This window comes from Sorex fumeus, unplaced genomic scaffold (genome assembly GCF_029834395.1).
Source record: "Sorex fumeus unplaced genomic scaffold, SorFum_2.1 ptg000035l, whole genome shotgun sequence".
In the NCBI taxonomy this organism is placed as follows: Eukaryota; Metazoa; Chordata; class Mammalia; order Eulipotyphla; family Soricidae; genus Sorex; species Sorex fumeus.
This window is the reverse complement of record NW_026606092.1, coordinates 16,018,503-16,285,688: the sequence shown is the minus strand read 5'-3', so window position 1 is coordinate 16,285,688 and position 267,186 is coordinate 16,018,503. Positions and strand designations below refer to the sequence as shown.

The 267,186-nt window shown below is 46.4% G+C and overlaps 1 protein-coding gene across 1 annotated transcript; it reads left to right on the top strand.

The window, feature by feature from the left end:
• Window positions 1-66,482: 66,482 nt before the first annotated feature.
• On the top strand, window positions 66,483-266,795 carry KIF5C (kinesin family member 5C). The gene is made up of 26 exons (XM_056117490.1): window positions 66,483-67,009; window positions 135,156-135,246; window positions 148,965-149,038; window positions 158,128-158,232; window positions 164,716-164,764; window positions 165,027-165,082; window positions 166,215-166,302; window positions 174,515-174,639; window positions 177,721-177,825; window positions 178,186-178,334; window positions 193,114-193,262; window positions 208,169-208,344; window positions 214,038-214,106; window positions 216,212-216,418; window positions 218,924-219,070; window positions 226,426-226,614; window positions 230,387-230,504; window positions 233,720-233,796; window positions 235,025-235,134; window positions 236,814-236,915; window positions 237,247-237,307; window positions 243,732-243,803; window positions 247,186-247,290; window positions 249,631-249,847; window positions 251,946-252,050; window positions 266,563-266,795. Exons 1-25 carry the CDS (start codon window positions 66,884-66,886, stop codon window positions 252,041-252,043), a joined length of 2,865 nt encoding a protein of 954 aa, XP_055973465.1. The 5' UTR covers window positions 66,483-66,883; the 3' UTR covers window positions 252,044-252,050; window positions 266,563-266,795.
• Window positions 266,796-267,186: the final 391 nt, after the last annotated feature.

Below are 267,186 nucleotides of genomic sequence, written 5' to 3'. Positions count from 1 at the left end.
TTTGGGAGGTGTATTTGGTAAGAGAAATCAGGTTTCAACACAGTGAAATGTAGTGAATTAATTAAAGCTTTTCCCTTAGCTGTTTTGAAAGATGGTGCTCACTCACACCAAATCTACATCAGATGTTTGCCAAAAAAATGCGACTGACATCTGTGCCAGCTGTTGATGTTTGATACAGTTCTTTTACAGATGTGCCTTGGCTTGAGGTTAATTTTTCATCTGTAAATCATTCTGTTCTGGCTTTAGAAAGTGTTTTCCCCAAACTCCCAGACTGGAGGTGAGATGTGTTTTAGTGTTAATAAACAAAGAGCAACCCCCTCTTCAAAAATATTTTTACCTTTTCTATTCTATTTTATTTTATGTATTTGTTTATTTAGTTAAGTTTTGGGGACATACCTGGCAGTGCTCAGCACTTACTCCTGGTAGTGCTCAAAGGACCATATGTCATGCCTGGCTGCATGCAAGGCAAGTACCTTACCCCCATACTGTCACTTCAGCCTACTGCTTATGATTTTGATGTACATGGTTGTAAAATTACACAGACTTTCAAAAACTTACAAGCCAACTTTTCAGAAATTTTCTATACATTCACAAATTCGGCCTGATTTCATTGGAGTAAAGACAAATATTTGCACTGCTTAAATATATCAGTTTCCATATTTGTTGAAAGTTCATGTCAAGCCTATAAGCTTTTTTTTAATTTTATTTATTTATTTTATTTATTTATTTTGCTTTTGAGGTCACACCCAGCAATGCACAGAGATTACTCCTGGCTCTGCACTTAGGAATTACTCCTGGCGATGCTCAGGGGACCATATGGGATGCTGGGAATAGAACCCAGGTCAGCCTCATGCAAAGCAAACGCCCTACCCGCTGTGCTATTGCTCCAGCCCCAGGCCTATAAGCTTTAATGACAAACTTCCATTAGTGTCTACTTTTGCTAATGAAAAGAAATCCGGGGGCCAAAGAGACCGTACAGCAGGTAAGGTACGTACTCAAAACCAAAAAAGGGAGAAAGGAAAGGCCCTTCCTAGGCGCTGCTTTATAAAGATTGTGTATGTGTTGTTAGTGTTATTTTAGAACTTAATGTGGGACTTGGTTTGGTTTTGTTTCTCTTTTCTGTTTGTTTGGTTTGGTTTGAGAGCCATACTTAGTGGTGCTCCGGGTTTATTCCTGGTTCTGTGCTCAGGGATTACTCCAGATAGGATTCAGGGGATCATATGTGGTGCTGAAGACGAATCCAGGTTAGCCATGTATAAGGCAAGCACCATGCCCACTGCACTATTGCTCTGGCCCCTGAAGCTTTATTTCTTTTTGTTTTGTCTTCTGAGGCACACTTGGTTGTGCCTCAGGGGTTACTCCAGGTAGGGCTCAGAGAACCGTCTTCAGTGCCAGGAGTCAAACTGGATCAGCTACATGCGAGACAAGTGCTTTACCTGCTGCACTCTCTCTCTGACCCTGGATATGGCTTCTTTTGTTTTTGATTGGCGGTGCTGGGATTAGACTCAGGGCCTCATTCGTGCAGGACTTGCCTTCTACTCCTGAGCCACACCCACAGGCTCATTATCTGATATGATATGGTAGGTTTATTGAGAGTCTGGGAGAATTTCAAAAATATTTCTATATAAGTTAGCAGCAATTTCATCTTCATTCTGCCATTTTAGCTTACAAAATATTTCATAGGAACACTCTACTTTTGGAGCATGGCTGTGGCTGGATTTCAGAGGTCTGCCAGGGCTCTGAAATCCAGTCACAGCCATGCTTAGGACCACTCTCCACAAGCTCGGATGAGCCTCACGCATCAAGGAACCGGCAGAGAAACCCAGGTGTGTGGGATCCAGGGCTGAGAGCTCCAAGCCTGCTCAGATCAACTGGGATTGGGCCTCCTCCACCCAGATTCCCCATCTTCCAGTAGCTAGGCATTACACCCACCAACTGCCTCTGGCCCATGTAATCCTATCAATGGCCAAGACCCAGCGACTATAAAACCAAGCTTTCGGAAGTGCATGGCCGCAAATTTGTGATCTCTTATTGTCTAGTTCTTGCTCTCGGAGAACTCGGCAGGCTACCAAGAGTACCCTGCCCACACAGCAGAGTCTGGCAAGCTCCCTTTGGCGTATTCAATATGCCAAAACCCAGTAACAATGATGGGTCTCATTCCCCTGACCCTGAAAGAGCACTTGCTAAAATCTCAGGGCTAGGATGAATGGAGATGTTACTGGTGCCTGCTCGAGGAAATCGATGAACAATGGGATGATAGTGATACAGTGATGCTCTACTTTCAGATATCGGAGGAAATCGGTATCTTTCAAACTAGCATTTTCGCTAGCAAATAGTAAATGACTGGGCCCTGAGCAACAACTAATGACAGAAACCTATAGAAATCAATGGCTGGAGCTCCATGTGCTGGAGGCCCGGGTTCCATCCCTGGCACCACATGGTCCCCTGAGACCAATCTGAGTGTGGCTGGCCTAGCAGTTTTTTTAAATAAAGGAAGGAAAGAGGATGAAGGAAAAAAGGAATTAAAGAAAGAGAGAAAAGGGAAAAGAAAGAGAAAAAAAGTTGTATGGAAATCTGGAAAGATGCCTTTAATTTTTTTTTATTTTTCGTTTGCTAACACTTCAGAATTTTTAAATGTGTTCATTGTTTTGTTCAGCAAACTGTTAAGCATGCCCTCTATTAAACTATTAAAACACTCTGGGGAACTGATGAACATATAAAATGTTAAGGGTTTTGGCACTCTGGGAGAGAAAGGCCTAGACTTGTGCACCAATGGGGAGTGGGGAGGGGGGGGGCGGGGGTTGGCAACAGACACCGCAGACTGTGTATCTTCATTCTAACTCCTGCTTTTATCAGATGGGGCATTTAAATCTCTCTAACCTGGTCTCCAAATTGCAGGACCTCATGGAATTCCTAAAATAAAGTTATAACTCCACACCGGAGCTGACGCAGCCCAGGTGCACATGCGTCTGTCCCCAGTGACCTCTGCTGTGATCTACCCATGGCCAACAAGCCTATTCTAAGGAGCCTTTGCATCTCTCTGCTCTGGAATCCTCCTCTCAACCCTTCAAAGGTAGTCACCCGATCAGAGAATTCTTTTCTGACTTTTGCAACTAAACTATTCTTTCCCTCTGTTTCTCTGGACTGTCCATCTCGCTAGAATAGAATCTGTGTCCTTTTTTATTTTATTTTATTTTATTTTATTTTTGTTTTTTGGGTAACACTGATGATGCACAGGGGTTACTTCTGGCTCTGCACTCAGGAATTACTCTTGGCGGTGCTCGGGGGACCATATGGGAAGCTGGGAATTAAACCCTGGTCTGCCGTGTGCTAGACAAACGCCCTACCTGCTGTGCTATCACTCCAGCCCCGGATCTGTAGTATTCTTGGCTCTCTTCTCATTCCCCCCGCCCCCCCCCCCCCCCCACCACAGCTGGAATGTTAGTAAATAGTTCCTAAATAAACAAATAAATGAATGGTGCAACTGGGCATTCCCCCGGGAAGCTTAAAACACACAAACAAGCAAACAAAAAACACCTTCCTTCAGCTGTAACTCCCTCCAGAGAGTCTGATCTATTCTACACTAAATCCTAAGAATCTGGCTTTAATCCTCTGCCCTCCTGCCACCAAAATTTGCATGTATACATGGCTGGAGCTGGAGTGATAGCACAGCGGTAGGGCGTTCGCCTTACAAGCGGCCAACATGGCCGACCCGATTTCGATTCCTCCGCCCCTCTCGGAGAGCCCGGCAAGCTGCCGAGAGTATTCGATATGCCAGACACAGTAACAACAAAGTCTCCAATGGAGACGTTACTGGGCCCGCTCGAGTAAATCGACGATCAACGGGAGGGCCTTTACCTTTTTACCTTTACATGGGTTTAGAGTCCAAGTATTAACATCAAATGAACCCTTGGGAATTTCCACCTCCCAGTGCAATTTATTCTCACCTTGACTGCACTTACAAACACCTTCCTGCTATGAAGTTTGTATTTTCATCTCTCCCATTGGCCCAAGCTCTACTCCTTCCATTTATTCATTCATTCATTCAATAAGTACTGACTGAAGACCTACTATATACCTATCAATATTGTTTAGATACAGAGATTCAGGAACGAAACATTGCACTGAGAAGTCTTATCCTGGAGCTGGACAAATAATACAGACAGGAGAGCACCTGCCTTGCCTGTAGCCAACAAGGGTTCAGTTCTTGGCACCACATAAGTTTTCCGGAGTGTAACCAGGAATCATCCTTGAGCACAGAGCCAGGAGTAAGCCCTGAGTGCTGCAAGGTATGGCCGCCAAATCAAAAATACTACACACTCATGCTCTTAGTTCTGTACTTTCTTATGCGAAGTGTGACAAACTATAAACATGCTTTTACTCTTTTTTTCCCCCCATTATATCTAGTAATCATTAGTGCAATGAGCATTTCTTCCAATAAAAAATAAGTGTTTAAAATTCCATTGTAAAAATATACATGTCATAAGATTTTTCCAAACTCTTGCTCCTCTGAAGAGTGATAGCTAACATTTATGTAAAAGGCCAGAAAGGAAACATTTTAGGCTTTCTGAACTAAGTAAAGTAAAAAGTAAAGGCCCTCCCGTTGATCGTCGATTTGCTCGAGCGGGCCCAGTAACGTCTCCATTGGAGACTTTGTTGTTACTGTGTCTGGCATATCGAATACTCTCGGTAGCTTGCCGGGCTCTCCGAGAGGGGCGGAGGAATCGAACTCGGGTCGGCCATGTTGGCTGCGTGCAAGGCGAACGCCCTACCCGCTGTGCTATCGCTCCTAACAAGGGAGAAATTAAGGATGTATTCACTGTATCACACTGTCGTCCTGTTTTTCATCGATTTCCTCGAGCAGGGGCCAGTAACGTCTTCTTCATCCTACCCCTGAGATTTTAGAAAGTGCCACATTCGAGGCTCTTTCAGGGTCAGGGGAATGAGACCCATCATTGTTACTGGGTTTTGGCATATTGAATATGCCACGGGGAGTTTGCCAGACTCTGCCATGCGGGCAGGATACTCTTGGTAGCCTATCGGGTTCTCCAAGAGTAAGAACTAGATAATAAGATCTTGTGCAGCCGCATTTGCAACCACGCACTTCCGGGAGCTGGGTTTTATAGTCTCTGGGTCTTGGCTGTTGATGGAATAACATGGCGCCGGGGGCAGTTGGTGGGCGTATTAATGCTAGTATTTACATCATGCAAGAGAATATTAATTCTCATAATTTTGTATGTGTGTTTCCAGGAATCAAACGAGGGGAGTCCCACCTGTGGATAGAACCTTTGCCACTGAGCTACATCCATGGCTCTTCAACAATTTTTTTTCCTTGAGGACATTGAAAACCATACAGATACAGAAATTTGCATCTTATCTAATTTGCATATGTCATAACATTTAGAGTTTTTTCAGCTACTTAAAACAGCAACAGAGGGTCAGATTTTCAGCAAGCCTTGTTTATCTGTACCAGCTTAGTGAACACATTTTTCTGTCTGTGCAGGTGTATCCATGACATAGATTTCCAAGATGGCACTAATAGTTGAGAGGATAAATGCATTTGCTATTTTAGTATGTCTCTAAAATTTTGTTCTCTGCAGGATGTTGTACTCTCTCCAGTCAAATGTAAGTGTTCTTTCCCTCTCAGCCACACCAATAATGCATTTGTAAACTTGAGGAATTTTATTACTCTGAGAGGTGAAAAATGATATCTCAGTTTTCTTAGACTTAAGGAGACCGAGTACTGTTAGTATATTTAAAGCCTTCACAATTTTTCTCTTGGATTAATGGTTCTTTTCTTCTCAGCTATGAGGAACACCATACAAAAGAGAAAACTTAGCACTTTATGATAGGAATTACAAATATATGTCATCTAATTTTGCCTATTGTGCTTTTTATCATGCAGATTTTGTTGTTTAGTTTATGTAGCCAAATATATCCATTCTAATCCCTCTGCCTATTGATTTATGGTTAGAAAGGCTTTCCCACTCAAGCTACTTGCAAAAATATCATTCCATTTTTTATGTCTAAATATTGATCCATTTGCAGCTTAGGCTGGCAACTGATATAACTACATAATCAAGGTTCTCTTTATCCAAAACTACATCGAATGTTTGTCAATAAATCTTTCCTTCACTAATGAGAGCATGCCGCTGTCATTTTCTAAATTCTCATATAGCTTTCAGCCTATTTCAGTTTTTTTCCCTGTTCTATTGGTGTTATCTATTCATGTGCTCATATTCCTTTGTTTTATAATTTAGGTTTTATAATAGAATAAATAACTGGTAGTCTTCATCATTGCTCCATTTTTCTGCATTTTTTCCTATTTTATTTCCAATATTAACTTTAAGTCTTCTTAATTAGAGAGAACTCTTCTTTGTCATGTTGAATGTTTTTGTTTTAAAGTTTACTGGGCTGGATTTAAGAAAGGGACCTCTTTATGTTCACATTTTTCAGATACTTTTTTAAAATGACATTTACATAATATCAGTGTATCTATTTTCAACTGAACATTTCAGTGGTATTTAGTACAACATTGCAAGCTTGTGAAAACACCACTTTAATTTAGCTCCAGAAATTCCATTACCCCAGAATGAAACCCCACAACCCTTAAGCCGATACTCACTATTCTCTTCTTCCAGCCCCTGGGCAATCACCAATCTGTTGTCTTGTACTGAGGGTTTACCTACTCCAGAGAAAGTTACATAAATAGGATTGTATGTCCCATTGTGTCTGGCTTCTTTTTCTTAGTAGCATGAATTAACATTTATCTACTTGTACATCTCAATACTCTCTCAGAGAGCCCGGCCTGCTACCGAGAGTATCCCGTCCGCACATCAAAGCCTAGCAAGCTACCCGTGATGTATTCGATATGCCAAAAACAGTAACAAGTCTCACAATAGAGACATTACTAGTGCCCACTCGAGCAAATCAGTGAACAACGGGAGGACTGTGCTACATCTCAGTACATTCCTTTCTTTGCTTTTTTGTTTGGTTGTTGGCTTGGGTCACACTGATAGTGCTCCTGGCTTCCAACTCAGTGTTCACTCCTGGCAGGCTCTGAGGACCCAAAAGGGTACCAGGAATGAAACCCAGGTCAGGTATATGTAAGGCAAGCACCTTACCTACTGTTTCAGTACATTCACTTTTATAGGATCATAATATAGATTTTTATAGATTCATAATATTGTATATATATCACAATTGATTTATTCATCTTTTTGCTAGCGTTTGAGATATTCTGACTTTAAGTTACCATAATTAATCTTATCATGAGTATGTGTATACATGTGTATACATTTTGCCTCCCTACCTAATTTCATTGCCTTTGGGTTGAATTTCAATAGCCAGGAATGATATTGCTTGGTGATATGGAAATTCTATATTTAACTTTCTGAGAAGTATCACAGTTCTTTTAGTTTTCCACAGTTTTTAGTGATGCTTTCAAGTGCTTACTAGTTTTCAAAATGCTCAATGATCTAGTTTTTGTTGTGATTGTGTTTTCTGTGTCATGACTAAGAATACATCACCAAACCCAAAGCCCTGAAGACTTACTCCTGTGTTTTTTGATAATATTTTTATGGTTCTTCTATCCCATATATCAATCTTGATTCATTTGGAGTTAATTTTTATAAAAGGTCAGAATCACTTGATCACTTGACTTCCCGTTAATCGTCGATTTGCTTTAGCGGGCGCCAGTAACGTCTCCATTTGTCCCTGTTGCATGCTAGTGTAGCCCAGTGGCGTCTGTTTGTTCTAGGAACATGAAGAGCCTCAAACCGATCGTTCAGGATCTTGATGAAGAAGTCTGACCATCTGGTAGGTGGGCGGCTACGTGGTCTTTTGACATCCCATATAATCCAGTCGGTAATGCCTCTAGTCCAGCGGTCATCCCTAAATCTCATTACGTGTCCAGCCCATCTGATTTTTGATGCCTTGGCAAACGAGACAGTGTCCCTGATTCTTGATCGTCGATGGAGATTGGAACTCCGGATTATTTCACTCATTTGAGTGAAACGTGATACGCCAAGCATAGCTCTTTCAATTCCTCTTTGGGAGACCCAAATAGCGTTCTCATCCTGTTTGTGTAGGGCCCAGGTCTCTGAGGTGTATGTTAATGCAGGAAGAACAGTGGAATCAAAGAGATGTGCCTGGAGCCGGAGGTTCTTCATCCTCTTAGCTATTTCTCTGACGCTCTTGAAGGCGTTCCAAGCCGCTCTCTTCCTCCTGCACAGCTCAGATGCCAGGTCATTCATCATGTTGACTTCTCGACCTAGGTACACATAACTTTTGCATTCAGAGATGGTTGTTCTTTTGAAAGCGAATGGGGCATCAGAAACGAAACTGTTTCTTATAAACATTGTCTTTGTAAGATTCAGCTGTAGTCCGACCTTTTCACACTCATGGTCAAAGTCGGCCAGCATTTGTGCCGCTTGGCTAATGTTTGGTGTTATTAGAATAATGTCATCAGCAAAGTGGAGGTGGTGTAGTTGCCGACCATCTATCTTCACTCCCATTCCTTCCCATTCCAGTCATCGCATGATGTTCTCGAGGGTGGCACTGAAGAGTTTTGGTGAAATGGTATCACCCTGCCGAACCCCTCTCTTGACATCAATGATTACTTCTTTGTAGAATGGTGAGATCCTGGTAGTGAATCCGTAATACAGCTCACAGAGGATCCTGATGTATTGAGTTTGAATGCCCTGATTGGCTAGGGCTTCAATGACCACTTCTGTCTTAACAGAATCAAAAGCCTTCTTTAAATCAGTGAACGTTAGACAGAGCGGCATCTTGAACTCCCGAGAAACCTCAATGAGCTTGGTTATCGTGTGGATTTGTTTGATGGTGCTGAATCCTTTGCAGAACCCGGCTTGCTCGCATGGTTGTCCTTCATCTAATGTTCTGCCAATCCTATTCAGGATGACTCGAGTGAACAGCTTGTAGATGACAGACAATAGGCAGATTGGGCTATAGTTGCCAATGTCGTGGATGTCTCCCTTCTTGTACAGTAGTACTGTCCTGCTGGTTTTCCATTGGGACGGAACCTTGCATTCAGACAGGTAGCGTGTGAAGAGCCAAGTCAGTGTATTGATGAGTACTGACGGCAGGTTCTTCTGGTGTTCAAGTCTGACCTTGTCTGGGCCGGGTGCTCTTCGTTTCTTTACCAACGAAATGGTGTGTGGTATTTCGGAAGGGAGAACATTGGGAACGACATATCCATCCTGTGGAATTTGGTATGTGGGCAGGTGGACATGGCTATCGAAGAGATCTGAGTAGAAGTCATGGATAATCTTCTCCATTGCCCTTCTGGAAGATGTGATAGATCCATCAGGATGTCAGAGGGCAGTCTTCTTGGTCTAGTAGTTGGTGAAGGACAGGCGGGCATTACGAATGCTTTTCCCAGCTTCTGCCGCATCTACCAGCACTTCTGCTCTTCTCTCTTCAAGGTCTTCCTTGATTGCATCTCTGCACTGCTTTGCAGACTTGGACGTTTGCTTGCGGTTGCCTGAGGCATGTGACAAACCACGTTGGCAAATAAGCTCAAGAGTTTTCAAAGACAGGCTTTTGTGTGTGTGTGTGTGTGTGTGTGTGTGTGGCTATCTCTCTCTTGGCATTCCTTGCACAATCATGGAGGTGCTGAACCAGTTGATCGTATTCCTCGTCAGTGAAAGAACCAACTTTATTCTTTGGCTTCTGATTTCCCCGTTGTTTATCCACATTTGCTTGGAGACTTTTCTTTCTTTGAACGGCTTTAGCATTCTTGGAGAAAGAAAATTGGTAATAGGTACTTGAATTTTACTCTCAATTTGAGTCCTGTCATCTTCGTCTTTTGGGGGATTCATATCTAGAAATGCTCAGAAGCAGTTCCTGACTTTGTGCTGTGGGATTGTTCCCAGCAGTGCTTGGGAGACCATGTGATGCCAAAAACAGAACCAGGATTGGCCCCATGCAAGGCACACTAATTCCTGTTCTCTTTCTCTATCCCCAATTCCTATTTTCTTTAAACAGTTAATACACCATCCTTGATAAACAATGCTTTACGGTAAATTTTAAAAATCAAAAACTATGAGTTCTCTGATTTTGTCTTTGTCAAGATTTCATATATAAAGCCTTAGAATGATTCATTGTCAAGTTCATGATCATATGCACTTAGGGGAGGACTTTTCCAAAACCTGCAGAAAGGCTGATGAATACTTTTTGCTGTTAGTTGAGCTGCACTTGACATTGGCTGCCTTTGTGTGTATGGCTTTATAGCATAAACTTCCTCGCTTCTTTCTTTAAACAACACCCATTGATTCTCTCCAGTGAGTAACCATTTAATTAGCATTTTCCTTGCCTCACTGCCCCTCTCTTCTCCATTGCCTAATTTTTGTCAATAACACCTTTCTGTTTTTTCATGCTGAAGTTACTTTAGTTTATGGTTCTATAAAAGATGTTTTTTATTTCTATCTATTGCAGGGGGCTGAAGCGATAGTACAGTGGGTAGGGCGTTTGCCTTGCACATGGCCAACATGGGGTCGATTCCCCCATCCTTCTCAGAGAGCCCGGCAAGCTACTGAGAGTATCCTGCCCGCATGGCAGAGCCTGGAAAGCTCCCTGTGGTGTATTCGATATGCCAGAAACAGTAACAAGTCTCACAATGGAGATGTTGCCCGCTCAAGCAAATTGATGAACAACAGGAGGACAGTGACAGTGACAGAATTAAGATGTTAATTGAGGTGTTGAGAGAGAGAAAGAGAGAGAGAGAGAGGCAGTGAGTGGGAGTGCAGAGAGATGAGCAAAAGAGACAGGAGGAGACTGGGATGAGGGGCTTAGTGAGATTGGAAAACACGTGTGGGGAGAATGGAATAAACGGCAACTGATCACAGCCATCCTGGACCTTGTTTCCTCTTTCATCCGCCCATGGCATCAGCTGTCTTGGGTGGGAAAGTGGCCCGAGACCACCAAACACAGGCAGTGAGAGAGAGAGAGAGAGAGCTGCGGGATTTCCCTAGTCGCACAGTGAATGCATATCCCACCTTTCTAATTTTGCTAGCTTTGTTATATCAACACTGAACATATAGCATGAACATTTTGCTCCAACCTTTCTTTTACTTATTATGGTTTTAAAAACTCTTAGTAGTCTAGCAAATATTTTTAAGGAAACTTAGTTTAAAAAAAAAATGGAGACATTACTGGGCCCACTCGAGCAAATCGATGAACAACGAGAGGACAGTGTTTGTTTGTTTGTTTAGTTATTTTTGCATCTTTTCTTTTCAGATCTCTTTTCACTTCTCTTGAAGTACCACCAGTTAATAATACTAAGCTCATTGTTTTACAGTTGCAGAGTACTACATCAGTCCCTTAGCTAGTGTCCCCACATCCCCACAGCCCCTCTGCTCCCAGTTCTGTTGATGACGTCTCAAGATTTGCTTCCACTTCAGGTTGTCTAACTGCTTTATAAAAGATGAATTTGACAATCAATTTTTTAGGTACTAAGGAAAAAAACTTCTTTGTGGAGCTAGGGAGCACTCTCAAAGGACTGGAGTGAATATTTCCATGAAGGAACCCAAGATTCCATCTCTAGTACCACATAGAGTTCCCTGGAAACTTCCAGTAGTGACCCCTGAGAATGAGCTGGGAGTAGCCTCTTAGCACCACTGAGTATTGCCCCAAAACAAAAACAAAAACGTCCTAAAGAAAGCTGTTTCTTTTTGGCTTAGAATTGTATGAAATCTTGAATAAAATAGATGAAACTCATCCTTAAATAATTTTGTGTGTTTTTTTGTTAGCCTTACTGCTTGACATGGCAGTTTCTCTTGTCAACTATTTGGACAACATTGTATTCATTCATTGATTGTGCCTTTTTCCACTGTAGCGGTGCATGCCCTGACCCTCCTCTTCCCTCTTTGCTCCTCTCTGCATTTCCTCCAACTGCTCAGCTACCCCTGTCTGGCTCACCTCAGCATTACTCATGAATGCAAGTGCATTTCCCATCTCCTCAACCCTCCATCCTCCTGGTCAGGGACCACATCACCCCACCTGCCATCAGGACCAAGTTTACACTTTCCAGTCTTTTCTGATCCAGTGTTTAACAAGTGCTACTGTTTTTTTTTTCAATTTTATTTTACTTTAGGGGGTCCATATCCAGTGGTGCTCATGACCCCCTTTTGTTAGTGCTCAGAAGACGATACATAGTTTGGAGGGATAAAACCAGAATTGGTCATATGCAAGGCAAGTGCCTTAATGCCTGCGCTATTCTTCCGGCCCCAGCATCACTGTTTTAAATAGGGAGGTTGTGATGTAGTCTAAGGCACATAATCATGAGAACGGAGAGAGGCCCCAGACATGAGGAATCTGGGCCAGAACTTCCTGTTCACATGGAGAAAGATGAGACTGACAGAGAGGCCTGAGGCTCTTGCTCCTCCTTAGTGCCCTCACCGCTCTGTGTCAAGGATCTTTTGCTCTTCACACAATGTTCTGCATGGCGGCGAGCCACAATCTCCCAAGGCAACCCCGTCTCCCTCAATGCTGTGGCCTTCCCACAGCCGTTTCTTCTCTGCCGAGTCTGTATCTGCAGTCCTGACTTCTCAGAGTGCCCTAGCCATCCCTGGCCGGCTCACAATGAGTCTGTGAGCCCAAAACCCCACCCATGCCTCTGAGCACTGTGTGAATATGGGAAGGAGACTTCACATCTATGCTATTATGTCTGTGACTGCGGGGAGGGGGGCAGGTCAGTGTGACATACTCACACCCCAAACTTATCTGATACCTGAGTCAGGAATACCCCCACCCTGGAGAGTCGGGTGCACTGAATCCACAGTGAGGCAGACCCTCTCTTGCTTGCAGGAGTTTGCTTTGTGTCGACTTGGCTGTGCTCTGCCCACTCAATGCTTTGCGATCTCCCTCCAGTGTTCAGGGAACTTATGCATGGTTGGGACTATCTTTCTGGGCCCCCTGTAGTCTTTTGTGTAGCAAATCCCTCAGCGGGATACTCCAAGCTCTGCTTTTAACTCCCTCCTGGGTTCTAAGATTGATACTCCCCTCCCAGGAGGTTTCCAGTGACCTTTGCCTGAGGCTGCCTTCTCTTTTCTTCCCTTCCACAAAAGTTACACTTGCATTCATCCCACATCTGCCTCTAAACTACCCGAGGACGTAGAGAAAGGTTGGCATTTAGAAGGCACGACTCCTTGTTCCTATTCACTTGTTTCTGCCAGTGGGAAAGAACAAGGTGCTCTGCTTTTAAAGACAGTCCCTGTTCTGAACTCTGCAGAAAGTTCTCTTTCCCATCTGGAGTGTCCTGTTCTGGGCCAGAGACATGGCACAGGAGGTTAAGCAGGTAACCCTAGTTCCAAGTTTCCAGTGTCTGATACCACATGTAGCGCCCGGTGCACTGCCAAGGGTCATTTCTGAGCACAGAGCCAGGAGTAGTCCCTGAGCACCGTTGAGTGTAACACAAAACACTCACACACACACACACACACACACACACACACACACACTCACACACCCCTCTCTAAGCAGACCCATCTCCCAGTTCACAGAGGCTACAACCCTGGCTTGCAACATACCTTTGCTCTCACCTTGATGCAGTGTGCACAGAAAGATGACAGTCAACTGGAGGACCTCCAAGTCTCTTTCCATACGAGTCCCCCCACGTCTGCCCAGACAATTAGGGTTCCCATCAGAGAGCACCCCCCCTTCCCCTACACCCCACTCTCTGTTAACTGACACAGGGCCGGGCTCCAGGATCCCATGCCAAGAAGCCTCTTGTACTCATTTATCACTACAAGATCCCAATTCTGCAACCCTGGGGCTGACTGTGAGTCAACACTCAGTTCTTGGTGCTGGCGGGTATGCGAACCCCAGGGAAAAGGCAGCTCAGGGACAGGCCATCCTAACAGAGGCTAGGTGCCACTTGTGTTTGCTTGTAGGTGGGTGGGCACAGGCTGATCCTGCATGGGCCCCTTGTCGCTGTTGCTTGCCTCTTCCATCCCCAGTACCCAGAGAGCCTGGTGGTGGGCAGCAAACATGAGTGGGGGTGCCGCAGACCTTGGCAGTCCTCAGGGCCTGTGGCAGCTGAGAACCCGCAGCTCTGGCCAGGCCTCTCAGCTGATGCTCAGCTGCAGGAACCTGGGTAATTTCTCCTCAAGAAATTGCTGAGCCTGGATTGTTCAGCCTGCCCACCCCCTTCACTTTCTCCTAGATCGTGCCCGGAACCTACAAGGCATGTCCTGACCCCCCACAAAAAAGTGGGGTTCTCTAACAGAGAGCAGGTACCCCTTGTGTTTGCTTGGTTAGACCTGCAACTCAGGGGAGCCTCTCTGGCCCCCTTCAGTGTTCTGCAGTCACTGCGATGTGGGGAGTGCAATCAAGATAGAATACAGGGCCCAGAGGGCTCTGAGGGAGAAACACTGATCTTGCCCACATGAGACCGTTAGTCAGATCCCTGGTGCTGCCCACATGTGCTGAGTGCAGTCCTGGGAGCTCCCTGAGATGACCTGAACCACCCCAGAGGGTGTCATCCACTGAACACCTAGCCAGGCTCTGTAAGCACCACAGTGACAATGTGCTTGCACCGTCACTGGGGTGTGACCTCTGGGAAACACATATATGGGCACCACTAAAGAGTGTCAACCTGGGGCCCAGAGACACTAGACAATGGGTAGGAGGAGGGTGAGTTGCCTTGCAGGAGGCTGGCCCACATTGATACTTCGTACCCTGTAGGGTCCCCCAAGCCCTGTCAGGAGTGGGGCTCTAAGCACAGAGCCAGGATGAGCACTGCTGGGTGTGGCCCCAAAACAAAACAAGCAACAATTGTGTCACCCCTAGCACCACAGCCACATGTGAAAGCCCCAGGTGGTCCCACAGCAAGGTGTGTGTATATCAGTCAGACAACAGTAATAATACAAAGGGAAGGAAAGAGGGAAACACAAACACACACACACACACACTATATAAATATATATATATATATACACACACACACATACATAATGCAAGTCATGACTGTCATTTTAAATTTCTTAATAAGCTCTTGGAGCGCTCGGCAAGCTACCAAGAGTATCTCACCCGCACGGCAAAGCCTGGCGAGCTACCCATGACATATTTGATATGCCAAACACAGTAACAAGAAGTCTCACAATGGAGATGTTACTGGTGCCCGCTTGAGCAAATTGATGAACAACAGGAGAATAGTGCTATAGTGCTACAGTGCTAATAAGCACATTAAAATTTAAAATAGTTTCTAAAATATTAAAATGTAGAATTAGTTTGGATAGTACCATACTGTTAAAAATATAATCTATAAAGAAATATAATCTCAACAGGTAATCAATATAAAAGTAATGGAGTATTCTGTACTCTGAGTCTGTTGAATAAAAGACTGGTTTATAGCGAGTGTGTTTGGGTTGGGAGCCACACCTGGCGGTGCTCAGGTGTTATCCCCAGCTTGGTGCTGGGGGGCCGCGTCTCCTAGCAGAGCTGAGGGCATGTGTGGGCAATGGAACCCGGTGTGCCAGCATGAACTCCGGCCCTTTGAACCATCTTTCTGGCTGCTTTTCCTCCCATTTAAAAATATTTATATGCCTTGGAACTACAGAGAAACGTCATGTGTGTTTTTTATGGTTGGGAGCGTGGTGCTGGCTTCGAGTGTGGACAGAGGGTTGAAGCAGGGTGGGGTGGAGGCTGGCTGACCACTGGCCCTCCTGAGCCACCCACGAGCCCTGTGCTCTGAGGCTTTGACCCCAGGGGACTCGTCCTCCCAATAGAACAGAGCCACGAGCTAACTCCCACAAGCATGTCCCGGGTCCTTCCGCACTGCGTGGTCCCGCCCCAGCGCCCTCATCACCCATCACCAGAGCCTCAGCCCCTCTCTCCAGCAATTCTCCCCACAGGGTCCTGGTGCCCAGAGCAGTCTAGGGAATTCTGACCCCATCCACCCCTGTCATGCCTCCTGCAACTGTGTATCTCACAAACCTGATTATAAGGGTCAGGATCCTGACTCCATTCCGGGCCTCCTCTTTCCTCTGTTCGCCTCCTCCCACTCCACTTCCCTGACTGGAAGCTTCTCTTTGGCTCAGTGCCTGATTCCTGGGCAGTGCTCACCCCGCCAGGTACAGTTGTTCAGCTTGGACACAACCATCATCCAAGGCTTTATCTGCTGACTGAGCCCTTTTCCTTTTCCTTTTTTGGCCCCTTTCCCTTTCTTTTGCTACTGTTGATAGCATCAGGACAGATACTCGCCTCTCTTGACTGTGGAGGTCTCGGGGCAACACTCCTGACTTTCCTGAGCTCCCCGCTATGGATGCATGTGCCACAGTTGTGTGCTCCCACACAGTCTCGTGGTGGTGCTCAGGGGGGTCGCTGTGACTCAGTGCTCCCCAGGGGTCGCACTCATGACTGAATGTGTGTGTGTGTGTGTGTGTGTGTGTGTGTCTTTATTTTGCGATTTTGCACTTGGGGCAGAGGATGGGAAACCACACCTCAGGGACTGTATGAGCTCTATGATCAGGGAGCGAGTATGGTGCCAGGAATCAGACTGCAGTAGACCACATTCGAGGCAAATGTTTTAGCCCCTGCAGGAGATCCGGCCCAGTGCTCGGACACCTTCTGTGGTGTGGTGGTGTTTGCAAACACCTGCTGTTTTTCTCTGTGCACTGAGGCTCCCAGACAGCGGAGCTGCCAAGATTGTGCTCTGTTCAGTAGAAACGACATCTGCACCTGTACGTTCATTGCAGCACTGTTCACAATAGCCAGAATCTGGAAACAACCCCAGTGCCCAAGAACAGATGACTGGTTAAAGAAACTTTGGTACCTCTACACAATGGAATACTATGCAGTTGTTAGGAAAGATGAAGTCATGAAATTTGCTTAGAAATGGATGGCCATGGAAAGTATCATGCTAAGTGAAATGAGTCAGAAAGAGAGGGACAGACATAGAATGACTGCTCTCATTTGTGGAATATAAAATAACATCATATGAGACTGACACCCAAAGACAGTAGAGACAAGGACCAGGAATATTGCTCCACAGTTGAAAGCCTGACTCATGAGCTGGGGGAGAAGGCAGCTGGGATAGAGAAGGGATCACTAAGTCAATGATGGTTGGAGGAACAGCTCGGGATGGGAGATGTGTGCTGAAAGTAGATCAAGAACCAAACATGATGGCCTCTCAGTATCTCTATTGCAAACCATAATGCCCCAAAGTAGGGATAGAGTATGAGGAAAACTGTCTGCCATAGAGGGAGAGGGTTTGGAAGAGGAGGGTCCTGGGGACATTGAAGATGGAAAATGTGCACTGGTGGAGGGATGGGGGTTGATAATTGTATGACTGAAACTCAAACATGAAAACTTTGTAACTGTATCTCACAGTGATTCAATAAAGAAGAAGAAGAAGGAGGAGAAGGAGGAGAAGGAGGAGGAGGAGAAGGAGGAGGAGGAGGAGGAGGAGAAGGAGGAGGAGGAGGAGGAGGAGGAGGAGGAGGAGGAGGGGAAGGGGAAGGAGAAGGAGAAGAAGGAGAAGGAGAAGGAGAAGAAGGAGAAGGAGAAGAAGGAGGAGAAGAAGATTGTGCTCCGTGGATGTGGTTGCCACCAGGAATTGAACTCTATGGCCTGCCGTTTGCAAAGCCGGCACTTTTATGCCGGATCATCCAGGAACCCCTGAGAAGGCCCTTTGCCCTAGGGATGGATTGAGACTGTTGCTGAGAGCCCTTCCCCACGGGTCCACCTCCCTGACTCCAACTCCTCACACAGTCTGTCTAGATACGTGTGGCCGATTTTGTGCCCCTGACATAGAGGCAGGATGCTGGCGGCTTTGTGCATGCTCCACCCACAGGAAGAATCTATGGGAAGGTGACCCGAGCTGCCCAGAGCCACAGGGAAGATGCCTCTTTGCCTCTGTGGTTGCTTCTGCATTGGCTCCTGGGTGTAGTTTTCAACCTCACGTGTTTCCCTTGTCAGTCATTTCTACCTGGGAACAACGGGGACCTTACAAAGGTGCTACTTGTAATTTACCAGTACTCGTGGTTTCTGAGAATGATCCTTTCTCCTTCCCTTCCCTCCCCTTCTTTCCTCTCTTATCTCCTCCCCTCTTCTTCACTTCTCTCTCTTCCACTTTCCTTCACTCCTGGCTCTCTGATCAGGGATAATTCTTAGAGAAATTCAAGCAGCCACATACACTGCTAGGGATTGAACCCTGGTTGGTCATATGCAAGGCAAATGCCGTACCCACTGTGGTATCTTCCATCCCTAAAGAATGATTCTTGAGAGTCTAGTTAGTTCAGAGGCTCTCAAACCTTAAGGTGCTTCAGAATCACCAGAGGTCTTATTAAAACACAAATCACTAAACCCAACTCCCAGAATCTCTGGCTCAGTAGGGACCAATGAAAGTGTTTATTTTACCACATCCCAGATGACACCAATATTATTAGCCCTGGAGTCATATTTTGAAAACTACTTCTCTAGACCAGTAATCATAAACCACCAGCACATGAACCCGCGCTGGGCCACAGGTGCAGAAAGGCTGGAAACACTACTTTACTGCCTTTGTTGTAGATGCAGAAGGGTTGAAGAAGGCTATTCTAGAATCTTGTATCTGAACCACCTTCTGAGGTACCTTCCATCTTAGTCTCTATGCATACAGATACCCTATGGTCCCCCAAACTGCCAAGAGTGACCCCCGAGTGCAGAGCCAGTGCATGGTTATAGATCATTCTGTCTCCCCTCAGAAAGTCTGCTATATTTTGTCTTTGAAACCTTCCTGGCTGGGAACAATCTTCCAGCATTGTTTTGCCTGCTGTGTGCATTTTTTGCTTGTTTGAAGGCTATATTCTGCAATATTCTGGGGCTCCCCCCCACTCATATACCCACTTTATTTTATTTAAACACCACGGTTTGCAAAGTTATTCATGATGATTTGTTACAGCATTTAACATTCCAAAACCAGTCCCACCACCATCATCTTCCCTCCACCATTTTCTCCATTTTCCAAACCACCCCTCAACCCTGCCCTCCACTTGTGTTGACATCCAAGGGATGATGGTAAATATGCAAAACTCCACAGCAGCCATGTGTGACATCCCTCCTCTTCCTTCCACTCAGAGGACTGATTCCACAAGGTTCTGACTCCACAACAAACAAGGATTTTCTCGTCTCTTTGCTATGAGCTGTAAATATCGCAGGGAGGAAAATCAAAAGGGTTTTTTTTTTTTTATGAAACTCATCTTTCTCTGGCTCTCTCTCTCTCTCTCTCTCTCTCTCTCTCTCTCTCTCTCTCTCTCTCTCTCTCTCTCTCCTTTCCCATCTGATAGAAATGGTGCATTTTCAGGAACCCAGGGCTGCATCAGAAAGCAAAAGAGATGTGAGAGGCACACTAGAAAGAGGAACAGGCTCCTTCCCCTCAGAGCAGCTCTCATTAAATGCCAGCAAGAGAGGCCATCACAGGCGCCATAGAAACCCCTCCACAGTCATCAATTCTGAGTTCTTCTCTGCAAGGACAGCTTGGAAGTGCCACTGATTGCTGCCACCTCCTTGACATGACCTGGTTCTGTGTGACATCTGGCTGTGCTTCTCCCTGTGAGGAGACAAGGTGGGGAGCTGAAGATCTGAAAGCGCTCCATAGCATTTCCTTTCCACTTGATCATCCAGTCGGCACAGCACCAACTGTCATCACCCAGACGTGCTTTCTCAGAGAGAGCACCGCCCACAGGGGACATGGGAAGATGAGCTCCAGAGTGACCTGTCACTTAACTCTGCACTGATGGGCAGGACAGCCTTCAGAATCAAACTGAGCCATGCCACAGGAATGTAGAGTTTTTTCAACTCAAGTGTCAGAATCACTTGGAGAAGTTCTCTTTTTCTTTACCCTTTTTTGTTTGTTTGCTTGGGGCTAGAGAATCTAGAGATTTCCAGGGTTTCCTCCTGTCTCTGCACTCAGGAATTACTCCTGGCAGTGCTTGAGGAATCATATGGGGTACTTGGATCTTACTCATGCAAGACAAATGCCCTACCCTTGTACTCCAGTCCCAAGTGGGTGTTTTTTTTTCTTAAAAAATAAACAAAACGAGAGGCTGGAGTGATAGTACAGCGGGTAGGGTGTTTGCCTTGCATGTGGCCGACCCGGGTTCAATTCCCAGCATCCCATATGGTCCCCTGAGCACCACCAGGAGTAATTCCTGAGTGCATGAACCAGGAGTAACCCCTGTGCATCGCCAGGAGTGACCCAAAAAGCAATAAATAAATAAAGAAAGAAAGAAAGAAAGAAAATAAAGAAAACAAGTTCCCAAACTCTCCTCCTCCACCAATTAAATTAGAATCCCTGAGATGAGTCCTGAGTGTCAGTTCTTCTTATCTACCTCCACCTAGGTCACTCAAATGGACAACCAGCGTTGAACATCATTGCTTTTATTTATCTATTTTTGTGTTTAATTTTTATTTTCAATTTTTTATTGATTGAGATTCTATGGTTAACAAGATGATTAATAATGGTTTCTCCTGTACATTGTTTCAACACCCCACCCAACACCAGTTGAAACTCCATTGCTTTACCTTTTTTTCTTTGCTTTTTGGGTCACACCCAGCGATGTACAGGGGTCACTCCTGGCTCTGCACTCAGGAATTACCCCTGGCGGTGCTCCAGGAACCATATAGGATGCTGGGAATCGAACCTGGGTCGGCCACGTGCAAGGCAAACACCCTACCCGCCGTGCTATTGCTCCAGTCCCAAAACACCATTGCTTTAAACCTGCTCACAGATTACTGGCTGGGTGATACAACTTCTAACTTAATTGGTCAGGGGGGAGGAGTTTTAGGCACTTGTATTTCTTAAAAAACTCCCCCCATGGGGTTGGAATACAGGTATGGGGGCATTTGCCTTGCATGAGTTAGATCCAGGCATCCCATATGGTACCCTCAACATCCATGCAAGCATCACTGTGATGCATAGATGTTGCTTTTCTCCCAGAATTGTAGTGAGTGTTAGTGTTGGTCAATAAGTATAGAGAACTCAGCTCAGTAGAGTTATAGGTATGTATATAAGTATGTATGACTGTAATAAGTATGTATTAATAACAAGACATCCTATTGTGGGTTTTGATTAGCAATTGAGGGAAGACTGTAAAAATGAAGTGAGATATAAAACTAATCACTTAATCACTTAACTTCCCGTTAGTCGTCGATTTGCTCGAGCGGGCGCCAGTAACGTCTCCATTTGTCCCTGTCGCGTGCTAGTGTAGCCCAATGGCATCTTTTCGCTCCGGGAACATGGAGGGCCTCAAACCGATCGTTCATGACCTTGACAAAGAAGTCTGACCATCTGGTAGGTGGGCGGCCACGCGGTCTCTTGACATCCCGTGGAATCCAATCAGTAACAGCTCTAGTCCAACGGTCGTCTTTAAATCTCATTACGTGACCAGCCCATCTGATTTTAGACACCTTGGCAAATGAGACAGCGTCCCTGATCCTTGATCGTCGACGGATGTCAGAACTCCGGATTCGTTCTCTCATTTGAGTGAAACGTGATATTCCAAGCATAGCTCTTTCTATTCTTCTTTGGGAGACCTGAATGGCGTTCTCATCTTGTTTGCGTAGGGCCCAGGTCTCTGAGGCATATGTTAATGCAGGAAGAACAGTGGAATCAAAGAGATGTGCCCGGAGCCGGAGGTTCTTCGTCCTCTTAGCTATTTCTTCGACGTTCTTGAAGGCGTTCCAAGCCGCTCTCTTCCTCCTGCGCAGCTCGGGTGCCAGGTCATTTGTCATGTTGACCTCTCGACCTAGGTACACATAGCTGTTGCATTCGGAGATGGTCGTTCCATTGAGAGCGAATGGGGCGTCAGGAACAAGGCTGTTTCTCATAAACATTGTCTTCGTAAGATTCAGCTGTAGTCCTACCTTTCCACACTCACGGTCAAAGTCGGCCAGCATTTGTGCCGCTTGGCTGATGTTTGGTGTTATTAAAACAATGTCATCAGCAAAGCGGAGGTGGTGTAGTTGCCGACCATCTATCTTCACTCCCATTCCTTCCCATTCCAGTCGTCGCATGATGTTCTCCAGGGTGGCACTGAAGAGTTTTGGTGAAATGGTATCACCCTGCCGCACCCCTCTCTTGACATCAACGATCACTTCTTTGTAGAATGGTGAGATCCTGGTAGTGAATCCGCAATACAGCTCACGGAGGATCCTGATGTATTGGGCTTGAATGCCCTGATTGGCTAGGGCTTCAATGACCGCTTCCGTCTCAACAGAATCAAAGGCCTTCTTTAAATCAATGAACGTTAAGCAGAGCGGCATCTTGAACTCCCGAGAAACCTCAATGAGTTTGGTTATCGTGTGGATATGGTCGATGGTGCTGAATCCTTTGCGGAACCCTGCTTGCTCACATGGTTGTCCTTCATCTAGTGTTCTGCCAATCCTATTCAGGATGACTCGAGTGAACAACTTGTAGATGACAGACAATAGGCAGATCGGGCGATAGTTGCCAATGTCATGGATGTCTCCCTTCTTGAACAGTAGTACGGTCCTGCTGGTTTTCCATTGAGATGGAACCTTGCATTCAGACAGGTAGCGAGTGAAGAGCCGAGCCAGTGTATTGATGAGTACTGACGGCAGGTTCTTCAGGTGTTCAGGTCTGACCTTGTCTGGGCCGGGTGCTGTTTGCTTCTTTACTGACGAAATGGCGTGTCGGATTTCGGAAGGGAGAACGTTGGGAACGACATACCCATCCTGTGGAATTTGGTATGTCAGCAAGTGGACATGGCTATCGAAGAGATTTGAGTAGAAGTCATGGATAATCTTCTCCATTGCCGTTCTGGAGGATGTGATGGATCCATCAGGACGTCGGAGGGCATTCGCTGTGTATTCGATATGCCAAAACCAGTAACTACAACTGGTCTCATTCACCTGACCCTGAAGGCTTCACCGACATGGCAGCACTGAGAAGGATGAGAAAGGAGAGGCCGACAAAATCTCAAGGCCGACCTAGGCTGCCACAACGAAGGAAGACAAAAATGATCGTCTGTACTTTCAATGCACGTACGCTAGCATCAGATGCATCCATCGAGGACCTGATGGTACAAGCGCGAATGATCAAGTACGACATCATTGGTCTGACCGAGACAAGAAGACACGAATCTCACCATGCCGTTTTCGACACTGGAGAAGAATTGTTCCTCGGAACATGCGATAAAAGAGGTGTTGGAGGCGTCGGTGTCCTTGTCAACACAAACTTGGCCAAGAGCATTGATTCATTCGAATGCCTAACAACCCGAATCGGACGTTTACATTTGAATAGATGTGGCTCACTGCCTGCAGTTTCTATCTTCGTTGTCTACGCACCAACATCTCATTATGATGAAAGAGAAATCGAGAAGTTCTACATGGAGCTAGAGAAGTTCTATAAAGAAGACCACACCTTCTACAAGATCATTGTGGGTGATTTTAATGCCAAGATAGGACCGAGAAGATCAGCTGAAGAACTTCACATCGGAACCCATGGCCTAGAATGGAACGAACAGGGTGAGAGACTGTCTGAGTTCATCATGTCGACCAAGACCATTCATGGTAACTCACAGTTCCAGAAGGCAGAATCTAAACGATGGACATGGGAGTCTCCCGGTGGACGATTCCACAACGAAATAGACCACATCATATTCAATCGACGGTTTTGCCTGACTGATGTCGCTGTTGTCCCAAAATTTCGAACGGGATCGGACCACCGTCTCCTTCGTGCAAAATTCTACTTCACAGAGCGGGGAGAAAGGGCTGCAAAGTTCAAAAGGAGAACTCCCAGAACGACCACCAACTGGGAACTCTTTGGTACTATTGCGGCAACATGGGAAGATGCCATTGTTGACAACATTGACGAGGAATACGATCGACTGGTTCAGCACCTCCATGAATGTGCGAGGAACGCCAAGAGAGAGATAGCCACCAAAAGTCGCCTATCTTCGAAAACTCTTGAGCTAATTCGCCAGCGTGGTTTGGCGCATGCCTCAGGCAACCGCAAGCTAACGTCCGAGCTTGCAAAGCAGTGCAGAGATGCGATCAAGGAAGACCTCAAAGAGAGAAGAGCAGAAGTACTGGTAGATGCGGCAGAAGCCAGGAAAAGTATTCGTAACGCCCGCCTGTCCTTCGCCAACTATAAGACCAAGATATAAAACTAAACACAAAATTAAAGAAAACAAAATGACAAGCTCTGAATTAGGAGAAAGCATTCAGAATACATATATCAGATTAAAGATCTGAAACCACAGTATAGAAAGAAGCAGACAATACAGGAAGCAGACAATACAAAGATCTAGTACAAGGGAAATGTGCTTACCTAGAATGCAAATGATCTTGGTTTGATCCCTGGCACTGTATAATTCCCTAAGTCCTGCCAAGAGTGATTCATGACGACAAAATCAGAACTAAACCCTGCGCACAGTCAGGTATAGCCAACATACCTCCACCTCATGAAAGAATTCCTAAAAACCAGTAATTTGCAATAAAAGCCCAATAATAAAGGGTCGAAAGTTAGTGACAAAAGATACAAGATAAAACAATCAGAGCATGAAAATATGCTCAACGTCATTTAGAAATGAAGGAAATGCAGATTGAAATCACAATGTGTGATTACTTCACTCCCATTACAACAGCTGAGATTATTAAGATGAATAATATCACAGGTGAGTGAAGTTCTGGAGTCAAAGAAAGGTTCAGATGTTGGAGTAGGAGTATAATCATTTTGCATCTGTTTCTCATAAAGTTAAGCATAAACTTATAATACCATTCAAATTTCAGCCCTAGAGAAGTGAAAACATGTCTATGAAAACTCTTACACAGGAACGTTTGATGTTGCTTCATTCATAGGTAAGTATTGAAAACAACTTAAATTGTTGTTTCATCAGTCAGTGAAAGGATTAAGAAAAGTCAGTGCTACTCAGCATTAACGATGAATGAACTGCTGCTACAATTAAATAAATAGAAAAGCATTATGTTATGAGAAAAGCTAGAAACTGAAAAGGTTTCCTTCATGATTATATTCATGTGAAGTTCCAAATGAAGAAATCTAATCTGAGAAAGAGAGATAGTGCAGTGGGTAGAATGCTTGCCTTGCACATGGCAGACCTGGATTTAATCCTCAACACCACACATGATTTGGAGCCCCCCACAAGTGATACCCAAGCTCTGCCAGAAGTAGCCACCCCCCCCCCCAAACAAAACAAACAGCCACAAAACATCTACTCTGTGGTGGTAGAAAACACATCAGCAGTTATATCTGAATGAAGTAGGAGCAAGTTTTACTAGAAAAAGGCAGGAGAAACTTTCCTGAGGATGGGAATGTTGTTCTATTTCTTCATGGGGACTATGGGGACATTAGATGTGCATTTATCAAAATCCATAAACTTGTACAAGAGAACTGAGTACTTCATTTGTGTAAATAACATTCCCAATTCTAAAAAAATAGTATAGGAAAAATACATTGAATACACCACAGGGACCTTGCCAGGCTCTGCCGTGCGGGCGGTATATTCTTTGTAGCTTGCCAGGCTCTCGGAGAGGGGCGGAGGAATCGAACCTAGGTCAGGCGTGTGCGAGTCAAAAGCCCTACCCGCTGTGCTATCGCACCAAATCTCAGAGAATGAAAACCTTCTCAGCCTGGCAAAAGGACCACTGACTGGAGAACAGATCACTGATGTTATGGGGCACACATCCTGGATTAATGTTACGCATAAATGTGCTTTACTCCTTAGAGGCCAGAATTGTCTGATCCACGGTGGTAGAGATCTTGGAAGCCATCACTGACCCTACACCCACCATCCACTTCGAGTGTCTAGTTTAATGTGGGATTTTGATTTTATTTTTCCTTGATCACTTCATCACTTGACATCTCGTTACTCATCGATTTGCTCAAGTGGGCGCCAGTAACATCTTCATTTGTCCCTGTCGCGTGCTAATGTAGCCCAATGGCATCTTCTCGCTCCAGGAACACAAAGAGCCTCAAAACGATCGTTCAGGGTCTTGACGGAGAAGTCTGACCATCTCAGAGGTGGGCGGCCAGGCTATCTTTTGACGTCCCATGAAATCCAGTCAGTAATGGCTCTAGTCCAGCGGTCGTCTCCAAATCGCATTCCGTGTCCAGCCCATCTGATTTTCGATGCCTTGGCAAACGAGACAGTGACCCTGATCCTTGATCATCAATGGAGGTCAGAACTCCGGATTCCTTCTCTCACTTGAGTGAAGTGTGATACTCCAAGCATAGCTCTTTTGATTCCTCTTTGGAAGACCTGAGTAGCATTCTCATCCTGTTTCCATAGGGCCCAGGTCTGTGAGGCATATGTTGATGCAGGAAGAACAGTGGAATCAAAGATGTGCCAGGAGTTGGAGGTTCTTCATCATCTTAGCTATTTCTTCAACGCTCTTGAAGGCGTTCCAAGCCACTCTCTTTCTCCTGCACAGCTCAGGTACCAGGTCATTCATCATGTTGACTTCTCAACCTAGGTACACATAACTGTTGCATTCGGAGATGGTTGTTCTGTTGAGAGCGAATGGAGCGCCAGGAACGAAACTGTTTCTCATAAACATTGTCTTTGTAAGATTCAGCTGTAGTCTGACCTTTCCACACTCATGGTCAAAGTCAGCCAGCATTTGTGCTGCTTGGCTAATGCTTGGTGCTATTAGAACGATGTCATTAGCGAAGTGAAGGTGGTGTAGTTTCCGGTCATCTATCTTCACTCCCATTCCTTCCCATTCTAGTTTCACATAATGTTCTCGAGGGTGGCACTGAAAAGTTTTGGTGAAATGGTATCACCCTGTCAAACCCCTCTTTTGACATTGATGATCATTTCCTTGTAGAATGGTGAGATCTTGGTAGTGAATCTGCAATACATCTCACAAAGGATCCTGATGTATTGAGTTTGAAAGCCCTGTTTGGCTAGGGCTTCGATGACTGTTTCAGTCTCAACAGAATCAAAGGCCTTCTTTAAATTAATGAATGTCAGACAGAGCGGCATCTTGAACTCTTGAGAAAGCTCAGTGAGCTTGGTTACCATGTGGATATGGTCGATCATGCTGAATCCTTTTTGGAACCCAGCTTGCTCTCATGGTTGTCTTTCATCTAGTGTTCTGCCAATCTTACTCAGGATGACTCAAGTGAACAGCTTGTAGACAACAGACAACAGGCAGATCGGGCAATAGTTACCAATGTTGTGGATGTCTCCCTTCTTGTATAGTAGAACAGTCCTGCTGCTTTTCCAGAGATCCTCTGCCTGCTCCCACCAATCTCCAGCGACCCAGGGATCACACCCAGAAGCCCAACCCTGCCGGTACCAGATAAATACCTCATCAGTTGACCTCCACTACCTCCACTAGCTCCACTACGCAGCCACCACCACGCTCCAGGCCACTTTCCGGACCACGCAAAGTGGCTGCGAGACACATCATAAGACACTTAATATCCATCTTCCAAGATTACCACACCATATTTGATGGGGTTCAAATATGGTTTGAACTATGGGAACACCTAAAGGGTGATTAGAGGCCACCCTAAAAGCCTCTATCCCTCTTGGAGAGCCCAGCAAGCTACCAAGAGTATCCCGCCCACAAGACAGAGCCTGGCAAACTATCCATGGCAAAGTATTTGATATGCCAAAAAACGGTAAATACAATGGGTCTCATTCCACTGACCCTGAAAGAGTTGTACAAGGTAAAACAATTATGGACAAGTAGCAGTTGCTTTTATAGAAGTTGTTCAACAATAAATGAAGAGAGAATAGTGGATTTTGAATATTATCATTCTGAATTGAGGAACATTTTTACGTATTGACATCATACACAAACACAAACACATAGACACATACACAAAAAACAGACATTATGTACTTCCTGAGGTCAGCACAAACTAATATGTTTAGCAAGTTGCCAAGAATACCTACCTTGAATCTGATCAAGCCTACAGATCTCACTGCCAACATAGTGAACTTATTTTGTTTGGTTTTTGGGTCACACCCGACTATGCTCAGGACTTATACTGCCTCTGCACTCAGTGGTCACTCCTGGTGGCTTGGGTGGACCATATGGGGTGCAAGAGATTAAACCCAGGTTGGTCACATGCAAGGCAAGAGTCCTACCTTCTGTATTATCATTCTGGCTCGTGAATGAGAAACTTGTTAAACCACACCTCTGGGGTTCAGTCAGCAAAGTCCAGATTTGGGAAATAATAGGACAGATAATCTGTACCTCTCAATAAATATGTTCAAAAGGAAAAAATTATGGAAGGGAAATCTATAGATAAGATATATAAGCACAAAAATCGATTGCCATGTGTGAACTTTAGATTCCAGTTCAAACAAGCTGTTTGAAATGGACAATGACATGCAGAGACAATTGGAACTCCGGATATTTTAGTGTTTGACAGATTTTTTTATTTATTCCCCTTTCCATCTCTGTGCCATTGTGTTGTGATAACCGGAGGTCACATATGGGTTTTCAGTGCTCTCACGCAGGTTAGTGGTCATTGCACATGAGCTTGCCTACAGGGGTCATTGCATGCAGTTCAGCTACAGTGGCTGGTGGGTGTTGCACATGGGTTGCAGTGCTTGTGCACTGCCTCCCAGGGCTCACACACACTAGTTGCAAGGCTTGCACACCTTTGGTGTAGTGTGTGGGAGATGGCACACTTGGTTGTGCTATCAAGGATTCTGGAGAGCAGAGCTGCTAGGATGACACTTAGGCATGTGTGGTCGTGCTGGGGATCAAATTCACTGCCTCATGGGTCTCACGCTAGCAAGGTAGCTGCTTATTCCTACTCAGATTTTTAAATTGATTTTTAAAATTTTCTTTTTGTTTATTTAGGCCACGCTTGGAACTACTCTTGGCTCTGTGCTCAGGGAACTGCACAGTGCTGGGAATCAAAGTTGGTTTCCCGTGCACAAATTATGCATGTGAGTCCACTGAGCTATTTCTCTGGCCGTTTTGATTCGTCAGTGTGATAGTAAGAGTGCAGTTATGAGTAAAAAGGAAGTCCTGACATCTCTTTGAGATATTAAAAAACTTACTGATGACAACTTCAAAACTACATGAGGGGAGCAAGTGGGTAGGGATATAGAGAAAGCCAGACTGGCTGTGAGTTGGCCTATTCCACTGGTTTGTTTTTAATTTTACTTTTATGTTTTTGTGGTCTCAGAACTTGAATCCAGGATCTCACACACAGAAGCCAAAGTCTCTGCTGCTGAGCTGTACCCCAGCCTCATGTTTAAATCGAGCAGGCATGCTGGAGAATTCATTGCACTCTTTCTTTGCTCTACTTTTGCCTATATTTTAAATCCTCTGTTAGTAAATGTTTTGTTAGCTGTTTGGACCACTCTGTATGCTCGGGGGTTATTCCCAGAAGCTATACCCAGTCGAGTTGGTTGCCCATTGCTCAAAGATGAAGAGACAGAGCCTATGGGCAGGGAGGGTCTGGAAACCTGAGGGCAGGGTCAGGAGAACCACCCTCCTTTGTGCGCCAGAAACTTTGGACTCAGTCAGAGGCTGATCAGGGTGTTACAATGCAGCTGGTGATTTCCTGCATCCTGTCCTGAGTCACCAACCCCTGATTCTCAGGGACACAAAGACTCAGTCTTCTGATTCTGGAACAGTCTTCCAATAATTGAATTTATTATTTGTTAAGACCATAAGTCGGGGCTGGAGCGATAGCACAGCGGGTAGGGCATTTGCCTTGCACGCAGCCAACCTGAATTCGATTCCTAGCTTCCCATATGGTCCCTCAAGCACCACCAGGAGTAATTCTTGAGTGCAGAGCATCCCTGTGCATCTCCGGTGTGACCCAAAAAGAAAAAAAAGGTCTTTTTTTAACCTATCATTTAGAGTTTGTGGCTCATATGCCTGGTAACGATTAGTTTTGTTTTGTTTTCTTTTCTTCACAACTTTTTTAGTACAAGGATCAAACTCGGGATCTCACACATGCAAAGCAAGAACTCTTCTGTTGGGTCATATCCTTGATCCCACAAACTTTTCTTGATGCATATTTCTGAGACACTGTTTTTTTAAAAAAATTTTAGTATTCAGAGTGCATAAGTAATTGCACTGGAGCCTTCCTATATTTATTTGTGTTGGCATTCAAAAACAAGCTGAACTGGACTGGAGATATGGCCCAGAGGTAGAACTCAGTCTTGCCTGGGATCCTTCAGGTTCAATCCCCAGCACTGAAGAAAAAAAAAAACTTACACTGGACTAATTTTATTTTTAGCTTAACTGAAATGTTAATAGGCAAACAATACACTGAATATGTTTAAGGAGCAGAATTTGCTACATTTTGACATGTGTGTGCAACAGTGAAGTCATTACCATGAGTAGGTTGATTTATTTAAAAAGCAAAACGTAGTAATTGCTCTTTAAAGGCACAGAATCAATCTCTCCCTCACACATAATGCACTCACACATCTCTGTGTGAAGAAGAGAGAACTGGGGCAGAATTCACCTTTGGAAACCTAGGACTGTGCTGGGGTGGGGGGCACTACTTTGTTTCATGATAAGTAGCCTTAAATATTACAATAGTTCTAGACTTACAGAAAAGATGTTATTGGTTACATTGCTGCGGTATGCTTATCATGGTTTTGATACATCAATATTAAGCGAAGTCCTGCCTTTCTTCGGATTTCCTTTAGTGTGTACCTAAAGTCCTTTATCTGTTTTGAGATTCCACCCAGGAGACTGCATGACATGTGGTACTTACGCCTCTTTAGGGACCTCTTGGTGATGACAGTTTCTCAGACTTTTCTTGTTCCTGCTGACCTTGGCAGTGCTTTGGCGGCCACATCCCACGTGCTCAGGGGTTGCTCGAGGTGGGATGGGGCCAGGGAGAGGGGGAGTGTTGGAGGGCCCATAGTACTGTCAATGGAATTCAGGGCTCTGATATGCGAAGCAAGCACTTCGATCCTTTGAGCCTTCTCCCTACCCCAACCCCAGGCAGTTTTGAAGAGTTAATCGAACCTTTCATCCTTCAATTTGGATTTGCCAGTAGCTTGTTTCATGGGTTGGCCTGGGATTAGGGGTATTTGAGAAACAGAGCAGAGCGGTGAAGTGCCACTTTGTTAGGGGAGTGGGAAGGAGCCATGCTCAGAGGTTCCTGACAGTACTCGGGGGACCATCAGGGGAGCTTCAGAAGAGCCTGTGATAACTGGGACAACTGGGAGGCCTCAATGAACTTCATATCTGATGTCAGAGGGGCTTGGGCAGGGGGGCGGGGGGTTGCTATTTTCTTTCTCAGTCACAAGTGTTTTATTTCCCTTCCGAGAATTGGCATTACAGATTGCTGACAAGGAAGGTAATAGGTCATTTTGTTTTGTTTCATCTTTTGTTTCGGGTGATGCTCAGAGGTTACTCCTGGCTCAGTACTCAGGAATTACTCCTGGCAGTGCTCGGGATAACATATGGGAATCCAGGGATCAAACCCGGGTCGGCCACATGTAAGGCTAGTGCCTAAACCACTGTACTATCGGACCATTTGGGAATCCATGGATCAAGCCCAGGTGGGCCACATGCAAGGCTAGTACCCAACCCACTGGCTCTGGAAGATAACAGATCTTAGTTTGGGCTCTTCGGCGTGTGGAGACTGAGACAAGGGTGTGGCTGATCCATTGCTCATTCATGGAGCAGAGATCTAGGAAAGGAGAATGGGAGGCAGGAGTGGAGGAGGCACAAACAGAAAGCTCCTGCGCCCCCAGATCTTCCGTCCCCAGATGCAGAAATTAATTATGGCTGAGGGGTGTTGTTGGGGCGCTGAGTTGTATGAACTTTCATAGTGGAGGTCCTGCTGCTTTTGAGATGACCTCGACGCTCAGAGACTGAGGGCTGTGAAATATGTAGCATCTGGCCTGGTCAGCAGGAACATGACCTCCCAAGAACCTGCCATGCCAGCTTTGCATTGCTGACCATGGCAGGCGCCGGCCACAGATTCAGTGTCATCCCTAAGTGCCAATGAGAGAATGAGGCATACAAAGGTGAATTAATTTGGTCAAGGTCATGTGTCTAGCTGGTTACACAGACAAGATTTCTCCATGGATTGGGGCTGAAGCAATAGCACAGCAGGTAGGGCATTTTCCTTGCACTCGGCCCACCCAGATTTGATTCCCAATATCCCATATGGTGCCCTGAGCACCGCCAGGAGTGATTCCTGAGTGCAAAGCCAGGAGTAACCCTGTGCATCGCCGGGTGTGACCCAAAAAGAAAAAAAAAATTTCTCCATGGATTGAGTGTTGTTTTTAATTTGAGGGATATTGTTTTGTTTAGGGGCTAAGCCTGATTGGGCTCAGGGCTCATTTTTAGCTCTGTGTTCAGGTGTCACTTTGGGCAGCTTTTAAGGGACCATACACGCTGCCAGGGATTGAAATCAGTAACTGTGTGCAACACAAGCTTCTTACCTGCTATGTTATCTCCCTAGCCAAAGAACTGAGTCTTTAGACACATTGACACTGTAATTTGTATTAATTAAAGCACATTCAAGTATGAGCAACCAGGGATATGATCAGGGGTTCACATCCAGCCTTATACTTCCCCGCTCGCTGTTTCAGCTGTACTTAGAGCAGAGCTATGTCTTGCCTATGCCTCTTGGATTCCATTCAGCACCATCATCTGATGCATCTTCTTCTGACCCTGAGCCCCAAGTCTACCTTTCTGACCACCTAAACCTCCCTGCCAGATAATGGGTCTCTCTTGCTGCTTCTCTCCAACCTATTCCCATCCCTGCCCTCACAGCATCTGCCAGTTCTGTCTTGGATCAAGAGAACAGCTGGGACCCCCCCACCCCACACCCGCCATGCTGTGAAGTGGTTTGCCTGTGACAGGGAAGTGTCTGGGACTCTCTCTGCTCCATTCAAGGCAGGTAGCAGAGGAACTGGACTGGCCTCAGGGGTGCAAACTGGACACTGATCACTCTGTCCCCAGACACATCTGCTGATCCATTCATGGTGTCAACCCACACTGGCCACTTGGCCAGAGTTTCTGGTTTGTTTCCAGCCTTCAGCTCATCTTTACATTTTAGGTTCCAAACTCTTAGAGGTCATGGACATCTCTACACCGGGGACACGAGTCAGCAGCCTCTGCAGCTGAGACAAGAGGGGGTGAGTCAGAACTGAGTGGGCCAAGGTGCAGCCCAGGACGCTTGTCTGCACACAGAGCTGTGCTCAACCTGTTTCATCAGCTGATTCTGGTGAGTGAGTTCATGTTTGCTTTTTCCTTTCTGTCCCCCTGAGCATGACTGGGAGTGGGACGTGGTACAGATGGGTGGTATCCAGGAGCCCGTTGCAACATAGCCCATGGCCAACTGCTGGCACAGGACTGGGTCATGCCACCCACTGGCTATGGACTTGGGAGTTAGTTGCTAAGGGGACAAATGATAAGCAATGAGGGGTGGCTGCAGACAAGCACTGATGCTCATGATGTAGACTTCTGAGATCAATGTGTTGAGTCCGGAATCTTAGATCAGGAAAGAGGCAACAGAAAAAATACCAAGAAAGGAGGCTGGCAAGGTAATACAGCTGGTAAGCTACATGACTTGCACACAGCCAACCTGGGTTCAATCTCTGGCACACTAATTATCTCCGCATCACTGCCAAGATTGACCCCTGAGCACAAAGCCAGGAGTAAAGTTCTGAGCACTAACGGGTATCCCTCCCACCCACCCCAAAAGCAAAAGATACCAAAGGTTTCCAGGCAGCCACTAGATTCAGAATCTAGTTCCCTGGAGCGGCCGTGAGAGCAGCATGCAGGAATAGGGTTGGGAGCGTAGGCCTGGGAAGGCCTCCCCCTGCTCCTCCTGTAGGATGGACTGACAGATGGTCCTGCAAGCCAGAGGTGGAGGTGGGGGGAACTGGCCTCAGTGATCTGCAGGCCTTCAGGTCTTCTCGGCTCCCTCATTGTTCCTATCACCTTAGTTTGGCTCTTGCTTCTCAGAGACTCCTCCAGGTTCCACTTCCCGCCGGCCCTCAGGGAGGCTGTTTGTCTGGAACAGTTTCCCAGGAGCCAGGGGTAGGCTCGGGCAGCAGAGGACCCGGGCATCAGGGCCCAGAGCTGTGGCAAGGCTGTGGCCAACTGCGTTCCAGGAAGATTGTGCTGATGCTGTGAGGCTCAGCTGCCCAGTGTCCATTAGGGCCCTGAGCCAATGCCCCTTGGCAGGATCCAGCGTCATAATGGAATTGAAGAGGAAAGGGAGTCAAGGCAAGTCAGGAAAGTGCTGGCGCACAGCCTGGCCCTCCTGGGAAAGTTGGAAAAGCCAGATTTGCTCAAGCAGTTCAATACTTCGCCACACATATGAAAGGAGAGTGAGTTGGGGGAAGGGTGCAGAGGAGAGTGGCCACCTCATGAATGCTTGAATGTGCAGGTTTCCTCTTCCAGTGGAGCCTCATTCCTTGTGCAAATCCCTCCCCCCTGGCACACCTGGACATGGGCCTGTCAGCCAGGAGGGCGCTGAGGCCCAGGGATGGGGAGATCAGCTCACAATTGGCAAGGGGAAGCATCGGGTAATCTTTCCAATGGTGAGAGAGATTGGCATACTGCCGCTGTCCTTGGTCCCCCTGTTGGGACAGTGTCACCATGTGTCCATGTGTCAGCAGCACCGGAGATCTGACCAAGGGAAGACTCCGCCTGTGCATGCTACACAGAGTCACATCCAGCCCCTCACGGTCATCCTTGCTTGACAGTTACCATCCTTGGCAGCAGGCTGGCTGGGGTCCTCAGGATGGTCCTGAGTAGGGGGAAACCATCCAGTCAGGAATGCCTAGTGACTTTCAGTCAGTTTCCTCAGCTGTAAGTGGCTGTTGGATCTTTGCCGGGGACCCTACCCAAGTTCTCTCCAGGCTGTGCCTGAAGTGCCTCTCCTGCTCTGACCTCACTGTGGGCCTCGGGGACTCAGGGTCTACACCACTCAGACCAGGTGGGATCCGAGAGTCTGAGCAGACTCAGAGGGCACCGTGATGCTGGCTATGCTAGGCCGTGGACTGCACACTGAGCAGCAAGAAAGATCTAGTACAGGGAGCTCCAAGTCGTTAGTCCTGGCTTTGAAGACCAGAGTTGTGCAGTCTGAGATAGGTGCTGGTGGACCCCAGACACACACTTATCACTGTCACTATCACCACAGACACACTCCCCAACACTGTCACTGCCATCACACACATCCCTACACTGTCACCAATACACAAACTTCTACATGGTCACTACTCCCACACATTCCACTGCCACTTCCATCTCACACCCCTAAACTGTCCTGCCACTCATAACCACCTCTACAACGTCACTATCAATACATACACCTCTCTACACTGTCACCATCACCCCCCACACTGTCACCACCCCTCACACACCTCTACACTGTCACCATCATCTCTCTCACACACACCCTACACTGTCACTACCACTGCATATACCCCTACACTGTCACTACCACCACACACACACCTCTACACTGTCACTACCACCACACACATCTCTACACTGTCACCACTGCATATACTGCTACATTGCCATTACCACTACATACACACCTCTACACTGTCACTATCATCTCTCTCACACACACCTACACTGTCACTACCACCGCATACACCCCTACACTGTCACTACTACCACACACACCTCTACAGTGTCACCATCATCTCTCTCACACACACCTCTACACTGTCACCACCGCATATACCACTACACTGCCATTACCACTACACACACACCCCTACACTGTCACTACCACCACACACACCTCTACACTGTTACTACCATCTGTCTCTCTCTCTCTCTCTCTCTCTCTCTCTCTCTCTCTCACACACACACACACACACACACACATGCCAATTTCTCAGAGGAAATCACTCCATCTGGAGCAGGGGTACTGACTGTGCCCCACTGGGGCTGTTGCAGAGAAGCAGGATCAGCCTTTGAATTAAACATCCAATGGTGCTCAGGGCTGCCTTTTCCTGGGTATATGTGTGCACTGCCCACCCCGACTCTCACCTTCTGTCACCACTGCCCCTCTGGAGGCTTCGCTCACCCCTCACCCTCTCACTAACTGTTTCCCAGAGTAACTCCTGTGAGCCCTTCCAACTGGTAGGCTGCCTAATTAACAGATGGGTCGATTCACTTTAACTGTGTCCCAACACAGCCAATTTCCTAATGTAACCTCACGGAAACAGGCAAGGCATTTGTGAGCCCGCCTGTTTACTCTGGGCCTGTCCCCCAGGCTCCAGAACCATCAAGAGAGTGCACTGATTGATCTCTTGCCTCCGAGCCCCACAGTTTAAGACTTCTTATTGGTCTCTGAGTTCTTGACAAAGCATTCAAGGGTGTTCCTGGTCAGCTAATTCCTGTTCTGCCCCCAAGGGGCCAGAGAAGTAACCCCATAGTAGCTCACTTGCCTTCCACATGTGAGGTGCAACTTCCACCCCCAGCACTCTGACAACTTCACATCTGCCCTCAAGACACTAGGCATCAGCAAATCCCCATTATCTCCACTTTCAAAATAACAACAGGAACCAGACTCTGTCTCGAGGGACCACTTGTGGTGCCAGGGATGTGCACAAGGTTCTGCTGTCTTACCACTGTACTTTCTCCCCAACCCCCCAGCTCATATTCTGTTTTTAGAATCATCTAACATATGCTTATTTTGCTTCTGTCTTTGATAACGCTCATCAGAGCATGCCATTTCCATATTGGACACCTTCTTGTGGTTTCCCGAGACACTAAAAATGAACTTAAATAAATACAGCTGAATCCAACCCTAAAGGGTCTCTAGCCCCCACTGACCTTGTCTCCATTGCTGCGTCCTTCTGCTCTGCCCACCCAAACCCACCTTGCTGTTCTTCAGAGTGTTGAGTTCTCTTGGGGGTCTGTGGCCCCTTCGTACCCGATGCTCTCCCTGCCCAGTCACCACAGACTCACACCTTTGCATCCTTCATGCTCCTCAAGCATCCCTCCTCAGGGCTGTGAATTTCCTTCCTAGATTCTGTGGAGCTCATTCAAAAGAAATAGGTGCTTTCAACAACCGGGTTCACTGTGAAACAAAAGAGCAAAGGACAGGGCAGTGACTGTGTTCATGGTGAGAATGACACACACACTTTCCTCACTCGAGACTAACCCCCTTCTGCAGCCCCTCACAAGGACCACCTTCTTGGTCTCACAGAGGGCAGTGGGGACGGGGGGAACTGGGAAACTCAACACTTGTTCAGGAGCCTCTGTGATTGGTGGGTTTTAAAAATTTATGTATTTATTTATTTATTTATTTATTACAAAGCCATTCATGATTGGATTTCAGTCATACAGTATTCCAAAACCCATCTCTCCACCAATATACATTTCCCAGCACCACTGTCCCCAGGTTCCCTCCTATCATCCCCAATCCCCTCCGCCTGCTTGCCTCTATGGCAGGTACTTTTCTTCTCTCTCTCTCTCTCTCTCTCTCTCTCTCTCTCTCTCTCTCTCTCTCTCTCTCTCCTTCTGGGCACTGTGCTTTGCAATATTGATACTGGAGGTATACAGAATATCCCTTACCTACTTTTAACCCTCAGCTCTTGTTCAGCGTGTGGATTGTGGATTTGTGCCTGTTTGGGTTCTCTCTCTCTCTCTCTCTCTCTCTCTCTCTCTCTCTCTCTCTCTCTCTCTCTCTCTTCTCTCCCAGCCTCATTTAAATAGAGTTCTAGAGCTGCAGAGAAGGTACCACCTTCCCGTGCAAGGCTGCACCCACGGGTTAGACTCTGGCAGATGCTCACCTGATATTTGATATTTGGAGATTGCATTCCTGAATCTTGTGCCTAGGGAACTTTTCTATTTTCTTCACCTGGTCTGTATTTCCCTTGTCTTCTTAATGTATTTCTTCTCCCTTGCTCTTTCCTGAGTTGCCATCAGCCAAGAAGTGAGTTATTTCAGATGCATTGTTTTCCTTTTGTGGATTTTGGACACTCATTTTCCTTGTCCTTGCAATAAGACTTTTTCTCTTTTAAAATAGTCTCCAGGGTGTGGAGTAATAGTTCAGTGGGTAGGGTGTTTGCCTTGCACATGGTCAACTCAGGTTCAATCCCCAGCACCCCACATGATCCCTCAAGCTTGCCAGGAGTGATCTCTAAGCACAAAGCTTGGATTAAGCACTGAGCACCACTAGGTATGATCTCCAAACCAAACCAAACCAAAACAACAACAAAAATTCTCCAAACTTCTTATGATTTATTGACCTTTCAAATTCTGCCAGATTTGGTTGGATTTTGCATTCTGTGGTCACTTTGTTTAGTGACTGGCTCCTTTTAGTCAACATAAAGTATTCAAGTTTTACTCATGTTGTGGTAATTTTTATCATTCTATTTATTTATATTGTTGAAAAGTATTCTACTCCACAAATCTAAAAGAATTTCTTATTGGATTAGCGTAGGTGTTTATGCTATTAAGAGAATTTGTCCACTTTGGTCTAAGTTATCTGCTTCATCTATATGCAGTTGTCACACACTGTCTCATTCATTTGTGGGACAGGGGTATTGGGTCACACCCAGCGGTACTCAAGGCTTACTCCTGGATCTGTGTTCAGGGATAGTTCCTGATAGAGTTCAGGGTTCTATTTGAAGTCCTGGGGATTGAATGTGGGTCGACTACCTGCAGGGCAAATGCCCTACCCACTGTACTATTAATCCAGCCCTCTCTTTTATTTTTTTTTAACTTTTATAAACATGAGACTAAAGGTCCCTCTTTCCATTCTGATTTTAGAAGCCAAAAATTTAAGATTTGTTTTTCTTGGCCAGTTCAACCAGAGGTTTTTCCATTTTGTTGGTACCCGCTACCCCCCGCCCCCTTTTTTTAAGAACCAATGTTTGGTTTCATCAACTCTGTTTTTCTATTTTCTTTCTTTATTTTTTAATCTCTGTTCTAATCTTATCAGTTCTTCTTTCTGCTAACTTTGACTAACTCTTTCTTTCTCCAGTATCTTAGGTGGAAGGTTAGATGACTTTGATGGAAGGTTAGGTTATTATTCTTTTTTGCTCAAGGGTTCCTTGGGGACCATATGGTGCTGGGGTTCGAACTTGAGTGGGCTGCATGCAAAGCAAGTGCCTTAACCCCTCTCCTATCTCTCCAGTCCCAGATGAATTTCAGTAACGTGCTGAAACTCTGCTCCTAGTGTCAGAGATCTAGTACAGTGAAGAAGGAGCTTTCCTTGAATGTAGTCAAACTGGGTTCAATCCCTGACACCAAATATGGTCCCTTGAGCTCCACCAGGAGTAAGTTGCTAATGGAAGTGTTGCCTGCATCTGGTGGAAAGTTGCTTCGAGAGAGCTGTTCAGTTAGGATTGGACTCTTACCTCTCGCATCTCCTGGAACACAGTGTGGATAGCTGGCGTGCTAGCACTCATCTGGGACTTGAGCTAATTTTGAAGGTGAAATTCAGACAGTGAGGATGGTAAAATAGAAACAGAAAAACACCAGCTTTACTTACTGCTTCCTTTATCATTTCTTTGGAGCTGCCATATCATTCCTGGAATGCCCTCTTGTAAAGAGTATGACTCTCTGTGTAGTTTAACTACTTTTTTTTCCTCTCGTGTCCCTTCCACTGTGACTTTGACTGACTCCATGGCAGCTAGAAAGTATTTCTATTTCCTTTGCATTCTCCGTCCCGTCCCTGTCTATCTGGTACATGAAATGCCTTTCCCTCTTGCATGGATGTTATTTGGTTTTAAGCTGATGGGTAGCCTAATAAGATCTAGCCCAGATTCTCCATGGCTGGCTACCAGGGAGAGATCACCCTGAGAGGACTGTTGACTAGACCTCAAAGCCAATTGGTATTCTAAGATACACTTGTCTCCTGGGGCTCACTCACTAATTGTTCCTACCATCAATAGACTGACCTTACTGACCTCTGCTTTACTTTTGAGGATGCAGCCCAAGTATGAGGGCCTTAATGATATTCAGCAGAGTCAAGAGCAGGCTAGAAGAATTCTCAATGGTTGTTGAAAGCTCAGGGTAACAAAGGGGAAATAAACCCAGCCAGTCAATAACAATAGGGTTTCTATTTGACTCCCCTTTACTCAAATCCCTGCTGCATGCTTTGTCAGTGGCAGATATCTTCAGTGCAGTCCCCTTTAGATTCCAGTGGCAAAACTCTTCAAATACAGCCATTGCACTTATTTTTTAAAAATTTATAAAAACACCTTGGAGAGGCAGACGCAATAGTACAACAGGTAGAATGCCTGTTTTGCATGCGGTTGACCCAGGTTCAATCCCTGGCATCCCATATGGTCCCCCAAGCATCTCAGGAGTAATTCCTGAATGCAGAGCCAGAAGTAACCCCTAAACATCACCAGGTATACCCCACCCCATACTGGCCAAAAAAACCAAACAGACCAAAAATGCTTGAAATATGTAGATAGACAAAAGCTGTTACCCAGTTCTTTGACAGCGACCAACCCCAGGTAAATGGATCTGAAACAAGGGCTTAGAGAAGCTTACAAAAACAGGGCAGAAAGAAGAAAGACATGCGTGGAGTTGAGGGATTAAACAGCCTTGTGGACCGGGAGGCCCATTCTCCATCACATTCCATATTTATGCTCTTAGACTAACAATAATAGGAAGAGGATCTGCCCATATTTACAGACATTTGCGTATCTGTGCTAATTGAACCAGGTTAAGCTTTTAAATATCAAAGGGGACTAGTGGCTCTTGGTGCAGAAATCTCTAACGTGGATTTTTTTTTAAAGGACTCTTCACTGGGAGAGGGAGCAGAGATAAGAGTGCTTACAGACCCCCAGCAAAGGAGCTTTGCTCGTGATGCTGGCTTTCCAGGAGATAAAGGTCCCATAAACTATTAATCCAACCTCTCTCCTAGCTAATCTGTTAAACTCAGCTTACATATTTCCATAGTGTATGCATATCTGAAAGTTCCTAATATTTTTTAAGCCTCAATAATAAAGAGAATAAAAAAACAGCTCCTGTCATTTAAAAACTGCCTTAGAGAGCTCATTCTTCGAGTTTGAGAAAGAGAAAATCTTAATGATGCAACAATCCTTTCCTAAATAAAGGTGTTTGAGATTGGTTTCAAGGAGCTAAACTTGCTTTAGATTCACAGATAGTAAAATATTGTCTATGCTTTGAAGCTGAGTGGTCTCTTTGCAGGTTTTGCTAATTTTGGGATTTAAAAAATGCCCATAATTAAGGAGAGGGTAATAATGATGGAAAAGCTAGCATGGTCTTAGGCCTTAGACTTCGGCTGACCTCAGAGTTAAGGAATAATGAAATTGTTTTTGTGGAAGAATTTAAGACTCAGGGTTAAGACAACTGGATGAGGGTATATGGTCAAATGAGGCTGTGGCAACCATGACACCCAAAAGGAGAGAGAAAACACAAGGCATTGCCCTGACAGAGGCAGGGTGGGATGGGAGGGATGGGGGTGGGAGGGATATTATCCATGGTGGTGGAAAATGGGCACTGGTGGAGGGATGGGTATTTGATCATTATATAATCGAAACCCAAGCACAAAAAAATTGTAAATCTACAACTGTACCTCATGGTGTTTCACTAATAATAATAAAAAAAATGAGGCTGAGGGTTAAGAATAAAAAATGGGGGGGGGGGACTAAAGTGATAGCACAGCGGGTAGGGCATTTGCCTTGCACGCGGCCAACCTGGGTTTGATTCCCAACATCCCATAGGGTCCCCAAAGCACCGCCAGGAGTAATTCCTGAGTGCAATGCCAGGAGTAACCCCTGTGCATAGCCGGGTGGGACCCCAAAAGCAAAAAAAAAATTAAATAAATAAATATATGATAGCCAATGCTTTCTCTAGTGAGTATCCTATGCTAGGAACTACTTCTCTCTGTCTGTCAGACACTTATATATATTATTAATCCTCACGGTAACCATTGAGGTTGGATTGTTATCACCCCCATTTTACAAATGAGGAAACTGAGGCACTGAGCGGTAGGCTAGCTTACCCAAAGTCACCTTGCCATGAGGAGGGGGGTTTTGACATTGAAACCCATGATCCCAGCCCCAGAACCTTAGTCTTGCACTGTCCACAGATGAAGTGTGTCCTTGCCTCTCCTTCCCTGAACTCTTGTCATGACATTTTGTTTCCTGAAGGAAGCTAAATATTCTTGATTCAACATAAAAAATTGTGATTTCATTGGTTTATCTTTTTAACCTCATCACTTTATTGAACTCATATATTGACTATCTTAATTTTTCAGCTGAGACTTATGAGTTCAGGGGGTGGCAATCATCATGTCTGCAATTATTATAACTTTGCTTCACTTTTTCCTTTGCCCTTCTATTTCTATGCCACTTTGGTTGCAGTTTATGGAAGAATAGAAATGGATTAAATTTTAGCCTGGTATTGGAAGGACTAATATGAGATCCGAAGAATATCGAGGCACACTTACCAAGTTTCTGTTTTAATTAGGTGTGGTGTCACAATGGCTTAGTCTAGGAATATTGTTAGGAACAGAAAAGGAAGGGACAGATGGGAAAGATATTTTATATACTTATGGACTTAGTGATGTGTTGGGCAATGAAATCATGTACCTTACTTGAAACCAATCCAGTGAGTGAATTCTTAATCAATGTTACAAAACCATTTGTCTGGTCACCTGAAAGAAAGTAGGAGGAAGGAAAGAATCACAAGCCTCAGAATTAGAGCAACATCAGCAGATACACAGAAATGAAATATCTATCTCTTACTCCATCTATTAATCTATTGGTCTATCTAATTTGAATAAAATTTGTTCTCTATTTTTGTTGATGTAATGTATTGTACTTGTAAACTCGGTTGTGGTGCTCGTGGCACATTTTACCTGTGGTGTTGGCCCACATTTGGTCACAGCGTCCTGGAGATTGTGTATTTTATTGTGGAGTCAGGAATCTCAAATCACTGTGCCACTGGGATAGTATTCAAAGCATGGGAGGCAGTACCAGGGGCCAAAATAGTGTCCTAGCACCTGGAGGCAGGTGATGTTTTGATTCTAAATTACCCCTGGGACTCCCAATCTAATTTTTGAAAATCATGTGTCCATGGTTGGGTTTTAGAGCCTTGAGCTATCTAGCCCCTGACTGTCTGACTGCTTTGCCTTTCCCCACCTCAAATCTACCAATATCCTCCATTGTGCATTCGATTTCCTCACCTTCCTCCTCTCTTAGTTTAAAAGGCACATACTCAAGGGCCAGAGTGGAGTATAGTGGGTAAGGTACTTGCCTTTCAGGCAACCAACCTGGTTTCAATCTTGGAATCCCATGTGGTTCCTTGAGCCTGTTTCAGAAATGGCTCCTGAGCACAGAGCCAGGAGTTGCCCCTGAGCATCACCAGGTGTGGCCCAAAACCAGAAGGAAAAAGACAAAAGGCACATGCTCAGTCAGCTCTTCCCAATAATCTAGTCCTCTAATCTCTACTACCACACACTTCTCACTTTCCTTTCAAAGTATGTACCAGAGTTGCCATTATGGAGTTGCTTGCGTGATTACGATGCTTATTTCCCTTCTGTACCCTAGTCCCCACGGGGTACAAACCAAGCCTGTCCCTATCCTTGTTGCATTGTCCCACATGTAGTAGACGATCTGGAAATATTGTTTCTATATGTGTATATCTTTGGTCCTCCCTTTTCTTTTTCTGTTTACACCCAAGTGTTGAGGATCAAACCCAGGGCCTCACACATCGAAGATAAGTGCTCTACCACTGAGTTAAATCCTTGGCCCATGGACTTTTCCATTGACATGGTGATAGTTCTTCGGAGAGTCCCTTGAGGCATAATGGTATTTAGATATATTTATGATTGCAAAAAACTTATGTTAGCTCCATGCCCACCCTCTGCCCTCTCTGCAGGCCCACAGCTACACCCTAACTACATCCCAGCTACAGCCCAGACCTCTGTTTCCATGTTCATTATCCAGGTATAATGACCTTCTGGCTGAAACTCCGGGGCCTTTTTAGAGCCAGACTTGGATTCCTGTATCTTCAACTTGGGTCCTAGCAGCCTCCACTGCAGACCCACAACTACACCCTGTGCTCACAACTCTGTTTATATACTAACTGCTTTGCTCATATTTCACACTGCACACACACACACACACCTCCTGCAGTGAGCCACAAACTCAGGGACCACTCTGGTTGTCCCCAAGGGACATCATGCTGTTAATGCCTTATTCCTAGTTTTGCCCACTTATCCCACAGAAAAGCCCTTAGGAGACAGTGGTAGTAGTAAGAAATCACAGAGCCTTAAATCACAGCCAGAAGAAAGGCAGAGCCAAGATGGCAGTGAAAGTCGTCCCATAATCCACATGGAACCTCAACATCACTTGATCACTTGATCACTTGATTTCCCATTAATCGTCGATTTGCTCGAGCAGGCGCCAGTAACGTCTCCATTTGTCCCTGTCACGTGCTAGTGTAGCCCAATGGCGTCTGTTCATTCTAGGAACATGAAGAGCCTCAAACCGATCGTTCATGATCTTGATGAAGAAGTCTGACCATCTGGTAAGTGGGCATCCACGTGGTCTTTTGACGTCCCATGAAATCCAGTCGGTAACAGCTCTAGTCCAGCAGTCATCTCCAAATCTCATACGTGTCCAGCCCATCTGATTTTTGACTACTTGTCAAACGAGACATTGTCCCTGATTCTTGATTGTCCACGGAGGTCGAAACTCCGGATCCTGTCTCTCATTTGAGTGAAGTATGATATTCCAAGCATAGCTCTTTCAATTCCTCTTCCGGAGACCCGAATAGCATTCTCATCCTGTTTGCGTAGGGCCCAGGTCTCTGAGGCGTATGTTAATGCAGGAAAGAACAGTGGAATCAAAGAGATGTGCCCGGAGCCGGAGGTTCTTCGTCCTCTTAGGTATTTCTTCGATGCTCTTGAAGGCGTTCCAAGACGCTCTCTTCCTCCTGCGCAGCTCGGGTGCCAGGTCATTTTTCATGTTGACTTCTCGACCTAGGTACACATAACTGTTGCATTCGGAGATGGTCGTTTCGTTGAGAGCGAATGGAGCGTCAGGAATGAGGCTGTTTCTCATAAACACTGTCTTCATAAGATTCAGCTGTAGTTTGACCTTTCCACACTCACGGTCAAAGTCGGCCAGCATTTGTGCCGCTTGGCTAATGTTTAGTGTTATTAGCAAAGCGGAGATGGTATAGTTGCCGACCATCTATCTTCACTCCCATTCCTTCCCATTCCAGTTGTCGCATGATATTCTCGAGGGTAGCACTGAAGAGTTTCGGTGCAATGGTATCACCCTGTTGAACCGCTCTCTTGACATCATTCATTACTTCTTTGTAGAATGGTGAGATCCTGGTAGTGAATCCGTAATACAGCTCACGGAGGATCCTGATTGTATTGAGTTTGAATGCCCTGATTGGCTAGGGCTTCAATGACCGCTTCCATCTCAACAGAATCAAAGGTCTTTAAATCAATGAACGTTAGACAGAGCGGCATCTTGAACTCCTGAGAAACCTCAATGAGCTTGGTTATGTTGGAACCTCAACATCACTAAACATAAATGGCAGAAAGTTACTAGGAGAGGATCAGAAGGGAAGAAAAGGAGATACACTCAGCTGACTCTCTGAGAGCTCCCACAGAGGTAGCTCCAGAACCTCTCTGATAGAGGCTTTAAAGACAGCATGTTGAAGATGTTTAATAACTTCAAAGAAATGCTGGTACAGGTAGTCAATAATGCACAAGAAGTGAGAGTGGAGATAAGAAAACTACAGTCACAAGTGAAAGAACTGAAGTGTGTAGTAAGTGAAATTAGCACTGTAGCACTGTCCTCCTGTTGTTCATCGATTTCTCTAGCGGGCCCAGTAATGTCTCCATTGTGAGACTTGTTGTTACTGTGTTTGGCATATCAAATACATCACGGGGAGCTTGCCAGGCTTTGCCGTGCAGGCAAAATACTCTCGGCTTTGCCGGCTCTCCTAGAGGGGCGGAGGAATTGAACTCGGGTTGGCCGGGCCAGCTGTGTGCAAGGCAAATGCCCTACCACTGTGACAATGTAAAATGTCAGTGCCTGAGTAACAGAACCTGAGGGGAAAATGGTGAGTTGCAAAATGACATGTATGATTCTCCTCTAGAAAACAATAGAAGATGGGGAAATGTCTGAAAAGAAATGGACAGCACACTAGAGAACTATGGGTGAAGTTCAAGAGAAATAATGTAAGAATATTGAAGACTGGGCTGGAGTAGGTAGGGCATTTTCCTTGCATGTGGCTGACCTGGGTTCGATTTCCAGCACCCTATATGGTCCTCCGAGCACCACCAGGAGTAATTCCTGAGTGCAGGAGCCAGGAGTAACCCCTATGCGTTGCTGGGTGTGATTCCCCCAAAATACAAAGAATATTGGAAACCTCGAGGAACAGAAAAATGTATTCAGCTAAGAACCACTATTCAAAGAAATCATAGACAAGCATTTCCCAGAGCTGAGGAGTACAGGCATCTAGGTCCAAAGGGTCCCAGTGAAAATAGAATCAAATAGAAAAAAGCTCCCAGACACATTGTAATCAGAATGACAGAAGCTAAAGACAGAGACCAAACACTGAAAGCAGGAAAACCATGAATGCTCTATCCAGCTGTTGTATCGATTTGAAGGAACAATGCAAAGCTTCATGGACAAACATAGAAACTTCATAGCTTTGAAACCAGTTTTGCATGAAGTACTAATGGAGCTTTAAAACTTTACAAATATACCTAATGCTAAAAAATGTTGGGAATAAGTTTCTTTTCCTCAATAATCTCACTCAGTGTCAATGGCTTGTACTCTTAACAATCAAAAGACACAGAGTGGCAGGATGAATCAGAAAGCTGAACCCAACTTTCTACTGCTTATAAAAGACAAATTTGAGCAGGCAGTGTTAACACAGGCCCAAAGTCAAAGGCTGAAAAAATATTTTACAAGGAAGCAATTCCCTTAAAGGAAAATAACTCCTCCCTCTTCCCCCCAAAATTTGGATGGGGGATATTTAACACACAATATTTAACACACAACCTAGATCTTAAATTAAAAAGTGTATAAGACCCAGGGAGGGACTTTTTTTTAATGTTCAAGAGCTCTGTACATCAAGAAGAACTCACACTTCTAAACATGTATGCACCTAATGGTGGACCTTCAAACTATTTAAAACAACTGATAATAGATATGAAGGAAGATATTGACAGCAACATAATAAGAGTAGGATATTTTGCTACTCCTCTTTCATGGATGACAAGATCAATTAGGCAAAAACTCAATAAGGAAACATTAGTCTTGAGGAGAAAATGGAAGAATGGACTTAGCAGGGCCCCCCCATACTCCCAAAGTTGAGGGAGTAGAGTGCACAGTCTTCTCCAGTGTACATAGGACTATTCTTCAAGATAGACCACATGCAGGATTACAAAACAGATCTCTATAACATCAAGAAGATAGAAATTGTATCAACTTTCTTCTCAGTCCACGATATTATGCATATGGAAATAGATCTCAAATAGGAATAGGGAAGAATCCAAACACTTGGAAAAAATGGAGCTGGAGTGATAGTATAGCAGGTAGGTTGTTTGCCTTGCATGCAGCCAACCCAGGTTCAATCTCCAGCATCCCATATGGTCCCCTGAGCACCACCAGGAGTAATTCCTGAGTGCAGAACCAGAAGTAACCTCTGAGCATCACCACGTATGACCCCAAAAAATAAAAACAAAAACAAAATACTCTGAAATTAAACAAAAAATGAAGCAAATTTTAGAAAGGATTTTTCTGAGTAAGAATTATAAATTGTTGGAGTACAAGGAGCTTAGATTTATCTGGTTACACCCATCAATCTGGTTACACCCATCACAGTGCTCCTGAAGCACTTCCACTTGCATTGTGTTTATCTGTAAGCAGTCTTCCCTATGCTCTCCTTCCCACCCAGTTAATCAGCTTTCCCCTTAATCAGACTGTTAATTTGTAAGATCAGTTTCCCAGAAAACTATGATTTTATATGTATGAGTGAAATATTGCCTTTCTCCTCTCCTTATGCCTTATGAATAGTTTACCTTAAAGTAATATCCTTTTTGTATAGATACAGGAAGACATTATGCTTTGTAACTTAGGATTTGATTGGCCTTGAATATTATTCATTCCCAGGAACCTGCTTTCTCGACTTAAGCCTCTGTTGCTCTTAGTTCCTAACACCCCAAAAGCAGGGTCCCGACGAGGGACTGAATGGACCCAGGGCAAGTGGTGAGCTACCCTGGCAGCGAAATGGGCCAGGCCAAAGTGCCACGATTCTTAACTATAAGTTAAGAGTTTGATTATAGACAAATGCTGTCATGATCCAAAGGTAACAACAAGACTAGGATCCTGCTAGGGGTGGGAAAGACTATCTGGCCTGAGCACTGTAGTCTAAGATCGGGATGGCCCTAGGAGAGCAATTCTATAAGTTCAAGATTCATTCATTCATTCATCATCCTGTTAATCGTCGATTGCCTCGAGCAGGCCCCAGTAACGTCTCTTTCATCCTAGCCCTGAGATTATATTCAAGGCTCTTTAGGAGAATGAGACCCATCATTGTTACTGGTATTTGGCATATTTGGTGCGCCACGGGGAGTTTGCCAGACTCTGCCCTGTGGGCAGGCTATATTCGAAGTTCAAGATATTTGGTTTATATTATATATTCTTATATGCTTGTGACAAGGAGAGGAGAGACACATCCTTGGGATTCCGCTCTAGGGTGGGTCCTCCTGCTGAGGAAGGATCTGTCCTAAGAGCGGTCTTCCCTGAGGCTAAGATTTCTACCCCTATTGATTTCTACCCCTATTGATTGTGACCGCACCTATGTGTAATTGTTCCCCCAATTCCTCATGGAGAGAGGATTTAACTGTACTGTAGGAGTGGGCTAGGGGCAGAAGGAAGTAGCAGAGGTCAGAGAGAGGATGAGAAGGAACAGAAGGAGGATGAAGGGGAATGGAGAAGGAGAATGAAGTAGCATGGGGGAGGAAGAAGTAGGGAGCAGAGACGGAGAGAGACAAGAGCAGAGACAGAAGCAGAGACAGACAAGAGAGACTGGTGTAGATGGAGAGAGGAATGAAATAAACTGCTACTAATACCAACCAGCCTGGCCCTCGTTTCCTTCCTCCGCCTGACCATCGCCATCGACCTCCCCGGGTGGGAGAAGGGTGAGACTACCGAACGCAGGTGGCGGGAGAGATAGAGCCACCGCCGCTGTGGGTGCCGCGTGCCCCTTTTGTGTGAGTTTACTCAATAAATAAATAAGCAACTCCCAACCAAGACTAACAGTAGAAATGATTCTATGCTTTGAAAAAAATGAAAGAGTTCATGGTTACTCTAGTGTGTCAGTAAGAATCTGGAATCCCAACAAACTTGTTGACATTATTCCAGAGTCTTACTAATAATAGTAGATGCTTAATAAATACTTTTGGAAGACTGCAAGATAAACTCTGCTTTTTCTGGATGAAGGAAAAACCAGACTCGAAGCAAGAAAGAACTTGGTGGTATCCGTGGTGAAGGTCCATGGGCACATTGGTGGTGGTGATGAGGTGCCAGAATTTCATCCATTGATGCCCAAAGCATTAACAGTTATAATTTCCAAAAATATAACCAATTTTTAGAAAATGCCTTAAACATTGAGCAATGGTATGGAGATTTTTTTTCAGTTTACACAGTCACACTTTGTTGTGCTGTAACACAATGGGGAGCACAAACTGGAGTATTTTGCTTGGTATCTCATAGCTGTGCTCCCTTTTCACTAGCATCAACTCCCCTGGACACTCTTCCCGCATTCCCATCATTCCTACTCTGGCACCGCTTCTTCTTTTTTTTTATTTAACTTTTATTTTATTTTATTTTTTAATTTTTATTAGTGAAACACCATGAGGTACAGTTGTAGACTTACAAATTTTCGTGCTTGGGTTTCAGTTATACAATGATCGAGTGCCCATCCCCCCACCAGTGCCCATTCTCCACTACCACTGATCCCAGTATCCCTCCCACCCCCCCCCCCCACTTCCCCATCCCACCCTGCCTCTGTGGCAGGGCATTCCCTTTTGTTCTCTCTCTCCTTTTGGGTGCTGTGGTTTGCAGAAGAGACACTGAGTGGCAATCATGTTCAGTCTATAGTCTACTTTCAGCATGCTTCTCCCATCCTGGGAGGATCATCCCAACACCCTTTATTTGTGGCACCACTTCTTTATACCTGTGAGGCCTTCTCTCCACTGAGTGTGCACCCTTCTGTGGATACTATCATTCCTCCCAAGTCTCTTTGAGCAGCCAGTTACTGACTCAGGGGTACATAAGGGTACCCTTCCTCAAAGCTGTGATGTCAACATCTACAGGAGCACATTTCCTCCTGGCAAGATCTGAAGCCCATCTCCTGCCTCACTCCCTGCTTCCCACTTCCTCAGTCCCATCTCAGGCTCTGCTCTGCATAGACATGACTTATCCATCCATCACACACCTTTCCACAGAGCTTTTCCCCCAGAGAAAAGCCTGCCATGGTCTGGAGTTGGCAAGACTGAAGGAGGGTTAGGGGATTGGTCCATACAGAGGAGGCACCTGGGACCCAGATGGTCCTGATTAGTTGGTAGGGTTGAGTGACCCATAAATATTGGTAGTTATGGAAAGTAATCTACCAGTGCCAGGGATGAAAAACCAGGAAAGGACCTAACTCGAGTTACTGAGACACTAGCCTTCAATTCTTAGTAGGCTGGCAGTCCTGGTGGAGAGAAACCATCATCTTCCAATAAGCCATCCAAATGATCAACATAGAGGGAAAGTGGATAGGCTTCAATGTGTATTCTCTAGTCTAGACCAGCATTTTTCAAACTTTTTACACTTACATCTCAGCACGTGCCTGAACTCTGATCCATAGACCAGCAGTTATAACCAAGGCAGAAGACCAGTAGTGTTCATCCTTTCTACACCTGTGGACTAGCACCAGTCCATGGACTGGTAGTTGAAGACTACTGGTCTAGACCTTTTAGAAAACACGAATTTATTACTTTGACCACATACATGTGAGTCTAAAAGAAAGTCATACTGTAGACATAAAGGGAATGGACACTGAACAGAAAGGAAGGCCCCACAAGTGTGACCATGTTAAGCTTGCAAGAATCTACAATGTTAACCAGCATGCTGTTGGTATTGCCATAAACATACAAATTAAGGGAAAAATTCTGGCCAAGAGAATGTAAGTTCATATTAAGCATATCAAGCACCTTGTGAGCTGAGCTTAAGTCCTGAACCGTGTGAAGATGATACCAAAAATAATACCAAAAATTGATACCAAAAATGTTTTTAAACCAGAAGCCAAAAGTAGAGGGACTCAGGTTTAGCTGAAGTGCTAGCTTGCTCCTCCCAGAGATGCACACTGGTGAGATCCAGTGGAGAGAGACCAATGGAAAGGAGCTGTGACCCATTCCTAGGTACTCCTAGCATGAGAGGCGTTTGAAAAATAAAAGTCCAGAGAGAGGAGGAGGAGGAGGAGGAGGAGGAGGAGGAGGAGGAGGAGGAGAAGTAGAAGGAGAAGGAGAAGGAGAACAAGAAGGAGAAGGAGAACAAGAAGGAGAACGAGAAGGAAGAGAAGGAGAAAGAAAAGAAGAGGAAGGAGAAAAAGGAGAAAGAAAAGAAGGAGAAGAAGGAGAAAGAAAAGAAGGAGAAGAAGGAGAAGGAGGAGGAGGAGAAGGAGGAGGAGGAAGAAGAGGAGGAGGAGGAGGAGAAGGAGGAGGAGGAGGCGGCGGCAATAGCAGCCCTCCTTACCTCATCTTCTCTATTCTAACGCCTGAAATAGGGGGAGGGGAGTCTGGGTTATATACCCAGGAGGTTGCAACCATGAGTACCCACTTCTTCACTCCACTTCTGCTGAACCTTAATATGCAGATTTCCAGAAAAGTCCAGCAAGAACTTGGAAGCTTCCTCATCTTTGCGAGGACTGAATTCCTCTTCACTGTCCTAAGAGGGCACATGTTACCCAGGGGAGAATCTTCTCAAGGATATGGCTCTACCTGTGATGGCACAGCTGGTTTTTAAGTGACCTAAGTGTGTTATTTACCACATACTTGCTCCACCTCTAGGTATGTCTTACTAGCACTTGTGATAGCAAAAATATGCATATACTATTTATGAGTTGAAAGAGTCCTTGCAGCCCTGTAGGTACAGTTTCCTCTCACAGAGTCTTGTGATCAATGTCATTTGTATGAGTTAATAAATATTTTCTTTTGCATAGGATCTTCCAATAACTCAACCCAAAGTGTACTCAGGTGGTTTTGTTCATTAGTAACAATTGTATATTTTAGGGCAGATGGCCTTCGGGTGTCCTCTAATTTGATCCAAAGGGAGACATCTTGGCTAGAGAGATAGTGCAGGTGTTAAAGTGCTTGCCTTGCTTGCTTGCAGCTGACCAGTGTCTAGTCCATGACACCACATTGTCCCTTGAATGCAGCTGTGAGTATCCCTGAGCATAAAGCTTGGTGGTAGCTGTTGGGCACACCTGGGGATGACCCAACCTTCTCCCCACTGCACTTACTCAATAAAAAGAGGAAGATATGTTCTGTATTAAAAATTAATTCTTAAGGCTTACTTGACATTTTGAAGATAGGAAGAGAGTTGGCCATGAGAGGAATTCTGCAGGTACCAGGACCTTTTACACTGTAGTTTGTTTATCCCACTTGTGGGAATCCCCAAGCCCTTCCACTTGCTTTTGGGATGCTTAAAGCAACCCACTTGGTCTCCCCCTGGACCCTGAGCTTTGCCTCTCTGGCTGCCTTCTGTTCACAGATAAAAACTGTAGAAGTCCCAGTGCAGGGGGTTAAAAATTACTCATTTTCTGCTCTTTATGTTTATTTTATAGCAATTAGAATTTCTCTTGTAGGGGGCCCTACTAAGCACAACTTGGGAACACCTACCCCATCACCTCCAACTCAAAGAAACTCTTCAAGTCCTTAGGCAAACCTGAAAATCACAGTACATACTATTTAACATGAACAAAATATGGCACCGGAGGACAAGAATGCAAGATACTGAAACATAAGAAAATAAGGTTGGGAAAGGGAGACTAAGCCAGGAGGAAAGTGTTTAACCGTGTGGATGGATCCCTTTGACTGTGACCTCCTTCAAAATACTAATAGAGCTGGAACAGATACAGTCTGGGGAGGTGTCAGCTCTCCCTGAAGAGAAGGCGTTTTCTCCTTCAGACTCACTAAAACTTTATTAAAGGAAGTGATGTCTTTGCTGCTTCCCGCTGAGCTGGCTTAACTGATTTATCTGGCCATCCCAAATTCAGGAAGTTTGTTTTATTTATTTAATTTTATTTGTTTCTTCATTTTTTAAAATTTATTTATTTATTTTTTGTTTTTGTTTCTTCATTTTTGAAGCACCATACCTACTGATACTCAGGACTTACTCCTGACTGTGCTCAGGGTTCACTCCTGGTAATGCTTGGGGGACCAAATGTGGTACATGAGATTAGAACTAGGTAAAAAGGTAAAGGTAAAGGCCCTCCCATTGATCGTCGATTTGCTCGAGCGGGCCCAGTAACGTCTCCATTGGAGACTTTGTTGTTACTGTGTCTGGCATATCGAATACTCTCGGTAGCTTGCTGGGCTCTCCGAGAGGGGCGGAGGAATCGAACTCGGGTTGGCCATGTTGGCCGCTTGTAAGGCGAACGCCCTACCCTAGAACTAGGGCTGTAAAACTAGTTTCTTAATCCCTGTGCTACTATACTACATCTCCTGCCCAGAAAGTAGATTTTATTTTACTTTTGTGGTTTTTTTTTTTTTTTTTGGCTTTGTGCTTCACATTTGGCAGTGCTCAGGGGTTACTTCTGGCTCTGCACTCAGGAATTACTCATGGCAGTGCTTGGAAGAACATATGGAATGCTGGGGATCGAACCTGGGTCGGACCCATGCAAGGAAAATGTACCTGTTGTACTGTCAGTTTGGCCTCAGGATGTATATTTTAAAAGGCAACCAGATTTTCTGTTCCTTGACAATAAAATGTGTATGTGTGTGTGCATGCGTGAGTGTGTGCCCGTGACTCTGTGTGTGTGTGTGTGTGTGTGTGTGTGTGTGTGTGTGTGTGTGTTTTAAAGGGATTCTTTCAAAAAAAAAAAAGGGCTTCTTTCACATCTTTAAGAACATTTTCAGCTGTTTATTTGGATTTTAATCTTTATGGACAGATTTTTGTTGTTCTTCTTGTAGGCATGGAGCTGGACCTGGGCCATCAGGATTAATGATTAAACCCACACACCAACCAGGGGACCCCGGGTCCGAGTTCAATGGTAAAAGCCTTGTGGCACTGAAGTCAAGGCAGCTGATGTGAAAATTGAAGCAATTACCTAGATCACTCAGGCAGAAGGATTTCTGAGGCTCTTTTTCCTTGAACAATCCAGATAATTGCTTCATTTTACACTTCTCAGTGGCAGCAGAAACCGCTGGGACAGAAACCACTCTTGAGGAGGGAACTCAAAAGAGAGAAGCAGAGTTCTCAGGAAACAATCCTGATGGCACAGGAGAGGAGAGGGGGCTGGCACCGAACTCACAGGCCTTGTGATTTCTTCCAGATGCAGGCATGTGAAAGTGAGCCTGGCTCTGACTGCTTGGCCGATGGATCCAGACATGACTACTTTCACTCTTTCATCCACATACTGGTGCCTTGGAACCTCACCAGTGTTATCACAGCAAGAGGCAGGAGAGATGCTGGTGGAGAATTCAGAGGCAAGAGCCCCGTGAAAGCTGGTGAGTTCTTCATTCATCAGTGCCCTGGAGGTCAGGACACAGTTGAGGGAGAGGAGATGCTGTCCCACACCTGTCAGCAAAGCGCAGGACCTGATCATTCCCTGAAGCAAAGGATTCACTAAATTAGAACTCTTGGAGAATCATTTCTGCAACTGAAAATCTATATACATTTTTTTTTCTGTTTGGGTCACACCCGGCAATGCACAGGGGTTACTCCTGGCTCTGCACTCAGGAATTATTCTTGGTGGTGCTTAGGGGACCATATGGAATGCTGGGAACTGAACCTGGGTGGGCCACGTGCAAAGCAAACGCCCTACCTGCTGTGTTATCGCTCCAGCCCCACAATTTCTATTTATTTATTGGGGGTGGGGGGCTAATGAGGGGAGTGCATATGGGCTGGTGATCATGGCTTACCTCCTGCTCTATGCTCAGGGATCACTCCTGGCAGTGCTAGGGAATATGAAGTCCTGGGGATCAGTCACATGCGAGGCAAGCAACTGAACTGTCTCTCTGGTCCTCCAAATCTACATTCTTTGAATGAATGAAAGACATTTAATGAATTTCCACCTTGTACTTGACATTATGGTAGGTCTTATAATATTTCACTTTGTAATTAGAAAAGACTATTTTTCTTTCTTTGTTTTTCATATTTTCATCTATTTATAACCTCTCCCACATTTTATTTCCAAAGCACTTCCTCACATATTTCCTTTTAATTTCTCACTTACCCCAAATAGGCCATATCTTTGCACCAATTTCAGCTGGGGATGGAAAAGTAATTTAGAGAAGTGGGATTCATTTTCCAAAGTCACAGGACTTGCTTAGTGGCAGAACTAGAATGAAAAGTGTCAGATTCCAAACCCAAGACAGAGTAGTGCCATCTCTTTGAAGTTCAGGTTTATTCATTTGCCACTATCCTAGTCATGATGGCCATGTGTGGATCATTTGGAAAATAGTTATCGAGCATAAAAAATAACACAGATAAAGGAGCAAGACTACAAGACACATAACACAAAGAAATACTGTGACATAGAAAGAGCTGAGAACAGCACAAGACAAAATCAGGAACTTTATTGCAAGACAGCAAGTGTTCAGGGATCAAATCAGAGAAGGCAGAAGACTGTGGGCTAGAGCTGTGTGAAAAGGTTTTTTCCCCTTTAAAAAAATTGTGAATAAAAAAAAATTGTGATCAGACTCACAAGACATTAATGATGCTTTTTTAACTATCCTAAGTTAGAGGTGCAACTATCATCACTTCTAACTTCCAGAAACTTTCCATCACCCCAGATAGAAACCTATAAACCTAAACCCAAAGGTATAGGATGTCATACAGACTCTAGGATGGAAGAGATATTACAGGGGCTAAGGCACTGGCCTTGCTTTACACCAAGCTGGCTTTGAATTTCTAGTACCACCAGGGTTTACTCCTGACCAGAGTCTGAGATATCATCTGAGCACCATGGGATGCAACCCAAATCTTCTCAACTTCTGCAAAAAAGATGGGGGCAGAGATAGGACAGCTGGCAGGGCACTTTCCTTACATGCAGCAGACCCAATTCTACACCAGAATCCTACGTGTCCCACCAAGCACTGCCAGGAGTGATCCCTGAGCTCAAAGCCAGGACTAGACCTGAGCACTGTAGGGTGTGTTCCAAAACCAAAACCAACAAAAAAGAGAAAGGCTTTCACACTCTTGAGGAATAGCTCAGATTAGAGAGGCAGAGGCATGCCAGAGCATGTGTAAAGAGTCTGTTCTGGCTGCATGGGATCAGAGAATAGTGAGAAGACTGAGTTAGACTTCAGGAGCTGGTGAGATTGCTCAGTGGTAGGGGCACACTTGGCCTGTGCAGGGCCCTGAACCACAGGGCAGGGCTGTTGCTTTCACATCGGGAAGATTGTCTTCCCTCTGTGGGTGCATGCTACACCCCTCAGCAATGCCATGAGTCTCTATCCTGATCTGGCCACCACTGCATCACTGATCTCCCTGAAAGAGTTTCTACTACTGCTCCCAGCATAAGGGCTTCAGCAGAACTAGTGGGTCAGGCAAAACCCCAGGTAGGTTGTGATTCTTCCAAGATCTGCAAATGTATGACTGCAGGAATGTCATCAGTGGAAATTACTGGAGGATGTTTCAACAGTAGAATCCCTAAAAAACTAGATTTAAAATTGGACTTTTCATACATGAGTAGGAGACCAGGACTATCCAGAGAACACAATAATTATCATTACCAGCACACTTAATCTCATACATAAAATGTTGGACTAGCAATACCAATTAGGCTGTTAGTACTCAATAAAAATATAATGTAAGCCTTATATGTTATTGCATATATTTTTACAATTAAAGTTTTTTTTTGTTTTTTTGGGGGGTCATGCCCTGCAATGTTCAGGGGTTACTCCTGGCTATGCCTTCATGAATAATGTGGGCCTCATAGTGGATGCTGGGGATTAAACCCAGGTTGGATTTGTGCAGGACAAATACCCTTCCCACTGTGCTATCTTTCTAGTCCCAATATTACATATTTAAAAACCAATTTTCTGAAAAGATATATGAGGGAGAAACAAATAAAATTTGTTAAAATTATCAACTATACACGCATATATATTATATGCCTCTATCTATATCGATATAAGTATAGCTTTGTATCTATCTATATACATAGTTTCTGTTTTTGAGACATAACTGGCTGTGCTCAGGGTGTAACCATCCAGTACTGAGGATTGATCCCAGGGCTCCAGCGTGCAAAGCATGTGCTCAGTCTGTTGAGCTATCTCCTCAGGCCTTCGTTATATTTTAGGTAAAGGTAAAGGTAAAGGCCCTCCCGTTGATCGTCGATTTGCTCGAGCAGGCCCAGTAACGTCTCCATTGGAGACTTTGTTGTTACTGTGTCTGGCATATCGAATACTCTCGGTAGCTTGCTGGGCTCTCCGAGAGGGGCGGAGGAATCGAACTCGGGTCGGCCATGTTGGCCGCTTGTAAGGCAAACGCCCTACCCGCTGTGCTATAGGGCTGGAGCCCTATATATTTTATTTAACCTAAAATGTTTTGAGTATCTTCATTCCAACATGTAACCAATAAAGAAGGAATTATGAATGAAGCATGTTACATTCTTTTTCATACTAAGACTTCAAAAATAGATTTGTACTCTAAGGTTTGGGACATTAAAGTTTCATCTAAAATATTTGAGCTCTATTTAGATTTCATGAAGCTTGTGGTTGAGAAATGGCTTCACTGACTACTTGTTCTAAACAGATGAAAAAGTTCTTGCAAACTGGAGCGTGCATCAGTTTCTAAAGTTAATAAATCAACATTAAGTAACATTCAGATTTAGGTTCTCAACCACATGACACATTTCAGCTACTCAGTGGTGACCTGTGGCTTGTAGCTGCTGTACTGGCCAACAGATAAGGAGGCTTGGAGGCCAGCAGATCCACAGGCAGGTTTTGCCACAATGAGCTGATTTGCTTTGCGTCCAGTTATAAAATCCTTAGCTTGACTACTACCCATTCGCCCCCCCCCCCCCCATGATTGGATCACAAGTTGCTTTCTGATACAATCTTTGTTTTTTGTTTTGTTTTGTTTTCTTTTCTTTTTGGGTCACACCTGGAGATACACAGGGAGTTACTCCTGGCTTTGCACTCAGAAATTACTTCCGGCGGTGCTCTGGGGGTGGTGGGGAGGTGGGGGGATCATATGGGATGCTGGGAATCAAACCCAGGTTGGCCTCGTGCAAGGCAAACGCCTTACCTGCTGGACTATCACTCCAGCCCCAATACAATCTTTGTTAATCCCACTCTGGTCATGCAAGTCTCCTCACTGGCTCTGGGCATGGAAGTGTAATCAGACTTGTGACATCCGCTGTCCTGCTCCTTAGATCTTAGATCTCCTCAGGTCAGTTACAGGCCTTGTGAGACACATATCACAGGAAGTTGACTTGAATAGGTGCATTTCCTGCCTCCAGCACAAGACATCATGTGAGCTGGGCTGAGTAGGTGGCACATGCAATCAAAGACCCAGTATTGGGTCTTTTTAAATTTTTTTTAATTTTTAAAATTTTATTAAAAAATTTGTTATTAAGGCACTGTGATTTACAAAACTGTTAATAATAGTTTCAGGCATACAATGTTTCAATTTCACACCCACCACCAGTGTCAGCGTCATTCCACCAATGTCCCAGGGTTCCCTCCTACCCCACCTGCCTCCTTAGCCATGTCATTTTTTTTTTTGTTAAAGAATCAATTTGCAATTTATTATTCCTGGATAATATGCTTCCAGATTATTCCTTGACATGTCAAATTATTGCCAAAAATCTTTATTTTTGTCATTCTTTTCTTTTTTTTATTTAATCATTTTTTTTATTAGTGAAACACCATGAGGTACATTTATAGACTTATAAATTTTTGTGCTTGGGTTTCAGTTATACAATGATCAAGTACCCATCCCTCCCCCAGTGCCCATCCTCCCCCACCACGGGTCCTAGCATCCCTCCCCCCCCAACACCCCCCCCCCCCCCGTCCCACCCTGCCGCTGTGGCAGGGCATTCCCCCTTGTTCTCTCTCTCTTCTTTTGGGTACTGTGTTTTGCCAGAGAGGCATTGAGTTAGTCATGTCATTTTTAAAGACTTAATTATTATAGTTTGGATCACATACTTATAATAGTCTTGACTTATGGGTTTGATGTACACAGTTATCTATTGCTTACCACAAAAGTGTTCACCAAGACCCTTGACAGTGTCCTGATGTTACCTCCAGCCATCCTCCTCATTCGCTATCTCTCAATGCCTCTGTTACTTGGCCCTCTTATTTCTGTGATCCAGGGCCAAGGGTTTTCACCCTGTGATAACTTCCATTCCCTTGTCTTCATACTCATTATACCACAGATATTTGAGAATATCTGGTATTTGTTCTCCCTCTGACTTACTTTGCTTAATCTGATGCTCTCTAGTTCCATTTAAGCTACAGGAAACTGCATGATTTTATCTTTTCAAAATTTTGAATAGTATCCCATTGAGTATATACCACAAATTCTTTATCTGTTCATCTGTCATCGGACATTTGGGTTGTTTCCATATCCTGATTATAGTACTAAGTGCTACGAAGAACAGATGAGCGTGTTTCTTCTTGAACTAATGTTTTTGTATTTGTAAGGGCAGATGTCAAGAACTAGAATCACTGCAACCACTGGGTCATGCGGGAACACTTTTTATTTTACTTTTTAAAGCAATTTCCACACTATTTTCCAAAGGATCTGAATCAGGCAACATTCTCCCAAGCAGTGGATGAGAATGGTTTTTGTTTTTCTTTGCTTTTGTCTTTCTTTCTTTCTTTCTTTTTTTTTTTTTTATAAATCACATCCTGCTACCACTGCATTTTTTGGTGTTTAGCTATATGCCAGTTTCACTGGTGTCATTTAAATTTTTATTTTCCTGATAATAAGTGACAAACATTTCCATATACTTACTGACCACCCAAATGCCTTCTTTGTAGAAGTGTGTATTCATCTACTCTCCCCGTTTTCTTTTTAGCATTTCAGTATTGCATATATCAAATTGTATGATAGTTATCCTATTAGTAACAGTATTGCAAACCATGGTACCTAAAAGGAAAAAAGAGGCTGCCACAGAGGCAGACTTGGGGTCAGAGAGAAACTGGGTATGTTGGTGGAGGGAAGTAGGCAATGATGAAGGGATTGGCTTTGAAACATTGTATGCCTGAAACTCAGTCATAAATAATTTTGTAGTTTCATAATTCATTGTGATTAAATGGGGGGAAAAAGATGACAGGGAGCCCCTCTGTGTTCATGGCCTGAACACTGAATTATAGTAAACCAAGTTTATGTTCCATCGTCAAGTGTGGTTCTGTCATTAGTTCACTTTGTGATGGGTCATTGAGAGTATCTTCAAACCCAATAGTCTCATCACTACTCTCTCAATCTAAGAATAGGTTTGAACTTGAAGGATGCTGAAAACCTGCATCACTGCCTGGAATTCCACTTGTAATTTTAGTAGAGCAAATAGACCCTGAACGTTTCACACAGTGTAGAGAAATCCATTTTATCTTGGTCAAACTGAAACTTTTTCCCTGATAATTTAATTGTAGAGAATGATGGGGCAAAAGTTTCATTTCATTTTCACACGAGAAAAACTATTTCGAGGGAGAGCATGATTTCTAAAAGGTCCACTTGCTGAAAAGTCCAGTAATTGGAATACTGTACTTTAACTGGGATCCAAGTCTTCAGCATTTATCTTCAAAATGCCCCTTCAAAATGCCCTTCTCATAACCCTCTCAGCCCGGTTAATATCAGTCAGTCTTACCACTCACTTCCATTTCCTTCTCCCCATTTTTTGATGGTGTTATTGTATTTTTTTTGTTGTTGTTGCTAGAGCTTTGTGAGGGCTATATCATCAAGATTCATTCTTGTTGTAGCATGTATCATGCCCTTCCCTTTCATGCTAAAATATGTTCTGTTGTATTTATTTACCGTATTGTTTATCCAGTCATCATAAAAGGATACTTGCATTGCTTTTGTATTTTTGCTACTGAGAATAAGGCTAATGTGGCTAACATATATCTGTCTGCACCCTTGATTTCCATTCTTTGCAGTATATATCCAGAAACAGAATTGCTAGATCATATGGTGATTTCTTTTCTTTTTTTTCTTTTTATTTATTTATTTTTTGGTAATTTATTTTCAAATGTTCAGGAGCTGCTATACTGTTTTCTGCTGCAATGGCACCATTTTTCATTCCCACCAAGAATTTCTTTTTCTCTCATGGCCTCAACAGTTTTCTAAAAAGTAATAGCCATTTTGATGGATGTGAAGTGATACTGAATTGTGACTTTGATTTGCATTTCCCTAGTGATCAAGGATACCGAGCTTCATTTTATATAATTATTTGCTACTTGTATATCTTCTTTTTTCCTTCCCTTTTTTTTTTAATTTTTTGGGTCACACCTGGCAATCCACAGAAGTTACTCCTGGCTCTGTACTTAGGAATTACTCCTGGCAGTGCTCAGGGGACCATTTGGGATGCTGGGAATCAAACTTGGGTTGGCTTCTTGCAAAGCAAAAGCTCTACCTGCTGTGCACTGTCCTCCTGTTGTTCACCGATTTGCTCGAAAGGGCACCAGTAATGTCTCACAACAAATTGTGAGACTTGTTACTGGTTTTGGCATACCAAATACATCACAGGTAGCTTGCCAGGCTTTGCCGTGTGGGCGAGATACTCTTGGTATCTTGCCCGGTTCTTCGAGAGGGGCGGAGGAATCGAACCTGGGTTGGCTGCGTGCAAGGCAAACGCCCTACCCGCTGTGCTAGCACTCCAGCCCAGGGGACATGTATGTCCCTAAATTTAATTCATACATTATTCAAATTTAATTTTTTTCGTTGTTTTATCATTGACCTACAATATTATGGGCTTTCAGGGTCTTGTTTGATACCTCTGGATGTGTGTAATTGTCACCACCCCCATTGCTGGGAGGTCCCAGTGCCCACCTTCCACCAAAAAGAGTTTAGTGAGCCTATCTCGTCAGCAAGAGTTTGTATTCATCATCTAGAACTTGTTCGGTGCTTATAACCCTTCCCTACTTCATGAGTCGACTCAGGTTTTTAAGATGTGCTGCCTGCTGGTCAAACTTATCAGCTTAGGCCACAGTTTATGCTGAGGCAAAATGTTGCCCTAATTGATAACACTGAAAACGAAGAGATGAACTCAGATGGTATCTGTGTTCTGTTCTGTGCTCCAGAGTGTGAAGGTTTTACTTGAATTTTTGTTTCAATTTTGGAATGAACTTAATCATAGAATTTCAGAAAAAAAATTATTACTTTGTAAAATTCCCTCAGAAACTGTTTATGGTAATTTTTTTTATCATTCCAGTGATAAGATGAAGAAACTGAGTCTTTCTTTTTAAATTGAGATCATAGGGGCCGGAGCGATAACACAGCGGGTAGAGCTTGCACGCGGCCGACCTGGGTTTGATCCCTGGCATCCCATATGGTCCCCCGAGCACCACCAGGAGTAATTCCTGAGCACAGAGCCAGGAGTAACCCCTGAGTATTGCTGGGTGTGACCCAAAAAGCAATAAATAAATAAATAAATAAATTGAGATCATATTAGCTACATGACTGTATATGACTCAAGGGTATAATTTCATGTTCTTCCAATTATTTTGCCACATCACAGCCAGCACCAAATCATTTTCCCCCCACATTTCATTGAACCCCTCCTTACTTCAACCCTCCTCCTCACCTTTCTCTCAGATAACTACATATCTGAGTTATCAATCTATAGGTTTTTTGGGGGGAGCAGAGGGTGCCCCCCCAATGGTGCTCAAGAGGCATATGGGTCCTTCCCAGTGCTTTTGGCCAACTGATTAGTGTCAGCAGTAAAATGCAAGGGTGTGAGGATATGATGCTGCCAAAGTTTACCCATGCTGGGGACCTCCAGGGCTGCATGTGGGGGGTCGTAATGGGATGCCAGGAATTGAACACAGGTCTGTTATGTGCAAGGCATGTACTATCTCTTGAGCTATCTGTACTATCTCTGTGGCCCCAAGATCATCCAGTAACTGTCTTTTATCTTCAGGCTTATTTCATTTAGCATGGCCTCTTCCAGTTCTATTCATGCTGTTGGAAAAGGAAAGATTTCTAATTTTTCTTATGTATAACTAGCACTCAATTATTATACATACCACCTCTTCTTTATGCATTCATCTGTCATTGGACATTTGGTTGCTTCCATATCTTGGCTGTTGTAAATAAAGCTGCAATGCACATAAGTGTGCTTATCTTTTTGGAGCTGTGTTTTTATGTTCTTTGGATAACTAACAGTGAAATTTCTGGATCATATGATGGAACTATTTTTAATATTTTGAGGAATCTCTACACTATTTTCCATAGGAACTGGACCAATTTGCATTTCCGCTGACACTGTATGAAGGCTCTTATTTCTCCTCTCCCCTCCCACCAGTATTGACTGTTTCTGGCCTTTTGGAGAGAGGACATTATCACTGTGTAAGGTGATATTTCATTGTCATTATGATTTTTTATTTTTCTGATAATCAGAGATAATGCACATGTTTTCACGTGCCTATTAACTTTCCATCTGTCTTTGTAAATTGTCTATTCAGCTCTTCTCCCCATTTGGGGGTGTTTGTTTTTATTTGGGGGACCATACTCAGAAGTGTTCAGGGTTTACACCTGACTCAGGGTTTATTTACTCAGGAATCACTCCTAGTGGGGCTCATGGGATCATACGGGGTAAACTGGGGATTGAACTGGGATCAGCTCCTGTCCTTTTTATTCCCATTTCTTGATGAGTTATTTGTTTTCTTGTTGTTGTATATGTGACCTCTTAACTAGGTTTGGATATTAATTTTTGTCAGATATATCTCATACGAGAATTTTCTTCTGCTCAGTAGGATATCTTTTTGTTTTAGTGACAGTTTCTTGGGCTATGCAGAAGCTTTTGGTTTGATGTGCTCTCATTTGTTAATTTGTGGTTTTGTTTTCCTTACTATTAGAGTCAAGTTGCTAAATATAGCACAGAAACCAATACTCAGAAATTTTTTGCCTTGTTCTCGTCAATGTATTTTATGATTTCCCTACATGAAAAACTTAAAAAAAATTTTGTTTTTAATTTTTTACAAGTTTACATTTAGGCAGACTGACAGCATTGTTAATAATAAGGTTTATAGAGATGTTTCAGGCAACAATGTTACTACCACAACCACCACCAGCCACCCTGATGCAGTGTCTTTTTTTTTTTTTTTTTTGTTATCCCCTTTATTTTATTTTATTTTTTTTAAAGTTGTAGATTTACAATTTTTTGTGCTTTGGTTTCAATTATACAATGATCAGATACCCATCCCTCCACCAGTGCCCATTTTCCACCACCATGGATAATATCCCTCCCACCCCCATCCCACCATCCCCCCGTCTCTGTGGCAGGGCAATCCCCTGTGTTCTCTCTCTCCTTTTGGGTGTTGTGGTCAATGCAGTGTCTTTATGGTCCCTCTCACTCCCCCTACCACTTAGCAAGCTCAGCTCTACAGGCTGACTTTGTCTTTTATCACTGTCACTGTCATTGTCCTCCCGTTGTTCATCAATTTGCTCGAGCGGGCCCAGTAACATTGTGAGACTTGTACTGTGTTTGGCATATTGGATATGCCAAGGGTAGCTTGCCAGGCTTTGCCGTGGGGGCGAGATACTCTTGGTAGCTTGCCGGGCTTCCCGAGAGGGGCAGAGGAATTGAACTCGGCTCTGCCATGTTGGCTGCGTGCAAGGCAAACACTCTACCCGCTGTGCTATCGCTCTAGCCCAATCTTTTAACAAAGAACATTTTTCAGTCTCTTACTATGCTTCTTGATATTCCACGTATGATAGAGATCATTCTGTATTTGGGGTGGGCTGGCCCACAACCTGTGGTGCTCAGAGGTTATTTCTGGTAGAACTCAGGGGATCATATGCAGTGGGGTGTGGGATGGAACCTGGGTTGGCCACATGCAAGATAAGTGCCTTAACCCCTGAACTATTTCTCCAGCTCGCACTTTCCGTTTTTTTTTATTGTGGTGTGTATGTGTGTGTGTGTGTGTGTGTGTGTGTGAGTGTGAGTGTGCTCTTGCACAGTGGCTGTAGTTGAATTCAGGACCTCACATATGCAGGCAAGCTAAATTCGTGGGTTCCGTTTACTCTACTTTTATAGCATCTGCCCCTCACTTTCCATTTTAAAAGCCCAAAATAATACATTCATTTAGTAATGGACAAGAATGAGAAAATTTAGGAGAGCAAAAGTACAGAATCAACAGCAAGCAGAACAGGAGGTGAAGGAATGCAAGAACCATGGTGGATTGTTATATGTTGGAGTGTGTTATTTGTTGCAAGAGATGAAGCCAGTAAGTCAGCAGGAATGGGATCACTGTTGTATTCTGCTCATATTACACGATTTTGTGTGTGTGTGTGGGGGGGGGGAGTTACACCGAGATGCTCAGGGGTTACTCCTGGCTCTGCACTCAGAAATCACTCCTGGAGGTATTGGATGGGGGGACATGTGCCAGATTGAACCCAGGGTTGGCAGGATGCAAGGCAATGCCCTATATATAGTACTATTGCTCCGGACCATCATATTACAAGATTCTAAGTAGGTATTGGGTGAAGATTCTGTTAGCAGTATTGTAATTTGTAGAAATCAAGTGCTACTTGACCTGGGCAGTCAGGGACTTCAGATACTCCCAGACTCTAAAATAGTATGCAAAGATTTGTGGTGAGTCAGGGCTTATGTGTGTTGTCTCACAATCCCATCCCCAAAGTTCTCAACTTTTATCCAATACAAAAGAAATCACCCCAATTATGTTATGAACCACTATGTGCGGGCCATTTTGAATAGAATTTGCTTAGAATATTCCCGCAGGTTTAACCCCCCACCTTCTTCCCAATATTCTTTCGCAAGCATTAAAAAATCTTGTCAGCTCGGGGAAAATGCTCCGTAGCTGCTTGGTTGGCCCCTGTTTTCAGCGTCTTTTTCTTTTTTTTCTTTTGTTTTCCCTTTGGGAGCATAAAGGGATGAGAGTTAGACCTGGTCGTGATGGAGATTTCAACCAGGAACTACAGGGTGTGACCTCCACCCAGTTGGTGGAGAGCCACACCAGGCTCTCAGAATTTCGCGGTTCGCACCCTTAGTTGGGTCTCGGCCAGCGAGTCCCGAGCATCCCCGTCCTGATACCCGCAGGTGGATGACTACATGTCCCGGGGTGCGCCGCGCCCGGAGCCGGCGATGCCGGGGCGGGGCTCCGCGGTGACGTCCCCGTCCAGGCGGGCCAGGGCGGGCGCGGCGGAGGGGCGGGCCCGGGAGGTGGCGGGGCGCGCTGGTGCTGATGCAGGATGGCTGAGCGCGCAGGAGCCCGGGAGGTCTGAGCCGGGCGAGGCTCGCTCCCCGCGCATCGTCTGCAGCGCCCGCCGCGTGGTCGCGGGCAGGTGGGCCCCAGGAGCCGCGCGTTGGGTCAGGGTCTGCAGCTGAGGTGGGGAGGGGGTGGGGAGAGGCCCGCACCCGAGGGGCTGCCCACCTCGCCGGGGTCCGAGCGGCCGAGTTTGCCATGAGCTGCTGAGAGGCGTCGTGGGAGGCTGCGGGAGGCGGCTTCGCTGCGGGCGGTGCGGTGCGCGGCCTCCTGCCCGGTGCTGCGGAGCGCGGGCCCCCCACCCTTCCCCGCGCCCCCACCCTGCCGCGGGCGGAGATGGCGGACCCAGCCGAATGCAGCATCAAAGTGATGTGCCGGTTCCGGCCCCTCAACGAGGCGGAGATCCTCCGCGGGGACAAATTCATCCCCAAATTCAAAGGCGACGAGACCGTGGTCATCGGGGTAAGTGGCCTGGCCTCCCGGCACCCCGAAACTCCACATCGGTCATCTGGGCCCGGCCGCCCCCTCGGACATCCGCGCTGGGCGGCCCCCTCGGGGAGGGGATGGGGATGGGGGGGCTGCCCTGAGGATCCCCACGTCCCCACCGCCGGGCGCCACGCACTTCCTCGCAGGCGGGCAGAGGGGAGTCTGGGGGCGGCCGGGAGGGCCCCAGGTGGCGAGGGTGGGGGTGGGGGGCGAGGAAGGGATTGGCGCCGCCATTGTTCGAGGGGTGCGGGTCCGAGTGGGCCTATTGTTCCCGGCCCCGGCCACGCCGCGTGGGGCGTGCATTCCGCTTGTCCCCAAGCCGGGGTGCCCCCTTCCTCCCCATCACGTCTGAGGTCTGTGACCCACCAATGCTTTCCAGGCGTCCCTTCGATTTTTGCAACACTTTGCCACTTGTCCCGATTCTTAGCCGAAGAAGGAGTCGGGAGAGGGGGGAAAGAGGCTAGGGAAAAACCCCAGCCCGGGCTCCGAGCTCCCGTGGCGGCGTAGACGCGGCCCCCCGCCGTGTTCACCTTGCCCAGAGCGTGGTAGGCTGGGCGTGGGGGTGGGGAGGACTCCAGTGGCCTTGGTGTTCCGTGGGGACTCTGGTGCGTCTCTTGCTTCCTCTCCACCTAGGCTGGACAGAGTGCCCTGCCCTGTGCCAACCCCCACTCCCAGCCTCCACTCCCCGCGCTCGGCTCTGGAACCCTGGAGCCCGCAGACCCTCGGGTGTGCAGCGGGGAGGCCATGCGCCCCTGTCCGTGCGGCTGCAGGCTTCAGCGAGCCGTGGCCAGCTCTCTCTGCCAAGAGCAGAAGTTACTTTGTACATCTAGGGTCCGCGGTCCTGGTGACCTCCCTCCCCATCTTCCTCCACCTTTTCTGCAGCCTGGGCCGCTGCTGGGGGTGGGGTGGTAGTGGCGGTGGGGGAGGGAAGGCCACTGCATGGCAGTTCTTAAGGGAGCACGGCCAATGAAAAGGCCAGCCAGCCGTACCCACGGCCCTTCCCCCTCCGCCGGCCCCAGCGAGTGTGGCCGACGGTGCCCTCCTTTGTATGCGAGTCGCGTGGGGAGGGACCAAGTTAATGGGAGCCTCCCGGTCCCGGGTGACACGTTCCTGGCAGCCGGCTTGAGGCTGCTGATGCAGCCTTCTAGTCCCCAGCATTGATTAAGTGATGTCATCCCCATCTCTGAGCATGCTCCGACCAACCCCCTCCCTCCCATTCCCCCGGTGGCTGGTGGATGTAGGTCAGGTGATTGACAGGTGACAGTTGCTCCAGGGTCTGCGGGAGTCCTCCGGGTTCTTTCTCCAGCAGCCCCCGGTCCACGGTGCTTCCCAGCGGTTCCGCCAGGATTGTGCCGCAGTTCGTGCACCAGCCCCGGGAGTGGCAGGCTCTGGTCACCGTGGCAGGCGGGTGCCACCTGCTCAAGTCTCTGTCCCTAGGACACCGTCTGTGCCTCCTCCAGGAGAAGCGTTTCCTTTTAGTGACCCTGGTCCCCGGGACACGTTTCCGGGAACTTCAACCGCTCTGGGGGTGGGTGTTCTTTCTGATCTGGGTTTTCTCTCTTTTTCGTGTTAACTTGAAGCAGAGATGCACACTTCCGTGACTGATGAGAAGGGACATTATTTAGTGCCTAGAGGTGGTCCGTGGGGACGGGAGTGGCTTGTTTGGGTCACATCTCTCAGCGTCCACCAGCTTAGACTCTGAATTACTCTCTCCTGAACCAGGCCTGGGACAGAGTGGGAGTCACAGGGACCCTGCTCCTTGTCTTGTAACATTTTTTTTAAAACAAATAGTTGTGTAGCACAAGAACGTGTTTGGATGACCTTATTTTAAAGAAAAGTTTGAAGAATTTTCTTTTTCTTTTTTTGCTACCCTCTCTTCTTTCCTTCCTTTATCTTTCTTCTCCTCCTCCTCCCCTTTCCTTTGTCTTCTAAGAGTGACAGACCAGAACTGAGGGCTCAAGGTAACATCCTCTTTGATCTGTGTGCAAGGAAGATCTGCTCCAGGGAAATTCTTGAATATTATGACATTGCCTGTATGTATTTAATATGAATATGTATTTGGATCTCATCCAAATATACATGTGATTGGATAAATTAAAACAAGAATCACCATATGTAATAAATGAACAAAAACTGGTGGATAAGAATGTGCATGTAGCTCTTCAACTGTAAAGTAAAATTTTTGTTCCACTTGTCATAATCCTTTGGTAAACAGTTTTCAGTTTATTTACATGTAAAAGCATGCATGTCTTATCAGGAAATACCTTTAAGGAACATCGGTCTTGCATGTGGTGACCCCAGTACCCAATAATTCCCTGAGTGCTCCTGGATGGGCCTGGTGGACCCGAAATCTTTGGGACTGGAACCTTCAGGCTTGTACAACCAGACAAGCATCATCCTTAGGAGTGGCCCCAAGTTCCCCTGGGTACTGCTTGGGAGGACTAAAGAAAAGAAAAAGTAGGAAGGAAGGATGGAAGGAGTTATTATAAGCATGCAATTTTTAATGACTTTTTGTGTGTGTGTGGGAGGGGGACAGGTCCAGTAGTTTTCATGGGCTACTCCCAACTCTTTGTGCCTGGGGATGCTCAAGGATGCTGTGATGTTGGCGATCTAAGGCAGAGTCTGTACTCATGCCCTTTGACCCATCTCTGCAGACTTTGATGAGTTTCTGTCAGAATTCTCTTTTTCTTTTCTTTCTTTTTTTTGGGGGGCATACCTTGCAGTGTTCAGGGTTTAGGAATCATGTGGTGTTGGGAATAACATTCGAGAAACATGCATTCCAGCTCATGAATTATCTCTCTGCACATTTTCCAGTACCTGTGCCTCTGGGGTAGCACCAGATGCTGAAGGGTACAGGGATTTGGGTGCTGGGTTTCTCCCCATTTCTCATTAATAATGTGAAACTCACAGAAACGAGAGTTCTGCCTGCTCCCCTCCCCCAAATATGTTTGCCGAGTAAACAAACACTCCCTCTGGCCACTGCTCAAACTTAAGAGACTCAGGACAGTTCTCACAACCTCTAGCATCCCTTCAGGTGGTTAACCACCCATTTTGCCTCAGTTTAACCACTGTTCTGTAGTACTTGGCCTAGGTTAGTTTTGTTTAAAAACCAAACTTTAAATCCACAAAACCATAGAGTATGTGTGTGGCTTCTTAACCTTCAGTATTCTGCCTGACAAAGCACTTTGTTCATCCTCTTTGTTCTGTAGTTTCCATTATCTGACTATGCCATGCTTGATGTTGCCATTAACTGTTGAGAGGGATTTGGATAGTTTTCACTTTTGGTCTTACTGGGACAGTGCAGCTAGGAACATTTTTTCACACATTTTCCGGCGCCTGTGCCTCTGGGGGATGCTGAAGGGTACAGGGATGTAGGTGCTGGGTTCCTCCCCATTTCCCATTAATAATGTGAAAGTCACAGAAACAACGGTTCTGGCAGTCTGTAGCATGCTTTAATATACTGGCTAGGATGGCTCCAGAGTCAATTCAGTTGGAAGCAGTCTACCTAGCTCAGTTGCAGGTAGAGATTCTGCCTTAGATGGGCACACTTTCTTTGCTTTGGGGGCGCAGGTTATAGGGATGATCCAGGAAGCCCAGAACCATTCTGAAATGTCAATCTCCTTTCATTTCCCAAAGAGTCAAGTGACCCAAGAGATAGCACAGTGGGCATGACAGACCACATTTGGTCCCAGAGACCCACCAGGAGTGATAACTGAGTGCAGAGCCAAGTGTAAGCCCTGTTCACAGCTAGGTGTGGCCTCCAAATTGAACAAAGCAAATTGATGGAATTAATGGATTATTGGCCTAAATAATCTCCCAAATCCTTTGTTTGTTTGTTTACTTTTGGACCATACATGGTGGTACTAGGGAGCTACTCCCAGCTCAGGGGACTTTGGGGGATCACTCCTAGAGGTACTTGGGGACCAAGTGGTAAGTGGGATTGAACCCAGGTTTACTGCATGTAAAACATGTCTCCCAGTCTGAGGAGCTGTCTTTCTGGTCCCCACAAATTCTTGGTGATTTTGAAACTGGGAAAATTTTCTTAAAGCCCTAGAGATTGTGCTAAGAGAGAGTTTTTCAGGGGCAGTTGTTAGATGTCTTTTTAAAAACAAATGTCCTAGATTGGAGAATCCACCCCCACCCTGCCTCATTCTTGCCCTTTTCCACAGCTCTGTGCAAAGATCCTCTCCCGGCCCATAGTCCCCACAAAACAGCCATAGTATCTCCCCATTTTGAACTCTTAGAGCTTTCATTTTGCACATGGTCATTCCTCCCCCCCCCCGCCCACCTTACACTATAGCTTTGATCACAAGCCTGTGACATGGTGAGGCATGCATGGAGTCAAGGATCACCCACCTTTTCCCTCTCTGTGCTTTCTAGTGCCTTCACCATAAAAGGCTCTTAACAAATATATATTGATTTCTATTGAGTCTAGAGATTTTTCCTTTGGCATATTTAACTTACTTTATGAACTTTTAAGTAGCTATAGAGTTCTAACTATTACTAATAATCTATTAACATTTATCATAAATAATATTTATTATGATTTATTAATATCAATAATTATTAATATGAAATTATTAATAATGACTATTATTACTAATAGTTTTAACTGTTAAGGCAGTTTAAAAAAGCTGTGTGTTTGATCAGGACTGGTAAGATATAGTCTGTTTAAATACCATAAGACAACTGGAAAAGAATAGCATTCCTCTTGGCTAAACACTCAGAACCAGTGATGCTGATGATGAAGGCCAGTAGAAACTCTCTCTCTCTCTCTCTCTCTCTCTCTGTATGCGTGTGTGTGTGTGTGTGTGTGTGTGTGTGTGTGTGTGTGTAGTATTAGGAAGGAATCCAACACTAAATCTTCAAAGAAAAAGAGTGGATTTATAGCTTTTCTTGTATTACTCCAATGAGCTTCCCAAACCTTGGTGAGTCATCCGTTGCTTTGGGCTCTGCCAGTTGGTTTTGATGCATTTGGTATTGATGGACTCTCAGTCTGGAAGAGTTCCCAGTTCAGTTCTTTGAAATGGACTTTCACACTTTAACATTCATATTTAGGCGTTTTCCTCTTGGCTGTTCCCCGGGGAAAACTGCCTCCTGAGGTAATGTAAGTTCTGACCTGTTTGAGAAGCAAAGCAGAGAGTCGGTCTCTACACATGAGCAGAGTCGGCATGTGCAATGGGGCCTCAGCCCTCAGGAGCTGAGAAGAGTTATGGGCAGGGCAGGAGGGGACCTGAACATGGGGCACTTTGGGTTTTGTTGTAGATATTTGGGCCTTCTTAAGGACAGAAAAATGAAAGGTATAAGGTTAAACATTTTTGGGGTAGATGGTAACTATAGCACAGTGGTAGGGCATTTGCCTTGCCTGCAGCCGACCCGACCCACCCAGGTTCAATTCCTCCGCCCCTCTCAGAGAGCCTGGCAAGCTACGAGAGTATCTCGCCCGCAGGACAAAGCCTGGCAAGCTCATTGTGGCATATTCGATATGCCAAAAACAGTAACAACAAGTCTCACAATGGAGACGTTACTGGTGCCCACTTGAGTAAAACTGATGAACAACGGGAGGATCGTGCTACAGTGCAGTGCTACAGTGCTCTTTTAACTTCTTAATTGAGGTACCAGGATCTATTGTTAATTGTATGTTTCATGCAGCCAATGTTCCAACACTCCCATCTTGCTTCCACCCGGGTAGAAGCTTCTACTCAGGCTTTTTCCAAGGTCTCCTTCCACCCTCCCCCTTGTAAGCTCAGCTCTATAAATAAAATCTGCAGTTCCAACGGACAGTAGCATATTTAACAGCAAGAACATTTAGGACTTCTTTTTTTTTTTTTGGATCATACCCGGTGATGCTCAGGGGTTACTCCTGGCTTTGCACCCAGGAATTACTCCTGGTGGTGCTCAGGGGACCATATGGGATGCTGGGAATCGAACCTGGGTCGGCTGCGTGCAAGGCAAACACCCTACCCGCTGTGCTATTGCTCCAGCCACATTTACTACTTTAAAAAAATTATATTTAATAACATTTCCTGCCTACCAGCTGCCCTCCCTCCCTTCTACCCTCCCTCCCTCTCTCCCTCCTTCCTTTCCTCATGCTATCAGCGGGTCCTCCTGACAAACACATACTTACGAAAATAGGCTGGAGTAACTTTCCTTTTTCTCTGCCTTCCCTACCCCCCACTCTTTCCCACCTTCCCTCCTTTCATACTCGGAGGACCATCTGGTGCCATGGATTGAACCTGGTCTCCTGAAATACCCTGCATGTGTTCCAGTCTGATGAGCTAATTCCCCAGCCCCTGAGGTAGTTTTCTATTGCTGCTATAGCAAATGATCATACACTTAGAGGTTTAAACAATACAAACTCATTATTGCACAGTATTTTATTGATCTTAAGTCTTTCAGTTTGTCTGGTTTTTCTCTTTGGGGACTTAAAAGATCAAAATGAAGGTGTTAGCAGGGCTGTGTTCTTTTCTGGAAGTTCCAGGGGTGAATTCATAGCTTGAACATTCAGGTTGGTGGCAGAACTTGGTTCCTTGTAAGGCCGCAGGCCCTGATTTCTTATTGGCTGTCGGCTGAGGTCCTCAACTTGTAGTGGCCACTCTCGGTCTTAGCCACAAGACCCCCTTTCTTTATGTTCCCACACAGAAGTCAGTTGAGTTTCCTGGCTTCAGTCTCTCCTTCTTCTTGTTGCACGGATGCTTTTGTCACTGACTGTTATGCTGTTTTCTTCAACTTGGTTTTGTTGTTATTACTGTGGTGCTGGGGGGACAGTAGAGCCCCCAACTACACTCCGTCTTCTGCTATCTCTTCCCCTTTTAAGAGCCCATATGATTATAGCGGCCCACCTCATGATTCAAAACAATATTCCCGGTCAACTGATTACCAATCATAATTGCAGCTACAAAACCTCATTTCTTCTGTAATGTTACAGTGATTAGAGTCCAGTCATCATTTGTGGTCAGTTATTCTGATTTTCACTCTAATACCACTCTAATCAAAACAGTTTTATTGCCCCCCCCCCAAAAACCCAAAAACCTCAAACACCTGAACACACAAAAGCAAAGACCCCCTCATGTAACCTCTCTATAATCAAGCTTATTTTCCTCTCTCAATTCCTGGCAATCACTGATCTAGTCTTCTCACAGCCACATTTCTAGATTTCATGGAGAAAGGAAGGCATATAAGAAGGATCTTTTTGAGTTTAGGCTCTATTACTTAATAACTCTGAAACTTATGATGCTCTATGAATCAGCAGTTCATTGCTTTTATAGCTCAATGCTTTTCCATGATAAGGACATACCACAGTTTTTTTATCCATCCACCAGTTGAAGAACATTTGGGTTGATTCCAGTTTGGGCTGATTTTGAATAAGCTGATACAAATTTTAGCATATAGGTCTTTGTACAGTTGTAAGTTTTTATTTTTCTTGAGTAACAAGGCATTTGCTATGTCATATCTTAAACTATGTTTAGTTCCAAGAAGCTGTCTGTTTCTAGAGTGGTTGTGTTATTTTGCATTCCCTCCTAAAAGCAGTAACATTTTAAGCCAGGATTTGGTCATTTTGTCTAAGGGGGTCCTAATATTTGCATTGAGAGACATCAGCCTTTATGCCTTTGTGCCCTGAATTCAGTGATTTTCCTGTCACCTGCGGGTAGTTACCCTCTGGAACCTCAGAATGAGGGAACACAAGAAAGTACCCCTCATTAGGTGCCAGTCCGACATCTCTGGACACAAATATGTGACTGGTACTACAGAAATGAAAGGGGGGTACAGAGTCAGACAGTACACTAGCTACTGAGGGGACTTTTTTCTTGTTGCTTTTTTCTGGGCCTCAGTTGGCCAATGTTCAAAGGGGAGGTGATCATTTCACCAAGCTCTGAAAAATAAAATGAAGTGATGGTCTCAGGGAAATAGGCTCTGGTACAGGGAAAATACTCAATAACTGAGACTCATCTCCCATGCTTCCTAGTCTCCTTGCAATTCGTCTCTTCCTAAGAATTTACCTTTGCTCACTCAAACTGACCTTATGGTGACCATTTCCTGAATATTCTTCCTGGTATCTGCCTTTCTCAGGCTGCCCCTTCACCCTATTCTCCGGCTTGAAATGACCACCCCTTTACATCGGGGTTATGGGATTCCTAACCATTTGTGAAGACAGAGCTCACAGTCCGTTTACTTACAGATTTTCAATGGCTCCTTATATTGTTCACGATTGTCCAGGACTGAGTGAGTTTGTGTGTGTGTGTGTGTGTGTGTGTGTGTGTGTGTGTGTGTGTGTCCCTCCTCCACATGCAGGTGACACACTGCTCAGGGGCAGAAGCTGAGTTCTCAGTGTTTCACTTATTTTTATTTTAGTTTTGGGGCCATGCCTGGTGATGCTCAGGGTTTATTCCTGACTCTGTTCAGGATCACTCAGGGCAGTGCTTGGGGGAGTGCGTGTGGTGCCAGGGATGGAAACCGGGTCAGCTGCTTGCACTGCAAGCAACTTACCTGCATTATCCCTCTGGCCCTTTTGTGACTTGTATTTTTGTTTTGTTTTGTTTTGTTTTGGGCCCTGCTGAGGGCTTGCGTCTGGCTTTGCACTCAGGAATGACTCTTGGTGGTGCTCAGGGGACCATATAGGGTGCCCAGGTTCAAACCCGGGTTAGCTGCGTGCAAGGCAAGTGCCCTGTACGACTATACTATGGCTCGACTCTGCCCTTTGTTACTTTAATATGTCGTCTTTGTCTCTTCTACTGTATCTTGATTGCAAGTTCCCTGCCCTTCCCCTTCTGCTCCCACTCCCCGTTTGGGAATCAAGTCTCCACAATGGCAGCTTCTGTGTTTCCGTAAATAACTTGGATGTCACTGGGGATTTCCCTCTGCCTCCACCTGTGTCTGGCCCAACTCCCCTATTTAATGACAGTATTTTCCATTCTCTGCTCTTCTCCATTCAACCATTCAATGGACTCCTCCTCTGGCTGCTCCCCCCACCCCCACCCAACCCCTCGTTGTCTTTGCTTCCTGCCTTCTCACCTGTGTCTGCTTGTTAACCAAGCAAAAGCAAAACTGCCTATTCCCTAATGGCTTGTGATAATGAAAAAGTAGTCCCTCGGCAGATCCAATTTCACCTTGTTTCGTTCAAGTTTAGTGTTTGTTTGAATTGGGGTCACACATTGGTGGTACTGGGAGCCTCCCCTCCAAGTTCTGGGCATGAGGGTTGCACCCAGGGTCTCTAGCTCCCTGATTCCTCATCCCAGGTTTCTCATAGTTTTTATTTTTTCTTTCTTGACTGAGAACTCATTTGCTGCACATCAACCAAGTTCCTTTTGGTAGGAAGAATGTTGCTCAGAGTGTGGTTGTTTGTAATATTGCAGAGAGCTTGGTTTAAAAAAAAAAGTTGGAGTTTGGGCTGGAGCGATAGCACAGTGGGTAGGGCATTTGCCTTGCATGCGGGTGACCTGGGTTCTATTCCTAGCATCCCATGTGGTCCCCTGAGCACCACCAGGAGTAATTCTTGAGTACATGAGCCAGGAGTAACCCCTGAGCATCGCCTGGTGTGACCCAAAAGCAAAAAAATTTGGAGTTTCTTTAATTATTTCATTTTTGCCACATCTCATGGTGCTCAGGGCTTACTTCCGGCTCTGCGTCTTAATTTCTTCTTAGATTCATTACAGGTGTGTCAGACAGCCCTGATTGAGCTCCCAGCTCTGGACAAGTTGCTGACCATGCTGAACGTCAGTTTCCGAGCCTGTATGATAATCATTACTAACCCTGCCCCCCAATCCCTGCCCCACCCATTGGCGTTTCTGGAAGTGAATTCATATGGGCAGAGTGTTGAGCACCATGCTTGGCATACAGCTGGCATGGAAAAGGGTATTGGCTCCTAGAAGAAAAACATTGTGATTATTTCTCTGCACTCTTGGTGAATAGACTGATGGTGACAAAGCCTGAATGCTTGCCCAGTGTCCTCAGGTATGTTAAGTCAAAGGGAAAAAAAAGATTCCGATACTTGTAAAGCAGCGAGTCAGTCAGCTGCGTTAGGTGTTAGCACTATTCCAGAAGGGGAGAGAATGCCGGGCTTCGACTCCCTCCACATAGGGGTACAAGAATGTGTTAGGGGAGAGAAAATGGATGGCAACGGGGTGGCAGCTCAATTCTCACTCAGCTGCCTTCCCAGGATTTTTGTTAGAACTGGACTCTGAAGGGCATCACAGGGCCGAGAGTGATAGCACAGCGGGGAGGGCATTTGCCTTGCATGTGGCCGACCCAGGTTCAATCCACGGCATCCCATATGGTCTCCTGAGCACCGCCAGGATTAATTCCTGAATAAAAAGCCAAGAGTAACCCCTGAGCATTGCTGGGTATGACCCCCCAAACCAAAAAAAATATAAAGAAAAAAGTAAAAAAAAAGCAGTTACAGAAGCCTGAAGTTGAGGCCCAGTTGAGAGGAAATCTTGTGGGAGCCCATGAAAAGTTTGGTCAACGAAAGAGTCTTTGGGGCCAAGGAGAGAGATGGTACACTGGGTAGGGTACTTGCCTTGCACACAGCAGAACCAGTTTAATCCCTGGCATCCCAATATGGTCCTCCAGGCCCTGCCAGGAATGATCCCTGAGCACAGAGCCAGGAGTAAGTACTGAGTACTGACAGGTGCGGTCCCAAAACAAAACAAAGAGTCTCTGTCAGTTGTCCCCGAATGCTTCAGCAGGAGCCCTGTCCTGTGGGCCTGGCTGTCTTCCTAACCTCTTTCCTCATTCATTATTCCATCTGAGGGCTGGAGCGGTAGCACAGCGGTAGGGCATTTGTGTTGCACGTGGCCAACCTGGGTTCTATTCCCAGCATCCCATATGGTCTCCGAGCACCGCCAGAAGTAATTCCTGAGTGCAGGAATTTGGGTCACCCCTGTGCATCGCCAGGTGTGACCCAAAAATCAAAAAAAAAAAACAATTCCATCTGAGCTTCTGCACCGTGTCTGCCCACTCACTGCCCACCAACCTCATCCTCCCAGGCCACTCTGCTCACCTGGGCTAGATTACATTCTTCTTCATGTTCCTGCCACCCCCTCCACCCCCCACCTCCCCTTGAGGTAGATGCCTCCTAGCTGACTTCCGGAGTCTGCGTTTGTTTATTGGGAACATATGTGCCCTTCCACCCACAGAGACTCAGCCTTGTGAGGGTAGCCAGTGCATGCCAGTCCCTCCCACCCAGCAGGGAGATAAGCTCATTGCTCCATCTCAGATGTTTCCTGAGAGAAATGGCCAGATACTAAGCCTGAGGGGTGTGCTGGGGGGGGGGGGGGTCCTTCCCTTGACTGTTGTCGAGCACTGGTGACTTGTTTTTCTTCCGGTGTGTGTGTGTGTGTGTGTGTGTGTGTGTGTGTGTGTGTGTTTGGGCCACACCCAGCAGTGCTCAGGGCTTACCCTGCGCTCAGGGATCACTCCTGGTGGGAACTGGGGGCACCATAGAGGGTGGGTGGAGACTGGAACCCAGGTCAGCAGCATGCAAGGCGAGCGCCCTATCACTCTTTGTCTTTCATTCCTACTTGGATAGCCTTGTGGTTTTGTTCTTATCAGCTTAGAAGACATAGAGGACCTTTTTTTCAGAGGTCCTTAAAGAGTCAAGGTTAACTCCAAACAACAAAAACCTCTCAGACCAAGGAGGGAAAGATCACTTTCAAATTTTTTGAAGCAGAAACCATTGCTGTTAACCTTTTATGGTATATTCTAGCTCTTTCCCATTCTATTCAACATTTGTATGTCAAACAAGGGTTTGATACAATCTGTCGAAACTCTAATTTTCATTGAATTAGTATACCTCAGGGTTGGAGCAATAGCACAGTGGGTAGGGTGTTTGCCTTGAACCGACCCGCCCGACCCAAGTTCAACTCTTCCACCTTCGATTCTTCCGCCCCTCTCGGAGAGCCTGGCAAGCTACCTGTGACATTTGATATGCCAAACACAGTAACAACAAGTTTCACAATGTTACTGGGCCCGCTCAGCAATGGGAGGACAGTGACAGTTACAGGGACAGCATACCTCAAGGATTAGCACTATCCCAGTGGAGACCCAGGGTAACTGACATTTGGGAACTCAGGCCTGGTGCTGGGGTGTTGGGGGCTCCCCGGGACCACATGGAGCAGTGTTGGGGGTACCTGCAGTGTTGGGGATCCAATTCTGGGCCTTGTGCTTGTTAGGCGTGTGCCCTGCCTCCTGAGAGCCCCTCAGACAGCGTTTTTTTTTTTTATTATACTTAAAAAAAACATTTATATTGATTCACTGTGAGATAGATCCTTACTCAGACAGCATTTTTTTTTCTTTTTGGGTCACATCCGGTGATGCACAGGGGCTACCCCTGGCTTTGCACTCAGGAATTACTCCTGTAGGTGCTCAGGGGACCATATGGGATGCTGGGAATTGAACCCAGGTCGGCTGCATGCGAGGCAAATGCCCTACCCGCTGTGCTATCACTCCAGCCCCCAGACAGCATTTTTCTTTATGTTTTTAGGCAGCATTTTTAAAGGTTAAGTAAAATTCCATTTTACTGCATTAATTCTACTTTTTTCATTTCCGCTGTATTTAATAACCATTTCTTACTGATAAACATTGGCTTTTTTGTTTTGTTTTGTTTTACTTTTGGTTAGAAACAAATGTGTGATAAATATCAGTGTATGTCTCTGTGTATTTGATTATTTTGATACAGTATATATATATACATATATATTTATATATTTTTTTCTTTTTGGGTCACACCCAGCGATGCACAGGGGTTACTTCTGACTTTGCACTCAGGAATTACTCCTGGCGGTACTGGGGGACCATATGGGATGCTGGGAATTGAACCTGGGTCAGCCGTGTGCAAGGCAAATGCCCTACCTGTTGTACTATTGCTCCAGCCCCCTGATACAGTATATTCTTAGAAATGGGATTACTAGGTAAAACGATCTAGGCATCCACAGTTTCAAGAGAGAAATACGTAGGGATAGTGATTCTCAGTTCTCTGCCCACCCCATGGAATCATTTTGCGAGCTTACAAGCTTGTATACCTGGGCCAAATTTAATCATTACCAAGAGTGTGTGCTCGTCATGCACTGTTAACCCAGAGAGCCAGAACATGGCAAGTCTTCAGACTTGTAATGTAAACCATGGGATTTTTTAGGCTGTCTCCTGTCAGTTTTAATCTCCTTAACAACGTGTTTCTTGGAAGTGATCAAAAGCTAAGTCTCTTTCTTGAGGCCGAGGAGGCAGATAAAGCAAGAAAGTGGGGTAGGGTTAAAAGGGAGAGTGAGAGAAAGTGTGTGAGAGAGGGAAGGGAGGAAGGAAGAGAAAAAGGGTGAGGAGGAGGGATAGAGAAAAAAGGAGGGAGAAAAGAAGCTAATATTGGACTCTTAAGGACAGTAAGAGCGACGGGCCCTTTATGGTGTTGATTAAGAATATTATTTAGACATTGATTCATCTTGTTGTTCACTTTGGGTTCTCAGGTGTACGATGCTCATCTCCAGGCCCAGCACCCCGTGTTCCCATCTCCCCACTGTTTACCCCAGATTTCCTCCCGCCCTGGCTGCTTGACAGATACATTTTAAAATCTAGTTGTAATTTGGGCCTCATGCTTATGGCAATATTGGATCTAGTGGTTTAGGTATCTGGTATGATCTTTTCATTTTTTTTTTTGCTTATTGGGTCATATCTGGCACACCTGGCGATGCTCAGGGGTTACTCCTGGCTCTGCACTCAGAAATTACTTCTGGCATTGCTCAGGAGACTATCTGGGATGTCGGAGATTGAACCTGGGTCTGCCGCCTTCCAGGCAAACACCTACCTGCTGTACTCTCGCTCTGTCCCCATCTGGTCTGATCTTGAATGACCTGTGATATTTTCTGTGCAGTGGGAGCCTGAGAAGGGATAAAATAGTCCTCTGGAAAAACCTTCGGAGCCAGATTGCAGGCTTGGCATGTGGGAACTCTGTGTTCGATCCCTTGTTCCCCATGTCTTGTCTTTCCACCTCCCTCCAGCACCACTGGAAGCAATGCCTGAGCACTGAACCAGAAACTCCTGGGACCACACCCCTGGATGTGGTCCATAAAGCAAAAGGCAAAAACCATAAAGCAAAAAGGAAAAAAAATCAACGGGAAAAATCCTGAGATTCTGGTGACAAAATTGAGGCTCTATCAAAGGGAGGGGATCATTGAGTAATAAAGGGAAGGGTGTTACGGACATTAGTGGAACAATAGTGACACTTGGGTGCCCGTGACATTGGTGTGGTGTGGTGTGGTGACATTGTACCTCTAAAATATAAACATTTGTAGAATTGTAAGCAGTAATACTGCCATAAAAAGTAAAGAAACCAGGTAAGTCCTTGACAGAGCTCTTGTCCCCCTTCTCTTCTTGCTTGCCAGGTATCACTTAATCACTTAATCACTTAATCCCCGTTATTCATCGATTTATTCGAGCGGGTGCCAGTAACGTCTCCATTCATCCCGGTTGCGTGCTAGCGTAGCCCAATGGTATCTGTTCGTTTTAGGAACATGTAGAGCCTCAAACCGATCATTTAGGGTCTTGACGAAGAAGTCTGACCATCTTATAGGTGGGCGTCCACGTGATCTTTTGATGTCTCGTGGAATCCAATCAGTAATGGCTCTAGTCCAGCGGTTGTCTGTAAACCTCATTACGTGTCCAGCCCATCTGATTTTTGATGTCTTGGCAAATGAGACAGCGTCCCTGATTCTTGAGCGTTGACGAAGATCAGAACTCCGGATTCTATCTCTCATTTGAGTGAATCGTGATATTCCAAGCATAGTTCTTTCGATTCCTCTTTGAGAGACCCGAATAGCGTTCTCATCCCGTTTTCGTAGGGTCCAGGTCTCTGAGGCATATGTTAATGCAGGAAGAATAGTGGAATCAAAGAGATGTGCTCGTAGCTGGAGGTTCTTTGTCCTTTTAGTTATTTCTTCAATGCTCTTGAAGGCATTCCAAGCCGCTCTCTTCCTCCTGCACAACTCAGGTGCCAGGTCATTCATCATGTTAATTTCTCGACCTAGGTATATATAACTGTTGCATTCGGAGATGGTGGTTCCGTTGAGAGCGAATGGAGCGTCAGGAACAAGGCTGTTTCTCATAAACATTGTCTTCGTAAGATTCAGCTGTAGTCCGACCTTTTCACATTCACGGTCAAAGTCGTTCAGCATTTGTGCCGCTTGGTTGATGTTTGGTGTTATTAGAACGATGTCATCAGCAAAGTGAAGGTGGTGTAGTTGCCGACCATCTATCTTCACTCCCATGTTTTCCCATTCCAGTCGTCGCATGATGTTCTCGAGGGTGGCACTGAAGAGTTTTGGTGAAATGGTATCACCCTGCCGAACCCCTCTCTTGATATGGATGATTACTTCTTTGTAGAATGGTGAGATCTTGGTAGTGAATCCGCAATAGAGCTCACGAAGGATCCTGATGTATTGAGTTTGTACGCCCTGATTGGCTAGGGCTTCCATGACCGCTTCCGTCTCAACAGAATCAAAGGCCTTGCTTGTCAGTGTGGTGCCCGAGTCCCGCCCTGCCTGGGAGTTGCGCTTGTCAGGTATGCTTTTGAAAAATTAATAAAATGTTGAGCCAGAGAGTTAAGGCACGTGCCATGGATGTGGCCAAACCTGTTTCTATTCCAGCATCACATGGTCCCCAAGCACTGCTGGGAAGGACCCTGGAAAGCCTGAGTACCCCTGATGGGACCCAGGTAAGCCTCAGCACCACTGGGCCTGAGCCCACCACTGCTGGACTGAGGATGCCTTCTCCCCCAAACCCAAACCAGACAAACAGAACAAACATATGCAAGGGCCAGGAAGAGAGCTCCACTGGGCCCTGAGCTTTCTGTGTGCAGAGCCTGAGTTGGTGGCTGGCAGCAAATACCTACTGTCACCTCCAGGACTGCAGCCCATGTGACCCTGACACCCCTGGACACCGCCTGTCCCAGCAGTGCCTTATCACCAGGGAGGAACATTGAACCGTCCAGTCAGATTGTCTGAGTGCACTGCAAGTGACCCTCCCGGGACCCCTGATTACTGCTTGGAACACCCTTTCCCCCCGCAAATGCAAATGTATAAAAATCTCTATACACAGGGAAGTAGAAAGATCAGCAGATCATATTCCCATAGACATAATGGTCAGTTTTTTTTTCTGGACCACACCCGGCGATGCACAGGGGTTACTCCTGGCTTATGTGCTCAGGAATAATTCTGGCGGTGCTTGGGGGATGCTGGGAATCGAATGCTGGGAATCGAACCTGGGTCAGCTGCGTGCAAGGCAAATGCCTACTCACTGTGCTATCGCTCCAGGCCCTAATGACTAGTCTTAACCATCAGCAACAAATGAACAGGAATGAACTTTTTGCCACCCACATCATTCAGTTCTTGTACATTGAAATATCTCACATATCTCATATTCCTTTCTCCTGAAACTTCAGTATGTCCCTCTGGAAGATCAGACCCCTGAAAACCACCGTGGAAATACGAGCAGTTTCTGTGTCCACGATGCCGGCAGATGTCCCGTCCTTGCTTTGCAGATTTACTCTATTTTGAAGTGAGCAAACTGGGAGCAAGTCATAGCCCTGGGAGGCGGGGGGAGGTGCTGAGGTTGAGTCACATGTGATCTGTTTGGAGACATAGTGCAGGGAGTGTTAGGGGCTCGTCCAGACTCCCAGCACCTCGCCCTTCACAGTACTTTGGGCACAGTTATCCTTATTGATATTGGACCACGCCGCCATGCTCAGTCAGGGCTTACTCCTGACTCTAAGCTCACTGATCATCCTGGTAGGGCTCAGGGAACATATGCCGTGCTGGCAATCAAACTGGGCACTGCCCCACTCGAGGTAAGCACTCTACTGGCTGTCCTATCTCTCTGACCCTAGATCCCCTTTTCAGTAAGCAGGTGCCGGCACTTCTGTGCTACCCAGAAAGGCCATTTAAAGAGCTTCATGCATCATAGCTTCTCCTCTGCTATTTCTTCCCCTGCTGTAGCTGACTTGCATAAATGTCAGGCAAGAAGGCAGATGCCACATCATTTGTCTTCCAAGCTCAGTACCTGCCTTTATGAGATTAGCATCAACTGCATTTATAGTAATTCTTTCAGGTGTGTCTGGGTGTATTAGTATTTATTATCCTTCTGATCAATGAATGTCTATCCTTGATGGGTGTCGCCCAAAACCCAAACCAATAAATACTGGAAATAAAAACCCATAGAGCTGAAGGGAACAAAAATAGCTGAGAATCGATTTCAGAAATGTACAATACTTTAAGGAAAAACATCTATAGTTCTCCATTTTCTTTCGAAAAGAGGGGGCTTAACCAATGGTGCTCAGGGGCCCCGGGGTTCTGGGGATAGAATTCAGGTCCTTGGGGAGATAGTACAAGGGCAGGTGCATGCCAGGCATGTAGCCAACCCGTTTTTTTCCTCCCCATCATTGTATATGATCCCTGAGCACTGCCAGGAGTAAACCCTGTGCACAGAAATAGAGATAGCCCTGAGTACTGCTTGTTGTGACCCAAACCTCCCCAAAGAACTCAGGGCCTTGGAGATTTAAGGTGTTTAAAGTGCTTGCCTTGCATGCAGCTGACCCTGTTTTAGTCTTCAGTACTGCTTAATGGACCCTAAGCACTGCCAGGGGTCACTTCAGAGCACAGAGCAGGAAAAATTCTGGCCACCTCTAGCTGTGGTCCCAATTTTCATCTCCCTACCTGCCAAAATAATAATCAAGTAGCTGAAGCCTTGTATATTGTGGGCAGATGTACTGCTACTTGAGCCATTTCCCCAGCCCTGATGATCCCAGTGGATATTTCTTATTAACAAACCTTTGAAGGGAAATGTGATTGAGGACAAAGTACAAGGGAAAAACATATCAGGGGTCCAGGAGAATAGTGGAGAGGGCTAGGGCCCAGATCTGCTGGGCTTGGAGCTGCATGTCCATCCCATCCCCAAATCCCAGCACTGCTGGGTATGATCACTGCTAGCCATGCCTGCTTACCTCGGAGCACTGTCCTGGCATGGCTCTGGTGAACCAAAGGCACTGCTCTGCTGGGGGCACATACCACAGCGAGTGGCCCATGGGTTCCTAAACACTGTTGGGGCAGGCGGATGCCTCCCCTTAAGCCCCACCCTCAAAGACACAGATCCTGGAGATTCATTATTCGGTCTTGTTTTGGTTTGGGTTTTGCGCCACACCTGGTGATGCTTAGGGGTTAATGCACTCAGGAACTATTCCTGGCAGTGCTCGGAGGACCATATGGAATGCCAGGGATTGAACCCAGACGGTCATATGCAAGGCAAGTGCCTTACTCTCTCTCCACTCTCTAACAATATATGCCTCAATTTCCTATACTGCTGAGTAGGGTCTGTTGACCAAATGCTACTTTGGAATCATTTATGTCAGGATCTTGCCTGCACAGTTCTGGATTGGTCGTCTCCGGACTCCTGCCCCGGGCTCCAGCATCCCTTCGTCTCAGGAGGCAGTGAGAGTTGTCTGCTTTAGTCCTCCCAGGAGATTATGTCATAGTATTTTTTTTTCTGAACTGTCTGGCACCTCATTCTCCAGAGATTACCGATTCTCCTTGGGGAACCTGGGTAAACAAGTCCATCTTCATCAGAAACTTTGTATGCTTTCAGGAAGGGACTACTTTTCTTTTTTTTTTTAATTTTTAAATTTTTTTGATGATTCACCATGAGCTACAGTTACAGACTTACAGACTTTTGTGCTTACATTTCAGTAATACAATGTACAAGTACCCATCTCTCCACCAGTGCCCATTCTCCACCACCGATGATCCTAATATTCCTCCCATCACTGCCACCCTGCCTCTGTGGCTGGGCATTTCCTTTTGCTTTATCTCTCTCCTTTTGGGTGTTGTGGTTAGCAATATAGGTATTGAATAGCCATCATTTGGTCTGTAGTCTATTTTCAGCATGCACCTTCCATCCTGAGTGGGCCCTCCAAGTACCCCATACTTGTTGGTCCCTTCTCTATCTGAGCTGCCTTTTCCCCCAGCATGTGAGATTGGCTTCCAAGCTGTGGAGCAATCCTCCTGGTACTCATTTGTACTATTCTTGGGTGTAAGTCTCCCATTCTGTTACTTTATATTCCACAAATGAGTGCAATCTTTCTACGTCTGTCCCTCTCTTTCTGACTCACTTCACTTAACATGATACTCTCCATGTTGATCCACTTATATACAAATTTCGTGACTTCATCTTTTCTAACAGCTGCATAGTATTCCATTGAGTAGATGTACCAAAGTTTCTTTAGCCAGTCATCTGTTCTCGGGTCCTAGGGTTTTTTCCAGATTCTGACTATTCAGTGCTGCAGTGAACATACAAGTGCAGATGTCATTTCTACTATACTTTTTTGCATCTGCAGGATACATTCCTAGAAGTGGTATTGCTGGGTCAAATGGGAGCTCAATTTTTTTTTTTTTTGAGAAGCGCCCATACTGTTTTCCAAAAGGGTTGAATCAGTCAGCAGGAAGGGACTTTTCTGCTCCTCTTTCATAGCTGCCCCGTGCTGGGAAACAAATGATGCTTCATGGGGCTGTGTTCAAGCCCAGGTGGGTCCTCAAGACTGGCCGTCAGTGCTTGCCTGTGCCTGTCCCTGGTGAACTGACCTTAGCAGGCGAGTGTTTGGGAAACTTTTCCTTGTCTTCTCTCCTGCTGCTGAGCATTTAGTACATCTGGATCCTGACACTTCGATTCATGTGGGCTGGACTCAAACTTTAGAACAGTGGTGCTATGGGATGGTGTGATGGGGAGGCAAGGAAAGTCTGGGGACCACATAAGTCTCCTTGCCTGAGATTTGGCCATCCACAGCATGGGGATGATGGATGCTGGGACCCTGACCAGGTGGTATATTTTTCCTGGAGGTGGGTGAAGGTGTGGCCATACCTGGCAGTACAGTGCCGCGGCTGGAATCCGGCTTGACTGAATGCAATGCACCGGCTAGAACCCGGGTTGACTGAGTGCAGTGCAGGTTCCTTCACTCCAGCTGAGTATTCTTGCTGCAGTATTCCGGTTGCTCCGAGAGCACCCTCACCCAGGGCAGGGGGGAGGGCTTGCTGGCAGGCTTCTGGCATCCGGAGGCCCCTATATTAATGTCTTTTGATGCCATCAAACCTCCTGGTATCTGTTTACATAATATTTGTGGAAAGTAGACTTTAGAAGGGATGTGTTTGACTCCTTGGTAGTAATTACTAAACAACATAACCTACTAATTATCTGCTCAGACAAGAGGGAGATACCGCCCCAACTACTACACTCTCCAGGGACACTGGCTCATGCATTTCTTAAGTTGTTCCAAAATGCAGCTCTTGGAAAAGATGGATGTAAGGATCTATTTTAAATATTATTTTTCTAATCTGGAATTTTAGCCAAACATGTTTGTAAAGGAGAAAGTGTACACTAACTGACTATTTCTTTAGTTCTCATTCACACAAATCTAGGAGCTCGGGAGGTAGTTCAGGGATCAGGGGACACACAAGGACCTGAGTTTGGTACCACATGCCTGCCCCCCCACCTTTACTCCAAGGAATGCAAGTATAGTCCTGGGGGGTGCCCAGCGCCTCTGGAATGTTGAAATATCGAACCTTTTAGTCGAGTATCATCAAGAATGGCCCAGAGTCTCCTGAACACTTCCTTGAGACTCTTTCTTGCCCCTAATACCCCCCAACAAAACCAAATTTAAAAGATGAACTATGGGGGTTGGAGTGATCGTATAGTGGGCAGAGCACTTGCCTTGCAAGCAGCCAACCTGAGCTTGGTCCCTCACACCTCCTATGCTTCCCTGAGTCCCACTGGGAGTGATCTCTGAGTGAGGGTCAGTGATCCTAAGTAAGACCTGAGCAACTGGATGTGGCCACCAAATCCGAACCAAACAAAACAAGATAAAACACAGATTCGTGTACATCTTAACATCAGAGGAGTTCTCTGTTATTGATAAAATTGTTTATGGGGCCGTGACTTTGTGTGCTATGGAATGTGGAGCCTCACAGTGGCACAGTATATCCATAGGGAGTCGTGGCCTCTTGAATGCTGGGCACGTGCAGTGTGGACAGACCAAGGTGGGAGATGTCCGGGTCGAGAAGGAGGACAGTGGGCAGGGTACTCACTTTGCATGTGGCCCACCTGGCTTCTGTCCTCAGCACTGTTAATGGTCTTCTGAGCACCACCAGGGGTGATCCTTGAACACAGAACTAGGAGTCAGCACCTTTCAGAGGTGATGCTCTTCAAAATCAAAAGAGAAGCAAAACTCAAAATGGGAGTCCCAGTTGACATTCAATGTAAAATGTGCACTGACTATAAAGCTTGTAACAGAAAATGGACTGCAAAAAAAAAATTCACCTTTTTTTCCATAGTGAAATTAGGGATATATGGATTATATAAAATATTGACAAAATAAATTTCTTTTTGGCTTTAAAAAATGTGTCTTCGGGGCTGGAGTGATAGCACAGCGGGTAGGGCATTTGCCTTGCACGCAGCGGACCCGGGTTCGATTCCCAGCATCCCATATGGTCCCCCAGGCACTGCCAGGGGTAATTCCTGAGTGCATGAGCCAGGAGTAACCCCTGTGCATTGCCGGGTGTGACCCAAAAAGCAAAAAACAAAAGTGTCTTCTAGAAGATTTTATGCTACATAGGTGGTTCATATTTTGGGATTTTGATTTTTGTGGAGTGGGAATAACTCCTGCAGGCTCGGGGGACCATGTGTGGGGTGCTGGGGACTGAACCCAGGTCAGCTGCATGCAAGGCAAGTGCCCTACCTGCTGTATTATCTCTCTGGCTCTGTGGTTAGCATTTTTTAGTTGGCACTATGTATCCCTCAGATATTTAATTTAGCTCTAGCATTTAAATGCTGACACTCGGATTGCTTTCACGTTTCTTAATTCCAGTTCCATATCAGTCTCTCGAGGACCTCCTGTTGTGTGCTAAGCTCAGTGCTAAGCAATATGGATTTACTATGTGAAGACAAACTCCCTGCCATCAATAACCATATAGTCCGGTGGAAGAAAGCTAGTAAAAGAGAAAAGAAAATTGGCATGTGTGAGTGTGTGATGAGAACGGAAATCAGGCCTTGCAGGAGCTTACATGCAGATGCCTGCCCTACAATTTCTGTTTCTCACCATCTGGTGGGCTTCATTAAATAAATCCTGCTTTCTTTCAATGAGTTATCTTTTGAAAATTTATCAAGAAATAAATTAATTTTCAACTTTTTTTCTTTTCTTTTTGGGTTATACCTGGCGATGCTCAGGGGTTACTCCTGGCTCATGCACTCAGGAAGTACTCCTGGCAGTGCTTGGGGATTCTGGAAATCGAACCTGGGTTGGCCGTGTGCAAGACAAACATGCTACCCATTGTACTATTGTTCTAGCCCCCTAATTATCATCTTTATGGTTGATTTTTTTTCCCATTTACCAAATCAGTCGAACAAACTCTTGTATGTATTTGGTGGTACAGTCTGTCCAGTGGGGCATCAGAGTGGGGGTCACCAGAGCCCCGTGCTGGCTTCACCTTTGAGAGAGAGCATATCTTGTTTCCCCCTCAGGGAAACCTTGTGGAAACCCTCAGGTCCAGGGGAATTTGGTTCTTATCTTGAAGGAGGGGTGGAATCTGTTTTGAAAATGTAAAGTCTGCTTCTTCATCTTCAGTTACGTTGCATTTGACCTTGTACCTGTGCAGAATTCGTTTTGAATATTATTGAGAACCTGTTTGAGATGAGGTGCCTTGTTCTAGTTCTCTCTTCACTTGAACTCTGCCGACCCACGAATACTGTGATGTCACACTGAGGATTGGTACTGGAGCTCCCCGGAGCAGTGGTCCCCCCTCTTGGCTTATTTTTTAAGCACTAGTGTTTGTGGCAGGGCCAGGGATGTAGCTCTGTGATGGGGTACTTGCCTTGTATGTGTTAGGCCCTATATTTGATCTCTGGAATCAGAGAGGAGAGAGGAGAGAGACGGAGACAGAGATGGGCTGATCCAAGCCACTCGGTCGGCATCCCCTGCCAGCAATTTTTCATTTTCAGACCAGGAGCACCTCAGTGGTTCCGCCCCTTTCATCTCCATTCTTTTTTCCCCTTTTTTTTGAGTCACACCCAGCAATGCTCAGGGGTTACTCCTGGTTCTTGCACTCAGGAATTACTCCTGGCGGTGCTCGGGGGACCATATGGGATGCTGTGAATCGAACCAGGGTCAGATGAATGCAAGGCAAACGCCCTACCTTCAGCCCCTCCATCTCCATTCTTGCTCTGTGCTGGGAAGGATGAAACCGACCTCTGGGGTTGGGAATTCCAGAGCCTGCTAAGGACTTCCTTCTCTTCTCCTCAGGGATCAAAGGCCCCCATTGACAGGATCGAGGTGGTAGGAGGGAGAGGGAGCCGGCCTTGGGAAACCAAGGAGGGGCAGCTGTTGTGGCTCCTGGGTGTGCCTGCATTGTCCCAGCAGATGCTGAGACAGGGGGAGAGACAGCCTTGCAGGTGAAGGCCACAGAGCTCTCTGGAGAAGGAATTGATTTTATGCTGGCATAGCTCTCCTTCCCTTCCCCCACCCAGGCCCTTGGTCCTCTGAGTTGGCCAGAATCAATTTTCCTTTGTCAAATGGCAAAACCCCACTGTGATGGTGACAGAACAGGAGGGCCTCAGCCGTATCAGCTGTTCTCAGCCTGCATCAGCCATTAAAGAGTTTATGTCCTTTTCCCTTTCTTGGCTGTTTTTAATATTACAAAAATATGTTTTCTAACTCATAGATACTTCATTCTGCCCTGCCCTTTCCCCTTTGACCTATGCTTGCTCTATATGTAGTTTTCTATTATGTTTTAGACATTTGGGGTAGAGGGGTGAGCAGCTTCTCCTTTGATTTTTATTTATTTATTTGGTTTTTGCATCCCACCCACTGATGCTCAGGAGTTACTCCTGGCTCTGCACTCAGGAATTACTCCTGATGGTGCTCAGGGGACTGCATAGGAATCAAACCTGCATGCAAGGCAAATGCCCTAGGCATTATACTGTGGCCTGATTTTCCTTTTAATGAGATACTGTAGGGCGAGGAACACCCCAGTCACAGTAGGAGCCACACAGGGGGCCTCCAGGGCTACACCCAGTGATGCTCTGGGGACTTAGTACCAGGAATCGACCCCGGCATGTGCTCTAACTGTGGTACTCTCTCCCGGCCTCTGTTCTATATTTCAGGGATGGTTTTGTGTCCACTGGACTGATAGTTCCTACATTCCTTCCCCACCTCTCTGTTGTTGGTCATTCAGATCTATTTCTCTATACTCTGCGTCACTGTTAGAGACCATCTGGTTATGCTGTTTTTTTTTTTCTTGAGTTATTTCGAGAAGATACATGGTCCAGAAATGGATTTGCTGGACTCAATGCTGTGAACATTTTAATTGACTATTTAACTGATCCTCTTAAACATTCCTGGTGCTTTTTAAAGGGCTTTGCCAAATCCTGCAGTCCCTTGGGAGACACAGGGGCAGCTCATTCATCGGAGCTTTCATTTTGAAAGCGAAGAAGAAATCTTGTAGGAGGGGATTTGTTATCTGGGAAGCCATGGTTTGGGAACCTTGTTTCTAGGATTTTGATCCTAGCATTTACTCTAATTTATATGAATTCTAAACTGATAGCAAAATAATTTAGAGATCTCTTATAATGGGTATATTGTTACAAATATAATAAGATGCCTTCAGACTTCCATGAGAACACAGAGAAATACAATTTGCCAGATGACTGGGGTGTCGGTAGGAATCCACCCATCTGGCGGCAAAGGCTTTGATGACTGTCTCGGCTCCAGAGACAGCATCAATTCTGACATATCCACTAAGCGTGCATCTCACCCTGGTCATCACTGGCAAAATCAGGGCTGGCCAGAAGAACAGCCTGAGGAAACAACAACACAAAGGGCACAATGAGGAGGAAATCTGGGTCCAGCAGAGAGAGCGCAGGGCTGTGGCCTTGGCCTGCTGTCTCTGTTCTGTTCTCATTTTAGAGAAGACATGACACATTTCCTCTTTAAAATTTACTCTGTATGCAGAGTGCCACCTGCTGTCACATAGGTCTAATCACTTTTTTTGGGGGTGGGTGGGTGGGACGGGAGGTGCTTACATTATCTTTGGAGTACCTTTTTTTTTTTAAGAAACTAATTGATTTGTAGAAGATCTTCCTTTAGTTCTGATGAAATCATGAGCTTTAAATTGTGGTAAATGATGACAAGGTTTAAGGTATAGAACTAAAAGAACATGGAAGCAGACAAAGACACAAGCTAGGATGGGTAAGAATTTTCCATGTGACAAAGACTATTCAGAGTGATGCAGTATGTGTGTGTGTGTATGTGTTTGTATGTGTGATGTGTGTGTCTGTGTGTGTGTGTCTGTGTCTATGTGTGTTTGTGTGTAAGGAAGGGAGCCACGCCCAAAAGGTCTCTGTGGGCAGTATGGTGGCAGAGTAGAATAGAAAGGAAGGAGTTAGCCTGGAGGGTACAGAGGGTACAAGGCCCAGAATATTCCCCACCCACCAGTCTGACTCAAGAAGTGCCCACCAATAACAATATACCCATTATAAGAGATCTCTAAATTACTTTGCTATAATTATTTTGCTATAATTGCTATAATGTGGGCTAGAGGAACTGAAATTGGACTTGGCTGTCCAGTTACTCTCTTCAGGTTTGTAGCTGGTTCAACGTTTCTCCTATGAGGCTTTTCTAAGAACATTTCTTGGCCCAAGAAATAGAACTAGGATTAAGGCACTTGCCTCGTGCAGATGACTCCAGTTCAATTCCTGGCACTGCCTCTGTTCTCTGGGTACAGACAAGAATGATCCCAGGCACAGAGCCAGGAGTAAGCCCTGAGCACAAATGTCTTACTCCCAACATGCCCGTTCCCCTAAATAGAGGAGATTTATTTCTCGGTCCCAAGCATCATTTTATCAGGTTCCCACGAAGGCATCTACTGTTGAAATTTGCTATCAAACTTCTTTACCAGGTAGTACAATGTACAATATTTATCAGTCTCAAATAAGTTCGTTTGTTCATTTATTCATTCATTTTAGGGTTATACCCAGTGGTGCTCAGGGATCACTCCTGGGTCTGTGCCCTGGGGTCACTCCTGATGGGGCTTGGGGGACCACATGGGATACCAGGGATTGAACCTGGATTGGGCTCAAGGCAAGTGTCCTGCTGCTGTACTGTCTCTCTGGCCCCAGTCCTAAACTAGCTCAAACTGTTTGGATCCTAGACTTATATGCATAATGATTAACATATCTTATTTAAACCCAGTGGTTTCTGGGGGTTTCTTATTGCTACTGGTTATTATATACAGTGTTCCAAATTTCAGGGAATTGATGCAGAGTAAAGCATAGATAACTTAAGCCACATTTAACATAAAACTTTTCTAATATTATAGATTTACCCTAAAAGAATTTTGTCTGGTAGGTAAGAACTGTTTAATTTGGATTATTATGAATATTAGAGGCTCTCAGATGCCCATGGAGTTTCTTCTTATCTTTTGGTCTTATTTAAGGGAAGAGATGATTGAAAGCAATTCTTTATAGCTGAGGGGAGGGGGTTGGGTCATTGTCATCGCTTTGTTTTTTTTTGTTATTGTTGTTTATGTTTTGTTTTTGTATCATTCTTAGCAGTGCTCAGTGGCTACTCCTAGCTCAGTGCTCTGGAATCACTCCTAGTGGGGTTCAGGGGACCATATGGTACCAGAGTTCAATCTAGGGCCTCTTATATGGAAGGCAAATGCTTTACCACTAAGCCACACCTCCAGCCACTTTGTTTGGCAAAGGATAGAATTGGACTTTTACTAGTGAACTTAATGCTGTATATATAGTCATACAGATCGACTTATAATGATGTATATCACAATTTTGTTTCTCACAGTGTTATGCCTGGTAGTACATTGTTCTGTAAGTTATAAAACTGTGAAAAGCAAAATTTGTTTTACAATTATGCACATCTGCAATTATATGATGCTACAATTCAATTTTATAGCTTTTTAAAAAAAAAGGAAAGGAGGGCCTGGAGTTAGCTAGTTACCTCACAGAATTAGCGTGTGTGCTTTGTATGTAGAGGCCTGAATTTGGACCCTGGCTCTTTGTGGGGACAACTTTACCAAGCACTGAGTTGGGAGTAGTTAAATACCCCTTAGTGTGGCCCCAAACGGGAAACCAAACAAGTAGAGCATTAGATATGCAGAAAAAAAAAGAAAGAAAAGAACAAGGTAAAATGAAAAGGACCCATTAGCCCAGAATTAACCGTGTCCTAATTCTGATAGGATTTCCTTAGCTCTAAATTTCCTTCTAGAAGATGTGACTTATTCAGAAAAGTGGGTCTGGGAAATTGGAGAGAAGGATGCCTTTCACTTGGCATGTTTAGAAGGATTACATCTAAAGAAAATTCCTTAAACTTCTTTTAGTTTACTTCCTTTTTGGTTGTACCTGGTGCTACTCAGGGAGCACTTGTGGCCCAGTGTTATGGGGGATCACTCCTGTGGTACTCAGTGGACTATATGGTGTCAGGAATAGAACCCAGATCTGCTGCATGAAAAATTCGTTAAAACTTCCCTCCAGTCCCCTCATAAACTTCTTAAAGTTAAGGATAGCATCTTTAAAACAATTTTCTATTTACTCCACCCTAATCTATACATAATTTATCAGTATATTCAGTATAAATGTCAGTTTATACTGAATAGAGCACCTTGAATAACAGAACTACATACAGTGTATCTTACTATACTTTTCGAGACCTTTATGGATCTATTCAATAAAGAGAAGTTTTCTTTTCAGACCAGTGAAGTCATATTTTCCCTGCTTAACTTGCAAAATATTCTAGTAACAAATTCTACTTGACCTAGCATCTCTCTGTAGTTTACATATATTCATTCATTCATTTTCACAAAACCTCAGTACAACCTGATGAGGTAAATGCTGTTGTCCTACCCCTTCTCTCCATGCCAAAGATTAGGAATCTGGGGTTTGGAGAGATTAAGTAATTTTTTCAAGGTCACACAAATTAAGGATGTAAAATTCAAAAGCAGACAGTATTGCCCAGGGTCCTTGCTTGTAACTGATGGTTATATTCCATTTACATAATGGTTCATACCAGGATTTGAGAATGTTCAGTTATCCAACATTCTTTCAATTAGATTTTTTTTCTGGGATGCTTGTTCTTTGAGATAATGGTAAGAGGTTTGGTGTCATTTATTTTATTATTTTTTTAATGAAAAAAAGTTTGCTTGCATTGTCTACTTCGTGGAAACTTTCCCCCAAACCTCCCCTTTCTTTTTTCTCTTTTTTGCTTTTTTTTGGGTCACACCCAGCAGTGCCCAGGGCATTACTCCTGGTCCTACACTAAGAAATTAATCCTGGTGGTGTTTGAGGACCATATGGGATGCCGGGGATTGAACCCTGGTCAGCCACGTGCAAGGCAAATGCCCAACTCGCTGTACTATCATTCTGGCCCCAAATTTAGTAGTCTGTAGTAAAAAGGGATTCTTAGCTTTGTTTACATTGGTGTTTTCTATCAGCAACCCATTGTGCTGATATATAAGTTTGTGAGCTGATGTAGGAGTAGGTAGCTGTAAAGTGCGGTTATACCTGTTTGCTATCTTGCTTGCCCTTGTATTATGATCAAAATTATCTTTTTCATATTGTACCATCTTTTATCTGGACATTAAGACATTCTAGAGATTACAGTGTTAGTCTTCTCAGGGTTTGGTGAATTTGCTAGGCAACTTCTAGGCTGAATTTTAATCTCCAAAACTCTACCCACCAAAAATAAAAGATTATAATGCTTTTCCTTTAAAAACGTGTGACTTTTCTGTGTCTTACAGTAAAGAGATTTGTGTTTGATTCTTGGATTTCTAAGTTCACCTGTACATTATTTGTATTTCTAATTGTCTTTGAAAGTGTGAAGTGTCTTTTCTTCTTTCCAAAATAGATTCCTCCCTGCCTTCTGTGGACGACTCCAGTGGTACTCAGGACTTAATCCCTTTTCACCCTCCGGGATCACTCTCGGTGGTGCTTGGGGTACTATTTTTGGTGCTGGGGATTGAACCTGGGTTGATTTCATGCAAAATACCCATTGTACCATCTCTCCAACACTGTTTCTTTTTCTTTTCTTATTTCATTGGCCAGGAACTCCAAGATATTTTAAAATAAAAACAATGTAAGAATTCTTGACCTTAAAGTAATATTTGACATGGGCTTTTAGTAGATATTTGTTATCAAGGTGATAATTATAATTCTATTCCTAGTTTGTTTTTCGGAGAGCCCGGCAAGCTACCGAGAGTATCTCGCCTGCGCGGCAGAGCCTGGCGAGCTCCCTATGCCAGACACAGTAACAACAAAGTCTCCAATGGAGATGTTACTGGACCCGCTCGAGCAAATCGATGACCAACGGGAGGGCCTTTACTTACTTTACTTAGTTTGTTTTATTTTCGATCTTAAATAGGTCTTGAAAACCTTAGCCTTTTTGTTTTTTGCTTAGATTGTAATGGGTCTGGAAAACTTACTTTTTTGCTTACTCTCTACTTTCTCTTGAACACTAGTTAAAATCTTTTTTCTGAAGTACCATTCACAATATGTCAATTCCCTGCTCAAAAACATTTAAATAACTTTTTTTGGTACTGAAATAAATTAAAATTCCTCTCATCTTTTTGCTTGTGATTCAGCAAAACCCTTCATGGTATTTTCCATGGAGCCTTTGGTTCTGATCTTGTGACTTCATCTTGGGTTTCTGCCTTTCTCAAACCACACCCTGTCCTGGGCCAAGACTGTACTTTCACTCTTTCAGGACTTTGAGATGATATTCTCTTCTTTTGGTATGTCATTCCTATCTATCTTTCTTTCGGAAATCTTTTCTCACTCTAGAAACTTATCAGAAGGTAGTTTTCTTTTGTTTTCATTTTTTTGTCCTTCTAATCTTGCAGTTGGAGCTTATACCTGGTGAAGGTTTGATTAACTGTCCTTCCTTCCTCCATTTCTTCCCTCCTTTTACTGACGTAAGTATTGTCATTGTTTAATATACATCGCTTTATTTTAATATCCTCCACATAAAGTCAATGTAAAATGGATACACAATACAGGGCGGAATGAATGACTAACAAAGAACATCTCTTTGTGATACTTATTATCTCATATTTATGATGATTTTCAGTTTCACTGCCTCTCGTCCTTCCTCCACCTGCCCACTGCTTTCTTTCCCTCTGAAATTCACCATAATTGGACCAAATTGCTTTTAGCATTCCTTAGAGAGCAGAATACATTTCTCTTCGCCTCAACCAGTTCACCGTCTAGTAACACACACACACACACACACACACACACACACACACACGTGGTGACAATACAATTGGCAAGTGATTGAATAATACTTAAGCTGAGTGCATTGAGCATTGCGTCTTCAAGGTTGGAGCAAATTTTGCAAAGTGGTTCCATTTTTAAAGAATAAAAATGGTTTTGTATTGAGTATCGAACTCCATTATATTTTCCCCAACCTATTCAGCTATTCAGTATGGCAGAGCCCAAAAGGGAAAGAAATTAGAGATTCATTAAGTATAGAAAATGATTGCTTTCAAATGGTTTCTTCTTCTACTAAAATGTAGAAGCACACACAAAACATTCTTGATTTGAAGCTTACTGGTCTTATAAAATTATTTTAATTTGAATTGAAAATTGCCATCATAAAGAAAGAGGGTCCAATAAATTCTAAATTGAAGACATTAATATAAATGAACTATACTGAAAATTCTACAGATATTCTTCAGTTCTGAAAGGGAAATGTCTGTAATTTATCTAAATTGCCCTGAAAAAAAAAAAAAAGAAAGAAGAAACTTCCTGGGGTGTGTATTTCCTGGCATTTTCCTAATAACAGGTATAGAATGATTGAATTATTCTTATACTCCCTATACCTATTATTTTTCTTTCAAAAGAGTATGGGTTAATTCCAGCTGAAACTTGCATTTTAAGTCAGTTTTTGTGTAATATATATGATAAACCAACACTGTGATAATATAGAATCTGACGTCAGAGTTATTGTAGACCAACCAATTCCTTTTTCTAAAAAATGGTTAATTGCACATCCAATTTATTACTCAGGAAAATGGAAAAGGGTGAAGAGTGGAATCAATGAAAGTAATAATTGTTCCATAGATTTTTATTTTACTGCCTTTCATTTTCTTGATTTTTTTTCTTCTCCGTGTAGCGCCTATCTGGTTGTGCTTATGACATGCTTTTGGCTCTGTGCTCAGGGATCACTCCTAGTGGGGCTTTGGGAACTTGATGCAGTGCAGGAAATTGGACCAGGGTCAGCACAAGGATGGTAAGAGCATTACCTGCTGTGCTATCTCTCCTTCCCACTTTTTTTAAAAATTTTTTTCTCCCCAATTTCACATAAAGTTTGTCTTTGAAGAGAAAGATTAAGATTCAGAAAGTAGAGATGACCTATATTCCCTCTTCCTAGAGTAAGGACCGCTCATCTCTGTGTGATATTGTTCCAACACAGTGTTTAAAGCATATGACACATTACATGCACACACACACACACACAGTGAAGTCAGGAGACATTTGAAGTCCAACGTGTTACCATCCACTTAACAGCCCTCTGTCTGATGCGGCTCTCCCTTGGTCTATGCTGTTAACTCTTATCCCTGGGAGGGACTTGAATCTGCTTTTATATCCCCATGCTATTCCTCATGGCTTTAGCACCAGTGAGATTTTTAGCCCACCGCAATAGAATGCTTAATTTTGCTTGATTTTGAATGATAACATGCTTATAAACAATTTTCTGTAGTGTGCTCTTTTTACATTTATGGTACTGAAGTAGCTACTCAAAGTTGCTGTGAAAGCTGATGGTAGAAAGGCAGAGAGTGTTCAAATCCAACTGAAGGAGGTGGTATTTGGTCTGCGCAGGCTGCCTTACCAAAACTTAGCAGAAATTCAGGGAGGTTGCGAAGTTTAAGAGTGAGTCGTTCCCAACATTGGTATCTGATGGCTCCTCTTTCTGGCTTGTCAACGACCCTTTCTCATTGTGTCTCATCTGGCCCCACTGCTCATTCACGGACAGAGATTTCTGGAATCTCCCCTATTCATAGAAAGAACCCACACATCTTGGAACAGGGTCTCTCCCTTGTGACTTCATATTCGGTTCCCTGCAAGTCCCATTCAGAATATGATCACATTGGAATTTAAGCCTTCGGTATGTGCCTGTTGTAGGGTCCCGTTGCATGTCTTTCTCCTGATGACAGAGCTAAGGTCCTCCAAAGGAGCACTCTCAGGGAGTCCTCCCAGAGAGTCACTGTGAGAGTGTGAAGACCATGCTGAGCCTCTGAACAGGGCAATGGAGGGGCCGAGTAGGAGGCATGCCAGCTTTCCCCAGTGGGGACAAGCCTTTTCCCTCTGCTCATGGGGCAGGCTTTCTCTTTATGGTCCCTGGTGGCACTTGGGGTCTGCTCCCCACTTGCTCTGTGCACAGGGGTTGCTCCAGTAGTACCCTGGGACCATGCCCTGCCAGGGTTTGAACTCGAGCCTTCCACATGCTACTCACGCACTCTAGTCCATTGAGTCATCTCTCCATTATTATTATTGCTGATACTATTTTTCTGCATCATTCATTATTTTCTCTCTCCAGAACTGTCTGATACTGCAGTGATTGATTGCTGGTGCCAGCAGGTACCGACAACAGGAACGTAGGAAGCTAAACCTTGTCAGCTGCTTTGGGGCTAAGCTATTACTGATTATCTTATAACAGTTCAACCTCGAGTAGAACTGTGGTGAGAACTTCTTTTAAAAAAGAACTAAACAATTGTTTTCAAAGTTTTACAGAAAAGACAACCATATTTGCCAGAAATGAGAACAACAGCTATGTTTGAAGAGCCCATTTTCAGTAACAAGAAGTACCCAATATTCAGAAGGAAATTTTATGTAAAATTGAGACCCTCTGTTTTTCAGTCATTGATTCTAAAATAATTGTGTTGGGTGATGGCTATATATAGAAAATTAAATAAACTTTAGAATTCAGAATTATTTTGGTACATGCCTGCTTTGGCAGACCAGACATTTTAGACATCTTTAAAAAAGATCCAGTGACAAAGTGTCTGTGGCTATGTCATACTGTTTCCTTTTATTTATGTTTTAAGACAAGGTGCCACTTTGATTTAAAGAAAACTCTCAGCAATTTCAGATTTTGGATAATCAACTTTTTAAAAAGCTGTGGAAATAAAGAGAATTAAAGGGATTTATTTTATTCTTTTAGATAACAACATCCTAGACATGCTTGTGTTTTGCATAATAAACATTGGATGATGAGGACTCATTTAACCAAGAGGCTTTTTAAAAATTGGTTCAGCGCGGGGGATGTGGCTCAGTGGTAAAGTGCATGCCTTGCATACAGGAAGCCTTGGGTCAATACCCAGCACTACTAAAAACCAACCACAACTGAACAACAAAAGTCAAGCCAGATTGTCTTGGGGCTGGGTGTGTAGCTCAGCTGAGTGTTTTGCCTTGCATGTGCAAGGGCCTATGTCCCAGTCCCGTCTCTGGTCCCTAGCACCACCACAAAACAAAAACAAACTAACAAGCAACGGATTCCTCAGATTTTCCTCTAATAAGAAGTTTTAGCTAAGTAATGAGAATTTCTTCCACCAGAATGTTGTGAGATTGTGTCTCCCTCTTTCTGTACCCTCTTACACAGCTCCTTGCTTTCGTGACTAAATGCTGAATAGTTCTGAGGCATGGAGACCCCAGGGTGATTTCAGATCCCGGTGAAAATAAAGTGGGGACCCTGCTTTTTCTTGCCTCTCCCCAAGCGTGCCTCAGACCAATCTAGTAAGGGTGGCTGGGGAAGGCGTGGTGGTGTAAGAGTCTGCACTACACTTCAATGCTTCTCTACATAGTCAAGTAAAATCCCCGTGGCTCTGCTGTTTAACGTCCTCTACCTTCCTTCCCTAACCAAGTATAAGATCCCCACTGATTGTCACGACTAGAGTGTTCAAAGTACTGCAACCAAGACAGGAGGGGAGCGACACATTTGAAACAAATGATTAAGCTTGGTAGTTGCCTCAGAAGCCGGCTACTCAGTCAGAATTATCGAACCATTTTTCCTACTCCTCAGGCACCTTGTTTGATTATTCCTTGGAAAGCTATTCTGCTGCTTATGTGATTTCCCCTCCCACTTGTCTTCCCTGCAGCTCCCTTTTCAGTATTCCCCAAAGATAGCTCAATTTTGCCAATACCTTCTACTTCTGAGCCCCAAAAGCAGCTGGTTTCCTTGTCTTCCCTCTCCTTTCTTAAACCCACGGCGGATACTCTCTGACACATAACCCTCCTCGTCTTTTCCTGTTCCACACTCTTGTGATCTAGTTGCAGAAAAGATGCTTTCTGGGACTGCCCTCTGGTTGCTTTTCGAAACCTCTGACTCAGCTCTTCAAGTGTCCTACATTCTTTCCTTTACCAGCGGTTGCAGCACAGGCTGGCTGTCCCCAGAAAGACAACTGGGCTGTCTCCAGAATCCAGTGTGTGACTCTTTCCCATGGTGGGCTGACCCACCTTTACTCCTTTCAAGCTTCCTGCCTCCAGCTTACAGTTACTGTGATTGTGAAACTGTGCTTACATTTACTTGCTTTGTGGCAACTTGGCACAGGAATTCCCACTTCTACTTTCTAATCACCATTTTTTCTTGGTGAAAGGGTTACTTTTCCAATAGAGGCTGGAGATGCATTGGAAACAGAGAATGGAACTTGGGTTTGCAGAACAGAGGAAGAACGGAGATCATTCTGAGGGTGTCATGGTGCAGGGTCCCTGGACAGGAGTGTTCCCAAAGGGGGACACTTGGCTAGAAGAGGGCAGGTGTGTGGGCAAGAAACTGTGTTGGAGGAGCTTCACAGAAGGGTGACATGGCTCCTGAAATTCATTCCTGATTCTAACAGGCTTTGTATCTTGCATACATGTGCAGATAAGCGTGCATCATGGGAACAGGAATCAAAGTGTCAGCCATTGCGAGGCAGGAACAGACTCGAGGCGAGTGGTACCCAAGGAATGCATAAGTATCAGCATCCACCAATGGAAGACTTGAGATCTATGCATGTGTTACAGGTGAACTAAAAACAAGCATTGTTGTGCAGAAACCCTCCACGTAGAGATATATGGAATGAGCTTTAGATACATAAGGTAAGAAGGAAGGTAGAGACAATATCTGTCACAGGTAACCTTCTATGGCACAAATAAGGACAACTAAGAATCCCTGTGTCTCTGCTCCTTTTGTGCACAGAATCCTGGAAGCCTTAGGTGAGGGAACTTCAGGCAGACAGGGGGAGGGGATACGGGCATGGGTGGGGGAGAGAGTGGGGGTGGGGAAGGATGATGGAGATTTCTCAGATGTATCCCTTTGTACTTTTGGCATTTAACCATGAAAATGTGTTTCTTACTCAAAACATTAAAAAGTAAACAGCTGTAAGAAAGTTTTAAAATGAGATTATTTGCTCTTCTTAGAGGAGGCTATTTTATTTTACTTATTTATTTATTTAATTTTTTAATTTAATTTTTATTAGTGAAACACCATGAGGTACAGTTGTAGACTTACAAATTTTTGTGCTTGGGTTTCAGTTATACAATGGCCAAGTACCCATCCCTCCACCAGTGCCCATTTTCCACCACCACAGGTGAGGCTATTTATTTTAGCGGTTATTTATTTACCAGTTAAATGGTTTTAAGCAACTTGCTGTCGGCCGAACTGTGGCAGCTCACCACGCACATGCCACCCCCATGGCAGTTTCCCATCAGCCCCATGACGTTGCCCCTGAACCTTTGAAGGAACTACTGTGCTCCTGGGAGCTCCCTCTATCCATCTCGATGGCACTGCAGAGGAAACCAGTTACCGTCCCCGAATTAATAGCCACAGATAAAGTGTGTCTTAAAGACCGGTTGTCCTTTTCAGACTCCAGCACACAGGGAACAAAAGTCAGCAAGGTTTATCTTCCAGTGAAATGCTTGACCTCATGGAGAGTATCTTGCTATGTGGAATGAGTCAGAAAGAGAGGGACAGATATAGAAGGACTGCACGCATTTGTGGAGTATAAAATAACATAACATGAGACCAACACCCAAGGACAGTGGATATAAGGGTCAGGAAGATTGCTCCATAGTTGGAAGCCGGCCTCATGAGCGGGGGAGGAGAGGACAGCTGGAATAGAGAAGGTATCACTAAGAAAATGATGGTTGGAGGAATCGGTTGGGATGGAAGATGTGTGCTGAAAGTAGATAGAGGACCTTTCAGTGTCTGCATTGCAAACCATAATATCCAAAAGTAGGGAGAGAGAGTTTGGGGGAGTATTGCCTGCCATGGAGGCAGTGGGAGGGTGGGAAAGGTGGGGTACACTGGGGATATTGGTGGTGGAGAATGTGCGCTGTTGGAAGGGTGGAAGAATGGGTGTTTGATCATTGTGTGATTGTAATTCAAACATGTTAGCTTGTAACTATATATCACTGTGAATCAATAAAATTTAAAAAAAAATAAAGGAAATGTCTGACCTGAATTACAGAGGGTTGGTTACTTCTTGCCTTTCCCATTGGTGGTTGCCCGGAGGATGGCTTTTCACTTAGCTGCTGGGCTATTTGTGGTAGTCAGGCTTGGGCCCCCTATCCCATTTCTCTGTTCCTTTTATACACAGCCTGAGAAGACATGTTGTGGGAGTCTTGGTGCCTCTCACAGCTTTGGGTCTGGCCTCTGGTTTCATTTCATCGAGACCTCCATGTATCCTGCAGCACATATGCCAGGGGTTTTCAGGATGAGTCTTGCCTCTGTTCCTTCACATTTCTTACAATTTCTCTTTCCTCTACTTCCTTTTCAGATGAAGATGCCGCCAGATTATATTTTTCTCTGGGAGTTTGGAAAGAATTAGGCCTTGGGAGTACTTGCGCATTCTGGCCAAGAGCCTTTGAAAAAGAGCAGCTCATGTTGCTTAGGTGGCTTATTGTTCAGGTGCTTCAAAACTTTTTTCCCTGCAGCACATGCTGTGTGTGATTTGCTTTGTGCGATGTTCTCTGCTGTTTCCAACACACGCAACCTTTCCTTGTTATTGCAGTTGTGGTTGGGGAGGGCTGGCACCACACCCGCATGCACCTTAACCAGATGTTAATGTTCTTTCCTTGGCCCTGTTTGTGGTGCTGGAGGGCAGAGTCAGAAACTCACATGTTGCGAATGCGATTTTTATTCACAGGGCTTGAGTAAAATTAATTCTTAGCCTCTGCTGAGATTTAGCCCTAGACCTCTTTCTTGGATCGCTGGCTCATATTTTCTTCTAAATCTCAGCACATATGGGCTGGCAAGAGTTTCCTTGGGGCACTGGGTTGAGAAGAATTGTCAAGGTATATTTGAGCCTTACTTGTGTTCTGTGGGCATGTGTGCCATGGGGTTGGAGAAAGAAATGGGTGCGCTTCTAGGTGTTAGGCAAGCCTGCTTAGATAACCCTAACCTGAGGTTTTTGGGGAGGCCACACTTGGAGGTGCTCAGGGCTTACTCCTGGTTCTGTGCTCTGCGATCACTCCTGTTTGGGATGGGGGGGACCGTATGGAATTCCAAGGATCAAACCCGGGTTGGCTGTGTGCAAGGCAAGTGCCCCACCTGCTGTATTCTCTCTCGCGTGCCATGTAATTTCTTTTTATATCACACTGGAGTGAGGACTTTCCCTCTAGGGCATATGTTCAACAGCTGTTTTCTCTTACTCCTTGTTTGTTTGCTCTTCTGGAGAGAAGATTGTCGGAATAAAAGCCTACCTGTGGAAGTGTGGCTGCTGATGCTGAAACCCACTTCGGCAGCATGGAAGTACAGCACCTGAGTTAAACACAAGATCCTGTGGTCTGATTCCCATGCCCCACCTAAATGAACCCTGGCTAAGTTTCTTTGCTTCATCACTGGAGGTGTGTAGAGTGAATATTAGACATCTCCTTTCACGGCTCTCAGCAGATAACAGTCCATATTTTCCCACTGTTCTTAACAGCTGTAGTGAGAAACTTGAGGTACAATTAAGGCCCATCATTTATTCATAGCTTATGCTTTAAAGTAATGATTTAAAAAAATTAATTTTATTTTCATAAAGTTTTTCACAGTAATTGATTACATTCTATATTTCAACACCAATTCCACCACCATTACACCTTCCCACCACCATTATTTTGAATTTTCCCACCACCATTCAAGCCTGTCCCACAGGCAGATGCTAGATATATTTTGTATTGATTGTTAGGAATAATGCGAGATGTCCATAAGAGTCTATCTTACAGTGACTCAATAAAAAAAGTAAAAAAAAAAATAGTATGAGATGTCATGCTCCTGGAATTCTAAAAATTTAAATAATTGGGATCTGAAGACATCTCTGCAGCAAGCTGCTCTGTTCTGAGATTCATTTGTTAGTCTCTCGATCATGGTTATTAATGTACTTAAATGGCAGTTTGTGGATATGACAGCCAGGACCCTGGAAGGGTGAGGAGATGGGGTGGGGTGGCCCATTCCCAGCTCCTTGGGACTTGAAGTTTTCAGTTACTCATTCCGCATACCTGGGTTTTTCAGCAGATTTATTCTCTGGTGTGGGGGGCCCAGGACGAGCTTGTGATTGGCTGTGAGGGTGGCAGTGATTGGGCTCTGGAGGTTTGCATCCGCTGGGGTTCATTTGGAACAGGTGGAGGGGTGATGTCTGCTCCTGTCTGAGGCGTCAGGGTGGAATCAGGCTGGTGCAAGGTCCAGAGACACTGCTGCAGCTGGCTGCTCTGTTCCAAGAGTCATTTGTGAGTCCTAAAGTAATGATATTAATAATATTAATATTAATAAATGTATCATTCATAGGTCCTGTGCTCTGCTGGTGCAGTGTTTACTGTATTAGTTCATTTCAGCCTCACAACACCCCTTAGAAACAGTTTCCTTTATTTTCTTTCCTGCTTGAGCTCAGAGAATTTAAGTCATTCACCCAAGGTCACACAACTGAGTTGTGTAGCCAGGTTTTCAGTGTGGGGCATTGTGACAATAATATGGCTAATCCGAGGTGCCCTGAGTCCTGGAGTAGGTAGTAAAGACCCGACTGTTCTTGGGAACTCACCTCTCTGGATCCTAATCTCTCCCATGTTTAAAATGCAGGCTAGGGTAGATGGCAAAGATCCCTCTCATCCTCTTTGATTTTGTATTATATAATAAACAGATCTCAGAGCTACCTTTGGTGCTAAGTGAAATTTGACCAAAAATCCATGCATGTAGTGGAGATATATACAGATTGAAACCAAGACTTGAGCATTCAGCACACACCAGAATTATAGCTTGTCAAGCGAGAGAAACTTATGTTCCTAAACAATTAGAGGACACTAGTAATTATGTGTAATTACATGTTGAATAGTTTTCCTGTTGTGTCAACCCATTGTCTTAATTGTGCTTCAGACTGCAGGCTATTATTTTGAGGTTTGTGAGGTTTAAAATTTCTTTGTGTCTCAATGCCTGGGGAGCAGAAGAGTTAAGAGTGCAGGGTCTGGAGTGAGGTAAACTTGGGGCAAATCTGGAATATGTCACTGCAAACCTTGGGTAAGTTTCGGAACTACCCCAAACATTGGAATCTTTACTCTGGGAATAATCGTGGCTTTATCCTCATGAGGGTATTGGGAAGATTGAAGAACAGATGTGTGAGGCAGCTTTTGGCACAGAAATCTTTTGGATGTTGGCTATTGTATTGTTTATTACTGATTGATTAAATGATGACCATGGCCAACCTCTGGACATGTTCCAGGTTTTAGCCTTGATGGATCGCCTCATCTAGGGTAGATCTGGGGTCTAACCTGGATGAATTGCTGCTGTTTTGTGCTCAGGTTGACATTTCAGGCGTTTGTTGTCTGTCTTTTTTCAGATGTCCATAATTCTTTGATGTCCATAATCTCATTTTCTAAGCCACGTAGAATGGAGCTAGAAATATGGCAGCCATTGAAGAAATCACAATTATAATCCCCAGTGGAGAACAGGAGGGGAGTAAGAGCTATTCCTAATACTTAGTAGAAAAATCTGGTACACAGACGTGGTCATGGGTGATACTGAATCATGTCATGAAAACTTTGGATTCTTTTATTCCACTCCAGATTCAGCCAAAGACAAAGCCTCGGTTTGGTGCTAACCTTTAATCTCTAGCATTTTGGAATTTCCCTTGTAATGAAGGGAATAATTAGGCCATAGATTTGGAGCCTTTGGCGAGCAAAGGTGCCTGGCAAGTGGGTTTGCTGAGGGGACCACAGTGGTGCCTACACTGGCTAGAGTCCATGTGTGCTTTCGCGGTATTTGCTTTTATTGCCTTCTCCATATAGTATATTTCTGTTTTCTTTCCGTATAGTAGTATTATGTGTTTCACGGAAAGTATTCTAGGGAAATGAATTGGCCTATAGATGCTGAATTTAAAGCAAGTGAATGATAGGTCACTAAGGTACAAGCTGCGAGGATCTGCTCCAACTCTCTTCGTGGGAAACGATGATGTTGAGAGGACAGTGAGATAATAACATCTGTGCATAGGGAAGGCCACTGCAGCGGTGCCTGTACTGATGCTCGTTTAGCCAGAATATGGCACAGCTGGTGGAGTGAGGAAGCGAAAGGAAGCAGAATTAAAGAGCAAGGCCTCTCATGGGCCCACAAGGGAGAGGGGGACATTGATTCTACTACTAACAAATTCTGCAAGTGAATTTTAGCCAGTTCTAGATGTTTGAATAATTTAGCAGAAGAGGAGGGAGGAAGGGAGGAGAGTGAAGCTGAATGCTTTGAAGGATGCAAGTGGCTGTGGAAATGGAGCCCCAGGGTATCCAGGCAAATACTGACTCACTGATTCTTGGGAAGGCCCATGGGAGAGAGGTGCTTGATGGAGGAAGAACCCTTAGCCTCGGGTGCCATATTGTTAGACAACCCGTAGGCCAATGAGCAATGGCTGGTCTTCCGACTCATCAGGGTGGGGTTTGTTTATTGTCATCCCTTTGGGGACCACTTGGGCTGTGAAACTTCTTTAATTCTGAAAACAAGACAGAAAAGAGCTGCTGGTTCCCTGTCGGGGGAGGTTTGGTTCTCAACTTCCTTCATCATGGAGCCTGCCTTTAAGCTGTCCACAGGGAGGACAGCCGGCAATGGAAGTAGAAAAGACCTGGACAGTGGGTTAGATAGGGATTGGGGGTCTCAGCTGACTCTATTAAGATAAAAGTGGTTTCCTGACCTTTGGTTCAACTGGAGATGCAGATGCAGCTCATGGCCTCCAGGCCACAGTCCTTCATGATGCAAGAGTCTTGCTTCCTGGCATCACAGTCCTTCTCCATCCCCCCCCCCCCCCCACACACACACACACCTTTCTAACAGATTCAAAGGCAATTGTCAATTGTCACCTTTTCCATCAAATGGCTGGCTGGCCGGGCCTGGCTTTTCTTTGATTTCAGCATTACCTAAAATCTTAGCTATGGAATTGATCTGGAAAAGGCCTCCTGTTGATCAGAAACCACCCCTTTCTTCCTCCGTGCCTTCCTCTCTTCCTGTTTTCTCCGGCATCTGCACTCAGAGGTCACTCCTACTGGTGCTGGGGGACCATATGCAGTGTCAGGGATCAAACCCGAGTTGACTGCATGCAAAGCAAGCGTCTTGCTGGCTCTTCAGCTAGAAAAGAGACCTTTCTTGGAGGCTCTGGTGGTCAGGTTCAGAAAGCCTATCTGAATGTATTTTCCAGAGGAATGCATCAAAAGTGACTGGGGAAGTCCGGGCTCTTTTCCTTCAGGGTACCACAGGAGAGGACATGTAACTGCAAACAGAACATAACTAGAAAAACAAAACGAAATAAAACAAGTTCTGTAAGATGAATCTTGGAATGTTCCTTTCAGGGAGGGGACTTAGGGGCCAGAGAGATAATCCAAGCAATAAGGCACTTGCCTTGCATGTGACTTACCCTGGCTTGAACCACCAAGAGAGACCCCAGAGCAGAACTGAAAGTAGTCCTGGAATGCCACTACTAACACCTGCCTAAAGACTGAAGTTAAGAAAAGACAAGCGATTATAGGGGACACAGATGTCCTAGAGGCCACCAAGACCCCCTGATCTGGGTAATCCTTATCTCATTCTCGTGCTTCATCTTCCAGACTGACAGTCTTTTCGCCTGCCTTTGGGAGAAGAAGAACAGATGTTGCTGTTTATTTTTCAAAGATCGTGATTATGTTTTAATTAATCACTCTCTAAGATTCCTTACCTCCAAACAAAATAAATCTGAGCCCGTCCATCAAGTTTCTTTTTTTTGGTGGTGGTGATGGTGGGGCAGTTGCCATACCCGGTGCTTCTCAGGACTTTGCTCTGAGGAATCACTCCTGGCGGTGCTCCGGGGACTGTATGGGATTCGGAAATCAAACCAGCCTTGGCTGTGTGCAAGGCAAACACCCTCTCTGCTGTACTACTGTGCCGACCCCTCATCAAGTTTCTTTTTGTTGGTCCTTTATTCATCTTGAGGGTCCTCAAGATGATTCTTGATGATTCATCTTGAGCGTCCTCAAGATGATTCAGATTATTCATCTGGCCTCAGCAGAGCAGAAACGGGGATCTTCCCACGTTCCTCAGTGGGTCACCTTGCACAGACGTTTAACAGATTCTTAGCCTCAGTGTCTCCAAATGCAAATCAGGCCCCAAGACCTGAGGGCTCTCTGGGAGCATCAGAGAATTTCCAGTTTCCTCAGCACTCTCTCCAGCATGGATGGCCCGGTAGTAGCTTGTGCCTTGGTACCATCCGTCCCCTCACCACCCTGCAGATGGCTCCTAACTGTCTAGTGAGGTGCCAACTAGCGAGGCTTGCTTAAAATAGAAAATAATTACTTTGTCTGTCTGAGACTTTGCATTTTTTAAGCTGACATTCGTCCGCGCGCGCGTGTGTGTGTGTGTGTGTGTGTGTGTGTGTTTGGTTCACACCCAATAGTGCTCAGCTCATTCTTGGCTCTGTGCTCAGGGATCATTCCTGGCAGGGCTGGGGCAATCATATGTGATGCCAGGGATCGAAACAGGGTTGGCTGGCTGTATGCAGGGTAAGTGCCTTACCTACTTTACTGTCTGTCCAGTGTCGTCCTTAATCCAGTTGCTGTGTCTTTTTTAAATGACTTCCAGAGTGGTCCATTGTTGGCTTTGCTTCATATTCCCTTCCCAAACACCTGAGTTCCAGGGAGCAAAGAAAATTTTATATATTTTTGATTTGGAGGCCATACCTAGCCATGCTCAGGACTTAATCCTTATTCTGTGCTCAAGGGTCAATCCTAACAAAATTGAGGGGACCATATGCAGTGCTGGGGATTGGAGCCAGTTTGACTGTGGGCAAGGCAAGCGCCTTACCCTCTGTACTACTTCTCTAGCCCTGGGAATGATTATTTTTGTTTTGTTTTGTTTTTTTTGTGGACCTCACCTGGCAATGCTCAGGGATCACTCTTGGTGGGGCTTGCAGGACCATTTGGGATGCCAGGGATTGAACCTGGGTTGGTTACATGCAAGGCAAACATCTTACCTGCTGTTTTATTGCTCTGGCCTCTGAGAATGATATTTTAAAACCACAAGTCAGAGCATGGGAGGTAGTTCAAAGAAGCTCATGCCCACTGTGTGGAGAGCCCACATTCCATCCCTACCGCTGCCACACCTGACCTTCTGGCCTGCACAACTGGCCTAAACATCTCCGAGAATGACCTCTGAGTTCTCTTAACCCTGCTTGGGAAGTGTTCCCACAAACTCCAATGTGTTAAAAAAATCTAAGAACCATTCCCCCACTTGCATCATATGTTTTTGCTGAGGAATCATCTGAGGTGACTTGCCCAAGGGTGGGGCGTGGTCACTGATCCACCATCACAGATCCGCTATCCACAGAAGCCTGGAGAGCTCTGGCCAGGGGACTAGCGAGAAGCACTTCGTGGGTGGCACAGAGGGCTGAAGTGCGTGGAGAGAGCAGGAAGCTGATGGGATAGTAGGAGGGAAAAGCCAGAGGCCCATGCGCAGAGCCACCTTCTCTCCGCCTCTTGCTTTCCCTGAGTATCTTTATCGTACATAATCTTTTTGGTGGCTTGAATATTGGCTGCCTGTTCATTCCAGTTCTTTAGAATGAAAGTCCCATAAAAGAGAGACCTGTGTCTCATCCCTGTCGTGGTCCTGGTGACTAGAACAGTGCTGCCTGACACACGGGAGAGCCCATCAATGTCCCTGGAATAAATCACTGAGGAGAAGGGCCAAGTCTGTAAGAAGATAGGAGATATGTTTAGCTACGGACAGGCAAATGCTGACTATGCTAGCTTGGATGTCATAATTCTGAGTGAGTCTGAGAGAGAGAGAGAGAGAGAGAGAGAGAGAGTGTGTGTGTGTGTGTGTGTGTGTGTGTGTGTGTGTGTGTTGGATATCGATCTCAGGGCCTCATACATGAAAGGCAAGCTTTCCCACTGAGCCCCAAGAGAGATTTTTGAGTGCTCATGAGTAGAATGAATAAAAAGCGTTTGTACTCCCAAAGGACTCCTAAGGAGCTTTCTCTGGTCCGGATAGTGCTGCTGGGTCGACATGGCATTAATATGGATGGGCCGTTGTGGCTTGGTGTCTAAGAGTGGAAAAAAATTGTGAGCTTTGTTACTGGACCTCCTGCCTCTTCCATTACTCCCTGAACTTGTATTTGAGCTGAAATGTCCGCCTGTGAAGGGGGGGGGGAGGGCAGTAACACCAGCCTTGAAGCTTTGCGTGGAGATTAGTGAGTCTGTGTCTGGAACACACTGGCTCAATGGCAGCTTTTATTTTGGATGTATGTTTCTTTTTTCTTAATTTTTTAAAAATTGAATAATCATGAGATATATAATCACAAAGTTCATGATTGGGTTTCAGTCATACAATGTCCCAACAACATCCCTTCACCAATGCACATGTCCTGCCACCAATGTCCCCAGTTTTCCTCCCTCCCTTTCGCCCTGCAGCCTGTAGACACTTTTCTTATCTTTTTTCTCCTCTCCCCTCTGCTTCCCTCTCTCTCTCTTTTTTCTTTCTTTTTGGGTCACACCCAGCGATACACAGGGGTTACTCCTGGCTCATTCACTCAGGGATTACTCCCAGCAATGCTCGGGGGACCATATGGGATGCTGGGAATCAAACCGGGTCGGCCGTGTACAAGGCAAATGCCCTACCCGCTGTTCTATCGCTCCAGCCCCAACTCCCCTCTCTTTTATTTCCCTTTTAGGCACTGTGGTTTCCAATACTATTACTGAAAGGATATGATGCATATTCCTTTACCTATTTTCAGCACTCAGTTCTTGTCCAGGGTGGTCATTCCCTATTATCATTGCCATAGTGAACCCTTCTCTGTCCTAATTGCATTCCTTCCCTTCGTTGGTGGCAAGCTTCCTACCATGGACCAGTCTTCGTCTTTGGTTATTATTCACATACTCTTTTATTTTGTTTATTTGTGTCCCGCAAATGGTTGCAATTAGTCTGTCCTTCTTCCTCTGACTCATTTCACTCAGCATGATACTCTCCATGTCCACCCATGTATAAGCAAATTTCCTGACTTAATGTTTCTTAACCGCTTCATAATGTTCCATTGTGTAGAGGAACCACAGTTTCTTTATACACTCCTGTGCTCTTGGGCACTTGGATTCTTACCAGATTCTGGCTATTCTGACTTTTGCTGCAGTGAACATGGGAGTGCAGGTGGCTTTTCTGCATTGTAGATACACATCTCTTTACAGGTGCCAATCCTAGTTGAGCTTGGCCTGCCTGTATTCTGCCTACAGTATGGGTATAGCTGGAGGTGCTGGCAGTCACACTTGGATACCCCCAGCAGATTTTGGGTGCCATTAGGTCAACACCTGCCAGAGTTTGGTGTCTTTGTGGTCCTGGGAATATGTGCTCAACCACTTAAGCTATCTCTCCACTCCCTTGGATGAAACTCCTATTCATCCAAGACATGGCATCAGAAACCCAATTTAACCTGACTATTATTTACCCTGGAGCAATAGCACAGCGGTAGGGCATTTGCCTTGCTCGCAGCCAACATGGCCGACCCGAGTTCGATTCCTCCGCCCCTCTCGGAGAGCCCAGCAAGCTACCGAGAGTATCTCGCCCACAAGGCAGAGCCTGGCAAGCCACCCGTGAAGTATTCGATATGCCAAACACAGTAACAAGAAATCTCCAGTGGAGACGTTACTGGGCCCACTTGAGCAAATCGATGAACAACGGGAAGACAGTGACAGTGACAGTGAGATGACAAGTTGAAAGTAAATCTACATATTAATCCAGTGCAAGAAACTGATCAAATATTTACCCTGGGGCTGGAGCGATAGCAAAGCGGTTGGGCGTTTGCCTTGAGCGCAGCCAACCTGGCCAAGCCGGGTTCTAATTCCTCCGCCCCTCTCAGGAGATTCCGGCAAGCTACCGAGAGTATCTCTCCCGCACAGCAAAGCCTGGCAAGTTACTCGTGATGTATGCAATATGCCAAACACAGTAACAACAAGTCTCAAAATGGAGACGTTACTGGGCCCGCTCGAGCAAATCTCTGAACAATGGGAGGACAGTGCAGTGCATTGCTATTATTTATCCACTTTGGCACTTTCTTGTCAAGGCTGTAGGGAATCCAAAGATGAGTAAAAGAGAAAACATGTCTTTAAATAACTAAGATACTATAAAACACTAGGATAATGTATAAGGCTAAGGAGAAGTATGTGTACAATTTGTAAATTTATTTTTGTGTAGCTCTTACTTTACTAAGTTTTTGAGGAACTCCTCCCGCCCCTTTGGCAGTGCTTAGGCCTGGCAGTGCTTGGGACTGCATTCAGCAGTGCTGAGAGGTGCCAGGGACTGAATTCAGTACTTTGTACCTGCAAAACTTGTATTCTTGGGGCTGGAGCGATAGCACAGCGGTAGGGCATTTATCTTGCACACAGTTGACCCGGGTTTGATTCCCAGCACCCCATATGGTCCCCCGAGCACTGCCAGGAATAATTCCTGAGTGCAGAGTCAGGAGTAACACCCCCCCCACCCCCGCCCCATCCATTGCCGGGTGTGACCCAAAAAGCTAAAAAAAAAAAAAAAAGACTTGTGCTCTGGCCTTTGAGCCCCAGTCCCTGTGCATCTTTTTTTTTTTTTTTTGCTTTTTGGGTCACACCCAGCGATGCACAGGGGTTACTCCTGGCTGTGCACTCAGGAATTATCCCTGGCAGTGCTCAGGGGACCAAATGGGATGCTGGGAATCGAACCTGGGTCGGCCGTGTGCAAGGCAAATGCCCTACCCACTGTGCTATTGCTCCAGCCCATTTTTTTTTAAAACTTAGTTTTCACCCCCTATCATGTAAAGCCAGTCTGATGCAGACTCTGCTAGCCTAGCCTGTGTAGGTCAGGGAACCCTCTGAATCTTGCCTGTCCATTTGAAAGGTGCAGAGTGGTGACTGCCCTGGGGGTGAGTTGTGAGGATCCGTGTGGTGATGAAGGCACTGCGGGGTCCACCGTCAGGTCTGGTTAGCAGAGTCACTTCAGATCCTGTTTTCTTTCCAGGTCCTAGTGCTTCCAGATGACTTAGTGGGAAGTGGTTTGTGGTTGGTTGTTTCTGGAAAGAGAAGGAAGGGTGTTGGGAGAGAGAGCACGCACATCTGTTGCACAAGCACAAGCTAAGGTTTGCACTGGGAAGAGACAGTGTGTTTGGTGGGAGTCTTAAAGAACAGAAAGTGCTTTGACAGATGACCAGTAACGGTGTCCATCTGGCATGCAGGTTAAAGGGACTAGTTAGAGCAGTGAGGAAAAATCACTGTAGCACACTGGGAGAAGGATCCACCGGGGCAGTCCTCGAGCTTCCGTGTTGCGGAGATGCTTTGAACTAGGAGCTTGGGTTCAGCACAACTTCCTGTGAGTGGCTCCATCTTTGGGAGCCGAACCAAAGGCAGATGGATTAGGCAAGTGATACCAAATGCACTGGCAGAAGGAGAGACACATGGAGCACCTAGAAGGCTTTTGTACAAATCAAGGGAAAAGCAATAAGAATACTTGAGATGCAAAACAAGAGCTAGACCTAAGAACTGAGCCTGCTCGCTGTGGCAGTGATGAGGGAGAGCTTGGGACAAGGGGTCTCAGAACCACACAGCGAGATCCTTGCCGCCTCCTCCTCCTCCTCCTCCTCTTCTTCCTCTTGTTCCTTCTGCTCCTCCTCTTATCTCAACTTCTTCCTCTTCCTTTCCCCCTCCTTCCTCCTCTCTTGGTTTAGCTAAATGCAGGCAAACATTCTACCTACTGTGCTCTCACTTTGGTCCCAAATTTTAGCTTCTTTAAGTGTGGGTCACAGGTCCACATGGGGTGGTTTAGTCTAATATGAGGGACTATGAACACATTGGAATTGGTAGAGAGTTACCGAACCGCAAAATGAACCTTTTCTAAAAAGAGTCTAAAGTGTGTCTGGTAGTATGCACTTGTGTTGCATTTCTCGGACTGAGAAGTAGAAGGTGGAGAAGGAGGAGAAGGAAGGGAGAAGAGTAATGAAATCCCACTTTACTATCCACTGCATTTGGGTGCTTCCATTTGGAGATTTTAATCAGCTGGGGTGTTGGGGCTCAGGCCTAGAGATGGAGCTTTGTCAATTTTCTGCATGCAGTTTGTGACTTAAGTGATTGGAAGCATTTGAGTCATCCTTTCAGGGGAGAGAGTAGAAGAGAAGAATGCAAGAGAAGGAAGAATACAATGAGGGCCTGGAGAGATGGCACAGTGGGTAGGGCGTTTGCCTTGCATGTGGCTAACCCGGGTTCGATTCCCAGCATCCCATATGGTCCCCTGAGCACTGCCAGGAATAACTCCTGAGAGCAGAGTCAGGAGTAACCCCTGTGCATCACCAGGTGTGACCCAAAAAGCAAAAAAAAAAGAAAGAAAGCATACGATGAAAACTGAGGACAGCCAGATGCCAGCTTGTACCCTAGAATGACTAATACCAAAGAGATGGAACCAGCAAATGCTGGTCATGATACAAGGGTACAAAGAGGAATGGACTCTTGATTCCTGATGGCGGGACTGGAAGTTGGTGTAGCCACTATGGAAAATGGCATCAAGATTTCTTTAAAAAAAATTAAGGATGAGAGAGAGAAACTGTAAATGGAAAACCATGACTTCCAACAATACTACTCCTAGGCATTTACCCAAAGGATATGAAAATACGAATTTAAATGGATAAACTGCACCTCTGTTCCACAGCAGCTTTGTTTACAATAGGCAGAACATGAATTAGACTAAATGCCCATCACCAGATGCCTGGCTCGAGAAACTGTGGTACATTTACTCAGTAGAAAACTACTCAGCTATTTAAGAAAAGATGAAAGTGCTTTTTGTACCAATGTGGATAGGACTTGAGGCAATTTATTTATTATTAGTTTGGGAGCCTTATCCAGGGATGTTCATGGTTTACTTTTAGCCATATGCTCAGAAATCATTCCTGGGAATGCTTGGGAAACCAGATTCAGTGCTGAGGATCAAACTGGGGTCAGCTGCTGACAAGGCCAGGATCTGACCCACTGTAGTATTTCTCTGGCCGTTGAAGTGGTTTGTTATGCATGAAATATACTGGCAAGTTGAAAGCAAGTTCCTGGAAGGTTTTCCTCATGAGGATTACGAATCACTTGATCACTTGGTATCCCGTTACTCATTGATTTGCTCAAGTGGGCGCCAGTAATGTCTCCATTTGTTCCTGTCACGTGCTAGTATAGCCCAATGGCGTCTGCTTGCTTCAGGAACACGAAGAGCCCGGAACTGTTCGTTCAGGGTTTTGACGAAGAAGTCTGACCATCTCGTAGGTAGGCGGCCACGCAAACTTTTGACATCCCTTGGGATCCAGCCGGTAATGGCTCTAGTCCAGCGGTTGTCTTCAAATTGCATTATGTGCCCGGCCCATCTGATTTTTGATGCCTTGGCAAACAAGACAGTGTCTCTGATTCTCAATCTTCGATGGAGGTCAGAACTCCGGATTTCTTCTCTCACTTGAGTGAAGCGTGATGCGCCAAGCATAGCTCTTTCGATTCCTCTTTGGGAGACCCGAATAGCGTTCTCATCCTGTTTTCGTAGGGCCCAGGTCTATGCAGTGTATGCTAGAACGGGGGAGTCGAAGAGATGTGCCTGGAGCAGGAGTTTCTTTGTCCTCTTAGCTATTTCTTCAATGCTCTTGAAGGCATTCCATGCCGTTCTCTTCCTCCTGTGCAGCTCAGGTGCCAGGTCATTAGTCCTGTTGAGTTCTCGACCTAGATACACATAACTGCTTCATTTGGAGATGTTCGTTCCATTGAGAGCAATGGAAGGTCAGGAATGAGTCCGTTTTTCATGAACATTGTCTTCATGAGATTCAACCGCAGTACGACCTTTCCACACTCACGGTCGAAGTTGACCAGCATTTGTGTTGCTTGGCTTATGTTTGGTATTATTAGAACGATGTCATCAGCGAAGCAGAGGTGGTATAGTTGCCGAGTTGGTGTAGTTGTCGAGGAATACGAATAACCAAAATAAATGAACTGGCAAAACACACAAAAATAAGTGTTAGACTCTGAAGTAAGTGCTGGTTACTATAAGGAATGGGAAATTGAGGGGACAGGAATGGGTAGAGAAGGTCAGTTGGAAAGTGGAAAGGCTCTGAAACTATGGCTCTGGGCGTTAGAAGAATTATACACGTGTATAGACGCGTGACTCTGCACTCCCCAAATTCAATAGTGTTGTAAACAAATGGTACCTCAGTAATTAAAATTTTTTATTGAATCATCATAAATTATAGTTAATCATAATTGAGTTTTAGACATACCATGTTCAACCCCAGCCCCTTCACCAGTGCCCAGTTCCCTCCACCAATGTCCCTAGTCTCCTACATCAATAAAATTTTGTTAAAAATAAAAACTCAAATAAAAGACCAGGGAGATGGATTAAAGGGTTGGAGTCACCCCTGGCTTGCAGGAGGTTGGGGTTTGATCCCCGTCCCTAAATGAGGCCTCCAAGCATGAAGCCAAGAGTAGTCTCCAAGCATTGCTGGATGCACCCCTCTAACCAAAGAACAAGGAACAAAACCAAAACAAATGAAAGGAAGTAATATATAAATCAACAAAAGGAGCAAATATCCTTGGACCACAATGCAGGAGCCAGAGGAATCCGGGTCACTGTCTAGCTCTCTTAGACATCTGCTCTGGAAGATGGATTTGGAGCTTGCAGTGATCACCTCCCCTTTGTGGCACTGCTGATGTTCCCTAATGGCACGGGGTTGGCACCCCGTTCACGACTGGTCATGCTGCTCCCTGAATTTACTGACTGTTGGCTTGGATTATCAAACCCTGTGGCTTTGATTACAGCAGTTACTCTGTTTGATGAGCTGTTTTTCCCCTCTGTAGTTTATAGCAGTGATTTCACGGATCACATGCAGACTCAAGGATTTGCTCTCTGGGTTATACCATTCCATTTTTAAAGTCAAATGGCACAGTATTCTTAGTAAATCTATAGTTGGGGTGAAATATGTTTTCGGAGGAACAATGAAAAAAAAAACAATGACAAAATACAATATGGTATTATGGTAGAAGGCTTGGCATGAGGTCAGAAGCTCAAATTTGAGTCTCAGTTCAAATTATTGTCAAATTGTTGGGAAGTTCTGCCCATTCCCATAAGGGGACAGAAAGGGTCTCAGGAAGGATGGAGAGAATTCCCGGAAAGGATCCTCTCAAACCACCAGGAAAAAATGACGATGAGGTGCCTGAACAGGCCCTAACAGCTAAACTGCTCTCCAGTGCATAGGACAATTAGGATTTGGGAGTGGGAAGGGTGTTTGGGCCATGCCTAGCCATGCTCCGGACTAACTACTAGCTGTGTACTCAGGGATCGCTCCTGGCAGTGCTAGTTGACTATAGATGTTGTCAAGGTATGAAGTAGGGTCTTCTGCATTCAAGGCAAGCACCTAAGCCCCTGCCCTATCTCTCCAGCATGACAGTTAGCATTACATAAGGTGTTTGTGAAACATAAACAAAAAATGAATAAAATATGCAGTTAATGTTGGCAGGGTACATTTTTCAGAGACATCTGCATGCACCGTCCTAGTCAAGTGAGGGTCTAGAGAAGATGTTTTAGATTATGATTATTATTTTTAATGAAGGGAAGAAATTTGCTGTGTGTCACCATGAAGGTCCCGTGTTTGATGTGCCACAGTGAATCTTGGCATCCTGGAGAGGTTTGTGGAGTGGCAATTTGACAAGGTGACACTGTGCTGCTCTCAGAAGCCGCCGCCAGGGTAACATGGCCCAGAAAGAGGGTTCTGAGTTGCTTGTTATGTCTTCCGCTTGGCAAAATAAACCCTTCGTTTACCTCCCATGAAGCAGTTTCCCACCTTCTCTCCTGGGAGGCAGGCTTGACTTTTTTTTTTCAGTCTTGGCAGAAAATCAGAAAATAACCCTAGCCGTGATTTATATATATTTCTTGAAGTGTGCAAAATAGCAAACTCACCATGGGTTATTTGTTGCTTTTATTGGGAAATGCTTATGTTTAAGGCGTACAAGGTTACTACATTGCACCTACTACCAACGTACCAGTCTCTCTCCTTCACTGACCCTGGGTCTCTTTTCCCCTGCCCTCGACCTCCCTGTCCTGTCGCTACTCTCCTGCCTGACAAACTCAGTTGTGTTGACGTAGATAGTCTTAAGGGTTTGTTTTCATTTTCTTTTATTTTCTTATCTCCCCCATGAGTGAGATTCATTGGTATTTGTCATTCTTGCTGACTTATTTAATTTAGCATGACTCTTGTTTCATCCAAATTGTAGGACAATGTAAGATTTTGTATTAATTTTTTCTCTAACCATTCTAGCATGTACATGTACCACAATTTCTTTATCCATCCATCTGTTGTTGGGCTCATGGGTTGTTTCTAGATCTTGGCTGTTGTGAATAGCACTGCACTGAACATACGTGTGCATAGAGATAAGGAATGGACTCAATGACTCATATGGTAGGTCTGATTTTAATTTTTTAACAAGTTTCCTTACTCATTTTCCATAGAGGCTGAGGCTGGCCCAGTTTATGACCCACCAACAGTGAATGAAGGTTCCTTTTGAATCATACAACATGCCCCAACAGTGTGGCCCTTTCTGGTCTGATTCTCACTGGTGTGATGCTAGCTCCAGTTTAAAGTTCATCTTTACTTTTTCTTTTCTTTTTTTTTGTTTTTTTGGGTCACACCCGGCGTTGCACAGGGGTTACTCCTGGCTCATACACTCAGGAATTACTCCTGCCATTGCTCAGGGGACCATATGGGATGCTGGGAATCGAATCCGGGTTGGCTGCATGCAAGGCAAATGCCCTACCCACTGTGCTATTGCTCCAGCTCCCAAACCCAGCACTTCTCTTGCTGCTTACGGTTAATGTGTGGTCTGGATAGTGTGACTTGGTTAATGGGGCCTGGTTAGAGAGGCCTGGATAGTGTGGCCTGGTTAATGTCAGTTGTTTAGTGTGGCCTGGTTAGTGTGAGTTAGTGTGACTTGAGTAGTGTGACTTGGTTCGTGTAACTTGGTTAGTATCACCTGTTTAGTGTGTCCTAGTCAGTGTGGCGTGGGTAGTGTGGCTTGATTAAGTGTGACTTGCTACAGTTTACAATAGCCAGAATCTGGAAAAAAAACCCAGTGCCCAAAAACAGAAGACTGGTTGAAGAAACTCTGGTACATCTACACAATGGAATTCTATGCAGGCGTTAGAAGAAATGAAATCATGAAATTCGCATACGAGTGGATGGACCTGGAGAGTAACCTCACTCACTCGATCACTTGATATCCTGTTACTCATTGATTTGCTCGAGCGGGCACCAGTAACATCTCCATTTGTTCCTATCGCGTGCTAGTGTAGCCCAGTGGCGTCTGCTCATTCTAGGAACATGAAGAGCCTCAAACAGATGATTCAGGAATAGCACAGTGGGTAGGGCGCTTACCTTGCACGCAGCCAACATGGCCGACCCGAGTTCGATTCCTCCACCCCTCTCGGAGAGCCCGGCAAGCTACTGAGAGTATTCGATATGCCAGACACAGTAACAACAAAGTCTCCGATGGAGACGTTCCTGGGCCCGCTCGAGCAAATCGGTGATCAACGGGAGGGCCTTTTATCATGCTAAGTGAAATTATTCAGAAAGAGAAGGTCAGGCCTAGAATGACTGCACTCATTTGTGGATATAGAGTAGCATAATATGAGACTAATACTGTCATAGAAATAAGGGCCAGGAAGATCACACCATGGTTTGGAAGCCGGCCCCACATGCTGGGGGAACAGGCAGTTAGGATGGAGAAGAGGCCACTAAGTAAATGATGATTGGAGGGATTGCCCAGGTTGGGAGATATATGCGAAAGCAGACCAAGGACTAAACACAATGACCTCTTCGTATCTGTATCACAAATCACAGTGCCTCAAACGAGAGACAGAGACAGAGAGAGAGAGGAGAGAGAGAGAGAGAGAGAGAGAGAGAGAGAGAGAGAGAGAGAGAGAGAGAGAGAGAGAGAGAGAGAGAGAGAGAGACTGTCCCTGCCACCTGCCACAGAGGGAAGGAGTGGGGTAGGAGTTGGGGTGGCGCGTGGGACACTGGGAACAATGGTGGTGGAAAATGTGCACTGGTGGAGGGATGGGTGCTCGAGCATTGTTCAAAGGAAATGCAATTATGCAAGTTTGTAACTAATCTAATGGTACAGCAGAGCCTGACAAGCTACCTGTGGCTTATTCAATATGCCAAAAACAGTAACAATAACGGGTCTTATTCCCATGACCCTGGAAGAACCTCTAATCATTGGGGAAGACGCGTAAGGAGAGACTGCTAAAAGCTCAGGGCTGGGATGAATGGAGACGTTACTGGTGCCCGCTCGAATAAATCCATGAACAACAGGATGACAGTGAAACAGTGATCTAATGGTGATCCAATAAAACTTGTTTAATTAAAAAAAAGTGTGTCTTGCTAACTGTGGCCTGAGTAGTATGGCCTGGGTACTGTGGCTCGCAACCTAATCATTCCATTATCAGCAAGGAGACGGCCCAAATAGAGGTTACTTTGTTTAAGGTCACAAAGTACACAGGGATGAGCTGCTTGACTAGAACGAGGTGTCCTTACTTTCCTGCTCATCCCCGCTTCTTGGCAAAGGAGAGTGCAGAATAGTTAAAGGGTAAAGACTGGGGTGGGGGGTGCATTGTATTTTGGTATAAAAAGTATTTGGACATAGAACTAAGACTTTTTTTTTTCATCGCAGATCCCATTAATTTCTTTCACAGAAGTAACACTTCTTGTCTTCACTTTGCCTGGGTACCAATTTGGAATTTCTTCATTAGCCCCTGAATGGTTTGTCTGCCTGGTGTTTGCGCATAAACTGTCTGGATCTTGACAGTACTTGTGTGTCCACGCAGCAAGACTTTTGGCAGGAGAGGAAGAATTTGCGCTAATTTCCTACAGGAAGAAGGCCTACCAGATTCAATCTTGTGTGCTGCCATTGTTGGTTGGCATCTCCTTGGCAGCTCCTACGAGGAGCCCAGCCACTGCCTCGTGGACTCGGCCCTGCCGGAGCCTCTCCTGGGATCAGCTGGGGTTTTGGCTTCCACTGGCAACAGGCACCTTTCTGGGGTGCAGAACTGATGTGGGGAGGTTAGGTGGGCATACCAGCTTGGCATTTGTGTCAGAGTCACCCCAGCCTTGACCGGAGCATGGGAGGGGGGACGGTTGTACTGAGAGAGAAATTGGCCACCTAGAAAATGAGTTTCTTTGTACATTTGCAGACTGGCACATCGGTCATGGTGCCTCAGTGACAGGATGAAGCTGTGGGGCACTACCAGATATGGGGTGCACAGGGTAGATGTTATTCAGCCTTGGGAGTTTGCAGGCCAGTCTAGAGGAGTGGGGAGGTAGGGGATAGGGTCAGCTGCAGAAAAAGGCAGGAAGCTGATGGGGAACTTGGTGGCTGCTCAGATCTTAGGGGTCTTAAAGGCAGGGGGCTGGAGAATGATTAGCCAGTAACATTTCAAACACGGCCCAGAGAGCTGCAATGCACGTGAGCTCTCCTACCCCTTTCTATTTCCTGGTTTCCTGGCACCCCTGGGGTTTGTTTGGCAAGTCTCAGTGCTCACGAGCATTAGAACCAGCTCATGGAGTTTGTTGTCCTCAGGGGCCTGGGGCCTCCTTTCCCAGCAGTGGAAATGGATCGTTCCCCAGAGAGTTGGGACTCCAGGACCCCAGACTAGGAATGTTGCCAGCACTCTTTGATGAAGAAAAAGACACCCCATTCTCAGGAGTGTGCCCTATGCCCAGAGCTAATCCATAGTAACAGAAATTTCCATCTCGTTGATTCTGAGGTTGGCAGTAGGTCATAAATCCAGTGACTAAATGAAAGGGCGAAAGGCCTCGGATTTTGCCTTCATTGGGCTTCCCCCGAAGGCAAGAGGATTGGGCTTCCCCTGGAGACAAAGCAAGTTTCTTTGGGGAGGGAAATCCAGGAAACCCCTCCTGCTGAGGGGAGCAAACCCACTGAGCATGCGCTATTATTCGAGCCAGCACCCTCAGTAGCCTGGCTGTGGGGATTTCACCCCAACACCAGGTTTGGTGCCAGTTTGGAATACACAACTGTCGCCCCTCTCCACTACCACCATGGAGCAAGTTCGCTCAAGTCATTATCTCAGCTCTTGTTGTCATTGGATGTCTGCTGGATGGATGCTTGGAAGGGCCTTTCGGCCTCCTGCTGGTAACAGAGGTCCCTGAAGCAGAAACAACGGCTGAGTTAGATAGAGGTCAGATAGACCTCTAGATAAAGCTGCTAGATAGAGGTCAGATCAATCCATGGGGGCGTGAGAGGATTTGGCTTCAGATGAAGCTGCTTCAGATTCATATTTGGTATTGGCACAGAATTTTCTAGAAGGCTCCCACACTGTATGAGTCTGAGAGTGCCTGCATCAGGCTCACTTGCTCATGTTTCCTAAACAACCTTTGTTAATTTTTTTTGTGAGAGGAAGGATTTGGGTCACACCCAGCAGATCTCAGGGCTTACTCTTTATTCCTGCCTCTGTGCTCTTCTAGCAAGGGACCACTTCTAGCAAGGCTCAGGGATACATAAGGGCCGCCGGGAACTGAACCAGGCTCAGTTGTATGCCATGCACGTGCCTTATCGACTGTATAATCACTCCAACCCTGGTTCAGACTTTTTATTAAAAATTACAGAAACATTTTTACCATGTTTCAAGCATCTTCTGTAATACTGGGGACTGGGGAAGTCTATGTTCATGAGAAGTATCTTGCTGACTATCCCTTGCAGCCTACCTTGTGCCTGGCCCTGGCTCCTTATATAGTTGAGGAAACTGTGCGTTGTAAGATGTGAATCTTCTGTTTCTTTGAATTCGTTCTCATAATGCATTGGTATGTTGTCCCGTTAGCAGTGCACCCTGTTGTTCTACTGGAGTGAAGAGTGAAGATTGCAGAAATTCTATCACAAATCTTTTTCTTAATTCCTACACCCACCCCAGTTTAACAGTTCTCTTTAAATAAATGCATGTGTACAATTTATAGTTCCTATAAGAAACTATGTGGCACTGTAGCACTGTCCTCCGGTTGTTCATCGATTTGCTCAAGTGGGCACCAGTAACGTCTCACAACAAATTGTGAAACTTGTTACTGTTTTTGGCATATTGAATATGTTACGGGTAGCTTGCCATGCTTAGCTATGAGAGCGAGATACTTCTGGTAGCTTACTGGGCTCTCCAAGAGGGGTGGAGGAATTGAACCTGGGTTGACCATGTTGGCTGTATGCAAGGCAAACGCCTTACCTGCTATGCTATCGCTCCAGCCCATAAGAAACTATACATTGTAATGTAAAGATATTAAGGTACACTGCAACAATTTGTTACTATACTGAAAGCAGCTCTAAGCTCTGTGTCCACATCTATGTTGAAATAAAGTCTATGATGTAAATATCTATTTTAAAAGCTGCTTAGTGCAGATCAATATTACAAAGAAATATTAAGGCACACCCAGTAGGATGACCTTAATTAAGAAAGAAATCAGGGACTAGAGAGATAGTACAGCAGGTAGAGCACTTGCCCTGCACACAACTAACTTGGGTTTGATCCCTGGCATCTCATAAGACCACCCCCCAGGAGTAACCCCTGGGCATTTCAGTTGTGGCCCCCAAACAAAAACAAAACAACAAAACAAGACAATGACAAACGAGAATGGAGAAACAGCCGCTGAGGAGGAGCTGGGAGGAAAGGGAGTGATTGCTAGTGGCTAATGGCTATAGTTTCTTTTGCGGGCAATGAAATTATTCTAGAATCACAGCAGTGAAGGTTGCATGGCCTTGTAAGTATCCTGACAATTCCTTTTATTAAAAAGTGGCATTTTGTATTTTGTGAATTCTATTTTCATGTCCAAGACAACACAGATTGTCTCCTGACAGGATGTATGTGCTGGTTAAAAATGAATATCAGCATTTCAAGGACTTTCTGATTTTTTTAGCTACATTTTTTTTTCAAGTTGTTACCAAAGATCTTCCTAGCCTATGAGTTTATTTTACTTAATTTCTTCTTGGGGAAGCTTAGCAGAACGCTTTCACTGATGCCTTAACCTCAGTCATCTTTGCTGTCTTTCAAGTCAAGACAAATTCACACATTTTTAAGAAGGAAACACTTATCTGCCTTTTCCTAATTCAGATAAGAGAAAAAAGATTCCAAGGGGCTGGAGTGACAGTACAGCAGGTAGGATGTTTGCCTTGAACATGGCCGACCCGGGTTTGATTCCCAGCATCCCAGATGGTCCCTTGAGTACTCAGGAGTAACCCCTGAGTGCAATTACTCCAGGAGTAACCTCTGTGCATCACCGGGTGTGACCCAAAAAGGAAAAAAAAAGGAAAGAGATTCCAGTGCTGAATACTTAGTTCCTGAAATGCAACAAAGCTGGGACATAGATGGAGTTAGGTTCCCAGTCTTGAATTGTCTCTAATCCCTTAGGGAAGCAGATTGCAAATAAGGACAAAACATTTTGGGGACCATCAGGATGGGGTGGGGCATACTTGGCAGTGCTTAAGGCATGCTCCTGACTCTGTGCTCAAGAATCAATCTTAGCAGGGCTTGGGAGAACCACCTGGGGTGCCAAGGATTGAATGCTGGTCGGCTGCATGCAAGACAAACTGCTTATGTCCTGTTCTATCTCCCTGGCCAAAGAACACAACTCATGACTTTGGGGGGAGTTGGAGGAGTACACATGGGGGGCTACCCAGGGCCACTCCTCTCTGCAGTACTTGAGGGCTGTCAGCATCCCAGGAGGCAGTGCTGGGGAGCCCTGTGGTGCCCCGGATTGGATAGTGCCCCTTGTAATGCAAGGCTCTTCCTCCCGACCCTGGTCAGTTACTTTTCATCCAGGTTGGCTCTTGTGGTCAGCGCTGTAGAAATGGGAGTTGTGAATGGAGGAGAAGGTTAAACTGGCTTTCAAGTTCCTATGAACTCTCATTCTTATTCTCTTGCTGGGCTAGTTACAGCTCTTGTGGCAGTGATGACTTGTTTGAATCGATTGCATGTTTGAGAGTAATTTAGAATACTTGATTGGGAAGAAAGCAAGAAAGAAAAGGACAGGAGCTAATGCTTGTTGCTTTCCTAATGTGAAGAGGTGGGGAGTGAGGGAAGAAGAGAGAGATAGAGAGACAGAGACAGAAACAGAGAGGGAGAGAGAGGAAGAGAGAAACAGAGAGGGAAAGAGAAACAGAGAGAGAGAGAGAGAGAGAGAGAGAGAGAGAGAGAGAGAGAGAGTTTAATGGTTTAATGCCAGGACTTCAAGAATGGCAGATAGATCTGGGCTCCAGACAGAGTCTTGCCCCTATAGTCGGCTGCATGACTTTTGACGCATCATGTGCCCTCTCTTATCTTGTTTATGTGTGAAACATGATGTTGGTGTGCAATGATTTTTTAAAAGAGCGATAGCACAGCAGTAGGGCTTTTGCCTTGCATGCAGCCAACATGGCCGACCCGAGTTCGATTCCTCCGCCCCTCTCGGAGAGCCCGGCAAGCTACCGAGAGTATTCGATATGCCAAACACAGTAACAACAAAGTCTCCAATGGAGACGTTCCTGGGCCCGCTCGAGCAAATCGACGATCAACGGGAGGGCCTTTACCTTTACCTTTACCTTACTATTATTATTTGTTTTGATGGGCCATGCCTGGTGATGCTCAGGGGTCATGCACAGAGATCACTCCTGGCAGGCTCAGATGACCATATGGGATACCAAGTTTCAAACCTGGGTTCACTGTGTGCAAGGGAAGCACCTTACACACGTTACCCACTGTCCTATTTCTGTGGCCTCAAATGTGTGCTATGATTCTTCAAGGACTTTCGGTTCTGAAACATTCTTGCACCTTTCTAAATAAACTCAGCTCTTTATACAAGTCATGTCTTTCCCTGGCACAGATGAGTTTGTGCTGCTTTTTTTTTTTTTTTTGCTTTTTGGGTAATACCTGGCGATGCATAGGGGTTACTCCTGGCTTTGCACTCAGGAGTTACTCCTGGCAATGCTCAGGGGACCATATGGAATGCTGGGAATCAAACCCGGGTTGGCCACGTGCAAGGCAAACGCCCTACCCGCTGTGCTATCTCTCCAGCCCTGTTTGTGCTGCTTTTGATTCCTTGTGATGAGAGCTTGCCCGGTTCGTGCCCACCATCTCACTTGACATTATTGCCTTTCTCTGATTTTTTTTTTTTTTTTGTGGATGTGAGCGTCTCCAAAGCATTGCCTGGCAACCTGGCCTGACTGGTCAATATGAGGGTTTGTAGATTAGGACTACTTAAATTCAGTGGTACTTGGGGGCCTTAAGGTGATTCTCAGGAGGTCCCATACTGCTGGGGACCCATCCCAAGTCACTGTACTATCTCCCTGGCTCCCCCTTCTCTACTTTTAAGCTCTTCTTTCCCCAGTGGTGTTTGTGTTAGCCCTACTGCTCAGGGCTAGCAGAGTGGTCTTTGGTTCACCTCACTGACCACTCTGCTTCAGTCTTATCTTCATCTCAGTCTCTGCTGTTTTGTTTTGCTTCTGAATTTTCCAGTAAATCATAAGTGACTTAGGAGAACACCGTGGTATAAAGGAAGGGCACCTGATATTGGAACCCTAAAATTATTTCCCCAAAGTAAGAAAGGTGATAATCTGGCTGGACCTTCATTTTCCAGCGTGTGGGATGGAGATAATACCGATCTCAGAGGCTTAGGGTAAGAATTAAATAATATCAAATATAAAAGGGCTTGGCTGCCTTGAAGATGGCTTAGTGGTTTGAAACATTTGCCCAGTAAGTTGCAGGTAGGGCTGCTTGTCCATGTCCTGGCAGTGACCATCGTGCTGAAGTGATCCCCAGAGCCCTGTGGTTAGGAACTCTGACCTCTGACCTAGGGCCTGGCAGATAGCTAAGGGGCTTTGGAAGCAAGTGGGGCAAGCGTGAGGCCCTGAGCTGATTTCCCAGTGATACATGTCGTACTGAGGCATTGTTGATCTGGGGGTCCCAACTGTGGGAAGAAAATAAAAATTGCATAAAAGAGCTTTTGTTTTGGGGATGGTGTCACAGAAGAATGGCAGGAAAGAATTCATCTCTTGGGCTGTAGGATTGAAGTCATATAAAAATCCAGGCGGAGTTAATGATCACTCTTAGTAGTAAGTTTCTCTTCCCCATTGCTCATTGATATCTAAATTAAATTCTGCAGAATGAGTCTACATTCTGCTGTGGAGGGCTGGAGAGATTGCTCAAGGGCTCTGGATCTGGCTTTGCATATTGGAGCCGAGTTCAGTTCTTGACCCATGAAGTTCTTGACCCATGATCCCTCAACTACTGTAAGGAGTAGACCCCAAGCTCTGCAGGGTGTGGTGCAAGAATTATAAAAAGAAATTGCTGTGGAAATTTAGTTGTTTTTTTTAATGGTTTTTGTTTTTTGGGGGGGCGTGATGAAAGAAGAAAATCAAACCACTGGAATCTCTGGTCCTAACTTTTTGTTCAATGGTTACTTACTAGATTACCTTTTGATTATCTCTTCTAAGTGATAATTAATTTCAGGTTCCTAACACTCCTCCTGGTGCTCATCTTGTAAACCTTTAAGTAGGTCTTTTGCTTTGTTCTCTGCCTCCCAGAGGAAGATTCCTTCCCGACTGGGAAGCATTTGTTGGGTTACAGGTCGACTGTATTAATAGACAGGCCATATGGTTCACAGACACTTTGCTCTCAACAACTTAATAGGAATTCTGGTGGTTGAGTTTTTTTTTTTTTTTTTTTAGTTTCAACTGTAAAAATGTAAGAACCATCTGCTGTTATTTATTTATTTATTTATTTATTTTAATGTTAGTTACATGGTTCCAAAGCAATTAGCACTGATCACTGTGGAGGGTGACTTCATCTTCAATTGTACATGGAGTGTGTGTGTTTGTGTGTCCGTCCCCCACCAGAGTCCCGTAATAAATTGCACTAAGTCTGTTAATTTGATGTAATGTCTTGTGATTTATATCACTTCTGTCTTAGCTGATCCAGTGCCTTGGGTTGGCTGAGAGAAGGGCTCATACTAGTGGCTATGGAGTAAACACAGTACGGTATTGCGTAAGAGAAGCAATGTCAAGGTGGAAATGCAGTGACTTCAGTTAGAATCACAGAAGCCCTCAAAAAAGGAGAAATTGGAGTTGCTGTCTGCAGGGTGATAGACATGGTGAAGGGATGATTTTCAAGGAAGGGGTTTTGAGGGGGAGGAGGATTTAAGAGCAAAGTTCTCTGAACTAGAGAATAAGCGTGGTACAGAATGTAGTGCAGCAGGTTACATGATAGCGGAAGGAAGGACAATGTGGGGATTTGGGGGGCCTACCTTAGGTATACTTGATGCTTAGAGGCCTCGAAGGGAGAAAGTGATTCATAGCTCTAGAAAGCTCACTCTGGCAACAAAATGGAACTTAGATGACTGGAAGAAAGAAAGGAAGCAGGGAGAGCAGTTTGGAGGTGTTCACTCTTATTCAGATGACAACCAGTGGAGACTTGATCTAAGGTTGGGTAGTGATGAGGGTAAGATGTGATAGAACTTCGGATATAATTTGGATATGAAATCTATGGGGCTTTCTGAACAATTATGGTCTAAGTAATTAACTGATGAGTACTATCAGGCTTACTCAGAAACAGAGGGCTGGAAAACTTATTTCAGACAGTTAAGACTTAATTTTTAAAGCGGTTAAGTTTGAGGGGGCTAATGGACTGCAAGTGGAAATTATCGAGAGGGCATTTGGTCAAGGGAATCTGGAAGACTGAGGGAGGGAGGAATAAAGGGAGGGAGGGAGGGAGAGAGAAAAAGAGAGAGAGACAGAGACAGAAATAGACGGCGAGAGATAGAGAGACAGAGACAGAGACAGAGAGAGACTGAAATGTTTATTTTAATAACCTGGAGGCCAAGAGTGTGGATGGAGGGGAGGCTGACATCTTTGCCTGACATACAACGTCACTTAGAAGTCTGGTAGAGACGCCTGCAAAAGATGCTCACTCATAGTATCACTTGAGAGATGACAGCTTCCTGGGCAGGGAAGTGTCCGGAAGGAGAAAGTGGTGACTTAATTGTTCACTTTTAAATGTTAGCGCCCTGTACCCATAGTAACACGTAATTGCAAAAGTTTGTCCCATGGCAGCAAGCTCTGTGATCACTATAGCACAAGTCCCCCCAAACTCCCAGCTACAATTCGTCAGAAGCATTGATGCCTTCTGGGGTCCAGGAAAGAGAGGTCTTTTTGCTCTAGTTATGGTCTGAATTTCTTTTTCTTTCAAAAAAATTGTTAGTTGACACTTTTATTGTTATTTTTGGTTTGTGGGCCACACCTGTCTTACTCCTTGCTATGAGATCAGGGATCACTCCTGGTGGGCTTGGGGGACCTTGGGGGTGCTGGGGACTGAATCCAGGTCGACTGGGTACAAGGCACTTGTCTTACCAGCTGTACTATCTCTCTGGCACCCCCATGGTCTGAATTTCTGAGATTTTCACATCATCTCCAAAACAACAGAGTAAATTAGTTTTATTGTTATTGTTGGGGGGCATGCAAGGGTGCTCTAAATGCTGCTCAGGGGACTTAGGTCTATTCAGTGATTCTCCATAACCCAGCAAAATTCAGGGGACCCCTGCAGTGCCATTAACATTTATTCCAACTCTCCAGCCCCAATTGTTGTTGTTTTTAAATTTATTTTTAATTTTTAATTTTGTTTTTTGTGCCTCACCAATGGTGCTCAGGGCTGTCTCCTTGCTCTGCACTCACAGAAATTACTCTGAGTGCTGCTCAGGGAACCGTATAGGGTGTCAGAATATAATCCAGGTCAGCCGTGTGCAAGGCAAGCACCCTTTCCTCACTTCTAATGCCCCCCTACCCCCTTGTGTTTTAATGGCTGTTTTATATGCAGTTATGTTATAAATGCATTCTTTGAAAATTGCAACCAAAGTCTCGTTCTTAATTTTAATTTCAAGATGCTCCCAGAAATGAGCCTATGGCCAACTCAGTGCATAAAAGTGCTTCCGTTTTAACTTACGAATGCCTTCATCCCGGCAGGACACATCTCATAACAAATTGTTTTCTAAATTTTACCTTCTCTCTAAAGCAGCTTCTAGTTATGGAAAATTGTATTATCTGAGTTTGATAGATGATATCATTTAAGTGAGGAGCAGAGATTTCTATCTCTCTTAAAGTAAACTATGCATAATGTACTCCAACAAACATTTTAAATTGAGGGGAGAAATTAGGGAACCCTATTTTTGTACTGTGAACTATAATTTAATAGGTAATTTTTCTTGCTGTATTAAGTGCGTTTTATCCAAAGCCCAAAGCAGGATCATGCAGTAAACAAGATGATTTATTTTGGTGATTATCTTCAAGAATGGAGAAATAGTGGGTTTGTTTTAAATCAAATGAAATCCCATTTTCTTTCCAGCAGATTTTAATGGATGACAAATACTTAGGGAAATTCTGCAAATTTTTATTTTTACCTTTACTGACATTTAGTTGAATTTTAGGGATAGATCAAACTAATAAGAACATAATTGGCCATATGAAAAACAGGAGACTTCTGAAAAAATATTAAGCACAGACCTGCCCTATGACAGAGCACTTTCATTTCTTGACATTTGCCCACAAAGCTACTATCGCAAATAGTGTGGACACCTCTGTTTATTGTGGTAGCGATAGCACAGCGGTAGGGTGTTCGCCTTACAAGCGGCCAACATGGCCGACCTGAGTTCGATTCCTCCGCCCCTCTCGGAGAGCCCGGCAAGTTACCGAGAGTATTCGCTATGCCAGACACAGTAACAACAAAGTCTCCAATGGAGACGTTACTGGGCCCGCTCGAGCAAATCGATGATCAACGGGAGGGCCTTTACCTTTACCTTTTAGTATAATAGTCAGGATATAGATACAACACAAATTTCTAATAATAATGGGTGGATAAAGGAGTTGTTTTGTATCTATACACTGGAGTGCTATGCAGCCACAGGAAGGGTAAAATCATGCAGTTTCCTGCAACTTGAGTGGAACTGGAGGGCATCATGTTAAGTAAAGAAAATCAGAGGGAGAAGAACAAGTACTGGATGTGATCACTTATTTGTGGTCTATAGAATAACATGACAAGGAAAGGGAAAGTATCGACGTGGGTAAACCCTTGACCCTGGATTACAGAACTGAGAATGTTTAAGAAAAGGGGGAATGGAGAGTGGCGGAGAAAGAAGTGGATGGTGAAAACAGGGGCATTGCGTGGGTGCCCCTGAATGCTTGGTGACATAGAGATGAGGTAACTGTACAGCAGAATCACAGGAGCCCATGCTGTTGTAAACATTGTTGAAGATTACTGTCCTGACTGGAATAACTAAAATTGAAGGATGAATTTACTAACAGAGGTAGGATGGGAGTGGGAGGGACCCTTAAGACATTCGTGAGAGACGTGGTCACTTGCATTGGGTCCAGTATTGGCACATTATATACCTTTAAAAAAATCACCGTGCCTTCAAAAAAAAAATTCCTTAGAGGCCAGCCGGGCATTCTAGGGGAAAGGGCAGCTCAGATAGAGAAGGGAGCACCAAATAAAGGGTGTTTGGAGGATCCTCCTAGGAGGGGAGATGCATGTTGAAAGTAGGCTATGGACTGAACATGTTTGCCACTCAATGCCTCTTTTGCAGACCCAAAAGGAGAGAGAGAACAAAAGGGAATGCCCTGCCACAGAGGCAGGGTGGGATGGGGGGGATGGGGGTGGGAGGGATATTATCCATGGTGGTGGAAAATGGGCACTGGTGGAGGGATGGGTAGCTGATCATTGTATAATCGAAACCCAAGCACAAAAAATTGTAAATCTACAACTGTACCTCATGGTGTTTCACTAATAAAAATTTAAAAAAAAAAAAGGTTATAATAGGCATGCAGTCGGCAAGACTATGGTAAGGAATGTCTCTTAGATGTTGGACTGAATCCTTGGTTCACGGCTTGAAGGAAACTATTTGGACATGAAGAATCATTTGCCTTGCTTGTGGCCTACTACGTGTCTATCCCATCATGCACCAGGGCCAGAACCAGACACTCCTCACCACTGATCTTCCTATTTGATTCCATTCTGCTTCCAAAGACTTAGAGAACAGGCATAATGCCTGAAGCATAGGACTGTACTTATGTGTAGCTCTGCTCAGAGTTGGTCATAAATGGTCAGATGTCCAGCTGCTCTGACAACTGAGTTCACTTCCTTCTGCGGGATGGTTATAGATTGTGACAGGCCTTTTTGGTTTTTGTTTTGAGGCCACACCTGGCAGTGTTCAGACCTACTCTGGCTCTGAGCTCTGGGGTCATTTTTTGGTGGGCTCTGGGGACTGGGGGCTAGAACCTGAGTGGGCTGTGTGTGTGGTAAGGGCCTTACCCATTGTACGTCCTCAGCATTCCAGTCTGTAACAAGACTTGACCTTGCCTTCTTCCTCAGGCGTTATCTTTTCAAGGCTCAGACTGTTCTTGGGTGGTGCCTGGTGTCCAGAGTCATGAGTAGGAGGTGCTGTGTGGGGTGAGGGAGCCCCAAGCTTCTCTCGTTCCTCCTCTTTTGCCTCCCCACTCTGCATTTGAACTTCTTCAAGGGCAGGAACAGGGACACCCCTTGCCTGGGTGTCGTTCTTGGGAGGGGAGTAAGGGGCTCTCATGTGGGTATCTCCTGGGAGAAAGTTCGTATCCTAGCACCCCCATATCTGGCATCTAAATGCTCAGTCACTCCTTGTCAAGTAGCCGGTGCTTGGGGACCCCTAGTGCCTTAGAGTTTCCTCTCTCCTCTCCTGGCACCTTCTTGACTTGCTCTCAGGCCAGCATCAATCCCAATTCCGAGCCATTTATTCAATAGAAGGATCTTGCTTGTCTGGGTTCTGAACCTTAAACCAGTAAAGGCATCACTAGAATTCACTGATTCACATAGCAGTAGGCGCAGACTAATAAGAGCAGCTTCTTCAATCTGGTGATGTCATGTTCGCGTTAAACGGAATCCAAGGACAATAATCCTGTCTGACAGAGCTGGGCATGATCTGACTTCTGCCTCCCTCCCCCACCTCCCTTTGTGCCGTCCTTCCTCCACCTGGAATGTTCTCGCAGTAACTCCCTGTGTGGCTCCATCTTTCGGACCTTCTCGGCCCTCTCTAGCATCTCTCTATTCTGTGATTGCATTGCGAGGATTTTACATTTCTCTCTGTGTTTGCTCTTTTGCCTGTTGGCTCTTGTTCACACTTGACTGAATGCCTTACAGGGGCACGACTGTTTGTTGATTTGGGCTACGTCTCTCTTAGTCCCCCTGCTTGCTGGGAGTTCTCAATATGTAAACATACGTTTAAATGAACGAGTGGAGAAATGTCACCCCGTCTCTCTCCGGAAAATAAAATGCATTAAATTGAAAGGAAAAAAACCCTCCCCCCCCAACTCCCACTCTCATCTGAGATTCTCAACACACAATACCTATAAACATGATGTATGCATGGTTCAGAACGTAAATATTCATTGGCCTTGGAAAGGGACCAACTAAAAGTAGAGGGTTGGGGATTGAATGTCTGTGGTCTCGCTACTAACATTAGTGCTTTTTTTTTTTTTTATCCCCAACCTGCTAATGTGTTTTCTCGCCCTTCTCTTTCTTTTGCAGCAAGGGAAGCCATATGTCTTTGACAGAGTGCTCCCTCCCAGCACGACCCAAGAGCAGGTATACAATGCGTGCGCAAAGCAAATTGTCAAAGGTAAGTGCATTTCGTGCTTTCCTCCTGGGCTTTTCAGAGTAATTGAAGACGTTAAGTGATATTTGCAGCCTAGGAATCAATGTGCGTCTCCTGTAATCGGAGGGGCTGTTCATGGAAAGGCTGAATTATAGACTGAGATCTGGCCCCAGCCTGCTCTGATGCGAGGCAACTCATTTACCCTCCCTACATCTCCTTCCTGAGGAGGTTTCTTTATTTCCTGTGCCACCTTTTTGGACATAGTTATTTTGTCACCTGAAAGCTTAAAAGCAAGCTAAGCTGTGGTCGCGCTGTTTCGGTAATGGTTTAAAAATATGGCTGCTATTCTAGGTCTTTCTTTTTATTTTGAAGGGGTGAAAAAAAATCTGTATTCCTGATGCTCCTAACATGTCTTTGCGGCTGATTTGTTTTGTGCATCTGTGTCTACAGAAAGAAACCTTCCAGGTAGAAATTTCTTGGGAAATCAAGGAATTTTCTACAGCAGCAGAAAAATCACAGCTCTTTATGGGGTGCCGAGCCAGAGGGATGGAAGAAACTTGGCATTCCGGAGTCAGACTTTGCTGTGACCCACTTTCAGCATCCCACTCAGATTCTGACATTGGTTCTTCCAGTTAGGGCTTCCGCAGCCGAAATTTGTGTCTTAGAGATGAGTGCTTTTCTGGGCACTGGCCTTGGCCCTGAAGGATTTATGTCAAAATGACAGCCCGAGTGGAAGCAATTTCCATGCTGCCCCTCTGCCCTTCCCTGTCTGGGGTAGGTCGGAGCTTACCTTGCAGGGTTCACACCATCTGCGGGGAGCCCGGGGGCAGCTCTGGCCACTTGGCCTTTTCTTTTCAAACCTTTGCCTTCCTCTCTGAATGCCAGGCACTGGGTGCTTTCCTTTCCTTTCCTTTCCTTTCCTTTCCTTTCCTTTCCTTTCCTTTCCTTTCCTTTCCTTTCCTTTCCTTTCCTTTTCTTTCTTTTTCTTTTCTTTTCTCTCTTAGTCTTCAAAATTATATGTTTAAAATATTTTTTTATTGAATCACAATGAGATAGAGCATTACAAAATTGTTCATGATTGTGTTTCAGTCATACAATGTTCCAACACCCACCCCTCCACCGGTGTAATCTCCCAGCACCAGGTAAACCATTAGTTTCCCTCCCACCTCTTCAAGCCACCCCCCAACCCAGCCTGCTTCTATAGCAGGCACCTCTCTTCTCTCACTCTCTTTCTCATTCTCTCTCTCATTTTGGGCATTGTGTTTTGTGTTGCAGGTGCTGAAATGTTATCAAGTGCATCCCATTAACTGCTTTCAACGCTCAGTTCTTGTCCAGAGTGATTAATTCCAACTAGTATTGTAATAATCGACCCTCCTCTATCTTAACTACTCCCTCTCCCATTTGACCAACCATTGACCAGTCCTTCTGGCCCATTTTCCCTTGGATATTAGTTTCATACCTTTTTTTCTTTTTAATACACTGGGCACTTTTCATGGCTTGCTGCTCTTTTTGCTCTCTTTATTTTATTTTATTTTGCTTTTTGGGTCACACCTGGCGATGCACAGGGCTTACTCCTGACTCATGCACTCAGGAATGACTCCTGTCAGTGCTCTGGGGACCATATGAAATGCTGGGAATGGAACCCGGGTTGGCTGTGTGCAAGGCAAATGCCCTACCCGCTTTGCACCATTTATTTATTTGTTTATATATATTTTTTGCTTTTTGGGTCACACCTGGCGATGCATGGGGGTTACTCCTGGCTCATGCACTCAGGAATTACTCCTGGCGGTGCTCGGGGGACCGTATGGGATGCTGAGAATTGAACCCAGGTCAGCCGCATGCAAGGAAAATGCCCTCCCGGCTGTGCTATCACTCCAGCCCCACCTTTGCTCCTTTTAGAGGCAGCTCTGGATTGAAGGAGGCCTGGGGCACAGTCAGCACACAGCAGGGCAGCAGGGAGGACCCCTTCAGTCCTGTTGTTGCTGCTGGCTTGTAGAAACGGAGCTGGCTATGAGCAATTTGAAATGCCGGAGGAGCAGCTGTGGGTACATCTGTTAGATGGTTCTGATCCGCGCTGCCCGTGCGTGCGTGATGCCCCTCGCTGAGACGTATGTTCATCCACGCTCTTCTCGCAGGCAGTGATTGATTCTGAAGGTCTTCATGTCACATTAGGATGGGAAACTGTAGGGAGAAAAAATAGGCGTGCGTTTGAGTTCTGTTAAAAAAAAGATTATCTGGGCCTGTATCTGCTGGTCATGATCTTCTCCCGGCTTCTCTTCTCTTTGCTTTCTTATTTCACCCTGTTGTCTTTCTCTTCTGGAGCCGCTAGTTCTGTTCTGCTCCTACTCAGTCGCCCTCCCCTCCTGTTAGCAGGCTGTCATATTTTCTTTTTTATTAAAGTGAGATTAATTACATATGAGCTGGAATTGCCCTTTTTCTCTCCCCCGTTATTATCAGAACCAAATAGTATTTACCACCTGCTGGGTGAAGCATGAAGCCATTTAAGTCTATCCCCACCCCCTCAACGTTGATGTTGTAATTAGAGATAAAGTCCCTCCATTTGGGAAGTTCTGTGATTAACCAACAATAATAATCATTACCGTCGCGTCTTTATTCGCTGGAAAGTTTGGGCTCCTTCCATAGTCTGGGTTTCTCGAGTGTATGAAGTAGAAGTAGATGGTCCTAGGGGAAGTCACCTAACTGGATGCTGAGGAGAGAGGCTGAGCCACAGAGAAAATACGAAGATAGCGCAAAGGCTGAGGTGCCTGCTAGCGGGTGGCTGCAGCCACAATGCTGGTTCGAATCTCGGCAACTCATGTTCCCTCTTAGCCCTGTCCCGCACGGCTGGCTGGATGGGCTGGCTGGATGAGGCCCCCAAAGAGGAACGAAAAAACAAAAACCCCAAAGAAATAGTAAAAGATGAAAGGAAACACCATGTAGAATGACATTACATTTTTTTTTTTAAGCATCCTGGGTCTAGCTTGAACCAAATCACTTTGTAGCAATAGAGAGTAACTGACTTCCCTGGAAAGGAAGGCAAATGAAGGTGAAAACCTCATTAACTTTTATTGTGGGGATGGAGAGGGTTTAGGTGAGCCACACTGGATGTTGCTTTCTTGACTCAGGGTTGAGTGGCTGCTCTTCTTGGTGCTCAGAGGGCCATGCGTGTCCAGGCCTTCCGCTTGCAAAGCCTGTGCTCCAGTCCTTTGAGCTATCTCTCTGGACCCTGATTTCGTTCTTTTTGGCAGCCAGAGTTTTTTTTTTTATGTTTGAAATAAATTTTTTTTGCACGTATTATTTATTAATTGAATCACAGCGATATAGACATATATTTACATATGATATACACGAGTTTTTCATAATTGGACTTTAGTCATATAATGTTTTAACAGCTGTCTCTTTACCAGTGTACTTTTCCCACCACCAGTGGTCCCAGTTTCCCTTCCATCCCCTGTCCTACCACCTGTCACTATGACGGGCACTTCTCTCTCTCTCTCTCTCTCTTTATGTCTCTCTCCCTCCCTCCATTTCTCTCTCCCTGCCTCCCTCCATATCTCTCTTTTTCCCTCTCTCTCTCTCTCTCTCTTTCTCTATGTCTCTCTCCCTCCCTCCATTTCTCTCTCCCTGCCTCCCTCCATATCTCTCTTTTTCCTTCTCTCTCTCTCTCTTTCCTTTTGGGCCTTATGGATTGCAATACAGATAATGAAAGGTTATCAGGTATATCCTTTTCCCTGTACCCTTCATCCCCCCCCACACACTATTGTGGGAAATTTCCAACCATTAACCTGCCCTCCTGTCCTCTGTTTACCCTCACCTTGGATATTAGTCTCATATTATATTCCACAAATGAATGCAGTCATGTCAGGGTCCTGGCCAGTCAACCCCAGAAAACTGGAGTATGATCCCCTGAAGTCGCTCGGACTTACTCCCTGAAGGGGTGCAGGGGGCCCCGGTAACCACTCTCCGGCCCGCGGAGGTGGCCAAGGATTGATCCGATGGTGCAAGGAGGGACCAACCGAATGAACACTAGACACAAGAGACAGAGTACAGTTTAGAAACAGAGAGAAAAAGGGACAGGCTTTATTGAGGGATACAGGCTGTTTATATAGGGTCCGGGCAGCTCAGTCAGGAGCAGAAGCAGTATAACCATATATGATAAGGTCAGCAACTAGAGCTTTACCTAACATTCAAGGTAGACATTTGCACATCAAAGGGTCTTGTGGCAGTAGGTGCATCCTGAGCTTTACATTTGTATATCAAAGGGTCTTAGGGAGTAGATGCATCCTGGAGGTTACTATAGATAAGGCCAGATAAGCTGTCAGCCTGATGTGTGGCTATAGATCAGGTATCCTCTGAGATCAGGAAGTCCTGGGAGACTGTCACCAATGTCTGTCCCAAGCAGTTCCTAATATGGGAACCATGGCCAGGGTCTATGAGAGGGCTCTTGGCTTCCCACAAAGGGGAGGGAGGAGGTAAGGGAGAAGCCTCTGCCCTAGCCCTCTGCTCACCAGGGCATTCCTGCTGCATAGCAGCAGAGAAAGAAACTGAGAAAGAAAGCTGCGGGGGTGTTGGGGGGTGTTAAGCAGTTCTCTGTTTATTGGCCCCTACCCAGGGGTTCTTATACATACATTCAGGGTGGGATTCTCACCTAAGGCAAGTTCACCTTGTCAGACACATTCACCTCACTGGGCTCGGTACAGGTATCAGCTAATGATTTACATATCCTGCTCTTAGGGCCGGGTTATCAGTATGGGTGGTGGGCACAGTCATGTCCCTCATCCTCACCCAGAGTCCCTACGTGTAGGGAGTGCTGGAGCAAGCCCCTGGGCCTTTGTAAACAAGGCTGGCTCTTACTTCCAGGAGCAGGGGATTTGGTCAAAGTCTCAGGCTAGGTGCTGAGACCCAAACACAGTCATTCTATACCTGTCCCTCTCCTTCTGACTCATTTCACTCAACATGATACTCTCCATGTCCATCATTTTATAAGCACACTTCATGACTTCATTCTTTCTAACAGCTGCATAGTATTCCCTACCATAGAATACCATACGGTATTCCATACCATAGTTTTCTTTTTCCAGTCATCTCTTCTTGGGCACTTGGGTTGTTCCCAGATTCTGAGCAGCTGGAGTTTTTCTTTTTTGTTTTTGTTTTTGGGTCACACCCGACAATGCACAGGGGTTACTCCTGGCTCTGCACTCAGGAGTTACTCCTGGCGGTGCTCAGGGGACCATATGGGACCCTGGGAATTGAACCCGGGCCGGCCACATGCAAGGCAAATGCCCTACCCGCTGTGCTATCGCTCCAGCCCTGCAGCTGGAGGTTTTGACCACACTTGGAGTACTCAGTGACTATTCCTGGCTCTGTGCTCAGCAGTAATCCCTGGAGAGGCTTGGGGAGCCGTCTGCAGGGCAGGAGACTGAACCTGGGTCAGCTGCAGGCGAGGCACGCAGCTTACCCCTTGTACTTCCCTCAAGCCTCCCTGATTTAATCTTTTCAAATGTCTGGGAATGGCTCAGTGACTAAGTCACCTGACTTGAGAGTGAGAGGCTGTGAGTTGGGTTCTTGAGGCCGCCCTGATGCACATCTTCCCAACTCTCTTTGTTTTGTACCCCTAAGCCCTGCCCTTTGAGATCCACGGTGCTGGCGAATATTTTCCAGCCACGCCACCACCAGGTGCGTGTGAGTACTGCTACTGAAAAGATGTGCCCGCTTGACGGCTAAGTCCAGCCGGGTGGGGGCACTTGCCTTGCACGAGGAAGACCAGAGTCCCATCCCAGAAACCACATGTGGTCCCCTGAGCCCCGCCAGGAGCTATCACTGAGTGCAGAGTCAGGAGTAACCCCTGAGCACAGCTGGGTGTGGCCCCCCCAAATAACACAGAACAAGCAACAACAATAAAAATGTACTGGCACGTTGGCCAGGAGTGCAGAGACCACTGTGATGATCCCAGACAGCTTGTCAGCGAGCACTTGTGTGCAAACATCACGGCTCAAGGAGCATGCCCCTAGCTCGCCACAAGCACTGTCGTGAGCATGCGGACATCACAGCCATGTACAGCACAACAACACCTACAGAGATAAGAGAGGGGCGACTGCTCCCCAAGGCTAGTGTGGGGGGACGGGGCTCTCTGTCTTCCCATCAGTAAATTGAAACGTGGCTCTGTGAGAGACAGCGTCTGTGCCGAGATGACCAGGACAGCCAGAGCGTCTCTCTCCCTGAGGAGCGCTATTTCAGTCAGGGGATGGAGCCTGTGTTCTAGGAGCCTTTGTTCTAGAGGCAAGGGTTGAATCAAAGGATTCAGAAGGTCTCCAGAGACCTCAATGATTTGTGATGATGTGGCAGACCATCGCGTTTTCCTTTCAAGTCTGTTTAAAGTCTTTCGAGATCAGAAAGGGAAAAAAAATCCTTTTAACTGAATGGCTCTTATTGTCTCTTGGATTTTCATTTGCTTCAACTTCACAATTCCACCCCCACCTCCATCCCCTTCCAAAACATTTGCTAATAGTGTTCTGCCATCTCCCAGACTCCCATCCTTTTCTCAGGTGTGGATTTTTTGCAGTGTTGTCTGAAAGGACACGTAAAATTCTCTATTTTCATAGATGACGTTATAGGGCTTGCTGACTCCCAGCTCTGTAAATAAGAAAGGCCCCTGTGGATGCTAGGAATTAAAAACCTTGGTTACCTGAGGCAGTTGTTGAAGGGATGGTACCCCAGCTGACAAGAAGCCCTTGTGGGCATTTGCCTTCCAAATTAGCCACCTGTAGACTGTTTGAGAAGGTGCTTGCTTGTTTTCCATTCCTGATGTTGAAAGACACTTCTTTGGTCTTGTCTTCCTTTGTTCTTTGATGCCAGTAAATTAAGTATTTATCACTTGGTAAGCACCGCGAGGGATCAGAGTCGCCAGGATGTGAGATTTTGTGAGAAGCTTTGCGTCTTGGGAAACAGACAGATGCAATGTGATTATCATATACACGGGCTTGCCATGCTTTAACATGCATGTGTGCAGAATGCTGTGGAAACACAGGAATGTGACTCGATGGGGAGAGGGAGGGAGAATTCATGAGAAAGATTAGTTCCTAAGGACCGTTGAACATCCCAGGTGAGGACAAGCAGCAGCAACGGTGAAAACATAAAGGCATAAATTCGATGGCGTGTTTAGACAACACAGTGAGACAGCCTGCAAGCTTAAATATTTATGGCTGCCCTGAGCACAGTTGGGTGCGGTAGAGACCCCAGGCAATATTGCATCTCTGAACCTGAGTTCCCGGATTGCCAGGCCCAGGAGCACATCCCTGGGAGCAGCCCTAGGGCCCCCAAGCAGATATAGGAGCTCCCCTCCCCCCATCATCACCCCGCATCCCCCCCCTCCCCGCGTGACCAAAAGTAAATGCTGAATTAGAGTTTGATGGAAATTCTTGGGCCATGTGGATCCATCAAAGTGTTACACTTCAGCTGTTATTAGATGTCACTCTATTTTATTATTATTTATTACTCTATGGTGATGTATGTCTCCGCGGAAGAAACACTATGTTTTCAGCTGCTGTTACCTATCAAACACCTTCTATGCACTTTGCATGTATCATTGCATTTTCAAGATCCTCATTTGTATGTGGCATGAACTTGCTCCTTCCTGTGCACGGATGAGGCATTTGAGGTGGAGTAAGTTAGCAGGGTGTGAGTTCTGCACCTCAACCTCTGTTTAGCTTTCTTGCTGCTTCTGCGTTCACCAAGCCCTCGCTTTCCAGGAGGATCTATAGTGAGCATTTAGTAGCAATTATTTTGAGCTGCTCCTTTTCTCTCAGGCTATTTGGACTGTTAACCAAGCATGACAAGAAGATAAGGAAGGGAGTGGGGGGTAGAAGAAGGCCAAGGGGAGAGAAGAGGGACTGTCTTCCAGCAGTGCTTCTGTGCAGTGTTTGTTTTGGGTCACATGGAGGTGTGATGGGGTCATTCCTAGAGGTGCTCGGGAGACCATGTGGTGCCTGGGATCCAGTCCTGGTCTCCTGCTTGCAAACACATGCTCCAGCCCCGCCAGCAGTCTCTGATACTGTGCATTTCCCTCAGAGGGAGTGGCATGAATTCTCTCTCCCAGCATAGGCCCATGACCCTGGCCAGGTCAAGCATCCTGATAGGTCCCAAAATTTTGCAGGGCCCTGAGTGGGGCTTGGGCAAGAGCCTGAGGATGCCCAGTCAGCGTTAGCTCATCAGCGACTATGGCCAGGGACAGATGCCATGGACGGGCCACCTTGGATAGCTGGTGGGAGGCCATGTGGATGAGAAAACCCCATTAGGTCCCCCCCCCCCCCCGTTTTTATGCCTAGTCACGACCTGACTCTTCTGTGTCAGCAAGACCAGAAGAGAGATCTTGGGGTGGAATTGGTCCCCAGAGTTAAGATGCCCTGTCTCGAGGTATCCCACCAGCCCGGGGGCTGTGTGTGTGCCGTGCTGACTGTATGGTGTGAGCTGAACGTACATCATGCCAGCAGTGCCCGTCACAAAGGCAGGTTCTGTCTGTCTGAGCTTGTTCTTCCCGCTCCAAGGCTGGTCTATAGAAATGGTTGTTCTCTGAAGGCCCAGATGGAAACAAATGCTTCCCCGGGTCCAGGAGCTGCCACTCAACATGATGAAAGCGCCTTTTTGTGGGCTGTTTTCTGTTAGCGTCGAGGAGGGGCGGCTGGGTGCTTGGGAGGAGCTGGGGACCTGTTTTCTCATCTTATCTCCTGCTTTCTCCAGCCTTAAATGGCACCGCATGGGTTGTTTCTCGGCACCAGTAAGTCCTAAGCAAACAGCAGCCCGCCACCCAAACGGAAAGGAAAGAAATAGCGAACACTGTTTCCAAGAGATTTTTATTTTTTGTTTTTTGTTTTTTTTTCCCTTTTTTGGGCCACACCTGGTGATGCACAGGGGTTACTGCTGGCTCTGCCCTCAGGAATTACTCCTGGCGGTGCTCAGGGAACCGACCATATGGGATGCTGGGAATCGAACCCAGTTTGGCTGCGTGCAAGGCAAATGCCCACTGTGCTCTCACTCCAGCCCCAGTCTTTCCTTCCTTCCTTCCTTCCTTCCTTCCTTCCTTCCTTCCTTCCTTCCTTCCTTCCTTTCTCTCTTTCTTGCTTGCTTTCTTGTTTTCTTGCTTTCTTGCTTTAAAAAAAATTATCTTCTAATTGTGAGTGGAGTCAATAGAGGGTGCCATCTGCTCCACACAGTCTTGAACAGGAGAGTGGGTCCCTAGGCACTGAGACATGACTGTAAGATGCTTAAAAGGCCAAGGGGAGTGTGTTGGCTGTAATGGGGTTTATATAGTCCCTTTTCTTCAGGGGGAAAAAAAAAAGTCAGACTCACTGTTGAAATAGCAATGCCTCACATCCAGGGACTGGCCAGTTCCGCGCCCGCCCCCCCCCCCCCCCACCTGCCACCAGGATGGGTTCTCTTAGCTCCTGGGAATTAGTGGGATCGTGCATTCTGCTTGGTGAAAGTGGGCTTGGAGCGCTGGGCCAGGGCTGGGCGGGGGTCCCTAAGTCGGAAGTTCTGGCCTGCACAGCTCCTGGCAGAGGAGGCAGCCTTGTCTCTGATTAGCAGCATTCGGCTCTGAGCTACTTCTGGAAAGGCAGGCTGCTCTGAGCCATCTGGGGTGGGTGCGAAGGGGGTGGCCAGTTGCAGGGAGCTGAGGCAGCTGGACCCTCATTCTTTTTTTTTTTAATTATTTTTTATTTTATAAGTTGGTTCACAATATTTGATTACATTTAATATTCAAACACCAATTCCACCTCCATTCCACCTTCCCACCACCAAATTCAGGATGTTTTCATCCCAAGCCCCAATCCCTGGCCCAAAGCACAACCGAAATAATATATTTTGTATTGTCTTATGGAAAACCATCTTATGATGTGTCACATAGCCGCATTTGTGGCCATGTGGTCCAGGAATACATTCACTCATATGTGAGGCTCGGCCCAGGATGTGGGGGAACGGCCTTGAACATGGCAGCGGTTGGGTTCTGGAGGTTTTTGGCTGCCGGGGCTGGGTCCTTTGGGGCGGGGAGGGCTCTCACCTGCCCCCTCTGGGGCACCCCGAGTGAAAAAGCCTGGCACAGAGTCCGATGGCATACCTGTGGTGGGTGTCATGTTGCTCCCTTCTGGGAGAAAAAGCTGTGTGATCTGGATGGTGGCCACTGAGGAGATTATCTGGCACCCGCAGGAGGTGGCTTATGGGCATGAGCCCTGCTTGGGTCACCAGAGACTGGGGGTAAACGAGCTCTCATGTACCTGCATTCTTGGTATCCTTTAAAAGGTTTTGTTTTTGTTTTGAGGCCACACCCAGCAGTGCTCATGAGGACTTGCTCCCTTTGCTCTGCTCAGGGATCACTCCTGGCAGGGCCTGAGGGTACATATGAAGTACCTGGGCTTGGCAGCATGCAAGGCAAGCACCATACCTGCTATACCCTTACCCTGTTCTGACTCCCGAGTTTATAGTTCCCAAGTGCTTTGTGGCCAGAAGCAGAAGGAAAAGAAGGGGAACCAGAGAGATAGTTGCATGCACGCAGCCAACCCAGGTTCAATCCCCGGTACCCTATATGGTGGGTCCCCTGAGCACCACCAGGAGGGATTCCTGAGTGAAGAACCAGGAGTAACCCCTGAGCATCACCGGGTGTGGCCCCAAAACAAAAACAAGAAAAATAGAAGGAAAAGAAGTCCTTTTAGTTTGGGGGAGGCATTTAATCTCACTACTGGAAACACCAGTGTATCATTGTCATTAGTGTGACAAATTGTCTAGAAGTGTGTGTGTGTGTGTGTGTGTGTGTGTGTGTGCAACAAACAGAATTAAAAAAATATGATGGAAGGGAGGGGGTTTCTTTCCTGTGGGCCCCCTCAAAGCCTTCCCACTGCATCCAGCCACTGCTTTTGGGTCCAAGGAATCTGTCCTCTTAGCTAGTTGACATTTCTGTGAAAACTGAAGCTTGAACCTCAAGCCCTTAGACGTGTCTTCTTCAAATTTTTTTTGCTTTCCTTGTTACCAGGGCAACCATCGCCGTGCCTGATGAGTGAACATTCTCTAGGTCTCACTAGAGTTTGACGCATCCCTGGAGGGCTGCTGGGATTGAAAAAAAAATAACCTGCCATTTAGTTTTTTTTCTGTTTTTAGCTTCCTGAAGGAAAATCCCACTTTCTTTTCTAATCCCAGCAGCTATCTCAAATCAGTAAGATGTATGCTAATTTTTTAAAAAAAGAAACCCAACAAAATCCCCAGGAAAATCTGCTTTGTCACAATCGGGGAGACCAGAACCCATTAAGCCCCGGCCAGGGTCCGGATAGACGGAGCTGATTTTCTGATGTGGATTTTTGTGCCTGACCCTGAGAAGGTTCCCCCCAGGAACCTGCTCCCTGGTCCCACCAGGCCTTCAGGAATGAGATTTCCTCTCCGATGCTCCAGATAGATTCTCATTGTGCATATTTCCCCATTTGCTGATTTTTGTTTGTTTGGGTTCTTTCTGGTGGGGAGGGGGCACACCCCGCTCAGATCAGGACTTACTTTGCGGGGGGCCCCGCCAGACCACTCTCCGGCCCGCGGAGGTGGCCCTAGGATCCGTAGGTGCAAGGAGGGACCAACCGAATGAAGACGCAAGACACAAGAGACAGAGTACAGTTTAGAAACAGAGATAAAGACACAGGACAGGACAGGACCTTATTCAGGGCAGCAGGGGTATTATATACTTTGCGACGCAGGAAACTATGCTTACATCACAGAAGGCAATTACATCACTAGGTCATATCATATATTGTTAGGAGAGTTACAAAAACTACATGTTCCATGTGCTTGATTAGTCAGTGTCAGTTACTTCTTATTCTTGGGCTAGCTGTGACAAATGTTTTCTTTTAAATAATCATACATAGCTCATATTATGCATAGGCTGTGGTTAGAGCAGACGCAGTACCAGATTTGCGCTAGTCAGGACCCGCTTGTTCAGGGTCATGTAGGCCAAGATAACCATACATAGCACAGGCATGTAGGCCCTTGGTCAGTTAAAGGGCCAGCTTCCCACATTACTTCTGGTTCTGTGCTGAGGAATCACTCCTGGTAGGCTAGGAGTATCATATGGGGTGCCAGGAATGGAACCTGGGTTGACTGTGTGTTTAGGCAAACTCCCTACCCGCTGTATTATCGCTCTAGCCTTTGCACTGGGTGATGTTTACATGGCTGAAGGTGGATCCAGGGGACGCAGGGGAGAAGCGAGCCCTAAATATATTTTCATTGCCTCTGCTGCTTTGAAAGAATCCCTATGGATTATCTCTAGTCAAAAAGCATCCTTGTGGGGCTGGAGCGATAGCACAGTGGGTAGGGTGTTTGCCTTGCACGTGGTTGACCCGAGTTCGATTCCCAGCAACCCATATCCCCCTCCCCCCCCCCCCCCCCCCCCCGAGCACTGACAAGAGTAATTCCTGAGTGCATGTGCCAGGAATAACCTCCGTGCATTGCCGGGTGTGACCCAAAAAGAACAAAAGAGCATTATTGTATGCCAGCCTCCCTGTGCTGAAGAAGTCAGGACTAGAATAATGAAAAGAAAAGAAAGTTGCGTGTGTGTGTGTGTGTGTGTGTGTGTGTGTGTGTGTGTGTGTGTCGGGGGCTACCTCCAGCGGTGCTTAAAGCATACTCCTGATGTGGATGGCTTCTACCCTCTGATTGGCACACTCATTGAATACCAGGCACGTGTTCGCTGGGCTTCCCTGGTGATCTGGTTTCTGGTGATCTGACCAGGCTGTGTTGGGGTGACTCAGGGTGTGGAGCAGAGACCTGAGTTTTCTACTCCAGCTTCTTCTCAGGGACTCCTGAGTGGCCTTCAGGAGAAACCTGCCCAGGATTCACTCAGGTGGGTGAGGCAGCACGTTCGGTCCCCGGCACCACCCCACAAGCATCCTCAGGGCAAGACTGTGTCGTCTCTGCCACATCATCCTGAAGTGTGTTCAAGCAGCACCACTGAAATATGTGGCCCCTGCGAGTGCCGCCAGCATGACCACAGGCACAGGCATGGGCACAGCAATAAAGTGTGTGCACCCTCGTTTGTACCAGCAAAGGGAAGGGAAGAGGGGGGAAAAATTAAAGATGGGGAGCAAATTGAATTTTAGAAATAAACGTGGGAAGTGAAAAGATAAGAAGAGGGACCCCGGGATAGCTCAGCTGCCCAAGTATTTGTCTTGCAAGTGCCAGGGCAGACGTTTGATTCCTGGTGCTGCCCACATGTACCCAGCAGTGTCCAGGCAACCGCTACTATTGCACTGCTGGAGTGTGCAACCTGCCGTGAGCACCAAGGCCAGGAATGCGCCCCCTGCTGGTTACGTGTGGGCGCTCCACAGCGTCCCCTAGCAAGCACTAACGCCAGAACCTGTTTGCTCCGGGGCCGGAAATCAGCAAAGGCCGGGGAAGAGGGGCAAAAAGGTGAAACCTTGCTACTTGGTTTGAAATTTGTCTTAATTTAGGGGTGACTGGTAGAAAGTGTGTTGCCTCTTTCATTAATACTTTCTGGAGGTATTTGTGGGACCCGGTGGGGGGTCGGGGGTGTCATTTCTGCCTTTATCTTACAATCCTGCTGAACATACAAACGGAAATGAAATCAATCATTTGTGTGGAAAAATGAGATGGGGCATTTGGAAAATATTATTTTAAATTATGCAACCAGCACCAGCATACAATTAAAGTGATGAGTTTTTTCTTTTTTTCTTTCTTTTTTTTTTTCTTGCTTGCAGATGTCCTTGAAGGTTATAATGGGACGATTTTTGCATATGGACAGACCTCTTCAGGAAAAACACACACGATGGAGGTAAGGAACATCAGAGGATGTCAGTCTCTGAGACGGCTGGACAGAATTGCAGCTCCTAGCGAAAGTGGAGCTCCAGTGGCTCTTTCTCTCAGTGATGGGAAAGTTTTGAGGGTGAGGATGTGGGACCAATGGGTGACATCTTTGAGGAGTATGAAAATAATGGGGAGTGACAAAGTCCTGGGATTTAAATACTAAAGAACATCTTTGGCATAAAGTTTTGATAAAAATACAATCATAGGGCCGGAGAGTTAGTATCATGGGTCGAGCATTTGCCTTGCATGTGGCATCCCTGTAGGTCTCCAAGGCTCGCCAGGAATGATTCCTGGGCACAGTGCCAGAGAAGTAAGCCCTGTGCACAGCCGGGTGTGGTCCAGAAAACAAAAACAAGGTGAAACAAAAACATATAGTAAAATGATAATACACTCTTAGAAGAAGGATCCTCTGGGTTGGAGAAATAGTCGAGGAATTAAGGCATGTCGTCTTGTATACTCCCGCTCAGATCCCTAGCTCCACATCCGTGTTTCCCAGGTACCATCCTGAGTGACCTCTGAGCACAGAGACAGGAGTCAGCCATGAGCACCTCTAGGGAATCAGCAACAACATCAGTGGTAGTGTAGTTTCCTTGTAGATTACTGCTCCGGTTTCCAGTGTGCTGTGAAACCACTCTCTGTCAGGAGGGCCTTGGGGGAGGTGAGCTTTCTTAGAGTAAGTTTAGAAAAAAACTGTAGGTCAGAGCCTTCACGGGTTGCCTTAGGAGCTGAAGAGAGCTCAGAGTGCTGGGGTACATTCTCTGCACGCAGGAGGCCCAGCTCTGTTCCCTGGCATTACGTAGTGCCCCGAGCATGCCTGAGCACTGAGCAGGGAGTTACCCATGAACAGTTATGAATGAATGTGCCCCCCCTCCACAATATAAAAGAACCCGAAAGATGTTGGGCTATGGCTCATATGTCATTGGCTAACATGCTTAACCTGCACCTTGGTTTTCTGGGTTTTGTTGTTATTTTTTTAACTGCAGTGTTTAAAATGGGATAGTCCCCCAAACCTCAACAAACCTAACCCTCACTGTAGCCTAGGCTCAAGTTAATGGTAATCCAATTATTCTACATCTCTAGAAAAAAAGAAATATATATATATATATGATATATAAGGTGTATTCAATATGCCAAAAATCACAGTAACAACAAGTTTCAAAAATGGAGACGTGGGGGCTGGAGCAATAGCACAGCAGGTAGAGCATTTGCCTTGCACGCGGCCAACCCGGGTTTGATTCCCAGCATCCCATATGGTCCCCTGAGCACCTCCAGCGGTAATTCCTGAGTACAGAGCCAGGAGTAACCCCTGTGCATTGCCAGGTGTGACCCAAAAAAAAGCAAAAAAAAATGGAGATGTTACTGGGCCGCTCGAGCAATCAATGAACAACGGAGGACAGTGACAGATTAAGTATTAGCTCCAATAAAATAATCGACCAATTAAAAAAATAAATAAAAAATAAAATAAAATGGGACACTCTGACACAGTTCTCATTTTCCAGCTTTGGTGAATGATCTGACGCTCTGGCCAAAATGGGTGAAGTTTCACGACAGTGACAAGTTGACGCTTTACTAGAGCAGAGATCTTCATTGGCTTGTTTTACCTTTTATCCACAATTCCAGTGCAGGGAGTAGCAGCCAGCCCTTATGAGGGACTTAGTGAAATGTTAAAATGATGACCATGTGGAGGCCGGCACTCTGTGAATGAGCATAGACTTCAGATGGGGTGTGTTTGGAGCACACCCACCAGTGCTCAGGAGTGACTCCTGACTGCTCCGGGGACTACATGTGGGATTTGAATTAGGGTTGTGGCAGCGACATGTAGGCCAAGTGCTTTACCATCTCATGGGCCCTGTATGACATTTGTAATCACATCCTCCTCTCGGCCATCTTCCAGACTGAACGAGCTTTTTTCTTTCCTGCTTCCTCTCCTGTTTTCACCAAGGTCTTTGGGGCTCGCTATTTCTCCCAAAGGTTCCACATTGTGCAGGAGTGACTATTAGGGGTATGGAAGAAGCCTGGGAATTGAGCTGAGGATCAGCGGGGGCAGAAGAACCCCTCCTGTTCTTTTTTTTTTCTTTTTGGGTCACATCTGGCAATGCTCAGGGATTACTCCTGGCTCATGCACTCAGGAATTGCTCCTGGCGGTGCTTAGGGGACCATATGGGATGCTGGGAATCGAACCCGGGTCGACCGTGTGCAAGGCAAACGCCCTACCTGCTGTGCTATCGCTCTAGCCCCCCCTTTTGCTCTTGGCATTGGTGTTTCATTGACGCCAGTGCCCTCTAGGGCACTGTTGTAGGGAGGTTGTTATTTTATTTTATTATTATTTTTTAGGTTTTTGGGTGACACCTGGTGATGCTCAGGAGTTATTCCTGGCTCTGTGCTAAGGAATCACTCCTGGTGGATGGTACCACATGGGATGTTGGGGGGCGGTAGGAATGGAACCCAGGTCAGCCACACGCAAAGCAAATGCCCTGCCTGCTCTCCTATCACTCCAGCCCCTGTTGTAGTGGGTTTTGTCGGTGAATCATTTCCATTGAAGAGGTTTTGGCAACATGGCTACAGTCCTCAGGGCTCAGCTCCCCACAGTGCCCAGTGAGGGTGCTGCTCCGAGGGCTCGCAGGTCCGTCGTGCTGACTCATCTTCACCCTTTCAGCTGGAGACCCAGACGTTCAAGTCTGCACAGACAACGGGCAGCAGGAGGCTCTGGGCTGTTTCTGGACAGAGCAGAACTGATTTCCTTGAGCCTCATCGTCCATCTCCCTGCCTCCCCACTTTCCTCTGCTCATCTCTCATACTAGGACTCTTGGACCTGGGCATCCCTTACTCTTGCTCCTGCTCTCATCTGCTTTGGGGCCCACATCCTTGTGTAGCCTTCTGGGCACTAGGAAACTTGCAGTTACTTGTCTCCTAAGCCCCACCCATGGGCACAAAGCCATTCACAAAGGCCATCGTGCTGAGAGAGAGTGGGGAATCTCGTGAGAGATGTGCCTCTCATTTTTTAAAAAGGAAACAATATACAAAATGGTAAAATGCAAAATCCACTTGCCTCCCCACACCCACTCACACATGATTTTAACCACTGTGTATAAGTGCAACCTTATTTAGCTTTGGGAATAATTTGTCTTTTTTTGAAAAGATTTTGTCCTGGAAAATGTCAGAAATTTGCATTGTAATCTATCTGGGGAGAGACGTGTGTGTGTGTGTGTGTGTGTGTGTGTGTGTGTGTGTGTGTGTGTGTAGATGATGTCCACGAGAGATGCCAGTTCTTTAAAACTAGAATTGGAGAATTGGAGGACTGGGAAGATCGCACAGAGGCCAGGGGGACAGACCTTGTGTAAACCCTGGCTGGACCTTGATGACCTCCTGAGCATTGCTGGGGGGGAGCCGCAGAATGTTCCAGCATAGCTGGGGGAGTTCAGGCCATGCAGGGCCGAGCACTCAGTACCACTCAGCCACTGGCCCATCTGACTGAGAATCACTGCCCTTCTGAGCACCGGTTGGGAGTCTCCTCTCAATCCTCTAAAACTGGGTTTTTTTTTGTTACCCAGCCTCTGGGGACCCCCTCCACAGTGCCTGCAGTGGTGCTGCAGGCCAGGGGGCTTCTGGGGACCCAGCGGGGACCCCTAGTTGCCTAAGTACTATCACCCCGTCAGCTTTGGCAGACTGACTTTATCTTTGCTTGTATTCATTTTTATATTTATTTTTCTGGTGCCGAGGCTTGAACCCAGAACTCCCACCGGCAAGGGGTGTGCTGCGCCTCTTTGCTCCCTCCCAAGCCCATGACCAGTGTGTAAAGGTTGATTGTCAGGAGTTACTTTCCTTTATGGTGACTTTTGAAGACCACATGTGGGACCTGCAGGAGGAAGTGGGGTTGGGGTGGGGGTGTGAGGTCGGCCTTTCCTTGGGGGCTGTACACTTTCATCTGATTCTTTCTCTGTAGGGGGGGTGTTGATTGGAGGGAAGGTAGAGGTATTTTTGAGGAAAATAGAGTAAATGGGGCGCCTCACGCTGAAGTCTGAGGGACCGTAGGAGACCAAGAAATCCGGGACCCTGGAATGCAATTAAATTTTTAAAAACCCTGCAGCGCTTGCAGTGTCTGAAAGGAGGATTTTCTGTATTCAGAATTACATGTTGTGGTCTTTCAAAACTTCTGGAAGGGAATGTGAGCTCTCTAAATGACTTGTCACATTTTAAAGCTGTTTCTCATTTTAATCCCCCCTCCTGCCCCCTGTTTTGGGTCTGACATCCAGTGGTGATTCCATTACCTGCGATTGAGGGGAACAAACAGATAAGCCGACATAAAATGGGAAAGATTAGCTTCCGAAGCTGGAGCCTTCACGCCGACTTTTCAGTGAGCATAGGCAACCCTCTACACTGTTGGTGCTGAGCTGGGTGGAAGGTGGGCATGCTCAGGTTGGGGCTCCCCCTCGCCCCCCAAGAGCGAGGCTGCGAGGGGGCTGGGGGCCCCGGCCCTTTGTTCAGTGTGATGCCAGGCAGGGCCTTTCTTGGGATGCTGATGAGACGGATGGAGACATTCCCGTTGATCCTGGGTCTGCCTTCGGAATGGTGCAGTGCCCTGCTGCTGAGCCAGACCGGCTGAGGGATCCTTGACAAGCCTGTCTGAGCACCGGGCTGCTCCTGTGAGCTGATGGGCCACGTGCTCTCTTAGCTGAAGTGTTTCGAGAGACTGTCCTGCTTGGGAGATGGATGAGGCAGCTGTAGCTCGGACAAAGGGGGTGTTGTTCAGGGGCCACGGGGCTGCTCTGGCTTCTTCTTTCATACCTCCTTCTAGAAGGCCATCCTCGGAAGCGGGAAAGACTGCAAAAGAGAATCCGACACATGCGTGGATGAAGTTCTCCTTTTGCTTTCTGGGGGCAGCAAGACGGTGAATGGTGAAGAGTACAGGACTTGTTGTTCAAGTCCCTCCTGGGTCCATGCAAGCCAGCAAAGCTTCACTGTGCTCTGTGTGGGTGGCGTTCTTTCTCTGCGCCTGGTTCCTTTGCTAGGATTCTCACGCCTCGTCTTCTGCCTGCTCCTTTTAGCACATCCTTAGTCTTATTCAGCCTGATAGGTGTGGTGTCTTGAGGAAGCCAGCCCATGCACGCTAGCTGACAGGGGCATTTGGCTCTCCAAAATACTCTGAAATAGCTCTTTTCTTCTTTACCATTTTTTATTGCCCAAGGTGACTGTTCAGGGCGTGTCTGTAGGCCCACGTGCATTTCATATGTAAGACAGGAAGCGTGGAAGAGGCCCTATGGACACCTCCCTGGTACACACAGACCACACACACCAAAGCCCATATGGATATCCACCCCCTGTACACACACCACAGACTACACATGGCACACATCACATTACACTACACGCCTAGCACACTGCACATGCCACACACACTACATGTTTCACATACCACACCCTGCACACAGCACTCACTACACACAGCACACACGTACAATACACTACACACAAAGCATGCCACACATACCACACACCCTACGCATTATATATACACCGCGCACTGCATGTACCACACACAGTATACACAGCACACAGAGTATACACAGGATACACAACACTGAGCATATTACACATACAGTGCACTATACGCTGTACATAAATACACTACACACGACACATACATACTACATATTATACCTACCATACACTACACATACCACAGAATGCACATAGTACATATACCACAATCTCACACATGCCACAGACATTGCATATACCACATATTACACATGCATTTCATATACCACACACACTGAACATAGCACACATGTTACAATACTACACACATTTCATGCACTACACATTATACGCAGTACATAACTGTAATTAGTACCCACAGTTACAAATGCCACACTCACACACGCATACACACAGATTGTTTGGGCAGGTTGAGTTTACTGAGCATAAATAAAGACCCTCCCCACACCTGCACTTACTAGATCTAGCACTCCCACATGATGTAGATTTGGGTATCACTTCTGTTAGATATTCTGGGTATGTGGGAGATATTCTAATGCTTTCTCCAAGCGAATGTGTATTCCTTATTTCTGTGGTGCTGGGCTGGGGATGACGACAAACAAATAGGGAGTGGCCAGCCTCACTCTCACATCGGCCTTGATTCCTGATAGAGCCAAAGAAAGGGATGTCAATACTGAAGTTGGAAGTCACTGGGGAGACAAACATGTTGAAAGGAAAAGAATCCAAGGAATCAGACTTGAGCCAATTAGAAATGATTTTTTGATTATCAGTCACTCGTTGGCCCTGGCTGCTGAGGAGAGAGTAAGGAATTGTGGTGAATACTAAAGAGCTCTGAGGTTTGTAAGGATCTATCTTACAGCGATTCAATAAAAAAATCTTTTTAAAAATGTGTAACAAGAAATATAAAATAAATTAGTTTGGGCCTGCTAAGGGGAATGGTTTGGAAAATGGGGACAATGACGGAGGGCAGGTCACACTGACAGGGGGATTGGGAAAAAAAAAGAAAAGAAAGAAACAAACAAACAAAAGAGCTCTGAGGGAGAGTGGATAGCAGATGCTTTCAGAATAGGATTGGCCTTGAGTTGGCGCAGCGTTGGCCGGGAAAGAGATCTGTTTCACCATAGTATCATTTCTGCCAGAAGTTTCCACAGCCCAGAAGAGTTCATGGGGAGTGGTGGTCTCTTAACGTGTTTATATGGGCCTGTGAGAGTAGTTCCCTACATTTATCACTGCTTTCGTAAAAAAATATGTTTCCAGACTCTTTAGAAACACCAGCAACAGCTTAATGAGGGCCTGTTATGAAGGAAGAATGCAGTGCTGGTTTATAGTCTCTGAGCACGTACTATGTGTGTGCTACAGTTCCGTGCGGTCCATACCGAACTAAGTATCTGCAGCTCTCTGTCTCTGTCTCTGTCTCTCTCTCTGTCTCTCTCCCTCTCTCTCTCTGTGTTTTGAGTCCCTATGCATTGGTGAACCATGCCTTTAGGGAGTATACAGCCAACCTAAAAAGTGACATCAGTACATCAAATGATTTGGGTTTTTAGCAGATGCAGACATTTGAGATGAGACTACATTTTTTTTCGGTGAAAGACCTTTGACGGAGGTCTTTTGCGTCTGAATTGAACTTTTCTTGTTCTTGATAGAGCGGAAGGTCAGAAAGCAGGTGTGTGAAGAAGGATTTGCAGCTGCACTGAGAATGGGGATTATGGTGCTTCCTTCTTGCTTTGAGGAGCTCAGATGTGGGTTTGAAAGCCAGTCTCACTTTGAGGCACTCACTGCACAGTGAGCTCCCGGAGGAAGAGGATTTGTTCAGGAATCCAAGCCAAATCTTTGAGGCCATGGACAGATTAGGAATGGGAACATGGGGTCAAATTATAAAGGTGTAGGACTTCCTTGGAAGATGAAAAGCAAGCTGGGTTCTGTGTTACATTCCAATTCCTAGAGTTTGTTCCTAGAGTTTTGAACTTCTGAAAGGTCTGGAAATTCCCTGAGAGCACAGTTGCTGAGCATCACTTAGATAGCGTGTTTGCACTACCGGGCTGTTCACATGCCGTTGAACAGAAGTGTTGATGGGGTGTAGGCCCAAGGGAGGCTGCACGAGGTCCGAGAGCAGGCCTCTCTGCTTTTAATATTTCTGGAGCTCTCCTTCCGGAATTGCTTTCAGGTGCTATGGCAAATCTATTTGAAAATCTTCAGAGGTGGCTAGAGATTAGAATGCATTTAGAAATAGTTCAAATTATAGAATCCATTTATCCCTCCAACCCTTAGGTAGAAGGGGGCCAGAAATAATAAGAGGGTATCTTACCACTACTTAAAGCTAAGCCCTGGGAACAGCCACAGATTAGTTGGAACAATATAGACTGGGATGACAGATTTTAGCAAAGAATGGATTACATGGAATTTTCTTCAGGGGTTTTTCAAAGTGATACCGGAGGTATTTCTAGAATGAGGTCTTTACTAATTTCTGAGCGATTCCAGTTTTGAACGTAAGTATGAGCATCAGTTCTGAAGTTGATTTCATCAAAGCAGGCCAACTGGTTAAAAAACCAAACTGAGGGCTGGAGTGATAGTACAGCAGGTAGGGCATTTGCCTTACATGAGGCTGACCTGGGTTCGATTCCAAGCATCCCATATGGTCGGTTCCCTGAGCACTTCCAGGACTAATTCCTGAGTGCAAAGCCAGGAGTAACCCCTGAGCATTGCCGGGTGTGACCCAAAAAGCCAAAAAAAAAAAAAAAAAAAGAAAAACACCCCATCTTGGACTTGTGGTGGGCTCTGGTCAATTAGTTAAAAAAAATTGCATATTAGAGTTGGTCTTTCTTCACCTATCTTCCCATGCACATTCTTTTGTTACCCTGGATAGTTGCAGGATGGAATACCCTGGAGTGTCTGGACTCCACAAGAGCAGCTTCCCCACTGCTGGTAGGGAGAGTAACATGTGGGATTAGGCTGGCCCTTGGTTTCTTGGCACTTTCGGCCCAGCTCTGAGGGAGCAGACGGCCCCAGGGGGCTACGCCTGGTTGCACAAACTCTTCTCTGAGAGAAACAAAGGCTCTGGAGAGAGAGAATAATTGCTACAGCACTTGCCTCACACACACCTAACCTGGGTTCTGTCCCTGAAAGCACATAGGGTCCCAGACAATGACAAAACATTGCATTGCCTTCAGATTTGACAATACTTGATGACTTGGACAAATCAGTGTTCTGAAAAAATACCAACGTTTACCAGAAAGACAATTTATTTGAGTCTTAGATAAAATGCTAACAAAGATTTTGCACGTGTTGACAGCATTATGGATTGTCATCGGAGAATGACACAGCACAACATCATTTATAAATTCAAAACCTTTTTACAAATGACGGTGTCGAGGTTCTCCTGAGACCCACTGGTGGGGAGCCCTGAGCACAGAGCCAGGAGTAAGTCCTGAGCACCACTGGATGTGGCCCTCGAATCAAAATTCAACTAAATAAAAAAGAAACTAAGTTTGGTCCCTTCTCTCCCCTCATGTTTTTCTGCGGCACTTTTTACCTGTCTGTGTTTGTGTTTTCACCCACTAGGGAAAGCTCCATGACCCCCAGCTCATGGGCATCATACCAAGGATTGCACATGACATCTTTGACCACATCTATTCCATGGATGAAAACTTGGAGTTTCACATCAAGGTAAGTACTGTGGATGGTGGCCCCAGAGAAGAAACTGCCCCCCTGCCCTCCAAGAGTGTGGTTCAGCTCTCCTTGTGAAAGTCACTCTTACCTTATTTTAACAACATGCTGATGCTAAGTAGAACCATGTTTGTTATTTAATGACAAAGGTAAAAACTCAGCTCTCTACATGGTTTGCAGAAAATGCTGAGAAACAGCGGAGACCCCCTGGGGAATGGAATCATCTGGTACCGCCTAACTTTCTTCTTCCCTTCACCTTGTGGCTTTCTGCAGCTGTGACAGGAATGTGTTTGTGACTGAGTTGGGAGAGCGTTTTCCAAGGCGTGTTCCGTGGAACACACCCTCTGACTGTTTTCATAGGTGTGCTGGGAGGGAAAAGGCGTATGTGGCTGAATGCACTAGGAAAATGCTTTGTTGCACACAATGTTCAATCTATCGCTGGCTTTTAACAGTGCTGTCGTGGAATGCCATTCTGCAAAGGGGGGGCATTACATTACCCGGCTCATTTGACTATGGATCTATTTTTCCCTCTTGGTGTCTTGACAGACTGTAGTTTTAATGGAGCAAACGCTGAGAAGGGTAGAGGAGAGAATTCTCTTTCTCTCCACCCCCACCCCACCCCACCCCAATTTTTGAAAACCGAAACCAATATTCTAGCTTAAATTTGAACCTTTAGGGACATGACTATTCTCTAAGCTATAGCTGTTAATTTAAAGCATTTACTATTAAGAATTAGTTTTTGTTGTTTTTGCTTTTTGGGTCACATCTGGCGATGCTCAGGAGTTACTCCTGGCTTTGCACTCAGGAATTACTCCTGGCGGTGCTCAGGGGACCATATGGGATGCTGGGAATCGAACCAGGGTCGGCCGCGTGCAAGGCAAACGCCCTACTTGCTGTGCTATCCCTCTAGCCCCTAATTTGCTTTTGGTGTTGAGATATATTCTTCAGAACCTGCTTGCTTAAGCAAAGTAAAGAAGTTTTTATCAGATACAGAATCCGACAGCAAATATGACAGGGCTGTGTAAAAGCAGTAAATGACCTCTGCTTTTTTTTTTTTTTTTGGCTTTTTGGGTCACAGCCAGTGATGCTCAGGGCTTACTCCTGGCTCTGCACTCAGGAATTACTCTTGGCAGTGCTCGGGGGACCAAATGGGATGTTGGGGATCGAACCCGGGTCGGTTGCATTGCAGGGCAAATGCCCTACCTGCTGTACTATTGCTCCGGCCCCGAGACCCCTGCTTTTCCTTTAAATTTTCTTTTAAAAAATCGACAGAACATCCAGTTCACTTTTCCTAAAGCATATAAATTTCAGTGATTTTTTTTTAGTATATTTCCCACATTGTACAAACACAATCACCATCTAATTCTAAAATGCTAGTTTTTGGAGGGTCACACCTATCAGTACTCAGGGCTTACTCCTGACTCTGCACTCAGGGATCACACCAGGGCAGCGGGGGTGGGGCGGGGTGGTGAGGAAGACCACATGGGTATTCTATCGCTTTAGTTCATAATTCTAACATTTTTATCACCTCCCCACACACATTCCTTTCCTATGACAGACTGTGTTTCTGACCTCCTTCTGTCTCTCTCTTATTTCAGACCATCTTCCTTTCTTTAAGGAAGGAGCTATCATGGCAGCCCATGATCTCATGATAGCGTTCTCTTATCGTATTTCACTACATAATCATCACAGATTTTATGCCAAATTATTTTGCAAAAAAAAGAGTAATGTGTGACCATATGGGTTTTATGTTTTTGTTTGTTGTTGTTGTTTGTTTGGGAGCCATAACCGGCAATACTCAGAAGTTACTCCTGGCTCTGTGCTCGGGAATTGCTCCTGGTGGTGCTGGGGGGACCATATAGGATGAGGAGATGGAACCCTGGTCAGCCAAATGCAGGCCAAACGCCCTACCCACTGTACTATGGACCTTGTGTGACCATTATGTAAAGCATTCTTTAAGTTTTGGATTTTTTTAAAAAGAAGCCCAAAGCCCAAAACCAAGACCAAACAATTATGTGATGAAATGTGGCGTTTCTAATTCCAAATTCCCCAGGGAAGAAATTTGATCTGACATACAACAGCTGTCGAGCCCTACACAGTGCCTCCTCCCCACCATCACATTAATTAGAAGTGCCTAGGATGCACCTGGTGTGTGTGGGTTCCCAGCGAGGGGACCTGGATGGGGTTGGCAGAGCATGGTGGGGGGAAGGGCAGCTCTGGGGTACTTGGAGCTGTACAGCTCAGCGGAGAGGTGGTTGTTGGTCAGCATTTTAAGTTCAGACCCGGGGACTCTGGGCCTTGGTCTAACCAACCCCTCAGGTCACACTTCACCCATTCTCTTAAACGTTCTACCCTTACCTGTTTCTGCTATGTAACTTTCCTAAAAGATATTAAAACACACACACACACACACACACACACACACACACACACACACACACACAACAAAGCAACATCAATTTTCCCAGTTACATAAAATTATAGCTGGAGAATCTTTTTTTCTGGGCAGTTCCTTCTGTTGGCTAGCCAGTCAGCCTTGCTGTGGCCACTGTGTATCTGGAAGCTGAAGCTTGCTGCTTTGATGGGATCAAGTTTTAGGAGCTTAGCACCTCTTTCAAACTGTTGGCATTTAAGTACCTTAAACTACGTAGTGTTCTTAGGGGATAATCCCGGAGCTAGATGTTAAGCCAATTACTTCCTTCAGAATTGGGTCTTGTTTTAGAAGCTTCTTAAGATGAAGGTCGTGCCATTGTGAAGGGAGGAGCTAGACGGGCACCCCATGTCTCTCGGGCTGCCTTGGGATGCCCAGGTGTCCTGTTTGCATTTGTAGTCCGGTTTACCTAACTTGTAAATATTGATCCCATTTGAATAAGTTTGCTGTTGACTGCTCTTCATTTCTCAGTGAGGGAGGGGCTCCCAAACAATGCTTTGGGGGTGTTCTGGGGGTCACTTCCCACCATACTTGGCCTGGCTGTGCAGACCAGGTGGTTCAGTACTGGGCCTAGTGATGGGGTGCTGCCCCGCCTGGGAAGACTGGGAAGGTCACCGGGTCACCCCTAACGTGACAGTTGGGAGGCTATACTTGAGTGAAAGAGGTTTTATTTATTTATTTATTTATTTATTTATTTTTGCTTTTTTGGGTCACACCCAGCAATGCACAGGGGTTACTCCTGGTTCATGCACTCAGGAATTACTCCTGGCCGTGCTTGGGGGACCATTTGGGATGCTGGGAATTGAACCCGGGTTGGCTGCGTGCAAGGCAAATGCCCTACCCGCTGTGCTATCACTTTAGCCCCTATTTATTACTTTATTTATTTATTTATTTATTTATTGCTTTTTGCGGTGTGCGCTTGCCTTACAAGTGGCCACATGGCCGACCCGAGTTTGATTCCTCCGCCCCTCTCGGAGAGCCCGGCAAGCTACCGAGAGTATCTCGCCTGCATGGCAGAGCCTGGCAAGCTACCCGTGACATATTCGATATGCCAAACACGGTAACAACAATCTTATGATGGAGATGTTACTGGGCCTGCTCGAGAAAATCGATGAACAACGGGAGGACTGTGACCGTGCTTTTTGCGTCACATCCGGTGATGCACAGGCGTTACTCCTGGCTCATGTGCTCAGGAATTACTCCTGGTGGTGCTCAGAGGACCATATGGGATGCTGGGAATCAAACCCGGGTCGGCTGTGAGCAGGGCAAATGCCCTATCTGCTGTGCTATTGCTCTAGCCCAAAAGAGGTTTGATTTTAATGGAAATATGGACTATGAAAATATAGAAAATCTCTTCCTTGAAGTGACTTTCTTGGGGTTTTAACATTATCTCTGAGTATGCTCTTTCATGCCTATTTATTTTCCTTCAATACCTATTTCTTTTCCTTCCACCTGGTCTCAGAATATTTGAGTAATAGAGATAGCAGGACCAGTCTTTCACCCTGCAAAGAAACTAATACACAAAAGCAGTCACTATCTACTGTGATCAAGAAAAAAAAAAGTTCATCACTTGGACTGCTCTTGTTCCCTTTATGAAATGTCAATAGGGTTCTTTTTTTCCAGATTTGCTAATATCAACTTCATGGCTGTTTCAGTAGAGGCAGATTTTTTTTTTCTTATGAAAATAAGGCTGCAGGTTTAAAACTCTAGAAAATGACAGGAAAGTCCATGAAATCCAGATAATTCCAAAAGAGACAGAATGCATCAGAATTAGGCTTTGTTTGCTGCATGCAGCCTGGCTGGGTGATGCTCGAGCTCAGAGCAGACAGATCCCAGCGGAGTGATGGGGTATTGGACAGACCTGCTAGCGGCCAGAGGTACTCTAGGTTCCCAGCACCAGATTCCAGAATTTAAAGCCGGGGACCTAGACAAAACTCACAGAGCCAGAATGTGTCTTAGCAGCTGAGCGCTTGCCTTCTTTATGAGATCTGGCCCACCCTGGTTTGATCCCCAGCTCAGCATGTGTTCCATTGAGCACTGCCAGGAGTCACTCCTGAGCACAGAGCCAGGAATAGGTCCTGAGAACCACTTGGGGTGGCCCGAGGGTTCCCTCATGATTCCTTCCCTCCCAAAAACAACAACAGAGAAAAACAAAATACAAAGCTTAGTGGGGGGAAGTCATTAGTATTGATGCTGGAGAGATGTATTGAAGGGATGTTTTGTATGCAGGGATTAAATCCAGCAATCCAGTTCCTCCGAGCGCCTCTGAAAGCAACCTCCAAACACCTCTGAAAATGACCCCTAAGCACATAGCTGAGAGTAGTGCCTGAGCACTTCGGTGTGACCCAAGTCTCCTTCTCCACCCCCCCCTCCACAATTCAACAAGATTATGATCAATAACTAATTGGACTGGGGCTAACTCTGGGTTAGTCTTTTGTGCTGTTCTCCCTCCCCCTGCCCTCAACTCATCCTCCCCAACTAGAGGCAGGACTAGATAGGGAAATTCCATTTCTAAGCTGCAATGAAGACTGTAGGGTTAATACCTGTAGGGTTGCGTCCCAGCTATACAACTGTTATTTTGGGGGAATGGGATGGGGACACACAACTGGCCATGCTCAAGGCTTACTCTAGCTTCTGTGCTCAGGGGTTACTCCTGCTAGGCTCAGTAGACCGTGTGTGGTGTCAGTTGTGTGCAAGGCAAGCACTGTCTGACCCTACGACTCCACCCCTCCAATTTTTTTTCATAATTTTTTGGCTCTCTTTGTTTAGATTTCTGAAGAGCAGGTGCACATGAGGGAGAGAAAAGTTGATCTGGGAGGCCAAGAACCTCTGTTGGCAGAATGCAGAGACCGAGGGAGTGTCTCTGCCCTCAGATGTAGTGGTTGCATTTGACAACAGAGGGAAGAACTGGGTCTTGGTTGTGTGATGTGAAGCTCTGAAGTCAAATTATCTTCGATGTCAGCAGCGTAAGCCCCACCTGGGCGTTCAGAAGCAAATTCCTAGGTTTTAACTGATTCAGGAGGGCTGCCCGAGGGTTCAGGACCCTGCCAGGTTGGTGTTTTTTTGTTTGTCCGGTTTTTGATTTTTTTGTTTTATTTTGTTTTCTTAAGCGGGGAGACTTCCTCAGCAAGGCATTATTAGACTCTGCTGCCTTGAACCATCTCCTTGGCCCAGAGCCCTGTCATTTAAACAGATGTTATGAGTGATGCTATGGTTGATCTGGTTGGAGAATAATGACTTGGAAGACTTCCTTTCCCTCTCACAGTCTGAGTTTCATTAAATCACATTGTCTTCGGATCATCGTGGATTCCCCAAGCCCCAAACTTGGCCACCAGTACCTCTTCTCTCCCATACACCTTTTTGAGCTCCCTTGGTTAATGACATTACTGTCTCAGCCCCCACCTCATGTTTGGGCCATGCCCTCATCTCCAATCCTTCCTAGAACTCCGCTAAATCTATATCTGATAAGTAAAGGCAATGCATCCGGTGGGAATGACTGTTGGCATTTTCTTGCGAACTGTTTTGTTCTTTTCTTTTTACCCCCCTGTTCCAGCTATTTAAATCTAGAAATTTGCTTGATGCTCTCCTGAGGGAAAAGCTGGAGTGTGGAGATAAGAGGCTGTTAAGTGCACGATGTAAATAAATAACACCTAAATCTAACCACAGGGGCTGCCCAGATGGACACAGAGAGCCTGGAAGCCAGAAAATATGGAGGAGTTGGCTGGAACCCTGCTCCCTGGGCCCAGAACTTTAATTTTTGTCCCCCTTTACTTCTTCCTTTTCTGGCCATAATTGACAAAAAGCTTTTTAAAAAAAATCTGTTTTGGGGGCCATTCCTGGCTGTGCTCAGGGCTTACTCCTCCTGACTGTGTTTTCAGGGGACTCTCCATGGTGCCAGGGATCAAACCCAGGTTAGCTGTGTGTTAGGCAAATGCCCTAACCACTGTACTATCTCTTTGGCCTCTACAGAAAGCTTTTTATAAGTTCTAATAACGCTATTGTTGGAATGCAGTTCCTAATTTCTGTTTTACACTCGATTTGTTTTTGACTAGGTATCCTATTTTGAGATCTACTTGGACAAAATTAGGGACTTGCTGGATGGTGAGTGATCTGAATGCTTGTCCTTTATTTGTTTTGTAGCCCCAGCTCGGGGGGGTTGCATGATTTATGGCCCTTCTGCTGAGGAGTAATGAAACTATGGCAGGCATTCTTTCTGTGCCCTTCTTGCTATCTCTTATTCTCAAACTCCCTGAGTTCAAAGATGAGACTCACCTATTTTCTATAATAATTTCTGTTTTTCTTTAATGACCGGGTCCTTAACTTTTCTTTCCTTCTTTGCATGTCATCATTATACCTTCTACAGTATCCAAGACAAACTTGGCTGTTCATGAAGATAAAAACAGAGTCCCGTACGTAAAGGTAGGAGGAAGCCTTGATGGATGATGCTATTGACTTCTCTCTCAGCACGATGATCCTCACTGTTACATAAGATTCCTGGAAAATTACCTGTCAAGCACAGAGAGTTGTTGAGTCATCTTCTTTGTATTGAATACTCATCTAGTTAGGAAAAATAGACATTTGAGTTCTTCATTTGTATTTCACTATGTTAAAAGGTATCCCAGATAGCTAATTGAATTATAGGAGGTAAGAATTACCGAATTACAGACGTGAACAAATACTTATTATTCACTCACAATGACATTGAGTACAGCCATTTGTATTCTTCTTATTAGGAGAAGCCTGTCATATATAGGCAGTCCAGAACTTCAGAGTACCTGGCACTGGTGGCTAGAGTGTAAACATAAAAAACAAGAAAGGCAAAGCACAATTTGATCCATTTCTTTTTCTATAACGAATTTTAAAAAATGAATCCCCATAAATTGCAAGGTTACAACGATTTTTATGACTGAGTTCCAGGCGTACATTTTCTAACACTAACCCTTTCACCAGCGTCTACCACCCACCTCCAATGTTTCCAGTTTTCCTTATCACTAATTTCCTTTAACTTCTATATCCATTATGGGAAGTTCAGAAATGAGTTTGTATTCAAAACTGGATATAAAAAAAAGTTGAGCTTCTTGTTTTGTGGGTTGCTTCTGGGGGTGGGGTGGGGGTTGCTCAGAGGTCTTTCTAAAGTAGCATTCTAGCCCGGGGGCAAGGAAGAAAAGTTGAATCAATACTGCTGCCTTACTTTCTTTTTATTTATTTCTTTTTTAATTTATTTTAATTTTTATTAGTGAGACACCATGAGGTACAGTTGTAGACTAACAAATTTTTGTGTTTGGGTTTCAGTTATACAATGGTCAAGTACCCATCCCTACACCAGTGCCCGTTTTCCACCACCACTGATCCCAGTATCCCTCCTGCCCCCCATCCCATTCCCCCCCCCCCCTGCCTCTGTGGCAGGGCATTCCCATTTGTTCTCTCTCTCCTTCTGGATTGCTGCCTTACCTTCTGCTCTGCCTCTGGGAAGGAAGTGGGCAAAAGATTTTGCTTTACCCAAATATTGCTTTTTGGTTTTTAAATGGTGAAACTCAATGGACTCTTTCAGGGCTGCACGGAGCGGTTTGTGTCAAGCCCTGAGGAGGTCATGGACGTGATAGATGAAGGCAAAGCAAACCGACATGTGGCTGTAACAAGTAAGTGTGGTGGCGTTTTCTCCCCTGCCACTTAGGAGATGGCTGTTTGCCCAGAGGAGGGGAGGGAAGGGTAGCAGTGCCTCGTGGAGGTGTGCTTGGGAAGGTGGAAGGAAACTGTGGCTTGGACAGACACCCAGCCCCAGGCACAGGCTACACAGGCTGTGGGGGCTGGTTGTGGGGAGCCTCGCTTTCTGCTGTCCAGGAAACTTTCGACTTGTGGGACCCTGGTAACAGCCTCTGCCTTAGCACTAGGCAAAACAGTCACCAGCCAGCCTCAGGGGAGGGAAATGAAATAAGACTCAAGGTTTATTTTAGTGCTTTTATTATTCATATTTTTGAAAAAAATGCACCAAAAAATTCTCTGTCTGTTAACAGTGCACAATCCCCCCCCATATTCTCAACACTTACTATTGTTATTATTACTTTGGTTTTGAGGCCACATCTGGTGGTGCTCAAGCCTTATTCTTGGCTCTTTGCTCAGGATTAATTCCTGGTGGTGCTCTGGGGTACTAGGGATGGGCTGTAGGAATTGAACTGGGGTTGGCTGCATGCCAGACAAGTGCCTTAATTCCTGGACTATCTCACTAGCTCCATTATTACTATTATTATTTTTTTATGAAAGTCATCTTCAAGTGTGAAATCATGTCTGATTGTAGTTTTGCTTTGCATTTCTTCAATAATTAGGGATGTTAAGCATATCTTCATTTGCTTGTTGATCATACCTTCTTTTTTTCTTTTTCTGAAGAAGTGTCTAGTCAAGTCTCTTGCCCAGTTTTTATTAGGCTGTTATTTTGTGGTTGATTTGTAGCAATTCTTGATATATTCTAGATATTAGTTCCTTTCCAGATGTATGGTTTGCAAATATTCTCTTCTGTTTCCTGGGTTGTCTTTTCATTCAGTTGCTGGTGTCCTTTAATGCACAAGGTAAAGGTAAAGGTAAAGGTAAAGGTAAAGGTAAAGGTAAAGGTAAAGGTAAAGGCCCTCCCGTTGTTCGTCGATTTGCTTGAGCGGGCCCAGTAACGTCTCCTTTGGAGACTTTGTTGTTACTGTGTCTGGCATATCGAATACTCTCAGTAGCTTGCCGGGCTCTCCGAGAGGGGCGGAGGAATCGAACTCGGGTCGGCCATGTTGGCTGCGTGCAAGGCAAACGCCTTACCACTGTGCTATCGCTAATTTGATGACTTCCAACTTAGGTTTTTTTTTTTCCCTTTAATTTGTTGCTTGCGCATTTCATGTCATCAACAAGCAATCATTGCTAAGTCTATTACCTTGAAATTTTTCCTCTGCTTTCTCTAATGGGGTATAGTCTTTACATTCACTAGGTCTTTAATTCTTTTTCTGAGTTAATTTAATCTGGAGTCTATGTCAACCTTAGAGCATAGTGAACAAGATCTTTTGTTTTTGTTTTTGTTTTTTACTTTTTGGGTTACATCCAGTGATGCATAGGGGTTACTCCTGGTTCATGCACTCAGGAATTACTCCTGGCCGTGCTCAGGGGACCATATGGGATGCTAGAAATCGAACCCGGGTCAGACTGTGTGCAAGGCAAACGCCCTACCCGCTGTGCTATCACTCCAGCCCCAACAAGACCTTTTTTTTCGTTTTAATTTTTATTAGTGAGACTCCATGAGGTACAGTTGTAAACTTACAAATTTTTGTGCTTGGGTTTCAATTATACAATGATCAAGTACTCATCCCTCCATCAGTGCCCATTTTCCACTACCACGGATCCCAGTATCCCTCCCACCCTCCATCCCCCCATCCCACCCTGCCTCTGTGGCAGGGCATTCCCTTTTATTCTCTCTCTCCTTTTGGGTGCTGTGGTTTGCAAAAGAGGCACTGAGTGGCAATCATGTTTGGTCTATAGTCTACTTTCAGCATGCTTCTCCCATCCTTGGAAGATCCTCCCAACACCCTTTATTTGGTGCTCCTTCCTATCTGAGCTGCCTTTTCCCCTAGCATATGCGGCTGGCCTCCAAGCCATGGAATAAATCTCCTGGTACTTATCTCAGCTATTTTTGGGTTTTAGTCTCCTATTTTGTTACTTTATGTTCCCCAGATGAATGCAGTCTTTCTATGTCTTTCCCTCTCTTTCTGACTCATTTCGCTTAGCATGATACTTTCCATGTAGTACCACTTGTATGTAAATTTTATGACTTCATCTTTTCTAACAGCTACATAGTACTCCATTGTGTAGATGTACCAAAGTTTCCTTAACCAGTCATCTGTTCTCGGGCACTCAGTTTTTTTTCCAGATTCTGGCTGTTGTAAAGAGTGCTGCAATGAACAAACAAGTGCAGATGTCACTTCAACTATACTCTTTTGCCTCTCTGGGATATATTCCCAGGAGTGGTATTGCTGGGTCAAATGGGAACTCAATTTTAATTTTTGGAGAATCGTCCATACTGTTTTCCCAAAGGGCTGAACTCATTCCCACCGGCAGTGAAGGAGGGTCCCTTTCTTGCCACATCCGGACCAGCTCTGGTTGCTTTTGTTCTTTCGGATGTGGGCCAGTCTCTGAGGTGTGAGATGGTATCTCATTGTGGTTTTGATCTGTATCTCCCTGATGATTAATGATGTAGAGCATTTTCTCATGTGCCTTTTTGCCATTTGGATTTCTTCTTTGAGAAAGTTTCTGTTCATTTCGTTGCCCCATTTTTTGATGGGGTTGGATGTTTTCTTCTTGTGGAATTCAACCAGTACTTTATATATCCTTGATATCAACCCCTTGTTGGATGTGTATTGGGCGAATATCCTTTCCCATTCTGTAGACTGAATGAGACCTTTTGTTAATGAAAATTTTGTGTGGGAACAATATAAGTATTGCCATAAAAAATTAGCAAACAATGTAAGTCTTGCCCATCAACGAGGCAAAGGAAAGATTGGCTTTTATTGGGCTTTAGGAGAAAATAAACAAGTTCTTCCAGGTTTGTGGTGTTCTTTTATTGATTTATTTTTAATTTTAATTTTTAAAAAAATTTAGACATCATAAAATTATGAAGTTATTCATGATTGGATTTCAGGCATACAGTGTTTCAACACCAATCTCTTCATCAATGTCTACATCCTTCCACCAACCCCCCATCCTGAGCACATTTCCCCCCACCGACCAGTTGCTTCTTTTTTTCTTTTTCTTTTTGGGTCACACCTGGCATTGCACAGGGATTACTCTTGGCTCATGCACTCAGGAATTACTCCTGGTGGTTCTCGGTGGAACATATGGGATGCTGGGAATCGAACCCGGTCAGCCACGTGCAAGGCAAATGCCTTATCCACTGTGCTATCGCTCCAGTCCCCCGGTCTGCTTCTTAGAGAGATCTTTGTTTGTTTTAAGTCATGGTACTAGACTTTTCACTGTGGTTTGCAGTACTGCTGCTAATAGGGTCACATACCTCACACTTTACCACCTTTCAGCGCCTCCTCCCTCCATCCCTGACCCCGCTAGTTGACTTCTTCCCTTCACCATAGTTTTTGCTCTCTCCCTGTCCTATCTTGCTGCCTCAAGTGACATATTTCCTACTGAATACCAGTTCTCATATTCTTTGTTTCCATTGTTTTTTAGGCATCCATTATTCCACCGTTATGTTTATTTATATCTCGCCTATGAGATTCTTCTCTCCCTCTGACTAACTTCGTTCAGCATGATACTCTTCATGTCCTTCCGTGTAGCAGAAAATTCCATGATTTTATGTTTTTTTATGGCTGAGTAATACTTAATTATATCTATATACCGCACAGCGGGTAGGGCGTCTGCCTTGCACGCAGCCAACATGGCCGACCCAAGTTCGATTCCTCCGCCCCTCTCGGAGAGCCTGGCAAGCTACCGAGAGTATTCGATATGCCAGACACAGTAACAACAAAGTCTCCAATGGAGACGTTACTGGGCCCGCTCGAGCAAATCGACGATCTATATACCATAGTTTCATTATTTTTTTTTAAGCCCATAATCTATTCTTGGACACTTGGGTTGCTTCCAGATTGCCTATTGTGGATAGTCCTGCAAGGAACATAGGTTGCAAATGTCTTTTTTTCCGTTTTGTTTTGGGGCCCTTGCAGTGTGTCCCAAGAAGTAGAAGTGGAGTTGCTGGGTGAAAGGGAAACTCAATTCCTAGATTTTTTAGGGAATGTCCATATTGTTTGTCAGAAAGGCTGGACAATGAATTCTCACCAACAATGGATGAGAGTCCCTTTCTCCTTGCATCTGCACCAGCACTGGCTGTTCTTGCTTTTTTTTTTTTCCCAATTAAATCACCATGACATGATTACATTTCAGTCATACAATGATCGAATACCCATTCCTCCACCAGTGCTGGGTGTGACCCAAAAGGCCAACTGTGTAAACACACAAAAATAGACGGCCAAGGGGGACGGCGGCGGCCTATCTCTCCCGCCACCTGCGTTCGGTAGTCTCAGGCCATTTCCCAACTCCAGGGAGGTCGATGGCGATGGTCAGGCGAAGGACGGAAACGAGGGCCAAGCTGGTTGGTCTTAGCAGCAGTTTATCACATGGAATAGATATATGTCATGGAGGCCCCAGGATCTCTCAAGCACATGCGCTTTGTTCTCTCAGCTTCTGTCCTCAGCCCCATCTTTCCAGGTTCTCTGATGCACGTGTCCCCTCCCCTCCCCCCCAGAGCCCTGAAATCTCCCTTATATAGATCATAGTACCTCTAAAGGGTGCAATATAGTGATGCCATCAAAAGGGGTTACAGAAAGAACATGGAGGGGGCAAACCATACATTGTTTCTTTACATCCACTTTGTTTCTTTACATCCTGTCCTCACCTTTTACAAGCTACAAGCACTTGGATTTGCATCCCAAAGACCAGCCTGGCTACAGCTGGGAATCTATATCCCAAAGATCAGGCCTGGCTAGCACCTGAGATCTGCATATCCAAGACCAGCTAGGTTTCTGTGAGAAAAGGAAACTGCCTCAATATACTGAAATCATTTACTGAAGGCAGTTTGAAGGGGAGAAAGTTCAGTCTCATCCAAGCTAGTCAGGACACACAGGAAAACTGCTTCTAGGACAGATTCTCATTTAGCAGATCAACCCACCCTAGAACAGATTTCCCTGGATGTGTTTCTCTTCTCCTTGTCCGACCAACATATAAGCATACACAATATAAATCATTTTGTATGGACACAGTAAGAAATACTTTGAGCTTATAGAATTGCTCTCCTAGGGCCATCTCAATCTCAGACTGCAGTGCTCAGGCCAGATATCTTTCCTATTCCTAGCAGCAGGGTCCTAGTCTCGTCATTACTTTTGGATCATGACAGCATTTGCCTATGATCAAACTCTTAACTTATAGTTAAGAATCGTGGCACCTTGGCCTGGCCCATTGCGATGCCAGGGTAGCACATAACTTACCAGCTTGCCCTGGTTCCATCCAGTCCCACGTCGGGACCCTGCTTTTGGGGTGCTAGGAAGTGAGGGCAACTGAGGCTTAAGTTGAGAAAGCAGATGCCTGGGAGTGAGTAATATCCAAAGCCAATTAAATTCTAAGTTATAAAGCATAATGTTAATTAATTTCTTCCTGTATCTGTACAAAAAGGACATTGCATTAAAGTAAACTATTCAAAAGACATAAGGAGAGGAGAAAGGCAATATTAACTTGCAGTACAAGTTCAGTGTCCTAGAAGGATGAGACCTTACAAATTGGTCGGGGGAAAAGAGCACAAAGTAGTTACAGACAAACAAAGTAATGGGAATGACTCAGGAGCACTATGATGGGTGCAACCTGATAAACCTAAGCTCCTTGTACTCCAACAGCCAACAACAACAATATCATTGTTGGGATTTTGAATAGAGATTACATTGAACCTGTAGGTGACTTGTGGCAGTATTGACATTCTAAAATCATTAAAAATCCTTAAAAACCGTCTTTGAGTCCATGAGAATAAGATGTCTTTCATTACATCTTTAATTTTTTTTAGCACAATTTTTATAGATGTCTGTGTACAAACCTTTCATATTCTTGCTACATTTATTCCTAAGCATTCTGTTATTATTATTATTTGCTAGTTTATTTATTTTGGGGGGAGGGCCTGGGGTCACTCATGGTGATGCTTGGCTGGCTGGACTGTACATGTCAATTCTGGGGCCCGGGAATGTCGTGCTATTGAGACTCTGCTGTGTTTGGGTCACCAAGAGCACACTCAGGTGCAGGGGGGGAATTAGGTGCCAGAAGTAGCACTTACGTCATTGTGCATACAACATGTCCGCTTGACCCCTGAGTTATTTCCTTGGTCTCTTTTTTGTTAATGTTTTTAATGGAAGTGTTTTCTCCAATCTTTATGATTATTCATTGCTCATAGTGTTACGTGTAGTATTAAATATAAAGTTTGTTATTCAATTGAAGTTTAGTATTATCAACTTTGCTGAATTCACATATTCATTCAACAGGAGTATTTTTGGTGGGTGTTAGCACTGTAGCACTGTTCTATTGTTTATTGATTTGCTCGCGCGGGCACCAGTACCGTCTCCATTGTGAGACTTGTTACTGTTTTTGGCATATTGAATATGCCACGGGGCGCTTGCCAGGCTCTACCGTGTGGGCAAGATACTCTCGGTAGCTTGCCAGGCTCTCCAAGAAGTGGGTGTGGAGGTTGTTTTTTTTTTTTTAATAAATCTTATAAAATGATCTTACAACATGATTGTTACTGAGGGTTGAATCTTTCTTACTGGGTTGACAAGAGTAGGGTTCAAACAATTTTAAATCCCAGTAATCTCAATTTTAAAAAATAATTTCTTGTTTGTTTTTGGGTCATACCCAGCAGGGCTCAGGGCTTACTCCTGGCTCTGTGCTCAGGGGGCCACATGGAGTGTTGGGGTTCAAACTCGGGGCCAACCACATGCAAGGCACATGCCTTACCTACTGTACTAGCTCTCCAGTCCAGTAAACCCATGTTGATGAAGCATATTTAATCTTCAAGTTCCTCCATGTGCCGAGAGTGTGGGTTCTCGAGGAAGTGCATATACAAATCCTGAGGAAGGATTCCTGGTAAGAAATCCTTACACCCAGGAAGATGACAGAAATCAGATGCTAATTCTTATGATGCAGGCTGAGGGGCTGGAGGCAGAGGAGGAAGCTGTGAACTCTGCAGAAAGTCTGGTTGGGGTGAGGAGTTGGGTGGGGATTTGTTAGGGAGAGTGCGAGGATGTTTGCTCAAACCATTACCTACATTGTAGATTTGTTTTTTCACTCTCAGATCTTATTTATTTATTTATTATTAGTGAAACACCATAAGGTACAGTTGTAGATTTACAATTTTTTTGTGCTTGGGTTTCAATTATACAATGATCAAATACCCATCCCTCCACCAGTGCCCATTTTCCACCACCATGGATAATATCCCTCCCACCCCCATCCCTCCCATCCCACCCTGCCTCTGTGGCAGGGCATTCCCTTTTGTTCTCTCTCTCCTTTTGGGTGTTGTGGTCTGCAAAAGAGGCTTTGAGTGGCAAGCATGTTCAGTCCATAGTCTACTTTCAACATGCATCTCCCCTTCTGGAAGGATCCTCCAAACACCCTTTATTTGGTGCTCCCTTCTCTCTCTGAGCTGCCCTTTCCCCTAGAATGCCCGGCTGGCCTCTAAGCTATGGAGTAATCCTCCTGGTGCTGATCTCAGGCGCTCTCAGATCTTTAAAACTGTTTCTGGACAGTGAACTTTTTGTTGTTGTTGTGTTTTTTTTTTCTTTTTGGGTCACACCTGGCGATGCTCAGGAGTTACTACTAGCTCTGCACTCAGGAATTACTCCTGGCGATGCTCAGGGGACTATATGGGATGCTGGGAACTGAATCCAGGTAGGCCGCCTATAAGGCAAACGCCCTACCCTCTGTGCTATCTCTCCAGACCCTGTTGTGTTTTTTTTTTTTTTTTTGAGGAGTCCCAGCTGATAGGACTCAAGGCCTTCTCCTGACGTGGGGATTGCTCTCAGTGGTGATCTGAGGACATTGTGGTACGAGGGATGTATCCAGGTTCTCCAGCATGCAAAACATGCACTCCAGCCCTCTGAGTTATCTCTCTAGCCCTAGAGTGAACATGCTTTTAAGAAGAAATAGTGATCTCAGATCATCATAAAATTTTTCTTCTGGACTGCCTTAAAGATGAGGCCATTAGACTGGATTTATGATACTTTGCAGATGAGAGGTTTGTGCCCTAAATTGGTGTTTCTCTGTTGAGCAATAAACTGTTTTTCTTTTCAGATATGAACGAACACAGCTCTAGGAGTCACAGTATCTTCCTGATTAATATTAAGCAAGAGAATGTAGAGACGGAGAAAAAACTCAGTGGAAAGCTTTATCTAGTTGATTTGGCTGGGAGCGAAAAGGTAATTGGTTCTTTATTTGTATTACCTATAATTTCCCCCTGTTACTTGCTTCAGTGTGCAACGGATAATTTTTATGTCCTTCTCATCCTAGTTTTTAAAGAGCTTTTAAAGTTTTGGATGCTGTGCCAAGGTGTTATTAAATTTAACCTCTGTTTCCCTGCTCTTTTTTTCCCCTCCTGGTCCTCAAATTCCTATCTTAGGAGGTGCTTTGAATGCGGCACTGATTTATGCCTAATAGGCCCCGTGTGATGATGACAATGAAAATGTTGTGAATTTAGTCTGGCGAAGGTCAGTGAGCACAGCAGAACGTGTGAGAAATGAAATGAGGCCCCTCCTCCACCCCAGCCCCCTACCCCATTGTCCCCGACTCCTTTTTTTTTGGCTTTTTTTTGGGGGGGTCACACCCAATGATGCTCAGGGGTTACTCCTGGCTCTGCACTCAAGAATCACTCCTGGCAGTGCTGGGGGAACCACATGGGATGCTGGGGTCGAACCCGGTCGGACATAGGCAAGACAAACGCCCTACCCACTGTACTGTTGCTCCGCCCCACCCCCTGACTCCTGTAGGCCAGGAACAAGTTTTGCTGTGTATGTCAGGCCTGCCTCTCTCCGCAAGTTTGTTCGCTGTTAGATCACACTGGGGCCTCTCTCTGTTCCATGTCTCTCTCCCTATTCCTCCCCGCAGTAGGCATCAGCTGGTGGCCTTGGTGGGTTGCTTCACTGCTTTGAAGTCTTTTCATGAAAGGCAGACCCAATCGCTTGGGATCCACGCATCCTGACCCTTTGCTGGTTTCTCAGGGCTGTGTCTTGGCATCTTCTCCCTATCCCTCCCCCGCACCCCACACTGATGCCAGTTTCTTTTTTCTTTCTTTTTCTTTTTTCCTTTTTGGATCACACCTGGCGATGCTCAGGGGTTACTCCTGACTCTGCACTCAGGAATCACTCCTGGCGGTGCTCAGGGGAACCATATGGGATGCTGGGAATCAAACCCAGGTTGGCCACGTGCAAGGCAAATGCCCTACCCGCTGTGCGCCAGTTACTAATGCACACAGCTCTCCAGAACCTGTCCCTTGCCCTCTCCCAGCCTCACTTTCTCTGCTGCCAGACCCAGACTGGGAGCCCGGCCTCCTGTGTGACTTCACAGAGCAAGTGTCTTGCGGGATTGGTGCTGTGGCCTGGTCCCTTCCAGCCTTGTGCTGTGTCTATCCCTGCCAGCCTGCAGCTCAGTCATTCCCCGGAACGGGGGGTTGCAGTAGATTCCTAGAAGCCCACCTCTGAGTTCCCGCAGGCCCAGCTATGGCCACTGCTAACGTCTGTGTAAGTACTGACCTCTTGCAGTGTCCTCCAAAAAAAGTCACCGGAGATTCCAAGCCAGAAATCAAACACTCGACTGCCAAGAGCTCTCAACGTGGAGCAAATGGACGCCCATCAGGATGGGCATCTGGAGTTGGTTCCAGACCGGCCACCCTGCTCAGCCTTGACGCGAGGCTCTGAGGATCCCTACTAAAAGTCCCATCAACCATCACCTCCTCCCAAGCAGGCCAGCTTTCCTTGTAGAGCCCAGAAGTAAGCAGGGTGGACAGAAGGCTGCAGAGGGTCTCCTGCTGGAACGGAAGTCTGTCCAAAGGGATTCTTGCTTATGATATTTAAGGAACCATTTAACACCTTAACAGGGTGCGCGCCACCGGTGGCTCACACTTGCGCGATTCTGTGAACAAGATTTGCAGAGCCCTAGTCTGTGTTTCAAGTGGTTCCAGTTGCTTATTTCCTTTGTCCGTATCTGTGTCCCTTCACCCTGGAGATATGTCCGCTGTCATGGATTAGTGTGATTTTCTAGAAGACAACTTGGGGCTTTAGTCCCAATTTACTTCCCCCCACCCCTCTCAGTATTCTTCCCTTGAGCTGACGAGTTGACATATTGGAGCTCAAATTTTCCTCTTCTGGAAAATCTGATCGTATCTGTCTGGGCTGTTTTAAGAGTTAAGACACACAAAGATGAAATGTGGCTTAGCTGTTATTACTTGTTATCACTTGTTATTTCTACTTGTTAAAACTTGTTATCAGCTATGTTATTTATCTATAAGTAGGAGCAGCGCCCTCCTTTTGAAGAGGGATGAAAATGTTAGCCTTCTTGGACAAACACCTCCCCCTCCCCCCCCACCACACACACACACACACACACACACACACTCACACACTAAACATACGTGCATTTTTATTGTTGGGAGTTTTTCCTTATACATAATTAAAACCTGTCATTGTGCCGTTTAAGTGTCGGGCCCCATTCATTTACCTGCCAAGAGCAGCTGCTTAGTCTGCACTGTTTGTTCAGTAAGGAGAGCTATGAATCATGTTGTGTTCCTGTTTTTTTTTTCCTCTAGCATCTGTAAGCTGCTCTCTACCTTGAGCAAATGCTGTAAATATAAAATTGCCAGTAATTGCCGAGCCAAGAAGGAGCCCGGTGAGACCCCCTCTGGCTACAGAGGATAAGAGACAGATTCACAGTACAGTGGGTGCCTTCTAAGTGTCCTTAGTCTCTTCCCTTTGCATAATGCTCCTTTCCCCCTTGCCAGAGAAGTTGAGGAAGAAGCAACACCTAGACAGATTCATTCCCCTTCTGTAGATGCTTGTTCTTCGCCTGAAGTTGGAACTTGAAATGGACTGTATGTGATTGGGACTGTGTTTCCTCTCTTCATTTCCCTCTGGGATGCCCCTGCCCTGGAATTTCTGGTTCTGCCTCCCAGAACACCCCTCGTGCCTTTAGGGGGGGGCCCTTTTTCAGAGCCTGTCTTCTCTGGAGGGATGGCTCCCTGGGGATGCCATGCGGAGTGGCACTGCTTGAGGGATTGCAACCATTGCCGTAACAGAAAGGAAAATGACAGCCAGAGAGAACAAATCCCTAGCCGTGGATACCAGGGAATCTTTTTTTTTTTTTTAAATTAATGTGATTCTTCCTTTCCGTGTCCTCTGTTCTCCAGGAGGATTCACACCCCTCGGCCCCTCGCCCTCCTGTGAATTGGAATTTTCGACTGTAATTTTGCTGCGCCATGCAACTCACTCCTCCTCTCTCTTCTCTGGCAGGTCAGCAAAACTGGTGCCGAGGGAGCCGTTCTCGATGAAGCTAAAAATATCAATAAGTCTTTGTCTGCTCTTGGAAACGTGATCTCGGCCTTGGCAGAGGGAACAGTAAGTGGGCTTGTCTGTGTTGAGTGATAGTAGTGAGAGAACTCACCTTTTGGGTTTGGGCATTTTCTTGCTCCCTCCCCACCATACCCCTCCCTCAGCCTCCCAGGGGTTTGGTGGGGTACAGGACAGCTGCTGGTGGGGGTGGGGGGAGGGGTGGATCCAGTTTGTGAGTGCTGACAGTTCGTTTCCTATGCTCCAAATCTCAGCTGGGAGAGTTTTTGCTTTTGGCCAGACCCAGATGTGGGGCGCCATGTCCTTCTGCATGGCTCTAGGCTTGCGTGTGCCTCACTCCCTGGCCTCTCTGTCATCTCTTGGAATGGGCTGTAGTAGCCAACATCTCCCCCTTCCTGTCTTACACAGAAAACACATGTGCCATACCGAGACAGCAAGATGACGAGGATTCTCCAGGACTCGCTGGGGGGAAACTGCAGAACCACCATCGTTATCTGTTGTTCTCCGTCTGTCTTCAATGAGGCTGAGACCAAGTCAACGCTGATGTTTGGACAAAGGTGGGTGGGCATGGTGGCTCACTGTCTCCTTCCAAGCTGGGCCTTGGACGTCGGGATCTAGGGGGGTGAGCAGTTGACTTCTAAATTGCAGCCACCAGCCAAATATGAGACTTTACTAGATGAGGACAGAGGAATAATTATGTTTTATAATAATGAATGGGAATATTTCAACTAATTGTCTGATAAAAAAAAAACCAGAAAACCAACAACCCCCAAATCATTCTATCTTATTTTAGATGTGTTTTGCCTTTGTGTGTGTGTGTGTGTAGGATTTTTTGGTTTCTTTGTTTTTTTGGGCCACACCCAGCGATGCTCAGGGCTTACTCCTGGCTCTGCATTCAGGAATTACTCCTGGCAGTGTTTGGGGGAACCATATGGGATACTGGAGATTGAACCTGGGTCAGCCGTGTGCGAGGCAAATGCCTCACCCCTTGTACTATCGCTCCAACCCTGGTTCAGAGGATTTTAAGAGGTGGGTAACAGCCCGAACTCCCAGGATCTCTGATCTGTGGCAGTGTTGCTGATGGGGCCCGGCACTGGGACGAAAGGTTGAGTCATGGTATCAACAGGGTATAGGAGCACAGCTCCGCTTGAAGCCTGCGCAGGAAGGCAGAGTGGAAGACAGATGCCGCCTCACTTTGAGAGATGAGCAGATGAGGGCCCTGGTGGCGAGGGTGTGTAATAGATGGGCCACAGGGAAGGCATGTCAGGGTTGGTCTCTACCCTCCTCTCCTTTCCTGCCCCTCCCCCTGCAGCCCCGGGCCTGATCCCCATCAGTTTAGTTTCCTTCTTTTGGGTATCAGCCCTGACACCCCCAGCCCTATTGCTTCAGGGGCTGCTTCCCAAAGGACGCAGGATGCAGAGGACTTAGATGATCAGCTTGTCCTCAGCCCAAAACCTTGAGATTGGCAGGCATCTACAGTCATTCCCTTCCCTTCCCAATCATCCTCTTGTATTTCCCGCTTAAACAAAGTCTTGGTCCCGATTTTTTTTAAAGAAATATTTTCTTTATAATAAATGCATTTGGTGCTAGCTTGTTCTAAGCAGTTTTCAGAGGAAATTGCCGAGACACAAGTTTAAGAAAATTGGGGGGACCAAAGTGGGCAGTGGAGGAAACGAGGCAGGAAAGACAGTCCTGGGGGGAACCCTCTACCCGCCTGCACTCTGGCTGCCTTGTTTGCCAGTGTCTGTTGAGACATTGGGTGCTGCTATCAGCCTGAGAAATGGTTGGAGATGCCTAGACAAAGGGCAGATGATGGAGGGCTTGGTGCCTGGGAACCTGTTAGGGCTTGTTGAAAGCACCTTAACCCCCAGTCACTTCCCCCGCCTGCAACAGAATGTAGAATTACACTGCCGGGCACCTTTGGGATGTCCAAACACCAATTACACGGGAATGTGGCAGAACTGATATATCGTTTAACTGGGTGTGGGTCTTTTACTTCCTCTCAGATCGCTTCCTTCATTAATCACGTCTTGATTAGGTCAGTGGCTGACACTGATATAGCCCATTTTTCTTAAGGGTTACCGGATACCTGAACACCTGTTTGTGGGAATCCTGGGTTCCTCCCATGACCGTCTTTCCTGCCCTGTTTCGTCCACTGCCCACTTGGGGTTCCTCCTATTTTCTTAAACTTATATCTCAGCAATTTCATCTGAAAACTTAGAACAAACTGGCATCAAAAAGCATTTATTATTAAGAAGATATTTCTTTTAAAAAAGTATCAGGGCCAAGAACTTGTTTAAGCAGGTAAGGGCTGGAGCGATAGCACAGCAGGTAGGGCGTCTGCCTTGCATGCAGCCAACATGGCCGACCCGAGTTCGATTCCTCCGCCCCTCTCGGAGAGCCCGGCAAGCTACCGACGAGAGTATTCGATATGCCAGACACAGTAACAACAAAGTCTCCAATGGAGACGTTACTGGGCCCGCTCGAGCAAATCGATGATCAACGGGAGGGCCTTTACTTTACTTTTACAACTGAACCCATTTTGATCCGTGGCACCTCACGTGTTCCTCTGAGCACTGCCAAGTGTGATCCTGAGTGTGGAACCAGGAGCAAACCCCAAACACAGCCAGAAATGGCTGGCAAATGTGGCCCCCTCCCCCACAATTTTTATTTGCAAGATCCTGGGATGGCTTGATGATAGAAGTACCTGCTTGCAACTATCAGGCCACTAGCTTGATCCCTGGTGTTACCTGCATTCCTGAAGTCCTGACAGTTCTGCTTTTGGGGATCGCAGTACTGTACCAGAGTACTATCTGGGATACCACCGTTGAATATGTGCAAGATTTGCAGCTAAACTTCAGCAGGCTCAACCACCAGGATGTGCATTAGCACCAGAGCTCATGAGTGGCTCTTGGTAAGCGTGTGTGTGTGTGTGTGTGTGTGTGTGTGTGTGTGTGTGTGTGTGTGTGTGTGTAAGGACCACAATTAAAGTGTGCTGTCCCAGTGACCTTGGAGCTGGGTGTTCTCTGCAGAGCACAGAGTCAGGAGTAAACCCTGAATGCAGCCGGAGTATGGCCCCCCAAACAGCGCGAACAAAAATCAAAGGAACTCTGCCAATAATTGGGATTCCAGGAAATTCAGAGTTTGTTAAGTGGTACTTTCCAATAAAGGTGATCATCTATATCACTGAGTTCCTGGCCCCACGAGGGCAGACTTAGTCCGCGTCACAGATAACACCATCCCTCCCAACACCCAGGACAGCGGGAACATAGTTGTGGGGGCGCAGTAAGCGGCGGCCTGTGCAGAGAATGCAGCGACCGGCCTGTTGTGTGGGATTCTTTGCAGCTCCGTGGCGGCTGCTGAGCTGTGATGCCGTTATGTGCAGTTTAGTTGGTTTTAGATCTGGTTTGTTTTCCTGCCTCTAATTAGAAATGTGTAAGCTTTTGTTCCCTTCCCTTTATCTCCTAGTTAATGGATTCTTCAAGGACATCAAGCCTCTCAGAGGAGCCAGTACCTGCTTTATTGTTAGACAGACGCATTGAGCCCAATTACACAGCAGACACGAGGCTGAACATCGGATTAGACATGGTATCTGATAGCTAATGAGATTAAGCACTTTGAACTCCGAGAGGACTGCCAGGCAGATCCCGAACTCGGTGTAACTAACGCCGTGTTCATTATATTCTTGTTGCAGGGCTGGTCGGACCTCAGGGCAGCGCGAGGGGCCTCTGTCATTCCTATATGATTCTTTCAAGGAGATGGAAAAAACTCATGTTTGTTGCTAGTTATTCTGTGTTGACACCCAGGATAAAACAATAGCCGGTTCTTTGAAGCCATAGAAACATGTTACCGTCTGCAGGTGCCCGAGGGCAACTAAACAACCTGATGCTCCTTAGGGTGCTAGATCAGGTGCTGGGATTGGAAAAAAAGAATCACTAGGTCTGTTCCTTGGTTTCTGTCGTGAATACTGGCTCTTTTGTTCAGTCTTGCTTGTCTCCTACGGTCCTCTGAGTCGCCATCTTTGTGCGAGCAAAAAAGTAGAAGCATCTATCCGCTGTGTGCTCAAAGGGCTTTTTAATCGAGTCACGGAGACAAGTCTTGTATTTCTAGGCAACAGAAACCAAAGCTGAACATCAGACACACTGAGCAGTTCCGTGCTTAAGGGTCAGGGTCTTCCTTCATATGAGATAATCCATTCATTGATTTCTTCTTCCTGGCTTTCCATGTGTGATTCCTTAGTTTTTAATTGATCTTCCAGTGACGTGCTTTCATAACATGATTCAAAAAGAACTTTTGTAGTTTTTTTTTTAATACATGAACTCAAGTCACCCAATTATCCTGGAAGCCTATTTAATCACACCTTGATTTAATGTGGTAATAAAGGCAAAAGGAGCCCCAGGGGGCAGAGTCGCTGTTGGCTGCTGGAATCAGCACATCTCTGGGCATGAAGGGTTTTGATTGGTCCAGCATGAATAATTCAGAGGTTTTATTCGTAAGTTGAATGAGGAAGGAGAATTGATATTTCAGGAAAAGTGATGTTCTTCTTTTCCTGTCAGGCACTTTATAAAATGCTATCTAGTGCTCAGTTTCATGGAGGCTGAATTCAGCAGAGCTTAAAGCCTCTGATCTGCATGCCAAAAGCCTCTTCAGAGCTGGAGCAAATTGCCGTTAGGGTAAGAGCGAGCACTTTCAGCCTAGGGACACACTTTGCCACACATTTGACATAAAAAAAAGGGACACTCCCCAATCACATCTCTGGGAAGACCTTTTGCTGAAACACCAGTAGTGCTAAATTTATTCATTGTTGTTATTTGTTTGGGGAGGTCATACCAGCAGTGCCCAGGGGTTACTCCTGGGTCTCTATTCAGGGGTCACCTCTGGCTCTGTGCTCAGGGGTCACTCCTAGAAGTGCTCAAGAGTTCATGTGCGCCATTTGCAAGGCAAATGTCCTGTACTGTTCATCGGGTTCCCACCAACCAAGATTAATTTTTTTGCTCTTGGAGGGAGACTGTGACTGACAGAAGAATCTTGTCAAATCTTTATTTAATTTAACTTTTTCTTTTTATGTTTCCAAGAAGACTTAGAGGTTTTTCAAAAGAAAATCTTGAAAGCTTTTAATTTCTCTTTCCCTTCAATCTGCTCTCCACCCCCTTCTCCTATGTCCCCCCAAGCGGAGGAATGGATGGAAGGGGAAATGGGATGGTGCTTGTCAGCATCCTGCTTCTCTGGGCAGCAGGTACTCACTCGAGTTGGGACCCGGGACTCTCCCATGAGGAAGGTCGGCCAGCTCTGTGGTTAGCTTGGTCAGGTGGTATTGGCTCTTCACTGTGTCAAACACTAACCTAGAGATGCCTTCTGCGGATGTGGTTAGTAACATTTAACACCAGTTGGCTCTATGTAAAACATATTACCCTTGCTAGTAGGTGGGGTAGGGGTGGGGAGTTGGGACAAGGGCATGCAGTTGAAGACAACTTTAAGAGCAGAAGCGTTCTTCCTGGAGGAAAAACAGATGGTTTGAAGACTGCATGATCAGTTCTTGGCAGAGTTTCCAAATTGCTGGTCTATCACAGGACAGACTCTCATAAGGAGATGGCTCAGACAGAAAAGACAAGTGCTGGACACAGTTCACTGAAGAGAGGAAAGAGGACTCCACCTCCTGCCCACACACATTCTGTTTTCTGTCCCAGAACCTCTCTGTCTCTGTCTTTCTGAACCTGCAGTTTACGCAATCTGAAGGACACACCCAGCCATCCCAAACTGCCCAGTGTGTGTCCCTGTACCACACTTCAGCCCACATAGAACCACTCTCACGCATCACATCATTTAGCATTTGAGTTGAGTCCTTGGTGAAGAGAGGCGGTGCCTTGGAACGCCCTGTTTCCATCCCTTTGCAACCTGATAAATCCCAGCCCTACCTACTTCCTCAAGAGTTTCCCTGTGCTCGAAAATTCGAGCAAAACATAATGCCCCAAATTAAAGAGAGAATATTGGGAAATTGTCTGCCATAGAGACAGGGTATGGACTGGGAGGTGGGTGGTGGAAAATGTGCACTGGTGGAGGGATGGGTGTTCCATCATTGTATGGCTGAATCTCAAACGTGAAAGCTTTGTAACTCCATCTCACAATGATACAATTAAAAAAAAAAGTAATGTGGAATTCATGCCCAGTTCAATCAACTTTATCAATGGCTGAACAAATAGCAGTACTCCTACATTATTAAAAAAAAAAAAAAAAGAGTTTCCCTGTGTTCATTCTTTCTGGCGAGAGTTAGTTCTAAAGGATAGGAAATTCTTTTTTTTTTCCTTTTTTTGTAGGAGTACTGCTATTTATTCAGCCACTGATTAGCTGATTGAATTGTGCATGAACTCCACCTTACTTTTTTTTTTCTTTTTCCATTTTGTATAATTTTATTTATTGAATCACTGTGAGAGCAGTTACAAAGCTTTTGGGTCTAAGTCTCAGTCATACAATGAAACACCCGTACCTTCACCAGTGCCCATTCTCCACCACCAAAAATCCCAGTATACCCCCATCCCACCCCTCCCCCTGCCTGTGGGGCAGATGATTTCTACATTACTCTCTCTCTACTTTGATCACATTCACTATTTCGACACCAGACCCACCATTATTTAAGATTTTACCCCAACACTACTGAGAGTATTCGATATGCCAAACACAGTAACAACAAAGTCTCAAATGGAGATGTTACTGGGCCCGCTCGAGCAACTTGATGATCAACGGGAGGGCCTTTACCTTTACCTTTACCTTACCCCAACACTCAAATCTGCTGAAAAGGCAACAATAGACAATTTGTGTTCTATTGCTGGTTATGAATAACATTATGATGTTGTGTGGCTGCAGTAGGGCCATGTGGTTTTGAAGTTCTGAAATTTTAACACTTAAATCTGGAGGGATTTCTGCCAAAAGCCACTGGGTTTAGAGATCTGCTCCTGAGTCTCTGGGATCATGGCCGTTGAGCAGCTTGATGAGGAGCCAAAGAGGCCATTTGTGGGCAATGACTTGGGGTCTCATTGGGGTGGGGAGGACAGGCCCGGCTCCACCTCCCCCCCATCCCGTGAGACCCAACAAGTTTCGTCACTGCGGGCCCAAGCCTGACTGTCCAATGGCCTCTGGAGGATGACAGCCACCAAGTCGCCAAGAGGGAGCAGGCGGAGGGACAGCACCCATTCCCCCCTGGGGTGGCCCGGCGACAGTAACCTACTGCGGGGTCCGGACACATTTCTGATAAAAGCCGCTGGGTTTCGAGATGTTTCTGAGTCTCTGGGATCAAGGCCATTGAGCAGCTTGATGAGGAGCCAGAGAGGCCATTTGTGGGCGATGACTTGGGGTCTCGTTAGGGTGGGGAGGACAGGCCCGGCTCCACCTCCCCCCCATCCCGTGAGGATGACAGCCATCAAGTCGCCAAGAGGCGGAGGGACAACACCCTTTCCTCCCTGGGGTGGCCCGGCGACAGTAACCTACTGCGGGGTCCGGATGCATTTCTGCCAAATGCCACTGGGTTTTGAGATTTGTTTCTGAGTCTCTGGGATCATGGCCGTTAAGCAGCTTGATCAGGAGCCAGAGAGGCCATTCGTGGGCGATGACTTGGGGTCTCGTTGGGGTGGGGAGGACAAGCCCGGCTCCACCCTCATCCCGTGAGGCCCTGTGTGTCTCGTCACTGGGGGCCCAAATGTGACTATCCAGTGGCCTCAGACGGATGGCAGCCACTGGGCCGCCAGGGGGAGTAGGCCAAGGCATGAAACCTATTCCCACCTGGGTTGGCCCAGCACCGGTAGCCTACTGCAGAGACCAGACGCATTTCTACCTAAAGCCACTGGGTTCTGAGATTCGTTTCTGAGTCTCTGGGATCATGTCCATTAAGCAGTTCAATCAGGAACCAAAGAGGCCTTGCCTCCAATTATATAGCTGAGCCGGAGGTGGTTTGTGGGTGTGTTTCCCACATACCTAACTTTTGGCCGTTTACTTTCTTGGCAAACTTTGCCCCAAGTTTTTGGGGTCTGGCCAAAGGCACAGCAGCAATTTTGGAGTATCTGGAAGTCTGAAGGCGCCATGAGGCTGCTGATGCACTCGCCTCACAGGTACAGATTGACCTGCTGGCAGCACCATACCCCCAAGGATAGGAAATTCTTAAGGAAAAAGGTGGGAAGTTTGTGTTGGTATGAAAAACGTTCAGATGGTATAGGTTCAGTTTCCTTTTACTCCAGATCTCTTACAGGAATGAGGATTGAGACACTGTTGGTTTAAACATGTAGGTAGGGGAGCTGTTCTATTAAAAATTGTAAAGCTCCAGGCACAGAAATTCAATAAATCTTAAGAACTTTTAATAACTCTGGTTTATTTCATCATCCAGATATCGTTCTTTTTGTTTCCTGACTCGATTGTTTCTGTCAGTTTATTTCTCTTAACTTTTTTGATGGCATATCATACCTTTGTTGGGTCCATGAACTTCAGCATGTAATACAGTAAACTTCTACTAAGTAGATATGTCTGTACACACAGAACTACCGCTCAGGACCTTAGAGACCTTTCTTGTACACTTTCCAAATCAATACTCAACTCTCGAGGGTGTCATTCTGGCAAAATAGATCACTATGATCTATCCTTGAACTTTATGTAAAAAAGATCATTTAGTACTGCTTTGTATTTGGCTTCCCTTGTGTAACATTGTATCTGAAATTTTGTATGTATAGTCCACTGTCCTCCCGTGATTTGCTCAAGCGGACCCAGTAAAGTCTCCATTGTGAGACTTGTTACTGTGTTTGGCATATTGAATACATCACGGGTAGCTTGCTAGGCTTCACCATGCAGGCGAGATACTTTCGGTAGCTTGCCGGGCTCTCCGAGACGGGTGGAGGAATTGAACCCTGGTCGGCTGGGTTGACCGCGTGCAAGGCAAATGCCCTATCCGCTGGGCTATCGCTCCAGCCCATTATGTATAGTAGTGGTTTGCATTTCATAGCATACTGTTGTAAGAATATAGCACATATTCATTATATTGTTGATGGATATTTGTATTATTTTAAGTATGGAGCTACATAAGGGATATTTTTGTGATACTGGTTGTCATTTCTTTTGGTGAACATTATTCTTCTGTTGGGTGCATACTTAGGAGTAGAATTGCCAGCTTATAAGATATGAGCTATTCAGATTTAATAGTACTTAAGAGTTTTTCTTCTTTATTTTTATTTATTTATTTGGGAATTTGGGACGTGGCAGTGCTCAGGGTTATTTCTGACTCTGCTTAGGAGTGGCCCTTGGCAAGGTCTGAGAGACCAAGTGGTGCTAAGGATTGAATCAGGTTCAGCTGCATGCAAAGCTGCACCTTACCTCCGGTACTGTTTCTTTGCCTCACAGGAGAGTTTTTTAAAAATAATGCCTGGAGTAATTGACACGCTCTTGTAGCACCTGAGCACTATGATCTCTGCACATCATTAACACTTGGTAAAAGTTAAAACTTTCAGCCTGTTAAAACTTTTAGTGTGTGAAGGTATCTCATTGCTGTTTTGTTTCTTACTTCTAGATTTTAAAGAATTCTTTTTTGGTGATGGTACTTTTATAAAGTGTTTTTCAAATCTTTTTTTTTGGTTTGCTTTTTGTTTTGGAGCTATATCTAGCAGTGCTCAGGGCTTACTCCTGGCTTTGTGCTCCGAGATCACTCTGGTGCTCAGGGATGACAAGGATTGAACCTGATTCGGCTGCATGCAAGGCAAGTGCCCTACCTGCTGCACGATCACTTCAGCCTTTAGTCTTTCAAATCTTTGCCCAGTTGCTTTACAGGTTGCTTGTGTTTTGCACATTAATTTGTAGGAGTTGGTTAAAGTTTACATTCTTATTATTTAGAATGTTGGTTTTTAATAGATATTTTTAAATTTTATTTATTTGGTTTTTGGCCCACACCCAGTGGTGCTCAGGGCTTACTTTGGGCTCTGTGCTCAGGGATCACTTCTGCCAAGGCTTGGGGAACCATATGTGGGTCTGGAGGATTGAACTTGGGTTGACCATTTGCAAGGTAAGCACCTACCTTCTGTACTATTGCTCCAGCCCAGTTTTTTTCAATGTTAACAGAGTGCCAGATTTACCTTTTAAGTTCTGTTTAAGAAATCCTTGCCTAGTCCAGGCCTTGAAGAAATTTTCCAGTTTCATTCTAAAGAGTGCATTTTTTTACTTTTAACGTTTATGTATATTATTCATCACTAAAATTTTTCATTGGTATTGTGAAGTGGATGAAAGTCACTCCCTCTGCCTTATCATTCTTTTCCCCCTTCTTCTGTGAAGACCCCTGTGCTGAAAATAAGATGACTGAAGAGCTGAGAGTCTGATTCTAGATTTTTCTATTTTTGGCTTGGGGCCATACTCAATGGATGGTGCTCAGGGCTTACTCCTGACTTTGTGCTTAGGGATCACTCCTGGTGGTCTTGGAGCCATGTGGAGTGCCGGGGATCAGACTCGGGTTAGCTATGTACAAGGAAAGCACCTTACCTGCTCTGCCGTCACTCTAGATTTTTTAGTTTGTTTTATTCCAATTTTTCTGGGCTCTTTAGTATTATTCTATTTTTTGTTTTATTTTTCAGAAAGTAGGAAAGTTTATTGAAAAACAGAAGAGAAGGAAAGGACAAAGGACACCCCCCCGACACCACTACCCCCAACAAGTGTGGGAAGGAACTTAATATAGGACTAAATTCATTTTTGAATTTGAATTGGCCCTCCCGTTGATCATCGATTTGCTCGAGCGGGCCCAGTAACGTCTCCATTGGAGACTTTGTTGTTACTGTGTTTGGCATATCGAACACGTCACGGGGAGCTTGCCAGGCTCTGCCGTGCGGGCGAGATACTCTCGGTAGCTTGCCGGGCTCTCCGAGAGGGGCGGAGGAATCGAACTCGGGTTGGCCATGTTGGCTGCGTGCAAGGCAAACACCCTACCCGCTGTGCTATCGCTCCAGCCCTACTCTACAAAATTAGAGTTTTACTATTTTCAGCAATTTTTTAAAAATTTATTTTTATTTTATTATTTTCGAAGGGAGCTTTGCACCATACCCAGTGGTGTTCAGGGGTCACTCCTAACTTTGTGCTCCGGAATCACTCCTAGTGGTGCTCAGGGGACTTTGTGGTGCTGGAATCGAATCACGCAAGGCAATTACCTATCCCTGCACTCTCTCTCTGACTCTAGTCAGTTTTAATTATCGTGGCTTTAAAGTTCTGTTGCTGTTCATCCTTTTTTGTTCTTCAAAACTGCCTTTATCCTGTTTAGCTTTTCTTCATTTCTTATCAACTTCACAGTCTGTCAGTTTCTATATATACAGGCAAACTTCTCTTTGGTTTTATCTTAGAATATCTTATTCTACGGCAAAATTTGGGAGAATTACCCTCCTCCCCTATCAGTGTTTGCTGATTTCTTCATTTTCTTTGGTACCAAAAGAGGCTGAATGCTGTGCTCAGTTGGAGATGCTGTGGCTTTCCAAACTGTTGTTGTGAGCTCCAAATGGGAGTCGGGTTCCAGATTTTCCATTTGCTCCTCTGGATTGTTGTTTTTGTTTTGTTTTGTTTTGCCATATTTAGTTTGTAACCTACTGCGGTGACCATGTGGACAATCGCAACATCCCTTCTGGCCAACTGACTTTTGGTCTCTGACTTCGGCAAGATTTGACCATTGGCCACAAATTATGGATAGTTAGTCAGAAGGTTAATATATGAATTTTTTGACCTCCTTCTTTGCAGAGTCACTTGAGTTTTCCATGTCCCTAGACTAAATAGCTCCCACTGGTTCTCTTCCAACCTGATAGCTCCTCTATCACTAATGTGAAGTATGCATTATCCTTGTTATTTCCCAACAACCTTCACCTGCCCTTGTCAAAGTCTTCCCAGTATATTCAGTGTGAGTGCACCATCTATTTCTTGCCTGAACCACGGTAATTACAGAAAAAGAATTTTCTGGACAGCTTAAGAGAACTTTGAGACTGAGAACCAGTTACACCAACCATAAACTTTCTGGGACTCTCATAAAACCATACTTCTGGCCAAGTGTGCCTGAGTTATCATGGAGGCTCTGACCTTCTCTTCATGGTGTCACTGGAGGCTATCAAGAGACTCTTTATGATCAAAAAAGTAAGATGAGTAGCCTCAGAGCATAAGCCTTGTTCTCAGTTGAAAATGGATGCAGCCATGTTTATATTTGTGCCTGAGAAATATCCACACTACTGACTGAGGATGTTAGAAGCCTATGCGAGAGTGTCACACTGGCAGAGACTCTAAAGTAGCAATAAAATTGCTGCTATTTGAAAAATGGGAGCTGAAGCACTTTGTAGGACAGCAGCCTTCAGCTACAGCAAATGAGGGAGAATTACACTAATTCTTAAGTGGAGTGTTAGACTGAAGTCGTTTAACTCCTCTGATGACAGTTGGGTTATTTAGTTGTCTGCTCTAGGGATTAAGTTTTGGAATGGCATCTGTAGTGCTGGTGAGGACTGCTGAATTTCTTTCACTGAAATAGAAACCGTGTCCAAAATATCGTTTGATGACAACAGTTATAAACTTGAATCACACATCAGATAATGCCGGCAAATATGACAGTACAAGAACAAGTGGGAGTTGAAAATGAAAAAATCCAATAGCTAAAAAGAACAAGGTATCACATTTTCAAATGAAATTTTATTTTTAATCTTAAAAAATAAGTAAGAAGGCTGGGGATGTGGCTCAGTGGCAGGGCATGTGCCTTGTTTGTGTGAAGCCCTGAGTTCAGTTCTTGACACACAACAAAATATAAGGTTAAGTCTAAGTGGAATTCTGCCATAGTTCCTTTTCTTGACCTTTGAGTTGGATGAGTCTGCCTTTGTGTTCATTTCTGTCTGTAGCTAGGTAAAGCATGTCATTTTAGCAGCCATTATAACTTCCACCACCTTGTTTTACTTCAGTGCTTCATGAGTCACGGCACAAACATGCATTATGTACCTCTGTCTCTCTCTCTCATACACACCACACACACACACACACACACACACACACACACTCACACATTGCCCAGAGGTCACTTCATCTTTTTACAGAAAGTTGCAGAATGGGGCCCACTTTACATGTTAGCTCGTCTCACCCATTTTGGAAATAAATTATGTTGAAGAGATAGATCTTCAGTTTCTGATTTTTCTTGAAAACCAGAATGATTTTTAAAACTCTGGGCTGCCACTCTTCCCTGGAGATAGTTGGCTCTCATGGGGGCAAGTCTCAGTTGGGAGCTGTGACTTCACCTGACCAGCCTCACTCAGTTACGTGATCCGCTTCCAGCTGCATGAGCTAACACATGTTGGATACATCAGGGATGATTCTTGGGATCAAATGCTTGAAAAACTCAGTTACTTCCGTCTGTATATTAATGGTATGGCAAAATGCAGGAAGCCAGGGATCTTGTCCTATAGGTTTTGAATTTCATGATGATTGATTGGTGGATTGAATAGAAGGAAACTCTTCTTTGGGTCATAAATCTGACTGGGTATTCAAGATGCTTAAAAGAGGGTGCAGAGCCCTTTTGGAAAACAGTATGGATGATTCTCAAAAAATTAGAAATTGAGCTCCCATTTGACCCAGCAATACCACTCTTGGGAATATATCCCAGAGAGGCAAAAAAGTATAGTCGAAGTGACATCTGCACTTGTTTCTTTACAATAATAACCAGAATCTGGAAAAAACCTGAGTGCCTGAGAACAGATGACTAGTTAAAGAAACTTTGGTACATTTACACAATGGAGTACTAGGTAGCTGTTAGAAAAGATGAAGTCATGAAATTTACATACAAATGGTACTACATGGAAAGTATCATGTTAAGCAAAATGAGTCAGAAAGAGAGGGTAGACATAGAAAGATTGCATTCATCTGGGGAACATAAAGTAACAAAATATGAGATTAATACCCAAGAATAGCTGAGATCAGCACCAGGAGGATTACTCCATAGCTTAGTGGCCAGTCGGGCATTCTAGAGGAAAGGGCAGCTCAGATAGAGAAGGGAACACCAAATAAAGGGTGTTTGGAGGATCCTCCCAGGAGGGGAGATGCATGTCGAAAGTGGACTATGGACTGAACATGTTTGCCACTCAATGCCTCTTTTGCAGACCACAACACCCAAAAGGAGAGAGAGAACAAAAGGGAATGCCCTGTCACAGAGGCAGGGTGGGATGGGAGGATGGGGGGGGGTGGGTGGGAGAGATACTGGGACCTGTGATGGTGGAAAATGGGCACTGGTGGAGGGATGGGTACTTGATCATTGTATAACCGAAACCCAAGCACAAAAATTTGTATATCTACAACTGTACCTCATGGTGTTTCACTAATAAAAATTAAAAAAAAAAAAAAGAGGGTGCGGAAAACTAACTATAAGTCGGGACTGAGAACCTCGGCTGAGAGAGGGACTAGAGAAAAATTGTCTCTAGAAAATTCTAGAAGAATTGCCTCTGTGAGACAGTTCAAATGAAAATCCATCAGATTCAGAGACTGGCAGGAGATGATGGGAAAAGGGACAAGATGAGTTTGGAGCGGAAAAGGAGCTGTGCCTTTAACATAGGTTTCAGGAGGACTGGTCAGCGGGTGGAAGTTAGTCACAGGTGTGTGAGGGCAAAGGGCAGTTAGGATAGAGGAGGGACAGGAATGTCAATGATTAAAAAATGATCACTCTGGACAAGAACTGAGTGCTTAAAGTAGGTAAAGAGATATATGTGATACCCTTTCAGTATCTGTATTGCAAACCATAATGCCCAAAGAAAAGTGCCTGCCATAGAGGCGGGGGAGGAGGATGCGGGAGGGACACAACTAGGGATACTGGGGGTGGGAAATGCACACTGGTAAAGGGACATGTAGGAACAGGTGTTGGAACATTATATGACTGAAGCCTGGTCATTAACAACTTTGTAATTGTGTATCTCACTGTGATTCAATTAGCAAATATTTTAAAAGTAAAAGAAAAGGGGTTGGAGCAGTAGCACAGTGGGTAGGGCGTTTGCCTTGCACGCGGCCACCTGGGTTCGATTCCTCTGCCCCCCTTGGAGAGCCTGGCAAACTCCCTGGTGCGTATTTGATATGCCAAAAATAGTAACAAGTCTCACAAAATATATGTAATAATGCACATATAATAACTAATTTATATATAGTAAAATACATTGATTAAAAATGTATAGACAGGCTGGTAGGTAAAGGTCCCCAGACCCTTTTGTTCCCCCCCCCCCCCCCCGGCCCAATCTCTTGATATGCAAAGAATTTGAAGCTTTATTTAGGGTCATCATTTAGCTAATGCTCATAGCCATGCTGAGAACATCCCCTTGATGTTTGTGACCACAGGGCCAAGACCATCAAGAACACAGTGTCTGTGAACCTGGAACTGACAGCGGAAGAATGGAAGAAGAAATACGAAAAAGAGAAAGAGAAGAATAAGACTTTGAAAAACGTGATCCAGCATCTGGAGATGGAACTGAACCGATGGAGAAACGGTAAGGGAGGTTCTCTTCACAGCGCTTTCCTCTTCCTCCTCCTCTGGTTGTTGGCATCTGGGAGCTGGTCGCGGTGGAAGATGGCAGAACTCAGTCAGCCTGGTGACAGCCCCCGAGAGCAACCTCAGCTTTCTCCTTCCCGGGCACAGCTCCCGCCCGCTCACCTCACAGGTCATATGGCTGCGTGGGCCAGTTGACTGCATTAATTCCCAGTGAGATAGCCTCTCTCCTCTCCCATAGTTCGCACTCTGGTAGGCAAGTTTGAGGCTTTGAGTGCCATGCCCGAGACTTGGGCCCAGATTGCCTTTATTTAATTTAATTAATTAATTAATTAATTTTGCTTTTTGGGTTACATCCGGCGATGCTCAGGGGTTACTCCTAGCTCTGCACTCTGGAATCACTCCTGGCGGTGCTCGAGGGACCATATGGGATGCTGGGAATCGAACCTGGGTCAGCTGTGTGCAAGGCAAATGCCCTATCTGCTGTGCTATCGCTCCAGCCCCTTGTCTTTATTTTTTTGGTCACACTTGGCAATGCTCAGGACCTACTCCTGGCTTTGCGCTCCGGGATCACTCCTGCCAGTGCTCAGAGGACCATATGGGGTGTTGGATATCCAACCTGGGTTGGCTTCATGCGAAACAAGTGCCTTGCATATCTTTCCTGTCGCTCTGGCCCCTCAGGCTGCTTTTGCTGCCAGGAAAAATGTCATTCTTTCCCCAGTGGATGTGATCACTCATCACACATCTGGCAAATATTTGCATTTCATTACTCAAGTCACCTTTAAGCATCGTTGCTTCAGATCCAGGGACAGAGAGTTCCTGAAAAAGCTCTGTGCGAAAGTGGCATCTTTTTAAAGACTTATTTTGTGACTCCCCCCCCCCTTCTTCCTTATTTTGAGGGGGTTGAAGGGATGGGGAAGATTGTTTTACTAGAGGAAAATGGTTCAGACCGTTGTCCAGCTGTGGGTAAGTGGGCTGTGGGTGTAACATTGAGGGGGGGTTCCTAAGTACAGTGATTCGAGTGCAGGCAGATGATTTCTGTGAGTTTAGCATTGTGGTGAGGGTTGAATTGGTACAAGTCCGTTTCCTTTTTTGACTGAAATAAGCAGGTTTGTGCTTGGAGAGAGAGAATGGGCCACTGGAGGGAGTTTTTCAGATTTTTGCTGCTGTGATGAGTGGGGTGCTACCGCAGACCTGAGTTGAGGGCCCCCTTCCTGCTTGTGACTGCAGGAGGGAGCAGCACCTCATCTTGTGATTGCATGTTTGCTTTTCGAGAAGAAGGGTAGAGTGTCAGCATGCTCCTGTCTGATTGAGAAACAATGATGTGACAAGCAAAGATTCAAGAGAGGTTCAAAAAAATGACCTAGTAGCCTAAATAGTTTCTTTTGCGGGGGGGGGGGGGGGGTTCGAGCTGCACACGTGTTTTGAAAGCTGCTAGAATAATGGAATAATTCAGCACCTGGGGCTGGTGACTGACTCCCTGCAAGTTGGCAGGAGTAAGAGAGTTGGGAGGGATGCTTGGCAAGGTGGAGAGTAGCTGCATGAAATTTTGTTCTATTTCTGGGATCCTTTTGGGTCAGTTCTCTGCAGGGCGACTGGAACATTCAGAAATGACTTTTGGTAAAAGGAGGGGGACTGGCCTTAGAAACGCTGTGGAGTGAGCAGTAACTCCCCCTTTTTTGCTGTCTCTTGCCAAGCTCTCTCTTGCCAGTTCCCAAATCGCTCTGCTCCGGGGTCTGTTTCTAGCCCTGTCTGATTAACTCACCCTCTGCTCTCTTATCTCTTCCTGTCTCCTCCACTTCCTGTGGGCTCTTCTTAACTAGCATCATTTGAGCTATTTGTCCTACTTCATTCACCTTGGAAATCTTTGAAATTCTATGCAGAAATATGCCACTTCCCTGGGCTCTAGAGTGTGAGATCAGCATCAACCCTTATGTTTCACCATTTGGGAAAACAATCGTAGGGTTTTCATCCGGTAGTAGAGTTTCAGTGTATGTATGTTAAGCAAACACTTTAAAACATGAATTTTTAAATTGGGGTATCAATCTTTTTTAACAATAGTTCTGAAGTCGTCGCTTTAGAGTTGCAGAGCTGCCACACCGGTCCCTCCAGCAGTCAGTAAGCACATGCATAATGCATCTTCCAGGTTCCAGGGTGAGTGACCTGAGATATGGTCTTCATCCTCCCTGAGCCTGTCTGGTTGGAGGGAGACTTCAGCCTATAAACATCTATAAACAATCTGGAAATGTCTGTGCTTGATCCCAAGACGGGAAAGTCTCAAGACTTCCTCAAGCACTAATGCAACAGGGGGCTGTGCCCTTGACTGAGAGTGCATGGTGTGGCTTGGTGGTGAGGGGAAGAAGGCCAGCGTGAGGGGGCCAGGGACAGAGAGCACAAGAGGAGCTTTTGGCTCTCAGAATGTCTGTACTCAATCCTGCTTCAAGAACTGCGTCATTCTTGGGACTGGAGCAATAGCACAGTGGGTAGGGTGTTTGCCTTACACACAGCCGACACGGGTTCAAGTCCCAGCATCCCATATGGTCCCCCAAGCACTGCCAAGTTTTAATTCCTGAGTGCATGAACCAGGAGTAACCCCTGTGCATCACCGGGTGTGACCCAAAAAGGAAAAAAAAAAAGATCTGCGTCATTCTTTTGGAAGCAAGAAAAAGGGCCACTTCAGTTTAAATTGAAGATCACGGAAGATACGTTTTGCTTGAAGATCCAGTGATGGTATAGGAGAATGGGGCTGGCAGAGGACCAGTTTGATTTCTGAGGTATGAAATTGCAGTAGTTGAAGTGTGGCAGTGATAAGGGAGAGACGTGGATGGATCCAGAAGTTCTGCTAGAGGTGTTTGGTGAGGAGCAGTCTCTGCAGTGGAGGGGAGGATGTTTTCTGGATTGCTAAGGTGGATAAAAGGTCGAACTAGTCACTGAAAGAGGAACTGCTGGAGAAGCAGTGGAGAGGTGGGGGTTGGAGGGTGGTGCAAGGGAGATGAGGATTGTCTTTTGTAGCCTGTGGGATATCCAGATAAAAAATGTTGGCTAAGGGTAGAGCTAAAGAGAGCAATATTTACAAGTCTTTGCTCTTTGAGAAGTAACTGAAGTATTGGCGTTTGTGGTAGTGGTGGTGGGGGGTGGGGCGGGAGGGTATATGGGGGGAAGTTCTCTATGACCTTTGGAGAGAGGATGGAAAATGAAAGTAGGAGTGAGACTTTGGGGTCCCTTGGTGCCATGCACAGTAGGCCCTTCTCTCTGGGTGTTCCCCTCCTTGATTCATCCTCAGGGAGATTGGAGCTGAGCAACCGCAGATGGGAAATCCAATTGCCTAGTTAGGCCTGTGATATTTGCATCAGTCCTGAACGTGCCAAGCCTTTTTCCTCTTGTCCGTATTCCCTAAGCAATAGAGTTTGCTACGTAGCCTGTACATTAGAAGAGCTGTTACAGATTATCCAGAGATGACCTGAAATAGGGGGGACGATATGTGTGGTGAACAGGCAGGTATTTCACTGTTTTATATAGAAAGCACCGGTGGATTGTGTTGTCTGTAGGGTCCTGGGAGCGGCCATCCCCCATATCCCCCAATCTGAGTGACAGTTGTATCTCACCGAGACTGATGGTTGGTCTGAGAACTCTCCTTTCCTCTTCACTTTGAATTTTAGGGGTGATTTTAGTGGGAGTAAAAGTTCTCAATGCAGAGAGTCATGGTGGTGTTCAAGGAGGAATTGAGGCTGGAGCAATAGCACAGTGATAGGGCGTTTGCCTTGTGCACAGCCAGCCCGGTTGAGCCGGGTTCTATTCCTCCGCCCCTCTTGAAGAGCCTGGCAAGCTACTAAGAGTATCTCGCCTGCACGGCAAAGCCTGGCAAGCTACCCATGACGTATTCAATATGCCAAACACAGTAACAACAAGTCTCAAAATGGAGACCTTACTGGGCCTGCTTGAACAAATCCATGAACAACGGGAGGACTTTTGAAGACACACACACACACACACACACACACACATACACACACACACACACATTCTAAGTTTGTAGAGGCAGCTACTTAATTTACCACAGGGATTCTGCATTCTTCCCTGGAAAAGAGATTTTTTTCCCTGCCTGGTACAGAAAAAGAACATTTTCCCTGATACTCCCTCATTTTATTTTTATTTTTTTAGATTTTAAAGAATTTTATTTACTTAAGCATATTTTGATTAATATTAGTCTAAAATTAAATAGAACTATCAGGAAATAATTAAAAAAAACTAAGCCTTGTAACAATGAATAAAGTAATAAATGAGAAAATCTAAAAGTGATTTTGAAATATAAAATGAGAATCTAATAAAATTATGTAAGGTGTCTAAATAATTTAAATTAAAAATGTCTTTAAAGATATCTTAGGAAGAAAAATGTCCATCTTCAGAAGCTATGGAAAGAGAAATAAAATTAACCTGACATAAATTGAAATATTTGTTTTTTGAATCACCATGAGATACAGTTGCAAAGTTTTCATGTTTGAGTTTCAGTCAAACAATGATTGAATGCCATCCCTCCACCAATGCACATTTTCAACCACCAATGTCCCCAGTATCCTCACCGCCCCCCCGCTTCCCAACCCTCCCCCTACTTCTATGGCAGACAGCTTCCCTCTTTCTCTCTACTTATGGGCATCATGGTTTGCAATGCAATACTGAGAGGCCATCATGTTTGGTCCTTTATCTACTTTCAGCACACATCTCCCATCCCAAGTGATCTCTCCAACCATCATTGACTTAGTGATCCTTTCTCTATCCCAGATGCCTTCTCCCCCAGCTCATAAGTTTTGGCTGCTCCACTCCCAACCACAGGCAAGCAAGGAAGCAAAGGAGTGTAGTAAAGAAAGTAAGTGTGTGTGTGTGTGTGTGTGTGTGTGTGTGTGTGTGTGTGTGTGTGTGTGAAATATGTCCTATTAGGAAAGATATAGGAAATACGCCCTATTACTTCACTGCAGCTCAGAACTAGGTAGATAATGCAAAAGGAGTTAAGTCCTATAGTTGGCAGAGCTAGGACAAGCTGGTCTGCGGGAAGAGCATGCCTTGGTCCAGAGGCATTCAGAGTTCACAGATCACAGATCACACCCACCAACTGGCCCCCTGGCGCCGTGTAATCCCATCAGCGGCCAAGACTCAGAGACTATAAAAACCAGCTCCCGGAAGAAGAACAGTGCAGTCTCCTGCCCCCGCGCCTGACTGTCCTCGCCGCTGGGGCCCCTTGGAGGGGAGCGGGTTGAGCTTTCCTCCCCGCCCCGACCAGGGCTCCGGCAGCCAAAGACCTCCAGGACCAGCCACCACCATGCTGAGACCACTCTCCGCACACATGAAGGTACTGGCAGAGGGACAAAGTCACACAGGTTCCGGGGCCGAGATCTCCAAGCCTACTCGGATTGGAGTCGAGCATCCTCCACCCAGATCCTCCAAATTCCAGTAGGCGGGGGTCACACCCACCAACTGGCCCTCTGGCGCTGTGTAATCCCATCAGCGGCCAAGACTCAGAGACTATAAAAACCAGCTCCCAGACATCTTATTATGACATCTCATTCCTACTTTGACAAACTGGCAGGCTACCGAATGTAGCCTGCCCACATGGCAGAGTCTGGCAAACTCCCCGTGGCGTACCCAATATGCCAAATACCAGTAACAATGATGGGTCTCATTCTCCTAAAGAGCCTTGAATATAATCTCAGGGCTAGGATGAAGGAGACGTTACTGGGGCCTGCTCGAGGCAATCGACGAATAACAGGATGATCTGTGATCTGTGATTCAGAGTTGTGAAATAGAAATCTGTAATCGGCTTCACACATCCCCGCAGCCCTGGACACACCTATCTGCACCTGTTTTCACCAGCTTGCAACGTAATAAGGGCTGCCTCAGAATGTCTTCTGGGCAGGGAGGAACTGTTCAGATCCTTAAATAAGACTCCCGGAATGATGCAGATAGCACAGCAAGCCCTCGGTTGCCAAGAAAGCCAGGTGGCCCTGCTCTCATGCATGAGGCCCAAGGGGAGACCGCAACACCTCTTTCATTGTTGTTTCAGGAGGGTGGGGGGTGTCAGGGCCACACCTGGTGTGGTGCTCAGTGGGGCTGCTCCCAGCTCAGTGCTTAGAGGTCATCCCTGGTGGTGCTTAGGAAACCATGTGGTGCCAGGGATCAAACTTGACCTTCCTACGTGCAAAGTTTGTGTCCCAGCCCATTAAGCTCAACGGAGGCCCACTCGGGTGGTTTTAATCCCAAGGTGCCAGATGGGGCTCTTGAGTCCACGGGATAGTACTTGATCCTGTCTGCTTAAAGAAAAAGAAAAAGAATTAGGAGGCTTGAGTGGCGCAGTGAGCCTAACAAGCAGCAAGGAATCAATCAGGTCACCCAGTGAGGCTGGCCCGCTCAGAAGACACGGCAGCAGGACTGATGGTCAGGGCTCCCATGAGCCGCTCCCAGACTGACTCTTCTCTGGCTCTGGCTCCCCTCCTTGCGACCCCGAGGCCTAGCAGAGACAGTGGGTGCAGGTTTGGCCTGAGCTCTGCAGGGAGGGATGGGCATCCTGTTTGCTGTCTGGGTACCAGCCAGTGTTGCAGGTGAGGCAGAAACGGTGGCAGTGGGTCTTTGTTAGTTCATGAGCAATTCCCAGGTTCTTTAATATTTTCAAGAATGAAAATATTGAATCAGTAAAGATGCTCAGATACAGAGTTGGAAAGTGGAAAAGTTTATGGGAACATAGAAAAGAAGCGAAGCTTCCCAAGTGGGGAGGAACTTAGAATAGGACTAAGTGAAAGGGGGGGGGGTTGTGTTCACCCTTTTTAAGGCTCCTGGCATTTCTTATGGCTTGGCAAGTATATACAAAAGATGCCAGGAAATCTCAAGGATGTCTAGCTGGTCTAAATTACTCTGGGCATTTTTTGTTCCTCAGCCTAGGCTCTGGGACAGAGTTTTACTCTTCCTGGGGAGCCCCAGGAATGCTAAGTCAGAACCTTGGGCGTGGAATGTGTGTCAGGTTGATGGGAGAAAGAAGGAATATCTGGAGAGAGAAAACTGTAGCTTCTACTCTCACTGGCATGGGGAAACTGAGTCCTCCTCTTTTTAAACGTTTTTTTTTTCTATTGAATCACAGTGATATACACATTTATAAAGTTGTTCATGATTGAATTTCAGCCATATAATGTTCCAACGCTTGTTCCTTCATCAGTATATTCCCCCGCCCCCCACGATTGGTCCATGTCCCTCCGCCCAACCCAGCCACTATGGCAGACACTTTTCTCTTTTCTCTCTGTCTCTGTCTCTGTCTCTCTCTCTCTCTGTCTCTCTCTTTCTCCTTTTGGTTCTTATGGTTTGCAGTATAAATAATTTAAAGTTATCAGATATATCTCTTTACGTACTTTCAACACTCAGTTCCTGTTCAGCATTTCTGTTATTGTCATGTTGATCCCTTCTCTATCCTAACTGTGACTCGCCCTCCATCCCCCCAGACACACACACACACACACACACACACACACACACACACGAAGCAAGCCCTCCTGGGCCCTAATATCCAAGGCAAGGATAAACAGAGGCTTCTTTTAGAAGTACACTCTGGAGGGGACATTCCTCACAAGGAAGCTCAGAAACAGCATATGTATGACTTTCTCCAGTTCACCCACATCGTTTGAGCTGGGATTGGTCTCTCTCTCTCTCTCTCTCTCTCTCTCTCTCTTTCTCCCTCTCTCTCTCTCTCTCTCTTAATCTGGAGGCTCTGGGGGCAACTTTGGAACTCACGGAAATGTGCTCTGATCTGTGCTAGAGAATAGATAGATGGAGTGGGCTGTGGTCTGAAATAGAATTTTCTCTTTTTATTTTTCTTTTAACTGTGGTGCTCAGGGCATACTCCTGGCTCTGTGCTTAAAGATCACTCTGGTTAGGACTTGGGGAAATACCTATACGGTGCTGGGGAATGAATTGGCATGCACCTTAATCCCCAGAAATAGGAGTTTCATATTTTTATTTTTAGTTCCTTGGACGTATGGACAGGACTCAGCTATATAAGAACACAGATAGTTGGAGTCAGAATGAATTTCAGCTCCTGTTTCACATTCTGTCCTCACTCCCCCACCAAAATGTGTCAAGATGGAGAATTTCATCAGTAGAGGAAGAGGGAGGAAGGGCTGAATCCAGTCCCCTGTGCTCAGAGGTGGTCAGGTCCATCGGGCCCTGGCTGTCTAGGCCAGTCTTTGTACCTGTGTCAACGGACACAGGTGCTTACATCAGAACACAGATGCCCCCCCAAGTCAATCCAGGTATTAGGAGTTCAGGGAAGATGACATGAGGGTATGCTCTGGCACGCTCATAGCATCTCTGGAATGATGGAATTAAATATTTCACAGAGGATGGATATAGATGGACCTTCCCGGCCGAAGTCAAGCTGGGAGAACTGTTACATCTCAGGCTGCAGAGATAGACACAGATCAGCAGTGTGTAAAGATTCATTCTCTAAAATGCCAGACTGGCAGCCTTTGGCTCCGGTAGCAAGTGAGACGGGTCACCTCCCTGGGCCGTGGTGGAGCTGTGCAAGCGCTCTGCTCAGGATGTGCAAAGTGCTGCTCCCGCTCTCGGACTTGTGATTGCTGGCGGAGTCAGAAATGAGTGTGTCGCCAGAGAGAGCTCATTCATTAAAGGTGCTTCCTTTTGCGAGCGCCCCGCTGGGAATGTGGGCCACGAGGGGCACGGGGCAGCCGAGTCAAGAGGTGAGGATTTTAAAAAGGCTGCAGAGTTCCGCAGGAGCGGTTTATTAGCAAATTACTCTGGAGGGGATTACAGAATATTTTAAGCTGCTTACAATAATTTTTCAGGAGCGAGAGTGAAAGATGCTGTTTGTGTGCAAAGTAATCCCATAAAGGAATGATTTTTTTTTCCTTCTAAGACTTCACATTTATATAATGACATCTTGGTGCCAACTGCTCTTACCCATCTGGCAACTTAAAGATTTCCTTTTCATTTCTTTGATACAGAAATTACCTACCATTAGGTCTGCCATGGGGCCTGTTTAATTGGTATGAGCAGAAAGCGCCTCCTTTGGCAGAGCTGTGGGGGCTTCTGGCGAAGCCTGAGTGACCTGCAATGCAATTACCTTTGTGACTTCCCCCCAAGGCTGGGGGGACTCAAGTTCTGAAAAGGATAACTAGCTCGTTGCTATTTCATGTGTGAAATTTTAATGAATGACTGGCAATCTAATGGTTTTCCTTTTGAAAAAATATGAAGAAAGAAAGAAGGAAGAAAACATCACCTAAGAAGGCTGTTTTTGAATTTTTAACTAATAGCTCTAATGAGAATTTCTGATTAGCCTGTCATCCTTGTTTATGGCCATGGCTGGTGTTGTACTTTATATAGAAACGTAATTTATGCCTTCTGGGAGTTACATTTTATAATGGAACCTTATAGATATGCTCTAAGTGAAGGCTCCTGTGTACACACACATCCTTTTAGTCCTTAAAGGTAATTACATCTGACAATAGGAAATGCCACGATGCTTATTTAAAGGAACGACAAGGTTATTTTTTTTGGGGGGGAGGGAGTGTGTGGGTGGGGTAGCACAGAGTGGGTACTCAGAATCTAGAACAGGAGATGCTTTACAATATTATAAGCTCTTTCCCTCCAGATAGGAGATGGAAACCTCAGGGGGTAAACTAAGAATTCTGCTTCTGATGCAAAGGAAAAGAATAAAAATAGAAGCTTCATTTCCATTTGTCTGCCCTTTTCTCGCTCTCCTCCCCCTGGATATGAAGGCATCATTTCCCCAGGGCTTGTTTGCAGCTGTCTTCGCTATTATAATCAGTTATTCTGAAATCACCTCATGGGGGCTTCTCCGGAGACTCGGTCCGCTGTGGTGTGGGGAATCTTCTCTATTCACTGGATGAGATTGCCATGGAGACAGATTGTCTCGTTTTAGGTCCTGCCGAGTGCGGGGAATTCACAATCCCCCGACGTGTCTGTGAGCTGGACAGTGTAGTTACTGGGGACACTTCTGGAAGTCATTTTCTCCGTCCTTTTGAAGGGCAGCAGTGTTTAGAAAAACCAGCTTTTGCTCTCTCCCCGGGCAGGAGTGGAGCTCTCCCACGGCTGAGCTGCTTTTGTTCCTGCGTTGTTGCTGCTTTGTTCTTTGGGGCCTGAACGGCTGCTGCAAAAAAAAAAAATTGTCCTACGTGCCTGACCTTTAGAATATAATTGGAGAAGAGCTGGTTGTTTCCATGTTGCTTTGTGGGGGATGTGTTGATGCTTTGATTTAGAGAATTAAGACAGAAGAGCAGATAACCCAGAAAGTCTGTCGCAGGATTTAATCATAATCATAATCATAATACAATAATAGCACTGTAACACTGTCCTCCCGTTGTTCATCTATTTGCTCGAGTGGGCACCAGTAATGTCTCCATCGTGGGACTTTGTTACTGTTTTGGCATATTGAATACGCCACGGGGAGCTTGCCAGGCTCTGCGGTATGGGTGGGATACTCTCGGTAGCTTCCCGGGCTCTTCGAGAGGGATGGAGGAATCGAACCCGGGTCAGCCAGGTGCAAGGCAAACGCCCTACCCAATAATAATAAAATACTTTGAAGAGATGTGTTTTTTTACTTTTGGAAGGGAGCTTTGACCACAGGTACAGTGAAGACCCTGGGGACACAAATATCAGATAAAAATAAGAATCCGTCTGCAAAACCTAGAGTGAACAGTTTGTTGGGAAGAGGAGGCAGGAAGCGATGGCAGAAAGAAATTGTTGTTGGCTCTGCAATTTGTGCTAATGTCACTAGACTCAAGTGTGAGCCACCAGTGATACATGCCAGTGGTATGTGTTAAGCAGTGGCACCATTTGCTTTTTCACCGTTTTCATTGCTCTTTGAGAGGCATTAGTTTCTCCCCTTTGAAAAGCAAACCAAGAGTTAAACTGGAGGTGAGCTTGGGTTTGCACAACTGCTGGTCTGTGTCAGCAGCCCCGATGCTGTTCTGCAGAGTTCCCGGGTCCCTCTCAGGCCTCACCCAAACTGGGCAGCTCTGTTGATGCTCTAATCTGGGCCAGCCTGGTCCTCGTGAGGTGGAAACTCGAGCGGGAGTGGAGTTTCAGAGCCTTCAGAGCACATTTTGCTGAGAGCAGACCACTTGTCTCCAAGTTACTGTGTTTTTTCTCTGGCTCCTGCCCACCCAGTTGGATCCAAGCATCCTAACTCACTCAGCTTTGTGAACTCACTGCCTTTCTGGCCATTTGGAACCAGGGAACACAGACACTCTCCTCTTTCCAGATGTTTCTGTATTTTTGTCTTTCTGAGTACCTTGGCCTATGGATAATACTGTATTCTGACTGAGTTCTCCACCAAGTATAGTTATGGATTTAAACTTTAGAGGTCGGACAGATAGTAAGGATAGGTCTCAGATGCAGCCGATCCTAGTTCACTGCTTGCCGTCACACGGTCCCCCAACCATCATGATGCAATCCTGGAGGTGCCTGAGCATCATTGGGGGAGGGTGTGGGGAGGTGGTGGAGCTCAGGCAATCTCTGGCAGCCCCAGGCATGAGTCATACCACAGCTTTGAGGGGGCCCCCACCTCAAAATTTTCCGTTAATTTTGCTTTCACTGGACATTTAAATTCACATTATACTGAATTGCTCTGTTCAAAACCACCAGAAGTCCAGCAGGTAAGGACTTTTCGCCTTGCATGTGGTTATCCCAGGTTTGATCTTTGGCACCCCTGATAGGCCTCGAAGCCCACCAGGAGTGGGATCCCTGAGCAGAGAGCAAGGAGTAAGCCCTGAGCACAGCTGGGTGTGGGCTCCCTCATCCCCAACCCCTAAAGAGTTAGAAGCCAGAACTGAAAAGTGAGAAGTGATCCCCCAAGGGAGACAACCCAAGTAATCATAGTGAATTTCTCTGGAGAAAGAACATCATGGGAGGTAGGGATAAGAGAGCACTTTTAAGTTAGAGTGTATGCTCTATTGTTAGAAGAGGATGCATGGACATACTGGGCCAGGAAGATGGCTTGAGGGATTGAGTACATGCCTGGTATGTGCATATGTACAGACCCTGATTCCAGCCCCCTACCAGGTCTCTCATGGATGTTTCCAAGCCTTAGCACTGGACCATCAGACCTATATCGGTAGGAGTGATCCTTCTTAAAAAAATAAATACACACACACGCACACAGATTACTACATAAGAACTGGAATATGGTACTGCTTTCATAGCCCATAAATTTAGCATCCTGTTGAGAATATGTGTGTGTGTGTCTATAAAATGTATTTTGTAATTGGACGAAATCCATTCTGCACACCGAGGTCCTTGATGGGTGCTCTACATGAGGAATTAGATTTGAGTGAGAGATGGGTTTGATTTGGGTTCAGTTTTGAGGTCCCTCTGATGCTCTGCTGTTGTTTCAGGTCAATAGTTTCAGCACAGTTCAGTCTTACTGAGCTTTAAAAGAAAGAGAGGCCGGCTCCCTTTTGGATTCAGCAAAGTGATCATTTATCCCAGATTTTGATGATTCAAGTCACTATTTCAGATGGAACTGTGACCTGAAAATGCGGTCGTTGATTTTTTTGTTGTGGAGGCCTGCCATGCATTCTGTGATTATCGATGAGATATTGCAATGTTAAACAGTAAAGAGAATCATCACTAAGTATTGCTTACCTTCAAATACATGTATATCATGTTCAGCTGGGCTTCGGGAGATGTGGATAAACTATTCAGGAGGCCATGAATTAGGGCCTTGGCTCTTTTGTATTTGGGGGTGGGGTGGGGAGGCGGATTGAGGGGTGGGGAGGAGAGAGATTCCATTGGTTTAGGACATTTTGTGGGGGAGTTTCCACAAAATGGATTTTATGGATCACGAACTGTAGTGAGGCTTGCAACCCTGCTCTCACTCACTGATTGCGGCCGCCCGAGTATGACATTGATGGCAAACATGATAAGGAAAAGTGTGTCTGACTTGGGTGTTTCCCAAGAGGTTGTTTGAGAGACTTGGGTCACAGGTGTTTCATAGGCTCTTTAGGAATTCTGTCTTTTCCAGGTGATTGATTTTTTTTGTGGGTAGGGCTCCCATTGGCCTCCCTGAGGACATTGCCTTGTCCCCATTTTGCATGATCAGAATTGTGTTGCATGTGACTTTTGTGAAGTGGGATGGAGAGAGAAGGAAATCTACTGCTTCCCTCTCTACCCATCTGGATCATCTGGACAAGTGCCTGGGAAAATCTAGACTAGAGTCTGTGAGGAACCCCTGCATGGTACATGGTACAGATGTTGTGTGTTGTGTCTCACCAGCTCCATGAGGTGGTTGTCAAACCACACCTGGGTTACATTTGTTTTGTCTCCCTGGAAAATATTCCCTGCTGTCCAACTTCTTGGGAATCCATGAGACCCAGACTGGGGCAAGGACAGTTACTCTTTGCAGGAAAGGAAAATCAGTCTTACATCTTATGCGGACTTCCCAGGTCTGTGGCCTTCCCTCTCGGAACAGAATTTCAGGAGGAGACGAGTTAGTGAAGTGAAACAATTTTACTTAGAGATGACGTAGGAGGAAGAAGAGAGGATGAGGCCTTCACGAAAGAAGACAGACTTCTCCAGAGGGGAGAGAGCCCAGAACACAAATCTCAGGGGAGATGTGGGCCACCCCACCCACCCAACCCCCAGAACAGGGCGCACCCTGCTTGCCTTTACAGAGTTGGTTTTGGAGGTTTTCTCCCAAACTATCCCCAAGGGGTGTAGAGGGGGGTCTTTTTTTTTTTTTTTTTTTTACCTAGCTAAGAAGATAGACAGTTGCTATGGTACTTCAGGGGAAGTGCTTGAAACTTTTGGTGGTCTACCTTATCACAACCCTTTGTTTCTGTTTGTTTCTCTTGGTGGAGGGGGTAGTCCAGCCTTTGTGGGCTGGTGCAGGCACCAGATAGAGTTTTACCACGTTCCTGGGTCCACAAAGTAGGTCCAGCCATAATTTTTTTTTTTTTGCTACTTTCAGGCTGGTGACTTCTAAAAATCCCATCTTTGTTTTGTTTCTCTCCAAGAAATCATTTCCGGGGCTCCCCCAACCCCTCTTCCACTCCCAGCCCCCAGCCTCCCACCTCTACCTACCTTACCAGCTTCACTTGGTTGCATTTCCTCTGGAAGAAACTTGCAGCTGAGCCGTGGCTGTGCAGAGTCTTGCCTGGACAACAGTCTCAGGCTTGACTGTTCTTTCTTTCCTGGGACTACCTGACATCAAAGGACTTGGGTTCTCTTTGGACTCTCCAGCCAAGCCAGTGAACTCTGACCTTCTCTAGGAGAAACAGGTAGTGGGAGGTGTGTGTGTGTGTGTGTGTGTGTGTGTGTGTGTGTGTGTGTGTGTGTGTGTGTGCAGTGGTGGGCGGGGAGCCGGGCCCAGGACTGCCCGGAGGTTGGCTTCAGATCCAGAGACTGAGATTCTGAGGATGGAGCCCGGCTGTGCTTTGTTAAACACTGGTGAAGTTGTTCCCTGATTTGACTGTTGCTGTTAATGAAACGGAAGCCTAATTAATAGGTGATTAGACAGCCTCTGAGGTCTGTTTCCCTTTGAATCGATCACTGGGGAGAACAGGATTCTAGTCAGGCCCCGGCATATTCTTCCATAAAAGGGAAGCATGGGAAACATTCAGGGCCTCGCTCAAGCTGAGCCGTGTGGTGATAGAAGCAGTTTGCTCAATTAAGGCGTCAAGACGGAGGGAGCCTTCCATATCCTCCTCTTCTGTCGACAAGTTTGGATCAATAAGAGACAACATCCTCGTTCAACTTAAAAAAAAATACAAGCTCTCAGTGTGTACAGCTCTTTCCGGTGTCCACTGTCATTTTCACGGGAGCCACTAAGTATAGATGCTCACTGCGTGCTGAATCTCTTCATCCTCCTCTTCTGCTCTTGGCCGTCCTTTGCAGGGGAAGCTGTGCCTGAGGATGAGCAGATCAGTGCGAAGGACCAGAAGACCCTGGAGCCCTGTGATAACACCCCCATCATAGACAACATCGCCCCTGTGGTCGCCGGCATCTCTGTGGAGGAAAAGGAGAAGTATGACGATGAGATCTCCAGTCTCTACAGACAACTGGATGATAAGGTCAGTTCCTGGAAGCTTAGGGGGCTTGCTCGGGTCCAGAGTCAGGAGGGGCAGGTGCCCCGCTTGCTTGAGTCCCAATGTTGAGTTCCAAGAGGCCAGTACAGGGCTGTACGTGGAGATTTAGGTCTCTTCCAGATCTGGATCAGGCAAATGCAGACACCCGATTCCTGCAGAATGGAGGCATTTGTAGAGCTGTGAGTGGAGGAGTGGTGCATGGCTTATGTGCACAGCTGTATGCTAGAGTCATCTAGAAATGGAACGTGGCGGAACACTGAGTTGGGGGAGTGCATGCACTCTGTGTGATTCGCCTTTCCTTGCTTTTCGAGGCTTTCTCTGGGGAAACACTCAGCAGCAGCTCCAGCTTCAGGGGCATGGGTAGTGATTTGGAAAACTCAAGTGTTGTGTTATTCATGATGACTGAGACTGGATGTGAAATTCACAATGTGGCATCAGACCTGATGGATGGTCTCTGGCCCAGAGGTCAGGCTCTTTCCCAGGTGTGCTCTTTTTTTTTCTTTTTGGGTCACATCCGGCGATGCACAGGAGTTACTCCTGGCTCATGTACTCAGGAATTACTCCTGGTGGTGCTCAGGGAACCATATGGGATGCTGGGAATTGAATCTGGGTTGGCCGCGTGCAAGGCAAACTCCCTACCCGCTGTGCTATCGCTCCAGTCCCCCAGGTGTGCTCTTGAATGGAGTATTTCCACCTTGCAGCAGAGGGAGGTCCTGGCAAATGGGAAGTTTGGATAGTCAGCTCAGAGGCAAGATGGAATAGAAGAAGGACTTTCAGAGAGCCTGATGTATCGCTCAAGCCCTGTGAGAGCTGGGCTAGGAACCCCAGGGGGATGGGAAATTCAATTCATGTTTCATGTGAGCTGGGCACATTGCCCTGTTACCCTTGCAATACTTAACTCCTTTCCTTTTGTTGTATCAAGGTTGCTGGTGGATTTGGTCTGATCGAATCTTTTCTGTGTGTTGTAAGCTCAACCCCCTGGAGACTTGGAAGAAGTGGCTTTCTTATGCCCCCATGGCCATTACTCTTCCTGGCCTGACTAGAGCTCATGCCTTTCTCTCCTCTACCCGGAAATGGGGAAATGGGACGGGGGCCTAAGAGAGAGACCTCCTGCTTCTGTTTGAGACTCTAGGAATTTGCAACATTCAACTGTGGTCGCCCTCCACTTCAGCTGCCTTTAATAAGATATTTGAAGCCATGAACATGGGATAATTGCTTTGAGACACTTGACAAACTGTTGCCCTTTGGTTTTGACCCAGACACTTAATGCAAAACTTTAAACAAAGTAAAAGAAAAAGATCAATAATAAGTTAACAGTCTACACAGTTGCTTGATTTCTTCAAAGGCAGGCTATTGTTTGAGCATGCTATGATTTCTAACCCCCCCCCCATCCTTTAGAACTGATGGATTCATTTTTTATAGCCCCCAAAATAGACTTGGATGAGACAACCTGGCTCTCTAATCTGTTCTCTATGAATAGACACTCCTCAGGTTTGGAGCTGGAATCATTTACCTTGATGGCATGAGACGCTTTCATTGATCTCAGACTTTACAGAGCCAAGTCTGAAAGACAGTGAATGGGGATGAGCTCACAGCCATAAAAATGCCATCCTTTGGTACCCCCAAGCACCCTAGAGTGCTACCTCTTGGTGACCAGCCTAAGACATTTTAGGTCCTGTCATTTCCCTTTGTTTTGAAAACCCTGGGAAGCACACATTGTGAGGTCAGATTTGCCATGTGATGCTGAAAGATGAGAGAAATGAGTCCCCCAGCTCCAGCCTTCGAGGGTATAGAGCTAGCATCTTTACCTTAAATAACTCCACCCAAGAACCACCAGCTATGTTTTATTTGCCATCATGCTATTTGTCTTCCTCTTAATTTCACTTGATCTCATCAGGCAAATGATGTGGTGGTTCTTTTCTTTGGAGAGAGTATGCAATTTGGAACATTGGCATCATTATAATGAATGACAGAGAACTGAAAGTATCTGGGCATAGATGAGTTCCTCACCCACCAGGGGCAGGGTTGTAGGGACAGTCATCTCCTGACACCCAGTTCAGAGCTCATCCTCATCCTATTTATACCATAACTATTTTTATTTTTTTTTTAAATTTATGTAGCACTGTAGCACTGTCCTCCCATTGTTCATCGATTTGCTCAAGCGGGCATCAGTAATGTCTTCATTGTGAGACTTGTTACTGTTTTTGGCATATCAAATATGCCACGGGGAGCTTGCCAGGGTCTGCCGCACGGGTGAGATACTCTCAGTAGCTTGCCGGGCTCTCCTAGAGAGATTGAGGAATCGAACCTGGATCGGCCATGTGCAAGACAGATACCCTACCCGCTGTGCTATTGCTCCAGCCCTAAATGTATGTATTTACTTATTTTTGACTTGGGGGGCAGGGTCACTCCAGGTGTTCAGGGGCTCTTGGCTTGGTGCTCAAGGGTTGCCCCTGCTGGTGCTTGGTCAACCATGTGGTACCAGGGATGGAACTCAAGCCCCTTGTATACCAAACATGTGCTCTAGTCGGTGGAGCCAACTCCCAGGCTGACTTTAGTTGCTTAAATGAGGAACATGTTGGCCCCAATGAATCTGGGGGGCAGGAGACCCTCAGGACAGGAAGTTGCCCCATGCAGTGATGTGTGATGGGAGAGTACACATCTCCCAGGCCAGCCTGTGACTTATTGGTGCTGACACAGGGCCAAAGGGCTGAGTGCAGTGGAATCAGATTTGACCCCCGAGATGATGTGATCCCTGGAGCATCACTGGGGGTGACCTCTGTGCCCCTTAAGCTGTCCCTGAACGTTGCCATGTATGGCCCTCAAACAGATAAACTACAACAAAGCAAATGATAATGCTGACACCTGGGGGTGGGGAGTGGGGGGAGACCTTTTCTGCCAGAGATGTTTTTCTCATCTACATGAGATGGCTCACCCTGTCATCTCAAGAGGATGCCAGTTGGGGCTGAAAGTTTCTAGTGCTTTGCAGATGCTCAGAAGAGTTTCTTCCTCCTCCTTTCCTTGCTTCTTCCCTCTCTCAAGAAGGGGGAAGTCCCCTCGTACATGACCACAGAGGTGGTGGTCAGGGGTGGGAGGAAAGCAGTGATAGCAGATGAGCAAATCTGGTGTTGGCACTGTTTTGTATATCACTTCACCTCTCTCCTTGTCTGCTACTGCCAGAGACGTGGGAGTGGAACTCAGTGTAAGTGGAAATGTAGCTGAGCTTTCTCTTGGTGGTTACCACTGCAGCCAAAAACACCTTTATGCTTAGAGGTGAGCACTGATGCCGACTTCATATTTAAGAAAATTTGAGTCTAGGGGTGAAAAGATAGCGCAGTGGGCTAAGGGCGTGCTTTGTATGTGGGAGGTGTGGGTTCCCAGAATTACTCGATCCCCCCAAGCACAGAGCTGGGAGTAAGCCCCGAGCAATTCAAGTACAAGAATATTTTTTGTTTCGAAAAGGGCTTTGAAAATGTGTTGCCCGTGGACTCCTTCTTAATGGCATCAGAAGGAGCTTGTGTAAACTTGTTCTAAGAGATGTGCTTGAGTGTAGAGGTACAGACTGTGCAGTTAATCTTTATTTTGAAGGTTTTGAAAAAATCTTGTAAAAAAAAAAACCACCGGATTGTGCTAATGCCTAGAATCTTCGTTACCTTGCTTATATAAGAGTAAGTGTTGTTTTGGAAAATGTCTTTGGAATAGGTGAGTCGTGTCCTCCTGTTCTTCGTCTTCATCTCCATCCTTCCTCGGAGTGGGGGGACACGGGATTTCTCACGTCCCTTGGCAAATCGTGCGTCCCCGCTTGTCACCTGTGGGGGAGGAAGCCTGCGTCTCCCCGCTTTGGAATGATCACAGCGTGAGAACAAAGTGTCTTCTCTGCCGTGTTTCTTCTTGTACTTTCCATCACCTTGTAGCCGTTGCTAATGCGTCCCTGTCCCTGGGGGAAGAGACAGCTGCTTGCCCGTGCTAAAGCCCTTGAGTCTTTTATGTAAAGTTGTTTAATATTTATGTGCCGAGGAACATCAGCTCCAAATCCTTGCTGGAAGCTGACGGTCTAAATCCGCAGAGTAGTGGAGGGGGGTGGAATTCTGCACAGTCTAGCATTGGGAGCACTGAGTGCCGGCACATCTGCAGCCATTCGATGTCCCCGGTCCCAGAAACTGGCTGGGGGGAGAGGGGGCCCATGGGTATTTTGAAGGACCCCGGGTTTCATCTGTGGCTTCTCAGGTCCACATGTGGCTGTTTGCATCTGGCCCAGCTGTGGTATGAGTGAGGGAGATGAGGCACCGGGGCTGCAGGTTGTAGGTGTTTTGGGGTTTTCTCCCCCCTGCTTGGGGGCACAACCATCTGGGAGTCACCGAGCCCAGGAGCCGCACACCAGCCTTTCATCTGTTTCTAAGGGAGAGCGACGGGAAGCCAAGCCATCACTCTTCCCAGGCTATGCTTCGGGATTGCATTTGAACTCGGTAATATGGGGGGGGGAGAGAAGACAGCCTTGAAAGAAGACAGAGACTACTGGGTCACTCCTGGTGGACCCTATCCAGGCCCAGGTTTTGCTGCAAGCAGGAAAGGGGGCATAGATCTGGGGGACAGGGAGGCTCAGGGATGCTGAGGGAGGGGCAGAATCCCTGGCTTTTGTGCCAGCAACAGTGGGAGGAAATGAGAGCCAATTCCTCGTGGGACAATCCTACCCCATTTCAGTGACATGAAAGCTGATTTTATTTTTCTGTACCCTGAGGTCCTTCGGTTGATTTTTTGCTGTTTGGAGAGAGAGAGTGTGTGTGTGTGTGTGTGTGTGTGTGTGTGTGTGTGTGTGTGTCTGTGTGTGTGTGTGTGTGTGTCTGTGTGTGTGTGTGTGTGTCTGTGTGTGAAGCTGATTTTGTTTCTGTACCCTGAAGTCCTTCAGTTGATTTTTGTTGTTTGAAGTATGTGTGTGTGTGTCTTTGTGTATAAGCTGATTTTGTTTCGTGTGTGTGTGTGTGTGTGTGTCTGTGTGTGTGAAGCTGATTTTGTTTGTGTACCCTGAAGTTCTTTAGTTGATTTTTTGCTGTTTGGTATGTGTGTGTGTGTGTGTGTGTTTGTGTGTGTGTGTTTAAAGAAACATACTCCTAAGAAAAGTTAACTTCTAATCAGAAGGGAGATCTGACAATGCCAAAGATTAATTCTGTAGTGAATATTTTACCAGTCTTTCTGAGCAGTTTGAAGTGGAAAAACTGGTCTCACTGGTCCAGTGGCAACACTCCTGGTCACTGAGGTATTTGACAATTTGGGGGCCCTAGATATTGAATTCTAACCCAGTGTAGATAGTTAGAATTTTATTCCCTTCTATTTTTTGGACTTGGAATTCACGGTTAATGTATTTGAATCTGGAGGAAGCATGCCAAAGTCCCTTCTAGTTTCCAAGACCTTCCATCTCTAGCTTCCTTGTGAACTGTAAGTGGGTCAAACATGTAGGAGATTGTATTTCCCAGGGTATCAAGCTGCTTCATCTGCTGAGAAAGGTGTGAAAAGTTTAGCCAAATCAAGATCCCAGAATCAAACGCTCTTCTGTGGGGGAGCTCTTTGTCTTATTAACAAGCTTATAGGTAGAGTTCTGGCATTGGACTGTCATTAGGAGTCTAAGATATCAAAAATGACATAAATAACCAAAAAAAATTTAACATGGTGTTTCATTTCAGGATGATGAAATTAACCAGCAGAGCCAGCTGGCTGAAAAGCTAAAGCAGCAGATGTTGGATCAGGATGAGGTAAAGAATGCAATAAGAAACTGTATGAAGTTCTTTTATTATTCTTTATTGTTGATATTGTAGAAATTTAGCTTTTTGAAAAACCTCCATTTTAAAAAAAAATCACTGAATCACATGAAAATTTCCTAGAAGATAACCTTTCATTGCCTATTTAGAGCTGACTTGGGGTGAAGTTAAAAAATGAATCCTGGGGCTGGAGCAATAGTACAGCAGGTGGGGTGTTTGTCTTGCATGTGGCTGACCCGAGTTCAATTCCCAGCATTCCATATGGTCCATGAGCACCGCCAGAAGTAATTCCTGAGTGCAAAGCCAGGAGTAACCCCTGTGCATCACCAGGTGTGACCCAAAAAGAAAAAAAATGAATCCTTAACATCTCTGTGGTTTGGAAAGTGAGTAGTTGGTTGCCACCTTTAGCCTTGGAAGAGCCTACATAAAGGAGGTTGGTAGTTGGACAAGGTAGTTGGACAAGGCAGCATCTACTCATATCCAGTGCACACCTCTCCGAGTTCCTACCCTTGAGCCTATTCTAGCTTTGCAAATCAGCCTGCTTGGATCTTTGATATACAGTCCAGAGTTCCCCATACTTATTTGACGTTTTTTTCTTTTTAAGAAAAATGTGTATAGTACCACTCCATCCTTCCCCATAAATCTACTTTCCCTTAAGCAATCCAGCAGAGTGCCCCCCACCCTAGCTACTCCCAAGTCTCCTGTCGCCCCATCCCTGCATCATTCCAGTCCTTTGGAATATTTTTATCCTACTCTTTGGGAAAGACATCTCTACACTGAGTCCTCACACTTCTTTATATATATTGAGGGAAAAAGGTTGAGCTGATGTAAGCCAAGAGATCAGGGGTTCAAGTGTACCATCTGTGCGTCTGTGGTGTAAGAAAAAGAAAAAGAAGGCAAAATGTTGGCAGTGTCTCTCGAGGTGGAGCTTAATTCTCTATAAATGTCTTTATTGCATTGGGTTCTTTGAAATATTTTTACAAACAGGAACCTGTGCAGGGACCAACCAGCCAATCCATCAAACCTAAATGATTCGTAGTTCTTTGGCGGAGGATCCTCTCAGTACTTTCTCTCCATTTGTGCTGTAGGGTGCTTTCTGCTTTGTTGCTAAAATGCTATCGATTGGCTCGTGGGATGCAATTACCGAAAGAGCTGGAGTTCATGGCTCCGGTCCCAGCCTTCCCGAGAACACAGATTTCCTTACCCCTTTCTGCAGCTGCCTCCTCTTTGTTCCCTTTCTTTGCTCTCGGGCAATGAGGCTACCCTGGTCGAAATACTTCCCTAGACCCGGAAATCATCTCTGCCTTTGCAGGCTGGTGAACCCTATTGTCTATGCAAGGCAATATCTGTTCCCTGCAGGGACATTAGGAAATAGCATAGGCACAAGATAATGAGAGGTTCCCTCAAGCCCAGGCCCTCGCTTCTCATTTGTGCCTGTGCTTGGCCTGCATCCCTGCTGAATGATAAGACCAAGTGACATTTGTCCTCGTGTACTGTTTTGGTTGATTCTGAAATCAACTGTTTTTGCCATGTGGAACCCTGAGACTATTGAAAAAACATGTAAGTAGTCTTACAGTCCTTGGAAATGGTTGTTTCCCTGCTTTATGCTGTGGAATAGGCAGCCATCAACAGAATGCAGTGACTCATAATGTGTCATCGAGTTTTTGAGTTAAACCATGATAGCTTTAAACTGAAAGAGAAGAAAAAGATTTCTCTGTTGTTGTTTTGCATAGGGATGGGGACATCCTGATGGACTCAGGGGCTATTCCTGGTTCTGTGCTCAGGAGTGACCCCTGGTGGTCCTGGGGAGGCACCGTATGTGGTACCAGGGATTTCATCTGGGCTCAGCTGTGTACAAGGCAAGTGCCTTACTTACCTCCTGTGCTCTCTCTCCAGCCTGAAACAGGTTGGCAATCATACTGTTACTGTGCCATTTTAAAATTTAGCATCTGGACCGTGCCGTGGGGTTTCTAGTTATCCTGAGATTTTTTCCAGCTTGTGGTTCTCTGTTTTTAAAAATCGCTTGATTTTGTCTGGAACCCAGAATATCAGCATGGCCACCTGAGAGTCTCCTGTTCTCTGTCATTGCCCCCCACCAGCTTCTCGCCTCCACTCGAAGGGACTATGAGAAGATCCAAGAGGAGCTGACACGTCTCCAGATTGAGAACGAGGCAGCAAAGGACGAGGTGAAAGAAGTGCTCCAGGCGCTGGAAGAGCTGGCTGTCAATTACGACCAGAAGTCGCAGGAAGTGGAGGACAAGACCAGGGCCAATGAGCAGCTGACGGATGAGCTGGCCCAGAAAACGGTGGGAGCATTTGTATCTCGGGGGCTGCTATTCTGTCCGGATGCTGATGCTGACAGAAACCATCAGGGAAGGAGAGGCCGGTGGGCTGGATGGTGTTTCAGCACTAGGCTTAGCTGCTCTCTCTGGAGCCCTCCAGCTGCTGAACTCCCTAGCGTCAGTGGCATCTGGACGCTCGGTCCTGCAACTCCTTCGCACAACTGTTTCTGTCTGGGAGATTTCTAACACTGGCAGGCATGAGGAATTGCCTTGTGGAGTAGTCGAGTGAATAACTTTGGAGTCAGTCACTTCCCAGTGAACGAACTGATGTTACAACTCATTAGACTTTAGTTGGGACATTTGACCTTCTACAATATTAGTCTCCTAAGCTGTTGGAATGCTAGTGATGGCATCATTTCTTTTTTCTTCTTCTTTTTTTTAAATCTCACTTTTGTGAGAATTCATGAGTTTCTAGAAAGCCTCTTAGCACAGACCATGGCGTCGGCCACAAAATCAGTGTATTCCCAAAGCATTACAGCGGCAGGCAAGGGTGCAACCCCTGCATTTCAGGCATTTTACTCTTGCTTGTCGCGTCTGCGATGAAACCACAATCTCCCCTAGTTGTGTCCTCGTCCAGGCCTGAGCTGTCTCAGTGGGTGTTGGGAACTCGCTGACCTGTTTGAAACTTGGGATTTCGTCTGCCCATTTCCTCACTTGCAGTTTTCTCTGGGATGGATGCGGAGCTTCTGTGCATGGAGTGTGTGTGTATGTGTGTGTGTGTGTGTGTGTGTGTGTGTGTGTGTTTGTGTGTGTATGTGTGTTGGGGGGAGGGGGTGCAGCAGCAGGGCCTGTGAGCATTTGGAACGGTGGCCGGTGCCGGGGCGAGTACATTCTGTCCTCTTCTGGTGGAGAGCGGTGGCGGGAGTGGTGGGGTTGCGGGCAGCTGCCCTGGGCGCCGTGGTCCAATGGCCTGCTGGCATGGAGTGTGCCCAACCCGCTCTGTGGAACGCAGCCAGTCCTCCTGGACGAGGACAAAGAGCAGATGGTGCGGGAGGGCTCTAATCCGCTGACCCTGGAGCTGATGGGAAATGCTCCTCATCCATACACTCAGCGGCACAAAGGGAGGCTTTTTTAGATCATTTCCCGAGATGGGAACTATTGCATCCATGGATTTTCCACACAAAGAAACAAGCACTGAGGAACTGAAATAAACAGAGGCAGACTGTACTTTGGATTTTTCTGCTTCCTGTTGTCTACACCTTTTCTCACCCGAGGCCTCATTCTGACCTTGCTTCCTTCCTCTGGCCCACCTGTCCTTCCTAGTCACGTGCCATGACCCCCTTTCTGTGTGATCCCTTTTTTTTGGGAAGGGGAAGGTAGATCCACTTAGAGGCAGATTTAGACCCGTGCCCCCCTGAAACATCCTGGGTCCCACAAGAAGATATCTGCCCCTCCCCAGTGAAGAAATACTGTTCTATACTTTTGTTTGTTTGGGGGCCACAGTTGGTGATGCTCAGGGGTTACTCCTGGCTCTGCACTCAGGAATTACTCCTGGTGGTGCTTAGGGCATCCTATGGGATTGAACCCAGGTTGATCATGTGCTAGGCAAACATGTTACCCGCTGCACTATTGCTCCAGCCCCAGTCACATTTTATTTTTGGAAATATCCCTTTCCTTGTATTGATGTTCAAGCGTATTTTTAACTGTGGTGCTCACGGGGGTCAGAGTTAGATTCCAGGATTTTTTTGAACTAAACTTTGGTATTATTGGCATCTCAAAACATTGCCATATTTTCCATAGTACAGCTCTTCTACTTTGTCAAAATAAAGCAGAGTATAATACACTGCCCACTCCCGCCCCCCCCCCCCCCCCACACACACACACACGGGGGATGGGAATGCAAGAGGTTGTTTAATGTTTGGTGAGAAAATGGAGCTTCTGTATGGTATGGTACGGCACCATCTAGTGTTGAACTTGACTCATTTTGGAAAGAGATTAATAGTTTTCAACTCAGTTGCACTGCAAGAATTAGAGGTCATTCTAAATTGTTTTCTAAATTCATTAATTTCCTTGGGGACTGGTAGACCTATCTATTATGGTGAAATCAGATGGGAATTGGATGTGATACAGGAACCAGGTTTTTTTTTTGGGGGGGGGAGGGGGAGGTAGATACACTGAGAGGCAGATTTAGATCCAAGAGAAGATGAACTGAATCCAGACATCTGATAGGTAGGAAGATGCCATCAACTAAGGGCTCCTTTTGCGCTTTACTTTTGATTAAAAACAAAACAGAGCTTAGAGCCCTAAGTTGGAAATTGCCATCTGGTAAGTCGACATGTAGCATATCTATCTAAGAGAAATTCCTCTTCCTTAAGTCTATCCTGCAGTTGTCTTTCAGGGGACTTTTATGTTGGAATCTTATGAAACGACAGAAGATCTCCATCCATCGTAGGCTATTCTGTGCAATGGTTTACAGGTGTGCACTTGATGGGCAGCCCTTTAAATCTATCATTACCTTGTGTTTCCTAGACTACCTTGACAAGCACACAGAGAGAGCTGAGCCAGCTACAGGAGCTTAGCAACCACCAGAAAAAGAGGGCCACAGAGATCCTCAATTTGCTGTTGAAGGATTTGGGGGAGATAGGTGGAATTATTGGCACCAATGATGTGAAAACCGTAAGTCAGCCCTTTTTTATTCTCTCTGCCTGCCTTTTATTGTGGTGTGATTCTAAGCATGCAAGGCCCGTGTTTTATTTTCTGTGATAGCCAGCGCTCAGTGTTGTTCTTTAACACCTGCTGTGTTCTAGGTGGTATTCGAATGCCAGAATCAGGAAGGTGGCTTAGTAGCAGAGTATACGGTTTGTGTGTTGTGTGGTTGTGTGTGAAACACTAGATTGAAGAGAGAGACAGTGGTGGGATGGTGGGGTGGGGGGAGGGAGAGAGGTAGAGGGAAGGGCAAAGGGGGAGAGGAGAGAGAGTGAGAGAGAGAGAGAGAGGAGAAGAAAGCACAATTCTTTGTTCATCTTATATGAATTGGTTTATTTCTTGTATACGTCTTTGCATATCAGAGTCCGAAAGTTAGCAATTCGAGAGATTAAGCAACAGTTCTAGTCTCAGAAATTGTGTTCTCTCCTTTTTTTTCCGTGAGCTTCCAACAGAGTGAAAATTCCTCAACCAATCAGTAGGAATGAGAAAAGCTCTTGGCTGAAAGGACTAGAATTTTAGCTATGACTTTAAAAATTAAAGCCACGTTTTGTTCTTCCTGGTGTGAGATATATGGGGTACTGCTCTGTGGGCGGATTGTGTCCTGCCCTCCTGGGAGTCTACTGCAGACATAGGCGCTCTGCATTTCCAGATGAATTTTTTTTATTCTTATTATTAAAACTTTAGAAGCTGGTTTGGTGTTATGGCCTCTCAGTGTCAGGGATCCTATTCCTCCCCACCCCCTCTCCTGGTTGGAGTGATAGCACAGCAGGTAGGCGTTTGCCTTGCATGTGGCCGACCCGGGTTCAATTCCTCTGTCTCTCTCTGAGAGCCCGGCAAACTATTGAGAGTATCCTGCAAATCGATGAACAACAGGAGGACAGTACCACAGTGCAGTGCTACTCTCCTCATCCCTTTTTGAGGCTCCGGGGCAGTCCTCAGAGAACCCAAGGTGATGCTTGGGCCAGACTAGTCAGTGCCCGGCCCAGTGATGTGGTACTGCTCAGCTTCACTGGGTCTGAGGGCTGCCAGGGGACCACCTGGCAGTACTGGTGTGCATGAGGTTCTTGGGTTCTAAGTACTCTTCCCCAAAGTTACATCCCTGCCTCTACTGACACTGACTTTTATATCTGTCTGCTTTGTGGGAACACATAGGTTTTAAGTTGCCATTATTAAATGCTAGAAAAGGATCCCTAAATCACTTCTGTATAAACATTGCAGGGAAATCCAGAAAGTCCTTCCTGGGTGATATAACAGCTGTAGGATCTGAGAATATAACTGCTTGTAAACGCGACCGTTCTCTCATGGAACCTCTGTCGTAGTGGGATACTTCACGAATCTCTGCGAACAAATCTAATTCTAGCACAGACTGCTCAGAGAGTGTAGGATCAACCCTGTGCTAATCCGTTTTGGTGGTTTTATGTCTGAGGATTTAATTTTTTCAGCCATGTGCCCTTGTTGGTGTTGAACAATAACATTTCTGACTTTGTGTGATTAAATGGCCCCTCAATATGCAATTTGAAGGTGATGTTCATTTGTGGGGCTCTGGTGCCTGCTGTTAACGATAAAGGAAGGTATTTTTATGCTGAGTTCTAAAATAGAGCTGATGAAAAATGCTAATGAAATCAAGGAGTGTCTGGGTGCTTCAGTATTTAAAAAAAAAACAACTTTACCTTTGGGAATCTGAAGTATGATTGGGACTCTTTAAATACTTAAAAGGATGTTTTAAAGATATTTTTGGAATCTAGACATTAGATGTCCTAGTTAACATCATTGATAAGTAGTAATTTCATTGACAATTCTCACTTATAGAACATCATATGCTTAATTATTGTTTTTTTTCTTTTGTATGACTCAATCATGGGGGAAATAGATTATCCTCTGCCTTAAATCAAAGGATTTTAAGTCAGAAATTATAACACATAATTATTTTCTGAATCTAGTTGTGGGTGTACTTTTTTCTCAGAGGGAGGAGTTTAGTCTACACCTGGCAGTGTTCAGGGCTTACCCCTGACCCTGTGAACAGATATCACTCCTGGTAGTGCTCAGGGTCCTATATGTAGCATCAGGGATCAAACTGGGGTCAGCTGCATGAAAGGCAAACACTATAATCCCTTTACTGCCTCTCTCACCAGTGTGTAGATAGATTTTCCCTAGCATTGTTGAAATACATTAACATTGACTTCCTGTTAATTTGAGATGTTCAATGTATTGATATGATGCTTTCATATATTGCAAAATGCTGACCTCTATAGTACTAATCATCACCTTCACCTTGTCTCCATTTCTTTTGTGTGTGTGTGTATGTTGAGAACATTGAAGATCTACTTCTCTTACCTTTTTGAAGATAATCTAGTCTAGCAGGTCTGCGGTGCTCACTCATTGTGATTTTTTATTTTTTTCTCCCCCTGATGATCAGTGATCTCAATCACCTTTTCATTGTACCTGTTGGCCGTTTCTATGTCTTTCTGGGACTACTATCTATTAGTTTCTCTGGCCAATTTTGATTAGTTTGGTAGAGTTTTGCTAAGCGTTAGATGATTACTGATTTATCAAATCTACGATTTGCCATTATTTTCTCCCATTCCATCACTTACTGTTTTATTGTGTTGACCATTTATTTTGCTGTGAAGTTCCTCTTTGGTTGGAGATAGTTTCACTCCCTCGGACAATTTCCTTGCTGGTTCTGATGGTTCAGTTGGTATTGTGATCTAAGAAAATGAGCAGGTGGTGAAAGTCCTTTGCAGTGATCTTGTCTTTTGGTTCAAAAATATCCTGTCCAGGGGCTGGAGTGATAGCACAGCGGGTAGGGCGTTTGTCTTGCATGCAGCCAACATGACCGACACAGGTTTGATTCCCAGCACCCCATATGGTCCCCTGAGCACCGCCAGGAGTAACCCCTGAGCATCGCCGGGTGTGACCCAAAAAGCAAAAAAAAAAAATATCCTGTCCATTTCTTTGAAGGTCTCCCCAGGAGAGGGAGTGCGGGGTAGATATGGCCATTCCTGTTTTTCGTTCCAAGACAGCAAGGAAAACATCAGGGCTCGTATTTCCCCAGCTCAGTTCGGTCTCAACATTTTCCGTGTCAAGCCAATGTTTTGTTTGGTCACTAGGGCGGGATGAGACCAGCCCACAGCGAGTGGAGAGTCTGGCTGGCTTTGTAACTGGGTTTATGAGTGAGCTCCTGCCTGCCGCTGCCTACCATGTTCCTTAGAACTGAGGTTTTTGGGAACCTAGCCACAAACTGAATAGGGAGTTGAGAATCAAGAACACGAAAGCTGCCTGTCAGTCTGCTGCCTTCCTTGGTCTTCTCCAGCTTGCAGGCTCTAGAATGGGAGGCTCTAGAATGCAGGCTCCAGAATGGCTTGCAGGTCGTGGTGTGTCCTTGCCCAGGGGTGCCGAGTGCTCTCCACACAGCCCCTTCTTCTCTAGAGACATGGAGTGGGTGGGATGTGTGTGGGGTGGAGGGTGACTCCCCACCCCCTGCGCACAGGGTGAAAGGGACAGGCCAGCATCTGCCTTGCTGGCCTTCCCCCCACCCCCAGGTGTCTGGGCTGGATCACAGAGTCCCTGCAACCAGCTCAGATCCTTCATTTTGAAATAACAATGGCTGGAATCTGGAATCACTGAGAGATTTGCACCTACTTGAATAAATATCTGAATTCTCAAGTGCTAAGAAACCTTGGCAGTGAACAACTGTTTGTTTGGATGGTTTTCCTTTTTGTTTTTTCTTTTTCTCTGGGTTTGTTTGGCTTTTTAATACCCCATCAGACATGCAAAGTCTCTCTCTCTCTCTCTCTCTCTCTCTCTCTCTCTCTCTCTCTCTCTGTCTTCTAGGCTAAAAATAGACTTCAGAAATTAATATTTCCATGGGGCTGGATAAAGCACAGAGGCTTGGGCACGTGCTTTGCCTGCAGGATGCCTGGGTTTGGTTCTTGGCACGGCAGGGTCCCCTGAGCTCTACTGGGCACCAACTCCAGCAAAGCTGGGTGTAGCTGCTCAGCACCCTTGGTGTGATCCCCTCACCCCAAAAGAAGTTATATTTTTGGTTTGGAAAAAATATGCTGTGATCTCACCTTGGAAAGAGTATCATTTTTTGGTCTGTTCTCCTTGCCTTTATTTTTTTCTCTTTTCCCAGTTGACATGGAATCTGGGCTTTAAACACACTTTTTTTTTTTTAACTTGGCAGTTAGTTTTTTAATTGAGTTAATATAATATTTATATATATGTAATTTTTTTCTTTTGGGTCACATTCAGCAATGCTCAGAGGTTACATTCTGGCTCTGCACTCAGGAATCACTCCTGGCAGTGCTTGGGAGACCATATGGGATGCCAGGGATTGAAACCAGGTCGGCCGCGTACAAGGCGAACTCCCTATGCGCTATATTATGGCTCTGGCTCAACACGGTATATATTTTAATAGCATGAGTTCACAGTTCTTCAGATGTATGTGCCTGCGATCAGAATATCAATACGCTACCACCTCCTATCCGTGGACCCCTGCTACCCTTGATACCTTCACCACTGCTCTGTTAAGCTCAGTTCTTCAGTAAGAATCACTGTAAGACACCCCCCTTTAAAAAAAAAGTGAAAGGACAGACAGGGGAAAGAGGGTTTGTTTTCCCCATCATTCCTTGCCTGTGACTTCAGCCATATCTTCCTGTCCACGGTGCTGGTTATGGTTTGAATCCCACATGCAAGTGCCGCATCTCTTCCCCTTGCTATGGAAGCTGCACCAAGATTCGGGGTGTCCCTCTGCAGACTGAGCCTAGTGATCCATCAGGCTAGCAGGTTCTAGGAGGGTAATGCAGAGCCCTGTGTGCTGGAAAATCACTGGCAATCGGAGACCTGGCTTAGGAAGAACCTCCACTAAACAAAGATGTCCTCAGAAATTGATACTTGGGCCTGGAGTGTTAGCACAGTGGGTAGGGCGTTTGCCTAGCATGCAGCCAACCCGGGTTCAATTCCCAGCATCCCATATGGTCCCCCGAGCACCACCAAGAGTGATTCCTGAGTGCAGAGCCAAGAGTAACCTCTGTGCATCACCGGGTGTGACCCAAAAAGAAAAAAAAAAGAAATTGGTGCTTCTAGATTCCTTTACCCTTAACATAGACTCTCTGTCGGTCGACACTAGTGTCACTTAACAAACACTGCTGTTGAATTTTGAATAATGATGCTGAGTATTGTTGAGAATGATGACATCGGATCCTGCGCTCAGCATGGTCGAGCCGTGTACTTCTTGTCTGCCACCAGCTTTCAGGATGAACACTCGCAACTCTCACGTTTGCTGGAAAAAGATTCTTTGGTGGGTGAATGAGAAAATTGGCTTTTGAGGGGAGTGTGGAACATCCGGAAATCAGTGCTGAAATCCCTGTGGGTTTCGAGCCTGAAACCTTGACAAGGCTGGTTTTCTCCTGAGGTGCTAGGGTGCCCCCTGGTGGCCAACTAAAGTATGCATCCTTCCTTTCACCTGGGGTCAGTTGTCCTTCAGACCCTGCTTGCTCCTCAAAATAGCATTGTAGCACTGTCCTGCCGTTGTTTGTGGATTTGCTTGAGTGGACCCAGTAACGTCTCCATTGTGAAACTTCTTGTTACTGTGTTTGGCATATCGAATACATCGCGGGTAGCTTGCCAGGCTTTGCCGTGCGGGTGAGATAGTCTTGGTAGCTTGCCGGGCTCTCTGAGAGGGGCGGAGGAATCGAACCCGGGTCGGCCGAGTTGGCTGCGTGCAAGGCAAACGCCCTACCACTGCGCTATCGCTCCAGCCCTCCTCAGAGTATTCTCTGCCAATGTTTCTCTGCACTTCTGTGCCAGCTATATTGCTTCAGTCCCTCTGCCTGTCCCCTACCCCCATAGAAGAATGAAACTTCAAATCCTAATAGGAAATCATGCAGGAATGCTCATGTTAAAATCGGTCTTCTCCAGGTGGATGTGATTGTTCTCAGATCTTCTTAATAAGCTCCATTCCCCTCTGCTTGTCTCTCTAGGCGCACAGAGGCAGGGTAAATAGAGAAAGGTGGTAATGAGAAGTCACACGGGAAAACCTTTGTCCAGAAAGGCCGTTGAGAATGGCAAGTTGTTATTCTTGATGTTCAGTTGTGGTCTCTGCAGAAAATACTTTTTTTAAAAAAATATTTCATTTATTTTTTATAAAGTAGTTCAGAATATTTGATTATATTTAATATTCGAGCACCAATCCCACCACTATAAGACCCTCCCACCACGGTATTTGGGCTGTTTCCATCCCGAACCTCAACCCCTGCCCCAAAGCAGAGCTGAAATAATTCATTTTGTATTGCTTGTTATTATTTCAACCCTTACCTGTAAGTATATTTATCCCATGCATATTCATGAGATAAAACTTCATCTCTCCCTGAAGAACCAGATTATAGAGAACAGGATTTAAATTTTGATTTGAGTCCTTCTTTGGAAGAGGGTGGAGTGGGGAGGGAGGAGAAAGTTTTGGGCCATATCCCCTGGTGCTCAGGGTCTTTTCCTGGCTCTGCTCATGAGTGACCCCTGCTGGTTCTTAGGGACCCATATGTGGTGCTAAGGATCCAAACCAGGGTTGGCAGGATACCATGCAAATGTCTTAACCCCTGTGCTCTCTAACTCTGGCTGCTTTTGAATTCTTGTAGGTCTTAGTCATCCTTTGGGTAATTGGGCCTCAGCTCTGCTCTAGAGATGCATGGCATAAAGGAATTGAACAGCATACCGCTTGAGCGTTATCTCTCTTTAAAAAGTCTCTCATGACCTTTCCCCTTTGATATCTTTGATCCTAATAAAGTTCAGTGTCATGAAAAACCTCATTGAGAATTCTACATCTTTTTCTATTTAGACTTTTTTTCTACTTAGAGAAAATGTTTTTGATGGTCCACACTACACAAAACCCCATTTTTGTCATTCACCCACCAAATAATCTTTTTTTTCCCCCCAGCAAACATTTGAGAGTTGCGCGTGTTTATCCAGAAAGCTGGTGGTAGACAAGATGTTTATGACTCGACCATGCTGTGTGTGTGATCTGAATCTCGTCATTCTCACCAGTACCCAGCATCATTTATTATTCATAATTCAACAACAGTGTTTGTTAAGTGACACTTTTTCTACTTAGAGTTTTTTTCACTGAAACTTTGACTTGAATTCATTCCCCCAAGAACTTGGGCTTGAGCGGGTAGTGTTTTCAACGTATGGTTCTATGGTGAGAGATTCTTAACCAGAAGTCCACAGACAGCTTGAGAATCCATGGACTGGAGATGGGGGGGGGGGTCCCCCTGACCTTTGGAAACTGGGGGCCAAGGCTGAATATGTGCGTGTGTTTGTGCGTGCAGCTAGCAGACGTGAACGGAGTCATTGAAGAGGAGTTCACCATGGCCCGGCTGTACATCAGCAAGATGAAGTCAGAGGTGAAATCCCTGGTGAACCGCAGCAAGCAGCTGGAGAGTGCCCAGATGGACTCCAACAGGAAGATGAACGCCAGCGAGCGGGAGCTGGCGGCTTGCCAGCTGCTCATCTCCCAGGTAGCCTCCCTCTTCCTCCTCCTCCTTCTCTTTTCACGCTCCGTTTCCTCCTTGCTCTCCCTGTGGCTGATGGTGGCAATTGGGAGCATTGTGGCACTTGGCTTTATATAGACTTGTCCATCGCCTCCCCAGCCAGTGATACAGCCCAAGATTATTCTCAGGACTCAGTTGTTTTGTGCAAATCACACAAGAACCCCTTAATTTAATACTTGGGCTCCCAAACAGTGTCTGGGAGAAGGGGAGAATGGCGGGAGTCACTCCGAGTGATGTTCCACCCACTGGACCAATGGTTCAATGCTGAGGCCCTGAAAATGTGGTGCTTCTCGGGTTCTGCAGTGCTGGGGACTCCCAGGGTCATCCAGGCAGTTATTTGGGGGACCTTCGGGGCTATACTTGGTGATGCTTGGGAGGCTAAGTGAGGCCAGGGATTGAATATGGCTGGGCTTATCCACCCTCACCCTGTACTATTCCCTGGCCATGAAAACCCCTTTAAAAGTTGGGGTTGGAGAGATAGTACAGTGGATAAGGTGCTTGCCATGCGTGCAGCCACCCCGATTTTGATCCTGGGCATCCCAGATATTCTCCCAAGCATACTACCAGGATAATTCCTGAATGCAGAGTCAGGACTAAGCCCCAAGCATCTTCAAGTGTGTTGCCCCTCCCTCCACCCCCCCCCCCAAAAGGTGATGTATATACCTCCCTCTAACTGTCTCTGACTTAGCTATTATAGGAAGAGACATAATGAATGGGCAAAAATCAATGGACTCTCAAACACCTATCAGCCAAGGCAGCATTCTAGCATCTTTTAAAATCTACCCCAGATCTCGTTTAATCTGGAAAAGCAGAAACTACTGCTATTTATACTCGTAGCAGGTAACATTTTATTGACTGTTTGCTATAGGTCTTGCAGGATGCTAAGCACTTTACATGTATTGTATCTCTTGATCTTAAAAATGAATCCCAGGGAAGCAGATTTTACCATAATCCCCATTTTTCAAACGAAAATCTGAGACTTTGAAAGGTTTACTATATTGTCTAAACTCATGATCCCTATGTATGACAGAGCTGAATCTCTTAAGTTGTATGTCTGAATCCAAAACCTTGCTGTGATTTTTTTAGGCCCCAGGGCTCAGTTGACTGGTGAGTCAAGCTGCTTCCCCCACATTATAATTGCATTTTATTTCAGTTGGATTGTTTCAGAAAGCAGCAATCTAGATTCTGGTCTGCCACCAACACCAGAAATTTGGAATTTGCAATTTCTCTAAGAGTCCCGTTTGACTCGCTGGCTGCCTTACTCCAGTCATTAGACCCATGAGGTTCTTTGGAGAAAACTCAGAGCATTATTATATCATATAATATTGTGAGACAGGTACCACTTCATTTGGGTCTGCTTTTAAGTACAGTGATACGTTCTTACAGGAACATCTCCTCTCTCCTTGTTTCTCATCTTAGTAATTTATCAGATGCAAGTGGAAACAAGTTTCTAATACAGTCAATAAAAATATCATTTAAAAGATGATTTGATGCTCATCAGTGATAATGAGATAGGCAAACATTGTTGGAGAAAGTATAATTTGGTCAGTCCTTTTGAAAAGCTGCTTGGAAGTTAAAACCCAGAAATACAAACCTACCTTGGCCCAGGAATTTCACTTAGAGTATTTTTTGTTGGCAAAGAAAATGAAATATTTTTCAACTCATGTGGATTAAAAATATGAAAAGCTGTGGGCCAAAGAGAGAGAGTACAGAGAATAAGGTCCATCCCTTACATTGTAACTAACCTGGATTTGATCCCCAGCATCACATCTGGTCCTCTGATCCCTACCAGGGATGATTACTGAGCACAGAACAGGAGGAAGTCCTGTGCAACACTGCATGTGGCACAAACAAAACACACACACACACACACACACACACACACACACACAAAGCTTAGACAAAAGTTGTTGAATGCAGTATTAGTTTGTGTTCTAATGAAATAAAATACTCAAGTATCAATTAATAGCATATAACCTAAAACGATGTGGAAGGAGATGCAGAGTGCTTCCAAAAAATTATAAACTCTAGCAGTTTGAAAGGTACAATTGTATAAAGTTAAGTAGGAAGAAAGATGCTTATTTTAAATTCTGCTATGCTTTTCAGTCATATAGAATATGCATTCTTGTAGGCGAGACTCCAGACATCAGAGGAAAATGGCCGATAGAGTTGTGATGGATGAAACTCACACTTATGTATTTGCTCAACTATTTGACATTTTATAATTAGTAGGCGTTGAGAGGACTGGAAAATATCAGGGCCCAGTGCACCTAGAGAGTGATTTCCCAGTTACCTGCATGAACCTGGCATCATCATGAGCAGAGACTCTCAGGCTTGCAGTTCACTGTCTTCTTCTATCTTAACGTCTCGGCCCCTGATACACACTGTCCTCTGCTGGGGCTGAATCACTGTGTCAGCTGGTGTCAGTGGATGTGGGAGGCAGCAGCTTGGACCCTGAGAGCAGCACAGATGCCAGGGACAGAGCCCCGGGTCCTTACCCCTGGCTTTTGGGCTGGCAGTGGATGTGGGTTCCAATGGGCATACCCCTGAGCCAATGAACTCTTAGCCACGTGGGATGGGGTGCAGCCCAGTGGGGTTCTCTTAAGTGTGGGACCCAGAATGAGACATCAGTTGCCCGGGTCTTCATCATACTAACTCATGAGAGTCAGGACCAGTCGGATGCTTGAGGATTACAGAATACTTGGGTGAGAGCATCCGACATATGCAGTGGGTACCATTTGCCATTAGGTTCTATTTTGTATTCTCCTGCGGAATGATGTAAAGTCTGCGCTGCTGTTATTTACTTCCTTGGGTTCAACAGTAACAGAAATCTTGGCTTTTTTCTTTCTTCCCATGACATGATCTAAGGAATCTGAGAAACATCTCCAGTGAAAAATGCAATCTCTGTTTACACTTAGCCTCTTTCCCCAAAAAGCCGTGTCACGCATTGTCTGCTTTCATGGCCTCCCGTGTCCCAGAGGTTGTTTCCCGAGATGACAGCTCAAGCCCCAGGGTTCTCCTGCATAGAGGTGATCTGTAGTAGCCCTGCCAGGTCGGGGCTCTTCTGCCTGTTCTCGGCTGCCGGGAAGTGACTCCTAATCCCGGCAGTCAGTGAACTCTCATTTATTTCGCAAAGATTAGTCATGCACCCTCTATCCTCACGAAGCTGGCGAGCGAACGCACGAATAGGTAAGATAAATCAGGCGGAAGTTAGCTGTGCCGGGGCTGTTAAGGCTTGAGTTAAGGATCTCGCAGACATCGGGGAGGGAGTTGCAAGGAGCTTCCCAGTGGGGAGCAGAATAGAAAATGCAGCGCTCAGTTGGTGCATGTGCAAGACAGGAAATGGGAAGATGCTTTAACTGAGGGATCCAGAGGTGCAGATGCCAAGGAGGGCTCTGCCCCTGATGCCTCCCTCTATCTCGACAGTGCAGTTTTCTGTGAGGAGGAGATCCTGTGTGGGCTTTAACTGGGTGGCAAGGAGAAATGAATGAGCATGACTATGGGACATGAAGCAGAGAAGCGTCTGGAAGAAACAGAACTGCCTTGACTGGGGTGAACCTGGGTGGTCAGGAGGGGGCTGATTTGACACCGTTTGGGTTTTTTAACCCCCCAAGAGGGACTCGCCCCCCCTCCCCGTTCTGTTTCACATTCCCATCAGGTTATGTCCAAGGCTGCTAACTACTTGCAAACCATTCACACTTCCCCACTTCCTGTTCTCTATTTCTTTGCTTGCTCGAAGCATGAAGCCAAGATCAAGTCCCTGACAGACTATATGCAGAACATGGAGCAGAAGAGGAGGCAGCTGGAAGAGTCCCAAGACTCGCTGAGTGAAGAGCTGGCCAAGCTCCGAGCCCAGGGTATGTCACTAACCGCCTTGCAAGTGCCTGACATTGGGCCTCAGTCAGATCCTGATGTGGGCCGAATCTATGATGCTCGGTTCTGTTCCGTTCAGACATTCCTTATTTTTCTGAAAAACCAGAGCATGACTGGGCTGGGCAGGGGGATGGAGACCTATCTGGAAGTCTGCCCCCACCACGTGTCTGCCCCTGGGAGAATGACCTTTCTGACCTCTTGCCAGCCTTTACTTACTATGCCTCTCCATGCATCCCGTCACATGCACGTCACTTTCTGCTCATCTTCGCCGTGTTTGTCATTGTCATTATCTTTAATCCCAAAAAGCCATGTCCAAGGGATGCAGCATCTTCTTCCTACTCCAGATCCCACCCCCAGTCCGTTCTACTCTGGCCACTGTGTAGTGGCTCAAAGTCCTTTTCCAAATTCTGTCTGGCATCCAGCCTCATACTAGAGGCTGACCCTTGTGGGGCCTCCCATGGCTTTCAGTATGATTGAAGCATCTCCTGAGGGCTGACCCAGCACTCGCCACCCTTTGAGCAAGGTTTTCCCTTTGCAAGTGGAGACGCCTGCCTCCCCCCACCCCCACTTTGCTAGGGACATGCATAACACTTACGAAGTGCCCAATGAATGTGAGTAAACAGAAGCACAATTTCAGGAGAGGCGTCCATGAACGCAGACACCACAATGGGCTGAGCTGCATGCGTTGTGGTGAAATACCAGCATGCAATGAAAAAGTTGAGGCCTTCTGGAAAGTAGATTGGAAATTCATTTTAATAATGGTCAACACTCTCTGTACCTCTGTTGGCTTCCCAATCACAAAGGCGCCTTGCAGAGGTGTGTGTGCATCTTAGTAAGAAACAGTCATGAAATATCCAACACTTAAGGACCTTAACTTATGTTGCTTTCTGCACATGTATGTGTTATGTGAAATCGGTTGGTTTCTAGAACATTTATCCATATTGGGCATGAAGAAGATGAAGAGGGCAACATGACTGACAGTGCAGCCTTTGACCAAAGGTTCAATTTGCCCGCGAAATGCTTTTCCGTGGTAGACTGTGTACCTTGCATATTTTAGGTCTTGGACTCAATGTCCAGTAACTTCCTCTCCTCAAAAAAAATCTGTCATTTTTTCTCTACAGTGGTTATATGATTTAAAAATCTACAGATGCAGGTGTTCTGTGACCTGCAAACTAAACCTTGAAATGCAAGTAGGTTTGATAGGTTGGTAGGATTGATGGCAATGTGGTCCTTTTAAAATTTTCTTTATTACTTAATTTTGCTTCAAAGGCCATGAAAGTTAAAAAAAAAGACAGTGAGTGAGACCCCCTTGCACCCACGTGGCGGCCTTGTGATGTTTTCTTTAGCTGATAACAAATGAATATTAGAAATAAGATGCTCCACCCAAACCTTGGCAAGGAGGAAAACTCTTTTCTTTCTTGCGAACGGTCTCTGTGGTTGGTGCTAGCGAGCAGAAATAAAACAGAAATGAGAAGATCTGAACAACTTTGGAGCAGCCTCGAGAAGCATGAATGCCACCTCTGAAGCCATCTTGCTTCCTCTGCTTTGGCCCCTGGAGACAACCTTGAACCCAGGATGGGGCAGCCTGCTCTCATCTGGGGAGGATCATTTTATTTTTTATTAGTGAAACACCATGAAGTACAGTTGTAGACTTACAAACTTTCGTGCTTGAGTTTCTGTCATACAATGATCAAGTACCCCTCCCTCCACCAGTGCCCATTCTCCACCACCAATGATCCCAGTAGCCCTCCCACTCCCCCACCCCATCCCCCAACCCTGCCTTTGTGGCAGAGCATTCTCTTTTGCTCTTTCTTTAAGGGTGTTGTGATTTGCAATAGAGATATTGAGTGGCCATCGTGTTCGGTCTATAGTCTGCTTTCAGCACGCATCTCCCATCCGGAGTGAATCCTCCAAACATCCTTTACTTGGTGTTCCCTTCTCTATCTGAGGATCATTTTCTCCTTCTAGTCGCCTTGTTCTCACCCTTAGAGTTTGTCTTACTCCAGATTCTAAAAGAATAAGAGCTTCCCTGTGAGAAATAAATGCGTTCTTTCTGGAACACTAATAGTGGCATAAATCCACGTGCTCCTGCCATGGGCAGCGTACTTTATAATCCACACGGCACCGACACAGCCTTGGGCATCGCTCGCCAGTCCTGGCAGGGCGTCAGTTCCCACCGTGTGGGCAACAGTGCCACCCAGCCCACTCCATTCTTGAGTGGCCATCTGAGGCAGCAGCTTTCTCCTCACTCAGGCCTTGATTTTGTATTTTATTTTCCTTTTTAAAAAATTGAATCACTGCGAGATACAGAATTGTTCATGATTGGGTATCAGTCATGCAACGTTCCAACACCCGTCCCTTCACCAGTGTACATTTCCATCACCATTGTCCCCAGTTTCCCTCCTGCCACTCCTACCCCACCTGCCTCTAAGGCAGACACTTTTCTTCTTCTTCCCTTCTTCCCTCCTTCCCTTGCTTCATCCATACCTCCCTCTCTCCCTCCCTCCTTCTGTCTCTCTCCTCTTTCTCTCTCTGTCCTCTTTTAGACATCGTGATTTGCAATACTGTTACTGAAAGGTTATCATCCCTTTACCTCCTTTCAGCACTCAGTTCTTGTCCAGAGTGATCATTTCCAACTGTCCTTGTTGTAGTGGGCCCTTCGTGGTCCTAACTGCCCTCTCCCACAGCTTGTGGCAAGCTTCTAATTTCTTTTTAAGGCACCGTGATTTACAAAACATAATAGAGGAATCATGATTGCCCCGAAGCAACAGAAACGGAGAGTGGGCCTTCAACAGGATGCAGGCACAGAGGAAGGGGGTGATAGGATGGGGAAGGAACACTGAGACAGCTGCAGAGGGAGGTGGCTAGTGGGTGTTGAGCTGGACTGCTTTGGGCACGAAACCCTCTCAGCGACAATGTTGTCAACCACAGTGCCAAATCAAAACCTCTCTCAGTATTTGGTCCTCAAGCAGGCATGATTTGGGGGGCCCTGGGGTGTGGGTGGGGGAGGGGCACTACCAGATGCTGTGGTTACTGTCGGCCATGGAGCCTCAGGCGTCATTCCATTGCCCATCCCCACCCCCTCATTCTTGAGTACACACTCTCTCTGTCTCCCACTCTGCCCCTCTCTCAATTTTGACTACCGGATATGAGTCCTTCCGGGGAAATCTGAAATCAACTGTGTTAAAATTCAAAACAGAGAAGATGCACGAGGTCAGCTTCCAGGATAAGGAGAAGGAGCACCTGACGCGGCTGCAGGATGCTGAGGAAATGAAGGTGTGTCCTGCCCTGCCGGGGCACCTCAGAGACAACGGGGCTGGGCAGGGCGGGCGGGTGGGGGCGGGGGCAGACTTCCCCAGGTGCAGCCTAGCTGGAAATTGCAACCAAGAACAGAGAAGGAGATATTCACTGCTAATAGTGGCCTCTTTTCAGACAAATGGGAGCTGAATGGACACAGCTCCTGTCCATCATGATGGGCCCCAAATCTGCATGGGGGTTTCACTCTTGTTTCAAATGGAAGGAAACTCCTCTCCTCCCCACCTTTGTACAGAAAACCCCAACTCTGAATTCCCTTCTTAAACCCTGGGCATTTAGTTGTAGTTATCTTTTAAAGCTAAATGTAGGTCTGGAGCGATAGTATAGAGAGGAGGACACTTGCCTTGAGCACGGTGGATCGGAGTTGATCTTGCAAGACCCCCGGCATCTCATGTAGTCCCCTGAGCACCTCCGGGAGTGATCCGGGAGTGCAGGGCTAGGAGTAAATCCTGAGAATTGCTGGGTGTGGGCCCAAAAGCAAATAAAGAAAAATGTAGGGGAAAATAATTGAGAAATAAGATTTTTAAGCAAATAAAGGGAAATATATGCTTGGGACTAGTTTTAGGCAAACTGAGCCTTTGGCTCTCCACCCATGGTTGAAGACATGCCCGGGGCAGTGGGTGGTCTGGCAAATGAGGGGACTGGGCCACACCCTCTCCTGGATTTTGCTGGAAGGAGCAGACATAGTGGCCTCAGGGGTCAGTTGGGGGTGTCTGAGGCCTCCGGACCCGGTGAGGATATTTGGTGCCCACTGACCCAGTGAGAGAAACTGGAAATTGGCTGAGCTGCTCCGGACAGGGGAAGACCCTTTAGCTAATGAATCATGGACTCATGTTCTGCTCCCCACTGAGTTGTAGGGTTTGTTTTACACAGCAGTGTTAGGGTGTTGGTTTGGCGGTGCCTGGTCGCAGTGACACTCGGCCACATGGGCCTGATGGTCCCATGCTCCATGCAGTGATTTGGGGCAGCTATCCAGAAGTCCCTCTCAGGGGCGGGGGTCGCGCAGGGCCGCACAGACCCCAGGCACAGGCCCCAGGCACAGGCTGCACCTCTTTGAACCCCAGCCCCAGCCCCCTCAGCCTCCCGACAGATCTCCTTCCTGCTGGATCAGTCAGGAGACCAAGGGTGGGTTCCTTGGCCCCCGAGTTGCGAGGGGATGGTGACCCGTGTGTCTTGCCCCGGGCTGCAGAAGGCGCTGGAGCAGCAGATGGAGAGTCACCGAGAAGCACACCAGAAGCAGCTGTCCAGACTCCGGGATGAGATCGAGGAGAAGCAGAAGATCATCGATGAGATCCGGGAGTGAGTCGGGGCGGGGCCCGTTTGCTAGGACGCCCTGTGTCTGTGAGCTGCACGCTCTCCCCTTGCAGAGCTGGCTAAGGGTTGGGACTGGAGGGAGGCAGGTGCAGGCAGGATTGGGTGCCCTACTTGGTTCCCTGGAGGGTTGGGTCGTGTTGGGGACACCATCTGTTGGAAGGTCCCCCCGCCAGGCTAGCCCTGAGTGGACCCTGCCTCAGCAGCTCTAGACTGTCCAAGGAGTGCTCTCTGCCAGTCCAGCACGCACAAGGCACAGTGCCCGGCCATGTGCACCTCTCATGGTCCCACCACGTCACTTCTCTGTCCTCCTAGGCCTGTGACATGCAACCAGGCTGGCATTATTCTAACTTCTCTGCTCATCCCCAGCCCCTGAGGAGCCCCCATCCAGTTCCCAGGACCGCCCCCCTCTCCCCCACCCCTCCACTCCCCCTCAGCCTCTTTCTTCCTCCTGGGACTTCACGGGAGTTCTGGGAGGCGCCTGCCATGGCGTCTTCTGAGGGGTCCTCGTGCTTGATCCTTGTGAGCCCCTGAGCGATATGACTCCCTTTGCAGAATAACCTTTCTTAGTGCCCCCAAGGAAAGACAGGGAAATAAAGCAAACTCGTTATATGGGAGCATTGAACAGCCCTCTTCCCACCAAAGGTTCGCTCCTGCTGACCCACTCCCTGCCCCTCTCCCTGAAGAAGCTGGATACGCCATTTACTTCAGGTCACGCTTTAGAAGTCAAGAGGTCTTAGAGTGAAATTCTCTAGAAGGCTGATCCAGGCCTTGGTTCAGTGCCCGTGACCTGCATGCCCCCCACAGGGGCGTTTCAGAACAGCAAAGCCAGCATGAGAACGGAGGATTTCTCTGTGTGAGGCTGCCCAGGGCGGACCTCCCTGACCGTGTGTGTGTGTGTGTGTGTGTGTGTGTGTGTGTGTGTGTGTGTGTCTGTGTGGTGGTGGGGAGGGGGTGCTGTTCTCCTCTCTCCTGTTCACTCTTCTGATGAATCACCCTCAATGCTCAACTGCAAGGGGAGAAGAGAGAAGGGAGGTTTTTTTGTTTTTTTTTTTTTATGGGTGGGTCAGGGCAAGTGAGCAGATTCAGAGGTATCCTGGACCCCGACCTGTCAAAGAACTTCGGGCTTTCCCTCACACAGGGCTGTTGTGCAAGCAGACCCTGTTTCTGATTTCCTCTTTCTCTAACTCCCCTAACCCCCCACTCTGCGACAGCCAGGAATCTGGATCTGGGAGATGTTTTCAGAACATTGAACCTGGAGAGGAAGGGCAGGTTGAAGTGGCCAAATAAGGTTTCCCGAGTGGGTGTTCGCCATCTGCAGGGCCGGCAGATTCTTTCAACTGGGTTCTCTTTCTGTTTTAAAATATCAGCCCTTTCCCCATCTCATTATCCACCCCCCCGCCCCCCACCTCAAGCTCTTGCACAAGCCAACTATAAATACATCCTCAGAGCCGCGTGTCTCATGCCTGCTAGATGCTCCCCAGAAATTAGTTTTTGCTTGGACAGGGAGGAAGCTGTGCGGCTGCTCTCTGAGCCCTTGAAATCCTCGAGAATTGCTGCCTTTATTGCGCAGAACTAATAGGGTTGGCACAGAGCCGCGTCTTGAGCGGCTGGCTCGGAGTTTCACACTGATGTGGAATGTATTGCTCTTTTCCTCTCAATTTCAGCTTGAATCAGAAGCTGCAACTGGAACAGGAGAAGCTCAGTTCTGATTATGACAAGCTGAAAATAGAGGACCAAGAGAGAGAGATGAAGCTAGAAAAGCTCCTGTGAGTGCCCTTTAAACACTTCCTCGTGAGGTCTTAAAAAGTCTGCCTTTGTGATTCAGAGACCCAAATGTTCCACTTAGATCAGGCCAATTTAAAAACTGACGGTGTGCCAGGGATTGTGACGCAGTGGCAGAACTGCGTGTCTGGCATATGCGAGGGGCTGGGTTTCAACCCAAGCACCCCTGAATAAATAAAAAAAACAAAAGGTGGCTTTATTCTGTGGGTGGGTTTGTTTTATCTGCAGACTCTCATGGTATCTGCAGAATGCTCTGATGCTACTTTGGTGGTTCATGGCTATTTCTGGTTTTTGGGTTTTTGTTTCTGTTTTTAGGTTGCTCAATGATAAAAGGGAACAAGCCAGAGAGGACCTCAAAGGGCTGGAGGAGACAGTGGTATGTCAACTCTCTTCCCAACCTGTTTTCATCCTAAAGGCTAGAATCGTTTCTGATTTGTTGATTTTGTTTTCTAAAGTTCTGTTGCATGCACATCTTTCTCATGTGACTCTTTAGATGTAAAGATCCTGTGGAGGGACTGGGGGGATGTGTAAGGCTCTAGCGTCAGTCCCCAACATTGCAGAACAAGAAAATGACCGCCAAAGGGCCAGAGTGATAGTACAGCTGGGAGGCTGCTTGCCTTGCATGCAGATGACCCGGGTTCGATCCCCAGCATCCCGTATGGTCCCCCAAGCGCCACCAGGAGTAATTCCTGAGTGCATGAGCCAGCAGTAACCGCTAAGCATGTATCTGACCCAAGAAGCCAAGAAAAAAACAAAACCCAAAGAAATAAAATGACTCTCCCAGAACCAGAGAGTGGGAAAGAGAAATCTGTAGAGTGGTTCCACAAGATGATTTTGGGCAGAACGGTTTTGCCATCTGTCAATCAAAGACCACAACCATTTCCTTGTAGTGTTATAACCCCAGAACCCCCAGAGGGAGAATTAACTGAATTATAAATCGATGCCTATCATTTTACAACCTCTGCACTTTGGGACTCAGTTCCACCCAACATGTAGCTGCAATTAATTGAGTGCTTACTAAGGGCTGGCAGTCTTTTAGGTGTCGGGCAGTTTAACCGCAGAAATAAGATCCTGGCCCTCTGAAGTGGGGGAAGCGCAGTAGAGCAGTAAACCCCAGTTCCATCAGATTACAGATAGTAGGTCGGTTAGCGGCTATAGACAGTGCAGGGGGTGGTGGTTGGGGGCAGCTTCCCAAGAGTGTGGTATTTTATTATATTATTTCACTGTATCACTGTCATCCTGTTGGTCATCAATTGCCTCGAGCAGGCCCCAGTAACGTCTCCTTCATCCTAGCCCTGAGATTTGAAAAAGTGCCACATTCGAGGCTCTTTCAGGGTCAGGAGAATGAGACCCATCATTGTTACTGGTTTTTGGCATGTTGAATACGCCACGGGGAGTTTGCCAGACTCTGCCGTGTTGGCAGGTTACTTTTGGTAGCCTGCCAGGTTCTCCAGAGTAAGACCTAGAAAATAAGATGTATATAATAAGATAATAAATTATATTATTTTTATTTTTATTTTTGGGTCACACCCAGCGATGCACAGGGGTTACTCCTGGCTCATGCACTCAGGAATCACTCCTGGCGGTGCTCAGGGGACCATATGGGATGCTGGGAATCGAACCCGGGTCCGCCACGTGCAAAGCAGACACCCGACCCACTGTGCTATTGCTCCAGCCCTGAGGGTGGTATTTTAGACCAGGGATTTGGTGTTGGTGAGAATTGGGTCATAGGAGTATCTGGAAAGAGCCTATTAAACCAAAACCCTATGGCCAGTGAAACCGATTCCTAACACATTGAGGGAACAGAAATCATGGCCAAATGAAAGTGGGGAGCAGGAGGGGGGGCAGAGTGAGTTTAGGTCAGAGAGGTGCAGCTTGTGGCCACAGGAGTGATGGACCCACTTACCTTGGGAAGGGCTCAGCGTTCAATTGGGTTTTGTTTTCCTGTTTCGGAGACCACACCCGGTGCTGCTCAGGAGTTACTCCGAGCGGTGCTCAGGGACCATATGGGTTGTCCCAGATCGAACCTGGGGTATGGAAGGCACATACGTACCCACAGTACTAACTCTCCGGCCCCAGGGCTCAGCATTTGAATCCTGGTTGGGTTTCTCCGTCCCGCCTCTGAGTTCCTGGGCTCTGTCTCTACCTGTCGTCTTCCTTTTCGGCTGCTCTGCAGAATGTTGGCCCGGCTTTGTGGGCCCCAAGAGAGCACTTACAAGTGCCTTGCCGATGGACGAGGGTCCGGAGCTCTCAGTCTGGTGAGGCCCAGCTAGTCATTTCCCATGGGGACCATTGATCTGTCCTGGGAAAAGAGGTGGGACCAAGCCAGTGTTGAGAACTCGGCGGGGACCACAGCTGATGCAGACAGAAGGCGGTTCAGGGCTGGCCCTGACCCCGCACGCGCCGAGTTGCTCCTCAGAGGCAGTTGGAGGTGTGGGGCACAGCAGGTGAGGATGGGAGGAAAGGGGCCACTCAGAGCCAGGTGGACTTTCAAACACGGTGGGAAAACGGTGGGCAGGGGCAGAGGAGGGGGGTGGGAGTGATGCAAGGAGATGACGGTCTTTACCGGGAGTGATTCCTAGCCCTCGTCACGAATGTTCAGAGCCATGGGGAGTCTTGAGTTATCCCTGTGTCCCTTCAGCTCGAGCCGAGTGAGTGCTCAGCCTCTTTCTCTCCTTGTCACCACGCATGTCACCATCTCACAGGCCAGTTCTGCCCACACGCCCTCACGCTGACTCTGTCTCTGCCGGACCCACCCTACGGCCCTGTGACGTCACTGCTTCTCTCTCCCTCACAGGCATATGCCGTGTTCTCAGTGCCCAGCCCCTCCACGCCAGGACACTCACGCTGCGCTCTCCAGATGCACACCCAGAGCATGTCGCACATGTTCTCATCTTGTGAGCTATCGTGCCTTTGCTCTCATATCATCCTGGTCTCTCCTGCACCTCTGGGCACGCGTGCTCCTGTGCGACCCCCCGCCCCTCCTCACACTCACACCTTCTCAGCACAGAGCCCCAGCGCCCTCAGGCAGCGGCGTTCACCCCCTAGTGGCCTCTCTCCCCCTCTGTCTCTCTTGCATGCCTCATGCTCACAGCCCCTCTCCCCTTCGTCCATACAAACACACTCATCCCCAACTTTCTCACTCATATGCAAGTAGTCATTGGCCTTTTTCATTGTGTCAGATCCATTTTTTTTTGGGGTGCTGTTTGGGCGCAGCCGGGTTTGATTCCTCCACCCCTCTCGGAGAGCCTGGCAAGTTACCGAGAGTATCTCGCCCGCACGGCAAAGCCTGGCAAGCTACCCGTGATGTATTCAATATGCCAAACACAGTAACAAGTCTCAAAATGGAGACATTACTGGGCCCGCTCGAGCAAATTGATGAGCAATGGGAGGACAGTGTTTGTTTGTTTGTTTGTTTGGGCCACACCTAGTGGTACTCAGGAGACTCTGTTTGGTGCTGGGGAGTCAAACCAGGTCCAACTGAGTGTCCAGCAAGCAACTTAACCTTTGCGTGAGCACTGCAACTGAGCACGGAGTATGTTTTGAAATCCCCTTTTCTGCAATGGCTACCTCTCTCTCTCTCTCTCTCTCTCTCTCTCTCTCTCTGTGTGTGTGTGTTCTCCCTCCCACTGTTCATGCACATCCCTCACGCACATACATCCTACATGCATGCCACACTCGTGTGCCCACACACGTCCCACCTCTCTGCCCATACGGTGGCACGTGCCTGTTCACAGGCCTACCTGTCACGCACTCAGTGGCACAGTGACTCCTCATTCACTCTCCTCCCTGTCCCCACACCCACCAATACCAGCACACACACACTTTTTAAGACCCCCACCTTGGAGCCACACTGAATGTGTCATTTAGACTGCAAGGTTTGCATTTTCACTTTCCATCAGAATCTTCCCTGAGTCATGAATGTTCCTTAGGGACAGGCTTGCGGCCCTCAGCTGACCGTTCCTACCTCATCGTAGGCAAAAACAGTTCTGCCTCTTTGAGTGTTTGCATGTGGGAGAAGGATGGGGGGGGGGCGGCGCCAGGAGCTGGCCTGGGTGGAGGAAAGGAGAAGGCCCTCGAGGGCACCCTGAGAACCCTCCTTGACTTAGTTTATTCAATATTTGAATCAAATTATTTATTATTAACTATTTTCAATTCAATTATTTATATTTTTTGTGATTTAAAAATATTGGTAGTGTCAGGAGTTGAACTCAGGGCCGCATAGAGGCAAGTGAGTGTTATAGCACTGAACTTTATCCCTGACTTAGCCCACCTTGCTTTAATAGGGTGCTGGGATGGGTTCTGGGCTCTGGGGATGGACCCCTTCTCTTGCCAAGAATGGGATTTTGAATCCCATCTTGATAGAACTTTTGCTCTCACATTCTTTCCCTTCTCCCTTCCCTTTTCTATCAAGACAGGAGGTTGAACCTTGAGTTTCTTTTTGGTTTGAGAGTGGATGTTTTATGTTTTATTTTTGGGCCACACCCTCAATGATCAGGGCTTCATTCCTGGCTCTGCACTCAGGGATCATTCTTGGCAGTGCTTGGGGGACTGTATGGGATACTGGAGATTGATCCCAGGTCTACTGCATGCCAGGCAATCCCCCCACACACTGTAATATTGCTCCAACTCTGTTTTATAGTTTTTAATTTGGGGGTTACTGGAGTATTTTCAGGGCTCTCTTCTGGCAGTGCTCAGGGGTTTGTGCTGTTGGGGATGAACCCAGTTTGGTCACTGGAGAGGCGTTACCCACTGCACTCTCTCTCCAGCCCCTGAGTCTTTACACCGAGAGCAGCCTCGGGTATGCCAGGGACAGATTGGAGGAAAGTGAATGAAGGCGGGGTCTTGGTGGGAGCTGTAACAGAGGCCCCCATGAATGGTCTCGAGAAGCCAGTGATAGTTGCTCTTGCGAATGTTGGCACAGGTATTGCGTGAGCGAGCTTAAGTTTAGATGTTGCCATTCTCAAACTGCCAGATTCATCTAAAACCAAAGGAAGAGAGAGTTGCAAGCCTTAGGCCTCTGTTTGGTCCTTGGGAACAACCCTTGGATCAGACACCTGCTCCTTTTTCCTTCTTACCTTTGGATCAGACACCGGCTCCTTTTTCCTTCTTGCCTTGGATACCTTTTTTTTTCTTGTTTTGCTCTTTGGGTCACACCCAGTGATGCACAGGGGTTACTCCTGGCTCTGCACTCAGGAGTTACTCCTGGCCATGCTCAGGAGACAATATGGGATGCTGGGAATCGAACCCGAGTCAGTCACTTGCAAGGCAAACGCCCTACTCGCTGTGCTATCTCTCCAGCCCTGGATGCAGTGTCTTTTTAAAATGGAGCATTTTCCTTGTGATTACAGTTCAATGAGTCATACAGTCTCTAAAGTGGGAGCAAGTGTGTGCAGCACAGGGTGGGATGGGGGCGAGGGGGGTTGTTTCCCTTGGGTAGGGGGTGGATGGTGCATCTCCTCCTCCAGATGGGAGCAACCCCTCTCCCCTCCCCTGCAGCAGCCCTAAGAGAAGGTCCAGCCTCGCCCGGTCTAGTGCACACAATCTTCTTCCTAACCAACCCCGGGGCGTTCTGCAGCAAGTAATTTACCTCCTCTAAGGAAGCGATTGGCTTTATGCGCATCTTTTTTTTTTCAATATCAATTCGCAGAATTGGACTCGGTCATAAGATCTTAAGTTAAAGCAGGATCTTTATTCTGAGAGATGTTTCTGTAGCTTTCTAGTTTGTGTCTTTCCTGTCTTTGGGTGCAGTTGTGACTACTTCCCAAGCAGACTGTGTGAAAGTGGTCCATGTGGACACATTGAAATGTAGAAAGGCAAATACATCCATGTCTTCCTCCCTTACGGGGAACTCTTTGGCAAGGGAGCCAAACATATCTCCTGTAGTAGATTCATGGAGACTTGGACGGAAGGAAGGATTTAGATTTTCTGATCATCAGGTTTGCCCCTGACTCTTGTCTTAGCACCCGTATCTTCTAAGGAATCATTTGTAGAAAATCATCCAAAGTGTAAGGGAACATGCTGCTAAGAAGTTAGGTACACGGAAGTTATGCCATAAAAAGAAAGCAATAGAAAATTCTAATGGAAGCGTAAGCTATATCCATTACAACATTATGCAGTTTTTTTAAAATTGAGCACTTACTCTATTTCAGTAGCTGCTTAGAGAATCATCTCATGTACTTACACTGCAAACTCTGAGGCAATGACTAATTTTATCCTGATCTTATAAATGAAGAAACAGAGGCACAGAAAATTGCTATAACTTGCCCAGGGTCACCTGGGTGGAAAGTTTCCCAGCTACCTGATCTTTAATCTCAGTGATGACAAGCAAAGGAACATCTGGGCCAGGTATCAAGCAGGGCAGAAAAGTGTAAAATGTTGCTCAGTAACAGCGGGGCAGTGTAGCTAAGTTTCCACCTAAACTTGTTGACATTCTGTAGGACGAGAGACGGCGGGGGGGGGGGGGGGGGGGAGAGGGAGAGAGAGAAAGAGAAGGAGGGAGAGGAGGGAGAGAAGAAAGCTTATTCTGCCCAATGCACTAGAAATTTTTATGAGAAAATGTTTGAAAAGAAGAAGAAGAAGAAGAAGGTTCCACCTGGACCCAGCACAGGAAGAGGCTCTGGTCGAGTTCATATGTTCATCTGACTTCCCATGCTTAGCAGCAGACCGGGAGGGTGCACATGTGTGATGGCGGAGCCAGGGCCGGTGGGACAGACCCTCGCCCGGCGGTGGAGCTGGCCCAGGCGTCAGTTCTGTGTCTTTCCTCTCCTAAGCAGCATTTTCACCACCTTCTCTTCCAGTCTCGGGAACTGCAGACGCTGCACAACCTTCGTAAGCTCTTCGTGCAGGATCTGACTGCTCGGGTCAAAAAGGTAAGCTGCTGATGGAGGCTGAGCTGGGGGAGGGGAAGAGGGCAAGAAAAGATTGCTTTTCCGTGGAAATATTCCTTGCTTATATTGGGACTGGTGGTGCTTAAAAATTAATCACTTCACGCCAGTGCATGTTATTAAAAGAATGTGCTGGAGGCAGAGAAATAGTTGGGAACATTTTTCCATCTAATTTTTTTAACCCCCCCCCCCCCCACACACACACACCCTCCCTGCCCCCCATCTAAAGTAGAAGGAAGTTAGAATCCCTGTAGTTCTCCAGACATAGTGAAAAACCACGGGTGAGGCAGGGAAAATCCAAGTGGCTGCATCAGGTGCTGTGACCATTAAGCCCAATGAGCAGGGCCGGAGCCAGGAGGAGTTGAGAAGGCACTGAGCTCTGCCTGGTAGGAGTGAGCTGGGGCTTGTACAGAGAATAGTGACATCTGGTGGTTTAATTTGTTCTTCCAGCAGACCGCGTTAGTGGTCCAGGTGTGATGTTTTGCAGGGGTAGATAGGCCCAGCTCAGAGGTGGGAGATCTTGCCGAGGATCTCAGAGCTGGCAAGAACCCAAGCAAGAAGGTTAGCATCCGGGCCTGTGGCAGCCAGATCTGAGCTCCCTCTGGCCACACACAGTGAACTCGGGGGATACCCCTGGGGTGCATCCCGAAGAGGTTTAGGGCCGGGAGAGAGTGGCAGCATCGTGCCCCCAGGCCTACTTTGTTGAAAAAACGTGTCAGAGGACTGACGAAGGGCCAGCATTGGTGGCGGGATGGTGACAGAGCTCCCCTCTAGGAAGTAGGAGCCGTGTCAGGAGGGAAGGGAGGCGTACTTAGGAAAACTGCACATGCCTGTGTGGCTGTCAAAAAAAGCAGAGGAGCCGCGGTCAGAGGCATTCAATAGAAAAGGTGATGTGTGGGGTCAGATTTGAGAGGGTCGGGACTGAGGGGCAGGTGGGCCTGTCAAGGGGTGGGGGAGGAAGCGGAAGTCACGAGGGAGGCATTTGCAGGGAAATAATACGTGACAGTGGGAGGAAGATGCCCCAGTGGCGTGGATGGTGTCGTGGCATGAGGAAGCACTCTCTGGAGAAACGGGGAGCTCACGGCATGGGGGGTGAGCGTTTGGAGTTAGGATTCAGAAAGTCACTGCGCAGGGCTGGAGCTTTGTCTCAGCCTCCGACAGTTGCACGGATTCAGAGCTTGGACACGGGAATCAGGGGAGATAGGGGAGAGCGAAGGGGGGTCCCAAAGGCCTCCGTGGTGGCGCCAGTCACGTGAGCCACAGGCTGACCACAGGCCAAGCTGCGTGTCACCAGGAAGAAGAAACAGAAGTAGACCACAGGGCCCGGTCCAGGTCGCAGCAAGAGACCAGAGCAGAGGAGCCGGAGAGGAGAAGTCACAGCCCCGGGGCTTGGTGCCTGGTGACTCCACTTCTGTGGGGAGATCAGGGCTAGACCAAGGCTCGTTTCTTCACACCTGCTTCTGCTTGAGGTTTGCAAGTTTTCCTGTCGGCGTCAAAGCACTGACTTCCTGGCTGAGAGGAAGAGGATGCAGCCCAGGGCAGAGTCACCTCTAGTCTCTGAGTTGAAGATGACTCCCAGGTTGCAGGGGCAAAGGCAAAGACCAGAGATTTTTTCCCCTGATCTTATAATGGAACCCTTTTCCTTCTATGCCAGAGGCTCTCAAAGCGTGCTCCTCCACCCAGCCAGCAGCTGGAGAGCTGATCACTAGATTCCCATGTTGTCAGACCTTGAATCAGAGATGGGAGTGGGGCTCACCGGCCTGTGCTGTGACCAGCCAAGCCCTGAGTGGGGGAAGTGTGAGCGCTGGCTGGTTTTTTGGCAGGGAGAGATGTGGCTCTGAGACGCTGCATGAGGTGGAGGAGGGGTCCGCTCAAGCAACCTCCAAGGATTAGTCCACTAATGTGTCTAGTCCACTTGCGTGTCCCCTCTGCTCTGGGCAGCGCTGACCTGGACTCTTCTCGCTGGTGCTGAGATTCGCTTGGCACCGTGCTCGGATGCTGGCACGCGCTGGCAATGGATTCCTGGAGGGATTTCAGGGAACTGCACGTCGAAGTGACAAGCAGAGGCCCCTGAGACTCCGAAGTGGGTCCCGAGAGACACGTCCACGGGGACTTGGTGCCTGCCGGCATCTCAGCTGCCGCAGGGAGATCAGGCTTGGACTGGGACTCCTCTCTTTACACCTGCTTCTGCTTGAGGTTTGCAGGTTTTCCTGTCGGAGGGAATCAGAGCACTGACTCCCTGGCTGAAAGAAAGAGGGCCCAGCCCAGGGAAAAATCATCTCTAGGCTCTGTGTTTCCAAAGATTTTGTTCAGCCCTTTAAAACAGCAACGTTGCTGACATTTGTTTTTCTCCCTTTATTTGTTTTTTTAAATTTGAATCACAGTGATACACACATGTAGAGAGTTGTTCATGATTGGATTTCAGTCATATAATGTTCCAATACCTGTCCCTTCACCAGTGTTCATTTCTCATTTCTTCTGGCCCTGTTTACCTTGGATTTTGATCTCATACATGTATATGTATACATATACAAATATATATTTATATCCCATAAATGAAGGCAATCATTTTATACCTGTCCCTCTCCTTCTGAGTCGTTTCACTCAACATGATATTCTTCATGTCAATCCATTTATAACTGCTGGCACTTTGACACACCTACCAAGAGAATGAATTGTCTAAAGGTTGTCTAAGGAACTCTGCTCCATGAACCCGTGACGGTCCACAGAAAATTCTTCAGAATTTCCCGTGAGCTGCAGCCCAGTGCCAGTCTATGGAAATTCCCTGTGGTGTGCCAAAAATTTCCCCCCAATAATGTGGCTACAAGAAAGTGGCTGTAAGACTGGGACGCTGCATTTATTTAATTTAATATTGGGTTTTGTCTTTGGTTTTTGGTTTTGTTTTGGAGACCACACCTGGTGATGCTCAGGAGTTATTCCTGGTGCTGCACACAGGAATCACCCCTGGCAGTGCTCAGGGCACCATATGGGATGCTGGAAGTCAAACCCAGTTTGACTATGTGCAAGGCAAGTGTACTACCCACTGTACTATTTCTCTGGCCCCTGCTACTGGGTTTGAGAAATAAAATACTATCTCATTGGTTTCTTATTTTTCTCATAGCCGCCAACAAGCCTCCGGAGTATTTTCCTCTTTTGCCCCAGTCTGCAGCTGTTCAAAGCTTGAGAGCACTATCTACGGGAGCTAAGCTGTTAGAGCCCCTGCGGCTTTGGCTTTTAAGATGACTTTTGGTGGGAAGGGTCTGGTGTCTCAGACTGTCCAGGTTTATCCAGAATGGATCCTCCGCATTGTACGGGGGCTGAGGGTGAGGCTCAGGGGCCTGTGCTCACCCGCTTGATATCTCTGCAGAGCGTGGAACTGGATAGTGATGATGGAGGCGGCAGTGCTGCCCAGAAGCAGAAAATTTCCTTCCTGGAGAACAATCTGGAACAACTCACTAAGGTGCACAAGCAGGTAGGAGAGTCCAGCCAGCTTCCTCCGCCAGCTCTTTCTCTCTCGACATGGGACCCTGCTAGTTGGGACACCCCATCCTGAGCAGACTCTGAGAGGAAGGTCAGAGAGTAAATAAAGGTCAGGGGTGAAGGTCAGAGGTAAAGTTCAGGTCGTGAAGGTCAGAGCCTACATGGCAGCAGAGAGGTTGAGTATCAAGTCATCCTTCAACTCCTTTAGTCTTCAGCCACTTCCTTCACATAGACTTGCAGTATTTTCTACTCTCTGCCCTCACCAGGTCCTTGGAAGCTGTGAGTACAAGGGACATGAATTACTAGGAATCCACTTTTAACGTAGGGTGGCAAGTCATGTCTGCTCACACAAACATCACCCAACTTCACACAAACAACACCCAACCCATGTTGAGCACTGAGTGGCCTTTAGGATCCATTTGTTCCTTTCCCAGTCCACTTGTTTCCAGTTCCGGGTAGCAGGTGATTGGAGCTTGTTCTGGTGGCTCAGAGCTCACAGCGGGACCCAGCCCGGGATGCGATGTGCTCCTACAGGCACCCCCTCGCACCCATGTTCAGCCGGGACCACTTAGATGCACTCTTGAACCCCATGTGCATGTCTTTGGTGTGTGTGTGTGTGTGTGTGTGTGTGTGTGTGTGTGTGTGTGTCTGTGTGTGTGTGTCTGTGTAAACTGGAGTACCAAGGGAGATCCTGCAGAGATGTGGGGAGAATGTTTCCGTGCAGATGGTGGCCCTGGGTGGGAATCAGTTGGTAATTTTTCTCCTGGAGGATATAATGGAACAGCGTGGAATGAAATGGCATTATTCAAGGACTTGCTGTACTTTCCTTTATGGAAAGCTAAATATAAGGACTGCTTTGTGCTCCCTGGAGCTGAGGGACAGGAGAGATCAGAGTCCTGTCTTTTCATCTTGCCTCTAGTTCCAACTTCAAATCCCCGCTGACCTGCGCATCCCCAGGATGTCTCTGAGCCTTTTCCATGAACCCAAAGACTTCAGTGTGCCAAGGGGACCCCACTGCACCGGCGTGGGGCCCTTAGTTGGCACAGCCGAGGAAGGGAGAGGAAGTGATCGCTCCATCCCTCTGGTGGGCGAGGTCCAGCACCAAAAATGGCCCCTTCTCAGCTCTGCCTTCTTGTTTTGTGGGTTCCCTTTGAGTTCCACCCTCTGGGCTAGTCTAGACTCAACAGCGCCACACCTACTGGCACTTTCGGGCAACTTGCTCTTCTCCTTTAGTTAAATACTAGAAACTGCTCATGAGAAAATGGCCTGACTCGGGCCCACATGCCCCGGGCATGTCATTTCTCTCTCTGACTTGGTCAGTCTCCGCCCGCGCTGCTGAGGACGGTCTTTCCTGAGGCAGGTGCGGGGGCCACCGGGAAGTCATCCAAGCAAGCTGCAGCGCCAAAGTGTCAGCTCTCACCGTGCCAGGGAGCCGGAAGTGAGGCTCCATAATTCACTGGCTCTTAATGAGTAGTCTGCGCATTCATAGAAACCTCCTTTGCCAGGCCCTGGAGCTAGGCCGGGGATCCAGGGTGAGGAACGCGGGTGAAAACCCACACATAGTCCCCCACACAGAGCACTTTCAGGAGCTCCCTATTTATCGATCCACTTGGGTCCCTTTGGAGCCCTGCGGCATGTCTAGGGGACCCGGGCTCTCTTTCCTGTGGTCCTTGGTTCACAGAAGCCAGCAGGACAGTGGGAGGGCCTGAGGAGGCGCTGTTTGCGAGGGATCAAACCCAGGCTGGGTGCATTGGAGTCCAGAGGCTCATCCTAATGTCCTGGCTTTGCACCAACATCCCTCTCAGCAAACAAACACTGTCCTCCCGTTGTTCATCAGTTTGCTCCAGTGGGCCCAGTAACGTCTCCATTTTGAGACTTCTTGTTACTGTGTGATTTGGCATATCGAATATGTCACGGGTAGCTTGCCAGGCTTTGTCGTGCGGGCGGGATACTCTCAGTAGCTTGCTGGACTCTCCGAGAGGGGAGGAGGAATCGAACTGGCTCAGCCGGGCTGGCTGTACGCAAGGCAAACGCCCTACTGCTGTGCTAGCCCTGCCGCTGTGCTATCGCTCCAGCCCTAAAGGAAATAAATCCTACCTAAGGCTGAGAACTTTGCAAGGCTTGAGATGTCTCTCAGTGTTACCCAGTAGTACCCTTCCCCTTTGGACCCCTCGACTTTGTTTTCCTATGTCCCTCAAAGGCCACGTAAGGGTTTTCTGGGATGATGTGAGGGGTGGTTGTTCGGCCTCACGACCTGTTCTCTGCCTTCCTCCTCCCCCTCACCGTGCATGTCCTTCCCCCGCCAACCCCGTTCTTTCTGCTCCCTCCACAGCTGGTCCGTGACAATGCCGACCTGCGCTGTGAACTGCCCAAGCTGGAGAAGCGGCTGCGTGCCACGGCCGAGCGCGTCAAGGCGCTGGAGAGCGCCCTGAAGGAGGCCAAGGAGAATGCCATGCGGGACCGCAAGCGCTACCAGCAGGAGGTGGACCGCATCAAGGAGGCTGTGAGAGCCAAGAACATGGCCAGGAGGGCGCACTCAGCCCAGATCGGTAGGCACTTTGGCTAAAGGGGCCGGAAGCTCCTATACCCAGAGACTTGCTGGGAAGGGTCACATGGGGCATCTGAAAGGCGGGCCAGGGGGCTGGAATGATAGCCAGCTGGTAGGGCGTTTGCCTTGCACGCGGCTGACCCGGGTTCGATTCCCAGCATCCCATATGGTACCCCCAGCACCATCAGGAGTAATTCCTGAGTAGTGCATGAGCCAGGAGTAACCCCTGTGGTTGCAGGGTGTGACCCAAAAAGCAAAAAAAAAAAAAAAGGCCGGGCCAGGCGTTAGGGACTAGGCTAGACAGCATCTCACAGGACCCCAGGCTTGTCTGGGGAAAGGGGGAGTGTCCGCCACCTGGTCATCCCTTAAACTGACCAAGCCAAAAGCCGGCAGTGTGGCTGCACGCAGAGGTGCTTTACTGCCCAGGGAGCTGCACCCCCAGAAATCCCACAGTACAGGGAATCTCTCAGCAGGTGCCTTCTGTTCTGCTCTAGGTGGGCCACAAAGGACCCTGTGGCCCAAAGGAGCAGGGGAACATGCCCCTGCTTGCAGGTGTGGGATTCCAGAGACCCTGCAGAGAGCCCGGTCCTGCAGTCGAGCGCGGTGTGCCCCTAGCCGGATGGGAGGGACCCCGGCATCCCGCCCCTTCCGCAGCAGCATCTGGGCGTTTGGACCATGTAGGGAATGAGCTTGTCGCTCGCTGCTGAGTCATCGTGCCCCATCTAACCATGGGAATACGGGCATGGGAGGATGTTCTTGCCACCCCTGCCCCGCCCTTCTTTCAGATGGCGAGAGATTCAGTGTTACTTATTTTTTGTTTGGGGACCACACCCGGGGGTGGCTCAGAGCTCACCCTCTGGCCATCGTTTGGGGACTGTGCAACGCTGGGATTCCCTCTGGCTCTCTGGTGTGAAGAGAATGTGCTCAGTCCATCGAGCTTGCTCTCTCTCCTCCTGTGCAATCAATATGATCAGTGTGGTTCCTTTTTTTTTTTTTTGCTTTTTGGGTTACACCTGGTGATGCACAGCCAGGGGTTACTCCTGACTCATGAGCTCAGGAATTACTCCTGGAAGTGCTCAGGGGACCATATGGGATGCTGGGGATCAAACCCAGGTGGGCCATGTGTAAGGCAAACGCCCTATGACTGTGCTATCGCTCCAGCCCACAATATGGTTTCTTGCAGTGCCGCGCAGAGGTTCTGTGAACCAGCCACTTCATGCCTTCCAGGATGCGGTCAGACCTTAGATGAGTGAATCCTTGCATTTCTTGAATTTTTATGCCCTTTGAAAAAAAAATTTATTGAGAACATGTGCTTTTGCCCTGAAATAACACACCTCGGGTAGAATTGGGCATCCGATTTCAGGAGCCATGCTGATGCCCTGGGACCCATAGTAGCCTAGCGATCTTCCTTAAGTACTGTGGAAAGTTCTAGGTTTCTCATTTTTCCTCAATTGGACCGAGAACAATGAGTATCTAAGGTCTCTCTGTTCTCTAAATGCTTGGTGCCTTTCTTTAGTTGGCTGCACAAAACGTTCCTTTTTTAGAAAGGGCTGGTCGTCCATAAGAATTGTAACAGACCGGGGGCCGGAGTGAGAGCACAGCCGGTAGGGCGGTCTGCCTTGCACACAGCTGATTTAGGTTTGATTCCTGGCATCCCATAAGGGCCCTTGAACACTCCCAGGAGTTATTCCTGAGTGCAGAACAGGGAGTAACCCCTGAGCACCATCAGGTGTGGCCCCCAAGATCTCTCCACCAAAAAAATAAATGAGCAAAAAAATTTAAAGACTTTAGCAGAGAGGTTGGAAGGATAGAACAGAGGGTAAGGTCTTGCCTTGTACACAGTGGATCCCAGTTTGATCCCCAGCATCCTATGTGATCTTCCGAGCATTGCCAGGAGTGAATCCAGAGCACAGTGAACTGTGACTTAATGCCTCCACCACCAAAAAAATAAACATCCCCCCAACCAAAAAATAACTGCAGCATTGCAAAGATGTACTTGTACCCCAGAGTCCCTGCAGGTGACTTGTAGGGAGCTGGAGGGACAGGGTGTCTGTCTCAGCCTTCTCTAAATGCCTCTTCACTTCCTTCTGTCCATCCAGCCAAGCCCATTCGCCCTGGACACTACCCAGCATCATCTCCGACAGCTGTTCACGCCGTCCGAGGGGGAGGAGGCAGTTCCACCCACTACCAGAAATAAATAAGAAGTGAGTCCTGGCCGAGTGGGGGGGTTTCTTGGCATGAGCCCGGCCTCCTCGAGTGCCTGGGAGGAAAGCGACAGGCGAGGGGGGAGGAGGGCCCCAAGAGCATCTTGGCTGGGACCTGTGCCAGCTTCTACTCAGACTAGAGCCTCGGGGTTTTCTGACTGGGGCCACCTGGCACCAGGGGCCCTCTAGGGATGGGCTGAGGGTGTGGTGGGTGTTGCATGGGAACTGGCTTTTGTCCAGGGGGACTCCCCTCACTAGCTGGCATACAGAAGGGCATGACCTGTTTGTCTGCTGTTGTGATCACAAAGAAACGGAGGTGGTTGGTTACTCTAAACCCCCAGACCCCAAGGAAGCCGGGCACGAGAAGTCCTTGCGGGACTGGTTCTTTGGAGCCACCCTTGGCTGGTGCTCGGGGGTCCCTCCAGAAGGTGCTCAGGTGATGCCCCTGCGGTGCCAGGGATCGAACCTGCCACATGCAAAGCGTGGGTTATAGTCCTTGAGCCATCTGCCCCCTCCGCTCTGAAAGTTGTGGTTCATACCTACCAGAACAGGACAAAGGAATGCAGTTTTTTCAGGCCATGGTTTGTCCCAACTACACTTTTTCCTGGACATAAGTGGTCGTTTTGCAACTCTCCCCACCCCACCCCACCCCCATCTCCACTTCTGCGATGTGGACACCTGCGAAGCCAAGTGTCTGCTTGCTCCTGGCTCTATGCTTGGCGATCAGGCCTGGCGGTGCTCAGGGAACCACCGGTGGTGCCAAGGCCTGAACTGGGTTCGGTTGCCTGCAAGGTCAGCACCGTGCTCCTGGGCTTCCCAGGGACCCAGACATGGAGCCAAGTGGCCCCAGGGTGGCTGTACCAGCAGGAGAAAAATAGCAGTGGTTGGCTTGTGGGGGATGGGATGGAAGGGGCGGGAGGAAAGGGGCACCTGTACGGCCAGGGTAGCAGACAGCGGGGTTGCATTTGCAGAGTTGGAAGGCTGCCCCTTGCCAAGCCCTGATCACATCTCTGCTTCCTGTCAGAGACAGAATAAAAGTGGGTGTTTTTAAACACCGTGTCCTGTGATCAGGACGCTCAGCTGGGTGTTAGCGCCCTCTAGTGCCCGGAGTTGCAGGCGTGGCAGAGGAGCCCGGCCTTGGTTATTTACTGTCACCCTCTTTCCTGGGTGATTTTTGTTAGCTGCCAGGTTTTGACAACGACTGTCTGAAAATAACCGAGGCTTCTGCCGGATGGAAGTTCATTTCCATCCCACACAGAAAGGCTGAGGGTCATCCGTCAATGGCAGCAGAAGACCCCACGGTGCGCAGAGCACCAGGCCTCATTCTCTGGTGGGGATCTGGGAAGGTGTCTGCTCGCTCCTGGCTCTATGCTCAGCGATCAGGCCTGGCAGTGCCCAGGGAACCACCTGTGGTGCCGAGGCCTGAACTGGGCTCGTTTGCCGGCAAGGTCAGCGCCGTGCTTCTGGGCTGCCCAGGGGCCCAGACACGGAGCCTGTCAAACACGGTTCCCAGTCCTCAGCAAGACCCATCCACCAAGGTCACTGCCAGGTGGCTGAATGGATTGTGCTTCCATGGTGCTAAGACCGGCCATCGCAGAGAGGAAGCTGTGGAAAGAGGCAGAGTCACTCCGAGGTGGATCCGTGCCCGACTGTAGCCTTCCCTGGGGTTTTCTTTTCTCTCTCTCTCTCTCTCTCTCTCTTCCTTCCTTCCTTCCTTTTCTTTCTTTCTTCCCTTTCTTTCTTTCTTTCTTTCTTTCTTTCTTTCTTTTTTGCTATTCTACTTTTTAAAAATTTTTATTAGTGAAACACCATGAGGTATAGTTGTATACTTACAAATTTTTTTACTTGAGTTTCAGTTATACAATGATCGAGTACCCAAGAATAGCCGAGATAGGTACTAGGAGGTTTACTCCATGGCTTGGAGCCCAGCCACACACTCTAGGGGAAAAAGCAGCTCAGATAGCGAAGGGAGCACCAGATAAAGGTGTTGGGAGGATCCTCCCAGGATGGGAGATGCATGCTGAAAGTAGACTATAGACTGAACATGATAGCCACTCAATGCCTCTTTTGCAAACCACAGCACCCCAAAGGAGAGAGAAAAAAAGGGAATGCCCTGCCACAGAGGCAGGGTGGGATGGGGAGGATGAGGGGTGGGAGGGATACTGGGATGGGTACACATATTTTTTTTTAATGAATATCCGTGAGATACACTTACAGACTTACAAACTTTTGTGCTTACATCTCAGTCATACAATGATGGAGTACCATCCCTCCACCAGTGCCCGTTCTCACCACCAATGTTCCCAGTGTCCTTCCCACCACCCACACCCCATCCCCCCACCCCACCCTGCCTTTGTGGTAGGCACCTTCACTTTTGCTCTCTCTCTCCTTTTGGGTGTTGTGGTTTGCAGTACTTATCAGGGGTTTTCTTCCAGACCCTCGCTGCACCCGCGGGTCAGGAGCAAGGCACAGGGCCACTCAAACTGCAAGGCCAGCTGGAGAAGGTTGCCTTTCTGCTGGGCACCTTTGTGGCCCAGAGTCACGTTCTTATTCCTCTCTAGCTGAGAACAGGAGATGGGTGTGGGGCGGGCAGTCAGCACCCGGCTTTTATAGACTATCCCCTCAACAGCTCTGTCAGGTAAAGAATCTGAGTTATGTTTGATATCGGCACACTTAGAGTTTCAGTTTTCTCTCTCTTTGGGGGATCGGGGAGAGAGTTACTCCCGGCAGTGCTCAAGGTGGTGACTGGGACCGAAGCCCTGGCATATGCGCTGGGCCTTTGAGCTCCCTGGACCCTGGAAACTGGCAAACTCTTAATAAGCTTCCCAGCCAAGGAACTCAGGGGCGTAGGGACGGTGTGGGGAGCCCGTTTCCTCCTGGTCATGTCAGTGGGCCCCATATGTGGGGAGGAGAAAGATGGTCACTTTCTCCCGATCCACCTCTGCCACCCGGGACCCCGGGTTACTGGATTCTTATCTTGCTTTGCAGAAAGGAATTTCAGGAGTAGATGAGCAGTGAAAATTACAGTTTTTATTTGGAGGTTTTGAAGGGAAGGAGGGAGAGAAAGTGGGAGAGAGTGGGGAGTTACATGCTCAAGAGAGAACCCGGGCTTCTCCAAGGGCGGAGAGGCCCCTATACATATCCCAGCATTAGGCATGAAAACGTGAAAGTACACATCTCAAGAGGGGAGATGCGGGTGACACATGTGCTCAGGCACCGAATGTGCTGGGCCACATGGGCTGGGGTAGCCTATGCGCACCCTTCCTTTGGTCAAGGTGGCCTTTATAGGGTTTTTCCAACCTGCCCCCTACATGGGGCTTCTACCTAGTAACGTTAAAGTCCATTGCGAAGGAGGTTGCCAAGGGGGTTGGGAGTGGTGATGGTCTTCTTTGAAATTCCTTCCCTGACTTTTTGTTTCTGGAGGAGCTTCTGTCAGAGGGGGTTGGTGCAGCCTCCTCAGGGTCTGGTACAGACTGGCACCAGTTCTCCGTGAGGTCAGGGGTATTACTTCCCAGGCAATTTATGCCATTGCCTTGGGAGGGAGTCTTCCCTATCTGCCTGCCTGCTTACATCACTGGGAACCCCTGCACCAGAATCACATTCCGTGAGAGGTGGGCGCAGCCCCCTCAGTGGTGTCACTGCGGTGTCATCTGCTTGCGGTGAAGACTGCCGGGATTTATTGTGGCATAATATTCTGTTGGGCTGGAGCGATAGCACAGCGGTAGGGTGTTTGCCTTGCACACAGACAACATGGCCGACCCGAGTTCGATTCCTCCGCCCCTCTCAGAGAGCCCAGCAAGCTACCGAGAGTATCTCGCCCGCACAGCAGAGCCTGGCAAGCTCCCTGTGACGTGTTCGATATGCCAGACACAGTAACAACAAAAGTCTCCAATGGAGACGTTACTGGGCCCGCTCGAGCAAATCAATGATCAACGGGAGGGCCTTTACCTTTACCTTTACCTTTTATTTGTTAGGGGCCCCATAGGAGGGTGCCGCGGGCTTATTCCTGGATCTGCGCAGGGGACTGTGTGTAATGTCGACGATTGAACCCAGGTCAGCTATGGGTGAGGCAAGCATCCTACCTAGCTGAACTATCCTTCCGGCCCTGACAGGCAGGCGTTATGGAAGACCCCAGAGGCAGTTCTGGCCAGTGGGCGTGTTGAGAGGGGGCCTGGTCGATGTGCCACGGGGCGTGAGAGCGGCCGAAACTGAAGCCAAAGGGCAGGGAGCGGTGGATGGTGTTTAAGGCTGTGGGCAGAGAAGGTTGCCCGGTGAGGAGGGCGCACAGGGCAGCACTGGGCCCCACATGGGACCAGGCCCTGGGGACTGGGCAGGAGAAAGGAGGGTGCATCTGCGGAGTGGGACTGGGAGGGAGAATGAGGTTCGGGGAGCAAGGCAGGGCCCTTGCTCTCGGGAGATGGTGGCCGGTGTCTGTGGCTGCTCCGAGCTCAGGAAGATGAGCCCTGAGCCTGGATGGTGTGAGGGAGCCAGAGAGGCTGCCGTGAGGAGAGAGGAAGAAGCCCCCTGGTGGGGATGGGAGCCAGTGGGGATGGAGCCTGCGGCTCTCACACCCTGGGGTGTGACCCCGAGGGGCAGAGGAACGGAGGCCAGAGGGGTAAGAAGTGGTGCTTCAGGGCTAGTGAGAGGGTGCCTTAACCCCGACATGCAGTTCACCTGCGTTCCATCTCCCTCGTACCATGCTTCCCAGGAGACTGCAGGAATGATCCCTGAGCACAGAGCCAGGAGTAAGCCCTGAGCATCGGAACATGTGACCCTCCCCCCATATCTCCCCCATACACACCCATACGCGCGTGCGCGCGCACACACACACACACACACACACACACACACACACACACACACACAAAGAGGAAAATGTTGTGTTTCTCTTAGACAGGAGACTTGGCTGCCCCCTTGTGATTAATTATACAAGTGAAGGAGAACTTGGTACTGTAGGAAAGTTACCAAGCATGCAAGGTACTGAGTTCCTGCTATGTGAGGGCCTGTGAGCCAGAGCATGACAAGGCCACCATGAGTGGAGGCAGAGGAGGGGCAGGTGCTGGCAGCATGCAGGAGGTGGGATGCAGGACGCAGGAGACAAAACTGACCTCTTCCTGCAGGTTTCCTCCTGCGAGAAGCCAGGGCATCAACTGATGGGCGTGAGGGCAAGGCAGGGCTGCAGACCTGAGAAGAGAGGTACAAAAGAGAAGAGAGCCTCTGAGGTGTTCTGGTTTTGCTTATTCAAGGTCCTGCATTTCCTGTAGATGCCCAGTTCAGCTGCTGAAGAACTCCAGAGAATAGGGCGTTTCTGGCTGTGCTTTGGCATGCCGTGGGCGCTTTTGCAAGTATGTCCACCAGGTGGCGCAAGTGGGGCATGTCCGACACTTGAGCAGTGGTTGACAATTGAGAGGCCAGTTCTCAAACTGATGTCCGGTTAAAGGGATATAGTCCTTAGTCATTCCAGAGTTTATTGTACAAACTAGTATAGCATTGAAGTATTTGCAAATTCAGAATATTATATAGCCCCTCTACTTATAAAGTTATTGTAAATGTAAAGTTATCGATTTTTTTTTTCTTTTTTGGGTCACACCTGGCGATGCACAGGGGTTACTCCTGGCTCTGACTCAGGAATTACTCCTGGTGGTGCTGGGGGACCATATGGGATGCTGGGAATCGAACCCGAGTCAGCCGTGTTGAAGGCAAATGCCCTACCCACTGTGCTATCGCTCCAGCCCCTAAAGTTATCGAAATTTTAAATAACATTGAAGCCAAATTTAGAAAATAGATGAAGATAAAACTATGTGAATCAACAGGGCAAGAGAGGGGCGAGCACTTCCTTCACACAAAGACGACCCTGGTTCGATCCCAGGCACCACATCTGATTCCCAAAGTTTCTGCAGGAGTGATCGCTGAGTGCAGAGCCAGAAGTAAGCACTGCTAGGTGTGGCCCAGACAAGCACCAAAAAAACAAAACAAAACAAAAAAAAAAACCCCAAACCTCCACTGCCACATATTAATAACCAGGTCAGAAGATAGTATAGCAATTTGTTCCCTGGCACCACCTGGTCCCCTGAGCATTGCTGGGTGCAGCCCCGGGGCTCCTCAACTACCACTAGTGGCCTAGATAATACCCGTATCATGACTCTGCACCCCTGCACACTTGCATCAAACCCATGACCCTGTTGACCAACCTTCAAGGCTCGAGAGCCTTCTGTACACCACGTGGGATGTAGCCCTGCCCCCAGGTCCAGACCACCAGGCTTAACAGCCTATAGGATGATTCTGACTGAAAGCTGAGAGTGTGTTGTGTGTTGTGTTGGGTGGCATTGGAACTGACTGGGTCTCAGGTCCTGCCCTGTTTCTTTTCCTGTTTTTTCTTGGTCCAAACCACTGCAGATGACAGTGGCTCCAGTCACTTTTGTGTACCCGTGGTGGCCGAAACCCATCATTTCACCGTGGAGCCCCCAGCTCTTTCCCCTGAAGTCAGAAGATGGTGAAAGCTTTGCAGGGAGAAATCACAAACTGAGGTGGCACAGGCCGAGCTCAGTGCCGTGTACGCTTGGCTGTGTGGTCATCAGCGAGATCATCCTGAGTGTGCACGTATGTGTCACTGCATTTTCAGGGAGGGCAAGAACAAGATCAAGTGAAAATGCCATGATCAGAGACAATGATGGGTGGCCTTTCACTTTGCTGATGCCTGTGAAGATGTGAATATTCAGAAGACTGCACACTTAGGATGAGCCGTGTCAAGTCTAGAAATGGTGTCATAGGTTAGAAAGTGTGGGTGTGCTTTGATAACTTGCGCTGGGTAAAATCTCCTTGGCAAAGCCAGAGGTGACTTCAGTAGGGCTGTCAAAGTTGTCCCTTGGAAGAAGCCATTCCAGGTTTGTACATGGTGATTTTTTTTTCTTTTTGGGTCACACCTACCGATTGCTCAGGGGTTACTCCTGGCTCTGCACTCAGGAATTACTCCTGGCAGTGCTCGGGGGACCCATGTGGGATGCCGGGGATCAAATCTGGGTCGTCCACGTGCAAGGCAAACACCCTACCTGCTGTACTAAGGCTCCGGCCCCTGCTTTTGCGTTTTTGAAGGCATGAGGAAACCAACCCTGACCAAGCACTTCTGCATGGGTGCGAGTGTGTGAGGGGGGAGCTGACCGATGCTGCTGGGTTTCCTGAGACAGCCTGGCAGTGCTCCGGGGCCTTGGCCTCAGCTGGCAATGCCGTGCGGTGCTTGGGGATTGAACCTGGGTGGGGTGCATGCTAGGCATAGACCAGGGTCCCTGTGCCAGCCATCTCTGTGCTCCAGTTCTGCATTTTACAGCAGGATCCCCCAGCTGAAGGAACGCATGTGCACAGGTCGGCCAAGAATCAAGGTCTTGTGTCCTGGATACTACGGGGGTGGGGGGTGCTGTGTTCTTCGGGGTTTGTTACTTTGCATCCTCTTTTGGGTGCATCTTTTTGGTGACTGTTGCTAAGGTAGCGTTTGTTGCCAGAGAAGAGGGTGGGGGAGCTCCCGAGATGCTCAGGGCCTTGTTGGTGTGCAGGCATTGAACCTGGAGCCTCGTGTACATGCCAGGCACACACCCTCCCTCTAGGTCCCTGCCCCTGCCTGATGGCACCATGCAAGGTGGTGGACGAAGGCAGACACGGGGCCTCTGGTGTCTCCTGCTGCAGCCTGACTCCTAGCTAATGTCACCACCACATCCACCGCCATTGGGATCTGGAATGTGTGATGGTCACATTCCCCGGACATCCGGAATGTCTGTCACAGTCCGCTCCTCCCGTCTGGGATATGTCAGCAACAGGAAATTCAGTGTCTCCTAGCCTGGTGCCTCTGGAACTTCAACTCTCTTTGACTTTGAAGTCTCGCCCCCTCTCTTCCTCGCCCAGACTCACTGCCATTCCCTGATCTTTGGGCCCCCTGAGAGCATCTTTTTTTCCTTGGAACTGAAAGAGGTTCATCTTGGTGCCCCATAACTCTCCTTCCAGTTCCCCTTCCCTGCCCCCCCCCCCTTGCTCCTCCCTTACTTCATCCACCCAAGGAGAAATGGAGTTTTTCTCTCTAAGTTTTTCTCTCTAAGGTCTTGACTGTTAGAACCCCACGTGCTTCCTATCTGGTCATTGGTGTGTGTGTCCTTTGGTTCAGAGTCAACTTCCCAAGTCGCCACTTATTCATTTACTTCTGTTCTGTTTGCTTTTCTGCTTCGGCCTCATGTTCCTTCTTGTTCCTGTTTTCTTTGTTCTGAATTCCTGGATCCAGCCTGGGTTCGCACCATTGTTGGGGAGGTGTATTGACTGTTTTCCTGATTTTGATACTCTAATCACAAATCAAATGGAGTCATTTTATGTACACATAAAACACACGGCTTCTTCCCTTAGCAGAAATGGATTTACTCGACCCATGGAGATGGGGAGAAATTTTTTTTTTAAAGCCCCATGGCTTTCACTAAACCATCAGGCACTTTGATGGCTACTGCTGCTGTGTACCCTAGTGATAAAATGACTGAGTCCTCTGTGTGTGTGTGTGTGTGTGTGTGTGTGTGTGTGTGTTGGTAGGAAGATTACCCCGGGGGGAGGGGGGTGGTGGCTGTCTTAGCACTAGGGTTTAGACATCCTGGTGCAGAATAGGGCTTGACTTGACTGTGAATAGCTAAGTTTTCTCGGGTCTCTGTGGCCCAAAATCATCCTCGGTAAAAAAAAAAGTGGTCCCAATATTACCTGCTGGTGTGACCTATTAACCCTCGAAGGCAGAACATGGTCATACATACAGAGCACTTAGGCCAGTGCCAGGCACAGAGTGGGGACTCATGGTTTTTGCTTTGTTGTCTTCATCTGATTCCTTTTTATGATTTATTTTTCTAATCCCAAGAGTCTGGTGGGTCATCCAGATCACACACCTGTTGGCAGATCTTGAACTGAGACCTCCGATTTGCTTTGTGGCCATCCTCAAAGTTCCTGGCCTTGAGACTTTTGATAGTATTGATGGGGGTCAGGGTGATCATACAACAGATCGGGCACTTTCTTTGCATGCAGCTGGTCCAGGTTTGGTCCCTGTCACTCTGTGTGGTCTCCCAAGGAACACTGGGAGCGTTCTGAGCACAGAGTCAAGAGTAAGCTCCAAACACCACCAGGTGTGGTCCCCAAACATAAATAAAATGAAGTTTTTAATTTTCATTTTATTTTATTTATTTTTTTGAACTAGCAAAGTTTTTATTTATTTTTTCATTTTTTAAAATTGCATTTATTGAATCACCATGAGAGCAGTTACAAAGCTTTCAGGTCTAAGTCTCGGTCATACAATGAAACACCCCTACCTTCACCAGTGCCCATTCTCCACCCCCAACTTTAATTTTCATTTTAAACAATTTTGTTTATTAAGGAACCATGACTTCCAAAATCATTGCTAATTGAGCTTTAGGCATGTAATATTTCAGCACAAACTCCATCACCTGTGTCATCTTCCCTCTGCCAGTGTTCCCATCTTTCCTCACTACTTCCAACCCCCTCCCCAATCCCAGCCTGTCAACTTGACACACACCACAAAGTTCCGGTGGTTGCAGCTTAGATCTCATGTTTTCAGTTTTGTTGAGTCTGTATTTTGGATACATGGCTATACCGCTCACCCATATCACTGGTATAACCGAAGCCCTGATGCCTGTTCACCCATTACTTCTCATTCTCTTCTTTCCCCCTTGATTTCTTTCCTTCTCTGTCTCCTTCTCCTCTCTAAACACTGGGCCAGGGGTGATCTAGGCATTCCCCCTCTTTACTACCAAATTAAGTGTTTTAAAGTATCGATAACATCAAAGAACATTTTATTTCTGGATTTTGTCTATGGACAGGTATCATTCAAATTCAAGTGAAATTTTTTTTTACTGTTTTAAGCTTTTATTTTTATTTTATTTTATTGTTTTTATTAGTGAAACACCATGAGGTAAAGTTATAGACTTACAAATTTTTGTGCTTGGGTTTCAGTTATACAATGATCAAGTACCCATCCCTCCACCAGTGCCCATCCTCCACCACCATGGGTCCCAGCATCCCTCCCACCCCCCATCCCCCCATCCCACGCTGCCCCTTGTTCTCTCTCTCTCTTCTTTTGGGTACTGTGTTTTGCAAGAGAGGTATTGAGTGGCAGTCATGTTTGGTCTATAGTCTACTTTCAGCATGCTTCTCCCAACCTGGGAAGATCCTCACAACACCCTTTATTTGGTGCTCTCTTCTCTATCTGAGCTTCAAGTAAATTTTTTTTAATGTTTCTACTTATTATCAACATATATGCTTTTTTTTAATGACAACAATTTTTGTAAACAAAAACATTTAACAGAATGACATTGTTTTATATCTGTCAAATATCTGAAATATCCAGCATCCTGGGTACTAGCAGAATTGTCCTGACTGCTTCTATAACAGCTATAGTTTGTCTGTCTGTGGCTCTGAGGTGTTTGAGCTGACATAGATGGAGACACCCCAGCAAGACTGCGGACCACTTAACAGCTGAGAAAATAGGGGTACAGAGAAGCCACAAGGGGGGTACCTCCACCGAAGGTTTATTCTGGAAATTAAATGAGGCAATGGTACCATCCATGTCCAGCTCTGGGGAGACCTTTGTCAGGCCAGGCAGGTGGGCTTCAGGGTGTGTGAGTCTGGGGACTAGCACTGAGTGCCCCTCACAGGAGGAGTGACAGGGTCTGGAAGAAGGAATTCCTTCTTTTGTGCACAGTGCCGTACTCTGCCATACTTGAATTCTTTTCAACTTCTCAATCCTTTGAGTTAGACATTCAGAGCAAATGACTTGGCCTGGCCAATCGCACTCAGGCTGCGGGAAGATGTTCCACTCCTGTTCTGCAGTGATTCGTAAAGCACTATGAGTAGTTCTTAGAACATGGGGGTTGGATTGTAGAAAGGCCACAGAGAAGATGAGGTGCCGTTGGGATTCAGCGCAAGCCCACTGCAAGCAATTGCAAGAGCCAGCTTGGGGTGGTGGCGGGAAATAGGGCTGGTAGAGATATCTCAGCGCTTCCTGCGAACCCTGCTATAATGAGCTGCTTCCTTCAGCTCCTACCCCAATCCCCCCTCAAAAAAAAAGGAAGAAAGAAAAGGCGGTTTTACTTCCTTCTGTATCTGGTGACTCATGGCCACTCTGAATTACTCTTTTGGGTCAGTCAGATGGACAGACTATGAGTCCAGTAGTTCATGTGATCCCATGTCCTGTTTTAGGCAAGGCTGTTTTGATCCGCCCCCAAAGTTCACTTGTTGGCAAGAGTTTCCAGCCTGAGCCTGAGCTGCAGGTGACCATTGTGTACCATCAGAACAGTCAAAAATGGGTTCTCTTGAAACCGACCCATTTCTCTTTATAAATTATACCCATTGCTCCCTGCAGTTCACCTGACTAGGTGAACAGTGGGGAGCTAGGGATGGATGGATGAATGGAACTGTTTTAGTTGGACCTACTTTTTTTGTTTTTTTGGTCATACCCAACAGTGCCTGGAGTCCACCAACAGCTCATTGTTCGATGTGGGGTTCTCTTGGAGCCAGCCTGAGTCTCCCAGGGTAGAGTGAGCTTTAAGCTGTCTCTTGATTTTTTGAATCTACTTTCTTGTACCTGCTGCAAAGACCGCCATGGCCTGTGAATAAAGGTCTTTCATTCTTTGTATTTTTAGAGTTGAAAGCCAGTAAGGCAGGAATGCTTTCTTGGGTCCCCTACCAGCCATGCTTAGGGATTACTCCTGACTCTCTGCTCCGGGGACCTTAGGGGATGCTAGAAATGGAACCACGGTCAGCCACCTGCAAGTCAAGAGCCCTGCCCTCTGTACTATCCCTCCAGCCCCAGAATCACCTTTTAAGGAGCTTCTTTTAGGTGGTCTGTGTTTTTCCTTTCGGCAGCCTGTCACATCCAGGTTTGTGCTCTTGTCCTCCTTAAGGTGACTTCACGGTTGTAAGTTGGGTCTCATTTGCACCCACCTGCCAGTGTCCTCCAAACTATTAGCCAAAGCATGCTGAATCTTGTACATGGAGGAGGGGGTCTGAATGAAAGGCCTTTAATGGAAATTGTGCCACTTCATGGTCTGCTGGAGTGACGAGGCCGCCCGGTTGAGTTTGTGTGTCTAAAGCTTGCCTCTGTCAACATGGGTTGGCTGCCATCATCAAGTTAAGCCCTAATCCTACAATTGAAGGTATGTGCTGAGTACCTCCCAGCCTCCCGGCATGCAGGAAGACCAAATCATTTGACCAGGGTGACCTTAAGTGGTTTTAAGGAAGCTTGCTTAGAAAACTGAACCAGCACACAACATTAATGTGGGGGTGAGCTACGGGTGGTATGGAGAAAGCATTCCTGCTCTTACTGGCTTTCAGCTTTAAATGGGTTTAAATTACAGCACGTTTAGGGTTTTGTCTTCTGATCCCAAGGAAAAGCACCGAGTCACACCAGAAAGGTGAAACATTAAAGGTGAACTTGCAAAAAAAAATAGTTTGTAACTCAAAAAAAAATCATGAATATCACCCTAGAAGGTATAACTCTTATAGGAAGCAGTGTTGCCATTGGGCTATGAGGAGATGTTCATTCCCAGGGAGCTCCCTGAATTTGTATTTATTTCAAGGAGCTTAATAGGTTTCTTTATTTTCTTGAAGAGTCTGAATAGATTATTTACAGTATCTAACTGTGTAACCAGGATACCACCAACAAAAATATATGCAATAGTAAAAACAATAGCCCTGTAACGCGAGGATGATAGATTCTTTTAAAGAACACATTCTCCTTTTTTTTTTTAATTCCATGTTTGTTATACCTCCTTCCACTCTTTTTATTTTTAAAAAGAGCTCTTATCTGACTTTTTTTTGCTTTTTGGGTCACACCTGGTGATGCTCAGGGGTTACTCCTGGATTTGCGCTCAAGAATTACTCCTGGCAGTGCTCAGGAACCATATGGGATGCTGGGAATTGAACCTGGGTCAGCCGTGTGCAAGGCAAATGCCCTACCCTCTGTGCTATCGCTCCAGCCCCTTATCTGACTTTTATAATCCCTTCCATGCCCTATTTTTTCCCTATAATTTGCATCTGGCTTGTTTATAGAAACGAATGGTTGCTACAAGTTTACAGCATAAATCAGGAGAGTGAAGAGAAAAGCAGTAGAGAGGGAGAGAGTGGGAATGAGGGCAGGAATTTGAGATATTTACAGTTGCATCCTTACTTTGGACACTCGCCTTCTCCAGGTGATTCCCGGAAAGCATGGGGAGAGTGGGCAGGAGGGAGTTCTTTTTCAATCCAGAGAGCGGTTGGATTTTTCCAGGTGTCTCAAATTTTGTGTGCTGGGCAGATCCCACATGTCGTTGTTAGAGCAAGCATCTCCCTTGCTCATTGCCTCCTCTGCACCCTGCACCCACCCAGGGCTCTGCAAAAATCTAGAGACCAGAAAACAGACAGACCAAGCGTAGGAAGAAGTTGAAACTTTCCATTACTCCCTGGGAATTGAGTTGGGTTGAGTCAAAGGCAGAGGGCAAAGGCCATGGAAGGCTGTTCTCCAAGTCTCTATCCAGACTCTCCTCCTAGAGACCAGTGGACATCTGCAGAGAAGCATAATGCCAATCCAGGAGGAGCTTTTTCATCCATTCTGGGACTGGGGTGCTCTTTCTTGAGAGCTGGGGTTCGCGCAGTCATGTCTGTTCTGTCTCCATCCCCCAAGTGCTCTTCAAAATGTTTTCCCTGGCGAGTGAGAGATGCAGTTTGTTCTGAAAATCTGCAGTTTCAGTAGCAACTCTGACTTCTCTGGCAGAGAATGTTGTCCGACTCAGCACTTCAAGGACCAGCAATGAGTAGGCAGTGGCACTGTCCACTGAGCTAGTCCCTGGCCACAGGTGAAGTAGGAGCATTTGAGCTGTGGCCTGGCCCAAACTAGTCAATGTTTGAACCGGTGAAATAGACATCAAGTTGCAAAGGCTGTGGACAAAAGTGAAATACCTTAATAGTTATATTGTACTGTAAAATTACATTACAGCATGGAAAGCTGGAGATACTGTACAGCAGGTGGGGTGCGGTTCCCAGCACCCCCGTGTAGTCCCATGAATTCCATCAGGATCGATCCCTGAGCATAGAGCCAGGAGTATGACCCGAGCACAGCTGGGTGTGGCAAAACAAACAAACAAACAAAGTAAAACAACAAAAATCTCAACCTGATTTATATATAACACATATAGTATAATGGAAACACATAAACACATAAATATTCATATTGTATACATCTGTTTAACATGAACATTAAGTAACAAATACTAAAATTAAATAGATATGTGTATATATACATTCTGCCACGGAGCTACGTTCTCAGATCCTAATATTAATTTTACCTGTTTTCTCTTTTTTTAATGTCGCCCCTTGAAAATGTAAAGTTAAACCAAATGGATAGCTCTGGTCTAAGTATCTCGAATACCAGCAGAGACACGAGGCATGCAACCCCACTGTGCTCTCTAACTCTTCTCTTCCATCTCTCTCTGCTTTTCTTCCCACAGATAAGACTCTCCACGTAGCATGTCAAGGACTATATTAATCAACAGTTCCTTAATTTTCTCCCTCCTACCCAGTCCCCATTTTCTTTTACACTCGCTTCCCCCGGCCATCTGCAGTACTCCGGGTTCAGGTATTTGAGCTGTGTAGAATTTCTGTGTGTACAGACCCGTGCTAGGACCTTTCCTAGGAGTGCTGGAGGAGACGGTCGCAGAGGATCCACTCACTCCCGGGAACCATCGCCATGGAATTGGCCTGGATGTCGCACGATCTCCAGGCCTTCCCTCCACTCTGCCGTCCAGTGCCCTACTGGGCCATTCCCTGGAGGGAACAACCAAGTGCTGAGGTGGCGGGGGACCTCACTCCGTTGCAACTGCCTGGTATCCTGTAAAATAAACACACGACTTTATATTTTTAGGGAACGAAAAAGTGCTGCTATAGGGTTCACAGTTTTCATTCCGAACACTTTTCTGAAACCAGTGACCCCCAAAGAAGCATTTTGATGACCTGGTCACCTCTTTGGAATCTATAAATGACACCTTGTAGTATGGCACTCATTCAGATGGCAGAGCAGATTTCAAGACAGGAGAGAAAAAAATACCAAGCCGAAAGTACCCATGTCGAGTTTGTTCAT

Excerpts from the sequence above, each read along its gene's own strand:
- KIF5C (XM_056117490.1), top strand. The coding sequence starts at position 66,884 with ATGGCGGACCCAGCCGAATGCAGCATCAAAGTGATGTGCCGGTTCCGG. Across the intron at positions 174,640-177,720 it reads ATTTGGCTGGGAGCGAAAAG|GTCAGCAAAACTGGTGCCGA; the intron begins GTAATTGGTTCT and ends CTTCTCTGGCAG. Across the intron at positions 193,263-208,168 it reads ACTGAACCGATGGAGAAACG|GGGAAGCTGTGCCTGAGGAT; the intron begins GTAAGGGAGGTT and ends CGTCCTTTGCAG.